Source organism: Cyrtonyx montezumae, unplaced genomic scaffold (assembly GCF_038088225.1).
Source record: "Cyrtonyx montezumae isolate F1298 unplaced genomic scaffold, pur_monq_1.0 scaffold_3, whole genome shotgun sequence".
Taxonomy (NCBI): Eukaryota; Metazoa; Chordata; class Aves; order Galliformes; family Odontophoridae; genus Cyrtonyx; species Cyrtonyx montezumae.
In genome coordinates this window covers 31,574,938-31,829,347 of record NW_027072034.1, presented here as the reverse complement: position 1 = coordinate 31,829,347, position 254,410 = coordinate 31,574,938, and the positions used below count along the sequence as shown (strand labels likewise).

Here is a 254,410-nt window from a genome sequence, read left to right as displayed (position 1 = left end):
GAGTCCCGCGGGGAAGAGGCATCGCGCTGCCGGCCGCCGCCGCTCCCCTCTTTTCGGACAATTAGACTACATCTTTTTTCCTCTATTTTTTGGTATTTTTTTTTACACGTGGTTGGAAAGTCTGTAGCGCCATCTAACGGGAGGAGGAGGCCGTTCCGCGCCGTGCCGCTCCGCAGAGGGCGAAGCACAGCGGGGCTACTCGGCTCGGCACGGCACGGATCGGCTCGGCACGGATCGGCCTCTCCAGGTGTTCGCCGCTCTGCGGCCCTTTCCACCTCCGAGAGCCTTAGGTGAGAATCTGGGAATACAGGCACAACTGCCAAACCCAACGGCTTGGTTTTTTTTTTTCGTTATATTTGCTTCTGTATCTCTAACGCAACCTCTGTTTGCATCACCCCCTCTAAAACTGTACCGATGTTTCAGCCCAATTCGTCCAGTGCCCTTGGGTATTACTTCTGCGTGTGGCACTGCCATGTGACTCAGGTGGCCAGGTTACATTGACCCATGTGATGTTGGCACCTGTGTGCCTCTGACACCCGATGACCACTATATCAACCAGGCAATTGAGGATCGGTAATGACTGCTTGATCAGTTCTCACCTGCGTGGTCTGATTGTACCAGATCATACATTTTTGGTGGTAAAAGCATGATTTATAAAAATTCCCATCCCTTGAAAAGGAGCACTAATAACTAAAAAATAACATCCTCACACTTATTCCACGTTGTAGAAACAAATTTAAATGTCACATGGAGTGGAGCGCTGCCACTGAACTGCTTTTATAGGTAAAATTCCCCTCAAATGGGAATAGATTTTCATTCTTGTGCCTGGGAATTCTTGTCGTGTTCTATAATTGGGTGTAAGAGCGATTCCTGTGTGCACTGAAACTAGAAAGTAATTTCAGGGGTACGGGCAACAAAACAGACAGCCTCCTATAGGGAGGTTAGGGCGCCTGGGAGTAAGCACAAAACATCAGCCACACTCTAGTTCATTAACCACCTAAGAAGAGAGCTTTATGACTACATCCAGAGAAGGATTTGCATGTCTAAAAAGTTAGTTGTTTCAGTACTTAACTTTCAAGTGCCTTGCCCGGGGCTGGCATCGCCGATGTTGTGTTTGGCACCGGCACTCGCTATACTGTGAGCGGAGAAGGTGTGCACAGACAAATCTTTTGTGCCTTGTCCAAAGCCACGCTGCTTGGCGAAGGATGGCAAGAGCAGAAGAGCCCAGGTCTGTGGTTATGTTGGCAAAGGAGAAGTATTGGTTTCAGCTGAGAGGATCTTCTGAACTGAGAAAGGAAAAGGTTCTCCTCCACTCTTAGTTGAAGAGCAGTGGAAGGACAGCAGTCTCGATGGCTTTCAAATAGAGGAGTCCCCAGCTGCTCCTCCAGGTGCCCCGTGCCTCCATGCCATGAGGAGTGAGTGCTGAAGGATGGCAGGTGGCACCTTTCATTGTCACAGCTTTCAGATGAGGAAGGGTCTCTTGGCTTTAATGAGGGAGAGCTACCTCTTGTTCTCCAGTAGCCAGTATTCAGGTGGGACATAAAGATTGTATTTTGATCTAAAATCTGACACCTATTTTCTTTTCCTTTATAATCCAGGGTAACTCAGGGTTTTAACATTCAAAGGAGTCAAGCTTTGGCTTTGAAATCATTTCAGTGCTGTGAGTTTTCTCATACTTGAAAGATGAGTTCAGCTCCTTGAGGTAACTCAAGGCAATGTGTTTCTCACGGCAGTCCCAGGAGGGCCAGGGGCAGGAGCAGCTGTGCAGCTCAGAGGGGTCAGCTCATCCAAAGCTTCTGTTCCCCTTCCTGCTGAAGTTGTGGTGGTTTTGGTGCTGAGACGTTGGTGAATTATGTGATGCCTTCCCCTCTTTTTTTTCCCCCCTTGAGGGTTAGTTCTGATTCAACAGAAAATAATTCTGTCAGCCTCAAAGCCTGCTTTCATCGTTCCTCCCATTCTGGTGGAAAAAGACAAGGGACCCAGCCCTTCTGGGGTCCCACTAGTAAAGCAAAGAGCACATGAATTCCTTTGTACAAAAACGAAGCGGCTCCATCCACATGACGGTATTTACTTAAAACTGGGGTAGTTTTCTGAAGTGCTGGGGAATAAATAGGCTCAGTGGGTGCTGGTCCCTCTGTAATTCACGACTCCTTCATGTAGATGCCAATGTTTTGACTTGGCTGGCTATCTTTAATATTTGGATTTGAAACTTTTGGCCTGTGTGTTCTGTTTCCTCAGGGCCCTCTAATCTTTAACTTTTACCATAAAAAAATCTTAATGATTTCAAGGTTCCACCTTGCTAGCAATATGGTTTGAATCAGATACACTGCACAGAGACTATTTTGATTTTAGGAAAGAACAACCTTCTGGTTTTATGTCTGCAGGTATGAATAAAAATCTGAAAGATCCTGTGTTTAGGGCTTGCCTACTCTTGATAGCAGACAGCAAGAGCACTGTGATATGGATCAGCGGTACTACATGTTTTCCTTCATTAGAAACACAACCTAGACATTAAAAACAGCCTGTTGGAGAATCATATTCATTCAGTAATCATGTAATTTCACAATCAAGGGGTTACTATCCCTCCTCCCCCCTTCCCCCATTTAGGACTGCCCATTTATGGAGAACATCTGATTCCAATAAGTTTCTGATACCTTTTTCTAAAAGCAATGCTTGCATTTCAAATGTGGCTTTAGCAGTTATCAGATCCAGCACTGACTGCAGATGGGATTTATCTTCACAAGCTTTAGCCATACGCTGCTAATGTGATAGAGGGTGACTCATGCTAGCTAACCTAGGCACCTATCAAGGGGAGGGATGAGCCACCTTTTGAAGCTGTCTGTGTTGCTCTGTTGATTGCATCAGGAAACCCAGCACCTAGCTTAGTTATAGGGCATCACTGGGGAGATGAATTTCCTCCTACCTCTCTGAGGGCAGTGGAGGCAGGGGCAGTTCAGGGACTTGGGTCTAGTCAGTATGAGCTATGGCTACTGTCTGTGGCTGTGTTCTGCCCATAAAAAGCAAAATCTCCCATATAAGCTCTCTTTTAAAAATGAAGCCAGACTTAAACTGTGGCTGGTGGCAAAACAGTCAGGAAACAGTACTCCAGCCTTCAGTTCATTTGACCAATTTACAGTCTTGATGACTGAAATGCATCTTTAGTTCAGCACCGTTCTACTTGCCATTTGTGGTGCTTTTCCAAGGTATAAGGCCTTCTAGTTTTTCAAGATGGAGTGAGCTGGGCCCTCCCTTTCGTTCAAACATTTTCTCCTTAATCATATGAGCCTAGGAGCCAGGAATTAAAGGAAATGCCAAGCAGCATGAGTCTGGTCATAAAAAACAAAACAAAACAAAGATCTCCAAAACCCAAAATGGAACCTGGCAGAACATATAGAATACCTTCTTATGTGGTTACACTGGGGTGCTGGCACATGCAGCTTGTATAGAGCTAAATTTACACTATAATGAACTCTCAGATTTTTCTCTCTTCTCCCAGTTAGCGAGACCCCATTAACTGGGAAGCAATGAAAGCAAGAGATTTTGCTGTTTTGGGCTGTGGTGAAAGAAACACACACACATTCCAAAATGTATGACTTTTTTGAGTATTTTACTCCAAAGGTACATGCAGGTGAGACGTGAAGGGATCGGTCGCACCTGGCCTGGGGAGGTCAGCACTCAGAAGAGTCTGCACTTGGCTGAAAATGAGACAGTTGCCAGAGCCATAGCTCAGAACAGGTGAGTCTTAACGCAGGACTGATGAGTCCAAAAGCTAGGAAATATTTTTTTTTATTTGTAACCTCAGTGTGTCTGTGGCTAGCTTCTATCTTCTCAGTCCACATTTTTCATCCAGCTTTACCAGCCAAATCACTCAGGCCATTTTCTATTTCCTCATGGTTATGTTAGTCATGTTTCTGCAGTGTTTCCAGTTGGAACAAAACTTCCTTGCACAGGGTGCTAAGATCCCATCTTCTTTTGTTTTTCATGTTAAAGGATTGAACTTCTGTATCTTTGTCTCACTAGACTTTTCTTACCTGTTTTGAAGGCTGGATCACACTGAAGAGTCACCTTGGATAGTGTGGCCAGGTCTTTGTGCTCACTTACAAGCTCAGTGCAATTGGTGGAACCAAACTTAGTTCTGACCCCTTCCCTTCCCTTCCCTTCCCTCTCTCTCCTTCCCTCTCTCTCCTTTCCTCTCTCTCCTTCCCTCTCTCTCCTTCCCTCTCTCCTTCCCTCTCTCCTTCCCTTCCCTCTCTCTTTCCCTTCCCTTCTCTGCTTTGAGGGTCTAGATATGTTTTGCATTGCATTGCTGTGTCATCAAAAATCTCAGAGCCTCTTTCTGACACTTAACTCACAATCATTTATGACAGCATTAAAGAAGAGTGGTCCCCACACTTAGTTGGGAGAACTCTCCTAATTACTTCCCCCCAGCCTTGAAATGCCTTTTTCAGTGGTGTCTATTATGCTGTGAGTCAGATCCTTACTACATATATAGCTTTTCTTCAGAGCCCCAGCTAACAAACTTCTTCTGCGCCACTGTGTCAAATGCTGTAGTAAAGTGCAAATTCACTCAGCATTCACTCTGTTCTCTCCAACTGGGGTATCATCTTGTCCAAGACAGCTCTCACAGAGTTAGGTATGATCTTTCCTGTTACACTTAATTCCACTTCCTGCTTAGCACCTGGCCTTTCTTTTAAAAGATATAAACTAATAGACCATATCTTTCTTGAAGCAGTTATACAACCAGGCTTTCTCTTTTTCTTCTTCAGATACTCACAACTTTTAGTCACGCAGACCAGGCCTCTCTCACATCTTAATATTTGGACTCCAACAATCCATCTGACTTTACTAATCGATTCAATGAATTTACCAAAATGTGCCCTTTTGAAATGTAAAACCTTATTAATATGCTCATTTATTTATTCCATTTTATTAGGAAGTGTCATTCCCTGACTGCTTGAGCTAAGGTCATTTTTTTTTGCTACAACCATCAGTTACCACAAGCAAGTCTGAAAGAGCATCACTCCTCACTGATGATTTTATTAAGAAATTTGCTGACTATTACATCCAGAAATATCTGTATTCTATCATTATTAGTGGCATTTATTTTTCAATATGTATTTGGGGAGGTAATAATTTCCCTGCATGATCCTAATCCAAAAGGACTTCTTTCTCTAATGCTTACTTGACCCACAACCAGAATCAAATCAAGGGGTTTGTACACTCCCAATTTCTCCTTTTTGCAATCTCTCTCTGAAATGATTTCAACTGGAGCAAATTCTGGGTGTGTTTTTTATTGTTATTAACTTTTTTTTTTGTGTTACCCCTTCTACACACCCTTCTTCATAAATTTTCGTATCATTAATACTTGATTTTCTGCCACAACCTTTATCTCTGCCTTTCTGGGTAATGTATACTCTTTGAGACCAATGTTCCAAATGAAGTTGCTGTTCTGTTGTGCTGCCAGCATATACCTGTCCTACTTAATGCCCTCTCAGCTTAGTTCAAGGCTTTTCATTTTTTTGGGGTACATATATAATGTTGTTAAACACTTCTGTGCCCCATACCACAGCTGTATTAAGGCCTCTTCTTGACACACTATCGCCAATACGGAAGAGCTCTCATCACACTTTACACTTGCTTTCTTCTTATTCTTCATAGTTCTGATCACTGAAATGTCTTTATCCTTTGGCACATCCTCATGTACCTAGGCTTTCTTCTCTGGTGTTTGGTGGGCATGTGGAGATTATTGAAGTCTCTGAGTCTGTAGCCTTCATTTCTCTGTACAAAGCTCTGCTTGTCAGCTCTTGCAGACTTGCTGTCAGAAGGGTGTTTCTGCAGTCTCTCCGATGGAGTCTGTCCTTCAAAAAGGTCTTTTTTCAGTGAAAATGCTCCAGTGGTCAAACCCTGACAGTCCTTTGGCTATCTATTGGACTTCCTCAATGCACTTTTTTGGCCTACTGTTAATTCCCTATAGCATAAGGAAGTTTTAGACTCTAGTGTTATTTTTAAATAAGCAACACTTAAAAAGAATTAAAAATGATAATGATATCTGCACCACATCTCCAGTAATACAATTCTAAAAGCAAATTCCCTCATGCAAGCAGCCAACCCAGGGAGACAACAGAGATGCAACCAAAGCCAGAAGAGAATATTTTGTTCCTCCCTCAGGATTTCTTGTCTATGCAGAGTTTTGTCATCCTTGCTATGTCAGTCAGAAGCATGAAAACAATTGCCTGAGGTAGACAAAAACATAATGGGGGGGGGGGGAGGGAGGGGAGTAAGTGTTTTTGCTGATATATTATTTTGCTCATCAAATCGCTTCCACTGGGGTAGCTCTGTTGATATTATATTAGTGCAGCTCTGCTGTTGGGTGGTTTCACATGTAGTGAACAAAGTCTAATGGAAGGGCAGACAGCAGGGACTACACTGTGTCCATTCAGCTTTGGAGGGAGTTAAGTAGGGGTGGGCCACACCAGTTTTGGCTAAAAGTAAATGCAGTGTGAGAAAGGACAGTAACAGGCCATGTTAAATTATAAAAGGCTACAGTGAGTTCTCTGGTGGTTGTCTTCTGCTCACAGAACTTATGAGTCTGTACTTCTGAGCTGAGGGCCCAACAAATGTTCAGCAGTCTCTGAAAAGTTAATATTTTGAATACTGTCTTTGGAACACTGGAAAATATGTAAGGAAATGTAAGACAAAACAAATTCAATGCGCATCCGCTCTCCCTCTTTCCTCTCCCCTCCCCCCATGGGGACACACTAACACTCATTTGTCCTTCTGGGTCCACAGAGGAATGCTCTTCTCTCCTCCGGTCCACGCAAAGGGAGGCTCTGGGCAGATGCACTCTGCTCCCATTCCATTTCTTACTGTTTTCTGATGCACAATCACTGTCCGATTAGCTGAAGAGTGAATATTGAAAGCTCAAATTGGAAGCATATTCTCTCATTCTTTAAGTTAGGATTAGACATCCTCCTGCAACTTGGTGGAGCCCATTTCCCAGGGATGACCTCTAATGTTTCCAGTTGCAGTATTTCCTTCTGTTTTTCTCTGTTCTGAGCTGAAACATAAGATCTTCATTGCTTCTACCATTAAAGGCTGATGGGGAAAGTCCCAGAAGAGTGAAATCCACCTGGTCATAGTAAACACAAAGGTACCCCCTCTGCCTCAGCCTCTTCTTGAGCTGCTAATTGCTAGGTGCAAAGAGGATGCATCGGGGACAAACGGCTGCATTTTTTGGCTTTGTATTTTTCTGTAAATATCTGCTATTAGTCATCATTGGTGGCAAGAGTTTGGTATGATCCAGTATGACCATTCTTATATTTTGATATTATGCCCTGATAACTTGGCCTTATGCAGCTTCAGGAAGCCAAGGCATGGTAATGCCTGGGCAAAAGGGCATGGATCAAACATTGCTGTCAAAGCCTATTCATTAATATTTTTGAATAAGCACATAATAAAAATGATGAAGAATCCACCCCTCAGCTTGGCTGTTTGAAGCAAATATTGTAAGGGTATTAAACTAAACAATGGCTTGTACTCATCTGGCTCTCCAGATGTTTTCTATGACTCTTATTTTCTATCAATCAGTTAACCACGGTTTTTGCTTTCCTTAGCAACGTATTTCCAAATCACAATCAAAGAAACTAACGGCAAATAATGAGGGCTAGATTGTATTTGATTGCTGCTAGTTGCTCATGGGAAAGGAAACTGCAAGAAGCTCTGCCAACCCTTCACACTGGCAGAGTGGCCAGGAACACTTCCAGCTCCCCTGACTGCCCCCAGATGCACTCCTCAGCAAAGGGGCTCTGCAGTGGTCGCCGCTGATGGGGGGACCCTATGGCTAGGAAAGGAGGAAACACGTGACTGACGGCTATGCTCCTGCATAGGAGATGCAGAATAATTTATTTCTCTTTCCATCAAGTCCTTTATTTCAGCCTCCCCAGCGCACTCATAGTCACAGCAGGCTGCAGTCATTCAGAGTTTAGCAGCATTTTAGACTCGCTCTGTAACGAAGCACAGCTCGTAAAGTTGCAATATGCATACGGGCTCGTGTGCGTGTCTGCCTAATAACTTTTGAACCCGTTGGACAGTTGTAGCTTAACCTGGCAGAAAGTTAGGGGTTTCAGAGATAATCAGGTTTTTTTTTTTCTGAAAATAGAAACCTGAACAGTTTTCCCACTGGCAGAAAGGCTGCAGCCCACGCTCAGCTCTCGTTCAACACAGAGACGATCCACTTGGGAGAGAGACTGGATGCTTCAGCCAGTTATTATACCTTGTTAGGTATCAGGGAATCCACCCAAGAGCCAAGAATGCTCTCCCCCATGGATTCTCTAGTGTCTGATAAGGGTGGAATTCACACCGCAGCATCAGTATAATTCATTTAAAGCGTCAGTCAGCCATGAATAACTAACTCCATTGGAAACTAGGCTTCCGGAATCATTCTGGTGTTCATGGAAATCTTGGTCCTCATACACTGCACAGCTCCAGGAGGTATTATGCGTGTTTCTCCATCCCTTCCAGTCTCCAGATGAACTCTGTCAGAGCTACCTCTGCCCAGTGCTAAGCTGGGTCTGCCTGCTGCATTTAGAGGTTCAGAGAGGGAACTTCTGACCCCAAATGTGGGCTCATAGCTTGTCTAAAGAACAGATACACCAAAGTACTCCCCATTCCCTTTAAGGTCCTAGGAAAAAAAAAAAAGGCAGATTTCTCAATGGCTTCCTGGCCAGAAAGAATTGCTGGCTGCTGAGCACTTGTGGAAAAATGCTCTATTGAAAAGTGTAAATGAGAACACAATCTTTCTAAAAAACTGGATCCAACTGGGGACTATCAACACTTGAAAATTTGGCCCACGTTGCTTTTGAAATGCTCAGGCTTTAAATGAACAAAATCAGAAGTGACTTTTCAAAAGCCTCCTGCCTTCATCCTCCCCTTATTCCCAGGTAGCACCGAAAATACTCGCAGTATTGATGTATTGTACTCAAATCAGGAAAAAAAAAAGAAAGGACACATTTCAGTTAACTGAATGCTCAGGTTTCCTCCAGATACTGTTTTAATAACAGACTCATTAGGAAATTCCCCTTTTATTTGTATTGTCTTCCCATGTTAAAAGACAGAATGTTATTTCTTAATTTCAGTATTATTATTGAATAAGGATAGCTATTCCCTGCAGAATGAACAGATTATTCTGTTCCACTCGGGGATCAGCTTTATTTCTGGCTGCTACATTTCCCTGGGAATGAATGCTAATATCGTGGCAGGTATTTGACAGTGGTATTTAAAAATATATATTTATATATATATATATATATATATAGAGAGAGAGAGAGAGAGAGAGAGAGAGAGAGAGAGATGTACCAAGTAATTCAATGAGTGATAAAGAGGGAGAGGGAAGGGAAGTCAACACCTAGAGAAACACATGAGTACTCTCATCAAAAGAATTTCATGTAAAGTGGAACGATTCAGGTTCCTGATCTTGGTGAAATTTAAGCTAATGCCATACTTGCTGCAGGTTAGAATAGGAGCAAGGTCCCAGTGACAAAGAAAGGGGAATTTATTTCCCATGCAGCTACACGGTGTTGTTTGACTTCAATAGGTGTTGCGAATGCATTCCAGGAGTTAGACTCTGCCTCTGTTAAAAGTCAGGGTTGCAAGAGATTGCACCAAGAGTGTAGGCGGGACAGATCAGATTCTACACAAACAAGAAGGAAATACAAGCCTCATAGAATTAACATATATTGTCACATTCTATTAAGGTTTTCTGTAGGGCTAGATCAGATTAAATGCAGTGAATCCCAGTCATCTTGCAGCATACGAAAATATTGTCATGGATAGAATTTTTCATTAGTGAATAAAATGCAGAATAATGAACAGTAGACAAAAAAGAGAGAAGACGTAAAGCCAATCAAAGGAAGGGCAGATGTTTAAAAAGTCTTTTGCTATTCAGGATTGTGATCCAACAAAAGCAATTATGTTTCTGCTTTCTCAATTTCAAAACAGCAGAAAAGAGCTTTGAGGTTTTTCCAGTGCTTATGGCCTATCTCCACACCGTTAACTGAACAGAAGGTAACATAATACCAAACATAGCCAAAGGCAACTGATTCCATGCAAAGCTTATAATTTGGGACATCCAGTGAGTTAAAGGGGATCGTAATCAAGAAGGAGAAATATATATATTTATATATATATGTATTCTAAGATTGCCAAAGAAATCTATAAGAAGCCTAATTAAATTCTGTTGTAAATCTGGAAGAGGAATCATAAAACCAAAGCTAAAACAATGCCTACAGGTGGAAATTACACTTGGAAAATGCCCTTTGAACTTGTGAAGAAGACAATGTGTGGAATTTTATTGAGGAATAGCTGGCATGCGGCTGCAGGAAAACAATGGTCGGCCTTGGCAAAGTACTGAATATTATTTTAGCTCAACATTTTTTGTGCTATTTTTGAACCGATAAACATCAAAGATTTCACCATAAATGCAGTCCATCACATTCCTCCCCAGTATCCCTAGCCATGCACCTAAAGAAAAGTGAGGCTAAATAGGGGAATATTTAGTGAATGCAGCATACGTATGGCCCAAAATGCAATAGAATAGATAGGGAAAAGAATTAAATGCCAGTCATTCTAACTTGTGAGAGAACCACTTTCCTAACAACACAATATTCTTCCTATATTAACTGATGCACAAGACCTAGTGTAAAGAGATGCTGCTTTCTAGTCAGAGTGCATGTACTGTGCCATAATAAAAAGGAGGAAGGCTGTGCCCTGTTCTCTATAGTAGTCATACAATTATTTTGCAGGTAAGCAGGCAGAACTTCATGAATGTCGCTCCTCATAGGACATATTCTCCAGGCCATTCACAAGCCTTGTTGCCCTTCTTTGGACCTGCTCCAGCACCTCAGTGTCCTTTCTGTACTGAGGTGCCCAAAACTGAACACAGTTCTCGAGGTGAGGCCTCACCAGTTCCGAGTACAAGGGGAGGATTACTTCCCTAGTCCTGCTGACCACAGCACTCCTGATACAAGCCAGGATGCCATTGGCCTTCTTGGCCACCTGGGCACACTTCTGGCTCATATTCAGCCAACTGTCCATCAGCACACCAAGGTCCCTTTCTGTCAGGCAGCTTTCCAGCGACTCTTTCCCAAGCCTATAGGATTGCCTGGGGTTGCTGTGATCAAAATGCAGGACTCCCTGCTACAGGGCTGCAGAGTTGAACCATATTCCTACTTCTTTTCACAGTTTGGGCCCTCCCTACTTCACACCCTGCTGATCAGAACTGAGGAGGTTTACCCAGATGATGCACAGAATCAGGATGCAGGACCCTTCTGGAGTTTGATAGCAACTGAGATTCCTCACAGCTTGCCTTCTGGGGCACATGGTAATAACAAGAAGCTTCTGAACCTGAAGCTGTGCAGTTGCATTAGCTCAGGATCAGCTTACAATAAAGAAATGCCCCACCTGGCTTGGAAAGAGGGCAGAATAGGCTCACCTCCATTTGCAAAATACCATGTTAGCACAGTCTCATACACTCTTGGCTTCAGCATTTGCAGCCACTTTCTTTCAAAAGCAATAACTTCTGTCTGCCTTTTGTGCAATTGCCTGGCAGCTGGAACTCTCTGGGAAATAGAAGTTTTCGGTTCTTTTTAGCCTAGAGTTTGAAAGTCTGTTAAGGGGACTGTCATTGAGAGATAAGAGGTAGCAGGGGAGATGACTACATCATACCTCATAGTGAAGTTAGCCATGGTGCACATGAGAAGTCAGGAGTCGTGAAACTAAATAGAGCAAAGGCAAGCTACTGCTTTTGCATTGCATGTAGACAGGCACAGAGCGAAAGCCAGGGTTCAGAGCTTCCCATTCTCAGTGGGAGTACTCATTACCTATGCCACTCGAAACAGTCCTTTCTAGTCCCTCTGACTACATGAGCTGTGACTTCTGGGCTGCATAGTGACCCAGATGATATGGATAAACAAAAACGCTCTCATTCTCACCTAAATCCTCCTGATGAGAACCCCTTCTCCACATTGGTGTAGAGTCTGCTGAGACAGGTTGGGAGTCCCACTTCTGGGGCACAAAGTGAAGAGACACTTGATTCAAAATGTGCATCTAAGGTAGCTAAGGCCAGGAGTAGGAGCCCAGTAGAGAAGCTGATGTTCACGGCATACCTGACTGCAGCTCTGATGAGGTTTACAACTCCCTGGTTGGAATTTCCTAATAGCTCCAATGGCAGTTCACTTAGTTTGCTGTGAACATTCTGCACTCGTGTTTACATTCATTGAGTATAGATGGACAGGTCTGCTCTGTCCATGATCCAGGCAACATGGATATTCTGGTCCAGGAGATAAGGCTTGTTAGCTCAGGTTCAATGCTGAAGCTGTGTAGTCACATAGCTGTGGGACTGGAGCTGGGTCACCAGATCTGGCCAGAGCAGTAATACCTTACTACACTCATCTACGCATGATAGCTTTCTAAGTGCTAGCTTTCCTCAGTCAGTGTGTAGGGAATTTGAGCTTTATCTACTTATGCATTTTGTCAGAACCTCACCCCAAGCTTGTGACCTACCTCAGGATTTTTTTCACTGCTGATCTCAAAAGCCAGATTGCACACTGTAAGCTCAGTCTTCAAATTGTGGGGTCAGTGGAGAGGAAGTCTGTATGGACACACTCAAGAACTACTGAAAGCTAGCTGTTAGAACAAGCAAAATGAGTGCTGTGGCTTAGACTGACCTTTGCCCAGGTTATAATGGGCTATTTTAACAGCCATTTAACCAGCGTCCTGTGTCCTGAAAAGGCAGGCTGACTGATAACATGAAGTGAGAGGTCAGAGTATGCCACTCTGAGTATGCTGCTCCTCCCAGGATTAGCAGTCTTTCCTCCAGTCGCTCAGAGACATACAAGTACAGCTCTCTGCCACCATTCACTGCTCCCCTTCCTTCTGGTGGCCAGAGTGGCCCTGGGGACTTGCTCTGCTTTCTCTCCCTCGGGGCAACAAAACTGTATTCTAGGATGCTGTGAGGTACCTCTTGGTCTTTCCTATGCACAGTGTGGTATGCTGTCCTGTGCTGAATGTACCAGTCTCATGGAAGCTCAGGCCGACAGACAGAACAAAACACCTGAATGGCATTGCTACGAAAACAGGGCAAGAAAACAACATCTCAAGGCTGCTCCTCAGCACATAGTCACCACCTCATTGCTGATACAGGTTGACTGCTTGTGTTCTGTGTCCTTGCTTCACTTCCGATGACAGTGCAACCCATTTCACTGCCAGACTGCCTGACTTTATCCTCAAGAGAAAGAAGAATGCTCCTCCTGACAGGTAGCAGTATAACAAGTAAGACCAACTGAGAGGTGGTTTAAAAAGCCATCCCTTACTACCTCTTGGCTAATAGTTTGTGCTTTCAGGCAGAGATTTATGCCTGAGTACATGTCTTTTTGATCACAGCTCCAGGGGGGGTCACAAAGCTCATCAGGATAGATCCATAGGCAAACATCCAGTGTACATTGAGCTTTAGCTGTCTTACTCAGCACTGTGAATTTTGATTCAAAAGCTAAGCATCCCCTTCCAGGTAACTCTTAGCTGGCAGAACATCACTGAGGATGGCTATCAGACGAGCTCTTCTGAGTTCTGCTGATCAGGGTTAAGATGTGGCTGTACTCAGCCATCTCCAAAAGTTTGCCCCCTTTCTCACTTTCCTTTGAGTTTACTGTCCAATCAGTTTTGCAATTTAACTCTTTGTCTGCATCTTAACAGCTCTTTCCTTAAAGTGATCCATGTTGAAAAGGAAAGGCTTTTGAAGCTGGCCTCTTCTGCACATGTCCTTGCTGTATCCCAGATAATCTACAAAGGGAGCACAGAGTGCAGCTCTAAAGGATGGGAAGCACTGCAAGGCAGCCTGCTGTAGCTTTCTGTTTCTGAGATTCATGATGTACTTTAACAGGTCAGCAATAGCCCCCGTGGGGTCTCTTGGAAAGGAAGAGATAAAATGCAAAAATACCTCAATTGTACCCCTACTCTGCCTCTACTAGACTCCTCTAAACAGGTTGTGTGGGAACAGATGGCAGAGGAATTGGCTCTGTCAGTTTTGTACGAGCTGGGAACTTCCTCATGCCAAGGGAATCCTCGAATGGAGAGATTCGGCACCTCTCCAGCTCTTCCAGAGAGGAAGATCATTCTTAAATAATTCTTAAATCATTCTTAAATCGCTCTAAATGATTTAAGAATCTGGCCCATTGTGCCTTCATTTCCTCTGTAAATCAGCACAAATACTGTAGATGATGGAGTGGCGAGAAGGCAGAAAACAAAATCTCAAAGAGGATCAAAACATGCCATTTTAGCTCTGTACGTATAAACATGCATAATATGACATTTTGTTTAGACAGTTATTTAGAAAGAAACTTACAATCTTTTTAATTAAAGTGAATGCAAAGGAATAGGCTGTAAATATGAATGCAGGAAGGTAGAAGTTGACAGCATGCAGCCTTCTAGACAATCTTTTTTATTTTTTTTTCAGTTATTATGGAGTATAATAAAATTTTTGTTTTCCTTTGCAATTTTTCCATAATGTTTATGTTTGTTTTAGGTAACAGATTAACTGTAGGTGAGTGTGGGTTTATTTTTCGTATATCATGTCATGTGTCGGAAGCCCTCATTATATAGCTACTATAGGAACAATGAATAAAATTATAAAAGAGAGAAAGATGGCCATGTGGGAAGAGCAAACCTGAAATGTGAATGTGATACTGTCTGCACTCATACTGCTGTTATCATTAAAACACTGCTGCTCTGAGTCTCATTACCTTACCCTACCTCTGCCATTCTTCTGCCTACTTCACTTTACCTCTGCTGCCTGTCCACCTCACTCATGAAATGCTAAACAAGTTTTGATATTTACCTGTTTACGATTAAATTGCAAAATGATCTGCTTAGTTCTGTTCTAAATTAAGGTCTGCATTAAATGTCATAGCATTTATCTTTCATAAAACGAGACAGCAAGGACACTAATTTCCCAGGCACTCAATCACTGCCCCGTGCCACTGGAGAGCGGCTCGGGGACGTGCATGCCCGCCGTTCACAGCTCGCTGACAGCACAGAGGCGGAATCATAAAAGTCAATTAATCATTAAAAGCTGTTACCAGCCTGTATTGAACCGCTCTGGCGCAAAATGTTAATCAGCTCTGCATCGATACAATAAATTCCTGCAAATTGGAGCGGTCAATAGCACGGAGGCCTGGCAGATCGATGGGAGGGCACGAGGCCCCTCCACCGGGCCCTGCCAACATGGCCGCTGGGCAGCCGCCATGTTCCTCCCTGTAGGCCCATCGCCATCATTGCCACGGCAACTGCGTGTCACCCCTGGCCCAGATGACTGGGGCTGAGGTGGATGCCAATACATCACCCCTCTGATGGGGCTGTCAATAACACTTAGCAGGGGAGGGAGGCCGTCCCCGGCATGCTGGGGTGATTTAATCGCTGGAGGAACCGTGTGCTGCTGCATATGTGCAGGGCTAAGCAGGGCCAGGGGCAGCACGACCTGGGGATGGCCCAAGCGGCCGGTGCTGTGTGCCATTAACCTGGGCGCTGCTACCAGAGGAGCAACCCGCAGCTCTGTGGGTTAAGAATTTATTCTCTGTCAAGTGCAATATGTTACTCATGAATGGCTCTGGAGTTGTTTATTAATCCCCTGGGACTGTGATTTTCCCGTGGCCTCTGGTGCACTGCTGCTGGGTACCCAGAAAATGATGTATGTGCACCTGCGGTCCATGAACGCGTGGGGAGAGGGGAGGGGCAGTTCTACTTAGGCACCTGCATAGGTCTTTTTCTCACATAACTGTCACTGCCTCGAGAGTGTGAGCAGTGCAAGTGAACCGCCTCTGCAGAGAGAAACCTCAGGCCTTTGCTTTTCAAAGCCATCATACACATTTTGGTGTTGGTTACATCCTTGCCACTCTCATCACTACCAGTGTGGGATGAGTGGCAGAGCTGCCAGTGTGGCAATGAGTACAATGGGAAGGAGTGGTTCCCCAATGGAAAGGACTGCATCCTCAGTGAGAAGGACTAGGTCCCCAGAGGCCCTCTCTGCAGTGTCTATGATGTCTCCTGATGATGTTTCTCCCCAGAGAGCAGAGACTGGTGCCTCCCACTCATAGAGATGTCGAAGGCTCATCTGAGCCCAATTCATTTATCTCCTGTTACTGTTATTAAATCTGACCAGCAGTGAGGGGCAAATAGCATTTTTAGGATTGCAGGATATTAAGAAGCCTCTTTAGAGATGACAGGAATGCTGGATACTGTTACTCCAGGGAAGGATTGCATTCGACCAGTTTCACTGTCATTTAACATAAAACATAAAGGTTAATGCTGAATAAAATAATACCCATGTTGATTATTACAATAGTCTCGAAGTATAACTTTTTCCCTGGACTGCAGTTATCTAATCCATGTGTTGTACATACACTGACAGTATTTTGTTCATTTCCACAGTGCTGATATGATAGTTCCATTAAGTTCGGCACGGAGAAGCTATTGTGTGCATCTCTTGTACAATCATTCCATACTCCATGGAAAATAGAAAACATACGGATCCAAAGACATGCTAATTCCCAAGGATTGTACAATTTTAAAGATTAATAAAAAAGTCCATCTTATTATTATCTGAGTTATAGAAAACATCAAAATAAATTAGGAATCCTACTGCAAAGAAATCCCCTATTCAACATATTGAGGCAGGATGATGTTATGAGTGCTCAGACAAAGGTAATACAGTGCCTCTACTTAATTGCCCTGACACCTTGCTCAGTTCCTCCAGCTATACTCTGAGAGCTAAAAAACCCCTCTCATTGTTATTAATTGTATTCCTTTTTAAATGTAATGTCATATCGCTGCGGGCTGAGCTAATGAAACATACCCATATTACCAAAATAGGCATATTTCTTTTTGTACAACACACTCTATCAAAACTGTCTGCTAAAGACATTGTGTTAAAGACCTTTCATAGAGCAATATAAAGAATATCTCAGCTACTCCAACATTTCTATTACATGATTATTAAAATGCCCAGGAGGACTAAACAATATAGTGTGGAACCAGTTATCATATAAGACTTTAGAAATATTGTTAATTCCTGCCACTGATTTATGTTAATACTAATGCTAGATTACATGCTGTGGCTACTAAACAGCTACTGCATATCAATTCACACAAAGACAGACTCTCTCCACTCTATGGGAGCTGCACTCTTCTGTTATAATGAGAATTTGAATTATTTATCTCTCTTTATCCTACAGCAGTTCACTTGACCACAATCACTTTTTCCCTGTTTCTACTGCACATCAATGCATGTAAACATGACACAATAACAGCCACTGTCTTTACATATTTCAGCCACTTTAAATCACATGAAGTCGGTCAGAAGATAGAAGCAAAAGAACCATGCAGTGCTGAGGAGTAGAAGAGTATGAGAATGCTGAAACATACCCCCAAACATATGTGCACACACCTACACACCCCAAGTTGTCTCCAGTATATTTTAAATACAGATCCAGTTCACATCGTTAGCTGAGCACTACAGAAAACTCGCTGATAGCTCCTGCTGATGGCAGTTTCTCTCAGGTACATGCAGCCTTTTAGAGCTCTGCATAGATGTGAGCAGCTCCTCCTCAGTGTTTCCTACTCAGCTACTTCTGGATGGGACTCCAAGTAAAAACAGAATCATGGGCAATATCAACTAAAGGTCTACTTTGAATATTCATGTATGAAGACTATGTCCATTTCCATCTTATTCCTAACCCAGGGCAGAGATATGACCAAAGTTCTTCTACATCTGCTGGGTTATAAGGTGGTCTATGGCATATCCGTGGAAGTATTTTTAACTTGTCAGTTACACTTGTTCTGCAATCATTAGTGCTGGCTTTATGCATTCTTTGTTAGAACACAATTTGTCTGCCTCATATGGGGCACACGTTTCAGTTGAATTCCCCATATGATATTTGCATACTACAGCCCCACTGCCTGCTGTCTCAGTTTGCACTTTGGCCTTGTCTCCTCAGGAACACAGGAACCCAGCCCCAATGAATTAGTTCTGAGGGCCCTTGTAAAGACCTCCTCTGAGAGGATTTGTTTATATGTTTTTAAAGTTAAGAAGCTCACTCTACATCTGTGATACTATTTCATCAGCAGGATACCAACGTACTTCACTGTTTCATCCATGCCCCTACAAGCAGCGTTGAAAAGTAGGATGTTTGTCATGGTAATAGTCATACAAGTAAGAAGGCATGCAGGTTCCTAATGCATTCTGCTCTGTGACCTGGGCTCCAAGCAGACTTACGACACCACTTGCAACCACACATGTTGCTTGCCATAAGGAGTTGCTGGCTGCCAATCCCCCCGACTGGCAGGACTACTATGGACCAAAGACAGGTTGGTAAGGAACCCAATGGTAACAGAGGAGTATGATGTAAATGTAGGGCAATCAGCTATGGAAAAAGAGAGAAGACATCATTTGCAGAAATCTGAGCCGCATCTTAGCTGGTGAGGAAGATGACTAGCCTCGCTCTCAGGAAATGCTGAGATAAATATTATTTGGAAACTGACAGTCCAAATTACATTTTCTAAACCATCTGAGGTACGCATGATGAAATTCAGAAAGCCTTCTTGTAAGGTAACCTCTATTGTCTTTAAGACACTTGCACTGTGCTTTCTGTAGGTATTAGCTGCACAAAGCTTAGACTCTATCAGAGCCATTAGAGAACTTATCAGTCCATTTTCTCTAGTCACCTTGTAACCTATTAGTTAGATGCTTGTTGAAAGGCATATTTTTCTGTTGTGCTTTTAGCTGTTACTGCTCATTGCATTGTTTCACTGCAATTGCCACCAGCTAAGACACATTATGTAAAGTTCTTCCACAGCTCTTACTCATCCAAAATTCTCGAAGTACCTCAGTTTCCCTTGACAGCTAAACTCATCAGGGTTGAAAGAACCATCATGCCATCTACCATCCATTTTATCTTAGTGACTCTTCACTGCCAGTTTCAGCCTCCACCAACTGCACTTCAGTTTTCACTGGGCAAACTGTGGAATGGCAATAGATTTATTTTTTTTCATTTGTTGCTTTGCTTTGCTAAGAGGAAGATGGTGGAGTTCATCTGTCAGGTTTGTGACCACATTCTGTACAATGTCTGCAAGCGTAGATGGGAAAAGTCTGGAAGAGAAGACCAAGGTGGAGATACATACTGTGAAATGATATTTCTTTGCCTTTCAGAACAAAAAGAGTCAAACTGTAGTGGATGTTCAGCCCCCCTATTCTGTGCAGAGGCAATAGTTACTGCTGGCGATGCTGTGGTGTTGTGTGCTTGTTGCTGTGAAAGTAATAAACCCTTATTGCATGCAAGACTTGATTCCAGAGACTTTCTTTAGCACGTCCTCACCCTTGCTGACTTCTCCTCCCCTGCATCTGCAATGAGCAGTCATCACTAGACTATTACTCTAGAAAGGCAATGGGAGAAAAAGTGCTGAAGAGAGAAGAGAGTGAAGCTTTGTTGTGAGAAATGACCAGTGAAATCAAAAAGAGAAGACAAAGAGGGAAGGGAAGGGAAGGGAAGGGAAGGGAAGGGAAGGGAAGGGAAGGGAAGGGAAGGGAAGGGAAGGGAAGGGAAGGGAAGGGAAGGGAAGGGAAGGGAAGGGAAGGGAAGGGAAGGGAAGGGAAGGGAAGGGAAGGGAAGGGAAGGGAAGGGAAGGGAAGGGAAGGGAAGGGAAGGGAAGGGAAGGGAAGGGAAGGGAAGGGAAGAAGGGGAAAGGCACTGAATACCTCTGGTCTGAGGAGATGATCACTCTGAACAGTGACACTGGTCCATCACACCTGGCCAATAAAAACTCTTCACTCAACCAAGAATCCTATCCCACACTCTTCATTGCTATTACTGGTATGGTGCCTCAGAAGTGGGCACTCAAAATTCCAATTAGTTGCAATAATTAATCAAGTTCAGGAACATACCCTAAAGATGGTATTTTACTTCAGAAAAACAGAAGGTCATATTTTCCATGGTATAAATTAGCCTAACTCCAAAGCCTTCAACATTGCTGTATGAGTTTCTATTATCTAACTTACTGGCTTTGGTTACACTGATTACAATAGCAAACCATTTTTCTTCATTGGAGTAGAAAACTAGAGACAGACTTTAACCATCATCATGCCAGTATAAATTCAGAGTAATTCTACTGAGTCTGATGGAATTGCACCACATTTGCAAAGAAAGATATGAGGTGAGAATTGCATCATAAAGCAAGATGACATTTAGCATCTATCAGAGTTGATTTGCCTTGTAATATTTAAAACCACTGATATTTTAGTTAGATAGGAAAATGCACTCTCAAAGTTCAATTTAACAAAGTCTAATTTCAAAAACTAAAGCCCAGTTCTCCTAATCCAAGTGACTTTAGATACATATGGGAATATCAAAACATGATTGCCCTGAAACTCAATCTTCTTCTTTTTAATTAAAGGAAGAATCCTATCTTAGTCACCTGAGAATCTCAAATATACTCTAACTATCTGACACTCAGAAGAACTTCTAACAGATACATGACAAGAGACAAAAGCTACTGTTGACTGTAAAGTACATTTAAAATAAACCGAAGATGCTCTAATAATTCAGAAAAAAGAGCTAATCAATCTTGATCTTCAAATCCTTCCTTCAAGACAAAAACAAACCTACTACAGGAATTAATTCAAGTCATGACTAGACCTTCAACTGATATGCATCAGGAACAGATCCACTGATTCCAATGGAGCTCTCTCAGTACAGGTGAGATGAAAATCTAACTCTCAGTTGCTTTGCGATTTTTCCCACTAATCAACAAAAGAAATACTGTTTTTAAGCTAGTATCTGCCTTAAGCCCTCATCACTCCTAAGACATACCCTGTTCTTGCTTTTGCAACAGATATATTTTAACAATTTATGAGTCACACAAATCTTTAAGAAATCATTTTTTTAAAATCAAGTTGTGCAGCCTTGATAAAGTAAATGTAGTTTACTACACCCGAAATCACTTCCTCCTGGATTTGAACTAAAAACTGGACAATGTTAAAGGATTAATCTTGTTCTGAGACTATTTCTGTACTGCATGGCCACATAAACAGCAAGCTAAGCAAGGTATCATGGTGATGTGGAGCTCAAAATGAGCTGCTGAGTGCCTGGAGGGTCAGAAGCTACCCAAGGCCATCCAAGTAACACCACATTTATCACCAAATGTGAACACATGCAATCTGCTATGCAATCTGACATACTATACTAGACCAAACCTTCAAGAGCAATTCTCCAGCCTGGATTACAGACCAGAAGCAAGCAGGAAGAGCAGACAAATGGTGGAGCTCTGATATGATATGCCAAACCAATTAAGCAGTCAGACCCATTGGTAAAAACCCTCTGGAAAGAAAACAGCTTTGTGCCCTGCCTGAGTACAGCATGCAGAGAACTGGGAAGGCACTGGGGCTGAAAGGAGACCCTAGCCAACTAGCAAACTGCAGTGCACTGGCTATGCTGATTTCTGTCCCCTTGGTGTCCTTGGTTTTATGGCTGCAGAGGTCCCCAGAGCACTTCCTAATTGCTTTCTACTAAATGCTATGAAAATTAAACCTGCACAGCTTTTCTCTTGATAATGAAGCTTTCAAAACTTGGGCATCTAAAAATACAATTCTGTATTGTGCTGAATTCTTTGGTGCTTTTTGGTCATAGCAATGGTTGAAGAAGGCTGGAATGCCACTTATCTATTAATTATCGGGCTGCCATTACAAACATTAAATAGCTACCTGACTGCTTCAAAAATAAAAAGCACCAGCAAATATTTAATGCTACACAATAATTAGAAAAGTCTGGAATTGTCTCTCATTTGTTAACCTTAATCATATCAACCTGCTCATATACGTTAGCGTATCAAATGCCAAAAGCCTGCTGGGAGCCCATCCCTTTGCCAGCTGCTACGTGCTGTGTTTCACCAAGGCGCCTTTTTGTATGGGAAGCAGTGAAACAACCTCAGCGGTCTGACAAAAAACATGGCAACCAGCAAACACATCTGCAAGTTTCTGAGAACAGTATGTACTGTGTATTCATTTATTTTCCCATGTTAGGAGATAAGCAAGAGAGTGTAGCCCATGAAAATCATGTTCATTGAGGGTAACATTATTGGAGCATCATATTATGTCACTGAAGAGAAAGCCCATATACTTCCAGTTTTCACCTGGAATAGCAGCTAACTGTTACTGAATGCACATAGAGTGACAAGGAATTTTATTAACAAATGTTCATCACTTCCTGCACAGGTTATGTGCTTTGCTCTACAGTGGTTTTGAGGGTTTATTTATTTTTTCCAGAGACAATGGAAATAAACAGAGATATGTACCTGTATCCTAGTGGAGGAGTGGATCAGTAAGAAAGGTGCTCAAAGTGGTGCCCACGGATGATCTCTGCAGACACAGTTGGGAAAGAAGGGAAAGCGACACTGTCATTGCCTGGCTTCATGCACATGCTCAAGTCCATGTGGGTGCAGCCAGTCACCCTGCTCCATGACTCCCTGTCTCTCACATATGACTTGATTATTTTGTGACTGAAGATGAATTAAATCCGGCATCAGAAACATTCCCGTAAAATGTGACATGGCAGAAGCAGAATGCCCACAATATCACAGCTATATTTTACTCTTTGCAACTTAGGTGAAATTTAAAGACGTGAGCTAGTTTTTACTTACTCTCACCCTTCTGATTTTGCCTTGTTCACTGACCACTTCTTGACCAGTGTGCCAGCATTGATGTCCCTTCTTTTGAAACCCAGGTAGGTGAAGTGAGGTGTCTCATAGAGCTGAATTCTGTACTACATAACACTGTCTTTTCATAATGAGTCCCGCACATTGTCTAAGGGGCCACACTCACAATTAAGAACAATATGAAATTTAATTAAGATAATAATAAGGGTATAAATGTCACCATGATGTGAATACACCCCCCTCCACACACACACACGTTACCCAGTAAATGTTCTGAGAGGTAGAAGGAAAGCCAATTGCTAGTATTCAGGCCTCATCCACCCACCTGTGATTTCAGTACCTGACCCCAGGTACTAGGGTACAGGAAGGGGAGAAGAGTGACTGCCAGGCACTTCGGACCCAAGGGCTGCAGATCTTTACAGAGTAATGCTATAGCAGTCACCACGATGAGCACAGCCACAACCTTTATATCTCACAGTCTACTTCATTGTGTCCATCTTGTCAGTCTAACCCATCTGTGTCTATGTTCACAGCATATCCTGCAGTCTCAAAGTACTCTCAGACATTGTTTCAGAACCCCAAAGAGTATGGATATAAGTAGCATCACAAGTATGTTTTATACATCAAAACAAAAAGCGTTACAAAAAAAAAAAAAAAAAGAAAGTATTGGAGAACTGAAAGGAAAGAAATAACTGACTGCAGCCAACGTTTCCGTTAGGGGAAAACACTCACTCGCTAAGATCTAGATATATCTTAGTTACAAAATCCATGTACAAAGGTAGACATCTGACATGCGGCTAAAGTATTTCCATCTCCTGGCTCCTCATGCCTCCCCCCTCTCCCCGAGGAGCCAGTATAGCTCTGGCAGCTCATGCTGGCTGAGAAATGGGCTTCTACTCCTTAGGCTCCATTCCTGTGTGCACGTCTTCTCATTCTCACGTCTTCCATTCTGTTTCTCTCCAAGGCCGAGAAATCTGCTTATTGGGAAAAAAAAAATAAAAGAAGTGGGGAAGATCATTAGCAGTTTGTTTAGAACATGAACGTCGGCATAGTCACTTATGTCTAAGTGACTGAAAAATGTATGAGTGTTCTGACTTTCAGCAAGAGATCCAGTGTTCTAACATCAGAATAAACAATATAATTACTGTGTGTATGAAGACATATTGGTCTCTGTATAATGAGATATTCAAATCTGCTCTACTTGAATCAGATCACAGAGATATATTAAACACACATGGCAAAAGAATTCAGTGTAAGGGTAACCATGTGTTCTGCCAAGTCTTTCTATGCATGAATGGGCTGCCAGGGCACCATAGGCTACAGACAAAGTACAGGAGAGCTGTGTTCAGAGGTAAGGAAATGAGGTTGCTAAGGTATTTCCTCTCCGTTCCCTCTAACATGCGAGTGTCTCCCATTTCTCTTCCTCTTTCACAGGCTGGTGCACCTCAAAAGCAATTCCACTAGAATTTACTGTAACATTACTGTATCATGGTTTCTTGGTACGCTTTAGTACTGGGTATTTATAGCACCTGGGAGTGAGCTAGCTGCTTGAGACGGGTAGCAACTGCAAAGGCTTTTCTCAGTTTGGGTTGCAGAATTGTTTTCACAAGTTCATGGTATTGTGGAAAACATGCCTCCTTCTGCAGGATGGCTGCAGTTATTTTCAAACCAGTCTGCTTGAACTCACTGGCTGTGCATGAACCTGATAGGTGCTGAGGGGTGATTGACGTCCTGGGGACGCATGGCATGGGCCCCTTGCTGCGCCTGAGATCATGTATTGCTACACACCATCAGTAGCAACCATTGTCAAAGCATAAGATGTCGAGTTTTTTGGCAGTGTTATTTCAACATCCAGATACTATGAAAAACATGGGAAGACAAAAACAGTAGCTGCTTTGCTTACTTGTAGAATTGTCTAAGCGTGGATACCATAGCAGATTGAGTTACGCCCAGCTGCCAAAACAGACGTGGAGAACATTTCTGCGGGTCAGAAGAAAAGTCGTAGAGGCAAAGCGTGCCGTTCCGCGGGTGGCTGAGCTGCTGCGGGGACCTCGGTGTGACGGGTCGGAAAAGCACGAATGGATTGAGGCCACGATTTCAAACTTTATCAGTCACGAGCGGGCGTGCGGTTATGTGGGCAAGTTTCTCTGCTGCGAGTGCTGACAGGGATTTTAAAGGGGATTTTGTATTGCTTTTTGTTCCTGGGGTACGTGTGACAGATATGCTGTATTAACCATTCACTGTGCACAGCTGCCCGCATGCCTGCTGCTGGGTGTGGGCATTTGCAAATGTTGGGGTGTTGGGAGCAAGCTTTGAAGGCAGCTGGAACCCATTCCTTGCTCCTTTCTTGGCCATGGCTACATTTAGCAGAGCACTTCTCAGTCTGAGGATGGCTATTTGCACAGAAAATAGGTTCTGGACTGAAAACATCCCCTCCTGAGTCTGCCAGAGATGCAAAGTCGGGAAGAGATTTATCAGGCGATGCTTGGCTGTTTTTAGGAAGTGAGAACTCACTATTTCAAAGCAGAACTGAGAGTGAGACCTATCTGTCTTTTCAGTAAACCATACCTGCCAGGAGGAAAGGTGTCAAAGCAATGTGGTTCCAAACCCAATGTCCTAGAGGCTTCAGTGTTAGCTAGGAAAGAGGAGATGAGGAGGAAAAGATTTAATGGGAGTTGCATAAGCACAACAACTCTTTGAACAAAGCTCAGGCTTTGTACTTTATTTCACTTAGAGATGAACTGTAGAGTTTATTTTTGCAGAATCAGTGAGGTAATGCTGCAGTTTTAGAAAAAACAAACTGTGCATGGCTCTTTTGATTCATACAACTCGTTCAAGTCTATGTGAGGTTTCAAATACTGAGCTAGGACTTAGATATCCAGCTTTGTTTTTAACTCCCGTTTAACAGTTCACACATTAAAAGCTAGAATACTGCAAGAACCTTTTTTCAATGCACTATTCTAATAGTGAGATCAACCATGGGTAACATGTAATACTGAGGTCAACTCTGTACTACAGCTTCAGTGGAAGGAAGACCTATACCATAAGTTAGTCTGAAAGTTCCCCGTTCTGGCTTTTTAAAATGGAAATGTAGTAACATTTAGTAGAGAAGCCAACACAGTGGTAGATTATTTCTTTTCAGAGCACGAGGTTGCCTCTTAGTTTCACCAAAGGATGTGGAAAATCAAAAAAGAGATGGATAAGCAGATAGTTAGGCTGGATAGATACACTGACTTCATCAGACAATGTTTTTCTGCCTAAAAACTGCCTTTCATCATTATGAGAGTCAGTTCATATCCTCACCCTGTGGAAGCGGTTAGCTTTTAATTCATTCAAGAGATGCTATCAAAAAAGAAGGAGGCATTTTTTACAATCCCCAAATCAAAATAATACTGCTAAACAATACATAATTCATAACTCTTCAGAATTCTGAATGTGGTCAGAAATAAATAGCAGTGCAGGCATTTAAGAGATATTCTCGTTGAAAAATGTAATTAATTGGTGTTATCCACAAATTATTTCTTTGAGGGGGGGAGCCTGCATTGCTTTAATTACAAGTAATTGTTCTCAAAATCATGCAGCTCATAAATTGTGCAGGCTAGACAGTGATTATGCATCAATACACTAATCTATCACCTTCATTATTTTAGTCATCTGGGTGTGATCATCAAACTTTGGAGTGTAACCCAGACACCAAACCAGACATAGCTCATGCTTCCATTCCTTCCAAGTCAGTTTGCTTTAAAAGAAAAATTCTGCATTGGTGATGCAAATTTCAAAGCTTTTGTGTAAAATGGAGACAGTAAATTAAATTAAATTCCCCTTTGTGTGTTATTAGGCAGTGACAAGGAAAAGGATGTTCTTGTGACTACATGCTGGCATGTGGGACTCAGAACCCCCTTGATATTTCTGAATTCTGTCAGAGGCTGTCTTTGTGGACTGGGAGGGGGTTTCACTTTTTGTGCTTTGTTCAGACTGCCTAGCAAGCATACTGGGAGTTGGCTGTTGGAGACCTAGAGCCCCTTGCTCTATGTCAGACACTAGAGTGGAGATAATCCTGATGCCACACACTCTCAGGTACTTGCCATCAGGGAAACAATGACCGAACCTCCTTCCAGCTCAGTGATGTGGGGAGCCTTAAACCGTTAGTGTATGTACAGCTTTGAACTTCATCTATTTAAAAGAAAAAATAGCTAACTAATCACAATTTATTATTATTGTTATTGTTGTTATCATTACTAGATGAAAATAGAGCTGAGTTTGTTGCTACCCGAGACAACGCTCATCCCGATCTGTACCTGAGGTACAATACAAATGCTTGTGTAAATCAAAGTTAAGCAGAGGATTAAGAGCTGTCCTGAATAAAGATGGCTTAAGTATATGTTTCCTGAAGCAGGGCATAAGCTGGCATTTTACTACTGCCTCTGCAGTACTGCTTTTTCTACCTCATTAAAATGAGAGGATGCTTGCATAAATTCCTCATATTGACACACAAGACTATCTCTGTCTCCCTGAGAATTTGGAGATTTCTTTCCTTCCCCCCCAAATTAATAAGCGCTGTCACCTGCATCGCTAAACACCAATTCACTGCTTACTGCTAACAAGACCTCCACGTAACGCAGCGAACAGTAGTATTTCAAAAATAGAGCTCTCCTGTTCCCAGCATATCTGACAAGAATACATTAGAGGCACCTGTCCCTGGCACCAATAGTTTGTTTTCTCTTTTATGTGAAAAGGAAGAAATCTAAGGCACTGAAGTTTTCCTTGAAAGTAAGGTAAATGTGAACGCAGTAACCTCTCTTCCCATTCTGTACCCTCACTTTCAATGCTCTCTGGCTGTAAGGAGATTTCTAAAAGTAAATAGACATCAGAGAGATGTCAGTTTGGGTGCAAAAATAAAATGATCTTTTTTTTGTAGTAATTTTCATTTTAAAACAATCAGGTGGTAGAAAACATTTAAGTTACATTTGGAACTACAAGGCTGCCTCTGTGCTTATCAATTCAAAGATGTAAATGCATCATATATCAATAATACTAAAACAAGTCCATCATATCTGTTATCTGGGCCAAGACCAATAACAATGGTACAACAGAAACTCAAGATCAGTAAAATCTAGATATTCCCCACCTCAAAGGATGTAACAGAGCAAAACATATTCAAATGTATTGCAAGAATATTTCTATAGCTTGTGAGATGGGCTCCTTAGGTCATTAACTTTAGACATTTATCCTGTACATACTAATACCTGAGGCAGATTCTGTGGATCCCTGGAGTGTGGATGTTCCTTCCCTGGAGGTGTTCAAGGCCAGGTTGGATAGGCCTTAGAGCAACTTGGTCTAGTGATAAGTGTCCCTGCAACGGGATTTGGAACTAGAAGGTCTTTTTTCCAACCAAACCACATTGTGATTCCATGATTCTGTCAACAGAGTGGGATAATTATTTTGAAGACTCAGTTATCTGGCCAAATGTAAATGCCAGCCTTGGAAGATAATGAAACTCCTAAAAATGTCCATTTCTCTGTACTGACTTCAAAAGGATCCTGAAGCTATCTCAGATAGAAGCATCTACTTTTCGTTGGATGAGTTCCAGGATTTTGGGTGCTCAGATGCATCCTCAGACGTCAAAAATCCACTCAGCTTCCCCTGCTGGATCTAACTTCATCTGTTTGCATTCATTTTATGTGGATGTCTTCTACAAGAAAACAACTGATTTGTGACTCTGCCCCTTTGACAATGATAGTTTAAGATGACAAAGTTTTTTTTTGTTTTTTTTTTTTGCCACGAACATCTCTTCTGTTTAGGGCTGCTTGCAATTTTTTCCTCCATTTTTCTCCAGCATTGGAGGAGCAGATTTGAATAATCTTAGAAATGGATTTACTGCTAGATCTGACTCAGTGCAGCCCCCACTAAAAACATATGAAAGATGTCTGTTGACCGGCAAGGAGACTGTATTGAGTCTCATAAGTGTGCTACTACGAAACCAGCCAAGACAGCACTGTAATTCAGTAATAGTAGTTTAATTTCAATCAAATCCATTGACAGCAGTTGAGAATGCAGATGTAAAATTGTTTCATTTCTTATTCGCCTGAGAAATTAAACATTTTATAGGAAGGAAGGGAATATCCAAACAGCACATTTGTATTTTTTCCCACATTTTTTTGGTGTTGCTGTCATGTGAAGAAACAGAAAACATTGCCTCATTTTCTCTATGGTTTATATGGGATTTAGAGTAGGATCTTTTGTCTTGTTTGGTGTCTGCTCTCAGCCCAGCCCTGCCTTCATATGAAAGCAGACCCTTTATAAAAAATAAAACAGCAAAATAAATGAAGTAACAGAACTTTCTGAAAAGTGTGTTTACGACTTGCTGCAACTGCTTACTCAGATTTGATTCGATCTCTTTATACATGTTTCATGTATACATTCTACTCAGCTTTTTAGCAGAATTTCCATGTACATGGCTTTCGTGCACCTGGCAGTCCTAAGACGCTGCACAAACCGTGCAGAAGTAGCAGAGATAAATCTTTATAAGGTAAAAGGATAACAGAGAGACCCCAGTCTGAAGTCTCCTTCTTGTCTGTTTTCTTAAGTAAGAATCGAAATGCTGTTTGAAAAAATTGTGCTTTTTAATGAGCAGTTCACTTTATAAATAATAAGGTTGTATCCATTTTCTTTTACGAAGTTAGTCATCTTTTGACTATTCCATCTGCTTCTAGATCATGTAGTAATAAGAAATAAAGGCATTTTATGGATCTGATTTTCCAAACACTTACCTCACTGTACTCCAGAAGTAACTCCCCTGCAGTCATTAGGTCTGATTTCTCTCATACTTCATTCTTGCCTGGCTCCCAAAAAAGTGGGGTGTGGGGAGTGCAGGAGGACCTGGGCTGGGCAGATCTTTCGTCCTTCTTGTTCTCAGGCTGCTTTTAGCTCTGTCTGCCCTACCAGCCTTAGGGCAATTATGATGGCCCTGGAGAGACTGAGACATAAGAACCACTCACAGTTGTCCATCGTTCCTCTCCCAGACCACCGGGATGTCCTCCAGAAGACAGCCTGGAAAAAATGTTCCAGCAAGCAGCAGTGATACTGATTTGACACAGGCCAGTCGCACAGGTGAGAAGGACATATGGGCTGGACTGTGCCCTTGCAATGTCTCTCCACAGCCTCATGGAGCTTTGCCATCCTCTGGGGTCACACTGTTGGGAAATAGGATCAAGTAAGAGCACCCCTAAACCTTAGGGAGGCCCTTTTTACCTTACGTAAACATTCTGCAGTTACATTAAGTCTCGTTGTGAATAAACTCCACACTTTGAAATTGGGACGATTTTGGTTCATCATCTTTTGTGTTCACAGTTGTTAAAGAGAGCGGTTTGAGCCTTCACGAAAATGTTAGTTTGCTGGGAAAAAAAAAAAAAAAAGAGCTGCAGTGAAGTGACACTTTGATTATAATTAAAAACTTTTCAGTTGATTTAACAGTTCACTTTAGGCATTTTTGGGGCTGTGGAAATAGCAGTGCTTTTAAGTTAATGAACATTGTATGATTGCTAATGAAATCCACATACACACATACGTATACATATGCGGTCTTTATGCTATATCCATCTACATACATATATGCTACTTTTAGGTTTACTTAAAAAAAATCAAATGGGAGGGAAAGCACATTTTTCAAATGTGGCTCTAATTGCCTTTTGTCTGTATTCTACAGACCATTACTGTTTACAAACCTTGCTTGGGATGGCTTTGCAGTGATAGAGGGGTAACATACCTTCATTGTTTATAAAATGACAGCTCCTAATAGACCATATTAGCTTTAACACAAACTATTAAATCCTTTTCATTAAATTATTCTGTGCTCTATTTTGGAATCTTGTTAGCTCTGGGAAGTAGGTGCAAACTCCTAAGGAAACATGAGCACACATTGAGACTATTATAGATAATGTTTATTAAATAAGCCTCTGAGGATGTTTTTCTTGGGTTGCTCTCAAGCATTTTGAAGGAGTCATGTTCCATGTTTGAGGTCCCATGTTTCTTCCTCTTAAACTATGAGCAGCTGTAGCACATGACCTACTTCTGTAGAACCCTGTAATGATTTCCTTCCTTCAGTGGCTTCAGGAGTCCCTCTTCTGCCCTGTGAAAAAAGGGACAAATATTTTAATCCAAGCAAAATGCTAAAGCAGGTTTTGTTGGTTTCAGGGAAGAAACTCAATACAGCTACATCACTGAGTGTAGGCCTCAAATTGGAACCATCTGGTCCGCAGAAGCACCATGAGATCTTTGGGGAAGGCATGGATATTTTTGCCTTGGGCTGTAACGCATACACCTGCAAAAAGGGTAGACATGTTGGCAGACAAGCCGGACTCATATAGGAATACAAGCCTACTCTCACAGCGCCATGGCAGCGCCGGAGCTTGGAAATTACACTGACATGTTTAATAAACGCAATCGCTGTGCTGCACGCTCTCTGGGTAGCAAATGTTCAGCTACGCTCTCACATACATTAATTCAGGCAGGAGCCATGCCAGGACCCACGTCTTTTAGCCCCCTTGCACAGACAGTCCCTTTGAAGGCAAAATGAGGACAAGGGAAGGAAGACAGCAAGCACAGAAATGAGCATTACATCTTAAGGCTGCTTTTTGCAAGAGGAAGCCTTATGTGATATTCATGTGAACTGGATTAGACTGAGGAGAGATTCTTGTTGGTAAATATTACAGGTCTTTGGGAATGTGTAAAGCTAAAAGAAGGCATTGTGATCTAAAACTGTCCATCCACCTTCACGGGAGGCTCGTAACACATCAGGAAGGGGTGTAAATGGACAGTGAAGCCCCACTCCGGCTCTGAAACTGTCAGGAAGAGACGGCATCCTAGCCCAGCCAGAAAATGCAAATGCACATCACAGAAGCAGAAGGACATGCATCCTCTGCCTGGCAAGCTGCTGAACAATTAGGAGTGCAGGTTTTCACGGGCCTCTGCACGATGCCTGGGTTTCTGTCTGCAGCCTGGTGGGTGGCAGTGTGAAAGATCAGAGCATGACATTTCCACATTCGTGATCTGTAGTTGCATGCACTGATTTGCACCTGCAAATCTGTGCCTTGGTTCTACGGGTGCTCTTCAGACGTAGATCCCAGTGGTCCCTCAGGACTCAAAGGCTAAGGCCCATGTAGTTAGATAATTCTGTGCTGTTGTCTTTTGAGAAAAGTAGTGAACACAGCATCCTCAGCAGAATTTTGGGTGTTAATAAGTGTTGCTGCTAACATCATGAGGCAGACAAGTCACAGGAGAGCAATTTTTCTCAGCTCCTCCCTCCCCATATAAAATGTGCTGCATAAGTCCTCCCACTGGGAAAGTTTACATCCAGAATCGTAGAATGGTTTGGGTTGGAAGGGACCTTTTGAGATTATCCATTTCCAACCCCCTGCTATAGACAGGGGGGGTTCCAATCCACCTCCCTGTAGACCAGGTTGATCACAGCCCCATCCAGACTGGCCTTGAATGCTTCTGGGGGGGGCATCCACAACCTCACAGGGCAACCTGTTCTAGTGTCTCACCATCCTCACAGGAAAGAATTTCTTCCTGACATCTAGTCTAAATCTACCCTCTTCCAGTTTAAAGCCATTCCTGTCACTACCCACCCTTTATGAAAAGTTCCTCCTCAGCTTTCCTGTAGTGCCCCTTCAGGTACTGGAAGGCCACTATAAGGTCTCCTTGGAGCCTTCTATTCTCCAGTCTGAAGAGTCCCAACTCTTTCAGCCTCTTGATGTAGGGGAGTTGTTCCACTCCTCTGAACATCTTTGTGGCCCTTGTCTGGACCTGCTTCAACAGCTCCATGCCCTTCTTGTGGTGGGGGGCCCAGAACAGGACACAGCACTCCAGGTGGGTGCTCACAAGAGCAGAGGGGAGGGACAGAATCATGTCCCTCGATCTGCTGGTCATGCTTCTCTTCAAGCAACACATGATCCAGTTGACCTTCTGTGCTGCAAGCACACGTTGGCAGCTCATGTTGAATCTTTCACTAAATGACACTCCCAAATCCTCCTCAAGGCTGCTCCCAACCCATTCTCGGCCCAACCTGTATATATGCTTGGGAGAATCTCCATCTGCATCTTCCCATACCCAAGGAGAACATTTGGACCCATCACTGCTTCTGAAGCCATGGATGTGGGCTATCCCAGCAGTAAGTGGGAGAATAAAATGTGCAGTATCAGCACAGACGGAGACCAGAATATATTTTTTATCTGAGATCTACTGAGATATTATGGAGATTTTTTGGACAGTGGAAATAAATGTAATAAGAACAAAAAGTCAAGCTACATGAAGGGTAGCTCAGTACCCATCTCAGTCCTGTCTGATTTTGGAAAGAAAATCTGATGCTGTGTACTGACATGTAAAATGAATGTGATACAGTACGTGTTTCTGGAGGCAAACTTCCTCCTGCAATCGTATCTGAGGTCTTTTTCTTTGTCCCCCTCACCTTGCAGAACACCTCACTGCTGCCCCAGCAGCTGGGATAGTGTTGCCAATACACAGCTCTAAAAGTCACCAGCACTGCTTCAGCAGCAAGATGGGAGTTAATGAGGCTCAACACACTTCCTAGCAAACTTTATAGGGGAAACCCCTCGAGTGAGAGCAGGAAATCCATCCTGTAAGCATTACAATGTGGTCTCAGTTCCTCAGCTAGAAACCGAAGAAAATACTGATATTCTTAATAAAATCAAACACAAAATGTGGAGGGTTCCCCAGCTAAATTTCCCTTTGGTTCAGAATAGAAATTTTTCATTTCAGTGCTGTTTTGATTTTTGAAATACTTGATTATATACTTTAAGAATATTGAAAATTTCCTGAAGCCAGATTCTGCTGCCTCTATTTGCTGTGAGTGTGCGTAAGCAATCCCACTGACGCTAGGAGTAAAGAATCATGAAGAAGGCTGGAAAGAATCATCCCATTCCTGAAAGCCTTCTGAAAGATGGGGAGAAGCAGATGGACCCATGTTTCAACAAGTGCATTTTGACAAAGACTTGAACTGCCTTGTGACTTCTGCCAGAAAACAGGAGGCAGTCTGCAGCCTTTCTGAACGCTGAAATCCTCCCCCCCACAATACACTCGCTGGGAACAACATCAGAAAAGGAAATCTTTGCAAGGGAAAAGCAAATGCAGCTGCGAACCTGGGAGGCCAGGTGAAAGGATATGTGAGCACATAAAGAGAAAAACACTTTTCCTGAGCAAGTTTTCCAGAGCCCTGGTTCACCCCACTGTCCCTTACCCCATCCTGGGATAGCAGTCCCCCCAGCATGCTTTGCCATGTGCGCCAAGCCTGGGTTGCAGTGGCAAGCTGCAGCTCTGCTCCCATATGTGCCCTCTCCCCACCCCACAGCCATCATTGCAAGCGTGCTGCAGGGCTGGGGGAAAGAGGAAGGAGGAAGGGTTTCATGCACAGGTCCCATCCCCACACAGTCAGGATGCATCCAAACCCATGAGCAAGGTGGTGCATTGGGGCTCTGTGGTTTAGATGCAGCCCAATCGCAACTGGAGGAAGCACACATCTGCAGTTTGTAGGAATAGAGGTTTTTATGAGACGCTGTTCCCTTACCATCAGTAAAGGCAATAGAGAGCTCTTTCTCCTCTGGAGCTTTGGGCCGAGGAGTTCACGCAGCCTCCTTTGAGATTGACAGGGTTCCAGCTATTGATTTTCCTGACTTGCTCTTCAGTTAATATTTACCATAAACATCTTGATGGGAAAATTCAAAAGAGAAACGACATTTTCAAAACAGCAGAAGCTGGGGAGATAACAAACCAGACACAACTTTAAACAAGATATTTTAAAAAGCGTTAAGCCTTCCTTCCTTCTTTTTTAATTAGTGGCAAAAAGAAAATATGAATAGGAAAAAAAAAGAAAAAACAACAAAACAACAGAAGGGTGATTCGCTGCTTTTATTATTGAGTTCATTACTGTGATTATTTTGGGAGAGAAGACATTTTTCTCTTAATTTATGAGCCAGAAATGAGCTCTTTGGAGGCTGATTTAAAAAAGATCTTAAAACAACGTGGGAGAGATGGCTTTGGTAGAAAACTCCACCTGGCTCAGCTACATCCAGGTTCCCTATTCCTCAGAGCAGGTCGAGCTCCTCTCCCCGCCAGGGTCATGGTGCTTCCCTGGAAATGGCAGCAAAAGCATCCCCCCCGCCCCAACCCCTGCCTGGGGAGAGCAGCTGACAACTTCACCATCAGCGAGGGCAGAGCATGAAAGAAAACACACAGCCAAAGGAAAAACGCAGCACACACAGCAGGGAATAATATTTCATTTGTGTGGCGGCCGCCCTATGCTGGCAGAGTAAATAGAGCAGGTTACACTACCGTGAATATGGCACTGTTTATAAATACGAGCCCCGCTGCCCAGGGACGTGCGTGGGGAGTGCTGGGCACACGCGAGGTCACCGCACTGCCTTTTATGATTTACATAAATCACGGCAGGCCCATGAAGTGAACCATTCAGCCTCCCCCTGCCAGCCTGGAAACAGGTAGGAACTGTTAATGGGCCCACCATGTCTCTTAAAACACATCGGGGTGTGTGTGTGCATCCACCCCAGACATTTCACTTCTCCCAGAGGTGCAGAAAAGAAGCCAGAAAGTGGGTGCTGGTGAAACTGGGGAGCTAAACTTGGCTTCTGTCTTTTCCTCCACAGGAGAAAGCATCCTGATGAAGGTGGTGGTGGAGAAAACACTACGTTGTCGCAACCTTCTGGGCTAGTCCTCCTGTGATTTCCCAAATGCGCTGAAAATTCTGATTTCTTGCCAGAGGAATCAATACCGTGTGATGAAACAGAAGCCCCTTGGTGAGTGGGCTTGCACCTGAGTGCCTGTGGTTTGGGGCTGGAGAGGAAGGCAAAGCGGGGACGGATGTTGGTGAACAAACCTCTGCCAATTTTTTTTTCTGTCTCCTTGGATGCTCCACGTCCCATCTGGATCATGCTAGAACAACAACAAGCCCAAAGCCGCAGCTCAGGGACATGAGTGGCAGAGACCATTTCCTTTTCTTTGCTTCTTATCATCCCTGTATTGCTGAAGGGTTGTCCTTTTTTTGAAGGACAGAAGCCTCGAATCAATTTGCCCAGCTCCTGAGACAGATGATGGCGTCAGGGTGGGCGCCTGAAACACTGAGGATCTGGCTCGCAATCTTTAACTCTGCCCAAATTTTAGCTTAATAACATGTAATTATGTAAAATAATTGTAAAAAAATGACAATTACACATGAATCGTGTATAATTATGCAAAAGAAATGTAACAAATATAAAAGCAGCACAGAATCTTTATGATACATTGATGGTATATGGACATGTACTATTCACTACTCTTAAATGCAAGTTGATTTAGAAATATTACTTTGACCATAAATCAACTGTGTGCTGTGTGATTCCTGTTGATCTACAGCTGTGACACTTTCTCAGAGAAGAACAGATGTAAATATCACAGAAAATTGGGAAGTGTTCTGGGAAATGTTTTTCACTGAAAAATGTGGTTTTGTCAAATTCAAAGCCTTAGGGAGGAGAGGGGATTTTTTTTTTTAATGAATATGCCATATTCACACACAATTGAAAAATGTTTTTTAAATGATCAAAATATTCTCTTTCTGTACTTTGAAAAGAAAAGATGTAATTTTTAGGCTGGAAGTAAGCTTATGTTTTGAAATCTAAGTAAATTTACACTAAAAATGTCAAAAACAAAAACACTTAAGTCAAAACACTTCAAAGCTTACCAAAGAAACTTTTCAGAATGAAGTTCTTTCAGATCCAAATTTTGTGTTTTATTCTTTACTCATTCTTTTTCTCCCAAGATTTCCAGTTTTGGGGCCAATCCAAGTTAGAAAAAGTTTCTGCAATTTTGCAAAGAGAGTTCTGTAGGAACTGAAAATTGTTTCATTTCATTTCTGCTAATCTGTAGAAGCATATTTCCAGTGGACTAGACCAATCCATTAAGAACTCTGGCATCTTCTCCAGAGAAGCTATACCAAGCCAGAAAGGAGAGGAGGTAGCTCAGATCACATCTGCTCTTCTACCTCAGCCTCAGTTTGGACATCAGGAACAGGTTTTTCCCAAAAGACAAAGGAGAGATGCCCTGGCGCTGGTGACGTCACATCAAGAAGGCACGGCAGTGGGGCCCCTCCATCGCACAGGGTGATTTTCATCTCCTGATCCAGTCAAGGTCTTGGCTTGGAGAAAGTCCAGACCTCTTCTTACTTGAAGTCTTGACTGAAACCCAAAAGATTTCTGGTGTTGTTTTTGTTGGTGGTGGTGGTGGTTTTTTGTTTGTTTGTTTGAATACCGCTTTCTCTTGATGGTGATTTCTTTTCAGGGGCAATTAATGCTAATCATCTTTTTGTCAAATTTAGTAGCAGTTTCAGTTGTAGGTAGCATCAAGTCAAAGAAAATTTCAATGGCAGGGTGGTCATTATTTCATGCTTTCTTCTCCAGATGGGCTTTGTTTGAAACAATATGCCCCATGTTTGTGTGACTCTGATCTCACAGCCTCACCTACGCAGGAAGGACATCCCACACAGCCATTATCCTGATGGAAAATAGGTGGTTCCAGGAGGAGGCTGAGGTCACGAAGCAAGGGCTGGGACTTTCTCTGCATGCCAGGCTCAACAGGGGGTGGACTTCTAGCACTCTGCATCTTTCCCTCTTCCTTCTTCATGAGAAAAATTAGTTGCAGGACTTGCTTCCCTCCTCTAAAGGGAAGAGCTTCCCCAGCTTCCTTCCTTAAGGCTTGGGTTTTATATTACCAGGTAAATTTCCTTTCAGCTTTATTTGTATGGAGCAAGAGTGACATTCTGTGGCCATTCAGATTTATGGCAGCTATCTCGTGCTGCCTTTTCTCCCTCCCATGAATACCTCGGGGTATAAACCATTCTACGACAACCTCTTGTATTGTTTGAGGCTTCTATCATGCTTTGTGAGAAATGAAACCAGAGGAATTCTCACATGCATTTATGTGGTGCAAAATCCTCAGGGACTGCTTTGCCATGAATCCCCAACAAATTCAGATGGCTATGTACAGATTATTATTTTATGAGAGCAATGCCAATTGTAACGTAAGTAACCGGGAGCGAGGGAAGCATAAAATGCAGCCTTTGGGCTCCGCACTATCTGGTTCAGCCTATTGCACTTGGAAGGGATGAGGAGGCCATGTTCCAAAACCCCATAAAAATCACACAGAGAGCTGTTTAAAACAAAGCAGTGGGCTTTCTAGGCACTTATGCACTCAGACAACCCACCAACTCTACTAAATTGAACACATTTAGTTGTAAACATAATATTACACATGACAGTTTCCAGTGGTAAAACATCAGACAGTCCATGCTGAGGAGAGAAGGAACACCAAAGCAAAGTGTGGGTCACAAATAACCACAAAAGGGCCAATGTGTGGGGGAAAAGAAGCCACCCCTCCTCCTCAGCATTTGTCAGTGATCCAGAGTCAAAATCCAGCTCAGACACACGTGGCACCAAAAGCAACCTGCCCGGTTTAAGCAGAGGAGAGCAGGCACTGGAGTTTATGTTGTTCCTCTGTTTATTAAAAACGGATGGGAGCACTTGACAGAAAAATCAAACTTCTGGTCATGCCTCATTAATCTCTGTTGTATCTGTCAGATATGTGTGTCTAGAGTTTCAACGAGGCTCTAGAATCGAGATTGCTGCTGAGCTCTGTAGTTTTCTCTAGCTTGGAGGAGAAACTCTGCCAGTCGCCACTGGCCCATGGGTGGGGGTGTTTCCACAGCCCTTTGCTGCAGGCCTCACCCTGTCCCAGCCTGCAGGGCTGGTGTAGGGGCAGCGAGCACCTTCCTCTTATCACAGCCTGGGTTAGGGCCGCATCACAGTGATGGGTGCTCCTTCATCCCGCTCCTGCAGGCCCGTCTGCTGCAGGCAGTGGAGCTACTCCAGTGTAAAACCAGCATAAGTGATGGGCTCAGCAGGCCTCCAGTGGGCCCAGCAGGAGGGAGGAGAATACGGTATGAAACAATTAGCTGCAGATGGTATAGGAATCTCTTTTTCTGGAAATACAGATTTTGCCTGGAGATCTTCCTATATATATTGGATTTGTCAAAGCCATAATGACTTGAACATTTGGAGGGGGCATGGCCCGCTGCAGGGCCAGATGCAGCTGTGATGGGGAGGATGGAGGGTGTGTGTCAGTCCCAAATGTGTCCATCTCACCAACGTGTCATTCTTGCAGCCCACAGCTGAGGGAGGAGCAGAGCTCACCTCTTACCTCCCCTTGTGCCTGGCAGAAAGCAGAGCTCAGCAAGTATGGCAAGTGCAGCCCTGCATTACAGCACAACACCTCACAAGACCACTTTCCCAACCAGTTGTATGGTTTGACCCATGAAGAAACAGAATGCCCTATTAGATCTTAATCCACAAAGTGGACCCATCTGCTTGCTCATCTGCCTGCTATGTTACAGACTTTTCTAATCCCAAGAGCAAATTCCCATTGCCATCATGTGAGCTACTAATACTTAGAATATGTTTCCAGTGGTGTTTTAGGAGTGTGGATTATTGGGCCACATGATCTGCTCATTCTTGCAGATGTGCATTATTATATGAGCACTATTGCTCAGAGAAGCCTGTGCAGCTATATATATTTGTAGCATATCTGAAGCTTCTCTGTATTTAACACCTTATTAGTGTTTTCTTTTTTTCAATAAAGCGTAAGTGATGCAGGAGCTATTTTTCCACAGTCACATCAGTCCTTAAGCCTAGATCCTTTAAGCTATTCAAGTACTTATACACATATATATATACCTATGTGGAAGCATTTCAGACATCTCAGTGAGTTGGATTACCAGCTTCCACAGAAGTCTGTTCCCAGTTCCAGTTTCCCAGCTGTTGCTTAAGTTGTTCCTTTGTGATTTAGATACTGAGGTAACAAGTACCAAAGGTGCACAATAGCTGCATGACATGTAGAAGATAAAGATGGGTGTTTGAACACCGTGGGATGCAGGATCAATCTTAGCTGAGTGACAGTTGAGGAAAAGGCCATGTGCATCTCCTGGCCACCAACAGATTTGGAGTAAATTTCCAGGCAGTAAGTGCAGACAGGGCTGTGACATTTCCTGTGCTGATTCACAAGGCACAGGGAAAATCTTCATTTAAGCCAGGATTTTTGGGACCTGAGCTGTAGTAGTGTACCTCTCAACCACAGGTCATCATCGACACAACTGGGAAAAGAGGGGACTTTAGCAAGGGGATTGGACTAGATGACCTCCAGAGATCCCTTCCAACCCTTATGATTCTGTGTTTCTGTGACTCTCATATCGATCTGATAGAAATACAAGTCCGTTTGATTGAAATAGGTTGGGGGTGGGTTTAATGGATAGCAATGACAGAGCTGTAATCTATCCTACAGAAAATGACACTGACTTAATGGTTTCCTTTCTTCTCTCTATTACTGGCTTTTATGTATTTATTTAATCTAAATGCATTTAGTGCTTGAATAAAGTAAAATGCTGTTTTCAAGTGTGTAAATATACAACAATAAGTTACCAGTAGCTTGTTGTGAGGGTTAGTGGAAAGTAAGTGCAAATGTTTTTATGCTTAGTAAACAGTGTGGATGAAGACACTCTCTGCTTTGAACTGCAAAACCAGAAAGTACTACAAAATGTTTTGTTATACCAGACATTGTGTCACTGAATAAAAGAATCTTTTGTGAACAGAATGCTAAAAAACCCGGTGATATTACATTCAGTTACACTGAAAATGCAACCTTTCTCCCTACATCTCTGCTTCTACCATTAGCCATACAAAGCTCTTCTTCTTACCACAGCATATATCAACTGCAGGTCTCCAGTTAACTCATGTGTGAAATGTGCTTGATACCAAATGAATGGACGATCATAAAAACAGCGCTCTTTTTTTTCCTGGAAATACAAACCAGTGGTGATACATATTGCTTCTGTTTTCAGCCAAAGACTATAGTACCAGATGGCTAACACAACTATAAGAGCTAACTGCATCTGGATTAAAACAAAAAAAAAAAAGGATGGTGTGAGCTAATCTTTAAAAAATGCCAGATAACTTTTATCTCCTTAAATCATATTAGTGCTGAGCATATTTCCTGCTCGCACCATCCTAGGACTGCTCAAACATGCCTTAGACAAGTTCATTAAACATCATTAAACTAAACAAAAGGCAAGTAACCACCTGTGCTAAGTCAAAGGTCAGCTTTTGGGATATAATCCAAGATCCATGGAAAGCAATGGAAGATGTCTCACTGATTTCTATGGTCTTTGAACTAGAAGCCTAGTAGTCATTTCTCCTTGTCTGCATCCATTATGGCTTCAGACAAAACTTACAGTGGTTAAGGGAAAGAACAGAGAAGATGACTTGTTGCTTTCTATGGAATGACTGGGTTTCCCATGCTTAACTGTGCTTTTTCATAAAAGTAGAGATGTTTGGGCAACCATGTTTGGCTAGCTGTGTAATCTGAATACTGAACAGACAGAGAAGAAATACATCTTTACAGTGTATATGATTATCAGACACCCAGAACAATAAATCAAAGAGAGGTCCTGGGCTTAGCTACAGATGCTTGCATTGCATCATTCAGGTATCATTTCAAATTAGTTTTAATTCAGCATCTTTGAGAATCAGCTACAAATGAAATGCATGCACTGGGATGAGCTGTTGGCAGCATTCTGAGTTTGTGAACTGCAAGAACAAAATCCATGGGTAATGAACTAGGTACAGGCTTCTGGAAGACACTGTTACTCCACAACTGTAAACAGACAGCCCAATAATATTCTGAGTGCTAGCTGTTGGGCTGGTTTTGCTTGTCTTCCCCCTTCCACTTATTTCTTGTAATGGCAGCAGTGCAGCTTAAAAATGCCATGATTTCCCTCCATAATATTTGTCACAATGTCTCAGACACTCTATGGGAAAAATCTCACAATTACTCATCTCTTAATAAAGCTTTGTAATGTTAACATGTCACAACCATTCTAGTATTTTTGATTCAGGAATGTTGACAAAATTGTGTGAATCACACAATCAGGATGGAAGAAAGAATGGCCTTGCACTCACGCTACTTCTTGAATGTTGGTGAGTTTCTTTGTATGATCTTCCTCCACCAAACAAAAAGTGACTCCACTTCAAAACGCTGGCAAGGGAGAGTAGTGCAGTAGTGAAAGATTTAGTTTGAGTCTATTTTCTCTGGCGTTCCTCAGAGTAGGGCTCAATGGTTTGAGAACAACAGTATCAAGTCATGTCCTGGATGAAGCAGACGCTGCTTCATCTGAGAGTAGGCTCCTAAAAAGCACTGTGGGGGACAGCTTTAATTTTTCTTATTGATCAATGGATATTATAGCAATGAGAAAATGGGACCTGACCCTCCTTAAACCTTCACAATCATCTACTCCTGGAAACACATCGTACAGCACTTTAGGTCAGAAAGGACACCTGAACTGGCCCTCTCCTCCTCTACCAGCAGCCTGGAGATCCAACAAAGGAACTGGCAGACCGCCTTCCACAGAGGGAAGTACTGTCATTGCCTAAGAACATCTGGCCCCAGTATGATGTCTTGTATTTGCATCTGGAGCACACATTGTGCTGCAAGATGAGGTGCTGCACCAGCAAACCACAAAAGATAAAGCTAGAGACATCAATAGGAACATGGACATTGATAAGGAAATGCAGAGAAAGTGAGCCAACATTGTTTAACATCATGGTCAGGAGCTTTGGTGCACCTGTTGCCTGATTGCTGCCATGTGTATTGCAGGCACCATGGCACCTTCAAAGGAGGGAATGACGTAAGTTTACATATATCTGATGGGAATTCCTCCCACGTGGAAGCTTAAGGAAAAGGCTGAGAGTACTTGTTTGGAAGTGTGATAAGTGGGCAGGCCATGTGTTTTCATGAGGCAAATAGATGCAAGAGTCAAATAATGGCAGCGGGAAGTAGGAATAGACAGAGAACATTCAAGAAAATGGAAGCAAGCAGTTTGCATCAGCTGCGATCACAGAATCAATACAAGCACCAAGGTGGGAACTTGAAAAGAGAATAAAAAAAGATAATCCAGCCGCAAACTAAAGGGGTTTTTTGTTATTGTATTTGTTTTTTCAGGTAGTAATCAAAAAAGACTTGAGTGGCACTCTGCTTTCCATGATTTGGCTGTCATGCTTCCATGAGTATTATCCAAGCTTCCTTTCCATTCTCAAACCTGGAACACACCCTCAGAAATCCCTCAGGAATCCCTGGAATTAAAACCCTACAGGGATGTATTTCTTATTAAAGATTTCAGTGTCAGTGGTCTCTAAGCATAACTGTTAGTCAACAATGGAATCTGTTATGTACATTTTCCAGATTTTGAGAGATCTTGACTTGGACTTACTAGCCCTCAGGTTGCCCCCCAAGTCTTTACACATCTGAGTTATACGTATGCATAGCCAGAACAACACGCAGATTTGATGAAAAGGTATTGTACAGATTTCAATCCCATGTATGGAGAAGTGTGAATACAGTTTTACATGTCTCTTTGGGCACATATTTTTAGACAAAGACACTGACAGACAGGAAGATAAAAATAATCATCCCACATATTGAGTGTTTAGAATGTCAGTGAAGTTGTCTGCATTTCCATACAAACATTTTTTTGTTTGCTGATTCATAACATTTTCATTTCTTTCCCAAAAACATTAGTTTGCTTGTTTCTAGAGTCTCTGAACAAGCATAGTATAACTGCCTTTCATGTTCAGTATCTGCCACTGACTTTTCTTTCAGACACAAAGTTTCCTAGACACCAAAACAAAGCATTCTGCACATGCTTAAGAGCTCAGCTTTCATACGTCACAAGCTAGGCAGTTAATTCTCACATATTTCTGTGCTCTGCTAATCCAGAAGAGAACTACACTTGTCTAAGCCCAAAGGGACTCATAATTTTAGATTCCTTTCTTTTCCATGGGAGTTATTAATTGATCAGACTGTATATATATTCAGCTATAGCATACCAAAAAAAAAAAAAAAAAAAAGCAACATACAAGGGGTCAGAAAAAAAGAACAATGAAGGAGGAGTCTCATTCTGTCACCAGTGACAAAAAAGAATCCCTCAGGCAGGTAGAGCAGCCATTACTTCTGTCTTCTGCCCTGCCGCTGCACTTCATCCTCATTGTATGATACTTAACAGTCCCTGGGTTACTGTGACAAAACCTTGACTACACCTTCAATTCTGACTTGGAAAAAGTGGGTCAGAATGCTTGTGTAACAGATAATATATCCTAACTACAAAAGCAATAAAAAATGCAGTATGTGCAGTATAATCCCATTAATATATTGTCCCTAAAACCTTAACTTCAGTATTTCCTGCTCTTATTTTAACCATATGCTTTTAGCCTTATATTAAAAGTCTTCTGCATAATGCCCAGGATGGGCTCAGCAAGAACAGAACAGGAACTGAAATATGGGTTTCTAGGTTTAGTAGCTCTGACCTCTGCTGTCCAACACTACATATGCTGGTCAGGGAAGATGCACTACATTCCAGCAAGTGTTATATTAATATTTTTGTCAGTTGTCTGCTATAACTATTCACATTCTTCCTTTCAGAGCATAAACGGAAGATCAACAAGCCTGAATGATGGTGGATTTAACTGTTCCTGGACTGAAACTGAAATGATATGACCTTTTTTGAGCATTAAGACACATACACATCTGCAGAGGATGGGAGTTTTCTTTACCTAAGAAAATACATGCAGCATGGGTGTTACGGAGAGAAAAACAGTGTCTGCTTTGCTGGTTAGTATTTGGTGCCCTCTTCTGCACTCATGCATATTTTTACAGTTCTTTACAACTAGAGAGGAGCACCTGTCTGTCGTTCACTTGTATGTAGTTGTGCTTTGCTGTTAGGGGCAAGGGGTCATCCTAGCAGATGTCAGCCATCATGGGGATGGCAAAAGTAGAATCTCTTTTAGGTGAGAGGAATGAATTTGTTAATACTGTTGAGATGAAGAGGCTATGAATAGAAATTAAAAAATATTTAACCGAGATTTCATTTATGACATCTAAATTATTATACTAATACAAGTAAATGATATTTTGATTGTGACTGAACAAGAAACATATCATGTATATATGGTATATAATCAGTATAATCACATGCTGAATCCAGGACAATCTCATCCCAACATGTTGTGAAATTACAAATAACATATAGCGCACACAATTCTTCACAGTAATTTAAATGTCACTTTGCTAAATGAACTTGAAGACAGATTTGCACTTCTTGAATGCGGAATCATTATAATATTAATTTCTATTTTTTCCATTACTGAAAGATAATGTTATGCTAGACTTTCAAATACTTAAATCCAAAAGGATCACTAATTCTGCTCTCAGCTTTTGAATTTCAGTAGCACCAAAATCAATGGGAAAGCTTGCTAACTACTTTTATCTCTTTACCTTGAACCTCGCTGTATCTGCAGATGCAGAAAGCTCTGTGAACATCTTACAGCAGTTCTCCACAGTTTGGGCAGCTTGTGCTTTCTATAGAAGTATTAATTTATTTTGAAGAGAGATGATACAGAGATTATCACCATGTCAGGTCATATCTCCTCTGCTGAGATCTGAAGAGAGCAATATTTAAATCTTAGATGTTATAAAAGTGACAAGACTCAGCTCCCTGTATATCAGCACACCTGAGCTGCTGACAGAGGCCAGGGATGCTCAGAAACATTGCGTGAGCAAGAAGCAGAGGAATGCGGTCTGGTTTTACAGGTATGCCTCTGTTCTTCCGTATTGCTGGTTGACTTCATGAGAAGAAATCCATCTGACACTGAAAAATTTACTTTCTTGGATACATGGGTTTGAGCAGCTGCTGCTAACCTCTCCTACAGTTTTGAAGCCAGTTTGTTTTCAGTCAAGCTAAACCTTAGAGCCAAAACTGTCAAACTTGGGTGACTACATCCACATAGAGACAGCAAAGCAATTGGCCTGACTCTTGAGGATGAAAAACATGCAGAGTTTGCATCAACTCAGCACCTCCAGAAATCGGGATGTCCATTTTAGTGAAGAAAAACACATTCAGTTTCCCCAGCATAGATTTTCATTTGAAAAGGCTGGCCAACAGTTTTGGTTTACTTTGGAAATGAACTGTCAGGCTTACTGACTTGTTCTGCAAAATGCAACCTTCTTTTTTGTCTTTTTTTTTTTTTTTTCTCTTTTCACCCTGGGAAAGGAACAGTGTGTGTTCAAAGTCATTACTGGCATATGTATGTCAGAGGATAGGTAGAGTGGGGAGCGCTTACAGCACTTCATTTCTTGTAAGGTGTTATACTTTTATATCATGTGGAGCTGACCTTCCAGCAAAAGGACTAGTCAGAAGGTCACTGAAATATGGAGTTGCCCTTTGCTTGTATTTGGATAACTCTGATGGATAAAACATTGTTCGGCATTATTCAGGAATGACATCACATGTTCTGCCTCTATACCCACGCAAAAAAAAATGCAGTCTAGACTTAGGGGAGGCTTTTGACATCCTGGCTTTGTTCTTCATTTTACAAAAAAAAAAGAAAGAAATCATATTGAATTCATTATTAATGAAGGCGTGTAAAAATGCTAAGCCAAAGCTGCAGTTAGAACTTAAACAATGATGAAATACCAATGGAAAGGACATTTGCCTACTTTCACCACCCTACCTACAGTTTTCAAAGGTGATTAACTGTTGTATACTCTAATATTAAAAGGATTTTTAAAAGGTATTTTATTGAGAGGATTTCTGATATAAAGAGGTGCTTCAGAAAGTAATCAGCTGTTTTACTATCCTGTTGAGATAGCTGTTTTTCTTCCAGTGTAAGCTCAAGTAATATTCATATCTGTATAAGCAATGTTATGGCATACAATCTCAGAATAAACTGTGTGTGGAAAACAGCTTCTAACATTGCATCATCTACAAAGTAAAAAATATATGCCACAAAAAGAACTTACAAAGAGAACAAACATATAACAGATAAACTCCCTGGGAGAAACAAGCTTTATCACTACACCATTATCATGTTCCTCTAACCTAAAATAACTAAAATAACTCTGGTGAGTCAGTTAGGAAGATGATTTGAGAATGAAAACACTTTGGTTGTCTTCTTCAGTGTCACACTGCAGATCAACTGTCAGCCTTTAAGCTGCTTGCCTCCTGTCAGACTGCATCAACCAGAAGGAGCAGAGGGTCTTGAGTCAGAAGTCACCTCTTTAAAGAGGAATTGCCTGGCAATGGATGAATTTCAGAGAAGCTGGACTTGCCCAGTGCCCATTTGTTTATCCAGGCTTCTTTTGATTGCGATCCCTTGAAGATTTAAGAAGCTTGAGAACAAGGTTCTGAAAAAGTCTTTTTTTAACTCTAACCATTACCAAACACAACTAGCAGCTAGCAACATCCTCAGTCCAGAGATCATGAGGAAGCCACTGCAATCCTCTAAGCTGGCTCAGCACTGAACCATCAAAACACCATCAGCTAAAATATAAAATCACACTGCTAGAATAGTTCCTGGCACAATTTTGGTCTGTGCCAACTAGGCCTCTGCCAAGCATAGCACAGCACTGGCACCACTTTCTGCAGATGTTTTGGATGTGGTGGCTCTTTGCTGAATGGTAGAGACTTGATGAACATAGTTGTAAGCCACTTTGTGATGGTTAACCTCAGTGCCAGAAAAGTCATGGGATGTTTGGCTTACTACTGCCAACACTGGACTCAATGATTCTTATGAAGCCCTTCCAACTGGGGTTATTCTGTGATTCTCTGATCCTATAACATTGCTTAAGGACCTGTCAACAGAAGGTCTGCTTGGCCTCTGCAGAAATTCAGGATCAGATTTGAAAAGCTCTTCACCAAGGGTCTGGAGACATTAAGAAGGTGGGTGCAAGCCACGCCATTTTCCTTGCCCTAAAAGACAGCCAGTGCACTTTGATATGTCCCTGGAGAACAATCTCAGGGCGCTGGTTATTCTGAATTAATCATTGATGAAAGTAAGGTAAGAGGGTTTTTTTTGTTTGCTTGCTTTTTGGTGGGTTTTTTTTGGTGGCTTACAGAAATGAAAGTGGAAGCACCATGGAGAATGGGATTGCAGACGATATGAAAAAAAAAAAAAGGATCTTCCCACATAGGTGTTCATTCCAGTAGTTGCAATGTTCTACTGCTGTCTCTTCTGCTAGGGAAAAATATGTTTGATAACAAATATACTGTGGCCCACAGAAAGTAGAATTATGTGCCTTAGTGCTATGCAATAAAACTCCTGATTTCCTTGTATTTAATTAATCATTGCATAGGGAATTTTTTATTTTAACATCAAGGTACTCCTTAACTATTAGAGCTCAATCCCTGGAGAGAAATATCACTAATTATCATAATAACCTTATAGCTCAGCTTCTGGAAATTTTGTCTTATACTTTTAACTTTTGGCATTATAAAATGTGAAGTGCAAAGTACACTTGATGTGCCTTTCTGGACAACTTAACACTAGCATAGTCTACTTCTTTGCTCTGCACAATTTTTGTACTTCTAACACAGAATTACACAAACCCTACCCACTCTTTCTTGTTTCCAGAAGAAGGGAAAGCATATGTTTGTTTCAAAAACACTTGCTTAGAACCATTCCCTTCGTGTGGTAAACATCCAAAAGCTGTATTCTCAATTTTAAGAAAAAATCCCAATGAAATTCCTGTGATCATTATCAGGTAATTTGGTAAACTCTTTTTTCAGGGCTGATGTACAAAAACACCTTAAACAAAAGAGTTTTGTCTACAGAAACATTCAACATTGCTAATTTTCTTCTTGTGTTTTTTACTGCTCCAGGAATAACAAGGTATTAGATGCACTGCATGTGATAGTGGGTTCTCTGCAACTGCTTAGTGATAGACTACTTGGCAAATGAAATATTCCATAAATTAATTTCTGAGTATACTTATTTTCCTACATTTCCTTCGTAACTTTTTCCAGATATTTACTTGAGGAAAGATCAGAAAAAAATGATTGTTCAACATTTTAAGATAAATTTGCCACTTGGTTTGCATTTCGGGATTAAATATAATTCCTCTCAATTTTGTATTTATGACATTAAAAGTTTTGAAACTCTGATTAAGCAACCTAGATATGCGTTCAAGAACTTGTTTCTGTGTATTTATGAACAAGAGTTTTTCCTCTAAGTCTCATTTACGTAGGTGTTCAGGATACACAGTAGATCTATACCCACTTGTTGTTCTAATCCTTTGTACTTCCCCTTCCTGCCATCATCATCTCCCTCCATATTTTGGAACTGTCGCTTAAGAGAAAGCCTACTTTGTTAACCTCCTTCCTGTTCTACTTTATTCAGATCTGACTCTGTTCTTTCTATATATTTGACTTCGTTTCTTTGAATAACAAATTCTTTACCTTTTAACTAAAAGACACAAATCTCCATTATTTTGTGTTGGAGTTACTCGTAATTTACTTTATGTCATTGCAATAAAGTAAGTCTAAAAAACAGATTTGATCTAAGTAAAGAAAATCTACAATAAATAACACCATAACAGCTTGTTAACAGACAGTGAGAATATAGATGCGTTACAAAAGATTCTAGATTTTTCCAGAGACAAATAAAACAGAAGTATTAAAAAGAAGAGAAGGAATATGGAAAAAGGTTCAAGACACTGGATTCACTTTGAGCTACCCAAGATACTAACATATTCTGATGGTCATGTTTTCATAAAATCCTAAGGATAACTGAAAGTCTAAGGAAAAGTTATTTAGAGAAGGTAAATCATCTTAAAAAACTGATTTTGGTTCTTTAAAGAAAGATTTTACTTCCATCTGCTATAAATTATGAAACAAGCACAGAATAGACATACAAAAGAGAATATTAATTTCAATTTTGATTCTTATATTTGATTTATGAGTAGAATCTTGCTTAGGTTAGAATAAACAAGCATTAAATATGTTGGTGTAAAATAGCACATTTTTAGTGTGAATTTTCCAGAAAATTATAGAAAATAGTATTCCAAGTAAGACCATGAGCACTGAACTTCTCATCACATGTTTGAAGCAATTAACCTCAGTTTGTGTGGTTTTCGTTTGAACTTTCCTTTCTAAGTGTGCCTCCTCGGCCTTAACTGTATCATCTTAATGAAAAATGTGCTTGTATTTTAAAACACTTTATCAAACAAATGGAAACACAGATAGAAAATGGTTTGAAAATAAACAATTTTGTTTTCCCAAGTATGCTCTTCACTGTGAGGCTCCCTGTTTGAAAGCTACCAAAAGGTGTTCAAAAAGTGACCAGAGCACTATCCTGAGTGTAGAAACACTTTACCAAATAATTCCTTTTTTTTTTTTACATCATGTTCTCTGGTGTACTGTCCACTGAAAGCAATAGCACTGGGACAAAGCCCATCACCAGAGAGTTTTCAAATTTACAAGACAAGTATTCATCTGCATTTCTTAGAACACTCCATCAGCTTCAAAAAATCATAGAATGGTTTGAGTCTAAAGGGACCTTTAAGATCATTTACTTCCAACCCCCTGCTATGGGCAAGGACACCTCCCTCTAGACCAAGTTGCTCAGAGCCCCATCCAGCCTGGCCTTGAATGGAGAGGGCTCAAGAGCATCCAAAAAACTGTCCAAGGTCAGCTGGTGCAGTGACTCCTTGGAATCAGCATTTTATATGGTACAGATCATCTCTCAGCCATTCCACTTAAAGAAATTACTTTTAAAACAAGCATTAGAATTGAAAATATTTTTCCTGTGAAGAATGACACCGCTGCTAGTTTATCAGGAAAGCATGTTTAAAAATCAAAAGTAACCTTCTAAAATTGTTCTGCTTTTCGGTTCTTATACAAGTAGTGACTTTTGCCTCTGGTGAGATTGAAATTCTGCTCTTAATGGTTACTGGTCCCAGAACTGCTAAACACTCCACAGAAAGTGGCCCTCTGTTGTTTTCCCATTTAAGCAGAACATAAACCTAAGTAAAATGAACATATATAAGCCATTATGACAGGACTTGATCAGTGTCATACCTGCCATAGAATTAGACCAATCAGAACAGTAAGATCAAGCCTGTTTGCAGGCAAGATCATGAAGCTGTTCTTCAAGTATGTCCAAGAGTGAAATGCCAGATGATGTGATGTTTGTGGACAAGTTACACTTAGCTTCAAGTTCTGATTCAGTGTAAGATTTATAGCAATGCAGAGGAATGATAGCAGATTCCCATAGCCATGCAAAAGAAAGGCAGGGAAAAATGTCTATCACACTGATTCCACAAAAGTGCAACAATTAGTTGACTCTCTTTCCCTTTACTTTCAGTGTTCAAAACTGAAGTTTTTTTATTTTGAATGGTATTGCAGTTTCCTTGACAACTCCACTCGAATTTTTTCCTGAAGATTCCTTGCATAAAAAGTACTTCTTTGCACATTTACTCCGAATCTTTAGACTGCAACAAAACCTCTGGATGAAACTCCTGTTTGCTTGTTGTTGTTTTCTTTGTTGTTGTTTGTTTGTTTAAGTCTATCCAGAAAACTAGCAGTCACAGTCCACTTGATGGTGGACAATGATGTCCTCTCCCAGGAGATATTTAACAAGCTTTTTCATGTTGCTTTGCCTTTTACTTAAGTAAACTGAAATGGTCAAATGTGATTTATTTTAACCATATTTTATATTTCAGTACAGTTTGACCTTTGCATGTAACTTATTATAAATGACTGGGAAGGCTAGGCCAAAGAGACAAAATGTCTGGTATCCTTTAAAATAAGTTGGAGCCTACTTACCTCTGCAAAATTCAGGATAATTTGCTGCCAGCCAGCCATGTTCAGTTGGGTTTTGACAGCTCATTATAAATGGCACATGAGTTATGTCATCAACATGTAAGTAAATCGGTCAGTTTGTGACTATGCCCACAGAAGTTGCACAGTCCTTTTTCTTTTCCCCAGGCTCCTGCAAACTTTATCTCCCATCTTGCCTCCTGTTTTGTAAAAGGACTATGATAATCTGAGAAATACGCTTGCTTGCTGCAGATGTTCAGATTTAGACTGACATGCAGTATTAGATTCTCCTGTGTAAGGAGATGATGATTGATGTCGTTTCCACCGATACTTAAAATGATCTCAATTACACATGCTGTTTTATGGGTTAGCTCCTGACTGCACCATTTGCCCTCTTAAGATGAAATTCCTAAGCAACTTTAGTAGTCAGTGGCAGATAGTTTCTCAAGGCAGGTATACAATGCCTGGAGGCCCACCTATTAAATGCCAGCCCAACTCATGCAGAGCAGAGCGCTGCTTCAGGCTAGCTCTTGCACACGTGTGTGAATGCTGAAGAAGCTTCCCGTGCTTACATTCCCCTCCAGACTTACCCAAGGAAGGTCACCGTGGACAAAGCTCTTGTGTGGGACTGATACAGGAAGCATCTTTTCCAGGTGTTCTGCTAGCTGTGTGCTGGTGCCCACATCACAGACTGTAGGCAGTTCCTCACTGCCGTAATAACAGAGAAGCCAAAAACACCCCAGCACTTCCTTTGACAGAAAACCTGGGGAGGACATCTGTATTAAGACAGACACCTGTTTTTGCTGGACATTTCATAGTCTTCACATTCTAACACAAAACATTATATTCTACCTAAAACACTGTAACAGGTACAAAGACACTTATTCTCCTACTTTAGTTGTCTAGCATAGAAGAAAGCTAATGATCCCAATGTGCTTTTTAACTGGATTTAATACAGAAATTGATTCTTTCTGGAAAGAAAACTACAGCAGAAAACTGACCAGATTATCTTCTTCATTATTTGAATGTAGTGGTGAGAAAGTAACAGCAGTACTTGGTGCTTTTTTCTTCTTCCTTAATCCAGACCCAGCTTTCAGGTGAACACAGTCTCATGTCAGGTTAGTTTGTGGCCAAGGTGACGACGACCTCAACAACCTGGCCTCATTGGCAGGGCTACCAGCAACCTATGCCAGGAGCTCAGCACTCCATGGGATAGCCTGTGGGTACCAACTGCTGCTCTGCACCCGCACGAATTTTAATTCAGAGGAAAGATGTGAAGCCACAGGAAGACAATTCTCATCCTTAAAATCAAGATGGCGTTTGCAGTCTGATGAAAATGTGTATGGAGTTCACAACCTCAAGTGGCATCCATAAGTTGTATATAGCCAAATTCCTTGCATCGTCCCAGGAGGGAACACTTTAAGATGTATTTTCTGGTTATATGATGAGGTAGGATTTACAATGTCTACTCCCTATCTTATAAGGGAATCTTGAGGAGAATGTATGATTTGAGAAATTACTGCTCTCTTCCATTTATTCTGAATATACATACACACAAAATATGTATGTACTTAGAACAATCAGTAACAGAAAGTTACTGAGAAGGCTCATTAATGGAAATAGCAATAAATTTCTGTGTGATGAAGAGATAAAACTACTACTTGTCTGTCTACGGATGAAGAAGATTATTTGTCTTTGTGGTTCTATTTGGGGCTGCTCCAGCCAGCATCACAACTCAGGGAAGGTCTAACCAGAGCTGATGCGATTCAAGCAAGGTCATTCATTCCCTAGGCCTGTGTAAGGCCCCCTTTATTTATCAGTATAGACACAGCTTATGGATATAACGTCAGCTCTGACCCTAAGCTGCTTCTAGAATCAGTAGCCACATTTGTCTAAGAGCTCTGATGCAAGCTTTAGTTGAAAGCACAGCTCTAAGTGATTCTAATATTGAAAGACTGAATCAGCAACAGTGATAAACATATGGAGGCAAAGCTTATGGTAGACAAACGACAAAGACATTACAGAGTCTAAAAGCACTTGCCAACTAAAAATAGGCCCAGACACTGCATTTGGATCTCTTTGGGCTGTTTCTGGCATCCATGTGGAATAAAACTGTCTTCAGATGCCTCCAAATTACATCCATACAAATTCTCCTTCTTTCTGAGAATTGTTTGCAAATTCAGTGGGGGTTACTAAAGCACATAAATTATGGCAGAGCTGGAACACAGTGATGCAGAAAGGAATGCTCCCCAAAAAGCTTTGCAGTGCTCAAAGATATACATAAGCTGTGAAGGGAAAAATATACATATATATATATAAATATATAGAATACTACAGTTGGACTTTGAAGAAAAGATGAAGCAGATGTGGATTTGTGATACAAACTGTGGTGAAGTCAATGGGATTAGGGCAGCACCTTCCTTCATGAAGAAGGAAAGCTGTTCAAAGGAACAAACCAAACCAGGGGCACAGCATTATGAGAAATGATCTCTGGTGATGTCATCTTTACTGCTTCTGTGCTCACTGCAAAGCATTCTTGCAATAAATGAAATATGACCCAAACTGTATTTGGTGTCTTCATGTAAATTTTATTTTTATATTCAATAAATACCGTTGGAATAATGACTCTTGAAACCTCTCACAACAGGCTTGATTGACAGCTCCCTAAGAGCTGTGCCTTTTATAGCATAACTTAATTGACAACCCTTAGGTAGCTGGCACATGCAGTCTACAAACTGGAGTCTGATCAGTCTGCATTTGAAGAAATCTAAGTACGATGAAGTAGTTGCTCTTATTATTCATTTTTAAAAGTAAAATTACTGTGTTTGCATTTAAGAAAAGCATGATTTCTAGATATATCATCTTTAAGCCTTTCAATAGCAATCCAAGAGATGAATGCAAACCAATTTCAATGTCAAAAAGCACACAGACACCATAAAATACTGAGAAATTGCTTAACTGGAACAGAATTAAAATTTTGCTGAATTATCTGCATTTTTAACATGCATTTTGTTGTTTTTATTTTCTTTCTTTTTTTTTTTTAACACGTACCAATTATCTTCTGAATCGTAAGGATTTCTGTCAATCCATGCTTCTCTCCTCTAGTGCTCTCCCTAGCCAAAACTCAAGATATTGTTGAATTCCAAGTGACAAGATCTGTTTTTTTTCTAATCTTCCTGGCTCCAAGGAGAAGGCAGAAGCTGCTGCTGGTGAAGATGACTGGGTGCTTTGTCTAGCACCCTCTGTCTCTGTCACGCACCTGCTTGGTACCTGGACAGGCCAACATACTCACTGACTAAGGAAGAAAAGATGAAAGAGAACAAAAAAAAAAATAGTTTCTAAGAACTTCAGAAATGAAAAGCAAATCTACTCTTTTATTTTTGTGGAGCAGAAGTGAGAACAGTAAAAATATTTAGACATCTCTTCAGAACTGGATTTAGAGTATAGAATCCCAGGAAGTCTTATTTCTCCTATAACTATTTCTTTGGTCTTCTGAATCCCAGAATCCCTTACTTTCTGCCACAGGCTACCTTGTTTCATTGCATGACAACAAATCCTGCTACATCCCCAGATTATATCCTTGCCCTCATTATCTAGTCCCAAAACAAAAGTAGATACCATTGTGTAGGCAGCCGTTACCAGTTGCATGATTGTAAGAGTACAATCAACAAGGTATGTCAGTATGTGGGTGATAAGGTTCACTACTTGAACAAGTTCCCAGAGTTGGGCACTGCCCATCCAGGCTCAAAAAGACATTCCTGGCACATACAGACTGAAGATCCACAGAGGGCTTAGCAAAACATCAGGATAGTTTGCATGGATTAGGTAAGCATCTACAGTATGTCAACTAAATATAGAGATTGATAGAGAAATCCTTTGGAATTAATCTTGGATAAGTAGATTAAACATGGTTTTCTTGCATTTCTCCTAAGCTTAAAAAACTTGACAGAGAGCTGGGAATGGAGGAGTTGAGCATGTAAGTAACTTCCAAAACTTCATTTTTATCTTTCAGTGGCTGTTGCTAAGAACTGATTTTGAGCTGGTAAACACAAAGTCATGTCATCTGATTAGGAGTGGCAACGCTTACATCAGAAGGAACTCTTCTGGGACGCAAGCCATGCCCACCACAGAAGTCCATTTCCTTCAAAATATCCCAAACAATAACCACTTAACGTTGAGCTGGAAACCAGTAAACCAGACTTCTGAAGTATCTTCAAGGAACAAGAAAGTTCACGTAAACTCCTCAGCAGCAGAAGGTTGGTTGAAAAAATACCTGATCCCAAGGTTTTCAAAGCAATTTCTGAAAGAGTCACTTATATTGAAGAAGTAATTTCTAAGATTTAACCACTCTAAAGAACCACAATGGACTCCTCAACTTAAATGCTAGACTCCACACATACTGAGGTCTCCATTCATCTAATGAATTGTTTTTCATTTGTGAGAACAATTATACAACCTCAGACTAAAACAATGAACCATACAGACTCTCATGCCCTTGAAAATATGCTTTGGACTGCAGTAGCACTTGGTTTTATTTCCCAGTAGGCATAGGAGTAGATAAACTTAAGGTAAGGAGGGAGCTGGATGACATCAACTAGCTGCAAAGTACAAGCAGCCAATATTGTATAGGTGACTGTGCTTCTCAGATTTTACTGACAGTTAATTGCATGTAGAGAAATAAAGCAGCTCACTCCAGTGGTGTTTTGCTTCTAGACACCTGGCAGCAGTGAGAGGTGACGGTTGTTTGGCTTGATGAGGACTGAGGAACTCCTCCCATCCCCAAGCAGAGCCAAGCAAGGGGGCAACAGGTGGCAGAGGAGACTTCACACAAACCTTTTGGCTTTCCCTATGCATCAGCTTCTTCAGGGGGTCAGTAGGGCTGTGACCCAAATCCAACTTCATTTTATTCCCATTTGGAGAAACAGCAGCTCACCAAGAGAAATCTCTACACACTGTGTGAATGAGAACTGGCTGCTGTACCCAGTTCACACAGAAAAGTCACTTCACTGCTTCCCTTTGGCACAGTATTCATTGTAGTTGCTTATACAGAACCACAGAATCATAGGGGTTGGAAGGGACCTCAAGAGATCATCAAGTCCAACCCCCCTGCCAAAGCAGGTTCCCTACACCAGGTTGCACAGGTAGGCGTCCAGGCGGGTCTTGAATATCTCCAGAGAAGGAGACTCCACAACCCCCCTGTGCAGCCTGTGCCAGTGCTCTGTCACCCTCACCGTAAAGAAGTTCTTGCGCACATTCGTGCAGAACCTCCGGTGCTGCAGTTTCTGTCCGTTCCCCCTTGTCCTGTCTCCACACACTGCTGAAAATAGTCTGGCCTCGACACTTTGTCCCCCAAACCTCAGATATTTCTAAACCTGGATCAGGTCTCCTCTCAGTCTTCTTTTCTCAAGGCTAAAGAGAACCAGTTCACTTAGCCTTTCTTCATAGGGGAGAACCTCCAGGCCCTTCACCATCTTTCTGGCCCTGCGCTGGACTCTTTCCAAGAGATCTCTGCCTTTTTTTATACTGAGGAGCCCAGAACTGGACACAGTACTCCAGCTGAGGCCTCACCAGGGCAGAGTAGAGGGGGTGGATCACCTCCCTCGACCTGCTGGCCACACTCTTTTTAATGCACCCCAGAATGCCATTGGCCTTCTTGGCCACAAGGGCACACTGCTGGCCCACGGTCAACCTGTCGTCCACCAGTACACCCAGGTCCCTCTCTGCAGAGCTCCTCTCCAGCAGTTCATCCCCCAGCCTGCACTGGTACATGCAATTATTCCTCCCTAACGTACGGATTCCTCCCCATACGTATCCATGCCAATAAAAATACTGACTGCAACACACCGGCTACAACTCCCAGCACTGCCTGCTCCACCAGTAGTCTGACCGCAACCTCTAAGACTACTGACACGTACCGTGAACCTGTCCCTAAACCCCAGCTGCCCCTCCCCTACAGCTCCACGCCGTTCCCTCGGGCCCTATCGCCGACACAGACAGCAGAAACCACTCACGCACCCAAACCGCCCACACTGCCCGAAGCACTGCGCATGCGCAGCCCCGCCTCATCCTGCCCGCCAATCGGCGGCAGTGGGGCCTGCTGCGGGCTGCGCCGCTCCGGGCCGGGCCGTCATCGGGCATGGCGGCCGTGGGGCGCGTGCTGCGGCTGGGCGTCCGGCGGAGCGTGGCGGCGTCGGGCGGGTGTAGTGCCCAGGTGAGAACCGCACGGCCGCTGTGTGACGACTGCGGGGAAAGGGAGGCATAAGGCCGCGCGGGGGCCTGCGTGCGTTCGCCCCGTTGAGAGGGCCCCGGGCTGCGGGACCGCCACTTCCGGTCAGCATCCTCTGGGCTTGGTTTGTGAAGTAAACAGCGTGGCGGAGGCCTGGTGTTACGTGTGCGTGTGTGTGTGTGAGCAGAACTAGCGGGGCCGGGCTGCAGCCTACAGCCATTCGCAGAAATAGAGCAGTGTGTGATTTGTGGGTAAGTAGCGCTCAGACAGTCTCGAGTTACGTCGGGTGAGCGGGCTATGAAATCTCTTGAATTGCTTGCGGTGTGGAGGGAAGTGCCCTCTGTAAGCACGACGGCTCGTGTTTGAGCACAACCAGCTATTTGTGCTGAGGGATGCTGGTTTTCAGCAGATCACCACTTAGCTGCTGCCGGTGCAGTGGGCAGTTGTCGTGTGCAGCAGTATTTCACATCTGCATTCCGGCATATATCACCAGATTTGTTTAAAGGCAAGCTGGTAACAATTCTAAGTGACAAATTTGTGCTGTGCTATGGGCCGAGGGTCTGCTTGGTACCAAACCTTAAATAGCAGGAGAGAGAGTGAGATGCAGTGAGTAAATGAAATGTAATACTGGAAGCAGTAATTGGAACTGTTTTATAATGCTTACTTATGGGTGAGCTTTATGTATTAGGGATGAGGACCCTTGTGACCAACTGGGTAGTTCCTTACACGGCACACAAGAAATACACTGAAGCTGCTCAAGGACTGAGAAAGCTGCAGAAGTCTTGGTGCTTGATCACAGTTCTCAATTGGAAGAGGTTGTTGGTGAGAGTGGCATGGCTTTCCTCGGCAGGTGCCTAGTTGAGTTTGAATTGATAACTCTGTACCATAAATGAGGAAATGGTCTTGAAGGAGTGGCTGTAGAAGGCAGGGCTGGAAGGGGTCTTCACTTATAACATGTATAATTCTTTCTCCTGCGGGTGGGATCTGTATCTGAGCCCATAGCTGTAAACATATCATCCTGTTTCCAAACATCTGACCTAAAGTGTGTGAGAGGAACTAAGGGCACACAGGGCACAGGGAATTTGAAAGCTTCTTATGTTGTTAACTTACAGAACAATTTGGTGAGGGTGTTCTGAGTGCTCAGTATTTATGTGAATACCAAAAGCACCTCATGAAACTCAGAAGAAAATTCCCATGAGCGCTGTCAAAAATCTATATTGAAAAATGGTCTAGCTTTGTTACAGTCTATCAATCTGGTTGTGTAGTTTTTTTTCTTTAGTGGAGCAGTTTAGAATACCACATGGGCTCTTGCTTTTGGTCAGATATGGTACAGTGTGAATTTCTGTGGATGCTGTATGTTCTGATATCAGAAATACACCACTTTGTCCTGCCAGCGGAGACTGTAAAACAAGAATCTTTCACCTCTATGCCTGTTAGAACAAATCTCCATCGGAGTCTGGCTTCAAGAAATTGCTGGGCACGAGGCAGACACTGGTTCTAACACTGAGGATGTTAGGCTGCTTATCACACTGTATTGAGAAATGGTTTGTCATTGCATGTTGGCCTCAAAATTGTGGGAGATTTTGGAAGTGGATGCTAAGAATGTAGTAGCTTCCTCTACAGTTGATAGCTAAGCTGGAGTTGAAGGACCTGCTGGTATTTTATAATTTATACCTGAAAACCACTAGATCTAAATCCTTGCCCCTGTTATGCAGGTTTGATGTTTACCCTGTATCTCTACATTTGTCTCCTTAGTATACAGTATAAGCAATACTTAATACATAGACTTGGTCAAATAAGGAAATGAAGTAAGATTCTGAGGGCGGGAGAGATGCGGTTTTAGTTTCCTTGAAGAGAGAATTCAATTAGGGAAAAGTTTCTTCTGATTAAATACTTCAGCAAGTCTTTCATTAAAGTAATACAAAATTACTTCAGTGTTTTTACTGACGTCTTGTGATACTTCCTGATGTGTTTCACAAAATGTTTATTAAAACACAGCCCTGATACTGATTTACCTAATTAATTTGTAGGCCAACTGGAATCTGAGACTTTTTAAGTGTCATTTAAGTAAATGAATTAAAGCACTTTCTAAAACATTACCCTTGAAAGCGAAAAGCTCATGTGCTCATTCTGTATGGTAACTACATATTGCATGCTTTGCCTTGTACAAGGTGTGACTGAGGACTACTGTTTGCATCTTGCTTGTCTATATTACCAGTAACTGGAGCTGTGGACACAGGGCAGCTCTGTTCCTGCATGCTGTTGTGGTTATCCAGCTCCAGCCATGAATCTGCCAGCAAAGTTCTACCCCAGAGATAATGTTCTCGTACATATCTGTGTACTGTGTGGTTCTGGAAGAGAAGATGGTTGAAGTTTACCAGCACAGGCCGTGGAAGAGGCTTGAAAATGGTGCAGCTGAGGGTGTACCACATAAATCGATGTCTGCTTTTACCTCTGCAGCAATACAATGTAGAATGGACAAGTGTTTCCTCTTGAATTTGAGCCTATCATCTCTACTTACCCTTTTTTTCCTTTCCAAAAGTAAGGAAGCTTGATTCCTCTCTTAGTGATACACATTGGTTTTCAGTGGGGTTGGAAGGGGCTTCTGGAGATCCAGTCCAGCTCTGTGCTAAAGCAGGTTCTTTACTGCAGGTTGCACAGGAAAGCATCCAGGCTGGTTATGAATATGTCCAGAGAATATTCCTTGACCTCTCTGGGTACTCCATCCCAAGTGCTCTGTCACCCTCAAAGATATTTCTCCTCATGTTCAGATGAAATTTCCTGTGTTCTGGTTTCTGCCTATTGCCCCTTGTTTAGTTGCTGGGCACCATGAAAAAGAGCCTGGGCCAATCCACTTGATACCTCCCCTTTAGATATTTATAAGCATTGATAACATCATCTGTCTCCCAGGTCTCGCAGCCTTTCCTCATAAGGAGGATGCTCTAATCCTATGATGATCTTTGTAGCCCAATTTTTTGGGGGCTTATCACTCCCCAGAGAAGCCAAAATCATGGGGCAATAGTACATCTTTTCTAGGCATAATTAGGGTGGTCAACAGATTTTACATAAGCTGATTTTTCTGTACATTTAGTGTCTCCCAGGAAAGTAAGTATTTGCCAAACTGTCTGAATGCTAGGTCGTTTGGGGAAGGGTTGTTCAGGAGTGGCTAATATGTAGGAGCTGTGTCTAGAAGTAAAGGATTTCCCTTCTCTCAACCTATTTCAGGAGTACTGGCAGTAATCAGTATTACTTAAAAAGGGTGAGGTTGCTGCCTGCAGTGGTGCTTTATGAAAAGTGTAATAACTAAAGGTAAACCTGTATAGTTTCCCCTGGAAAGTTGAGGAGCGTGCTTTCTTGTTTGACTGAAATGCCAGAAGCATCTGGTGCTGCTTTGCAGTTCTTGCCAGTATCACCCATGAAATAGTGCTCTTATCCCAGAAGAGGTACCCAGTACAATAGATACTGATTTGCATAAGAGGCTGTTTTCTAATTATGAACAGTTTGTGTGTCCAGGGACTTTTGATTAGTGATGAATTGAAACTAGGGAAGAATATGAATAGCTTGAGGGAAGGAGGACAAAAATGAGAAAATTACAATAGAAATTGACAGGAATAAGATGAAAGCAGTCTTTTTAAAGTATCCTGTTTAAAGCATAGCAGAAAGCAATTTTGGGCAGAGTAATATGGAATTGTGTGTTCATTAACAAGAATTACAAATAATTAGTTACTGTTACAAGTAAGAGGGTGAATTGAATTCTTTCCTGAGGAGCGTATAGGAGAGGAGTAGGGAATATTCAGAGCAACCTTATTGCTTTCTGAGGATGTCACCACAGCCTTGTTGGTGGAAGCTGTACATTTAAAATCTATCTTCTGTATATGTGTGGACATCCTTATTTATTTATTTTTCTAAAGGAGTAAACCAGGACTGGCATTGTATATGATGCTTATAAACCATGAAGAAAATAAACAACAGTGCCACGGAGCTGTTTTTAAAACCTTTTGTGGCCATTGCACGTATGTGTGTGTTCGTGTCTTTGTGGTTGTAGCCAGGCTTGAGGATTGCTACAGTACTCATGTTAGTTTCAGGAAGATAGTTAAGTGTTTTAAGCTATTCATATTAGCTTAACTCAGAGTGAGCCAATCAGTCTAAATGGTCAGCATGTCCAAATTGTGATTTACAGAATTCTGTTCCTTGTAATAAGGAAGCTAATTCACTTTGTTCTGCGTGTTTGGGTTTTAATGTTTCATGAAAAGTAGACTGAGGCTGCAGCACCAGAAGAAGTAGAGACTGTTCAATTACTTGCTGAAAGAAATGAAGGTGAAGAGGGGACTCTTCTTCCTCCAACTTCAACCACTTCCTGTCAGCTTTGGCACGCAGGAGGGCCATTTCTGGATCTCTCGCACTAGGTCAGCAGAGAGCTCCCTGCACTTTGGCAGGGCACAGAAATTTCAGTCTTTGGCCAAAGCCAAAGAGCTACAGAAGAACTTTGTCTCTCCAAAACTGGTATTAACAAAATAATGCACGCTACTAGCACTAAGCTGAATCTGGAATGTTGCAGCCCTGTCAGTGAAGCTCCTGTTCCTCTGGGAAAGGCTTGATTGAAAGTAGTCTTCTTAGTTTCTGATAGTCTTGATGAAAGAAGAGCTTGTCTGTCAGTCTTTGTGGGAAACAAATATGTGTCCATGAAGTTCTGATTTCTGAGCTGGAGCTGCACTCAGTAGTAGTTGCTGATGAGAATCGCCCTACTTTGTTTCTTCATCATTCCACCTGAGGCAGTAAACCCTCTGGGACTGATCAAGGGAGGAGTAACCCATGTTTTTTCAGGCCCTCTAGCAGTAGTTATCCACTGTGCCACAAAACACAGGGTACCTGCATTTTCCAAAAGCTGTTAGAGGGCTGCTGTATAGATTCTTTCCATACTTAAGGAGTTATTGAGTGCCTTTAGGTGAATGCAGAACTTTCTTATGTGCTGATATATATATATATATATATGTACAAATGAAGACTGTGTCTTTTCAATCAGTGCTGTCTTTCCCTTTTGCTGGATGTTCCCAACATGCAATACCACATTTCTTTCCATGAGAAAAACCTTGCTAAATTAAAAAAAAAAAAGAAACTTAAAAGGCAGGTGCAAGACCATAGATATCTCCAGTAAGAAGAAAAATGGTTGTCCAAATTGATTAAATTGATTGCAATGATTGAAAATGTTCAACTTTTAGAATGTGTTTTTCGGTTCTTGGGCATTAAACAATTTGAAGAAAATGGTTTCATGAGTGTAACTGTACTTTCTAATTTACTACAGTAACGTGTTGAATTACAGTGTGTTATAATTAAGCAGTAAGCATGACCTGTTTTACTGTTGATTTTATTTAAAGCACACTATGCTTAAAAATATAAAAATAAATCTCATTCTTTTTTTCTGTTTTGTTTTTGTTAGACGTTGAGGCTAATCTACACCTCTGCAGCTGCATGGAGGAAAAATATAGCAGCCTCAGGACCTGAAAAATACACAGAGGCGTTTATTAAGAAACAAATTGAGGAGTTCGAACTAGGAAAGAGACATTTAGCCAACATGATGGGAGAAGATCCAGAAACTTTTACCCAAGAGGATATTGATGTAAGTGCAGTTTCTCTGTTGGAGAAGTAATTTACTGTAGAGTTTCAGATATTGAAAGCACTTTACTTCAGCATGAGCCCCACAGCTCTCTGTGATTTTTAATCAAACTGTCAGAATAAGAAAGACTACTGCTATACATTGCAAACATTGCAACTGTGAATGTGAATAGAGATTCTACTTGTGCTACCGTGTGAGGTCAGACATCACAGTACAGAGCTGTATACCGTATCTTGCTAAAGCTCAGTGGGTTCTCTTTAAAAGTACTAATGGATAATCCCCTTGATCTGAGGTTATAAGAGGCCCTGCAAAGGTTCATGTAGCTCTTTGGAACGTTTACCCACAATTTGACCTGCTGTGTATATTTAGGTTGGGTTTTCTTGTGTGATACTGCTGGTTGCTGGTAAAGCAAATTAAATTTATAGGGTGTTTTACAAGTAACCCCCTGGTTTAGCTTAGAGATTTTAATATACACCTGCATTTAGAGCTCACATCAGTATCTCAAAACATTATTTTATTGCCATTCCTTCTGACAACTGACAGGTGGGTGGCCTCTTCTTTCTCTATACAGTTTAACTTATGTATAGATACACTTCCTTTCATGTAAAAAAAAAATAATTGACATCTGTCTAAGACTTCACTTCTATCATTTCTATCATATATTATCACGCATCAGAGGTAGTGAGGATAAATGTCATTTGTTGACATTCAGTCGTAGGTGAAGCTGCATGCTGCTTTTTCTGCATAGTTGCAACACCATTACTAAAGCCGTGACTGCACAGTATATCTGTTGTGCCCCTGGAGTAGATGTTGTATGTGCTGAAAAAGTTATGTGGTTTTGTTTTTTTCAGGGGAAAGGGATTGTTTTACTCGCCTGGTTTTCTCACCTTTCTGTGTCAAATTCTGTTAGCATAGCTGTTTCCATGTGGGAGGTCTTGATAGCCTGCTTTTTCCAAGGAAGAACTACACCTGTAGGTGGTGATGCAGGGTGGTTTCAACCACATTTGACAGAGAGGCTTCAAAATGAAGTTCTTAAAAATTTCTCTGAAAATAGATGACAAAGTATAAAGGAAAGACGTTTAATGACCCGTTGAGAAAAAGGTTGAAGCAAGACTTGAGTCTCATCAGGTATCAGAGTATTCATAAGGGAAACTTGACTTCAAGACAGAAATCTTAGGAAATCAAGCCTTATAAGTGCAAAGCTAAGCACATATGTGACTTTGTCTATTCTATAGACAAGTGCCACTGCAGACCCTTCCAGTCTCAGTGTGAGGTCAATAAGATCCTGTCAGCCATGAAGATAATCAACGAGGGAGGCATTTGGATTAGAAGTAGTAGCAGCCTGCTTTACACTATCTTTCTTGCTTTTCAACAGAATTTCCTTTCTCTGCATTTTTCTGATTTTTTTTTCCTACCTTTAATGATGCTGTGTTACAAGAAAGTAATTAAAAAGTATTTGTGCATAAATATGCCAATACAAAGACCAATCACAGTATCATAGAACCTTTGTGTTGGAAAGGACCAATGAAGATCATTTAGTCCAGCTCCCCTGCAATGAACAGGAACACCTGCAGCTAGATCAGGTTGTTCAGATCCTGATCCAGCCTTACCTTGAGTGTGCCCAAGGATGGGGCTTCCACTACCTCTCAATCTTTGCCAGTGCCTCACCACTCTTATTATAAAGAAAAAACAAAAAACAAAAAACTTCTTGCTTATGTCCAATCTAAATCTACCTTCTTTAGTTTGAAACCACTCCCCCTTATCTCAACACGTCAGACCCTGCAGAAGGGTCTGTACCTTTCTTTCTTATAGCCCCCCCATTAGGTACTGAAAGGCTGCTCTCAGGTGTCTCTGGAGCTTCTCTTCTCCAGGTTGAACAGCCTCAGCTCTCTCAGGCTATCCTAGGGAAGGTGTTCCATCCCTTGGATGATTTTTGTGGACCTGTTCTGGATGTGCTCCAACAGGTCCACATCTCTCCTGTTCTGAGGACTTCACATCTGGATACAGTACTCCAGGTGAGGCCTCACCAGTGCTGAGTAGAAGGGCAGGATCACCGTCCTTGCCCTGCTGGCCATGCTTCTTTTGATGCAGCCTGGGATATGGTTGGCTTTTTTGACCATGAGAGCACATTACTGGCTCATGTCCAGCTTGCCATCAACCAGTGCCTCCAGGTTCTTTTTGTCAGGGCTGTGCTCCATCCTTATGTCTCCCAGCTTGTACCGATAGCAGGAGTTGCTACAGCCCAGGTGCTAAACCTTGTGCTTGGATGTATTGAACCTCATGAGGTTCACCTGGGCCCACTGCTTGAGTTTGTCTAGGTCCCTCTGAATGGCATCCCATTTCTCTGGTGTGTTGACCTTACCACACAGCTTGGTGTCATCTACAAACTTGCTGAGGGTGCACTTGATCGCACACTGTCGATATCATTGAACATCCTAAAGAGCACTGCTCCCAGTACTGACCATGGTGCGCCACTTGTCACTGATCACCATCCAGACATGGAGCCGCTGACTGCCACTTTTTGGGTACAGCCTCACAAGTTCCTTGTCATCAAGTCCATATTTTTCTCCATTTGGAGAGAAGGATGTTATGGGGCATGCTGTCAAAGGCCTTACTTAAGTCTGGATAGATGATATCAGTGGTTCAATATGGTTCTGTTTCTAATAGTTTAGTTTGCTTGAGAGGTTAAGTGGTAAGACTGTGCATTAACTTTCCTTGTCTTGATAGAGCCTAGAGGAAAGGCTGTCAGACAGCAAGACTGGAAGTGGAAAATGAGTGTGCATAGGTAGTAATTTTCTTCTGTGTAAATCTAGAGCACTGTGATCACTTGCACAAAATTAACTGAGCTACGTAATTAGTAAATGCAGTGCATGTGGCAAGTATGTGACTGCCTTGCAGACTCTGTTTCTGAAAAGGTGGAGAAGTGAGTCCGGAATAGCAGTGTTTTGTTTAGTAATACCAAGTGTCTGTGGTGCATATTTAATTTCTTTATATTTCATCAGGTGTTGGAAAATACTTAGTGTATAATAGTGTCTGCTATGCATAATTAAATTACTGTTATAAAAATATAAAAGCTTCTTAAGCACTGGCAGGAGAATTACCAAGCTTTACATTTCAAACAGTAATAATTCTTACTGATGAGTGCTTACATACCTCCATGTCTTCTACTGTTAATCTGTTTGTGTGATGTAGTTCAAAAGTAGGCATCATAGGATTCTATCCTTCGCTGGAATTTTAGGTACAGTTTAATAAAAGCTAAACCTTGTGAAGTTTTAAACCAGAAAATAAGTTGACTTACTCGTTAATCCTTTTCCTGGATGTTGCAGAAGTAGAATTGCCTCTTACTGATGGTTTTATTTGGGATTGAAAAGTTAAGCTGTGCATTACAACTTTATTTCTGGAGGGAAAAAAAAATCCAGCAAATTGATGTATAACTCTGCAGAAGTCTACCAATTGCTTTTTAATTGGTATTATAGACCTCGCTCTGAAGCTGAGATGTTTTATTCTCCAATGTGTGAGTATGTGGTATGAAGTTTCTCTAATTGATTTGCTTTGCCCATTCCATTTGATGTATCATTTTTCACAATATTTCATAATTTGTGCTCATTTCTAATGAACAGAGTCGTTAGGACAGGCATGTCTAAGTGCAACTGACAGCTAACATTAGGTGCCAGATGCAGTTTATAAAGCTGTGTAGAACTGCAGAGAACAGTTTAAATAAATTAGCACCTGTACATTAGTCTCACTTGCTGGTAATTTATAAGCGAATCAGCAGAGATGACATTTAGGTACGTCATTGATCAAGTTAACAGCTGCATACCCACTGCCCAGCTGGGATACCTAATTAATAGAGATTGCAGTCCTGACCTAGTGCTTTTCCCTGATTGAGTCTGTAATCCTTTTATTTTTTTGGTTTAACTTCCTTATGGTTGTAGTAAACAGCCCACCTTCATTTTCTGCTGTCAGTTCTGTGATATTCTACTTTAAAAACCAGAAGCTTAAGTAAGATTAATATAAGAAAAGCGTTTTAATCTCCTTGACCTATTTATGTGATATGTCAGTATTTTTATTATTCATTTCTATGCAATCACTAAATGCTCTCTGAGATACGAGTTCATCAGGAGCTTTCCCCATAAGGTAGCAAAACTCGAAGGCTAGAAATGCAGGGATTTTCTTCTTCTCCCTGCCATGTGACCTAATAGATTGTTGTCATGAAGATAGTTGGAAGAATTCTAGTCTAAAATGTGAGTTTACTATGTGTATCCAGCTGCATAAAAGTACCAGTAGGGTTCTTCACAATGAAAACGTTATACAAGTGAGAAGCTTCATTCCTTGGAGGGTATAGTTCCTCTAATGGGTTAAAAAAACAAAAGTGATATTTAGAGCGATATTTAGTTGTATTTTAAAATGGCTCAGAGCATCTGATTTCTAAGTAATGTTCAAATTTTAGCAACTCAGATTGTTAGAAATAAGTGAACATTGACATATGTGAAATGTCAGAAATGCTATTTGGGACAAAATGTTTCTGAGCTTTCAGTTAGCTGCAAGAACATGATGTCCAGCATTGACCTTACCTGAAATACTGGAAAACTAGAGTAGGATGTTTTGTATTTGAGCTGTGAAGTCAAGAAAAATGTGTGGGAAGGCACTCAGGCAAGGTGAGTTTGCCCTGCCAAACCTCTGTCCTCTTCATGGAGTGTAATTTAAGAATTGGACTGGGTCTCTGTTTCTCCCCAGCCCCAGTATGGCTCTGTCAGCTCTGTCTGGTTTAAAGTATCAAATTCTTAATTTCTCAAGTTACTGTCAAAACAACAGAAGTAACAAGAACAGGACAAACAACCTTTACTGACCCAACTGAACCTCTTTAACTCACAGCTACAGTCTGTGGCTTTTAGATAGCCAACAAAACTTTTTGGCTTGTAGGCACGAGAGGTAGAGTTTATCAATACGGTGTAAGAAATATCTGAAGTAAACCATCTTAATCGTATTGTGTGCCGCCATGTTTTGGGAGTGTGACTGCAGAGGTTGTTTTATTTCCAAAGAAAACGGTAGTAGTATGGTTTAACAAATAGGACTTTGAAGTAGTAGCTCAGAATTTGTGGAGGTAGAGTGGGATTAACGAACATTACCTGCCTGAAATGATGGCTCAAGGAAAGCTGTTCTTGGTCAAATTCAGTAAAAACTGAGGGCGCAGCTATTTAACATCAAGAAACTCCTCTGAATAAAGGACAGTAAGACTTCATCTGGATTGTTTTGCATCCCAGTAAAATTCCTAACAAGTTGTAAAGACAAATACCCCTTCTTGATTAAATTTCCATAAAAAGAGAGAAGGCAGTATGACTCTTCTCATTTTGGCAGGAGCAACGACGACAATATAACATGGAATTTGTAACATATAGAAACTGTTCCTTGACTAGTTGTGTGGAGGGATGAAAGTAGATGTTAAGATTGCTTAATGCAGGGTTTGCTTATGGTTTAGCCTGAAAAATGTGAGCATACACTTGCAACGTAAGATAAATTTTCAAGACATAATGTATCTCAGGATGACAGTTGCTCTTCCTTATAAATGGTGGATTATTATAAGACTTTATTAAGGTGCTGTAGTTACAGTAACTGTTTCAGTTGGGATTCTGTAAAACGTGTGTGTGAAGTCTACCTCTTAAATACACAGTCTCAGAATCCCGTAATCGATTCTTTTAATATATTATATAATGTGTTTGCTTAACATCGTTTGGCTCACAGCGGATTTCTCTATTGTCATCATAATTAATCCCCATTTGTTCATAAATAGGTGTTCTCCTACTGTGTGTATGCATAAAATGCCCATTGACTAACAAATGGGAATACAGTAGTCACTAAGAGAAACAAAATTACCATTTCATAAAATCAAGTTAAGCCTTTTGTTTGCTTCGGAATTCTCAAAATTTCTCTTCAGAATGCCAGTAGGGGATTAATGAAAGTAATAGGTTAGGTCCTTTATGCTCCGTGCATATTAAATCTATTGAAGCACTGACAAACTGCTCCATATCCATGGAAAAAATTATCAGCAAATAATAGCCCTCAGGTTGCCTAATGGGTGTTCTACTTAAGAGAAGTCATTGTAACTGAGATTCAGTTGTAATTCTACTTTTCCTTACTGCCTAACGGATATATATCAAGTGAGACTACAGCCAGAGATTTATTCAGTCCGTGTTAGCAAGCAAAAGATTTCTGTCTCAAGTTCTGCTACCCACTGTGTGAAGCTGGCCATGCTTGCCAGAGCCCTCATCTGGGGGTTTTTGGTGGCTGGTTTTGTCTCGTTAGTTTTCAGAACAAATGGAAATGAACTGCGCTCACATTTAATAAGCTTTCCTTCCTTGGAGGTCCTCTAAAGTCACCTGAACATGGCTGTGGGCAGCCTTCTCTGAGTGGCCCTGCCTAAGCTGGGGTTGGACCGGGTGACTTCCAGAGGTCTCTTCCAACCCCAACCATTCTCTAAATAAAGCAAAAATATACCCTTACGTTTCAGTTGCATTGAAAAGGGGTGACAAGATGATGTTGAACAGATAAGTCCCATCGGACTTAACAATGCTTTGCTTTGCATTTTGCCAGAATGATTTTGAATTTTATTGGAGTCAAATAATTGTGACTTTATATATAATCACGGGAATAGCAGAATGTTGGTAAAGTAGAAGCAAATGATGCATCTTGTGCTATTCTTAATAAGAACCGTGGCAGATCACAAGTGTATGATGTCACTTTTTAAATTGTTATAGCAAACCCGTAGGTGTCTTTAAGGTGAGATCATTAATCTTTTAAAAAAGGAGAAATGACTTGAGGAGTCTTGCTTCTCTGCACTGTTAGCTCAAGTTCAGCAAAGATTGCAGGTATTTTCAGTTGTTTGAAAATGCAGCGTTCAATGAAACGCTTACTAAGTTATGTAAAATGTCGTATACTGCATTGCTTTTTGACTTCAGGAGTCTAGAAACTGAGCAAACCAGTGCTGTATCCAGTTGTTTTACATTTGAATAAATAAAATTTTCATGCTCAGACTGTCAGTAGGCACTATTACCAAGCACTGGTATTTTTAGAAGCATGAATTAAATTCTTTAGTTTCCTGTAGAAGTTGTGACATTCCAAGTTTTAGGCGAAACTCAGAGTTGCATTTACTTGTTAGAAAGGTTGGCTTTGCGTTTGAGTAGTTCTGGTGAGCGATGGCAAGTGTATATTGTAAAAAACAAAACTTAGCAGAATGAGTGAACCTTCTTCTGCAGCATTAGGTTGCAACTGTCAGAATGAGATTTTACTTTTCCTGGGCAATCTGGAGGAAACTTTTCAGCACAGCAGATATGCAGTAGTCTTTGTTACTGACACGCTTACATGTGCGCAGCAATTCTATTTTATCTACATGAAAGAACCTAAGTAATGTTTTGATGCTGTGGAAATGTTTTGATGTGCAAGAATTACATGTGTGATCTCTGTTTTCAGAGAGCTATTGCCTATCTCTTTCCTTCCGGCTTATTCGACAAACGAGCCAGGCCGATGATGAAGGTAGGATATTTTGTTGCCTTTCTGAGTAACTGTAACATGACGTTTCAAGTAACTATTTTCATTTTGATGATCCTGGTTTGTTTATTTATTTATTTACAGCATCCTTCTGAAATCTTTCCAGAACAGAGGAGTAAGTGTTCGTGATTCTGTATTTATTTATTTATAAGTATTTATAAGTAAGTTTGTTGTGTATTTAAAATGCCTTTCATAGATCTGTTTTTATTAGGAACAGTGTGTGTGTGTGGGTGGGGAGTTACTGATGAACAATGCAAAGGCTGATCTCATAATATATATTTTTTGTAATTCAAAAAGCTCTATGTTTCTGGATTCTGGCATGCCATTGGTCTTTTCAGGCACTTGTGAACTGACTATAGAAAAATGTTTTTCACAGTTTCAACAGTAGGTAAGAATGACATGCAGAATCTGTTGAAGTCATAGGAAAACCTTTTGTTGTATTCAGTAGCTTTTTTGACAGTGCTGTCTATCACATCCCTAATATATTTGTTATTGCTATTTTAAACCAAAAGCTCTCTTGGTAACTTTGGTGCTTTGAAAGCAGAGAAATTAAGCCTTGTAATTGCTATTTCAGCGAATAGGGAGTGGTGTGACTGTAAGCTCACCCCGTGGTGTCCTGTTTTTTACCTGAAAGTCATAACTCTGCACTTAATTCATAGTCTTGAGTTTTCCTTCCTGAAATACCTTAGGATGTCTTGGTTGTATCGGTGGTGTGCCAGTATGTTGCTCGGTGAGAACCTGACCAAAGTCACCAAATCAATTTTATGAAGAATACCTAAAAGATACTGCAGTTCATTTTATTTTGCTGTTGTTTAAAATGAATGTGGGTTTGGAATCCTTTATTCACTTGAACTACTAAGTCACAGATAACAGTAGGATTTTGCTGATCCTCAAATATTTTTCTTTCCTTCCTTTTGCTATACCAGGAGTCAGTAGATTCTTGATGCTTTTTGGCTTTGAGCATCTTCTAGAAAGGTGTCACTTTGCCAGAAATCCTGAAATGTCAGCTATCTAATGATATCATGTCTAGCTAAACCCTTACATGAAATACAAAGTAGAAGGCAAAAGGATAAGACAGTTAATAATGCTAATTTAAAATCCAGGAGTTGTTTATAGTGGAACTAAGCTACTGCTGTGTTCTTTCAGGTCCAAAGTATTTGTTGAGATGCTAACCCTTCCCTAAGAAGTGTACAAGCTAATTAATATGAGTATATACATCTAAAAATAACACTTTTCAATAAAATCATTTTTTTAAAGGCAGCATCGCCTGTCTGTCTGTTCATTGGGTCCTTAAGAATTTTGAGTACGAAGCCATAAGTTTATCCTTCAGAATGCTTCCTGGATACTGATTTCTGCTAAATATGCTTTCATAGCCACATAAATGGAAATTCATCCATTACTTAGTAGCATATGTGGGTAAAAGAGGGGTAAAAGACCACTCTGTTCTTTCTTTCTTTGTAAAATTTGCACCTTTGCATTGCACTTGGGATATATTCTTGCTTAATGTTCCTATGCAGTTCATAGCATCCTTTATCAGACAGGTTCTTGCAGTCTTGTCTTAGTCTATAGCTTCTGGATTGCTTCCTCTGAACTTTACTGGATAAAATGGACAGAAGCTTCTTTACAGTTTTCAGATTTTAAAAGCTCTCAGGTATTTATTTTTGTTTGTGTTGTTTATTTTGAAGAGATCTGTGTCATTTTAAGAAATTTAAATTTGCTAATCTCATTTTTTTTCTTAGACTGAAATTCATGTCTGTAAAGAATTTTTTTTAATGTATGAAAATAAACTGGATGCTCTGAATTAAATGTTTTGTTGTAGTACTAATTATGTAAAACATAGCATCAGTCTTTTGATTAAATATAACCCAGAGACATCAACATGAACAAGACTTAAAATCCCACAAGTTCTGAATTTGAGTTACCTGCAAAAAACAACTGTACAAATAGTTTGATCTAGATATGTTGTTCTAGTAAATAATGTGCTCTAGGTTTAAAGCATTGTTTTCCAGAGCAGTTGATCTTTAATATTTTGCAGTCGTTATGTAGATTTCAATTCTCTTAATTTTTACTTATTTTTGAAGTGGATGCTTGCATCTGTAATGCCAACAGCAATCTTTCAGAGTTTATTTAAGATGTATGTGTGAAGTTTCCTCATGTTAGGAGATTTAGAAGTATTATGTTACATCATTGGAATTGCAGCTAGGTTGTTTTTTAACAAGGTAGTCTAAATCATTACGTTTCCAGACAGTTTGAATACCCATGAAATGTCTTTCTTCTCTGATATTTAAAAAGGTAATCAGTATTACAAAAGAGGTCTATAGCTGTGATTAAATACAAAGATTTTTTTTTAGTGGGTGTGTATTGCTTTCTTGTCTAATTGTGCTTTTCATTAGAAATCCAGTGGGGAGAAGATGGCCGTCCATTTCACTTTCTCTTTTACACTGGCAAGCAGTCATATTACTCATTAATGCATGTAAGTACGTTATAATCTAGAGTAAATAATGTTAGTTCCAAGTCAAGTACGTGTTATTCTAGAGATGCATGTTAGGAGCTCCTACTTTTCACAGGAGGCCATATCACCACTGAAAATAGATGGTGTGTGTATTTTTGTCCTCGTATCTATTTTATTAGGAGTGTTTTAATGTCATGCCTAGGAGAAGAGAGTATGTAACTGTTCCTGCTTATTTTTTTATTTTTCAGTCTTGGCTGAGGTCTGCGTCAAATAGTCTGAACACTTTCATGTAGGCTGTACCCACTCAGTAGCATAAGGTTAGTGGTGGAGAATGCACAGACAACAGAAACAGCCAGTCTCAGAAAAATCATTGTAGGAAAAAAAAAAAAAAAAACTTGTTTTTTTTCCCTTGAAGGGCAAAGCTTCAGGAAACGTTATTTGTGCTGACATTTAGTGTGAAGAAAATTTGCATTTAAACTGCTTAATTGATTTTTCTGAGACTGTTTCATTCATGCAAACTTGAGGCTTTTTTCTGATTAGCGTGGTTCCAGGAGTAAAGGATCTGCATCTGTTTACCTTTATGCTAGGAGCTTTATCTGAACATAACAAGTCCCTGAGTCCTAACACAGGTTATGAATAGACACTTCATATCTGTGACCGTCAATAGGGCAAACATTATCCGTCTCTTTAGAAGAGTTAATAGAGTGTGTGTTCCTTATGTGTACTCAGAGAAGACAGAAGCTATACTGCTGTATGCTGAAGAATTTAATTCCGCAGTCATTTTGGATTTTTTCCACATTCAACAGTCTTAAAAAAAAATTAACTCTGTGATTCTTCAAAAAAAAAAAAATAGTTATCAGAGTCAGTGCATAGGTTTATGGAGTATAGTGTTTTCATTAGAATTATCTGATATTTGTGTTCTGTGTACCCAGAGGACAAAATCCCCACTTGTCAAGTACATTTATTTCTTTAGGAGAATAAAAACGTGCTCCCCCCACTCTTTTCCTCCTTTTTTTTGTTTTTTTTTCTTTTGTTGTTGACCTTGGGCAAATGAGCTTCTTGCCCTGGCAGAAATGAAATGAATGATAAATGTAGAGTGTGTCTTTGCTGAGTAATGGAGCTGCAGCATAGGCTTTCCACAGAGGTTTTCTCCTGCACAGCCTGAGGCAGCCCGAGGACCCCTGCTGTTCATTTAAATAGGTATGTCAAATCTGCCTCGAAACGCCGCTGGTTTGATCTGTGGTAATATTTGTGAAGGTTCCATATGGACTTGAGCCCCCTGCAGTGCTAAGAAATAATGTACAACGCTTCATGGTGCAGACGCAAATTTCCTCTGAAAAGGGATGCAGCGCTGCGTTTTAGCTGTCGGAGAGGATGATGGAGCTGACGCGCTAGGCCTGTCAACTTGTTACACGGATGGGTTGCACGCAGCGAGGCTGTGGAAAATCTGTGCCTTTTAACTTTTCTACTTAATCACGGTTGTAGCATTGCCTTTAGACTGTATGCTACATTAATTCTCTTCCTGCCTTCTGCCTTTCATCCCAAGTTTCACGGAAAAAAGTAAAGCATGCAGGTCTTGTAGAGGAGCCTTATCAAACAGCTGTCATCTGACAAGCCATTTGCATTTGTTTTGGCTGAAGCAGAGCAACCCAAGGGCAAGATGTTTTGTTGCATTCCATCATAATGAAGAAATTACAAATTTTACAAGGAGCACAAGTTTATTTTTAGCTCTTCTGAGTAGTTGGAGTATGCAAGATTGCCTTGGAAATCTCAAAGAGAATAGCGTGCATCTTGTTTCTAACAGAGGCAACCACCTTCAAACAAAACCTCTTTGACAAACACAAATTTCATTAGTATAGGATATTTAAGTGCTGGAGTGTTCTTAGAATGTTTCTGAATATCTTCATTAAATAGACTTCAATAAGCCTGAATCCATTAAGGGAGATTTAACAGGTTTTTTTTCTTCTAGTCAGCCAAATTAAAGAAGAAATCTGCATGAAATTCCCAGTGTTGTTTTAACCTCTTATTAGGCTAATGTGTATTTAAGAAAATGTATTTTTAAATCTCAAAACTAATTAATTTGGCTAGGAAAAAGGAGGGGTTGTGTGTTAATACAGTGTAGTGTAAGCGATCAATTCCATTTGAGGATGTCCTTTTAAATTACTACATTAAGTCTAATAAATCGGATAAACGTAATATTTAGCTTAAGTTTGTATGCTGTTAATTACTACATGGACTCCTGCAGAATTTCACTTTTATTAATTTTCAGTGACATCAGTGTTAACAGTATTGTTTGTGTAGTTAATGCTAGTAAATAATATTATCCAATTAGTGAAAATAGAAACTGTATGTATTCATGTGTACTATAGCAGCCAATAGATGCGTTGCTATGACTTGAATATTAAATGGACCTTTATAAAGGTTATTCACTTTATATTCCATTGTTGTCTTTGTTCTGCCTGTTGAATAAAGTTTAGCTATAGGGAGAGCACAGTTTCTTTTTTTTCACATGGATGGAAAATGTTTACTGCATGCAGCAATTTCACAAATGTTTGTGTATTTGATCATCATTTAACTTACAAGTTTTTTAGAGAGGATGTGGTCATATTTTTGTACTTTGTAGAGTAAGAGACAGTGGGCTCTTTGTACAATTCTTATACAGCAAAGTAATTTTAATAACTGCTGCTTTGCTTTTTTAGAAATATCAGAAACAATGGGTAATAGATATAATGGAGCATTTTAACTCTTCCAAAAAAACCTGCACGCTGAAGTAAAAAAACAAAGACAAAATATTATGGACTTTGCAGAATAACCAAAATATTACATGTAAATGCAGAAATAGTTATTTTCCATTTAAAACAACAACAAAAAACCTCATCTTCTGGGTTTCCATGCAGTAATTTCTTTCAAAAAGAAAAATTATACAGCATAAAATAATATTTCTTATTTTAAAAGACTGCAGCCTTATGTGGATCTGGATTTTGATCCTTCTGTTGGATACAGAAGCGGTTCAGTGTGTAGCCAGTCTTGTAAAATCAGCTATTTTGATTGTGTAATAGCTGAGTTTACAAGACACACAGATGTGTACATTCATGAATTGGACTATTGAATCCTGAAGTGATTGGTAAAATCTTCACCTGCCAGCTTTGAAAATGCAAGCGTGCCTTCAGATGCTTTCGTTAGCCTTTGGGGAGTGAAGATTTGTCAGATAAATTACTGGGCATTACAAGCGATTCCTGATTTAACAAAGAATCACCCACGTACTTTACTGCTCACGTGAGTGGGTTCTTTAGTCTGTGACTCCCTCTCTATACAGAGATTAAACACTTGCATTCGTTATTTTTTTTAATACTTCAGAGCAGAATTCTATCTCACAGGGGATTGACTTTTATTACTGATTTGTTTTGCACATCATTTTACAGTATTTTTCAGTGTATGTTACTGCTGTAGATTAACCGGAGCGTTTTGAAGATATTGTCTTAATCCCTGCAAGGGCACATTTTTAACTTAGGCATGCTCAGGCTTGGAGTACCTACAGATTGTCAAAACATCTTGCTCTTTTAACTGTTGTAAAGTTTTGTTTCTGGTTGTAACAGTGAATTTCTGAGTGGGTGGCAGCCAGTACCTCGTTTTATTTGCATTTGTATATCAGTAGGGTTTTTCAAGAGCAGTGATACAGTTGTGTTTTTGTCAGGCTTTTGTTGGGGCTTATTTTTTCAGTAAAAAAATCTATCCCTATAAAACTAACCCTATAAAAAATAGGTGCTGGAGCGTCATGAAGGTGATGGATGTTTTTGAGTAGTCAGAGCCAACTTCTTTGCCAGGTAGGAAGGTGACACTACGTGCCTTCCAAGAGATAGGCAGAGAGGCCTACACAGGAGTGAGAATTCCATGTATATATATTTGTGGTGGCCCTGCCCACAGTGGGGGTTGGAACTAGATGATCTTTTAAGGTCCCTTCCAACCTAAGCTGTTCTATAATTCTGTATTTACAAGCTAATAATCAGTTACCCTATTTGATTATCTGACAAGTCTTCTCAGTGTCCAGAATATCTTCTCCATGCCTCATTTCCACCTACAGCTGAACTCCACCTACAGAAATCCACAGTACTCACTGCAATCTAAAGCCCTTGATCCAATGAGTTATCTGCAGATACCTGCAGCCAAAGCTTTCCTGCCTGCCTCTTCCTTCCCCACCACAGTCCAAGCAGAAGCTTCCATCCTGGTTCTTTCTCATGTGTAACTACAAGCGCGTACTAAATTTCTTGCTGTCAGGCATACCTTCATGCCCTCTAACCCAAACCGTGCATTTGCTTTTCCTATATAAAAATCATTTTTGCACTGTAAATCTGCTTGGAATTAGAGCTGTTAAGTTTATTAGAGCTGATGCAATATGAACCTTGCCCAAAGTAGTGCTACCATACCTTGTTATCTTAGAGATCTGTATGTATATTTCTGAAATTATGATTTGTTATGCTCTTTTTTTATTATTCCATCTGTGTGAAGATAAATAGGCCTTTTTAATTGAAAAGTTTTCCTAGTTTCTACCCGAGGCAGTTACCTCTGTCAAAATTGAAGGAGTTCTTCAAGGCATGCTACTGTGATACATGAGTTCTTGTGCTGTCTCAAGAAGTGGGCACTTGTGTGCTTCATGATTTTATACTGTGGAGTTATTCCAAAAATACTGTTGTTTCACAATCTTGTTAAAAATACTGCCAACAATCACAGGTCTCTGAGGGTTGTCCTCCTTTAAATACTTTGAATGCAGCTCAGATACCGATCAGTTCTTAGTTCATGTGTTTTCAGTATGCATATTTTTAGTAAATGTTCTAGTGTTTTTATTAGTGGATAAATCAGCCTGGACTGTAGATGCTTGTAACTCTAAGCAAGGTGCATTTTTGGTGTTTTAAACAAATGTAAACGTGCAGAAATTTCATTGCATCCTGTTGCAAATCGCAGTATTACTCATGTTGAGAACTGGCATTGCAGTGGTGAATTTTTGACAGTATGTAGCTTTCTCACATTTGCTTTCCCAGTCTGTTCTTTTGTAATATAAGTACGTAAAATTGATTACAAGCTTTGTATTTTCATGTCTTAATGGAAGTAAATGATTTTGCCTACATCTACTTTGTAGTGCAGGAGTTATTTTTCTTCAGTATTATTTGTAGTTGTTTCTCCAAATATGTTAACTTGTGATTTAAATCACTTTTGTAATTCATAGTACTAGAAGTAGTATTTTCGGACAGAATATTCTGAAAGCTTCTGAACTGAGGTGAAAATACTTCATTAAAAGCATGTCATTCCTGTAATGTTTTCAGTATGGATTTTTGGATGCTTTTGCTTTTGGTTTTCTGAAGTTGTAAATCACTGTCACAGCAGCACAGTTTGGAAATGCATAGCTGTGAATTTCAAGAAAACCGTTCTGAAAGAAAAGTTATACAAAAAGAATGCAGTGGTATATTGTGACGTTTGAAAGAACACAAATTCTGATTTTGATAAACCTGTAAAAATGTGTAACTTTGTCCCTGTTAGTGTGCCACAGTAACAGAGAATTCTGATTGATACAAACCATCAGTAAAACTGACAACCTAAATGTACAAAAATCTTGGGAAATGAAATAATCTGCAATTTTTACACCTTCTCACATTTTTGAAGATGACAAGGCTGAAATGTGAATGTTCTGATGAAATTATTGTGCTTTACGTTTTGGAGGCGCATCCATTATACAGATGTATCTGTTTACTGTATAAAATGAGCATTTTTGTACGAGCCCTGTGTTGTAAGAAGGCAACGAATGCTGAAGAAAAATAACAGAGTTCAATATTAAATGTATTGAACTGCATGTGAAAATATTACATATACTGTCTAAAAGTTCACTGATTTAGCTTGAACATAACTTTTTTTCTTTTTGGGGATCTGTTTGGTTTTTGGTCTATTGAATTCTAGATGTTGGGACAGTGAAAACATGAATGCATTTTAATAACAAAATCTAATATTGAATGGGAAATGCATTTCAATATTTGTTTTAGGAAACATATGAAAAACTACTAAATGTTCAAAAACATCAAGAGCAACTGACCGCTCAAGGCTTCTCTCCACAGAAGGAGAAAAAGTAAGTTTCCAGTTGGAATGGATCTTGAGATTAATTTTCTCGAAATGCTTTAGTTGTTTTGGCACATTATGTAGTTCCCCCATCCTGCCTGAATGCGTTTTCAGACTTTTTTTCCTATTACTTAGCTAACATTTGTATGCTAATTTCAGGTTTAAAAGTCAATCTGTAATCCATATGTGCAGAGTACTCATTGCTCACTCCTAAAGTCGGTGAACTCTCATCTTTTTTCTCTTGCTCTTTAATCTCTCTGTTCTTTGTGTTGTGTTGTGTCCTACATAAGATGTCTAAAGTGTGTCTTGAAAACATTTGGAGAGTATCCAGGGTTGTGTGTGCCTGTGTAAAGTTTGCTAGTTATTTCTTCATTAATGATTTTTGAAAGGGTGGTAAACTCTTTGAGAAAATGAGACCTTGGTAAATACCAAATAAATTCCTTGATCCTTACTTTGAAGAGTGTCAAAATCCTTTATTATTTTTCTTTTAAAGGCTTTGATTATCTAGATCATCAGAAACATAGTAGTTTTAGAAAAAAATTATTTGTTTAAATATCACCATTACTAGCAATTAAATTCATTTTCTCTTCTTTCTTTAACGTTTCTGGTACATGCAGCAAGCTCTTCAGCTTGCCCTCATCCACTAAATGGAAAAGGTGTTCATGCATTAACCACAACAACCTGTGGAGCGTGCTGTAGTTGTTGGTTTCTCCATGTGTACAGTTCAGAACTTCTTTGAAATGGGTGTTTGTTTTAAGAACTGTTTGCTCCTCTTAGTCCGTGTTCTTGCTTTTGGATACAGTTAGGAAGCTTGGATTTTCAGTGCTTATTTATTTATATTCTATTACTCTTTTTCAATGTTTGAGTTGCTTTTTCCTTTGCTTTTGCTGTTCATTTTCTGGCCAGATTTGTGTGGTTTTAGTTTCGGATCATGTTGGCTTGTCATTTCTTAATTTCAGACATTTATTTGAGTAAGACAAAGTGTTAATTTGTTGAAATTCTTTCTTAAATAAGTTATTTAAGAAGTTAATGTTTTTTCATGGTGTCTTTATAGCTTCCTATGAGCCACAGTATGTTTTATCATAGGTTTGTGTTAGTTTCTAAACAGACGAGAACAAATGAATTTAGTGCTTGGTGTATACTGGTGAAAAATAACCTCACTCCTTACAGAGCTGAGATGGTGGATTTACTGATGTGAAAAATGACCTAAAGGGTAGTCAGTGTTGAAAGTGTGGTTTGTTTTTATCCCCTCCTTCTGTTATGTTTATAAAAACTCTGAGAGTTTAAAGGATTTAAGGGATGTGGTACTTCCTCTGAGATTAGCCTGGATAATTCATCTCCTCAAGGTGGGTAGGAGAGGGAGGAAAATCTTTATGTTTTCAAGAAAACAATCTATCATGGGCTCACTGTAATATTAACTGTGGGGCTGGAACCTGACCTTGAAATGCTTAAGCTTATAGTTTTTCATATATTTAAAATAAATAAATCACTGGTTTCACTGGAAGTAGCTATTTGTAAATATATGTACTTGAGTTTGTCAGAATTGGGAGCATTTAAAATTCCTATTGAAACTAGTGTTGTTTCCAAGTAAACATTTTTTGTGCCCTGACTTGGAAAAGCGTTAGAATACATACTTAAATAGTATTCAGAATCACCTTGAGTAGGAATGCTTTTCTGAATCAGAACTTGCTCATTAAGATAATTTCTTAAAAAAAAAAAAAAAAAAAAAAAAACACACAGAAGCAAATACCCAACCTGCAGTGTTAGGAAAGCTGCACTACTGCTTTGCCTTAAATTTCCTACATAACTTTGGCACTGTATTGTCACTCTTTGTATGATACATATTTCCCGAAGACTTGTTCCAAGCTTTTTTTCTGTGTTCACATCTCCATATGAGACTATTTTCTTCAAAACTTCTGCAGTTGCTGTCATTTCAGTGCAGTTACTTTACTGAGTGTTTCAAGATTACATAGTAGAAAAGATGAGGTATGTTGTTACTTTGACCATGGTTACTACTAGTGGAGTTCTGGTGTGGAATGGAGAAATTGAAGAGCACAGGCAAAATTGTTTTGCTTCAGATGTATATATATTTTAACATCCTACCTTTTATTTTTTCCTTTGTAGCTTGTAAATCAGACTTTTCTTAGTAGAGTGTTAAAACTAAATTAAAACTACGTTTTGTGCTGTGGAGTAGATGGCTTACTTCTACAAAATTACCAAGAGTAATCTGTATCAGGCCTCAGTAATATGAAAAACACCAGTGAAATATGTAATTTTATTTTCATATATTCAATACGTGAAGTTACCCCTCCTTTGAAAAGATTTCTTAAAGTCAACATAGGCCTTACCCTGTTTACTATGGGAATGTGATCCGTATTCGTTTGTGATGGAAAATGTATTTCTGAACTAAGACTGTAAGTGTGGTCCTTTGTGATGCAACTCTAATTGCTTGGTTAATTAAGGGGAGAATATATGTGATATTTTTAACAGAAACCTGGCTGGCAGCAGATGGCTGACTAAGATGGAATTGGAAGGAATGTTGTTAGAAAAACTGTCAGATGATGATGTAAGTAATTAATCTTTCTAATCTTAAGGAGGCTTGTGTCTTCAAAACATGAACTCCGTGCATTATTTGGATACTAAAAGGTACTACATACAGGCAGGTGTTCTTCAAAAATGTTATCCTTCCGATGGAAGATATATGCTTGTAGCACTATCACATTGATTTCATGTTGCCTTTAAAAGTGCCCGGTGTCCCTTTTTTTATGTACCACAGTACAGAACAATTAAGGGTTTTTTTCCATTGTTGCTAACATAGTTTAGCATTTCTTCTGGTAGTGTTGAGAGGAGAGGCCTAATTGTGTTCTCTGGGTTTGAGCACAGTGACAACTTATAATAGAAATTCTAATTATAGATGAAGAAGTGGGACTAGAACCTTTCACCTCTTCTCTACAATAATGTTCAAGATGGAAAACACAAAGGATTTGTGTGTGTTAAATGATAAACCTGTGGAGAATGTTTGTCATAATAATCCTAAGTGAGAAAAGTCACAGAGGAGGATGGTCAGAAATAAGGATTCATTTTCTTAGTGGTTGGCTACAGAATAAAATATTTGAAACAAGATATAAAGCTACATAAATCTGTGGTCTAGTCCGGGGTGTGTGTTTGTTTATTCTTGAAATGAAGTATGGGAGGGGAGAAATTTTTTGTGGTTTTCCCAGTATCGGTAGGCTGTATCACTTTAGTGGACCACAGATTCGAAGTGCTTCTTTACATACATCTTATTTTCTTATTTAGATCTTTTTAAGTAGCATTAGGTTTCATAACAGCTGTGTGACCAACTTCAGGTTTCCTTTGGAAATTTAAGCTTGAATATGATAGTACCAGAGAATAAAACACTTTTTATCTGGGAATTCCAAGTACCTTTTCTGCATAGAGTGTTCTCGAATCTCTTTTGGACAGTATCATTACACGAATAGTATGATAGTAGCAAAGCTGCCCCTTGCTCATTTATCATCTAGAACTGTAACATGTGATAGCTGGCTGTTTATGGGTGAAAAAAGACCTGTTATGTTTTGGCTCTTGTATATAAAACCACAGAGTCTCAGCCTATGGAACAAACACTGATGTTTAGATTCATTTGAAATGCCTAAGTGTGAGCTGCTAGTGTTACCTGCTCCAATTTTTTTATTTTGCAAAAAAGCTTTCTTGTTGTGTGTGCATTAGTAGACAAAATCATAACTACTTATAGTTTTCTTCATACTCCACAACTGGAAAAAAAAAAAATCATGGAAGCTTTCTTCACCTACAGCCTCTGTAATACTTAAACTTTTGCATATTTATATTCCTGATCTTCAAAGACTTAACCACAGATGTGTGTCAGATTGTCAGCTAGAAATAGCTTTTTGAGTGATGTCAGAGCTCCAGGGTCTGTTGCTAGAGTATAAATGATAACATTAATTTTGTGCTGAAAATTCTGGAAACATATATATATATATTTTTTTTTAATTCTATATATATACACACATATACATACATATATATATACACACCAGTAACGCTTCTTAACGGGACATCCTAGCTTTTAGCACAAATGGGTTAACACAGTGGTGTTTACTCTTTTATCACATGTTGAAGAACTTCAGAGGGGGTGTAAGGGGGAAAGAGAACCACACAGTAGCAAAGGATAATTTATTTCAAGAGTTTGCCCTTTAAGTCAAGTATCTCTTGAATTTTTAAATAGCTTGATTGTTAGGTTTTAAAGGAAATCATAAACATTAAAGTAACTCAGCTTGAACAGCCAAAGATAGATAGATAGGTATTTCCTGTATATATTATGAAATATAATCATTTAAGAGGTTCAGTTTAGTGAGATAAAATTATTTCCAAGTGAGTGAATATGCTTACTAAAAATGAGGTGAAAATCTTTTCCCATTTTAATAATAATAAATGAAGACCCCCTCAATGTTTTCTTTTTAAAAGTGAGATGAACTTCATTCTAATACAATAATCCTGTATTATGAAGGGCTTGGTTCTACTTTGAATTAATGCTTCATTGTTGCCTCAAGAAAGAACTAGGTATCTTTAGTCACACAGAAAGTGATGCATCTGCATGCTGTTCTTGAATCAGCATGTAGGTGCAAAAGTGTCATCTTGTCAGAAATCATCAATGAAAGTGAAGTAGAAAGATCAAGTATGTAAAAATAGAAGTTTTACAGCAAATGCAATTACACTTGCACCCTTTAATGAAGTCTTGTTGTCTACAGTACTCAAGGTTCATTCGACTTTTAGAAAAATTGATGACGTTGCCATGTAGTGACACTGAGGAGAATTATATTAGAAAGTTTTCCAAAGAAATTCCTGTGCAGTTACAAAAAGTATCTATTGAGCCCTTGAAGTACGATGAGCAAGGAGTGGCCTTCAGCACTGGTGAAGGTAATAATTTTAAGTTGGTTGATAATGGTGCAGACTTGGTTTTTTTTCATGCTGTGTTCTTTATAATGTGAATGCGTGCATTACACTGACTGCTTTGTTTTATATGCTTATGTGTATCTTGGTTGTGTAATTGTTAATTATGTACTAAAACACCAAGTTACGGTAGAGCTTGTTAACGAAGTTGTTGGCATAATACATCAACTATGAGTTCTGAGACCTGTGCAGAGAGAAAATCAGAATCACTGGTGACAGAGCAGTGGCACAGCTGCACAGAGAGGTGGTGGAGTCTCCTTCTCTGGAGACGTTCCAGACCCGCCTGGACGCCTACCTGTGCAACCTGGGCTAGGGAGCTGCTTTGGCAGGGGGTTGGATGAGATGATCTCTAGAGGTCCCTTCCAACCCCTACAATTCTGTGATTCTGTGACCTTATTTTGCTACACATACAATTAAAAAAAAGAATTTACTGTGAAAAGTTGCCTGTTGATCATAATGGAGGGATGGCTGAGCAGAGCACAAATACATACAGAATATTCCATGGATCTAACAGCACTGTTGCTTTGTACAAAAGTGTGCTTAGACCGACAAGTAACCTTTAGCATGACTTGTGTAGGCGGTTTGTCACATGAGAATTTTGAAGATACAAAGAATAAGAAGCAAGGCATTTCAGTGTATACAAACAGCTGAGGAAAATGCGAAGAATTAGAAAACTTAATTTTTCAAGTTGATGAACAATAGCTGCCATTATGAGATGAGGGCAGGATTCAGTCACTGGTGCTTAGACAGAGATGTTGTTAGTGAAGAGACAAGAGTGGTTGTCTGCGAGAACTAATATAGCAACAACATGAATAGAAAAGTTGGAAGACTTTCTGGACAAAGCATAAGCAGATTTGTGCATGCATGTACACACTTCATGCTGTACATTTTGGTAGTGTCTTCAGAATAGTAGTTACTGTATTTACACAAGTCATCTTATTTAAGAAAAGCCATCATATACATTCAAGAACAGTCCTGTTTGTGTCCCATCATCTCTCTAAATTAAGCAAAATATTTAGTTTCTTTCATTACAGCAGTGATTGCTTCCTTTGTGCTACAAAAGATTGTTCTGAGGTTTTAGTACTGACTATGTCATGTTTTAACGTGATGCTACAGAACTGAATTGCAACTAGTAAATTCTGAGGAAACAATTTTAAATGTTGCATAGACATTGCTTGTATCAGTGTAGTTAGTATTAAACTTTAAAGATGTTCACATGGAAAACTTCTTTGTTTGATTTTTGTAAAGTCATTAGACTTCGAAATTGTGCATAGGTGCTCAGCAAACTTATTTTTTCATATGTTGGCCTCACTAGATCCAGAAAGTGTCCTGACCTTCTGAACTTATGGGAGGTAGACTATGAATTCTACTCCACCTCAGTTCACTTTTTTCCCTTTAATAGTATTGATAAAAATATATGTAACACTGATTGTCCATTGTTTGTGTTTACTCTCCCCTGCCCCTATTTTTTGTTTTGTTGCTGAATCCACCTCCGAAATGAAACATATGGTACTGTATGGAAGTGTAAAGATCAGCTTAACTTCTTGGGTACTTGAAATTCTGCAGAATATTAAAGGCACATAATCGACTGCTCTTAATTTATTTAAGGTGTAAGAAAAACATCAAGAGCTACTGCAGTAGTTTATGACAAAGGGACTGGAAAAATTACGGTGAATGGAATAGATGTTCTGCATTACTTCCCAGTCCTGCAGGACAGGTGAGAGCACAGTGAAATGCTGTATTTCTAATGTACTGAAAGTATTCCACCAAAAGTAATGCTATACAGTTATGTTTTGGTGCTGTATTCAGCACAGCTTGCTTGGAGAAGACTTCTCAAAAAGGATAGAAACCTTCCTTTGTCAACATTTTGGTGAGTCTTGGTTTCTGAGCTGAAGATCAGGGTGAGAGACTGCTCAGTTGTATTATCCAGATCTTGGCATCCATAATTAGTGAGACAAAATTAATTACAAAACTGAACTTCAGGTACTTAACATGATAGTTTGAAAATTATCCTTGCTGCTAATTCTGTACTGATTTGGTTTATTTCAGTGGGAGCTCAGGGATGCAAATAGCTTTCTGGATGTCTATTTTAAACCTAACTGTTTTCGTGTATAATGTGATAGGAAGTGTACATAACTTTATAGGGACTTTAATTGTATTTTTGAGTTGTATTTTTATTTTTAATTATTAATGTATTATTAATACAGAGTTGTATTTTTATTTTTAGAGAACAGTTGTTGTTCCCTTTCCAGTTCCTTGACAGAGTCAGAAAGCATGATACAGTTTGCACGGTCACTGGTGGAGGAAGATCCTCACAGGCTGGAGCAATACGTTTAGCCACTGCAAAAGCCTTGCGAAGTTTTGTGACTGAAAAAGAGGTGGAATTTATGAGACAAGGTAGGAATAGAGACTTGATTTCAGTGTTTCCCGGTGCAAGTGAATTAATACAAGAATAGTTAAGGAGTAGGTTGTGCAAATTTGAATGAATAATCCCAGTGAAATCTTGTATGCTGTATGAATGGAATCTGAATTTATGAATTTTCATTTTTTTTCCACAGCATCCTTTGTATATATTTTGGATGACTTAAGCATTTTTCCATCTGTTCATGACCTCTGTTAAATCTGTAAACCAGCTTTTATTGCAGCTACATAAAATCACAGGACATGCTTGTAGGTTCATTATCAAATAAATCTGAATCAGGCACTGTGAGCCGTAGGGTACTAAGATTGTATTGTCTTTTACTTGCATACTTGTGCCTTGCTGATGTTTAGAAAGTTTAATTCTCAAATTTAAGCATTGGAGTTTCAAAGAGACAGTAATGAGTGTAAGCATACTATACTAAATGAGCCAGACTGATGGAGTTTCTTTTCTCTCTTGCATTAAGACTTGGCAGTTTACTTAAATAAGATGGAACGTATTTGGATAGCTGCACTGTTTGGTACTTCTGAGAGATTAGATGCAATACTGTTGCAGCAAATACGGAGTTATGGACAGGAAACTTTTAACTACACTCTTTCTGAACCAGTAGGGGTTACTTCTGTTTATTATTGGCTGAACAGTTAATATTTTTTCTACTCTGTTGCCATCCATAGATGTAAAGTTCTGTTTGTGCTAGAGCTTTTACAACCAGATTCTCTGATCGTAATTGTTCAGTACTGACAAGTGAGATTTGCTGGGAATACTCCTGTAAACTGTTATTTTAATGAGTTTGGTATCTTTCAGGAGACTGGCATAGTTCTGAACAGAGCACACAAGATCCCTTGAATATAGGAAAAAGATGCTAGAACTTCAGTAGTGTGTTAATATCATTTGTAAATGAATGAATGTTTAATTGAGGTGCGTGCTCAAGAGTCTTTTACAGATAGGAGTGCAATTAAAAAAGTTAAGAGATGTCATTCTAAAGGCTTAAACAAGATCTGTAATAGGACATAACAAGATTTCTTAGTGGTCCATCAAGTAAAACGTGAAGTTAATTTACCAAAGAAAAGTTTAAAATATTAGAGAAACAGATTTAAATTAATTTTAGCTTGTTTTACGTAGGCCCTTCATCCTTCCACATGTTGTAATTTGTGCACAATCTATACCTGTGGTGCTTACTACTAACAGTAAACAAATGGGTGCTTCTCTGTGTTTTGTAGCTGGGCTGTTAACAGTTGACCCGCGCGTGAGGGAGCGAAAGAAGCCGGGTCAGGAGGGAGCACGACGGAAGTTCACCTGGAAAAAGCGCTGAGTATTTCACAGAAGGCTCCAAGAATTTCAAAGCATAGCAAATTACTGTTATATAAATATATATATAGAAATAAAGACTTTTTTTTTCAATTATAAGTAGTGCTTTCTGCATGTAAGAATCAACAAATGACTTTCTTAAAGTTTATTTAAAATCACGGGAAATGGTCACAGTGGTTTGCTGAAATAATAGATGCTGAGTGCCAGCTTTCTGCTGAAGTTAACAGTTTATGACACTGTTAATGGGTTGTAACTTTTTGAAAAATGAGCTTGCTCATTCTGACAGTGACACGCCTGTCAAAGTTCTGGAATCAGGCAGCTCCTAAACAAGTGCTGGCTGAGTGTTGAAGTGCCTTCCCCTTTTTGCATCTCAGGTATCTGAGGATAAGTGATCCGCATAATTCAACCTAAGCTACAGTGGAGTTGAGGAACTACTCAAGATGACACAGCTGTTAGGGGCAGTTGATAGAGAAACATTCATAGATGCTAACTTCTGATGGTGGAAACTGCCTCCAGAATACCTCCCCAGGGTTAAGGAGGAAGTGATTCATATTTAATATCTAATTTTAGGTGCTCTGAGTCACCCTCTGAAGGAGTCAGGTTTTTTTCTTCCATCAAATGCAAAAAGAGCTGAAGGGGTTAGGCTGAAGTTAATCTTCTTCACCTGTTTAAATCTCAAGGGATCTGATCAAAGGGGCGTGTTCTGAATATGGCTAATACACAAAGATAGCATTGAACTCTTTGCCAAATCCAGTCAGAACTTTTTTTTAATTATAAGCAGGAGGTGATGACAGTGCAGCCCACCTCCTGTCTATAATTGTACTCTTCCAAAATAGATTAGCACAAAACTTCAGTTTGTTTCTATCTTCCTTCCTGGGACAGAGGTCAAAGGAAAGGCATATCCTTCATTCTTTTCCCTTAGGAACTGGGCTACAGCAGAAAAGAAAATAATATAGATCAAGCCAGGGGAAAGTGGACAAAGAAAATACCTCTCAGTAGCTGTAACAGCAGGGCCCTCTATGTTCCCCTGAGTATGATGAGAACACAGCTCTTCCTCATGCTTGCTGTAGATACCAAAAATATTACGCCTCAGTGATAAAAAGAAGGCTGCTAGCATATCACGGAAGCTGATAAATAACTGAGCAATCTGTATTAGGCCTTTGTTTTCCCAAAGTGCCATTCAAGTGGCAGCAGCAAGCACATAGCTCTCATGGACTGAGTCAAACAGAGCAGGGTGCATCCTTGACAGGTGTGTTTCTGATTGCTTCCCTAGAACCACTTGGCTCATGTTTGTTTATTGAGAATGCTCAGTAAACTCAAGCATGATTTCTCTATAGAGTCACTGATAGCTTCCACATCACTAAAATAGCTGATCTCGTTCAAAATATGTGATTTATTCAAAGCCAAATTTAACAGCTGAGACAATTCACCTGACTCTTTGAAAAGCAAACTGAGGCTAAATGAGGCGTGTTTTATGCTAGTGAAAATGAAAAAAAACCCAAAAACTTGAACTAGCCTTTCCGCTCATTTAATTCCAAATTGTTAATGTATAGCATGGTAACTATGAGGTTTCAGAAAAAGTTGTGGCTTTTATTAAAAGCATTCAGTAAACACCCATTCTAAGACAGATGTAAGGATTCTTCTAATGCGAATACCAGGTGTTTACATTGTGCTAGCTGTAAATTAAAAAAGGGGGGCTAAAAGAGACAAGAAATCCTACATTATAAAGACAGATGAGTCTGATAAATCATGTTTCATCTTCCTACCTAAGTGTTAGGCAGTAAAGCTATAGTAAAGCTATAAAGAGTGCAGCAGGATATCAGTACCTACAACAAAGTCTTCTAATCATGTTTGAAAGGATTTCTCAAGGCTTTACCTTCTGTATTGTTAACAGAATGAACAATGCCAAATAGTACCATAACAAAGATATTTTCAGATGCTATAGTCAGTAAATACAGTTAGAAAGATTATCATGATGGAAAGAGACAATCAAAATAAAGGAAAATGCTCACTCATGTCCCAGGCTTGCAGTAGGAAACTCCAATTTAGTGATCTCCAGCAAGAGATCCTTCCCTAGTGGTGATCAGCCCTTAAATGGGGTCTGGGAGAGCTGGAGCCAGATTCCACCCCTCCCAGTCACACAGGTGCATTACCTTCACCTGTGCTCCTGCAGCTGACTCAGTGCTCGCCTCAGGTGATCTATCAGTGGCTCAGGCCATAATTCAGCTGTTCCCCATACACCTTCCAAAAAGCTACAGGTGTGGCCTTCATCAGTTACACACAGCAAAATCATTAGGCAGGGTAGAGCTACAGGATGTATCACAACTTCAGGGAAGTTCCTAGAAACACCCAGGTGACAATGTGTAACCAGTTCACTTAATACACTTGCTTGAGCTTCCAATTAAGTCTGATACAGGGCTAGAAGAGGAATTTTGAGAAGGAAAACAAAAAGAAACAGTTACGTGCATGTTGCATTTTTCAATTTTTATTGTTCAATTGGTGCATCAATGTTTGGGGTTTAGGACGTGAATCATTAAGGACTCTATAGTGTTAAAGCTGATCAGAAGGCGAGTGCTATTTTTTTCCATTCATTTTTCAAAGTGTTGTCAGAACCATGATATCTTGTAGGAGAATACAATGCAGAAACTTTATTGGAGCTGTTAATTTTGGTTTGTGAAGAGAAGCCCAGTATTAGAATCAATCTGAACTTGTTCCCATCATCACTTCCAGGTCTCAGGTTTCAAATCCCCATCACAGGTAGGTGCCACACCTCTTGCCTGCTGTCTCCATGTGTATCCCTAAGTCTTGCAGTGCTATTTTACTTGAGTGGAAGTAGAATTTTGTGGGATGACACCTATATGACGTCCTGCAGTAGAACATACTGCACTGGGGAAGACCTGAACCAGTTTTCGATGATTGTTCAGTGAACAATTGAAGTCATATACATCCTCTTGGATGAGACAAGCTGTATGTATGGAACTAGCACTTCAAAAACTAGTTAGTAGAAGCAGAATGCAATTCCACAGGCACGTGAATAAATGTCTTGTGCTTACCATCTGGATAAGCCTGGTTTCCCATCCCACAGTAGTGGGGACCAGTGGTATCAGATGGCACAGGGAGAAGCCCGAGTTATAGCCAAGGTTGGTGAGAGCAGTGGACTCAAATCTGCCCAGCTCTCTAACTGCACCTAAGCCAAGCTTCCCAGGTCTCAACTTCAAATCAACTACAGCGTGGACCAAACTATCTTGTCAACAAGATCTCAGAAAAGCATGAATCAAAACACGGCAAGTGCTTGTACCTAAAACACAAAAGTATTTTCTGACTGCTGGAAGGAAGAAGCAGCCTGCACGTTGTGGTTTGCATGGGTTTGGGTTTTTTCCCCTCCATCATACTGATATTCTGCTTTGAGGTAAAAATACCAGAGTTGGCTCCAAGTCGAATGGAATATATCAATGTAACTGATTTCTAGTAGTTTACCTTCTGACAGTTTTCTCTGTGCCGTTTGAACCAATCTGGTTTGCATTAGTGCTGCTGTTTTACCACAAGATGGAGCAATCTGCAACCTAATGAAACGAGCTGCTTTCAGAAGTAGTGTGTGCACGCCTGGTACATTATGGAGCCTTTTTAAAAGGAACAGAGGGATTTTACTACACTGCTAATATAACATGAACATTGAGAAAATTTGTCCTTGAGCAAAGCCATAGCACTTAATTCTAGTTTTTCTTCAAAGTTTGTGTTTAATTTATTGTTCAGCCTCTTCTTCAGAGCTGATAGTCCGAGGAGACCTAGTTCTGACCTTCCAGCATTGCAGGGGACCTTATAAGCCAGAGGGGGGCTGACTTTTTACACAGGCAGATAGGGATAGCACAAAGGGGGAGTGGGTTTAAACTAGAAGGGAGATTTAGGTTATACAATCAACAGAAATTCTCTACTTAGAGGGTGGTGAAGCACTGGCACAGGCTGCCTAGAGAAGCTGTGGTGCCCCATCCCTGGAGGGGCTCAAGGCCAGGTTGGATGGGGCCCTGGGCAGCCTGAGCTGGTGGGGGGCAGCCCTGCTCATGGCAGAGGTTGGGGCTATTTCACATTGTTCTTTCCCATTGGGTTCGAATCCCATCTGCTCTTTCTTCCCTAGTTGACGACCAGGATGCACTCGGGGCCTCCTCAGGGAAGGCCTGTAGTTCAACAAACAGGATCTTTATAGCATTCAGAATGTTTGCTGACCATTTCTTCATTTTTTCAAGGAATGTCATGTTCAGCTGCTGCCAATATCAAACTAATAAGTTAAGTGGAATGATGTGTGTGCTTTCAGGCTGGGTGTGATCCTGAACAGGCTGCAGCAGCCCAAAGCTTTTTCAGGCAAAAGCAGACTGTTGACAGTCCAAAAGAGGACTGTTACCCTTAAACACTTTCCTCTGCTAACTGCTGTTTCTCTAAGGCAAGATGAGGTGCGACGATGCCAAGACAAAGCTGTCTGCCCCACCGGTACCAGGGTAGAAGTGATTCCAAAACCTCAAACCTTGTCTTGCTACAGTTTACTTCAGGTCATAGAGAGGACCTGCAGGACCAGGGTGGGTGGCATCTCTCACTGACCTTACACATCTTACATGTGTTGCATCACATATAGGCAGCGGTAACACCTTTTAGGCAACATAGATATCAGTAGGTTTCTGTGTGTGTGAAAGTAAAGGTTGCAAAAGCTAAGAGACCAACACAAACAAGGAGGTGTTACAAAAGAAGGAAAAGAAGGAAAATGAGTGCTTACCTGTCTCAGAAGATCCAGCTTCACAGGGAAGGAACTCCACAAAGGAGTGATCTCCAACAAGAGATCCCTCCTTAGTGGCAGTCAGCCCTTAAACGAGGTGTAAGAGGGGTGGAACCAGGCTCCACCCCTTCTGGTCATGCAGGTGAATCACCTTCACCTGTGCTCCCAGGGCTGACTAGATTTTTCCTTCAGGTCCTCATTCTGTGGTTCAGGCTGTGACTCAGCAGTTCTCATACATTGTGTTTATGTAAGGTGACAGATTTTAGGCAAAAATAGTGTGCAAAGTATGAGGGCATTGTAAACACTGAAGTGGTACAAACATCATATGCTGCAAAAAATAAAAACAAGAAAAAAAAAACAAGAAAAGAGGTCATTGCTTTCTAAAGGACTCTGTAACTTTATTTTTCAGGCTTAGTTCTGTGTGCTCATCTGCTTATACAAGGTTAACCACTAAAACCCTTGCTGAGTGTGCTTATGCAGGAGCACAGATAGATGAGAAAGCTATGACACGCATACTGAAATTAGTTCGAAAGACGAAATCTGCTGTGTTCAACTTCTCTGTAAAAATGAGAAGTTAAGTACACGGTTACGCAATGTTGTCTCATCTCACACCCAAAACGATAGGACCTTAACTCGTCAGGGCGAGCTGATGTGTGCTGGTGCATTTGGCGCTGATGGGCTGAGTGTGCAGAGCATGAACGTTGCTACACTCTGGGAAACTGATGGGATGTCTTTGACCAAAAAGTTGTGGAAGAGCTGTCTGTGGTCAAAAGCAGGAGGCTTGTCCCCAAGCAACCAGGGCAGAGGCACCACTGGTCCTCGCCCTGCACTTGGCACCTGGAGATGCTCTTCCTGGCAGCAGTGCAGCCCACTTTAAACGTTGTCATCCACCTGTAAAAAGCGGATAATCATGTTCTGCTGTAAATTTCTTTTTGCCTCAAGGAACTTGTCATTTACAAACAGAATGTGTTACTTCGGCATCAAGACTCTCGAATGCTCAACTGCATCAAAATCAACCAGTCAAGGCTTCACCCGTTGCTTGGGTTTGGCATAAATCTGATTGGCTTCTTTTGTAGAGAGCCAATTTAGGAATCAATTATGTATTTTAATGGTCATGAAAACAGCTCCTCTTCGGTCATTGTAGTAGATTGCAGATTGTAGTCTGACATCACTCAACTGTGTAGCAAACTGTCAGAAAATGAAAACTCCTATTAGAACACTTACAAATCTCTGTTTCAAAATGACTACTTAGCAACCATTGCTGCATCTTTATAGAAATGTCACTACCCTCGTTACATCTGTACCTTTCGTTCATTTCTTTTCCCCTTCTCAATTTTCTCCCAGCATCTTGCAGCTTGCCTATTATTTGGATGTATAATTAGAAATCCATTATTATGTTTTATGGAGATGCAAAGAGAAGGAAGAAAGCTGCATAACTACTTTTTACATAGAGCATGCAAATTATCCACCTTGTGTATTTTGGCTCTGAATGTTCAGCAGATGTAGTTTCATTTCCCTTGGATCTCTGTTTACCCATTTTTATTGCTAGTCATCAAGTATAGAGCAGAAAAATCAAAATTGGAGGGGGCAGGGAACTTCCCAAAGAAGCAGCTTAGCACACCCCGCCTGCAGAATGGTATCGACATCAGTGTGCTTCACCTACAAAGTGCTGTGCATGGCTGTTATTTATAATGTATGGCCTTGGAAACCCTAGGAGTAATAAACATAGCATGACAGAAGGGTCACTGCCAATCTGAATAGTTGGGAAAAGGCTTTGAATTGTATGATTTGAAGTGCTCTATGCAGACAGTATGCATACTAGAAGTGGGTGCAGAATAGGGCTTTGACTGTATCTCGCATCTCAGGATGAGCAAAATATTTGTTCTGAGCCTGATTCTTCCAGATTACATTTCTTCTGCTTTTGCCCACCTATTATATCCATCCATTTGGCACACTCAGGAACTCGGGTGAGGGAAATGGTCAGTGGGCTTGGTGGTGATGTGTTGACAGTTGGATTAGATTATCTGAAAGGACTTGTAGTGCAGCACTAAACACCTAATTCCCTGAGAGCCATGCCTTTTGGAGGTCCCCTCTTTGGTTGCTACCAGTCTGGTAGGAGTTTGTGGAAATGGATCTTGGAAAGACTATAAAATCACATATATTTTTTTTAATAGAGTGAGGAGGTGGGAGGAGGTTTCCAGTGTTTGAGGTGAAGCTGGCTTCAAAGTAAAGGAATCTCCTTACTGGATGTGTAGTGCAGCTATGGGACAGGAATTACAGCTGCACCCATAATGCACATTACTCTTCCAGGCTTCAGTGGCTCAACTGAGCTTTCTAATCATTAGATGACAAAACTAACTGAAAGGTAAAGTGTGCTTAATAGGCATGCATTTAACAAAATAAAAAGGAAATAAATGTATTATTTTTCTAAATACCATTTTGTCTAACTCCTTAAGCCAATGGCTAGAGGTATTATGTACATATAATTAATATACATATATAGACATATAGGTATATATGCATGAGAACTAGGAAAGATGAGTGATAATTTATTTTTTCCCCCCAGTAAACCATTTATTGAGTGAATCTGATAGTCTAAACTACTTAGGAAAGCCACACAGCTGTAAAGACTGAAATAATTTGGAGCTGTAGCTATGAAGTCCTTATGGCACTGGACTAGGACCAGTGAAATTGCTGGTTCTGCCTTTTTACAGATCTTGTGTAGACTGGAGAGAGATTGCTCACAGCCTGACCTTGAGCTGCTGGAAGTCAGTAAAACTCAAGCCAAGCTGACCTCTGCCTGGGCCTCAGCTCAGTTCAACCAGGTACAGACCAGAAAGACTCCAGCTCAGCTCCAGCTCTGTTATGGGTTGTGTCTTGCAGGTCCAACAGCTGTAGAAACATTTTAATCACAAGTTTAAGAAGATGTAGCTTTGGATACATCCAGGGAGTCGATCTGTTGAGGAAGCAGGTGCCGGTTTTCCATGGTTACTTTTAAGAGCCAAATTGTGCTTGGCTGCTGATTTTTAGTTTTAAGGCAATATTGAGAATGTAAAAACCCTTCTTTTATTTTTTTTTCTTTAATTCGATCCAGCTGGAGCTTGTACTTCTTTAACTTTTTTCTTTTATTATTTAAAATCCTTAATTATCTGAGACAAAATTGGTAAGGAAATCTGCAGAATCTAGGGATTCCACAGAGCTCTCTCTATAAACACTCAGGCTATTCACTGGTGCCAAATAGACATGTGCCAATTCTGAAACACCCACCCACTCTCTCCTTCTGCCGCAGCAAACTAATAAGCACATTGATTACATTCATTTGAAGAAAAGCACTGCTCTTTTAATCTTTACATTCCCTATACTTTAGATTTCTGATTACGAGAGATATCCTGTTTATCACACTTCGCATGGTGAAAAAGCTACTTGACACACCTCAACGCACTAGATATTTTAAAAGAATATTTTAGAGGATACCAGCGAGTGGTAGTAGGAGATAATTATCATTTCCTGCAAGCTGTTGTGCTATTCGCAAGATGAACGAGAGGTCTCTTAAATGTGATTTTTGTAAAGGTCTCTTAAATGCCTTCAGTTCCCCCAAACAAAAATGTTCACATGCAGTTCTTCTCTTGCTTCCCTCTCTTCTCCCCGCCCTTCCAACTCCAAAATCTAGAAGAACTTTGTTATAATAATGCAGGTTCATATAGGTGCATATGTAAATGCATAAATGAAAATAAATAATAGGTACCCTATGTGTGTATCAGACGTAGGATTATGAAATCATAGAATGGGTTGGGTTAGAAGGGATCTCAAAGCCCAGCCAGCCCCACTCCCTGCCATGGGCAGGGCTGCCCCCACCAGCTCAGGCTGCCCAGGGCCTCATCCAACCTGGCCTCGTGCACCTCCAGGGATGGGGCACCACGGCTTCTCTGTGCAAAGTTTAAGCCAATCTCAGCTCTTCAAATCAGTGGTTTTCAACATTTGTTTTTCTTTTTAATTCACAGTCTGGCAGCGATTGACCCAAGTTAGATGTAAACACCTCAAAAAATTTAACGTGCATATTTACGTATCTATGCCCCCAGAGAAACTTGCTTATCCTGAGTGGAGCACTGTGGGAAGGGCCCTCCAACTCCATCAGCTGTTCATCTGTCTGCAATTGGGATCTCCCTGGAGAGGGATCACGGGAGATGTCTCTTGACCTCTGCAAATGCATGCTGACCACGACTACGCAGCCTGGGTTCCTCTTTACTTCTGGAGGGAAATTCAGGAATGCTTCCTCAGCCCGGCTGTCCTGGTTTCCCTGAGGTGTATTATTTCTTCGCAGCAGCAGTGTTGTGTTTGTATCATTAACATCAGAAGTTGGTAATAGTTGCCAGAATCAGGGAGGGCTGGACGGAGTCCCCATGGAGATGTGCTGAATAGAACGGACTGGGGAAAAAGTAAAAAACCATTGACTTAATAAAAGTGGGTAAAGAAGGGCACTTCTGAATTTGGTCTGAAGTAAGAGTGGTCTTCATGGAGTGATCTTCAGTACCTGGAATTCTGAGCTCTCTACGCTCAGTGCTGTTGTCCATGGAATGTGGAGACTTGTGCATCTGTACGAGCAGTTGCCACAACCCAAATAACTCGTGTTGTATGAGTTTCTAAAACCAGCTCTGTTCATCTCTCACCTGGAGTGAACGCTTTAGGGTTAAAACTTGAGGTCTGAAGTACTGTCTTCACACTATGCAGTTGTATCTCTATGGCTGAAGTTGGGTTGCTGTTCCCACAGCTTCTCATTCCTCAGGTTATTTCCTGTCAGTATTTCAGGGTGCTATGTGCTTGTCCTCAGTTATGGTGTCAGTTTCCTTTATACCACTGTTTATAACTGGCCAAAAACTTGAATACTTCTAGAAATGTATCTTTTTTCCCTGTTGACCTATTAATGTCTGAAATTGAATTTTTCAGTTAAATTCAGCTGAAGATAGATGTAAAACTATTTGCTTTTTTTTTTTAATCTATATTGTTACACTATGTATGTGCATTCTCAATAGCTATTCTGGTAGACTTTTAAGGGTGGCATTTACAAAGAATTTTTCCTAATATTTTGACTGCTAAACATTTTTTTTCCCCCTCAGAATAGCTTTTCTAATACAACAATTCAGAAAAAGCACTATCATCACATCACAGTGTACTGTGACAAGGACTGTTCTGCTTTACATTTTGCTATTTAATGTATTCTAAGCTCTTCACTGGATGGCAAGGGTGACTTAAGTAGTTGAAAGATAAAAAAACAGACTCGAGACAAATTGTAGCAAATTCTCTCTTGCTGTTTTCCACCTGCTTTTAAGATGTGTGTGTTTCTGTCTGTCACCTTCCAGCTAAAATCTCCTACGATTCACCTTGGCAAATTCCTCACAGGTTTTCCAAGATTTAGTAGATATAAGCTCTGTCCTTGGAAAGAATGGGGCAACCGGCTTGCAGAGAAACCAAAAATAAGAACAATCATGGCTCACAGTGACAGATATTTTTTTAATTAGTTTTATTTGTTTCTTTATATTTTGTGTAAAACATCGTTTGTTTCCAGAAACTTAGTTTTGTTGTTGTCTGAATATGAAATATTTCATTATTTCATTAGGGGGGCTGGACTTGATCTCTAGAGGTCCCTTCCAACCCCTACAATTCTGTGATTCTGTGATTCCGTTATGGGTTTGGATCTATGCCACAAATAAGAAACTAAGGGACACCGTAGATATTCATGTGCTGATGAGGAGCACTCTAAAGGACTTAGCAGAAATTGAAAAGCATTGAACAGAAAGGCATTTTTCTGAGTCCAAAGGCCTTAATACAGTTAAGAAGATATCTGTATGCTGTAGGACCTTGCTCCTCTTGCTACACGCTTTTCTTGCTGTTCCTGTTGAGACATCTGACTGAAGTGATCCTTACAGAGACGATTCCCAGAAGGGCCGAAACCTTTCAAACCGTTTTGCTTATGCATTCTCTTGTCTTGACAGAACAATATGAAACAGTTGACCTTGTGCAGAGAAATATGATGAAAGCTAAACAAGATGGCACTTGTACTGGGTGTTGGTCGGGAGCCATCTGAGGTGCTTTCTGAAATACTGTGGAGCTGTAAGAAAAGGCAACTGAAAAAAGAACAAAAAACAAAAACGTGCTGCCAGCCAAATGATGCTTCTTGTATTAACGTGACCTTGTGGGTCAATTAATGTGCATGCTAAAAAGGAAGAAATGAAATGCTGTACATAAGTTCATAAGTTCATAAGTTCATAAGGTTGGAAAGGACCTATCATCTCAGATGATAACATCTCAGATGTTTGCCTTCTCTTTTATTTATTTAATTACGTGACAAATGACATTTGGACAAATTAACATCATTTGGAGAAGCTTTGAGGATCTAGTAACGTGTTTTTGGGTTAACAGCTGTGCTCATCATGTGACTGACCAGTGGAGATCCATCAGGATGTTTTATCCCTTGTATCAAATGTAGAACAGGCAGATTCCGCTGATATACACCATGAGCCACCAACCACACTTCAATCCAGGTGAACTGTGAGTGCTAGTGAAGGTCAGTGAGGAAAAGGAGTGCTGCTGCTAGGGTGCCTGTCCCACCCAGATACTCAGGTGGTCAGCCAGTGAACTGTAACTGCCTGCTGCTTACGGATGGAGATGCTGTAACTAATTTGTGAAGGCAACAGAAAACAGACACACTGTACGCTGCATAGTATGGTTCTGTAAAGAGAGATGGATGATTGGTTGATGTGCTCGCATCAGATGGACAATTCTGGGCAGGAGGAATAGTCCCATAGGCAAGCTCACTCTCCCTTCTGCATTGCTTTTTTTCCATGATGTGCTGGTTGCTGTGTCTTTTTCCCAACACATCAGTCTGGAGTGCCATCCACAGCACACTTCCTGTCCTGGAGATTGTGTTCAACACAGATGGCTCTTTATTGCTAAGTGTATGTGAGATCTAAATTGAATGTGCTCTCTTGTCTAATATTTAACAAAGCACATTTCGTTAATGACTAATGTTTCATTATTGCAGGAAGCTTTTAGTACCAAAAGGTTAAGTGGTTCATTTGAATATTGCCCGAGTATCTTTGCCCTGTCAGGGTTTTTTTTCTGAAGTTAATTTGCTATTGTTGTGACCATGTCTGACAAGTGCTGGCTAGAAGCAAAGGCAGGTTATGGGGATCTGTTTCCATGACATAATTTCACTGGTATTTAGCAAGCTGGATTTTAGCTGAGCAGCTAATCTGTGCTGACCCTTCCTTGGGGATGAAAAGCCAGTTTTGAGTGTAGGCCATCGTCCACTGGGAGTTATTTGTGTCTGAGGCAAAGGACTCTGGAGGAAGTGATAAAAAAGTGGGCAAAATTAATGGAGCCAGAAGAGGTTAATGGAGCTACCAGCAGAGGCTTGATATATATTCACATGTGTAGAAGAGGAGGTTTAGGTATTGCTGTTAAATATAAAATTATAGTGTTGGAGTACTAGTAAAGCACATGGAAATGAGTTTCTGCTACACTGATATGAATGAGATAAACTCTTGTGACGTGGTCATAAAAATGGCGAACATTATTTTCCCCATAAGAAAAAGATCCCTTTGTTACTTCATTAGTGCTGAACTCTCAGGTCTTTGAATGCCTTTTTATTTTAAGTGAAAAGCAGAATCTTGTAAATGAGTTCGCATTTTTTCTCCTTATTTTGTTTAAAACAGAAGCACACGTACATCAAATCCACACCATCCCATCCTGCTGCTGTTCTGGATGGGAGCAATTCATGAAGCTATCTTCTGTGCCCTGTGGTGAGAATGTATCTGATACAGTCCACCAGATGTCTTTATTAGTAGGGAGGATCTAAGCTATTCTTTGTCATTTGATTTGACACGTGCAGGATTCTTAGTCCTGATGCAAATAAGTTCAAAGGTACTTTCTGTTTACGCAGGTTGACAGTGGTAGGACAAGAGGGAATGGTTTTAAACTAAGGCAGGAGAGATTTAGGTTAGAGGTTAGGAGGAAGTTTTTCACACAGAGGGTGGCGACACACTGGAAGAGTTCTGGCCAGAGAGGTTGTGGATGCCCCATTCCTGGAGGCATTCAAGGCAAGGCTGGATGTGGCTCTGGGCAGCCTGCTCTAGTGGTTGGTGACCCCGCACACAGCAGGGGGGTTGAAACTGGATGTTTTTTGAGGTCCTTTTCAATCCAGACCACAGTATGATTCTATGATTCTTTCACAGGCCCTCTGCTATCCTGGAGCTGCTCCTGCAGCGTAGTGATGCCACTCTTCAGGAAGGCATCTCCGCACCTTCAGAATTACTGCATTCCTGCCCCCAGAGACAGACTTGATTTTCTCTCTGCACACTTTGTAGTCTAGAGCTAGAACTGCTTCCTAAAATCATTCTTGGTAGTTCCCTATGCACCCTTCCAGCACAATAAATAAACACCCACCTCAGGCTTTTCATGTTTCAAAGTTTTCATGACTCCAGAGAAAATGACATAGAATGAAATGTTTTATCTTACGTTGTTCAAAGTAACTGAAAATAATATTTGTTGCAGGAAAAAATACTAGCTGCTCTTATACCAAAGAACCTCCCTTCCCAAATACAGATCTTTACCTCCCTTAGAGCAGAATCCCCTTCATCATCGACAAGGCACTGTAATATCATACTGCTTTTCTGTGCAGAGGCTTTGCTAAGTCAGGTTGTCTGTGCATTTCAGCGTAAAGATTCAATGAAGGAATTGGACTGCTTATTATAATTTTAGATCAAAAATAGGCATGAGAATGTACTTTTGTAAATGTACTCTCATTCACCAAGCTGTTCACTGGCAAAGGCTGCCCAGAGAAGCTGTGGTGCCCATCCCTGGATGTGCCCAAGGCCAGGTTGGATGGGGCCCTGGGCAGCCTGAGCTGGTGGGGGCAGCCCTGCCCATGGCAGGGAGTGGGGCTGGGTGGGCTGTGTGATCCTTTCCAGCCCAAACCATTCTGTGATCAAAAGGTATTATGCTTCAAGTCATACTGAACAATACCTTGAAGGACTTTATCTCACTCCTTGTTCATTAGCCAAACATATTTTAGGAAAACCTCTTCAGAACAAGCTATTTCACAACAGGTTAGGCCACCAGGCAAAGTGTGTGCATCCCAAACAAAGAAATCTGTTTTGAACGTAGTAGTGAGTGCACATGTTGATCAAGATCCTGTGCTGAAATGCACAGAGAGCAGTGCTCCTTCACACCCTCAATAGTACCTCTGTAGAGACACCAAGAGAGGAGTGGCCAAAGGGGATGCGTAGGGTGCAGCACACTCTTCTTCTGATGGGAAATGAAATGATTCATTTTGAGAGACGCCTTGAAAGGCAGAGTAAGACCACGATGCGTGAAGAACTTAAAGAAAAAATGCCATATCCAGCTTTCTGTTTATTGAAACGGAAGACACTAGAGATGAGGTAAATAACAGCACCATTCCCGGCTGCATTTCAGAGGGCCACTGTGGAAGCTCTTGGATTAATGCACAGCGTGGAGGCTGTGTAATGGGGGATGGCAAGTGGTGTGCTCAGGGATGCGGCCATGCACCCACCGGGGCAGCAGCTGCTCCAGTATGCCAGCAGCAAGGTGTGGGAGCACGTCCTAATGTGCAGTGGGCAGACAGAGGATGCTTCACCAACATCTGGAGCATTGCTGGAATCTGTCTGCTCCACAGATCTGATGAAATGTTTGCCCCTGGGCAAACTCCAGCATGAATGGATAGAGGAGGAGTTGCTAATTTTGTGTCCGAAACCAACATTTCCATGCTGCTGCAGGCCATTATAACACTCAGTCTATGTACACCCTTCAGAAAAAAAGATTATGCTTTCAGTCTCATACTCAGAGGAAAGATTTCCTCAGAGAATTAGTAACTTTTTTAACCTTTTCAACCCAAAGCTGTTGAAAAAGACCTCAAAAGCCTCTAACACTTCCTCTGAGTGCAAGTAGACTCTGTCCTTGCAGCATTACCCACTCCTTGACCTCACATTCAGTGAAAATAGGGAACTTTGCAATGCTGAGTTGCTATTTGTAGTTACTTAATATAGCAGGTTTCCATAAAAGTACTCCTCTGGGATCAGAATCAATGCAGTGCTCTTCATAGAGTCCTTTTATTTTCAAAGTTGTGTACTTACATCTCGACACAGATGCCGCTTTCTACCATTCCTGAGTTTATCCAAAGTTTGCTAAATGTGTTTTAATTTCTACAGTTTACAAACTCAGGATGTTAATGCTCTAAACTCAAAGCTTTTAAAAGAAAATTAAACTGACTAAGCTGCTGGTGCAATTGCCTTTTGAAAATGTATTGAACTGATCTGCTTGGCTGAATGATTGTTAGAGCAGCATCTCAGTGTCTGCTGGGACAGAATTTTGTTCTTCAGAGTGTCTGCTATGATGCTACGTTTTGGTTCTAGGAGAAAAACAATGTCTATAACACGCTGATGTTTATGATGGCTGCTAAGCAGAGCTGTACAGAGCCAAGGCCATTCTCAGTGAAGGGCCCAAGGAGCTGGGAGGGAACAGGATCAGGACAGCTGACTAAACTGGCCTAAGAGATATTCCATACCATATGACATCATGCAGAAGGAGTTTTGAAGAGAGTGGGAGTACATCTCTCTCTTCTGCTGCTCAGGGGCTAGCTGGGCACTGGTCAGGTGGGCCAATGCTTGTGCATCACTTGTTATACACACTCATATCAATATATACACACATATATATAGTCTTAACTAATACCCTTTCCCTTTCCTCTGTGTTAGTAAATAGTTTCATCTCAACACACAAGCTGGGGTTTCACCTCAACCCCCATCCCATTGGGAAGGGGGGGAAATGAGCAAATGATTATGTGGTGCTCAGCCACCTGCCAGGCTAAACCACAACAAGCAGTGACTTCTACTGGAGACAATGAAAGGGGTGAACCACACAGACTTCCACAGCACCTGTCCTGGTAGACAAAATATGTCTACAAGGAAACCCTTCATCGTACAAATAACCATCAAAGAATAGAGGAGAAAGAAAAATTTACTGAAGACAGTACTGGAAAATGTAAGTGTTAGTGCTGTAAATACAGAAATCTTGTCCTTACCTGTGCATAATCTGCTGGCAGATTCCCATGGCCTCACACCAGTCTCTAAGCAATGACAGACTCTAAGCCCTGCCTGGTTGGCAGCAGTTCCCAAAGCCCAGGAGCCCACACCATCTCTCAGATAATACTTGGAGTGAAAGTGCTCACTGACAGCAGATCATGGCTCAGTCACACTGAAGAACTATGGGAATTTTGGTCATGTATTGTCTGCATAGATCTAAAAACCAAATTTATCCATCTGAAATGCCACGGGCTGCCTTAAGCTGCTAACTCCAACACAAAGCTGAATCATCCCTTTCTTCTATGGGAGATTCTATGGGCGAATCCTGCCAATATTTTTGCAAGAAGGAAGTTGAAAAGGATGGATGAAGAAGCAAAGCTGTTATGCTAGCTGTCACAAGGTCAGTCAATACTCGCTGCTCACAGTGTGTCCACCAATGCAGTCACACTTAAATTTCCAGTCATAACCTCTATGCTTATTGGTGAGGTAGCTATTATTAGGCTGTTTTTGCCCCTCTGTCTAATTCTGGAGTCTAGTTATATTTTCCCCTCTGCCTTTTGGTATGGGTGCAGTAATTACATGGTATCAAGTCTGTTTCACATTTATTAAGCAGGCTTGTTATTATCTTTTTTGTATGTATCTGTACTAAGACATGTCTTGAGATTGTTGTGGATATGCCCGGCCCTTTCTAGACACCAGTATTGAGAGGGAGGAACAAAAAGAGCAATGCTGCATTTCAGATGACAGCACAGGTCTCACAGTCCTGAGGCACAGGGAACAGGGGAGGCAGGAGGAAGGGGAACAGGAGGGGGGTGGAGATTGTATCTAATTCTTAGGGAAATGCTGACAAAGTCACAGCATTTGTGAGTGTCTCCAGCTGGAGGGACTGCCGTAAAATGTGGGTGGACACTGGCAGCATCATAATTTTCTTCCATCTCACCTCTTCTTCTGCCTTGGCTTTCATTGCTTTTTTCATCCTGCCTCTGGATTTCTGGTGCCATTTCTGCAGCTTCTGTTAAGACACAACATGCTGATCCCTTCCTCTGTTTTTGTTCTGAGCGATCCCTCTCTCTCCGTACATGATTGTGCATAGACCTTCCAGGTCTCACGTTCTTTTATTTGTTCTCTGGATCAGCTCTTCAAAAGCCAATCCAAATTGCGCTGAACCTTAAATGTTGAGTCTGAATAATTAAAGCAATGAAATAATTGAGGGATGACTTTGGATTTGAACTTAGGCCCTTTGGATGATACCCTTGACATTTTCCGTGGGAGTGGGATTTTTCTCATTGTTTCTGAATTAATGGAAGAAAGTAATGTGATGTTTTCTAATACACTAGATGAGGTGAAACAGAGGAAACACACTCGTTATCTTCAAAAAAGGTGAGTTAATGAGCTTACAGTGTTAGGTGTGCACCTGCAGAGCCTACATAAAAGCAGACCACACACTTCAAAACACTGATAACAGTGACAACAAACACAATGGCAGTGCCATAGAGGTGAGCCAGGGCAAAGAGTGGAGAAGAAAAGACCCTTGTTAGCATTCCATTGTCCCAGTGCTCTGTCCAGCGCTGGTAAGGGCTGGAAATTTATTCTGTCTTTATGCAAGAGGAGCTACATGGCCATTTTTGAAAGGTAGCCCTAAACAGATCTTAAAGCTTTCTTGTAAGTCCCCACACTGCTGAGAGCGCACAACACTTAGATGTTACACCACAGCTAAAATATCTAAGTAAGACATCGTCATGTGATAGAAAAATTCTGATAGCCCTGAGATTTTCTTATGCCAAAGTCAGAGGTCAAGGAACTCACAGTCCACAAAACTTGTTGCTTGCAACTGGAATGAGCTTCACTCTCTAATTACTAGGGAAAAAAAAAAAAGACATATATCTTTTATTTAGGCAAATGCTACAAAACAAAGAGAACTGCCCAAACACAACAGGTAGCTTTAGTTTTGCGATGTTACATTGATGACGCTAAAGAAATGAAAAAGCCCAGATGCAATTGTCATGTCTTCTCCCAGATGTGGGCACTACTCCCCTCACTGCCAGGGTCTCAGGCTACATCCAGAGAAACATGAACGTAAGAAATTAAGAATAATTAATGCATTTGCATCATTTGCTACATGAGTGTAAAACATACTAGAACTTTTAGCAGGTTTGACTCAGCTTCCTTCAGTTCAGAGGATGGTTTGAAGGATACTTGAAGGTACCTGAAAGGAGATCACAGGCAGGAGGGGGGAACTGACCTATTTCATGGTCCAATAGTGACAGGACAAGGGGGAAAGGCTTTAAACTAAAAGAGGGGAGATTTAGGTTAGATGTTAGGAGGACATTTTTTCCTCAGAGGGCAGTGAGGTGCTGACACAGCTGCGCAGAGAAGCTGTGGTGCCCTATCCCTGGAAGCACTCAAGGCCAGGTTGGATGGGGCCCTGGGCAGCCTGAGCTGGGGAGGGCAGCCTGGTCAACCTAAGCCATTCTGTGATTCAATGATTTAAGCAACTTGATATCAGACAGGCAGAGAAACCACACAAAGCGAGGTATCAATAATGAATTGCAGCTAAATGAGAGATTCTCCCTCCTCCGGCACTGAGATTCTTCCAGTTGGTGGCTTTTATATTCAACCACCATATTTCTCAGGCCATTTAGCATTGCAGAACGAGCAACTGCTGTCAGAAAAACTTCCGCTCCTATCACAGTCATTGGAGTACCTGGGTGCAGCTATCCAGAACAAGAACTTTTGGGAAGGCTTGGAGGGAGCACCAAACTGACTGTTTGACGAATTAGTACATCAAGGTAGGCCACAGAAATACTTTGGAATAAGATTTGAAGAGCTGAAACTTTTCAGTAAGTACTGAAATTCTTTTTCTCTTTTGCAATATGAACTTCAAGTACAGAATCTTTCAAAAATAATCAGATGTAAGTACATCCTGCCACCCTCCATGTCTTCAATCGGCTGTGGTTCAAGCACAATTGCTATCAGATTTTGCGGCAGCGTTATCATCAGGCTCATCACCTACTGAAAACCTGCTGGTGTTCAGCCATCATTGCCCCATTGGAAGCAGTGACCTTCCTGACCTTGTGCTGTCCTGCAGCTACGGCTGCTGGTTTTGGACTGGGCCCCTGGGGCCCATTGCTGCCAGAACAGCAAAGCTCTATTGATTGCCTTGGAAGGAGTTGCCATCTGGGCTGCCCAGGGGAGGGGGTGCAGTCACCAACCCTGGAAGTGTTCAAGAGCCGTGTGGATGTGGCACTGAGGGACGTGGTCAGTGGGCATGGGCTGAAGGTTGGACTGGAAGACCTAAGGCACCTTTTCCAGCCTTAATGATTTTATGCTTTTCAATCTTTCCAGCATCGCACTGTACTCCGACCTCTGCATCCCAAACACCCTCTGTAAGATGCCCTGAGGATCCCCCAGCATACCAAAAAGCCTTTGCTACGAGCCAAACAAGCAAGCCAAGCCTGATGGGGCTATAGGAACATTGCCAAATGAATGCAACAAACTCCAAAACAAGAAATCCTTTCAGTACAGTTACTTCATGGTATTTTCATCAGTTACATGACATGTACAATCTAGGAGTGAAAGACAAGTGTAATTAAAAGAGTTTTTATTACAAATCAACATATTTATACATCTGTACATCTCACATACTGCTGTGTATGTTCACCAACATAATTTAGAAAGCGTAACAGTATCGATTTCCATCTGACCAATTTAATGCAAGGGACTTGAAGTTTCATAATCAAACATTACAATACACCATTACCTTTCTTTTTTTTTCTTTTAAAAATAGCAGCACGTTTAATTATCAATGCTCACAGGGCATAAGCTCCAAAGTTTTATGTAGCAGGGGAAAAATAACAGCAGAGGGAATAGGAGAGCGACTCACAATGGAAAGGTGCTGGTTAGAGCCTGTTACAAACAGCAGGATGCACTAAAAGAGTTAGATCTAAGCAAATTGGGAAGAGTAATAAAGTGAATTTACCCCTTACAACTGCAGAAAATAACATTTTTTAATGTCATTCAGGATGGGAGCCCTGCAATTAGGAGATTTTCTTATAAAGACAAAGTAGACAGTTAGGAGACAGTAGAGTTTGACCTCTGGAGGGCTCTTCCAACCCGCACAGTTCTGTAGTATGGGTGACAGAGCAGTGGCACAGCTGCACAGAGAGGTGGTGGAGTCTCCTTCCAGGGCTAGGGAGCTGCTTTGGCAGGGGGTTGGACTCCATGATCTCTGGAGGTCCCTTCCAACCCCCACAGTCCTGTGATAACACGCGTGTTTTCCAACATCCAACAGAGGTCTCAAAACAGACATACATGCCATCCCTACCACCACCTTTCCACAGCTGACATTATTCGGGTTTCACATTGCTGATGTGCTTAAGTGACATGTGATTTCGCTGAGGAACATCCAGAGCTCTCCAGACTTACACCCACAACAGTTTAGTGTTAGAAAAGTGACCCACGTGAGAGCTTTTGGACTGTGGGCACTAAACACAGTTTCCCCTTGTAGCCCAGAAGTCACAACGCTGCCTGAAGCAGTTGGCCCATAGATATGTGTGCTGTGCTCTATAGAACAACATTAGTTTTCTTGTACTGTTACTGACACAATCATTGCACCTCTTGAAATCATAAATATTAAGACCTAACTGAAACTCTCTGCAGTCGTAAGTGTACGGCTATTCATTTGAACAGAGCATCAGATTATGGGCATTTTTTTTCCTCCTCCTTTTTGCCTTAGGGAGGGAGAAAAAAAACATCACACGATGACATACAAATTATAGGTAATTTTTAAGAGAGGAAGAATGGATATACAAAAGCATGAGAGAGTAGAAAGGGGGTTAACAAGTGCTTTTTGTGTGCGTGACAAGATGACTAAGAAGGTCAGAAATGCAGCATTTCAGTAATTAGAGATTACGTGGTAAGTGGGTCTGTCTGTGGAAAAATCTGTGCCACCCTGGATCACAGACACCCAGTGGCATTAAAAAAACTCATCACTGGATCTCAACACATACAAAATGGAGGACATTCGCTGGCAAAAAGAAATAAAGTCGAAAAGAATTAGAAATATTTTATCAAGAATGACATTGAGAAGTATTTGGACTGGATCCCCCTTCTCCAAGGGAAGGTGTAAGAACTCCTAAAGATGGCATCAGGCTTCACCTCCCAGAGCCTATGTATGTCCACTCAATTTCAGTTCAAGAAAGGTGCTCAGAGGAACATCCATCTTTCCTGCCTCCTCCCCCTCATTAATCCAGTGAGCAATTACTACCTGGACAATCATTTGCTGCTGTGTCAGAAGGATTTACCAAAGCAGCAAAGCTGGCCCAGCATTCAGATATACAGAACTAGAACCAGCACACTGACAGTGCCAAAAAAAATAACGGAGGAACAAGGTCAGGTTCTCTGATTTCAAGTTCTTATCTGAGAGGTGCAGCAGCTGCTCTGCCTAAGGGCATTTGAGCACAGACACCTTTCATGCATCTTCTCCTCTGGTTGGGCATTATCCCAGTTGCTGAAGTGCTGTACCCTCACAGCAACAGCATCCCTCACCTGCCACCCCCCTGCCAGGCCCTACCTCAGCCTCGCACTCTGTTTCTGCTTTTTCATTTTGCTCCTGGTGGACTCACACATTAACTCATCCACACAAGTTCTAGGACACAAGAGAAGAAAAAAAAAAACCCCCACAAAAACACAAGTTAAATATATAGAAATAACTGTTATTATTTCTCCAGTCCATGTTCCCAGAGAGCTAAAGAGATCCAATCTCCCAAATTAAACATTAATCACCTTATTGGTCACCTACGATTACAAACCTTAGCACTACCCCTATGCATTTATTTGTTTTGTATATAGAATTAGATATTTGTTTCTGCCACGTTTTAATCAAAAGTAAAAACCTGAAGAACACCGTTATTAATATCTTCTCATCTTTTACTGGAGTATCTTTTCACACAATAGCAATTAAGAATTTTCCTGTGATCTGAATAATATGATCTCTACTCTACAGCAACGTGAGTTGACACAGTTCATCGCTACCTCATGGCCTGAGTGTCTCAACCATGGAGAGTGATGTTTGCTTTATTACCTCCTTATTAGTTAGAAACAGAGAGCACAGTGAGGATGCTCACAGCAAAAGGAAGGCTCTGTGCTACTGAACATGAAAGGCTCATCCAACCTTTCTAAAGCCTCTGCCCCTACCAGCAACTATTTTGAAGACATGGAACTAGAGATCTGTCATTGCTGTTTGCACACAGGTAGCTCAGAAATCAGGAACACGAGACAGAGAACCTGCTCATGCCATGGCTACACGGGAGAATCACTCATATTACAACTCAGAAATGACAAAATGTCATTTGGAAGGTGCTCCTCATTAGATGTCTTTCCTATCTGAGCAGAAAGAGCTGCAAAACTTTTTTTTTTCAAGCTCAATACAACAGCTATACTTTGTTTCAGACTCAGAAAAGATACAAAGGACTTTTACTTCCAGGACAAAGAAATGGATCTCCCCCTCCCCCACCCAACAAGATGTAGTCTGGTTGCCCATTTCTGGACTGCAACAGCACTGAAAAAGCTGTTCCATAAGCCAACCTTTCTATAACAGATCTCTTCTGAGACCATATCTAGAAGATATCACAATTTGCTGGAAGTCTCTACTCCAATTTGGAACACTAAAACCGTAAGCAGTCCTACTAGCACTCTGTTCACTAAGCTTAGTATTTATTAACATTACAAAATTAAAAGAAATGCTTTTACTTTGAAATGCTGTTTTATTTAAAGTCTCTAGTTTTGAGCCTCTCTTGTGCAAAGCTGCCCATCAACTTGAAACAGCTGAATGAGATATCATGGCAGTTCAGTACAAGTTTTGCTGCTGTCTGAAAAGCTTTAGTTTACAGAACGTTTTGTAGAACGCATCAAATCCAGTATCTTTGTAGTGCATCTTTGTAGATTCCCTCCCAGTTATACCACCTTCCCATGAACTTGATTGCACAAAGTCATTCACAGGTACCAATACCTATTCTTGTTGAGTTTCAGCCTGCTTAAGTTATCACAAACATTTAAGCACATAACCTATATGCTTCAGCATCAGCCACATCCTTTATCCCCCAAGGAAACTCTATGATGATATAAGATAAATTTATTCAACTGTATGTACAGCATATTTGCCTATGAATAAATAAATCATTATTAAAAGTTTCTTCCCCCATAATAAAGGTGACTACAGTCTGATCAGATAATCTGACTTCAATTCTTCATCCAAGCACAGCTGTGTGATCAAGGCTATCGGTTTCCACTCAGTCTACTACAGTAACCATAGGAGCAGAAAGTTAACAGGTAGTGCTTAAGTTTAAATTTTATGCAGCAGAGGAGAGGGGAAGGAAACGAGAATACTAAAAAGTGCAAAAGCCAACAACTCATAGAGTAAAGAACATGTTCATTGTGTGATCCTGGGGAAGAGAATCCAGCCCAAAAGAGGACGTGCTGCAGCAAACATCATAATCATAGTGTGTTTTTTTTGTCCTGACAGTCAGCAGCACGATGCCAGTCTTACTGTGTAATGCTCCAAGAATCCCTGCTCCAACAGACGCCATCTCCACCTCGACAAATTTATCAACACCACACTCAGTGCAAAGTGACATTTCTGAAAGCAAAGCTTTACCTTGTCTCCGTAACATTCATCCTCACCATGGAAATAAAGGCTCACTTTCTCTGACTGCTCACTACTATATACAGAAGTCCATATTTGCACCTCTCCATTTCTGGTAGTGATTTTTTTTCCCTCTATTTACATTCATTAGAAATTGAGAAGGCAATTGGCCATATTTTATATTTACTTAAGTCTTCCCATTAGCCCAATGACAATCTGTCCATCTTGATTTACACTTAAGGTAGCTGCACTTGGTTTTTTTTTTTCTTTTTTTTTTTTTTTTTCCTTTTTCCAGTCTGCTTTCAATGGGGTATAAGTCATGGGAACCTCTGGGACCTGGAACACATTTCAAGTCTCACTGCTGGATCTGGAAGAGTGAGGGGTCACACTTGAGTTCAGATGTCTGCTTGCAGCACAGTGTGTGTGGACCATACCCCCATTTGGGTATCTTACAAATGCAGGCTCACAGAAAGGATTTTGGCACACCTGACAGACCTTCTTGTCAGAAAGGAGAATGGGAGTTCCTCTATGTTTGACCTAAGGAGGAAAAAGAAAATTTAATAATATTAGAAATATTTAATGTGAGATTCAATTTCTGTATTCATACAAGCTCCTTCTATGCCTCACATAGAAAGGCACTCACACTTGATGCAACTAAAAACCTGGTACCACTTGCTAAACAAGAACACATCTTCATGACAGAGTATTGTCAAATCCTTATTGCAGACAGATTCTGCTGGATAAACCTTCACCAGAAGGAAACAGATTTAATCTTACCCTACAAATCTTTAAGCAACACTGCTCTAGAGCTAGGAATTCACTGTGGAGTATTTTACTACTCTGCAGGTGGATTTAACAAAATCAAAAGCTATCAATAATCTTTAATGCCAAGCATTGTGTAAGCTTTACTGCTACTTCTGTCATGTCCCAATCCTAGGAAAAAAAAAAAGCCCCAACAAAACTCAGTTGCTAAAAGTTCTGGAAGAAATTCATTAATCTGGAAATCCTAAATGTATTTCCTTCAGTCCACAAGTTCAAAGTTGTTCCCTTTTCAAAGCCCCACCTCCCCTCATGTTTTACACAAGCAGCGTGAAATTGACTACAGTAGACATGGCAAAAATGTAATAAATGCAGCAATTAAAACTGCGAAGAACATGAAGTCAAATTTGCCCTAACTCTAAAAGTGTCTGATTCAATTAAATCCTCAGATACATAATAAAACTTCCAAGTGCCTCTATTAAAAGCAAAACACAACACCACCAAACAAAACCCTACCTTCTCATATTTGTAGATCAAGTTTTCGGCTTGTGCTAACCCAAGTGCAACCTGAGTCATTCTTTTTGTATGAACGCTTTGCCTCACTGCTCCAGACAGGAAAGGGGAGAGGAGCTGCACAGACCAGCTGTCAGGCACCAGCTGCAAAACCAGAGCTGCATCAAACTCAGCAGCGTGGTTATTCAAGAGATCCACAGCAGCCATGACCAGTGCACAGTCCGAAGTGTCTGCATGTAGATATACTGACAGCAGCATATGGAAGAGCCTCCGTCGGTACTGCAGATCTCTGTTCTCAGAGTTCCATATGCAGTATTCTTCAGCAGCACCGAAGTCCTTCAACTCATGGACAAGGATATGCAAAGCCTTCTCGTGTTCCTCTAGCTTTCCATATAAAATTGCACTTTCCATGTGAAGGTCTGTGCCGCGGATTTTGTCTGTTGAATGAGAAACAAGGCAATGTTTGCTCAGTGGAGGAGACTGCCACTTTCTCTCCCAAATTCAATGTAAACAAGTCCACAGAGCTCAGTTTCCACTCATTTTGCAGAGAAGCTGGCAGCTCTGTGCAGATACAGCACAAGAATGCATGGATGTACAGAAACGTCTCTAACAAGTGCACCACAAAGCAAGGAAGAAGAAATCATTAAGCAACAAGTGATAAAACTAACATCAGTATGATCTTTTAAAATTCCAGCAGCTACATTCTGTGCATTCCTGCCCACGCTCCCACACGTGATAAACTCTGAGATGAAACTACAATATTTTTCAGCTCTGCTCACATCAAATGTTACACAAAAATACAGATAGCTGTCTTAGTTTCAACTGAGATGGAATTGTTTTCTTCAGTGTTTGGTAGGATGCTATGTGTTAGTTGTAGGTGAAAAGCACTGCTGATAACACACTGATGTTCACAGTTGTTGATAAGCAGTGCTGTACAGAGCCAAGGTCATTCCAGTTTCTCAGCAAGGGCTGGGAGGAAACAGAATCAGGACAGCTGACTTAAACTGGCCAGAGAAACATTCCATACCATATGGCATCATGCAGGAGAGTCTCAAAGGGGGCAGGAGTGCACCTCTCTCTTCTGCTTGCTGTGAAGCTAGCTGGGCATTGGTCAGTGGGTGGTGAGCAGTTGCTTGTGCATCACTTGTTATATACATTCATATATGCACACGCACATCATAACTATTACCCTTTTCCCTTTCTCTTAGTTTCACCTCAAAGAAAAAAAAACAACCCCAAAAAACAACAATCAAAGCCTTAAAAAAATTCTCTGACAACAGTTTAAAGTCTAAAAGAGACACTAAAGATCAAATAGTATCTTCTTCTAAGAAAAGGACACTATAAACCCTTAATCCAGTCTGGCAGCTTAACTGTAAGAGTTAGCAAAGTATGGAAATACAATGTTTTTTTCCCCATAGAGTATTTTGATTGTCAAGGAGGAACAATACAAGCACTGCAGTGATCTCATCTTCATGTAAGAAAAAATGTCATGCAAGAAATCCTGCATTTTGGAGTACGCTGACTTCAAGAGAATAATCCACCTTAAAAAATCCTGCTCTTAAAAATTGGGTTAAAAATAAAAACTCAAATAAAAGGAAGATTTTCACTGACTATATTACGCTGGTATATTCCTGGTCACACCATGCTTTGCCAACTGGAAAGGCAAGGGGACAGTAAATGTTAGGAAGCTATTTCAGCTGTTACTCGCCAGTTTTTATTTCTACACCCAGTATTTTTTTCTATCAGATTTCAGACAATATTTCACACTTTGCACGATAAGAACAAATCATTTCCCTTACATTCTTGAGAGGTACATTAAAAAAAAATAGGCAAAGCAGCACTGGCCAAGGAAACATTTTAGCTTAACTGTTGCCTTCCTTATGATAACACTAAGATATATATTGTCCTTTTCACTAAGAGTGTGGATCCACCTTTTTCTGACCAGCATGAAATCGTGTTTTTAGGATGTGAATTGGTTACATGCAACATAAGTCCTCACGAAATCTTTACAAAGCTTTGCTTCACACCAGTTGGGAAACTGTTTAACAGATAAGCTTGTAACTCTTACATTCCCAAAAAACTTTCACAAGTTGTGTTTGTCATTAAAAAGAAACTGAGTATAAAGTTGGATATTGTATGAAGCTACTTTTCCTACCTAGTCATGGTGACCTTGGTGCAGTGGAGAACATGCCATTCTACTCCACAAACCCTGAGATCAAAGGCAACAGTAACAGCTGTCGCCTTTGCTGAATCAGCTTGTGTTGCAAAAGACGAGCCAATCCACCAAATAGACATAGATACCAGAAAGAAATGCTTCACTGTGAGGGTGGTGAGACACTAGAACAGGTTGCCCAGAAAGGTAGTAGATGCTCCCTCCATGGAAGCACTGAAGGCTGGGCTGGATGGTGCTCTGAGCAACCTGGTCTAGAGGGAGGTGTCCCTGTCTATAGCAGGGGGTTGGAATTAGAAGGTCTTAAAAGGTCCCTTGCAACCCTTGTCTGGAGCACAAGTCTTATGAGGAGCAGCTGAGGGAGCTGGGATTGTTTAGTCTGGAGAAAAGGAGGCTCAGAGGAGACCTTATTGCACTCTACCAGTTCCTGAGGGGTGGTTGTGGTGAGGAGGGGGTGGGCCTCTTCTCCCTGATAAATAACGACAGGACGAGAGGGAATGGCCACAAGTTGTGCCAGGGAAGATTTAGATTAGACCTGAGGAAACATTTTTTCTCTGAAAGAGTGGTCAGGCACTGGAATGGCCTGCCTAGGGAGGTGGTTGAGGCACCATCCCTAGCGCTGTTCAAGAAGCGTTTAGATGAGGTGCTAAAGGATTGATTTAGTAGTTCAGTGGGTAGGGATGGTGATAGGAGGATGGTTGGACGAGATGATCTTGTAGGTCCTTTCCAACCTTATGAACCTATGAACCCAAAGCATTCTGAGTCTATATCTCAAATATTTTCATTTTCTATCCTTATTAGGCCCACATGTCAGTTCCAGCAGAAAGCAAAATTATATAGAGAAATGCATCTTACCCAAAATAAAGTGAATTCTATAAAGATCAGATTTCTGAAGGAGGCTGCGTAGTTTCAACAGCAGTTCAACTGTTTCCATACAGTTATCTGTGGTCCCAGATTTTAGCTGAAGTACTGCCTCCAAATACAGGGCAGCTAGATGAGTATGGTACTTTTCTTTCTACAGACAAAAGCAACGTTAGCTCAAGTTTACAAAGACAATCCCTTCTCCCCACCAATAACAATACAATGAATATTTATGTAATTCTATAAAGATGCTCATTTATTTAATTCAAATTATCCAGAAATTTTTAGTTCATGCAAGTAGTCAGTTTATTCAGATCAGCTTCACAAGACAGGGTATGCTATACCTACAGCTATTATATAAATAAATGTACAATTCAGCTTCTTAGCTTGTGTCAGAGTTGCTCATCATACGTACAGGATAAGGAGTGCAGACTGCTTTTGGTATTCCTGTAGGACTCACCTCTATTTTTCTTTCCAATACGAGATGTTCTAGATATTTAATACGTGCTTTAGGATATTTGTTAAGGCAACTGATGATATCATCTGGATTAATGTTTTTCTCTTGTTCTTCCAAAGGTCTTTTAGTAAAAATCTGTACTCCAACCTAGAAACAGATAATTGCATTGAGAAACTCAACAGCAACAATTTTATTATCATTTAAATATTTATTTAATAGCACTATCAGATCAGTTGGTACATTATTCAGAAGACAAACGATGCAAAACTGTCCCTCGTACCACTAAGACTATGCTACTTCGTGCTTCATGTGATCACACCCTCTCCTATCTGCCTTACCTCCATCAGCAGTCTACACATAGCCATGCTATAAACCTTTTGCTGAATACACTCTATGCCAGCTACAAGAAGTACTGAACAGATCTGCGTAATAATAGGACAAGATGCTTTATTACTGCAAAGGATTAAAGCACAAGTTGGAGGTCCAAATATGTATGGGTTTCTCTCTGTGCATATCATAACATTTGAAGGACTTCTACAACCATCAAAATCAAAGCTGAGAAACCTGGCATGCAATAACTACACTTTTAATTAATACTGGTTAGGCAGTGACAAATTCCAGCAGTACAGGCTGATACAGCATAAAGCATGCCTCTTCACAGTTCACAGATATTACAAAATTTGCATTTTTACTTCCATTGGAATAAGTTTAGTTGTTTTTAAGCAGTGCATGAGGCTGCTGCTGCAGCTAACCTTTCACATGAGCTTTTATTTCTTTTAATAAAGATCTGAAAATCATCTCACAAACCTCTTCGTTTTTTTGTAAAACCCACTCAGAGTATTTCCACACCAGATCCTGGTCTGAGCAAAATGTAAGGAAGTCTACTACATATTCATAGAGATCTGAACGTGTAGAGTCTTCAATGTCTCCATCAACTATTTGCACCCATAACTGCCAAAGAAAAACACAGATTAAAAAGTATTTAAACATTCTTACGACTCAAAAAAGTATTCAAGCTCTAACAACACTCAGCATCAGCCATTGGTATTTGTACAATTAGAGCTTCTACAAACACTAATTGTAAGGGACCTCATTCACACTTCCTCTCCATCACAGGCTTTCCTTGTACCTGCCAGATGCAACTAATTCAGTTCCAAATAATGTGTGAGTTTTCACAATCTGAGAATGGCTAGCAGAGGAATGGGTAGGATTTTATAATGATTGTCAGTTGATACTAAAAGCTTTGTACTAACCTGAAGTGCTGCAGCATCTTGACCATTGTAGTGATACAGGAGACCAAGGGCAAAATACCTGTAGGAAAATAAAAAACAGTATTAAAATGGATGGATTTTTCCTACCAATTTCACTATGGTTTGATTAGCACAGAATGTAACAAATAGTGGCTTACAGTGGGATTTCTAGGTGACATGTACATGGCCATGACTACATTCAAAGGAGAGAAGTTTTTTCCTAGAAAAGCATCCATGTCCCTCCTTTTCCCTAAAAATAGTTAGAAGTTACTAGCTCCAATTTAAATGGCTACAAGTCATTTGTTCATTCAGAGATGATTCTCATGCTGTTCCCTGAATTGTACATACAGATGTAACACAGCTCTAAATCATAAGCATTCTGCCAACAGTTAATCATGTACTATTACAATCAAATCTGTAGGATGCTTATTTAAAACTTTATTTTGCTATCAGAAATATATTTTTCTTTCTTTAGGTACCGAAAAACTTTGTACAGTACCATACTGATTTTTTTTTTTTTTTGGTGTATTGTAATCCAAATGAAGCTCAAGTACTTAATAGCTTCTCCCTAAAATATAGCATGTTTTGAGGCATCTTTTCATTATGTCCTAGACACTGAGGACTACCTATTGTGGGCTATCTGCTTAAGCAGTGGGGTTGGACTCAGTAATCTCATGAGGTTCCTTCCAACCCCTGCAATTCTGTGATAAACTAAAACTACTCTGCTGCACCCATTCAACTCACACACTATCACAAAGGCAAATAAATTGCTTTTTCCCCACCGAGATCCATACCAATACTGATTTTTGTACTGGACACAGTTTCAAGGGGAAAACTCTGTATTCCACTAGATATATTTTCTTTAACTTTGATTGTCAATTAAGACCTTTCTCCTCGCATTCGGGGATTTTTACACATCATGTCAGAATTATCTTCTGGACGTTAAGTCAGACATGTATCACTCTAAAAGTCAACTGCTTTTTAAAGTTAAACATTTTTCTTCCTGGTCTCAAGGGTGCCACGCTTGAAAAATTCACTCACTTTTTGTGCTTTTCCAGCCAGGCAGCACTATCTGTTAGAAGACAAAAGTTCTCTGAAACCAGCAGATCCAGCAGGCTTTCATGATTTGCCTCTGCATATAACTTAAGTAAAGCCGTGTCAATATCTTCCTTGTAGCCATTAGCAATCTCAGTGCTGCGGACTTCGTTCAGGTAACTCATGAGGAATCGTTTGCATTTTATCATCTTCTCCTGGTCCCCTTGGGTCAGCTGGTTTAGGTCAGCATACTCATGCAGAGGAGGATGAGACCGTATAAATGAAGAGGAAGTAGGCAACAGGAAGGGGTAGAGAGAGATCAGCTCCCGGACATCAAGCTGGCCGCTTCTGCAATTACAGTGTCAAACTAGATGAAGCAAAAAGAAAGAAAAAGTATACATAGGCACAAAAAAATAACATTCTGGAAATGTGTGCACATATGCTTAGAGGCAGGACACCAACAGGTCTTGAGTTTCTGAAAGCTATTGCCTTCTGCACCGATGAAAGTATAATCAGAACAAATTTGGATTTTTTTTATTTTTTTTTCAATATTTCTACCCAAATTGACTACTCTTTTTAATCTCTAGTAGATTACTGAGGATTCAGACTGTCCAGTCTTTTGCTTTTGACATCGTACAGCTGTTCGATGGCACACAGAAAAAAATAAAATAAAAATCAGCTGAACAGCTCCAGGGAAGTTCCAGGGACTGTCCTGGACTTCATCAATACATAATGGTAGCTGACTGAGGCAAAAATAAATAAATATATAATAGACAATAAAACCTTTCAGACAAGCCAAAAAGGCTGTGCAAGAGTAGCACACTGTGACATACGTATGTTACCACATACAGCTTTTTTTTTTTTTTTACACTACATTGAAGAAAATTCTCCAGCAATGTGAACGACAATGGTATAAAAGAAGAATAAAATCAGAATTTGGGCCATATGTGACAAATATCTCCCCAGTTTTCACACTCCTCCTAGGCTTTGCTTTAGAAGAGCAGATAGAAATCACAATTTACATTTTATTTCAGTGTCAATTCATTATTCAGAATTCATCTTTAGAGACCAGCTTTTCTGAAAGACAAAAGATACTGCTGTTGAGTAAAAATGAACTTCAAAGTTCTCCAAAAGAAACCCTGTTTACTTTTTTTTTCCCGACCCACAAACAAAAGTTTTCATCCATCCACTGGTCAACAACCTCAGAAGAACTTTTCCATTCACAAAACTGATTGGAAAACTCTAAAGGGAAGCTAGTTATAACCGTAGAACTAAATGGGGCAGGAACATTTTTTCATTCCACAGGCCATAACTGTAAAAGACTACAGAATTAATTATAGAATGAGTTAGGTTGGAAGGGACCTCTCAAGCCCACCCAGCTCCAACCCCTGCCATGGGCAGGGCTGCCCCCACCAGCTCAGCTGCCCAGGGCCCCATCCAACCTGGCCTTGAGTGCCTGCAGGGATGGGGCACCACAGCTCCTCTGGACAGCTGTGCCAGCACCTCACTGCCCTCTGAGGAAAGAGCTTCCTCCTCATGTCTAATATTAGTCACCCTTCTGTTAATTTAAAATTGAAAACCGTTCCTTATCCTGTCATTATCTTCCCATTTTCTTCCTCTTTTCCGGTTTTGCGTTTGGTTTTGAAATTCTCAGATTCACATTACAGTGACCTCACCCATCATGATGTATTCAGCAAACAGCCTGCTAAACATGCTGTTTAATTGTGTGCAAATCCCCCATGGTAACAACATGAAAGATCACAATTCGTAGGTAGTAATGAATTATACCATGCTAGCAATAACAGAGTTTGTCAAACCAAAGAAGTCATGTTGTGACAGCTCATCTTAAGGTTACCAGATTCAGCTAAAAAAAACCCAAAAACAATACCCTAAAAAAAAACCAACAAACTTCCTCTGGCTCTGTTTAGCTTAAATCCAGCTGCCACTTCCTTCCTTTTTGTCAACGTTAGCCAGTACTTGGAAGTATCAGCATAACCAAAAGGAACTTAGTAGGAAAGCACTCCTCTTAAAAGTTACATCCTCTAAGATCTATGACATTAAGAACAAGATAACTATTTTGACAAGGTTAACCAAGGATTACTGATACAACGAAATAAGACTCTTAGTCCAATGCAATTATTTCCTGGCTAATCTATAACTCATAGATGTTCTCTAAGAAATGAGCCAATCTTGCTACAAATTTGGCCAGAAGTTGGATCCACATCTCACAAATTTCTTGAAGCTTCTGCTGCTCCTGTTTCACTGCTAAAGCCATCTTTTCCTCAAACATGTATCAAGTGGACCCTTGGCATTTTAAAATGAATTATTTCTGACTAATACTAACTTGAAACACCTGCAGAGCAATACATGGAGCCAGGGCAGTATTTACACAGATTGTCCTTTTCTTTCCTACAAATATCAATAAACTTAGAATGAACAAATTATGCTCTGATACACCCTGTGACAATCAGATATTAATTGGGTCGGGTATGATGGCTGAGGCTGAAGAAAGTCAGAGACCCTGCATTCTGTAAGATTCACCCAAATATTTATAGCTTATACATGGATGGTGAGAAGTAATACATGTTTTTGTTTTCTCCTCACAACAAAAAATCAGTTCACGAAAAGCTGTCCTACTTCAGAGTTGCAACTTTCAGAGGAAGGGAACACCCTGGGATGCTGACTCAGCTTGAAAAATCATGCTCAGACAGCAAGTTTTCTCATGAAACACTTTTTCTATAAAGGAGCTTGCACAACACTGTTGACTGAAACTTACTTGTAGATGGACTGCCAGCTGGATAGGTGCTGTGTAACTGAACGTGGCTATTCCATCTCCCTTCCACCCACAAGGTGCTGGAGCTCTCTGCAGGATGCATTTTCTAGAAAATTTTCATTTTCTTTTTCATTGTTTTTAAAGATCTTTAAACCACTACTAGCAAGGTAGGACCCCCCAGAATAGACTGCAGGAAACCACTGCCAGGAAGGGTAGGGTTGAGGCTGAGAAGTCAAACCACAGTCGAGACAGCTGCACTGAATCCTGGCCACCTAACACACCTAGACAGTGAATAAACATTACAGCTAGTTCAACCTCAAACTATTTTACCACAGCTGGGCACAGTAAAAAGAAGTCTACTGGAAATCCACGTGGAAAAGTTTAGTAGAAACTCTGTAAAGGATTCCTTACTTTGTAGACCGTTTAATTCTGCTTCAGATACACAACACAGCAAAGATTTAATCCAGTGTTTGGAAGGTCACAGGGAGGAAGACTGTAAGTTGCTCATTATTGCCAAAAACTACAAGGTAATACAGACAGTGGTCGTGGCCATATCAAATTGCACAAACACTGCTCAGGCTTTTCCTGTCATTCTCCAATTTCCACTCTATGTACACTGCCCATACGAGCACAGTATTTCCCATTATCCTGGTAAGCTGGAGACAAAATGGACAATTCCCCCTCTAGTAGTACCTTCTCCCAAAGCTTCACTTCCCTTGAAACGTGTCCATTAAGAACAACTCGTTTTTCCTACAGTGTAGAACTCTACTACCTACACAATCAAATTAGAGAATTAGAGAAACCTTAACACTACTGTACATTAGCATACAAAACAAAAAGTTGCACTTACTCTTGAAATATAAAGCTGTTTCAATCTTACCCTCCATTTTCCCCTAAGCAAGCCATTTTTTCACGTGACCTCAAATTTGCATTAAAAAATATTCAAGAGACCAAGAGTTTTTAAAGCCAATTATATTAAACCCTTATTCACAGATAAATTACTAAATTTCTCATCACACAATTACCTGAAGAGTTCTTTTGCTTCAAGGAACTGAAGCTGTGCAAACTGTATAAAACCTGCTTGCTGCAAGATTCGTCTGTACATTACCTATAAAAGAGAAGGGAGAAAAACTATTATATTTCTAAGGAGTTATTCATATGATGCTAGTCAGAGCTGTAACAAATAAATCATAAAAACACTGAACACACAACTTTCAACTGGAACCATTAAGTTGCATGCAAAAATAATATCATATTAAATTGAATGTACCCACATATACTCTGAATCTGCTGCCCAGGCTGAGTTAGTTTCACAGATGTATGTAAACACTATCCACAAAAACTTAATAAAAACAAATCAACAAATAGAAAATTCAAGTCTTCTTATTCAAACATTAAACACTGATTCATCTAACACCAGGGTGACCTGCCTCAGGTTTTTCTTCATGGCATTTACAAACACGAAGGTCAGTGGCTATCTAAAAATTCTTTTAATTCACCAGACAAAAAGAAAAGACAAACTTAAGGGTCCCAGCTGAACACACAGAGCCAACTTTCTCCTCTTCTGACCATACTTCTCCTGCCACCTTGCTGGTGATTTTCATAGCCTCTTTTCCAGCTGATGATGATATTTCTGATTTTCTGACAGATGCCTTTGTTGTTGTTTTTAATAAGCAAATACTTTTAAAGCAGTTCAATTTATGAAATATAAAACACATCACGAAATGTACATAAAATATGGCTAAAAAGAAAAGCACAAGTAAAGAATAAGAAAAGCAAAGTGTTATAGTTTCATCGTTAAGATCACACATAGACAGAAAAAAGTTTAAAAAATCACTAGAAAAAGAACAAATCTGCTTGAAATACTAAATTTTTATTATTTTTTTAAATCTTAATGGCAAATTGGTTACCTCAAGGTTAAACACAGCTCAAATATTTCCAATGGTAAAAAGAAAACAACTGAAAGGAATGTGAACTGCGAGTTCAAGTTCCAAAGCCTCCACCACTTGAGACAGCACAAGTGCTTTGTGAATACAGCTATCCACTTCCACATGCTCTCAACTTCACCTTTCAGCTTTATCATGCACATGCAGTTCTGTGATATCAAGCAGTGTACATGAATGCTGTTATTAATAAGACTTCCACTTTCACTGAGAACACCCAGAGAAATTCCAGTACATTTAGGAACACAACCCAAGCATACCTCAAGCAGGGCACAGTGACAGTCACTGATTTTTAATCTTGATTAAGGATTGTGGATTTATCGAGAGAAAATCTTGGCTTAAATTCATTTAGTTTGTGCATACTTTACTAACGGATTATCCTAAGGAAATACCTGATCATTAGTAAGCCATTACAAACTATTGATCTGTAGAGTTGTGGAACTTCTCTTGCCTCCCCAGTGTTGTAGATAGAAAGGTAAGCAAAAGGACATTAACTGGAATATCTTTTCAGACAAATGCTAAGCTAAAAGGGAATTTAATTAGAGCAATAAAGTAAAACTACTTCAGAGGATAACGCATACATAAAACATCCAAAATATCTTAGATTTACAACTGTGTTATTATAGCAATGAATTGAAATCTGTGAACTTATGAATAGCTGTCTGATAACTGCTTGAGGATGAAGATAGGCTTTGGTAAAGGATTTCAATCCATATCTTATTATGCCACAAACCTTCAAAAAATCTGACCTCAGGCTTGATAGGGAAGGCTAACGGACAAACACTGATAAAACTGCTAGAGAAAACAAAATTAAAGAGGGTTTTTTTTTTTTAAGTCCGATTTCAGTTTTTCCAATCAATGGACAACTAACATTTACACATTAGGAGTTAGGGTATCACAGTTACATTTGCATTGATCTAGCACACTGAAGACACTGCCTTTATTGTACAGCTTACTCTTTGCAGCAATCTTCAGAAGAGCTTATGGACAGTTTAAGTATAGGCCTAAGAAATGAGCTTCAAATTTAAAACTGATTAAGTGGTATTCACTTTCATTTAAACACTGATGTCTCTTCACTTATTCCTTTGTTACCCAATTTCAAGGGACATCTCTAGTCAGATGCTTTCCCAACTTCTAAAAGATACACTAATAAGATAACAGAGTGTTTGGGTTGATTTTCAGCCAATAAGGTAAGCATTACACATCAAAATGCTTTAAGATTATGGAAGAAACAGATCTGGAAAATACAACAGTATTTCTCAGGGATTTAAAAATAGGGTAGACCTACATGCCAACTACAAGTAGTTTATATTTGTTTATGATATAGGAGTGGTTCTGAGTTCTTCCAGACTCATTTGCCAGTATACTGTAATTGGCACATTTAAAAAGGTGCCAAGTTACAGTCTGTTAGAATTCAAGGCATTATTTATTCCCCCAACGTTTTTGAAGAACTACAGGACTTAAATGTGGACTGGATTCACATTAAAAATATAGCAAGAGCAGAAGTTTAGCTATAGAAACATGAGTAAAGATTTTTATTAATTGATATTGAAAAAAGCTCTAATAAACAAAGCTGACTGCTGAAGCCACATGAGCTATAGCAAAGCCTTAATTCTACCAGGAGCTAGAAAAAGCCTTCCTAGGATTATCAGAATTCCCAACAAGATTGGCAAAAAAGATTCTTACTAGAAAGTTACTTCAGTTTTCATCAGGTTTGTGTGCAATTAACAAGTTTCTTGAAACTAGAGAGAAATGAGAGGCAAAAAAAGAGATACCTATGCAAGAGGTGTGTCAATCTAACCAAGGTCTTCACTACCATCAACCATGATTTCTGCAAACTTCAGCTGTCCTGAAAAATTAATAAGTAGTGTTCAGTCATTTCATGGTAGCATGGTAGAAAGGCCTTTCTATTATACCAAAAATGATATCCAGCAAAGCTGTCTCCCCTGTATACACCTTGCTTAGCAGTTCTTTCTTAATTCTTGATGCTCAAAGACATTTTCATGTAATATAACAAAAGAAATTTGCAGGAGCTCTGTGTCAAATAATACATTAGAGCTACTAACACATGTCCTTCTTCCCATAAACTAAACACTGGTTGTACAAACAAACCTGAGAATGCAGTACTTTACTGTTTCAGCCCTAATATCATTCTGCATTACTTGGATATATACTTATACATTTATGTAGATATGAATAGAATGCAACTGTGTATGCATGCAACAACAATGCAGCATTGAACTGTAGATAAAACCCTATGTCTTCGAGAACTCCCCTGACTGAGTTCAAGTCAAAAATGTGATGGCAAAAGCCATTCCAAACTGAGGAAGATAAAACAGCTTACTGAAAATGAAGGCATTATACAACTGTATCAAACAATTGTAACCACCCTTCCATATGGACAACTTATAGCTGCTGGGTCAAGCATCTTAATTCAATACCTTTATCTTCCTACTCCTGCTAGTATGAAATGGTGAATTAAGGCCTTGAATGTGTCAGCTATACAAGAATCAGTAAAGCTTGCAAAATAGGTACCTCAAGATATTTATTAGATAGGAGTTAGAAGGAAGAGATTATGTGACCAATTAAAGAATGCCAAGAAATGATGCAAGAGATGCATGTGAGGTGTGTAATTTGGATGTACTCCATTAGGCTTATATTACAGGAGACTACAGTAAAGGAAAGACTGATGTGCTCGTACCAGAACTGTAATAACAGCATTAATTATCAGAGGCACATTAGAAAGCAAGCTCAACATGTTACATTTCCAGCTACTGATGCATTCTGAAAAATTGGACTAGCCTGTCAACAGCAAATTCAAGTGGAATGATTTTAACAAGTTAATGGGAGACTTCATCAATTTAAGCTAATTAACATCAGTCTGTAGTTAACTCAAAACTTCAACAGGTTTTGCTTACACACAAATTTCCTGCTTATCAGACATCGCATTGATCCAAAGTAACTGAACACCCTTGAAAACACAGTCAGAACTTTAATTCTCAGAAACAGTAATTTGGGGAAGTATGATGCATGTGTAAGTGCACACATAGCACTTGTAAACAGAAGGTGACATCCCAAAGGTAGAAAAACCCTAAAAGTAAGAGAACTTCAGGGAATTAATCATTAATTTTATACAGTGAATTGCAGCTAAATCTGTGGGGAAAAAACCAAACACATTAAGACATCTCTCACAGGAAATCCTTATAAACTGGAAATACTTGGAGAATTAGAGGTCATAATGCATAAAATATATTTTAATCATGCATTCTGTCTTCACAGCAGGACTTCAGTTTACCTCTTTAGATTCTAAAGAAAGAGTTAGGCATAAAAACAAACTGCAAACTGAATTCTGAATTTTCTGAGATACTTTCCAATACTTCAGAACTGTCCAAGTACTTCCAGACAGTTGTACCTTCCTAAAAGGAGGGAAATATTTTTATGCCAACATTTTTACATCCAGCAATCTCCCAGCCACTCATTCTATGGGGGAATTAAGGATCTAAGTGACAGCTTTTAAAATTTTCCTTTCATTTAATGATTTCTTTCCAAGGGCACTGAACAACATTTACATGTTATGACGTGAATAAAATTAGAAAATTTTTAAAATTAAAATATTCCCTGATAGATCAAATTCAGTTTGGTCCACTGCAGTTTTAAAATTTCCAGTCAGGTACCAAAATTTCAATGTGTCCTAAGCTAACTGGAAGTAATGTAACAGATGCCACTTCGATGGCAGTGAAATACTCCTAAGCATCTAGAAATCAGAAAAAAAAAAAGATTAATTTCAGCTCTGCATATAGACTTCAAGCAGATTTTAGATCAAAAGGAAAGAAACCATCAAATGTCCATTCACATACTTGGTGAATAGATTCAAGCTCACTTTCTAAAATACTACTCAAGAATAAACTGATTATTTCTTTATATTACATGAGATTTCATGTTATTTTATCCAAGTTTCAGACTTCAAATAAGAGATAGGAGTAAATTGAGAAGGAGGTGTATTATAATATAAACCAGAGGGAAAAGGAAATGAGTACAAATCTCTAACACTAATCAGAGAGCTACTGAGATATGGTTTTTTTTGTTTTTTTTTTACTCCACAGAAATCCTAACCATTCTGTTATATAACAATACACATCTAGAACTAGGATGCATTTGTTATTACAGTATTTCCTATTACAGTATTTAAAACTGTAATAGTATGGAGTTTAAGGCACAGTGAGAATGTTTGATTAAAAAAAAAGTCAAACTTAGGAATTACAAATTGAAATAAAGTCTATGTTTTTTAAAACAGCAATAATATCTAACAACTGAACACAGAGCTACAATAAGCACTGCAATATTTCCCCCCACCACCACCACCACTCATTCCCTGGTTTTAAGTTATAAACAAGAGGAAAAAAAGAATACCAAAAACAAGCAGAACAGCAACACTCAGCCGTGCAAACGTCACAGCTGCTAACAACACAAATCAATCCGGTAGCACATTTGTTTCTTTAGGCTGAAATAATACAAGGTATTAGTAGATATGTCTTCAACACAAATTCCCCTCTTCTGCCCAGTCATTTGATCACTGGCATACATGGTTCCCTGCAAATTTACATTTTCACGAAAATTCAAGTAGGGACAGACCTGAAATTTCTCTTTTGGAATATTCCTTCGAGCTCCTTTTGCTAGAACAAGGGCTTCTTCCACTCTGTGGCTAGCTAGAAGATCCTGAATCTGCTTTTCCAAAGGCAGCGGTACCAAGATATACACGCCCTTATTAGTAGCGACAATAACTTTTCCTGGAGAAAGCAAACAGACATTGAGTTTACACTCTTTTTAGAGAAAATGAGCAGTATTTCAGAAATAAGCTTTAATATTCATGATACAAGAATGTAAACTGTTAAAGTTTTAAAACTTATCTTTGTTGATAGTGTATTTCCCAGATAGTATAGTTTACCTGTAAAATTGTCCTCAAAGCTAATAAACTTACTTATGTACAGCAGATTTTGTCTCCCTCTGAGTAAATTAAACTGGTTACATTTTTTTATGATGGACTAAGACATGCAGGTCATCACTTTAAAGTGAGATTCAAGAAAACAGACTTAACTGCCAGCCTATTTTCCTCAGGCTTGCATTAGGAAATTGTACAGTTGCACACCAAAAGTAACAATTAATAAGCAGTTCATAGTACTAGAGTCTGTAGCTCTCTTGAGAAAAGAAGAAAAACAAAACAAGTATGAAATACATTGCACAGCTAGTCTCTAACTGAGGGCTGGATCACACACAAAAAAATAAACTTTTTATGAAATATCTACTTCTGAAGTTCTAACAGATGTATTAGATAGGAATCCAGAAGAACTATTTTAAGATAGGTGCCCACTGGTTTTATATCTGCAACCCATAACTATAGACTCATAACATCAAGTTAATTTCTTTTAAAGGAACAGTGTTAAGTTAGACTTTTTTCTTCAAGGCCCACACACTCCTGTCCAACAACTAACTTGATGATTGCAGCACGTTCAACATATGTTGGAAGTACTGAATTCTAGATGACGATTTTTTCCTATCACAGGCTGCAGGAACCTAGTGAGAAAAATATGTGCTAAGAAGCTACAATAGTTAACATGCTTGCTAGATATTTGTTTAAAAAACTATCATCCCCCCAAAAACCCAACAAATGAAGTGACTGTGTTCACAGTGGTGATAGTTCCAGAATTACTGGTACAAAACCAACCAAACAAAAAAACCACAGCGTTCTTTAATACCTTCAAAGTCCTGTAGTATATGACCTTCTTTAAATGGCAGGGTTTGCTTTTGCTGCTGGTCCAGCATGCTGTGCACAGTAATGAACTCCTCATCCAGAGCAACCACATAGGGAAAGCACAAAGCTGCTCCAATCACGTTCTCTGACCAGTGCACAGGAGCACGCTGTGAAATACCATCTACAGTTGCAAACATGCCTACAAAAAGAAAGAAGCCTGAGGCTCACACTAATTGAAGAGCATTTACCCCCACCAATGTTGATACCAAGGTATAGGAATAGCAGGTCTCAGAAGAACAGATGCAGCATCAGATGGCACAGTGGCAGCGCATCACACCTCGCTGGATCTCACAAACCTGTTGGTTTGTTCAGTTCAAGGCTGCTCTTTATCCAGCACCCACAGAAACATCACAAAGAATGAAAAAATAATGTTTTCACAGAATGAAATCAGTGTTTCTTCAGAAAAGTCACTTCTTGAAAGGTGCCTTTCACTTTAAAAAGTGAAAGTGCCAAATCACTTTAAAAAATATTCAGAAATGATGTATAAAGTGTATGTTTACATAAGCCAAGCACAGATTAAAAACTTCTTTTAATATCCCAAGGATACCAGCATTGTTTTATCAAATTCGTGATATTAAATACAGCTCCTTCAGTTAATCTGCATTTTTTGCTGCTACTATCTATTCTGCTCTTCCTCCTCCTAGCTTAAAAATGTGACTTACTTCTGGATCATAAGCTTTTGCTTCCATTTCTTGTACTTAGTATTCACTAATTCTACTTCCTGAGACTTTTCTTCTATTAACTGATGGAAAATTCCAGTCTAGACTTGCAAATATTGTTCAATAATTCCTTGACAACAGAGTATGATGTAAATTTCTGTTATAAACATAAATGCATACCACTTAAATCAGAATTCTCATTCCGCTAAAAAGATATGCCTATGAATATTATTCTTCAGCAGGAATGAGCACTTGGCAGCTGGCAGAACGAGCCTGAGCTCTGAAGGATAGAGGAGATTAAAAGATTATGTTATTCAATTTACAAAAGCTGTTCCAAACAGAGGATAATGAGGCAAGGGTGAGGTAAGGGTAGCTGGGTAGCAGTGCCATCCTGAAGGGAAACAAACAAAAGCCTAATACCTCCCTTTCCCTGATGCCCAAAAAAGTGAATAAAACAGATGGTTGTAGATTTGTACAGAACTATGGTGTAGAAACTAAGCTTCTGGATCCTTTAAAGCAGCTTCGAAATTATCAATCCTTTCCTTTGACTAACAGTGCTTCACAGTCATGATTCCACATCTGACTACTAGCAAATGTTATTTACTTTTATACTAAAGAACACTTTCTCAAACAGTACATTGCAGAAAATACTGGTTTGCCATAACATACTACCCAAACTGACCTTGATATTCTTAGAGTTCGGCAGCAAAATTTTATGCAAGGCTGACTGCACTACTCATTTTTAATGCCTTCCAGTTGTGACTCTTCACTACTCTGTACTAAAATTTCATTTCAAAAGGTGGGAGAAAAATTCAGTAACAAAGTCAGGAACAATTATATTTGAAATACAAACTGTTAAAATTTTATATTTCTTTGATATTATTAATAACCTTTTTCATTATTATTTTTAAATCATAGAGCTCTTTCATTCGGTCATTAAAAAAACACCTTTAAGTAAAGACAAGCAGAGCAATGCACAGTACTTTTCCAACTCAGTATCTGTTTACATCCCTCAGCTGCTCTCAGTAGCTGAGGCTTCTGCAGTAGAACAGTATAACTTCTAGTCTTCATCAAACTATCACTCAGGGATAACATAGAAATAGTAGGAAGGCCACGGTTTCTGGTTTAGTACAGGAATGTGCTTTATGATAGGGATGAAATCATGGATTGATTTCATATTAGAAATGAATACGCTATCCAAAAGTTACAAAAGTGACTCAAAACACATCAATACTGTTCTCAGAAATCTAGAAATCTGTAGAATCACAGAAGCTTCAGGACTAACAGAGGGCATCCAATCGAACCCTCTACACTCAAAGGACCAGCTTAGATATTTGTCTGATAGACTTTGTACTGGTTTTGTCTGTTTTAAAAAAAAAAAAGTTTTAGTGAAAATTATTTGGGAAAAACATCATTATTTACTTGCCTTTCTTAACCAACTTTTGGTTATCATAAAAGCTGACAGCCTGAGAAACACTACAACTGGGTGAAAACAGAAACGGAACATGTGGGTTACTGCTGACTACTGTGCTTTATGCAGTATCACCAACTGTGAGAAAATTAATTGCATAACCTTTTTAAGAATCATTCTGCTTAGCACACATGCTTGTTGCAAGTTATAGGGTGCAGCTGTCCATTTGTAGGCTACTTCATCTCTATGCAACTGTTTAAACCACACAGTACAGCAAAGAGTTAATTTTAGTTTATTGTTTTTCCAGCATTAATCATTGATTATATAAATTTTAAATAAAGTTGAATAGTTGAAATTGGAAGGGAACTGTCCCATTAAAGCAGGTTCAACTCAGTTGTTCAAAACCTAATCCTGTCAGGTTTTAGGTATCTTTGAGAATAGACTTGCACCCTTTTCAGGTTCCATACTTCGACCACCATCAGAATGAAGTTTTTCCTTAAATTTTAGTACAACCTATGCAAGCTCACTCCAGATTGAACAGGCCTCTTCTCACCTATGTATCACACACAAGCTTGCTGTGGGTGCAATGCATACCACCATCCATGTCATTAATATCAGTACTGCTCCCACTATATGCCTATTGGGGTACACAACTCATGACTGAACCTCATCTGGGCTCTGTGTGCTGCTGACTGCAACCCTCTGAACCAAGACTTCAATCACTATCTGGCTTGTTCTTCATCTGTTTGCCTGTGAGAATGTTATGGGAGGGAGCATCAAAAGCCCTGCTGAAGGCCACGTTACTACTCTTCCTTCATCCACCAAGACTACCAGGCTGGTCAGTTGATTTTCCTTTTGTAAATCCATGTTGATTAATCCCAGTCACATTAATGTCCTTCACATTTGGGAATATGTGAAGACAACTTCCAGACAGATTGTCTTCATCATGTATCCAGGACCAAGATAAGGCTGACCAGCATGAAGTTCCCCAGATCTCCATGCTGCTCATTTTGAAGGCGAGTGCAGACATCTGTTTTCTTCCAGTCCTGACAAGTCTTTTTTTTAATCTTAAAAATATCATGGTGATCAGCAAAGAGTGGCTTCATAATGACATCAACCACCATCTTTCAAGCACTTATGTGCACACCTATCGTGGGTCCCAAACCTGATCCTTTTCTCCTCAGGGCAGTTCTCTGTTGTTCCAGATTTTCCCGCTAAGGCTGAAGACTCCTGAAGGAAGGTCATATCAGTAACAAACGAAGTGAAAAACACATTAAACCCCTCAAACTCCTCCTTTTCTACATCCTTTGGCACTTGGTACCCTGCCTTGTTCAGCGGTGGGTGCACATTTTCCCTAGCTTTCCTTTCCTGTTAATATACTCAAAGAAGTTCTTCCTGTTGCCCCACATGGAGTTAACCAGATTCAGTGGTTCACTTTGGCCTTTACGATCTCATCAATACACATATGCATGGTGCCTCCATATTCCTCCAAGGCCACCTGTCCCTGCTGCCACCTCTTGTGAGACCGTATCAAAGGCCTTGCAGAACTCCAGGTAGATGACTTCAGTTGTTCTTCCTTTGTCTCCTGATGCCATCACTCCATCACAGAAAGCTACCAGATGGATTAGGTATGACCCATCCTTGATGAAGCTGTGCTGGCTGTCACAGATCACCTCCTTGTCTCAAATCACAGAATCATATAATCAACAATCCCTTACAGTTGGAAGGGACCTTTAAAGTTCATCTAGTCCAGCTCTCCTGCAACTAACAGGAACATGCACAGCTAGATCAAGCTGCTGGCCTGATCCAGACTGACCTTAAAACGTGTCAAAACCTCCAATATTCCAGGGGTACTCACACCAATTGGTGCCAACAAACCCAAATATACTAATATAGAATACTTCCAACTCAGTAACAAGAGTTTGAGTTCAACATAGATGCACTACCAAGTGACAAATAAACGTGCCTTAATTGATGAGAGATACAAAAGTGAACCAAAGTTGGCACATAAGATTCATATCAAGCCTTTCCAAGTCCATTCACTGTACAGCAGCAGCCTACCTGAAATGCTAAGATACATAATGCTTGTATTATGAAGTTTCTCAACTATTTCCTCAACTTCAAAAAAGGGCAAATTTGCCAAGAACTCTACCGAGGAAGAACAGCTAGGTAGAAAGTACTATACAGAACTACATCAGGAGTAGAATGGGGAACAAATAATTAGAAATATCAGAAGCTGAGTTTGGCAAAGAAAAACTACAGTAAAACTGCCTGCTACTGATTATAAGTCTGAGCTTAAGACCTGCCTGTACTACGGAGGAAAAACAAAGCTTCAAGTATGCCTAGGGATGTAAAAGTACATTTGCTTAAGACATATTTTCACTACAGGACAATCTACTTATACAGGAATATTGGTTTCTATAAGAGCTTTATTGTACAGCTCTCTTCTAGGAAAACAGATAAAAGTAAAAATTAAACACAATTCTTCCTATGTTTTGAAAACATATCCATTCTCATAAAAATAAAGTAGTAGACAGATAAAATCAAAGCAGCTGAATAGAAACAAAAGTCAATTCACAAATTTTAACTTCCACTGCACTACTAAATTAATGTCCATAGACTGCTTACATGTCTGCATCTAAAGCAACAAGTAGTCCTAATACAGACTGCATAACCAACACAACTTAGAAAAGTCTCAAGTCTGAAAAAACAAATATATCCTGGAACATCCTTGATTTTCTTAAGTAGATATTCTAATTAATTTCCACTTTTGTCAGGAAAACCTGTTAAGTCAATATATCTCTTGCATCCAGGTCACAAATTATAAATTCAGTATAAACAATTGATGACACTTGCTTTTCTTTGGAATTTATTACAAAAAAAAAAAAAGAGTAGCATCTGCCTATTTGAGATCTATCTGTATTATGCTATTCCTAATATGCTAGAAATGATACACAAACAATTTCCTAAATGTAGAATCATATGGCAAACAGCATGCAAGTATCATGCCTTTGGTCCATCAACTCCAGGATATTGCAGCTTTTCCAAAATAAGCTCAAGATTACTAAACTCACAGTGTTTGCTGGTTTAGACAAATGGCAGCAGCATTAATCCTTGAAGTTATCTATTAAGAGGAGAGTGCTATTTCTCACGATCTAGCTCTATTTTTGCAAAAATTGAAATCTACTGCTAAAAATTTAAACAAATGTATATATCTCCACTAGCTAGCATCTAAAGTTCTGTCAGTTCACTTCTCTGCAGGAGTCAGGCTGCAGTTTAATTTCCCTAACAGTTCTTATCAGTGTTGTAGTGAAACACATCTATATGCCAGCCTTCTACCACTCTGAACGTCAATTTGTATGAACTCTGAGTAGCAGAGGGAAAAAAAAAAAGCTAACTCGCCTTCTCTTAACAAGTTTAAGGCTCTTCAAACTCAGGCTGGTCACTGCAGACAGGTTATCAGCCTTAGAAACCACACTTGGTACCAACCAAGATTTATTTGCTCTGGGCTTACTACTTACTCTATTAGATGTCTGCATAGACATGAAGCTTTCTACTGACAAAAATACAAATATAACCAGATTTTTGTGCATTAAGACAGGAGAGCAATAACAAAGTTTAGTACCAACAATTTACCACTCAATTTTTTACCTCAGCATTCCAGGACAGACCTGTGAAGAAAGTATTTTACAGAATAACAACACCTACGTTATTTAAGCTTTGACTCACAAGTTCAAAAACAGAAAAAAAAAAAAAGAATAAGCTTAGTCTCACCTAGCCCTCCAGGACCAGCCAACAGGAACTCTTGTCTGCCTATTCTTTTCACAATCGGCCGTTTCTCATCGCTGCAGTAAGGAAACAGATCCTGGGAGATTCCAGTGTTGTAATTCAAAATTATATACTGTGTAGTAAGTGCAAGACATAAGTAATAACCATCTACAGCCACAGCACAGGGTTGCTCTGGGGTAACCACTTCCTTCACTATCTGGACCCTGTCTTCAAATACCATGAACATTTGAATGGTCCGTCGCTTGACTGAGATAATGCAGACCTCAACACAGAAAGGGTCCCCACTCACAGGATTCTCATTTAATGTGAACGTCACAGCTCCTTTGATTCGAGCACCAGTGGGAACAGGTTCCAAGTTCATCATATTAACTAGTGTTATTGTGTTATCACAAAGCACAAGAAGCCTGGTGAGTGCAGAGGCTGCTTTCAACTCACTCACGGGCTTCTTGAAGCCCAGGTATTTATGCAGTTGCTTGGTGGCCGCAAAAGTTATTTTTCCAGATGTTGATACCTTCTCATCCAACATAAAGTGATAGATAAAGCAGTCATTGGTTCCAATATAGAGGTTCTTTCCACAACACTCAATGCACTCAATGTTGATGTGATTTTTGTCTCCCATTAACATCTCCCGCTCAACAGCAGAAACGAGCTTGAAAGCTTTAACACTCATCGTGTCTTCTGGGTGATCTGATTGAAGAGGAAAAAGGTTATTGACCTCCACATACACCAGTGACAGAAATTTAACATTCATATATAAAAGCTGTACTATATATAAATATATAAAAGCTGTACTTATACTATATATAAATGTATAAAAGCTGTACTATTGTATTTTTAATGGTCATAGAATCGTTTGAGTTAGATGGGACCCTCAAAGGCCATCTGGTCCAACTGCCCTGCAGTGAGCAGTGACATCTACAGCTACATCAGGTGCTGAGAGCCCTGTCTAGCCTGACCTTGGCTAGACAGGAAACCCACCATCTCTCAAGGCAACTTGTGCCATTGCCTCACCACCTTTATTGTAAAAAGGAATGAATGAATAAATAAATGAATAAAATATATACGCACATATCATTATATCCAGTCAGATCACCCCTCTTTTAGTTTGAAACCATTTCCCCTTATCCAATCACAACAGATCCTGCTAAAGAGAGTCTGCCTCCTTTCTTAGAGCTCCTCTTTAGATACTGGAAGGTCACACTGTTCTCCCTGGAGCGTTCCCTTCTCCAGGCTGAACAGCCCCAGCTCTCTCAGCCTGTTCTCGTGGGGGAAGTCTTCCATCCCTCAGATCACTATTGTGGGCCCTCTTCCAGCCATGTTTCAACAGGTCTGTGCTCTTATTTCCAACCAGAATACCCAAGCCAGAACGAGCACAAATTAACAACCACAGAAATTATTCAAATTCTATATTTTCACTCTCTGAAGTAGATCCGTAACAGCTATTTTGAAAGATGCTTTCTCCACATGGAAAGCATTTTGTTGTTGGCTCTTTCAGACACTAGGGCACTACAAGGGTTTTATAAACATCACCTCAAAAAAGACGTATCTCCTAGCCGGAATCCAGCAGAGAGCCACAAAGATGATAAAAGACCTGGAGCATCTCCCATACGAGGAAAGGCTCAGCGACCTGGGTCTGCTCAGCCTGGGGAAAAGAAGACTGAGGGGGGATCCAACTATTGTTTATAAATATCTAAAGGGAGGTAGGAGGTAAACAGATTAGGCCAAGCTCTTGGTGGTGCATAGCAATAGAACTAGCAGTAATGTCCTAGAACTTGAACATAGGAAGTTCCATACAAACATGCAGAAGGAACTTCTTTACGGTGAGGGTGATGGAGCACTGCAACAGGTTGCCCAGAGAGACTGTGGACTCTCCTTCTATGGAGATATTAAAGATCTGTCTGTACACCTACCTGCACAACCTATTGTAGGGTATCTGCTTTAGCAGGGAGATTGGACTCTACCACTTGAGGTCCCCTCCAAGCCCTGCAATTCTGTGATCACTTGCACATGAAAAGATACAAGCTTTGGCTCTCAGATTTTTAGAGAAGCCACAAGGCTTATAATACTACAACTTCACATGTCAAGTTGCTTTGCTTTTTTTTATTTGACAAAACTCAGGCCTAATAAAACTTACAGAGAAACATCATATGCAGATTCCAATTAGCACATCTCCTACTCTTTACTCTTCAGTAGTAAAAATTGTACATCACTTTCCATCTACTTTATTCAAGTATGCGAAGCATCACTCAACTCACCAAAAAAGCGATTTTTCTTTAAAAATATCAGTATCAGTTTTATTCAGTGCTTGATATCAGACTATATGTTCTGGCAAACATTGCATAATCACAGAATTGTAGGGGCTGTAAAGGACCTTTTGGAAGCAAGTTAAACTCTGCTGGTAATGCAAGCTCCCTACAGCAGGTTGCACGGGAAAGCATCCACATCCTGAATAACTCCAGAGAAGGAGACTCCACAATCTCCCTGGGCAGCCTGTTCCAGTGCTCTGTCACTCTCTCAGAAAACAAGCTCTGTGTTTGTACGGAATTTCCTGTATTGAAGTTTTTTGCCCACTGCCCTTGTCCTGTTGCTACATACCACTGAAAAGAACCTGGCGCCATCCATTTGAATCCTGCACTTCAGGTATTTATAAGCATTGCTGAGATCACCTCTCAGACTTTTCTTCTTTAGACTAAACAGTCCCAGATCTCAGATATCCTACATAAGAGAGATGCTCCAGAACCTTAATCATCTCACAGAATCACACAGAATGGCCCAGGTTGGAAGGGGACTCAAGGATCACAAATCTCCAACCCCCCTGCCACAGGCAGAGCCACTAATGTCCCCATTTAGTACTAGACCAGGCTGCCCAGGGTCCCATCCAATCTGGCCTTCAACACCTCTAGGGATGGGGCATCCACAACCTCTCCAGGCAGCCCGTTCCAGCTCCTCACCACTCCATCATAAAAAAACTTCCCCCTGATATCTAACTTCCTTCCCTCAACTTAAAACCATTTCCCCTTGTCCTGCTGTTATCTACCCTTTCCAAGAGTTTACTCCCCTCCTGTTTATAGGCTCCCTTTAGGTACTGAAAGGCTGCAATTAGGTCACTCTGCAGTCTTTTTTTCTCCAGGCTGAACAAGCCCAGCTCCCTCAGCCTGTCTTCATAGGGAAGATTCTCCAGCCCCCTGATCATCTTCGTGGCTCTCCTCTGGACCCTCTCCAACAGCTCTCTGTCTTTCTTGTGCTGGGAGCTCCAGACCTGGAAACAGTACTCCAGATGGGGCCTCACAAGGGCAGATTAGAGAGGGACAGTTACCTCCCTGTCCCTGCTGGCCACCCATCTCCTGATGGAGTCCAGGATACCATTTGCTTTTCAAACTGCAAGAGCACACTGCTGGCACATGTTGAAGTTTTCATCCGTCAGGACCCCCAGGTCCTTCTCTGCAGGGCTGCTCTCAAGGACTGCTCCTTCCAGACTGTATAGATGCCCGGGGTTCCTCCTGCCCAAGTATAAAGCCTTGCACTTTGCCGTGTTGAACCTCATTAGATTCACCCGGACCCACCTTTCAAGTCTGTTGAGGTTTCTCTGAATGGCATCCCTTCCTTCCACCGTTTCAACTGCACCACTCAGCTTGGTGTCATCTCTGTGGTCCTCCACTGAACTTTCAAAGTTCTGTATCTTCCTTCAACTGAGGAGCCCAGAACTGGATGCAGTACTCCAGATGTGGCCTCACCAGGGAAGAGGAGGAGGGAGAGTCACCCTCCTTGATGCACTGACCACCCTCTTCCGGATGCATCCCAGGACAGCATTCACCCCAATGGGCGACACAGCACACTGCTGGCTCATAGCCAACATGTTGCCAACCAGAACATCCAAATCCTTCTCTGCAGAGCTCCATTAAAGCAGGTCAGCCCCTAACATGTACTGATGCATGAGGTTACTCCTCTCCAAGTACAGGACCCCACACTCACTCTTAATGAACCTCATCAGGTTTCTTTCTGCCCAAAGGCACAGCCACACAGTTACTTAGAATGCATGGCTCATACGCATTCACTGAGCTCAAGAAGCAATATTACTGAAGAGTTTTTGTTTATTACTATCACAACCAATCCAGAAGATTGCCTTTAAGTGCTAAGTAGCACCTCCAGTTCTGCAAACGATACCTTTTTTTTTTTTTACAACCAACCACTGTCAGACGACTAATCCAATTTATGAAGCAATGAATAATGCTCAAAATCAGTTCCTTTACTGTACTCTAAACCTGTCTTACTCTTAGAAGGAACCAGAAGACAACTCTGCTGAACTGCTGACCATAATTATCATAGAATCGTTGAACGGCCTGGGTTGAAAAGGACTACAAAGACCATTCAGTTTCAAACCCCCTGCTGTGGGCAGAGTTGCCAACCACTAGAACAGGCTGCTCAAAATCACAACCAGCCTCGCCTTGGATGCCTCCAAGGATGGGGCATCCACAGCCTCTCTAGGCAATCTGTTCCAGTGCATCACCACTCCCTGAGTGAAAACCTTCCTCCAGCCTAAATCTCCCCTGTCTTAGTTTAAAGCCATTCCTCTGCCGGCCCATTACTCCTGCCTTCCCTGGGCGCAGGGGAGACCCGGCACCCGCTCGCTGCAGGAGGCGGACACTCTCCCCACCGGCCAGGTAGCATCCACCAGGCGCTCTGCTCCCGGTGCAGCCAACCACGAGCAGCTCCCGACACATAAACACAAGGCAACGTCCTGCGTGACGACCCGCGGGGCCGCTTCCGTGCCACAGACGCTTCGGCCGCTCAACCCCGCTAGGCCCACTGCCGCAATCTCACGTCCCTCCCCTACCTGCAAGCGCCGGGCGCCGCCACACCGACAACCGAGCCCTCCAAACCGAGGCCAGGAGCGCGCCGGGCCTGAGGCCGCGCTGTCAGCGCCCGGGCCTGGCCGGTGCTCCGCTTCCGGTGTCACCAAGGCCCCGCCCGACGCTAACGTCACGGCTTCCCGCGGGGTGCGGGCGGGGACGGCGCGGAGAGGCGCCTTCCTGTCACGTGGGTGGGGGGCACTGATCGGGCTCCACCCACTTAGGGCGGGGTTGGGGGTGCAGGTGGGGGTGGGGGTGTGGCCTCTAACAGCGAAATGAATGTGGTATTGTGGGGCTGGTTCTTAAATTCTACAGCTACAGATTGAGCCTTATCTTACAGGCTACTGGAGTAAGCTGAGGCTGACATATTGTTACGTAAAAAGAAACAGAAGTGAACAAAGAAAATAAGTCGCAAAAATCACCTGTACCTGAGTACAGTGTATGGAATAACGAGCCACAAAAGCTATTACTTGCTTACTTAGTTAAATTGGTGACAGGACAAGAGATAACGGCCTTAAGTCACGTCAGGGAAGGGTGTGGTTGGATATTAGAAAATATTTCTTAAAAAGAGCGGTGAGGCAGTGGCACAGGCTGCCCAGGGAAGTGGTGGAGTCACCGTCCCCGGAGGTGTTCAAGAACCATGTGGATGTGGCACTGAGGGACGTGGTCAGTGGGCATGGTAGGGGTGAGCTGCTGGTTGGACATGAGGACCTGAGAAATCTTTTCCAACGTTGCTCATTGCTTTTGCTTCTTAATTAACAGGAGGGAGAGTGACTTTTTAGAACATCTGATAGTGATAGGACAAGGCAGAATGGTTTCAAAGTAAAAGAGAGGAGATTTAGATAAGATGTCAGGGGAAATTCTGCACACAGAGGGCAATGAGGTGGTGGCACAGCTGCCCAGAGAAGCTGTGGTGCCCCATCCCTAGAGGCACTCAAGGTCAGGTTGGATGGGACCCTGGGCAGCCTGAGCTGAAGGGGCAGCCCTGCCTGGCAGCAGCTGGGGCTGGGTAAGCTCTGAGGTCACCTCGAACACAAACCATTCTGTGATTCTATTATTTAAGCAACTTGATATTAGACAGGCAGAAAAAAAAAACCCACAAGCATAGTACATCAAGGTATAAGCACTGGAAATTACATTTTGTGTTATAACAACAATAGAGTTAATTTGGTAATATAACTGTTTGTAGTTCCTTATCTTTCTTCTAAATGGATGAGTAGATTACTACTAGCTAGTTATATTATGTGGAAATTACAAAGCAACTTTTGGTATTGCAGACCCACTAACGTTAACTGCAGTTAAGTATTTCTACGAACAAGATTCAGTTTTGCTTTAATGCTATAGCAAAGCTCCTCGATGCAGCAGCATAAATGCTTTCCTATTGCCGTATGTTGAAGAACAGCCCCAAGCACGGCCCAGCAACTTGCTCGCTGCTACGTCACTTCCGCCGCTAGCTCCACCCCCCGCCTGGCGGCCCTGTGGGGACCGGAAGTGGTCCGCCAGGGGAAGAAGATGGCGGCGCAGGGAAGGGGTCGGGTGGTTGGTGGCGGTAAGGAAGTGTGTGTGTCGGGGCGTTCGGATTCGGAGCTGCTGCTACACCCGGAGTTGCTCTCGGAAGAGTTCTTGCTGCTTACGCTGGAGCAGGTGTGCCTGAGTATCGCCCGGATGTGGGGCGGGAGGGGTTCCCGACCCTTCGTTGGGGGAGCGAGGCCTCTGGCCCTACGACTTGTCGTGTCCGTCCCGTTTATTTCCCTTTTGTATTCTATGGGTAACCTCTTTGTCCAAGCTTATACTGGAAGTTTTCTCGCAGTCTCTCTCTACTTTCCAGTTCCTGTATCGCTCTTCCCACTGAAGATAAGAAAAAAAGGGCGATTGTGCTCTGTGGGCACGCAGACTGAGAGCTGTCCGCGTGTTTTCAAAGGGCTGTGTTTGAATACTACTGTAGCTGCTGGAGAGAAATAATCCAAGTCGACATATCTCTGAAACAGCATTCGTGTGTAGTAACATTAGCTGTAGAAAGATGACTTTTTCTCCCTTAGAATTGATACACGGATCTTATGTGTTCGGTGAAGTTAATTTTTAAGTAGAAATGATTGAAAAATCTGAGTTTGAAAGTGAGCTATAGCCTGTTTTGGATATGTGAGGTTTCAGTGGATGTAATTTGGAGTTCTTGCTGTTGCATTACATACAAGTTTCAGGTGAAAGAAGCAGTGGTCATCTAAGGCCTTTGTATGAGCTTCCTGAATTTATGTATACTCTTAGAATCATAGAATGTTTGAGTGGGAAGTGATCCACCAAGTTCATCGAATCTGACTCCTGACTCTTTACCATGTACTTTATTTGCACAGAAGTGTGCAGATTTTAGGCCCATATTAAAAGTAATAAAAAGTTATTAAAACCAGTAGTAACAGAGACTTCACCTATTATCAGTGGTGCCTAGATTGTATGAAGTCAGTGTTTTTTTCCTCTTAATAAATTTGATAGAAGGTACCAGTCATTTGTTTTCAGAACCTTGTGTACAATTAGAGAGGAAATTGGTTGTCTTTTATAACCAACAGTGACTAGAAATCTATCTTATCAATTTGTCTGTAGGGAACTGTGGAAGCAGAGCTCTGCATCTGTAAGTTTGAAGTGTGTTATGATCCAGTTGCATGATTTTTGATTAAAGTGAGCTCCAGTGCTGTAGTTGGATTCAGGGCAGCACATTTAAGAGTGTGTAAAAATCTCAGTTATTAACACTAGGTCTATAACTTACTTTATTTTGAGTTACTATATTAATTGGGGAAAAAAAGTAGAGTTTGCACAGTGGTGGTCTGTGGGGATGACCTGTGTGAGCCAAGATGCTGAGCTGCCTAGTGCTGATGGCAGCTGGGTCAGCTTGTCTGTGAGCAGTGAAAACAACACGTAGCATCACAAAACTTCAATCAGTAGACTGTGATACTGCTCAAATGCTCTTCATGCTGGGAGACAGTGGCTGGAGAGTCAGGAGGCACAGAGAAGATAGAGGAGTAGAGAGATGACCACATAGGGAAAAATGGGTCCTGCTTCTCCATGAGAAATGAAAGCTTTTGGGGATGTGGATGAAGAGCCACTTCTGAAGAGAGGCACTGCACACAGAGTAGGTATGCCTCTGAATGTGCTAAGACCTGTGGAGAACCAAGATAGAAGAGGGAATAATCCACGTGAACTGTGTCCTATAGAAAAATCCATACTAGAGCAGTGAAAAATGCATAAGAAGTAAGTGATAATGGCCATTAGACAAAGACTTAGGAAGCATTTCTTTCCTAGTCCCAACTTTTCTTGTTTCAGATATGGATTACACTTGACCCTCCTGGTTCTTTCCGTGAGTCAGTGGGTAATGCAGGACATGGGGATTAGCACATAAGGGTTTCTTTTTACTAAAGTTAGCTGTTAGCTCATCTTTTCATGTAGCTCCTCGTGTGTTCTCCAGTGTCTCCTTTTGTGTCCTTTGTCCCTAGTGGCTACTGCTTTTTGTTAGAGGTATTTGAACAGAGGTGCTGCGTTCGTTTCTGAACGCAGAAGTTGTCTGAAGCTTTGATGTGCAGTGGGTTGCTCTCATCATTTTCAGAGTTGTCTGGAAATGGCTGTCATTGGCACAGGGCAGTTCATAGCCTCCCACGTAGTTCCTCCCTGCAGCCCCCTCACTTCTGAGACCCCAGTGTACTGATCTTAAACTCTACTTCAGAATTACTTTTGAATGATGACATTTTGCCATTAAGTTGCTAGTACCTAGAATTCATCATAGTAACAGTTGTTTGTTTTTTTTCCTGTTCTCCACAGAAGAATATATTGGTAAAAAATGATGTAAAGATGGACAAAGATGGGCTCACAGATCTCTATATTCAACATGCCATTCCCCTGCCTCAGCGTGACTTACCAAAAAGTAGATGGGGGAAAATGATGGAAAAGAAAAGGCAACAAAATGAGCTGAAAAGTGAGAATAAAAGGTAATTTAGCTTTCAGTGGGGTGATTTTAAAGAATTTGAAAAAAATGCATTTTGTTTGCTTTTTACCTGTCTGATGATTACAACTTGTACATGTTTTGAACTTCATTGCAGTTTATAAAGAATACTGTCAGATCTTCTTTGTCAGAAATGTTAAGATTCTGCTACTATGATACTAGAGAATGGGGAAATAATTTTTTTTTTGTGTGTGACCAGTTCAAAATGAACATATTTCCAAAATAACCATGTTGCCTTACGTTTAAAACCTTTGTTTATATCTGGTCAGAAAGCAAAATCTTCTCAGAAGTTTATTTAACTGAATGTTTTCTCCCCTCAGTCTTCTGCCAGTCCAAGACTTTTAACTTTGACATGGAATGTACGGGTGGGAGTTTGATTCAACTCCATCAATTAATGCTGAAGGAAAGGTGGACATACATTCTCTTAATACAGTTTTACGCTATTAGGGCTCGTTAAATTCATGAGTCTTTATCCTTACTGAGGTTTCTAACAAGGGAGAGCTAAACAAATTCTGGCTAATGATTTTATTTTATTATTATTTTTTAAAGCAATGGCTAGGATACTGTGTTCTTACGCATGTTGTGTTGTCTCATAAGTGCATAAAAGGTCTGTTTGTAGCTTGGTCTGTATGATTTTTGAAGATAAAAGCATGGAGTTACATTTCAATTAACAAGACACCACTGGTGTGCTGAAATCATAGGGGTTGGAAGGGACCTCAAGAGATCATTGAGTCCAACCCCCCTGCCAAAGCAGGTTCCCTACACCAGGTGAAAATAGGTAGAAAAGAACTTTTTACCAATACAGTAAAGGTAGCAGCGTGGATGTTTTTGAAAGAAGGAGACCATACTTATTTTCAGATAGGAGCAATGGCTTCTTCCACGCATCTTATGTAGCTTAGGAACTGTTATTTTTGTACACTGGAACTGATTTAGTATTTTCTGGGAAAAGAATCAGTAAAAGTAGATGTTTGATCTCTTGGTTTACTTCTTTTTACTAATGGCTGTTAGTATTTAACAGCTAGATTGCTGTCCTTAGTCTTTCACTCTGTAGAGTGCTGGCTTGTATGAGTCCTGCTCTTAGGCTTTTAAGCTTCCTGTACTTCATGTAAAGAAGTGAATGTCACATCTAAGGTTCTGTGTTTTTCCATGAGCTGCATGTCTCAAAATTAGGTGTGACAGTTGCTGATGGTACAGTGTCCAGTTTTGTTTTGGAATTTCTCTGAAGTGCTTCTCTGGGAATGTTATCAGTATTGCAGCTTGTGGTTATCTGTATAAATTCTACAATTCAGTTTAGAAACAGTAACAATTCTGCTAGAATTGCAGCCAGTTCCCGACTTACTATTCTTCAAGCTTAAATAAGAAGTAATAAAAATAGCTCAGTAGGAAAATGCTTTTAAGCTAAGGAAGGTGGCTTAAAAAAGTACAACACTCCTTATTTCACATAGTTTGCAGCAAATTTTTGAACAAAGGCAAAGTGAGCAGAAACTATCATGCTTCATTGTTGAAGCATGTATCAGCTTTTAAAACTTCTTGAGTGAAATCATAGTCCTTAATTTAACAGATGAGATAACTACTGCTGCTGTTTCAGTGAAACCCTATCCACGGGTAGTTAACGCTCCCAGCCTTAGAAGCTAATCACGTTCTTTAGGAGCTCTCCTAGAAACCACATTTAGCATGGATAGCACTTTTAGCAAAGTGTTGTCTGATCTTTTGACAAATGCATTGAACAAATTTAGTTTCTCTGTGTCTCAGTTCTGGTAACCTGATGAATAGGAAAAGAGGAGGATTGTGTGATGTGTACCATTGTGAAGACATAGTAATGTAGAAACAGATCTGAAGATTTGGATGTTGAGACTCCAAACTGTTACTCCTTTCTTTTTTTCTTTTTTTTTTTTGTTGTTTTTTTGTTTTGTTTAAGAAACTGCTGGCTGTGGGAGAAATTGCACAAGAGATGTGTAAATTCTTATTTTATACAAGATTTATCAGCAGCTACTGATCTAATGCTTCAAATCAAACAAGTAAAGTTTCTACTTGTGGCTTATTTAATGTCTATTGAGATGTCTGATGTTGATACTGACAAAGATACAAACTAATGAAGGTATTCCATTGTTGAATATGCTGTAGTTCAAATGTTATTCCTCTGCTGAGTGTGAGATGGCTGAACACTAAATGCAAACTGGAAACTGAAGTTTCTGAATAGGAATGTTATAGTTTAATAGTGTTTTTTTTAATTAGTTAGATATACAGTTTATCTTTGCTATTTAAAGCAGTGCGTTTTTAAATCTCTATGTAGATAGCATTGTGGGTTGGTGGCTTTTTTTTTCTTCCAGTCAGAATGCTTTCTGATACTAACTACTGTTTTGATACTAGTTTGATACTATGACTAGACATGAACTTAAAGGCACAAATTGTTCAGGAGGCATACAAATAAGCTTAGGGTTCCTGTTCAACAGCTTATTTCAAAAAGGTGTGTGCTCTTTGTGGGTTTTGTTTTTGTTTTTTTGCCTCTTTGTTTCATACCTTATCTCATAGTTAACTCTTTTATTTGTCTATCTTGACACTGTGATTTTGAACAGTTGAGGAATCTGGAAAATTTACGAGTATCAAGAGTATTAGATCCTGTTCCTGTAAGGTGACTCATACTTTCTCAAATACTTTTTGAAATACTTAACAACTATTATCTTTTTTTGTGATTCTGGAGTAGCTACAGTGGTAGAGAGGTTCAATCTTAGAATGCACTCCTGGAGCTATCTTACCTGGGAAGTTCCTCACACCACCCTCTTTGACCTCCTTTGTGCTCCATCCTCCCCCCCCCTCCCCCCCCAAAACTACTCCTTTCTATTTTAGAGGCAATTCCTGTTGCTTAAATTCGGAGTTTAAGAGTTTAAGGTCAGTATTTTGGGATGCATTATTGCTTTCATCAAGATACAGTCATTTTTACTAGTCGTCTTGGGCATTCTATTTTGAAACATCCAACTTCCTGATAGTTCGACAATTTGTATTTTCAGTGTTACAGCGGCGGAAGGATTAAGGAAACGGCCATTGATTGTTTTTGATGGCAGTTCAACGAGCACAAGCATAAAGGTGAAGAAGACAGAGAATGGAGCTACTGATCGCCTGAGGCCTCCTCCAGCTGGAAGCGTCACTAATACTGTGAGAAGGTTATCAGTTCCTTCAAATGCCTCAGCATACGTTTCAGCCTCCAGTTTATCAGAGGACGCTAAGCTGGGAGTGAGGAATAATGAGGCTAAGCAGAACAATGTTTCAAAGACTAATAGCAGCGTATTGGTCAGTCTGAAGACACACGCTTTATCTCCAGTAGCTGGATCTACTGCTGTGAAGTTAAAGAGATCTGTTCCAAAAGATGAATCTGATTTGCCGGTATGTATGTTCAATGTTTTGTTTCAACAAACTGTGAAACTTGAAGGAGCCAAAGGTAGCCCTTGCAAAAGCTTCCAGGATTATTTTATATAACAGTAGAATATTTACAATCAGGCAAAGGAGTAGCTGGTTTGGGAGAGAGGGAAAGAAAAAGAAATGAATTTTTTATGAATGAATGTATAGGAGGCAGCTCTGTAGAAAGCCTGCATGTCATTGTAAAATGAATTATATAACACTGTAATATGTAAGGTGTTGCTGATGGCAGGGTCAAACAGCAAACAAAATAACCGTATTGTAAGTATTACAGAACAGCATGAACATCTTGGTCTGGTTTTTGTAGTTGGGAAGAAAAAAGTGTAATGATAACATTTGTAAAAATCACACTTGAATGACTGAGTAGGACAAGCTTTAATTTGTCAAAGTGAAGGAGGAGATGTTACAGGAACTGAAGTGAGATGCTGCAAGCTGTAGAATGTATCCTTAAAGTAAGAAGGCCATCTGTTTTAAATCTCATGTAGGAAATGACAAGCGAGAGGCAAGAATTAGATGAGAACTTCTGGAGAGTTGCCTAGATTGTGGGATGAGAACAACAAACCATATTAGTTGAGTGAGAAGTCAAAAATTGAATGCTCATTTTGAACCTTTGTGATCTTAATTGGGTACCCAGTCTCCTCTAAGATGATGAGAGACATTTTCAGATCTCAAAGAAAAGGGTGCAGGTCTGGAGTAAGAGTCTGAGCTCTTAATTGTAAAGGTAAATAGTTACTTGATTCTGCACGATAGATTTATCTGCAAACAAATTCTAGGTCGAGAAAAGATCTGTACTATGGGTGGAGCAGGCTGAAGCTAAGAAGCAGAAGAGATGAGAAGAGCTAAGGCAGGGTATGTGACTTCAGAAGGCTATACTTCTGAAAATGTAAGTAGTGGCACAAAACATGGCTGTAAGTTGGGGAGGAAAGTACAGCAGTAGTCTTGAATTTTAGTGTAACTGATCAGTTTAAGAGCCTGTTGGTAAGCAAGGACAAGAACCAGATAATGGAGCAGTGCCTTTTTGAGATATGCCACAAGGTGGGGATGAGTCTTCTATTTGTGTTGTATCACTTCATGATGCAAACAAATTAATGCAAGGGATTTTTTACATTTCTGCTGAAAGGAGTACTTGGAGTAAGTCCAAGCTTCAAGGGAGAAGATAGTTATCTGATCTCAACTGAACTGCAGGGGGAGCTTTAGAGATAGAGCTTGCAGTTAGACTGTTTCCTCAGTACTGCCTTGTGCAAAGTTTTCTGTTCATCTGTTCAAATTCTTACGTGAAGGAATGCAGGAAATATGTTTACTGCAGAATATGATAGGTTCCATCAGGCTTCTATTAAACATGAATATGTAAACACAGCTATCTCCTGTGCTTTGGCCACAACACCCCCAGGCAATGCTACAGGGTTGAGGCAGAGTGGCTGGGAGACTGTAGAGGAAACAGACGTGGGGGTATTGGTCGATGCTTGGCTGAACGTGAGCCAGCAGTGTGCCGAGGTGGCCAAAAAGCACAATAGCATCCTGCTTGTATGAGAAATAGTGTTTGCCAGCAGGAGTAGCACATCCTTCCCTACTCAGCCCTGATGAGGCTGGATCTCCAGCACTGTGTACTAGCAATAGGACTAGAGGGAACGGCCTCACGTTCTGCCAGGAGAGATTCAGATTGGACGTTAGGAATACTACTTTTCCAAAAGAGTGGTCAGGTGCTGGAACGAGCTGCCCGGGGGTGTTTTGGAGTCACTGTCCCTGGAGGTGTTCAAGAAAAGTTTAGATGTTGTACTAAAGAACATTATATAGTTGGAACTATTGATGATAGGTGGGTGATTGGATTGGATGGTCTTGGAGGTCTTTTCCAACATTGGTGTTTGTGTTATTCTATTCTGAAGTAGAACAGATGCTTTAACACCTTTCACAAGAATCAAGGCTGTGGCCTTGACTGCTGGAGAGCTTTCCTACTACTGACATCACCAACTCTCTGACACGTAACTTTGACATGTGTTATGACACATAACACACTTTATTGTCCAAGGTTGTGAAGTTCTGCTATGTACCTTGGTTAATGTGAATAAAAGATGTTTGAAGTTAGGCAAATGTGTCAAATTGATACTACTTTATTGTAGAATGTGGTATTAAATGGGAAGTATTCCAGGTGAGAGGAATCAAAACGTTTGGCATTGATTGCAGAGTGCAAAACCTGCTGCATTTTAGGATAACGATAGTAATGAAGATTACTTTTTCAATAAAGTGTTTTTTTTGTTGTTGTTGTTATTAAAACTACCAAGAAAAACTGAAGCTCTCATGCAGAGTAGCACTGAAGCTCTGATGCAAAATAGCAAAATCTTTCTGACTTTGTGGGCTAATTACCTACAACCGCTCAGGGTTTGAAACTCATTATTTCTGTAAACTCTTCAGGAGAGATCTCTGGATCATGACAAAACTAGTGTGTTTAGAATGTTCTGAATAAATCACTGTGTTTACTCTTCTTGTTAGAGCTATTAAAATAGTAATTTCTCAGCATTTTTCTTATTATAGATGGTGAAGGGTATTTATTTCACTACTTAAATCTCCAATTTATCTACTTTGGAGTTAATGTTTTCTGGTTTCTTGAAGTAGAGGAGCGGTTCTTGAGAGGTGAATTAATCTCAGGTTTTGGCAATTGCTGCTTACTTTCAGGGAGGTTGTTACAAAGGAAAACATAACATTTTTTTCCCTGGCGTTTACTGTTAGACAAAAGTGAACTGATTTTCTATTTCTGTTTTTTTTCCCCCCTCCATTGTAAAATCATATTTTAGAATGTGTATTAAGATGGCAATTTGAAATAACTTCAGATGTTTAGAAGCTCTAATGTGTACCTGTTACTAAGATGCATAATTTTCTTACAGAGGTATTTTTGCATAATTAATTCAAGGATTAAGGAGAAGCAGAAGATGTACCTGATTTGCATGTAGTTAAATTCCTTGGTTTTATTTTCATCTGTTCTGGAGGAGCTGTGATACTAATTTTCTCCACAAGATGGCAGTAGAAAGCTACTGAAGTAGCGTGTAGCTGAGTGCATTAATAATTAGTGCTAATTTTGAGCATTGCAGGTTAATTACTGATGTTTTACTTGGTGCAGTATGTCTAAGAATGCTTGTGTTTTTCCTCTTTTGCAGCATGACCTAAAGCCTACGGAAGCAAAGAAGAAAATCCAGCATGTTACGTGGCCATGAAGCAGCTAGTGGTGCTCAAAACATAAATGTTACTTCCATATTTTCAAACAGATAAGTCATATTTGAGCAATTTAGGTACACTTCTTTTTAAACCTTACAGGGATTCAGATTGCTGTGAAGTTTTAACAGGTTTAAAAGTTCCCTGTTGTAAATCTGAAGTCATTATCACCAGTCACCTTAAGAGCATCTACTATTTTAAACCGAATAATTTATTTCCTCCTTAAAAGATGCTAATATGAAAATATATTAAACCCTCCACTTTTGTTTTTCAAGATTATTATAGTTCATCTCCTGCAAATCCCTACAAATTACACGCATAAATACTGTTTCTTGTTTTATTTTGTTTTCAGTAAGATTCACTTTTTGTTCCAGTTCTGGGTAAGTAGTTAAAATAGTTATTAAGATTCAAAGGGATCCTGTGAGTGTTCTTGATTACAAAAAAGATAATTAATTTAGATGAGAAAATTGACCATTCTGCTAATAAGGTAGTTCGAGACAACTTTGTTTTTCCTTTTTGTTTCATAGAATATGAGTGTAGAATTTAAAGTGCAAGTTAGGTTGGTAATAAGAGATGAACTATTTAACAGCATTACTTCAAATTGAAGTTTCTCTTACTGACTTATGAGATAAATGCACAGATGGTAGTATGATATTAAACTGTCTGATAGGAATCTGTGAGGAAGTAGTGAATGGATTAGTGCCATTTTCTCTTATACAGAGAGGCATGTTTTATACATACGAAAGTGTAAAAATGTGCTGATATAGCGAATTTGCTTGTTTTCCTGGTTACAGTCATGCTGATAAAATGTGGGGAGAGCCTATGGAATGCATGGCATGCTTTCTCAACTTACTAACAGTTGGAGAGGGATAGGGTCAGGAAGACAAAGAAGTACCTTGGAAGCATTAGTGTATGTAGGTGTACTTTTTTTCTCCCTAATTCTTTTATTCCGTTCCCTTTCTGTGATCATTTAAGGTGGATGCTGGTTATCTGTGAAACTTGAGGTTTCATCTGGATCAATTGGTTGGGCCATTATAAGGCAAGAATCAAGTTGATGGCAACTTTTTTATTAGATCTCTGTGGCTCAGGGTGAAGCCCATCTAGATCCATTTTAGATATGGCTGGTGAATAACAATGCCAGACAGTAAAACAAAAAAATCCACTCTGGAATCCATTCAACTCACTAAAAGAAGCTGTCAGTAGTGATCTGAGAACTTGTTTACATTTTTTTAGATTGGTTAGTGTTGAAACCAAAAACTGTAGCTGAATTCATTACTGACAGTTCTCCATTCACTGTTACAACATAAAAGGCACTTCTCGAATGCTGTAAAATGGTAAGAATGTGTGTGTTTTGAAATTGTGTGCTGTTTCCCTTTTACTAAACACTTGTGCATTTTTTTGTACTTGAGTACAGCAAACTTTAACGTAATGTACATTTTGTATGTAAAGAGTTGTCTTTTAAGTAGCCTTATCCTATTTAAATAAATTCAATTAAAAGCAAACTAAGCAGTTCTGACTTGTTTTTGTGAAGCAGCTAGACCACTTCATTTTATACAGTTATATTTCAGTGGACTTCAAGTGAGTAGAACTTAAAGCTTACATGATAGAAGGCTGAGTAGCTGTGTTGGAGTTTTAGTGGCAGTTAGTATCAAGTGAAGTGCTGATCCTTGCACTGATGTAACTGATAGGAGTTCTGTTTTGTGGGTGGCTTCTTAGTGAGTAATATTTTGTCGTAATTCCAGCTGCTAGAAGTGTGTATGTGTTAGTGTGTGTTAAGGAGTGGTTTGCAGAACTGTACTGGAATGGTTTCCTGATGCTGTTGCTGTTTGATCATAGTATTCTTTAAAGCAAAAATGTTTTCCAGCCTTGGCACTTTTCACCCACCTTTCCTTAAAGCCAGGACCATTCTACTTTCAGTAGTAATCTTTGGTGGGCAGGGTGCAAGCCGTGCTTTTCTTACTATCCTACACCACCCCCCTGGATAATAGCAGTCCTCCTCTTAGCAAAGTACCCACAGTTGCACTGTGTTGGGGATTGCCAGGACCCCAGAGGAGATTGAGATAGGTGATCTCATGCTTTGGAAGGTATGCATAGAAAAAGAATTTTTTTGGCTGTTCTTTACTGCAACCTTCATTGTGGAATGAAATCACAGAAGGACAGATTTTAATAATCATTTAGTGAGATTGTATTGGGAGAATATGCATTTTAAAAATGTCAGATAGCAAAAATCTTCAAATTAGGTAATAAAGCAAATCTGATCCAATACATCTGTTTATCTTGTTGAAATAATGAGAGAGGAATGACCTATGACTGCTTTATGCTTGGTACTAAAAAGAAAAAAAAGAAAAAACACCAAGAGTTGGCAGAAAGAATTAGAAGCAAGCTTACCTAGCACAGTTAGATACAGAATAAGTACAGGCCTAATGCTGCTTTCTGCATCTGAAGTCTTAGAATCACAGAATGGTGTGGGTTGGAACGATCCTTAAAGGCTGTACAATTTCAACCACCTGCCAGGGCCAGGGATGTCTTCCACTAGATCGGGTTGCCTGTGGCCCCACCCAGCATGGCCTTGAACACCTCCACCTCGAACAAAGCTTCTCTGGGCAATCTGTTCAGTGCCTCACCACGCTCATAGGAAGGAAAGATTACTGTTGGAAGAGTGGCATTACTTTCGTCCTCTTCTGCGATGTGAATTCCATGCAAAAGGTGTACTGGGTTTGTGCTGTGCATAGCATGGCTGTGTTCCTTGAAGTGTGCTTTGGGAAGATTGTTATCATCCAGTGACTCGTTTTCTCTTAACTTTATTGCCTTTGTAGCAGACATGTAGCAGAAATGATACTATAGCAAAGGGTATTATGTATTGCAATACAAAAAAATTAAAGCATACCTTAATGTAGAAGTTAAACTTGTGACTTTCATGAAGGTAAATGTTGTTTTGATCGTTTTAACCTTTATTGCTGGAAAGTATATTTTGGTTTTGAGTTCAAAGCCTATGAACATGCTTTAATCAGCTGCAGTCAAATCAGTGTTTTCACATTGTTTTGCTAATAGCTTTCCCAGTGACTACAGTTAGTAGAAGACTAATGTATCAGCAAGGTCTGTGTGAGGATTGTTTAGGTGCTGTGATTTCCTAGTGAGTTGGGTGTGCAAAAAGGGCCTTGTTTGTATGGCTCTTATGTTGTGCTTGTAAGACTGTGAAAGCATTCTGTTTGTAAATATCCAGTGTGTAAATGCAGTTAAACCACAATAACAGTTTTGTTTTAAATGACTTTTATTTTTAAAAATACAATGTGCAGTGTAATGTTGGTTAAATGTGATACTGACACTGTCGATGAGAACTTGTACTTCACACAATGATCAGCTAGTCATGCAATAAAATATGTATCTGATATGAAGCACTCCCACTTCAACTGTTTTATCATTATCTCTTTGACATTGCACAAATCCTTGTACTTTAAAACACCCTCTACGTCCGTAGTCTTTCTACATACTCGACAGCACACACGAGTCACATAACTCAAGAACACTGAGGTGAGACCACAGCCTTATTGAGATTGAATGCTGTTTGCTATTGATTTCAATAGGCTGGGGGCTTCACCCTGAATTTCCATCTATGAATTTATTACCTGTGGCCACTGTAATCCTTGAACTGAATCATTTCCTCATAACTTAAATCAAATGCTTAAACTGGAATACTTAGTGGAGAAAAAAAAAGTGTACTATGTCAGTAACACCCAAATGGCTTTACTGCTCAGGTTTTGCGTTAGTTTTGGTTAGCTATAGAAACCTTAAACACCATCTGTGCTACTAGAGGTTCCAAAGTTGTTTTCCCTCCATACTTGTATAGTTTGAAATTCATAAGAAGGTTAATTGATGTTAATAGTAGAGCAAAACTCAGAAGGGCAAAGCTAGTTTCGTGTGTTTCAAACTATAAATTGCAAGCACAGCTTTCCTCCTCTCTTGCCCGTTTCTTATTTTGAGCTTTAGATATCCTTTCCACATTCAGGGCAGAGGATGTCATCCCTTTCTGTAAGGAAGCCGCGACCTACTAATGAGAGAGAACACTTCTTGCAGTTGAAGCAGTCGTTGTGCCACTGCCGCTCTTCGAATGAGATGTACTTGGTTCCTCCCAGACCTATTTGAAAGCAGAGAAGATTCTGTTACCAGAAGAGAAGAGTTATACGTGATGCCACTTCAGATTCTGCTTTTGGATAGCTGTTAGCATCTGGCATTGTAGTGAAAAAATATTGTTATCAAGTCTATTTATGTTTGTCACTGTGTGAATACTGTCACCTTATCCTTGAACAAGGAGGATTTTCATCATCAAGTAGTCCTGCTGCTTTTAGCTGAGTTAGTGAACTAGATTGTTAGTACTAGCTATGGATGGTGGCAGAAATAAACTTTAAATTTAGAGATGGCTCAGCCCTTAGCTTGCAGCCAAAGGAAAGGAAAGCAACTGCCTCTGAACTACAGGAGAATGGTGGTTGTTTACAGGATGTCTGTGGTGACAGAGTTAATTTTATTTTTTAGAAATGCATTGAGATCCTTAGAAACAAAGTCTTGATAGATTGTGTAGTGACTTGAATCATAGATTTCAAGGAGGAGTGCTTCAAGAAAAGCAGGAAAAAAAATCAGAAGCGTGATGAGGCTGTGGAGGTTATCATATGGTTATCAATTGTACAGAAGGATAAAAGAAGCAAATTTTTCTTGTCATGAGTAATAATAATGTTTTGCAGTGACACGTTTAGGAGATACACAAAGAAACGTGTGTTAGTGTGGGGCAGAACAGAATTAACAGGAGAGAAAATGGTTCAGAACCAACTCAGATATGCAGTCTTAGTGTTAAATGCTGATTAATTCAGATAGGAGATTTTAAGTGTTTCAAAGGTAAAGTACACTTGTTTACAGTTTTAGAGTACTGTTGTACTGGAAAACAGAATGTAAAAGCATTGAGATTCTCAGTTACTGTCCTGAAAAATCAGGGAAGAAATATGCTATGCAACGGCATGAGGTGTAAGCTGGTTAAATGTTGCTGGCTGAGAGACTGTCGTTACTGAAGTCGGTGTTCCCTCTCAGCACAAGTGAAGTGACGTGTGGGACGTGGATGTATCTCACCACATGCATAGGTGTCACTGTTTCATACAAGTCAGGTGAAATGGAGCAAATTCACTTAAAGGACTTCTTTCACATCTTTTTGTTAGGTGTTTGAAAAGCTTAGTAAATATTTAAGTTCACAGTTCCTGAATTGTGTAGTACCTCTGATCTTTCAAGCTAGTCAGAATGAGTTACTGAACCATTATTAATATTAGGCACAGTTCAATGGAGTTAACAAACAATAATAAAGTGGCTCGCCGTGAGAGACCTACCACTGATTGGGTTTGTGCATCCAGCACACTTTTTGGCATAGAGATTGCAGAAGCAACTCAGGCAATATGCAAACTCATCCCGGGAGGTGAAGCGTTGTCCAGACAACTGCTTCTTGCATCCAGTACAGACAAAGCACTCCTTATGCCAAGGCTGCTCCCGGTAAGTCACACCTCCTGTAGTGATAGCCTGTTTTATGGAGAGTAAGACAGAAGGGATTTTTTGAGAGTGGCAGATTTTCATATTGATTTGGTAGGGAGGAAGGTTGATGAGGTTTTCATGGGTAGGAGGAAGGAAATGAGACTTAATGGCAGCAAAATCATCATTTTGTCAGGAGTTAACCTTGAGAAGAGCATGCAAGTGCTTCGTTATTATTTCCCAATTTATACAAAGGAGCCCTATGCTAAAAGTACTTTATTTTCTGAATTCTTTATAATTTCAGTCTAAATTACCTTCTTTCTTTTTAAAACTAGTCTCTTTCCTAGGTTATTTTATCTCATTCATGTGCTAGGATTTCTCATCTGCTTATTCACCTGTCTCATTGTTCATAATGGAGAAGCCACCTTCAATTTCTGCTAATTCCCTTGACAATAACTGCTTTATTTCAGATTTTATCTGAAATCTTTGCTTTCTGCTTCTCTGGATTTTGTCAGCGCTTTTTCCTCTTATAATACATTGTTCCCTGATGTTAGACAAATGAAACGTTTCTTGCTCTTGTAAGTGTTTCTAAGAATGCTGTAAAATTAATCAGTTTAATTTTTCTTCCTTTCTTCACTAATGGGCAATTCCCTATTTTGTTTTGTTTGTTTGCTTTCCAAAACATGTCCTCTGTATGCTTTCGATACAGAGGGATCTTTAACCTTGAGCAAGAATTCTCAATGAAGTAATTTCTGTGCCTTGTGCAGAACAGGAGTTTCAGCTTTGTCATCTCTAAAAATCAGTTGTCTTTGAATCTTTTAACACAGAGAAAAATATGTTTTTTACATAATTAGACTTTAACATGATGGAGTTCAATCCCTGACGTTATAGGTAAATAAAGCAAGGGCACTACCTTCTTGCACTGGACACACTGCATGGCAAACTGCTTTTCATAGCAGGGGACACAAAAATTTTGATTGTCTTTAGGAATAAAACTCTTTGTCCCAATTGGCTGCTGGCAGCGGTAGCAGATAAAGCAGGTCTCGTGCCAGCTGTTGCCTTTGTATTCCATCTTCCGAGTACCTGTAATGAGACCAGAACATGTACTGAATTTATGGCTGAGACAATGCAATTTGTAACTCTTGTTTACGTGACAGCTGGCTGCCAGTCAGTAAATAGTGCAGCTGTGAGAGAGCGCCTGTGCATGGTATTGGGTGTTGTTTTAAGTTTTTGGAGAGTGAGTGGTTCCCCTCCTAAAAAGAAGAGAAACATTTGCTGCCAATAATGAAAGCTTAGGCCACTTTTTGGAAGACTGACATGATGTTAAGTGGTTAGAATGCTGACAAGGTGATAATGTATTGGCTAATTATGAAGAATTGTAATAATTCCTTTGCAAACTCTCTGCAGGATGAAGTTTTACTAATCCCCTTTCTCAGATATTAATTCTTTGTTTTCAAGTAGCATAATCTTATTCTTTTTCCTTTGGTCTCACTGAATTCTGCCCAGAGGCATACTTCAAGATTTATTTATTTATTTTTAAAGAACTGCCTTATGCATCGTTAATCATCTTTCTCCTTGTTTCTTGCATTTCTGATCTATTTTATTAATGGGCATCTTTTAAGAATTATGCACCCTATATGTGCTGGTAGTTTTTTGTATGGTACCAAAAGGGTCAGACGAGTTAGTCCTTGAAGGAATGACATTCTGGGAAAAGATCTGGATGTGTTTTCTTGGAATTGTCTAGAACTATATTTCCCCATTTTTAGCTGTTCTCTATTTGTGATTGTGGTATCACTAAAACACAAGGCAGGGGGAACCATGTTTGTTACATGCTAGTTTGAAGTCAGTGGGAATTCAGTTTGCAGAAGGACTGACAGACCAAGCTTGTAATTACTTATTATTTAAAGAGCTTGTCATGAAAATTGCTTTATTGAATCTAAATTGTACATTTAGCAGGGTAAAGCTACAAGCAACTGTAGCATCAGCAGTTTCCATAAAGAGCATCCAACCACTTGCTGGTTCTTTCAAAATGAATTAGATTTCAGTTGGTGATAGTATGACTCTCTTGTAGCTCCTGTACTAACACGGTGTGCTTCATAAGTAGAAAATACATGCTGCGTGTACTGTTCTTCAAATGTGATGATGCCAAGGGCACCTTGAGTAAGCTGCTAAAAACCACGTGTTGCAAAGTTTTGTAGAAACTGGTTTCTTCTGTTTTGATTTGTAAGAAAAGAAAGGACTCTCTGAGTCCTTGAAAGGACTCAGAAGGACTCAGAAGAAAGGACTGAGTCCTTGAAAGGACTCCTTGAAGGAGTCACTGAAATCCCAACTCCATTACTACTTATCAATCTTTAACTTGTATAATAGAGTTCTATTCTGTAAATGAGCTCATTGGTTATGGGACTGAATTAATTGATCAAAATTTGATAAAAAATATTTTTCAGCTTTAAAACTAGCACTGATCGTTCTCAGATGTCAGTTTTTGGTGCTGTATCTGAAAAAAAACCAGATGCACATGCAATAATAAAAGATGCTTGTACTCAATCGTGTGATCATTAAGGTTGGAAAAGACCTCTAAGATCATCTAGACCAACCATCAACCCCCTCAGCACTGTGCCCACTAACCGTGTTCCTTTCATTTCATGAATGAATAGGTCCATCTGCTTTTACATATCGCTGTTTTTTCTTATTTATATACCTCCATATATGCTCTCATTTTTATCAAAACATCTTAGATACACAAAGCAGTGTTTTTCAGCTTTTGTCAAAGATGAACAATATGAGAACCAGCCAAGGAAAAAATTTACTGGAAAGAAGTAACTAGTAGTCATTACGGAGTATGCATGTGGATTCTTCAAATTGCCTTTTTTATTTATGAAACCAATATTTCTTCCAATTTAAGCCCTCAAATAATGAATCATATAAATCAAAAGCCGAGTGCTTTAGTACTGTCATGAGTAAATGGGGCTTTACCAATCTGTTACTATAACTTTATGCTGCCAGCATTGGTTTTATTGGATACCCCACTTGAAAGAGAAGGTGTCTCTTTCCTATTTAAACCTTTGAGCTCAAGAAAGACCTTAGAGATATTTTGACCAGTTATTGATTTTTAATGAAGAATGTAAATTTTGGCTATTTATGTAAAAAGCCATGTCATGAATTAAGTAAAATTAGATTTGTGAGCTTCCTCTGATGTTTTCTCATGGTTGGACTAGATGATCTTGTAGGTCCTTTCCAACCTTATGAACCTATGAACCTATGTTCAAGCATGAGAAGCCAATTGAGAAAAACTTAGGAGTGAACAGATGAGTTGCCCATCTATTAATAGCCTTTTAATAAATACTTCTATAGAAAGTTGTAGATCTCATTAACAAAAATGCTAAATCAAAAAAGCACTAGCTTTCAAGAGTAACCCTCTTCATGTGTTTAACAGTTCTGTTAAGATCCATTCTGAATACTCTGGGTTCTGATCTTAGAAATAACTCAAAAAGCATCATCAGCTGTATTTTATGAAAGTTCACCATGATTCAGCAGAGAAGGTTAAGGAGAAATATTTATCACAAATGTTGCTGAGATTAGGCTTGATATAAACCTGATCTTTCCTCAGCCCCGAAAGTGAGTATCCTAACCTGGCATAATAGTCTTCTTGCACTCATTACATTTGGAAGAGTATTCATTGGAGTAGCAATCAGTACAAAGTAGATGTTCCTCTTTTGCAGCAAAAGGCTTGTCCACCAGTGAATTCTTGCACTGGAAGCAATGGAAGCAGGTTTCATGCCAGTGGCGGTCCTTGTAAGACAGATCCTGTAGAAATTAAAAACCACAGAGTAAGCGGAATGAATAGTTTGCTCAGTTGGAAGTTCAGAGAACACAAACATGCATATCTGAATCAGAAAGAAATCAGGGCTGATTTGCATGGCTCAGGGAAATGGCATGTTCTCATGAAGGTGAGCCTGTTTTACTGCCATTACCGACAGTAGCTGATGACAACTATCAATCTTCTTCCAATTCCAGGTCAGCTGAATTCAATTTCAATTCAGTGAGAGGAACAACTAGTTTCATTTCAGTATTTCCTTTAAGAATGAAGTCCTGGTTTTGATTCAGATTGGATCTTGTTAAATGCAGAGATATAATAGACTTCCTATACTTTTCCTAGTTACTGACAATTTCTAGGTCATTTTGTAGTTTTCATTGCTGGGCAGATATCTTTTTTCCAATCACATTTGGATAGTTTGCCAGGTTTAGACCAAGGGTGAAATTTGGCCTGGTGCTTGTTTCTTCATGTGCATGTTGAAATTAATTTTTAACCAGGTCTTGTGCTTCATTTTATGTACATTTCAAATGAGAATCAGATGCCTTGATGGTGACTGAACACTCTGGAAGATGAGAGACCACATTGTTCCTGCAGCCAGTGATCCGGAACACTCTTAACCAATGAATTATCACCATGGAGCACATAGGTGTTCAAAATATCTCCCCACTGGTACTTGTATTCATTAAAACAAAGTAACGATAAAAAAACAAACAAACAAAAAAAAAAAAACACCACAAATAAAAACGAGTCCGAAGAAGTATGAAATAAAGGGATGCATTGAGTCTTCTATAATTGTAGGTAGCCTAATTGTGTAACATTTGAACAGCGTCTGTGAGAGATCAGACAAAGTGGAGCTCAGATCATCGCAAGAAATATGTAGATCAGGTAAATATGTAGGCTTCTGTTTGAGGCAGGGCTGTGAGATGTTAGCATCGTTGTGAATTGAAAATCTATAGATTCTGCAGAAATATCTAGTCTGGTTCAAGCCCTGGGTCTGGTGTATGTTACAAGCTGATTACTCTGGTCAGCTGAAGGAAAAGTGAGTTGTAGAGTATCAGATTATTTTTTTTTCCAGTTGTGTGAAGTGTAATGAAAGCAACCTGTTGTGTCAGACTTATCAGCTGTGGCCATGCCAGCACAGTCACAGGTGACTTCAAACATGCAAACTCTGGGATACTTTTCTTCATAGCTCAGCTGATGTATAGTAACATTCAACACTATAGGAACTTCAGGAGAATTTGAACATGCAATGGAGAGTTCCTTAAGTCACTGTAACTAGTGATGCTCAGCATGTCTTTCCTCTCCAAGGGTGCATACTCAGGTGAAATGCTTGAGCTTCATGCTGCACAGCTTTCAGTTGGTTGTTTATTGCTTGTCTGCTAATTTCAGCTAAATCTTTGAAGACAACACAAATTTCTGACCATAAAATCTCAGACTTTTCTAAAACCAAAATAAAAAGAGTCCTGTTTAAACGTGCTGAAATTTCCTTTTGTTTTGCCTTATTTTATCAATAAAATTATGCCATGCAGAAGAGCAGTAATGAAGAAAAGGATGAGGTTTTACTGATGAAGAATTTAATCCTTAAATCAGTTACGATGGCAGATTGCATAGATCAGTGTGGACTAGTAGGTCAAAGCAGCAGACACTTCATCGTGGCAAAGTGATGAATCATAGTTGCAGCCCAATGAAAGCAAGGTAGACACTGGTGTGAGTAATCTTTACCCAGCTGAGATGATTATAACAGATACTGTCATCAAATGTAGGGGATGCTTAAGATGTCTGACTTTGATGTGCCTGCAGCAGAGTATTGGACAGATTAAATGGTTATTGTCTTCTCTCTCTGAATCTGTCAGCCAAAGCGTGGAAGTCCAAGGTACTGATGAAACAGTTTCTGGGTTGTTTCACAGTTGCTTTTAGGTCAGTGTAATGAAGTCACTGGGTATCAGGTTTTTTTCTACATCGGCACTATATCTAACTGGAACCATTGCACATAAGTTGTAGATGTATTGACCTGGATCAGATTCTGTGCTGGAGCAGCTGCGTCTGCAGAGATGACTTCAAGCTTGTCTGTTAGCCTGGTGCTCAGTTAAGCTGAAAGAGCATTTGATTTACTCAAGGCACGAGAGCTTGAGTTACTCTAGCTGACTGTAACCTAAACAAACCTGTTCTAGCAGAAGAGACAAGTGATACACAATTAATTCCTGTTTATCTCTTACATTTCCAGGAAGAACTAATAAAAAGAATTGCTTCTGTGGACTTAGAACTGGAGCATATCCTTAAAATACCAGTGAATGTGACTTGTCTGCTTAATGCAGCTTGAGAGAAATGAGTCACCAGTACTATATGCTTTAGCTGTTGCCCAAGAGAAATCTAGAAAATAGCTGTCTTTACCATCAATCCATGCATCTATGAAAACGAACAGCGATGTGCTCTTGCTAGATAAAGCACAAATAGGCACAAGAAGAGACTACAGAATTACCAGAGATTGAAATTTGAGAAATGGAATTGTGTTTATGTGCACGTTGATGCACGGTGCAGGACGTGGTCTGCCCCATGCAAGAGTTTTGCAGCTGAAGAGCAGAGAGCTGCAGATAGTTCCAGATGTGCTACCAGTGAGAATGGAGGGAAGAATGGCAATGCCTGCCTTGGAAGGGTTATGTTACAAGCTGAAGCAAAAAGAAGAAATATTTAGCACTTCATTCAGTTACATTTCTTCCAAGTAAAGAAAATAATCATTCTCTGATCTGCTTTTGTATAAGAATAACTGATTAGCAAAACTTGAAACTCCTTAAATTTGAATCGGTGCATTTCTTGGCGTCAGGTGAAAATTTCAGCTCTGCGCTCCTTGGGATGTCCAGATGAGTGGCAAATTCTGGGCTGTTTCTCCTCAAAACATCAGAGGGTGACCAAGAGGTGGTTATTTGCACGCACACAGATCAATGACTGCACAAGCAAAATTTGATGCATACCCTATCTGCATCCAAAGCAAAGTGTTCTCCCTTGCACAATGAGCTTGAAACTTACAGTCAAAAGCCCTCAAATGCTTTTCAAACTATCTCATTTTCATGTTGTCATCCTCATAAAAACTTTGTCAGGAGAACAGTTTTCAGCTCCTCATACCCTGCAACTGTGTTACATCTTAGGCCTTCACTGGTCTAAGTATAAGTAACCTGAAGTTGTTATGTGTTACCTTTTCTCCTGAACTGGCTCTCAGTGAGGACTGGACAGGAAAAAGGGGATTAGAGGCACCAGAAGAATAAGAGCATACGTTAGTTCACGAATGAAAAGCACATCAAACTTTTTTTCCTTGTCATAATGGTATTTGCAAAAGGATGAGCATGGGAAATATGGTACAACAACAAAGCAGTGCACAGATTTTGGCTGTGAGCACCCTGTAACAAAGCACTTCATTGTGTCAGACTGGTACTTCCCTATCAAAAATGTGTTCGGAGAAGATGAAATTAAGCAACGTTAGTCACCACTGTAGTGATATGAGAAGAGATTATGGTGTCTTTCTGTCACCATTCCTCATCACAACAGCTGGTCCAGTATTTAGTAATGCACTTAGAAAGTGCTACGACTCAGAACAGGGGTTGAAAGTTAGGACATCTCCTTTTCCCAGTCCACATTATTAGATGCTTTAGTTTTCATTTAGATTGCACAGGACTCATTTTGACCTACGTGCTGCCACACTAGCTTCATTGCACAATCCACTTCTCATTTCATTCTCACGTTTTGTAGAGGGAATTTTCACCCTCTCCTGCTGGCCAAAGCCAGCTTGTGGTCTGCACCGAGCACTAGATCACTGTGAATATTTCCTGTATTTGTGATGGTTTCTGTGCCAGAAGGCCTGCAAAGAAACTCTTTAAAAAGGTAAAGAGCAGATCAAAGTCGTATTTAAACAGTTAAGCAGATGAGAACATAATGGATGGATTTCCAGAAAGAAGTGTGAAGCAGTGGGTGTAGTGAGCAGACACAGACAACAAAATGCCAACCTCTCCTTCTCAGGAGGAGCACGATTCTATCAGGCCCTGTTGGCATATGGATAACGTGTAATGGCTGTGAGAGAAATGGCATTGAGCTTTTTCTTCTGCCTGCTAGTATCTCCTACCACTCACTGCATGAGGCTTTTAATCTGTCTGTGAAAATTTCATAAACATCACCTGAATTGTTTACAGTTAACACAATGGCCTAAATCCAGAGGTGTATTTAATATCACAAGCTGTCAGTTCAGGGTGTTTGGGTTTTTTTTTTCTTTTTGTAGAAGACAGCATTTAAAATAAGTTCAGAAATATTACCTCAGTTACGTACACAATTACTCAGAAATCACCATAAAAAGATTGAAAGATGGTGATGCAAATTCTCTCCTGCTCTGTATCCAAGGACAGTTTGTCTTCAGGGTAGTTAATTTACGGGCTCCTTGTGCTGGAAACATGAGGTGAAAATGTGGCATTGGCTCCAGCCTCCCAGAGCCCTGTCCAAGTCTCAGTGTTACCAGTGCCAGAGCAGGCTGAAGTGTCACTCAGGTGAGATGATACACAGCAAGAACACCACAGTAGGGTCAGAGATGGAGAAGCAACTGTCCTCTTGTCACCACCTGGTTTACTCTGGGGTAAGCCCTTCACCTGTGGGAGGATTGCTCTTGTCTGCTAAGAGAAAAACCTCACTTTTGTTCTGCTTGGTTTTATATGGTAATTTTCACCCAGACAAGTAAGCATTTAAGATGCTATCAAAGCTAATTCTTGCTTTGCACTTACTTCTGTGAATGAGAGTTCATTCTTTGGGAATTGGATGCTCCAAATCTTAATCCTATTCTTTAGTCTCATGTTTTGCAAGTTCTGAAACAGCCACAGACTAACTAAGCTATCTGCAAGAAGGAAATTGCCAACATCTATAAATATCTAAGGAGCAGGAGGCAAAAGGACGAGGCCGGACTCTTCTCAGCAGTGTGTGGTGATAGGACGAGGGGAAATGGCCACAAACTGAAGCATAGGAAGTTCTGTACAAATGAAATGCAGGGTATCATTTTTCCAGCCTTGCTGTTTCTGTATCTCTATGGTTGGACTGGATAACTGCAGTGGTCTTTTTCAACCTTCATGATTCTATCTCCACTGCAGCTGATTTCTCAGTTCAGCTCTCTTCAGTGCAGAGAAACAGCAGTGGCCAAGATGGGACTTGCAAAGGAGGATCTGAGGTGAGAGCTAAATGGAGCTTTTCAGGTTGTCCTGCAGATATGAGGTGGGTGACAACACTTTTACTACATTAGGTTCTGTATAAAGCTGTACAAGGACTTTGTCAGAATAAGTAGTAAATATGGAGTCCACTTTCTACATGCAGTAAGCATGGTTTTATTCCCAAGCACATTATGTTGTCACTGTATTGCAAATGCAATATATACCAACATGTGTATGTATGACTGAATGTATGTTTTTATGTCTATATACAAATGTGTATATATAGTTTAGAAAGGAACAGAAGCAGGATATTTGTGACTGTGTTTTATGGCTGAATTATGCTCAATCACTGTGCTCAGGCTTTGACTGATACTTGTGTCTGAGGCACTTACAAGGACTCTCTCAAATGCACTCTCTAGTGTCTATTACTGTAATTGAAAAATGACTCTAGTTTGCCTCTCAGTGGGAACATTGATCGGATCCCCTTTTTAGCACTCACCACTTATTTTATTTTCAGAAGTCTTGCAGGAGCTTGCTAAGTTTGGAACTTTTCTTCATCTGTCCAAATATGCTTAAAATTGGTCAGGTTGAAAAACATTAGCATAAAGGACTGTTTGTAGGCACAAACAACAGTCACAGAAACAAGGGTGCATTTGTGTCTGGTACACTTTACAGCTGTTTAAGAAATTTTTATTTTTCTATCTTATAGCTGTGTTCTCCACATGTATATATATATGTATATATTTAACATATAAAAATACTCTCATATTGCAGAAAATTTGTGGGTTTTTATTTTTTATCTGTTTTAGAGTGGGTCTTGCTTAGAAGTACAGAAGAGAAGTATATTGGATAACACCCACACTCCCTAAATCCATAAATCTGAGTTGAAAAGTTCAGCCTGATTAATTCCTGAATACTTTGTCCGAGATTTGTTGAAGGCAGTCCAAGTTCTGAAATTCTTGAATATCAACACATGGAAATAACTTCTCAAGGGATTAGAAAGAGACCTTAAAACAAAAGCACGCTCTAGAACTGGGGCAGAAACGTTTTGGTTTTCCAGGTCAGGCCAGCTGTATCTCTTCTCTAATCTGCATGTTTATGAGCTGTAGGAAAGCTGGCAGTTTTATAGCTCTTACAGATTATTGCCAGTTCCCTGTCATGATGGTGAAATGTGCACCTTTTTAAGGCTTCTGAAAGAGGCTTTCCTACTCATTTTCCAATAGTGTAGAATAGGTCAGTGTGGAAGACAGAAGATTTCAATTTTTTCCTATCTGGATAAGCATATGATTTTATATCTCGAAGTCTTTGAAGTAACAATATGGTGCTAGTACCAGTATTAGGAACTAACTGATGCTTCTAGAGGTATGGGCCAACAGTGTAGGAAATCAAATGTCAGACCACCACGAACAGATCAAGAATCCATGCCCATACAAACCCACCCTTCCAGTGAAACCCTCAGCTAAATTGGAACAGGTCAGTTTGGGGCGAGGAGGGTATATATTGGATGAAATTTATTCATAGGAGTCTAACAAGCACCTCAAATTGGATTCCTGAAATATCATCTTTCTCCATTCACTTAGAGTAAAACTGATGTGAACTCCAGTAGTTTTGGCTAATTTGAAAGGAATGCAAGTGGTTCCACCTCATTTAGATCAGGTAGATGTTACCATGCGGTGCAGCAGTACAGAGCTAAAGCAAGCAAGGCATCTGCTCTTTCTTTGTCATCTCCAGTTAGACCCTACTATCATTTTTCTCAGTTTAGAAGGCTAATTGTATTGTAACTGATGTATTACTTCTTTCAGTGTTAGCCAATTTTTTGTGGTCTACGAGTTGGCACCTTTTCCTGAGCATCTTGTCTCTTGATAACAATGAATTACGGTTAGTAAAGTGCTAACAGTAGCTCAGCTCCCTCTGATCCAAAGGTAAGCAACACTGTTTTCTGCCACCTTTCCAGATCCCAGCTGGCCGCAATGACAGCTGGGCTCTCCAACTGAAATAGAGAGACTTTTTAAGACCACCCTGTGTCTTACAGGAAGAGAGGGGTGCTTTTCCATTTCTATTATGCTTGTTGAGTCAGGGCTTGCAATGGGAAGAGGTGAAAAGCAGGTGCAGGAGTCCAGAAAGCATGGTCTCTCATCAAACCTTTGTAACCAGTAAGCTAAACTTATGGATCCCTCCAGCTGATAGCATCATGTCTCAAACACCTTTAAAGGCTCCCCCATAAATACAATGTTTTCCATATTAAATGATAGTAGAATATGAGCATTTATTACAAAATCACAGAACTGTAGGGGCTGGAAGGGACCTCTAGAGATCATCGAGTCCAACCCCCCCTGCCAAAGCAGCTCCCTAGACCAAGTTTTACCTGGTAATACCTCTGGAAAAAAGACTCTCTAAATTCAACCCAGTAACTTTGTGGAAGGCTGAAGGATCAGCTGTATTTTTAATAGCAAATATTTTCACCTGGAAACATTTTCTGTGCTCTAGATTATTTCTGTTGCTGCTGCACCTATTCTTCTCAGCTATAGCAAGGGATTGCTTGTGCATCATGCCCTCCAGCTACACATCTTGAGCAATCCCACTGGTTCCAGAAATGTGTCTAGCGTGTTTAAAGTGCAAATCATTTATTCATCACATCAGTGAATAAGATCATAGAATCATAGAATCCTTAGAGTCATTAAGGGACCTCTAAAGGTCATTCAATCCTCTGTAATGAACAGGGACACTACATCTCAACCAGGTCGCTCAGAGCCCCAACCAGACTGATCTAGAGTGTCTCCAGTAGACATCCACCACCACTCTGGGCAACGTGTGCCAGTGCCTTACCACCCTCATTGTAAAATACTTTTTCTTTATATCCTACCTAAATCTCCCCTCTTTTAGTTTGAAAACATTTCCCCTTGTCTTATTGCCACATACCCTGCTAAAGAGTCTGTCCCTTTCTTGTAGATGCTCAGAGATCAACCCATTTTGTGCAAGAGGCTTTGTGCCCCACAGTGTAGGATTTGTTCAGAACTACGAGCAATGCATCTGGGCTACCCTACCAAGATAATGAGGCACAACCTGCCATACCTTGCAGTCAGCACCAATAGGTTTCTTGCATTCCTCACAGGTGTTGGAATAGAGGTTTTCGTAGCATTTCACACAGTAGGGGCTGTCCTCCCTCAGGATGTACTTCTTACCAAACAGAGATTCTTTGCAGTAGTGGCAGTCGAAACGCTCAGTCATGTTGATGCCTGGAGTCCAGCTGTCCTGCCACAAAGACAGAAATGGGCACACTGGACTGAGCTGCAGTTGATCTGATGCTCCAAGAAGGGTTTATTATCAATTTCAGTTTATCAAATTCAAATTTCAGTCAGATAAATCAACACAATAGAAGGAAACAAATTATAAATCTCACCGTGCTCAATGAAGGCAGTAGCCCACTTATTTTAACCACCCACTGACCTACCTTTGACCAGAGCAAATGTTACAGACCAACAAGAGAGGAATATGAGCAAATCCTATGTGTGAAGAATCCACATGGGATGCTTAAAAAACGCCAGGTATGTTTGACCATCAAGTCCTATGCAAAATGTTGTCTCTGTAGGGCATAGAGGGAACCAAGAGAATAAGCCAGCTAATCTCCAGAAAGATCAGCACATCTTCTGAAAGGCAAAAAGCAGGTTTGCATTGCTGGTAGACTTTAGTCATGCACAGGCTATCAAACATCACTGCTGTGTGCTTCTGTTCCTTATTCCTCTACGTTCTCAATAAGCCAGTGGCTGGCAATAGCTGCACTGCAGCAAGCCAGTTCCTGTCTCCTGCTCACAGACATGACAATGGGCACTGTTCACAGCAGGAAGCAGGGGGCAGTGATCGCATATCTGATTCCTTTCTGATGCAGCTGAATGAGTTAAGACAACTCGTCCAGCAGCTGTTGTGTACTGGGGGCACAAGTGAGAGATAGCTACTATGGTTCAGGCGAATGTCAAGTAACGATTAAACAAAGGAAACAGTAGAAGAAGCTGCAAAGGACATATCAGTTTGTCTGAATCGGTACGTTATTTCCTCCTCCTTTCTTAGCCTGAGGCTTACAGTGTGTGTTACACCTGAAGTCTGTTCAGGGGCTACAGATGGAGCAAGGCATAGCTGCCTACTGAGGAAGGGGAATTCCCCAGGCAGAAAACATGTTCCACCTGCACTGCACGACCTTCACTGCTCACCAGGCCTGCTCTCCTCTAGGCCAGATTTCATCTATAAAGCCTGAAATGTTTTGGGTACTAATGGCGTAAGAGACTATCTCGGTTGTTCACACAAAAAATGACATTTACAGCAGCTGCAGTCCTTTTGCCAACTTCAGCTCTCAGTTTTAAACAAAAAGTTGTTACTTGCTTAGTGTTCTTGGCCCAAGCTCCTTGATTCTGGAGTTTGTCCTCTTCTTTTGGCTGGAGGAGCCACCTGTAGGGCATTCTGAAATTCTTAGCTCTCTTCCAAGATTTCAGTTTTTATTATCTTGTATCCCTTCTCACTGGGGTTTGAGTAACGTTTTAGACAGGCCTGAACGAGCAAAAATTGTTTTGTTGGCTAAAAGACTTCCTCTGTTTGATGCTCTGTCAGCTGCTGAATTGTGTGATGACTTGCACAGGCTAAAAGGGTAGAGCTTTTGCATGTGCAGAGCGGGTAAATAATGGCTCAGCTGCTGAGTTTTTTGAGCTCTGAGTAACAGCTAAAGAAAAAAAATATGTGTGCTTGGAAGACGAATCTTGACATCTGGTCAGCTGTGCTATGGCATACCCAAATGGAGGGGTGGTCCAACTGTTTTGTACAGATGATATGGGGTAATCCTTACTCCCAAAAGAGAGCTAAGAGGATATAGGTGCTCTCAGTAGAGCAGAGAGGATCGCAGAGATTGATAACAAAAACATAAAAGGTATGAAAAACTATGCTGGAGAGGGAAGTGCAAGCTTCTCAAAATTTGCCTGTAGCCTGCAGAAGTGGCTGGCAATGACAGCATAAGGGAGGAGAACAAGATCCAGGGTTGGTGTAGGCTTATCTTTCCTTTCTGTCTGCTTCCAGCAAGTTAATCTTCACTTGAAGTGAAGGTGCAATCTTTGCCACAACAATTAGTAGATGACGGTGGATTTATTTTCCCCTCCATTTTGAGTCTACGTAACACCTGTGAAAGAGGTAGAGATGAACTAACTTTCTTCAAGAAAATAATTTCAGCAAAGTGAATGGAGTCAGACCAATGTATACTGATGTATATATGTACGTATGTCTGAGTCTGATAGGTGTGACAGTTTGTCCAAGTGATTTGTGTTTAGGACAGAAATCTGTAGTCTTTAACCAGACTCGTATATTAGATGATATGATTTGGTCCCATAGTTAATTTGTGTTACTGTAAAGCTGAAATCTGAGCAGGAACTGTGTATGGACATGCAGGCACACATTTTTCACCTTTCTTCTAGCCCTGAATTAGATGTATGATACCAAAGAGCAAAAAATTTCTCTGCAAAGAAAAAAAATATAGAGTGTGATTCCTTGAAGGTTTATACCACTTCTGTTCTTCATCCAAAGCTGAAAAATATAAAATATAGAAGTGGTTTGGGACTGGAAGCAACAATTACTCTGACTGAATTAGGTGTTATTGATGTCTTTGCTACAGGGTGGTTCTTCTTGAGTGCTGTGTTATTTTCTGGGTGTTCTTCACAGAGGCAGAGAGAAGTATTATTACTCACTTAGTTTAAGAGTCACTGCCATTATGATGGAAAATACCCGGGTATTTTATTCCCCATCCTGAAAGAGTTACAGTTTTGTTAAAGGTGCTCTGAGGTTGTCACTGTGGATTGAGCCTCCCCAGAGCAGAGAGATGCAAACTTAATTTCTGTGTCCTACACAGGTTCGTGAAAAGACCCTGGATGTTAACTCGATCCTCTGTTCCAGAGGTCAGGGAAGTTAAGACAAAAAAGGAAAACTTCCAAGATCTGCATTTTGGTTTTGGTCACATGACTCCCTCGTTGGCTTTAGCACTGGTTTCAGACCCAGTATCCCTTCAAGTTAGGCATTTGGGTCTATGTGGTTTCCTTCAGAAAGCAATTCAGAGAGAAACATCCCAAGCTCCATGCTGTTTAGATCGGAGTCTTGGGCTCGATCTCAAGATCCACTATACAATATTCTGAAGATATTTGTCAGTTGTATTCTTCTCTGGAGAGAAGTAATTAAATGTAAAGTAATCAGAAGGCATATCTACTAAATAGTAGAGGGAAAGTTAAACAAATCACTGCCATCTTACAAACAAATGTGAAATCCCACCAAGCATGCTTATGCCTATCAATGCACGTGGTCATTTACACTGCCTGTCACAAAGTTCCTGTCATATATAAGTCGCACTGAGCTTAGTGTAGTTTTTATACACTGCTTTAGGCTGCAAGATCAAACAAATGCTCTCACAGTTGTGGATGGGCACAAACTGGTGCTCAGCCTCCTTGCCATTGATTAATTCCTTTCTCTTGCGCTGGTGCTTGTTGTCTGTAAAGTGCTGTGGGCCAGAGGCCTACCTTTATTATGCATCAGTGGTACAAAGAGGTCTTTAGATTTTATGGCAGTTGCTATTTTATACTTAGGATATTCCAGATTGCTCTCAACGTTATCATAGGGTAGAAAATGATTTTTCTGTCATATAGTTTCCCTCCTACAACATTAGGCATAACAAGTACATCTCCAAAAGGAAAACAGCTTTCTACTGCATGCCCAGAAGAGATTTCCAATTTATGCCAAATGTTAGCACTACCCAGATTGTGCCTCCCAGGCAGTAAAAACTGGCATGAAAAGTACCAAAAATTAACTAGTAGGCTGACTTAAATGCTCTGTTTCTATATTCTTCTTTCCCTTTCTGCTCCTTCAGGCTCATTTTCCTAGAAGCTGTAGTTAAAGGCTTATTAAGGAATCATAGAGTCATTAAGGTTGAAAAAGACCACTAAGATCATCTATTCCAACCATCTCATCACCATGCCCGTGTGGTGTTCTCTCATCCCCTGACATCATTTGCTGTTGGGGTGTTGGGGAAAGAGACTACTTTCCCAGACTTTGTCTTATTTTTCTGTCTGTGCTTTCAAACCTAATAAGAGATGCTCTTGTTTGAACTGCCTAAAACAGTGCAGGAGTTGTTTAGTTTATTTAGTGAAGTGAGGCTGATCTCTTATAATGGTATTTGGAGACACTGAATTAAGCACCTGTAGATATTGAAGGAGGATTTGCTAGTCAGCCATCTATGGCTTCACCTGTGCCTTCAGAGCTGGAAGTTCTTTAGCCACCCATGCAGGAAATAAAAAGCCTTTGGAGATGCCCATCTTGTTCCAACATGTACACACATTTCTCCCACCTGACTTTTATTTTTTTCCCCCGAGAGTTCTGGAGTATTTTTGATCTGTTTATTTTCCTTTCCCTGCAAAAGGAAGATTTGTGTCTGGCAACTCCAGAGACATAAGCCATGCAGGTTCAGAGCATTTGGAAACAATTTATGTTAATGTTCCAAAAGCTAAAATGCAAAGATTATTATATCCTTTGCAACTATTAACTAGCACTTCAAATGCTGGATTTCTGGATAGTGGTGGTGGTTATTTTTCTCTTCTTAGCAGCTTAAGCCATGTTCTTTATCTACCATCTTGATACAGTAACTGCAAGCCTCTCCTCTAAGAGCTAATCATTTTACAAAACCAGGTCATAATGTTATACCAAGGGAGAGGAGGAGTTTTTTTTTTTCTTTTTAATTTACTGCAGGAAGAAATGAAATTATGATTTAGCAAGGGGAATCCACCTGAATTTGAACAAAGGGAACCTGAGTGCTTGGAGCTCTAGCTGGCCCCAGGGCAGGGGCTGCCTCCTTGAGTTGTTTGCATTCCGGACCCTTCCAGCATCAGGCTTCTGTCCCCAGAGAGACAAGCCAGAAAATGCAGAACAGCCAAGCATCTCTCAATGGGCAACCAAGGGACATTTGTTACCTAAGCTCCTGAAAGCTAAGCCAAATATTGAGACACAAGTGATACAAAAAGACAGGATGTGCTCTTCTCCAGCCATAGACTCTCTGTTTCTGCCACAGGCTGCTGAATTAGCACTCACTGAAGTGCATCTCATTATCAAAGAGAAGAAGAAGGATATAATTTACAAAAGTGTTGAGACACTGAAGCTTTTTACTATGACTGCTGCTCATACCATCATGTAGGAAAGTTGGGATTGTTTAGTCTGGAGATGGGGACGCTCAGAGGAAACCTTATCACTCTCTACGAAGACCTGAAAGGAGGTGGTGGTGAGATGAGGATCAGTCTCTTCTCCCAGGTAACACTGATAGGGTGAGAAGGAATGGCCTCAAGCTGCCCCAGGGAGGCTCAGATTGGATATTAGGAAGCATCTCTTCTTCAAATGAGTGGCAAGGCATTGGCACAGGCTGTGCAGGGAGGTGGTGGAATCACCGTTCCTGGAGGTTTGCAAGAAAAGGATAGATATGGTATTTAGGAGCATGGTTAGTGGGCATGGTGGTGATGGTTTGATGATTGGACTAGATGATCTTAGTGTTTTTTTTCCAACCTTAATGATTCTTTGATTCTATGATTCTCTGTTCTGGTCCCTGAAAAGGGGAGACATGATTACTGTAGGGAATGAGTTGCTGGGTATTGTTGCATCCCATGATCTGGGATAGCTTATGCTAAGCTTGTAAATGAGGCAGGGATGCCCAGACAGATCTGGCTGCAGATTTTCTTTCTCTTGTTGTTCTTAAGCTGAGGAGAAAGTGGAAACATCTTTCTCTTGCTGTGTAAGAGAAATCCTTGTAAGCCCAACAGTAGAATTTGACATCCTGTCTTCTAGAAATCAAAGCTTCATAATATTATATCATTGCTGTTCCCAATCAGCCCTGTTAACAGTGTCTACACTGCTTTACCAGTGTCAAAATCAAGGTTAATATATTAGAAGTATCCGATCACAGATTCACTGCTTCTGAAATTTTTAAGCTCAGTAGGTATTTGTAGATCTCCTAGAAGCTCCTTGCAAAAGCAGGGAAAACTTAACTTGATATTTGAACACAATAGCAAAATAAATAAAAAATACACATATATATTACAAATCCCACCCAGGTCATTCTGTATCCATGCTACATTTAAAAATATATTTTTAAAATGTTCCATTTATAACAGAATTTTCAAAGTTAGCTTAAAACGTTCTTCGGAGTCATGGTTAGGTTATTCCAGTGACTCAACTTCCCTTGTAAATGGGACACTTATTTTATCTATGGTATCACATTCCAGTGCCTCTTTATAAGTAATTTAGAGCAATTTTCTGAGCAGACAGACCACGTTAACATGTAGATAATCAAAGCACGCCTGATTCCTGTCTGGATCACAATCAGTCTATCATAAATGGGAAACTCTGCTATTTAAGATAATTATCTTCTTAACAGTACTAGAGGACAGAAAATGTTCCTTGAGTGGGAAACTTCCCAGTATGGCTCCCTAATGTAATCCTGTTGACAGTGGTGGAGAAGGAAGACTCCAGCTGAGGTTTCTGTGTGGTTTGTTGTGTTTGGCATTCAGTAAGGATCAGCTCCAGCTTAGAGCCATTCATGCAGTTGTAGAGTGAGCACCAGCACTGGTAACTTCAGATGGCACTGAAGAAATGAGCACTGATACACCGAACATGTACTACATTCAATTTACAGTGATTAGCTGGTGTTGACGTTGAAGTGAGCAGAGGATGTAAATCATTCCTTCATACATATCATTTACAAAAAGAATCTACTTAAATGACACAGAGGATGACTCTAAAATCCACCACAGCAAGGAAGAGTGCAGCTCAAGAGGAAAAGCTTGCCTTTATGTTCTATTTCAAAGTCTTTTTAACTGCTCTCTGCTTTCTTTCTCTTGTGGGATAAACAAAGGCTTACTCAAAAGAGAGACCATATACCTGGCATAACTTAAGCACAGAAATTTGTATTTCTAGTAAGAGTATGTAAGCAGATAAGTGATAGCATATGATAGCATATGATTAATAAATTAATAAAGTGATAGCATATGATTAATAAATCCTACTGTTATCTAATAAACCTACTATTATCTAAATAAGATTAATAAAACCTACTGGCTCTACTCTACAACAGTAATGTTTAATTACGTGACTGCAAGACTTCAACAGAGGCATATTTTTCCAGAAAAGGATTGCTTATTGACAAGAAAACTACTAATCCCAGGAAAATCTGTCCCTAAGATAAAAACTTCCGATAAGTGTATTGTGCTGCCATGCAGTGAAATTTCTGAGTTTTTCTACACTTGTGAAATCCTGTACAATACCATCTAGGACACAAAAATAGAACACTGTCTCAAATATTCAATGTTTGCTTCCTTTTACAAAGGACAGAAACAACACTGGAAGGATCTTATGGAGGAAGAATGCTTTGTTATTTGTCCTGGCCTCTAGCAAAACAGCTCTGGCTTTCTCTCTGGCTCTGTGTACAGAAGCAAGACCACAGAGCCCTTTCTGTCTGATAACTGGCACATGTGGAGACTGGGAGGATCTGTTAATACATGTCTTTCAGCCGCTGTGCAAAACTACTGTAGCAGCGAATGCCTTGGCGCTGAAGCATCCATGCTTCTCTGTGAAGCTTCTGAGCCTTTGGCTTTCCAAAATGTAACAAAAAAGCTGTAAGTCTTAGTGGTGCCCATTCAGCTGGGCACATGTTGGAAAAATAGGTGGATTACTGCTGAGCAAAATCAGTTGTGCCCAATTTGTTGACTGGAGTTTGGCTCAACGCAGTGAGCAGAGATGAGCTGTTAATGTTGAATCAAAGTGTCTGTGGTGCACGAGACATAGAAGCAAGCACAGAAGGACAAAGGGAGCCCGGAGACAAGGAGGCAGGTGATCCTTTTGTGGGCACAATCCTTTCTAACTGGAGAAGGAAGATGTTGGGTGGACCATGGAGAGATGTACTGCATAGCATGGAGGAGGAATTCAGCAGTGGTAGGATCCCAGACTGAAGATACTTTTGGAGGTAATTGGACAAGAATCCTACAAAGCAGGTGAAGGATTCATCCCAGAATTGCTTTAAAGCAGTCACAAAACAGGGCTAGGGAAATGCTTACAGATATATATATATCTATTATGCAACTCCTTGCTTTTCTTATGCAAGATGAAGAGCGGTGGGTTTTGAACTCTGTGCCTGTGTTTGCCAAGCGTCTATCTCTACTTCCGGCCATCAAATATGGGACCCTCAAGATTGCTGTTCTGATGCTGATACATTTACAACTTCAAAGTTGAAAATTTGCCTTGAAAAGGGGAGATGAATATATATATCTTATATCAGTGTTACACTCGCTTGAGTTCCTCTTAACTCTGTATTACTGTGTATACAGTAAATATTTAATTATGGTTAATTAATTTAACTGCTTAATACTGGCCAATATAATGGAGACAGGTATGTAAAAAGGACAAAAAATGAAGACTGCAACTTTTTCACCTGACATAAGCATTATGGCGTTCAGCCTTAAAAGAAGCCTCTAGTATTTACTAATCAATTATGTATATGCCCATTCCCTGGAATTGTTAAAGTCCAGGCTGACTGGGGCTTTGGGCAGCCTGGTCTCCTGAAAGGTGTCTCTGTGTGTCTCTGTCTATGACAGAGGGTTGGAACTTGAGGTCCCTTCCAACACAAACTGTCCTATGATTCTATGATTCTTTCTCTATATAGCTAATTAATATTGTTTAAATGTTAGTGCTTCATTGGCTTATCCAAGATTTATTTCCAGGAAACCTGTCATTACTCTGCCATTTCACACCCTCACCTTGGGGAGAATCTGCATCACAAATAGGTGCATATATGAATGAAGCATTAAAATTGCATGATTAAAATTAATCTAAAAATGCAAATCACGAGATCCCTAATCTCTGAAGCAGAACCCAAATGAGAGAAGGTGATTGTCTACAACACCACAATATCCAGAATCTCTTTGAAGATGCTCAGGATTCATTTATCTATCAGAAAAATATGAATGAGCCTCAGACCTGCAGTGTACTGGCCAGCAGTGGCAGGCATACATTCAGTTTTCAGCCTGATCTCAAAGTCACCACTTCCTCTGGCTGATAGCATTAACATTTGTCCATTTCCTCCTTAAGCTCTGAATGTTCAGTACCCTGTAAGGCAAGGAGGCGAGGATGACAACAGATAAGACATTGCTTGTCTCTCAAGCTTGGAACTCAGTATCCTGAAGAGCTGAGCCACTGGAAGTGCTGGTGTCTATATGGATAGGAAAGATGTGATTTTAGGGAAAGGGACAACTTTATGTAGTTATCATAGTATCATGGAATCACAGAATACCCAGAGTTGCAAGGGACAAATAAAGATCGAGTCCAACTCCCGTCTACACATGAGACCACCCAAAAATCTGACTGTATGTCTAGGCTCCTACATTCTTTATAGGGAGGGCCATGTGGGGCCCCATGGGGCCTCTGCTACATGTATATTATCTTCATGCATGTTAGAAACTGGACCTTATCTGTATCAGAGTACAGACTGAAGACTAGATTGCCATTTCATGGTCTTCATGGCAGAACGGTGAGAACCAGAAGGAAGTAAATTCTTCCCCAAGTCTTTTGTTGTCTTGGGCTCTCCTAAGTTTTCTCAAAATACCTCACATGCTGGGGCATCTCCCAGCCTCAGTCAAACAAGTCAGTAGAAAATATCACCTGCGCCTCACAAGCAACTTTCACAAACACATTTTCTCAGCAGTAGCAGTTTTTTGACCTTCCAGCTACCTCACTCACCCTTATCCATGTGCTTGTTTGGAAGCCAAAGGATAGCTCAAAACATCCCTATCTATGCTATAGCTAGTGTAAAATACATATCTGTTGGTGCTCTGGCCAGATTTTGGACATGGTGGTGCTGCTATGATAGTGCTTAGAACTGAGTTTTCAATAGATACAGCACCTCATATATATGTGTATACATATATATGTATATATATACTTTTTTTTATTAAAAAAATCCCAAAATATTTCCTATAATATGCATGTGCTTTGTTAGAGCAGCCTTTAGGGTCCACCCTTTCACAGTTGAATGTATAGATGCAGAAAAAAAATCAAAAATTTTTGTTTTTCTGCCTTTCAAATCCAAATGCCTGAAACAATTGTTTTCAGTTTACCTGAAAATGTCTGGCTGACAGGAGGCACGGAATACTTAAGGCAGAAAGTAGGGAGATCCGTAAACGTATGAAGAGATGAAAATAGGGCTCATAACAGAAGCTGCAACCTTAGCTAGAGAATACCCTCACATTGGACCCAACGATCAATCAGCAATCGCAGTTAATACACCTCTAGATGGGTGTCAGGGGAGTAACAACAGCAGCTGGTGTGTAGATCTTACAAGGTTTGCTTTCTTGTGCTGTACACAGCGAAGTTACAGCATGCAGATATCAAACGGTCTAAACAAAAGCCATATCCCTTTGGAGAAGTCAGAAGTTTAGAACAGCCACTAAAGCAGACAATGAAAGTTAGTATTTCCTTTATTATGTACGCAGAGAAATCCATGTGAGACGGCATAGCAAGCACCCGAGTTATCGGAGCTACACATGCATGCACAAAGAGAGAAGCGTGAAAGGAAGGGATTCAGAGCTATTAATTGGGATTTGCATTCTAATTTATTCTCACTGTGCACAAAGAATAAATATGATGCTGATGGCTCCCGTTTCCCCTGCACACAATCTGCCCACAGCGTTTGCCTGAGAGCAGGAGAGGCTACCTTTGTTTCATATGCTTCTGCTCTTGCTACAGTGCTAAAACCATCCTTTGTTGTGCTGGGAAGCAGGAGATGTGCAGAAGTATAAGAAATCCAGAGCCTGGCTTCTGCTTGTTCTGACCTCCCGGGTGGATTACACACACAGTACAATACGGTCATTAAAAACAGTTACACGTGAAATGACCCGGTGCCTCATCAGCTCGCTATATGTCACCGTAAGAACTGACAAGCAGCAGTAATTGCTCTGATGAGGAATTTGCCTTTTCCTCCTCTTCACAGCCCTGGCTGTGTGCTGAGGAGGAAGGGGACCTGCGGTCTCTCTACTCGCATCCTTACCCAACAACCCGCTGGGTACCACACATCCCTCTCCATCTCCCTGCACCCTTTGTTTAAAGTGGCACCTCCTAAGGCACAGTCCGTGGGGAGTGAGGGGAGTAAAAGAGATATTTACTTACAGAGCAGTGGCGGGCAGCTATTGTCACCTCCTGGACCAGGGGCAGTGGGTCACATCCATTAACAGCTGTGCCACGAGCACACTGGCCTGCTTGCTGAGGTGCAGCCAGCCGAGGCTCTCTCCTGCCTGCTGAGAGCAGCTCTTCTCATTTCAGCTCTGCAGGCAGCGTGGTGTGGAAACAGCCTGCTGCCTTCCCCAGCCCAGCGAAACCCCTCGGTATCATTTTACCATATAAGGAGACAAAAGCATCGGAGTCACTCATTCTTGCAGGCTCTCTGCAGCTGGCACCCGGCACTTGCTCTCTTCCAAGGGTGTCAATACTTCTTCCTCCTAAACATCTTGGCTTTGTTGGCCACCTTCCTAAATAATCCTCCCCCCACCTCTTCCAGCCTTTGTTTCTTTAAACCCTTGATGCTTATTAATAACACAACTCTGCTAAAGCCGAGGGATCTTGCTTTATGGAAGGGCAGGGTTTGCAAAGCTGAGTGTTCGTGTGACTCTTCACCTGGCTGAGAGAATAAAAGCATCTAGTTATGGCTGATCACTTGGCTGCTTTGCCTCTGTGAGAGTGCCTGGTCCAGAGAAGAGTGAAAAAAGCTGTCTCTCCCTTGGTGGAGAGGTGCATATGTTTACGAGGAGCAAGTCTGCAGGCTTATCTTTATGAGTACTCAGAGCCCCTTGTTTCACCCCATCCCTCTTTCTTTCTGAGTCTTCCCGTAGTGAGAAGGGGGAAGGAAAAGCATGTGAAATTAAAGAAGGCAAAAAGCCCCTTGTGCAGGAGTGAGCCAAGGGAGTAGATTGCCTCATCACATGCTTGGGACCCAGCAGAGAGCCCCGCCAGTGGGCACGCTCTGAGGGTTTGACATTAATCCTCCTATAACCAGAAGTGAATTTTTCTGCTACAGAATCCAATTTCATTTATCAGCCATTCTAGCAGGAAGCACATTCTGTTAATCAGAACAGTGAGGGTCCTGGAAACTTCCTAAAGGGAAGAATTCAGATCAGAACCAGTGGAGGTGCCTGCTTTCTGCCACTGGAGGGTTAGAGTGGGAAGGCAATTCAAGAGAACACCTGACCCATGCCTGATCAGGAAAAGGCCATTCCTAGTTCTTCTCTGCAGATATCAGGTATTCTGATGTCCACAGGTCTGTCTGATGCTGGGGCCCTTATAATCGCATTTTCAAAGCACAGGCATTTTGTCCTAGAGGACCAACCACGGATGTATAGGACCGTGGAGTTTGGTTCCATGGTAATAAAAGCTCATTTAAATCAAAGCTGCTGCACTCCCCAGCTATGTGTTGCTGGCTACTCCCTTGCATTGGCACTGGCAGATGAATTAAACTAGAGAGTGAGCAATTTCTAGTGAGCCCTTAAGTTCCCATGAAGCTGCACACCTGTCTTGGGATGGCTGTTGACTGGTTGTCCACTCCTCTTGCTGGCTTATCTGATGCCCTTGGACAAGATATTGCATCTTTCTGGCCTTTAGTTTCCCCATCTGTGAATATAGGGCTCAGGAAAGCCACAGTCTTATACGAGTTGTTGCAAAATATACAAAGGATTGGTTAATGCAGAATAACAATAATAATTTAATCTAGAAGAAATAAAGGTTATTATTTCACAAAGACAACACTAAGTGTTACTTTCAAACTTGAACTACACTTCTTAGCTCAGCTCTCATTTAGAAGCCCGTGAAGTGTGTAAAGAACTAAAGGAGGCCCTGGAGGTGATTAGATTTGGACTATTCAAGTCATTTATTTCCAGGCCTCTCTAAAATAAATTAAATATGCTGAATATGCTATTTGATTTTTTCTATTTCCATCATATTCCCTTCCCTATCTGTCCATTGATAGCCAAGGCAGCAGTTCTGCCAAAGATTTCTTGATGTGAGCTGCTGGAACACACTACAGTGTTTTCCCCCAGTTACAAAGTTAAAAATACACACTGGGTCTAGCTGAAATTGATTAGCAATAACTGTTGCAGGACAAAGGTTGACTTTGGGAAAATTATTTTTTTTGTCAGGTTTATCCAAAAATCCCTTTGTCCCTGAAGGCAGAAGAACCTCTGCTGATTTATAACCCAGATTTGTACCTGTGGGGTTGTGGATTCACTACTGTATTGGTCCTAAGGCTCAGCATCAAGCCTGCATGGAGCTGCAAAGGAAAGAGGAAGAGTTATCAGGCAGCTCCTTTCCTCATCCCATGATGTGGTGAGTGCACTCCACCAAACACGACTCTTCTTTAGGGTTGAAATGTATATATCTATTTACATGGGTTGATAGTGATAGGACAAGGAGGAATGGTTTTAAACTAAGGCGGAAAATTTAGGTTAGATGTTAGGAGGAAGTTTTTCACTCAGAGGGTGGAACAGGTTGCCCAGAGAGGTTGTGGATGCCCCATCCCTGGAGGCATTCAAGGCAAGGCTGGATGTGGCTCTGTGCAGCCTGCTCTAGTGGTTGGTGCCTCTGCCCACGGCAGGGGGGTTGAAACTGGATGATCTTTGAGGTCCTTTTCAATCCAGGCCACTCTATGATTCTATGATACATTACTGTGTAATTCTGTGACTCAGAAATGTAACCTATGGCTTATGTTGCATTTATGAAGCAGAAATTTTTTTGTTCTTCAGTGGTCTGTGTGCCTTAAGAGGTTTAAATGTGATATGGAGGAGGCCATACCTCACATATAGAAAATGAGATGGGGAAAATATCATTCACATACTGGGACTTTCCAATGGTTTCACTAATCCTTAAGAAATCTCTCTTTAGCTACTAGGCTGATGCCTCAGTAACTACCACATCAGCACTTATCTCTTTTTCTGGCTGAAAAGATTGAACAAACAAAAATAGTGGAAAAAGATGGCTGAACGTGGAATATTTCTATTTCCCCCAACTTGAGTCATAGAGAAACTTAAGGTCTCTGAGGGAGCAGGGAAGGTGGAAAACAGCACCTTAAAGTTTAAAAATAGCTCAGCTACTGACTGATTCCTTCCATCACAATTTTATCCTGGAAATAGTTATGTTACTTTATCAAAGTTCAACAAGTCCCTTTCTGATGCTGGAACCCATGTAGTACAAGCTTCCATTGGATAGGAGAAGCTGCATTTAGAACTGCTGTTTCTAGCATTACTGCTTAGGAAGTAATGTAGGTTCATGTAGATGTTGGATTTTAGTTCATTAAACTTGAAATAACAACCAGCCAATATTTAAATAACCGCTAGGCAATATTAAATCTTTTTGAAATTTCCTTCTGATAGGATATTCTCAGATATGCCATTTTCTTGAAGTGTGTGAATATGCAAATGGTAAAAGGTTTGTTTTTAGTCTATATTTTACCTCCCCATTCAGTCTTCCAGTCTTAAGTCTTCTTTCAATATTCTGATTTTTTTTTTCTTTTCCCTTTGATAACTAGAGTCTCAAGCAGAGAAGGAGACTCCACCACCTCTGCGCAGCCTGTGCCAGTGCTCCATCACCCTCAGTGTGAAAAAGATCCAACACACATTTGTGTGGAACTTCCTATGCTTCAATTTGTGGCCATTTCCTCTCATCCTATCACCACACGCTGCTGAGAAGAGTCCAGTCTTGTCTCTTTGCCTTCCCTTCCTTAGATATTTATAGATGTGGATCAGATCCCCTCTGAGTCTTTCTTTTCGCAAGGCTGAACACAACCAGGTCTCTCAACCTTTCCTCATAAGGGAGGTGTTCCACACCCTTTATCACCTTTGCAGCTCTTCGCTGGACTTTTTCAGGACATCTCTGGGGTAAATAACTCCCAAGGATGGTACTTCACAAAGAAATAGTATAGAAGATGGTATATTTTGGGTAGTTCTATATAAGCAGTATACAAATAATACAGAAGAGAGGATGGCTCACCTTCAGGATGACAAGGCTTGCAGGGGACTCCATGTGGGAGAGATCTCCAAAAAGAGATCCTTCCCTGGTGGTGGTCAGCCCTTAAATGGGGTTTGGGAGAGGTGGAGCCAGGCTCTACCCCTTCCAATCACACAGGTATATCACCTTCACCTGTGGACCCATGGCTGACTTGGTGCTCACCGCAGGTGACCAATCAGTGGTTCAGACTGCGATTCAGCATTTCCCATAAAACATCCCAATCTTTTTTGTACTGGGGAGCCCAGAAATGGACACAGTGTTCCAGGTGAGGCCTTACCAGTGCAGAGTAGAGGGGAGGTTCACCTCCCTTGACCTGCTGGCCACGCTTTTTTTAATGCACCCCAAGATACCGTTGGCTTCTCGGCCATCAGAGCACACTGCTGGCTCATGGCCAGCCTGTCATCCACCAGAATAAGGATGTTTAGCCTAAGCCAGTGCGAAAACTTGGTATTTTAGAAACTCCAAACTAATCTAGAAAATAACTATTTTCAGTGTTTTCTTTCTTAACGTATTTGAATATTTTCTGCTAACAGTTTTAACAATTTTCTACAGTGAATTTGGAGTAAGATGTCATGGCTCAGTAACATTGAAGTGCTTCTGTTTTTGCATAGAAGACATTATCTTCAGAAGGAAAACGTGCAGTTATTCATATTGCATCATGTTATATGTCTGTCACTAGACAGGTCCTTTTCTAGACAAGCAGCCTCGTCAGAAGAGACATCCTGCATCCTCACAGTTTAAAAGCCCATAAAAACCACTTTAGGATAATGGAAGTCCATTGAGCAAGTCTCCAAAACACAGATGTCTGCACTGTGCAGACCAGCCATCCTGGAGAACCATCGTCAGGCTGCTGGCCAAGTGAAGGAGAAACCATTAAGAGTGGTATCAAGGTAGTGGAAGGTAGCAATTCTTGTTGTGGAATTGAGTTCTTTCCTTCCCTGCTTCCTCCACTGGTGTTTCTTCTTCTTTCCTCCTTTTACTGAACAGATGATGGCTCTACTTCCAAGGAAAACACAATGAAACTTCTTGGTTTCTGCCATCCTCACAGCTCCTTGGTGTCTAAGCATTCCCTAAGCCCCTCCACTCTGTTTTTCCATGACCAGCAGGGACAGAGAGCCCTGTTTCACACATTTGAAAGTGCCACGGGATCAAGAGACTAGAGCTTCTGCCAGGAGTTGAGTAGTCCTTAGAGAAAGAGTGTTAATAAAACAATCTTAAAAATGTGGAAGATAGAGCATTTCTTCTCTGCTTTGTTGCTCAAAATTATTTTCTCTGTATGTTGTAGAGGTGTCCAGGTGACAGTGCAGAGCCCTATGTGGAGAAACTTGCACTTCTTTTCTTTCCCTGGATTCAGCTTGATTTCCATGCATGGCCCTGCTTACGACAGATGGGAAGAGGCTTTTGGGTTTTCTACCCCTGCAGATGGAACCAGAGCTCTCAATTTACTACAGAGCTCACACTAATTGCTGGTCTTCTGAACTGGCAAGTGCTAACACTTAATTAAGGCTTTATTCATTTTGGTAAAATCATGATTTACAGTTCCCTGTTTCAGACATGAAACAAGCACACTGTGATTGTTCCAAAAGCCTAATCACTCTGTATTTGAATGCATAAGAGACATACAGTTCTGTACAAAATAGCTCACATACCTAGGCACTTCCCTCAGTGAGCTGAGGGAAATGTGCTCTAATGGTGTGCTCTCACTGAGCTCTAATGTTTTTAGGCAAAATCCCCTTTCCAGAATCCTCCTCCACTCACTGCTTCACTACCCATGGCTTCTCCTCCAAAACATTAGTTCTCAGAGGATATTTTCAGCCTTCATCCCTGACATCTGTTATGACCCTTTAGAGAGAGACAATAACAACATTTGTAGCTGCCACTTCCTTTTTGATAGGCAAGGTGAGTCTTCTGAGCAACTTCTGAGCAAATTGAGATTCATAAAACGGAGTGGTTGGCAGGCACCTGGAGAACCACCAAACTCATTCCCATGGCACGATCAACAACATCTAACTCATTCCTGGCAGATCTTTGTTTAAGCTGCCCCTAAAGTTAAAGGTTGGGACTCCATAACCTCTAATGTCTAATGTAGTAAGTATTGGCAATCTAGCACAGATATAAAAAGGAAGAAATGTCATTCAGACTATAGTTTGAAGTCTAACTAGAATGCTTGTGAAGCATAACTGGTGTCAGACAAAACAGGTAAGTCGTACATATTCAGATCATACCATAGCCATATGGAAATTGCTGAACAGAAGAATTCCTACAACTCATTATCCCATCCTATTGGTCTAAGAATTGTCTTGGGAAGAAATTAAGAATAGCTTGTAGTGATATCTCCTCTTAGTACTCTGCCAGCTTCCCACAACATTTGGGCCAGGGGTTTCTCAACCGGAGTGCAATATCTGTACTGAATATCACTTCCACTAACTTGCCTAATTACCTACCTATCCCATGAAAAATTCAGTATTCACAGTTTACTGTAACAGGTAGCTCTACTCTATGTTGTTGAAGAAAAACCTCCCTGCATTTATTTTGAACATATTACCCATTAGCTTCATTTGTTGCTTCCTAGATCTTACATTTGGGGAACTAATCTTACATCTGGGCAACAGATCTTTACTCACACTTTACAGGCTACTCATGTCTTTATTCATCTTTATCATACCTCCTCTCAGCCAATTCTCTCCTAGACTGGAGAGTCTACTCTGTATGAAATCTACTTCCAGTGTTTTATTATCCTTCCCCCAACTATTTCCAATATGGCAATTTGCTTTCTTGGATTAAATGGCAGAACATTAACGTTCAAATTGCTTTTTGGCTACTTTTGACCAATAAGCAATTATTTTTGTAGATCTATGTAACTCCCAACTTTCCCACTCAAGTAGTCAGCTCAGAACCATTGCTTTGTAGATAAAGTTGTGGGTTTTTTTTGTTTTGTTTTGTTTTGTTTTTCTTTTTTTCCTCACAGCACTGTTTTATGCACATCTGCTTTCAGTTTAAGACATTACTGCCATCTGTTCCATAAGATGCTCAGTCTTGAATTCCACTAGAATTCCACTACTGATCTCCCTTTACCGCAGAAGTTACCGATTCATCTTTCAATCAACTTAATGAAATCTATGCAAAGATCTTCCCTCTTATTCCATGACTACTTATATGTTTTTAAGGGCATTTGGTGAGAGCCCCTCTTGAATATGTGGAAAAGCACAAATAAGAAGATAGTCAGTCAAAGATCTCCTTTATCTGCATGGTTCTTGTCATCTTGCAGGAATTCAGTGGCTTTGTAAAGCTTGACTTCTCTTTATAAAGCTGTACTGAATTTCTCCCAGTGTGTTGTATTTACCTTTCTCTCTATCCTGATGATCAGTTTCTACTAAACTTGCTGTATTTACCTGGATCTAATTTTCCCAATTTCTCTTGGAATCATTTTTAAAAACTGGCATTGCATTAACTACTTTCAGGTGCTCATATCTAAGGCTATTTTAAATAAGAGGACATGCAGTATACTCATTTCAGCTGTTTCATTACTGGGTCCCTTTAGATGTCTTGGTGAAGACCATCTGGTTCTAACATTTTCTTTCTATACATTTTGTTTATTTGCTCCATTCCTCTTCTATAGACAGTTGAGCTTGAAATAAATCCTCTGATGATACCCATATGGAAGTATTCTGCTGCAGGAAGCTCTCCAAAGCCAAAAGATATCATTTATTTTATTCTGTTGCAGCTTTCTCTTTCCTGAGGTCTCCTTTTATGTTCTGCTTATCTATTTGTCCTGTCATCCTCCATGACATGCAACTTGCCTTGAGTTCAAAAGGAGCATACAGTTGCAAATCACTTCCCAGATTATTTCAGAATCATAGTATTTTGATGTAAGTAGAATGAGTTGCCCTCTTTGATTTGGGTATGACTAGGGATACTTTGTTTTCCAGATAGATTCTTCTGTATGGCAACAGTTATTGTACTGCTCAACACCAGTTGCACATTCTCCACTCGTTCAGAGAGGGTGAGATATGTAGGCTCAGACATATATTACAATTCAAAATATGAGCTTAGGTTGTACAATTTGAAGTGGAGCCCTTGCTGTTGATTGTTGTAGGCCTGTGCTTACTTTGAACCCTATAAGTGCTCAGGCTCTTTAAATAAAAGAATTAAAGCAATCACTTGGTTGCTGAAGTGAATTTCACATCTAACACCTCATGCAGAACTGAAAAAAAAAAAATTCCCCACTTCCAGTCTGACAGATAGACGGTCTATGTTTGTCCCTGACAAGTTTGAATTCACAAGGTTTTCTGGCGGACTTACTTTCTTAATGTGAATGAAATTCAAATATTCTGGGTAAGATGAAATAAAGGATGGATGAACAAACTGTTCCTGCATTCTGAAACCTTCTGCCTGTACTAGTGACAGGGAGATGACCCATCCACCACCCTGTTGCTCTTCCTACCTGCATCCATATCAGTAGACCTTGCTGGGCCAAAGGTGATAGAAAATAGACAGTCCAAAATGAGAAACGTCAGTGTCCTAGCTGACCAACAGACGGTGGTACCATAGTCACACTGGTGTTTTGGGAAGGTCAGTAAAAATAGTCAGGAATGCAAGTATAATTAAGCATCAGTCAAGAAAGCCCCGGTCATCATGCAAAACCTAAACACTCAAGATTTCTTGATGTTTCCATCATAATCTGTAATTTTTCAGAGACTTTCAACTTTGAACACATAGGTTCATTGGACTGAAAATATTTCAGTTGTCACTACAAATTTTCAAACAGATTTGTGTCTTTTTCTCACTGAAGATAATTGAGCTAGTGAAACTGATGATCTAGAAAGCCATCACAACTCAATCTCTGGTTCTCTGTTTCTTAGCTCTTTCATAACTCTTTGTTCCTGAGTAAACGTTTTCACACTTCTTTGTTTTGAGAGGCAGGGTCATTTCTGTGGACTATTGCACTCCACTAAAGTCCTACTGAGCTAGAACAAAATAGTAACAAAATATTTCCACTTCTTACACTAGTTGCATTATTGACTCCACCAGACAAGCTTTCCTATGCTCAAGGTCTCACTTCACTCTCTGGAAACGTATTTTCAGGAGTTCTTACAGTATCAGGATAGCCATGATTCATCTCATGACTCCCCAGTGTCCAAGAATGCATCTGTTTACAAGGAGACCAATACAAAAAATGAGAAGTACAAAGGAGAAATATGAGAAGTAAGACTAACATCGACCTAACTACAAAGAATCTAAGTAACTAAAGCACCTTGGGCTATATAGGTAGAAAAGGGGAGAGATGTTGTAGAGTACTCAGGGACTTGCGATAACACTGTCTACTCCTTGATAAAGAAAATACTCTGTATAACTCATGCAAATAGTTTATGGTAGTATACATTTAACCTAATTTTAACTGACCAAATGCTAGCAAACAACATGAGCCATCCTGATCCCACTGTAGTGGATATGGAAAGAGAGCCATCCACAAGAGTTGGTTCATTAGACACTTACTGAAGGTGAAATGAACTGCCTTGTAGATGTGATTTTTTTTTCCCAATTGATTCTAGAGTGAACTTAGATGACTAGCTCAGACACTTGACCTTCGGTAGCCAAAGACTGCCATATCCAAGACTGGAATTCACACACTTGAATTCCAACACTGAATTTCCCCATACTTAGTTGAGCAGAGTTGGACACAACATGGAAATGTTCAAGATCAGGTTGAATGGAGGCTTGGGCAATCTGATCTAATGCTTGATCTAGTAGGTGGCAAGCCTGTCCATGGCAGGGGGGTTGGGACTAGATGTTATTTGAAGTCCCTTCCAACCTAAACCATTCTATGATTGGATATTCTATGAGCACTGCTCATGCTGGCTTGAGAATTTTTATTCAGCTGAAAGGAAGAAAAAATCTCTCTCCAAGACATAAATCTTGCAGCCTTAGGACACTGCAGCCCTGAGTCGGGTCTCACAGCCTGTTGATCCTTACCACACTAATCTGCTCCTGGACCTGGCCCTTTCTTTTCACTTCTAAATTAGGGAAAGATGCTACTTTTCTTATCTAAAAGAATGTTGTGAGAAAAAATAAACTGTAAAGCAACTTGATATTATGGAAAGCAAACCAAACGAGTACCCAGCACAGAAATTGTTAGTCCTGAGTTCATCCAAACTCCTGACCTGAAGTTTAAACACAGAATTTGAAAACTACCACAAGTAGGAATTACTCTGACAGCTTCCTATCTTTTATAATTCTACACCAGGTGTGCCGTGACAGTGTTACCACCTCTTTCTTGTTGTATTTTAAATAGTGTAGGAGTCATCCAAGTAGCATGCTGCCTTCTGTGCCTGCATTTCCAAATGCTACCAGCACTGGGGCTGTGAGGAGTGTTGCACTGAGACTGTGAATGTATTTCCTGCATAGGAAATTAGGATACTCAGTATTTTAAAAATGGGATGAGTGACAGAATAATGAGCTTCTGTGTGGTGGTATCTAAGGACGGTAGGTATCCTTGTTTTCTTATGATAATCTCCATGCAGACAGGGCTTTGCTTCTCTAGCCACAGACTACCAAAAAGAGATGCAGCTACCTATTTTCCTTCAATAGAAGGTATGTAAATTTCTAGCAAGTTTTCAGTGAAAATCTGTTAAGCTTAACAGAATAGAAAGCTCACTGGCTTTATTTCCTGTGTGTTTGAAACAATTTCTGTTCACACATCTTTACTTATTCTACTCTTTTTTTACAGAGTTTTTCCCTCATGTTTTGTGTGATACAAAAATTTCACTGAGATAGTAGGAAAAATTAACCATAAAAGAAAACTTGTATAAGTGACTTCATGTAACATACCACTGAAAGTATAAAGCAGAATAGATGAGAAGTATCTTTTCAACTAGCTCCTTCGGTTTCACTGCTTCTCAGAGGCATTTGTAATGGTGGCCAGTAAATCAGCAGAAACATTTTGAGAAGTTGACGGATCCCTTTAAAATGTGTACTGCGAGTGTTCCTTCCATGTTTGTGTCAGAATGAGCTGAGCAAAACCAGGCAGGATTGCTCAAATGACTTTCAGAAAAATGAGGACTCCATGTAATATGACCTATGTTTCTCTGAGCTAATCAGCGCTAGATGATGAACATTGTTGAAACTGTCTGACATTTGTCGGTGTGAAACTGTACTCACTGAGACATAAAGTCAGAGATAAAATATTGAAGCCAGTAATAATTCATCTAACTGAAAAACAACAGTGTCTGGAGCATTCAGACTGCCTATGCTCCAGTTAGACAATACACAGATATGGAACTAGGAAAACTTGTAAGAAAAAATGTGAAAACCATTTGCTGATACAAATCTACACAAATTCAGTGCTATAAAAATTAGAAAGAAAAGAAGAAAATCTGAGACTTAAAAAAAATGGTGAAGGTTTCTGAGAAAATTCCCATTGCTTTCAGTGGTGTGAGGATTTCACTCCCAAGTCTGTATTTACATTCTCTTTCTTCTCTAGCTTTCTTCCTTGTAAAAATGGCCCTTTATATTTTCTGTATTAAGGAAGTGTTTGAATGAGTCTACCCACTCCCAGCTTGTTGCCAGCTGCAATCAAAAGTCTGCATTGTTCCGATGGTTTGCTGTTTGGAAAGGAGTAAGTAAAGATATTCACCCATTAATCATATATTAAAATGCTAGGTAAGAACAAAGTATTATTGTTGGAAAGACTGCCTTCAGCATGGGTTCACTCTGGGAACTAGCTTTTGGTCTTTTTGTTTTATTTAACTTTTAAATTCAAATCCAGTGAAAAATCTGCACTAGTATGCACGTTCCTGCATTTTTTCAAGCGGAATATCTTCGGCCAAAAAAACAACAACAAACTACATTGATGAATTACTGCACAAGATTGGAATGTTACTTTTTCTTTTTTTTTCTTTTTTTTTTTTCCAAGGGGAAATACTGTCAATATATCAGTGATAATTTAACACTAAGAGTCTATTCCTATTGTTCTAGTCTGAGGCCTGAATGACAGAAAAAGAATTTGAGGACATCAGAAAATTTCAAGCATGGGGGAGGTAGAACTACTCTATTAAAAAAGGATATTTTCATACACAACTTCCTTAGTGCACAACTGACTGCAGAGGCTCATCAGTTGAAGATAACTGCAGGATCTTGTGGAAAAAAACACAGCCAAGGGGAGCAGCGGGTCTGGCAAAGGTAGCTCCCAACATGTACCCACTCAGAGCCAACACTGCGATTGCTGGTTGGAAGTGCTACCTTTGGTCCCCAGCCAATTTACAATTTTCACCAGTCCTCAGGACAAGGCAGATCAGAGCTCTGTATGGAATTGAGCGGAACAGTATGATGGCAAGACTGTAATTCCAGTAGAACGGAGGGATGTGCAGAGGCACCCAGCAGTGGTGTTTGAAGAAGATAAGCCTTCCAAAGCATTCTTGAGGGGGTAGTAAGCCTCTAGATAAGATAGACGTGTGCAGACTATTTGGCATTTATCACTTCTTTTTACTTCTGATGAAATTATGTGCTGTTCTTCACACAAAAGGCTAAGCAAGCTTGTTCTTAAGCTGTCTCAACACAGTCTACACCAACACTCACAGCCTCCTGCCAGAGGAAGCCTGGGGAGCTCATCCAGATGAGACGTGCTAACTGAGAACAAGCACACTGGCAATATATCCTCCTCAGTGGAAGGCAGAAACATGGAAGCAGTCTTATAGGCCACATCTATGTTATGTATCAGAGAAGACCTCAGAGTAGTCCCAGACACTGGAACTCATTGACCACTCTGGCTGGCTGAGCAACATCAGCTTGGGCTCTCCCATATGGGAATAGTTTGGGAGTGAGTCCCATCTGTGTGGCTGTTTGGTGTTTGTTTGGATACAAGGAGCATGTAGTAGCACAGACATGGACTCAGAGCATTACAGGGGGTATGGAATGTACTGCTGTAATGGAGGCAGAGACTGTCCTGAGGCTGGATTCAACTTCTCTAAACTGATGGGCTCAATCAGCACTTGATGTGAATATCCCATATCCCAGCTAAAGTCAGCGGACCTCCAGCAGTTTTGGATCAGCTAACTGCCTACCCTTTTGCATTTTAAATCTTCACTTAGGGATTGAGCTCAATTCCAAGAGCTGTGAAGTGAGATGACTATCATACGAGCCTTAGTTTTGGGTCAACCAGAGTTGATGGGGACCTGAGGTAATGTTGAAACCTATTGAACAATGGTCTCTCAGTATTTTGGAAAAAAAATAAGCCAACTCCTTTCATTTCATTTCCTAACACAACAGACAAACTGTAGTGTAAAATGTGATAGTTTTAGTTCATGGGCTAAAAATAAATATTTATTACCTTTGTATCATTCTTCGTGGTCCTTGGATGAAAGAATATAAAGAGGTTTAAATATCCTTATAAGGATGTTTATATTAAAAATGTGTGCATAAATTCATCCAAACACATATATACATATGCACAAACAATCTTATTTTTCCAAAGAGGTCTTCATTTATCAGCTTCATTTGAAAATTAATACTCTCGGAAGATGAGGTTAAAAGTAATTTAATGTAACAATGACCTGATAATTGGGATTTGGCAGTTATTGCTAATGCTATTTTATAGTCTGGTTCTGAAGAATCTATGCTTTGACACAAAGACATGTTTTAGTGCTTTTCTTTCTTTTCTCTCTTCATACAGCTGCTGTAACCCATATCAAGCAATTGTTTAAACAAGAATTCAACAAGCATTGCCCATAATTTGGCTTTCTTTCCTTGCAGGCTGTTAGGAAACGGTCTCAAAGAGGGAAAAAATAAAATGTTCCTTCTGCCCTCTTTTTCCTCACTTTCATAAAGAAGAAAATGCTGATAGAGAGGAAAAAAAAGAAAACTAATCACAAGCTTTCTGCCTGAAGTCATTCAGTTTCCTATTCAAACCAGGAAAGCATCTATAGTTAGACATGGTTGTATTCCTTGAGAACATGGAAACATGACAGCATATTATTAGTGCAGAAACTAAAGAGCAGCTGCTACTTAGCACCTGGTTCCCAACAGCGGGCTGGAAATACAAAGTCAGACACTCTGTATGTGCCCTGGCAACAAGAAATGAACAAACATCCTAAAACCCCCTCTTCCTGTAAGAAAGAAGCCCTCCCCTTGTGATGTCTGCCCAAAGCCCTGAGAAACTTCCAGCCCCTGTTGCAGAGGGAAGGTAAAAAGGAGAAAAGGGGCCAAAGGATGGTAAAACCCAGACTGGTCACTGTCTTACCTTGCTGCAGCTCGGTGGTGCCTCTGTTTGTGAGTGCACGAAGGATGGGAACAAGCGGAGGGACTTGCAGCTTTATTGCATTAACCACACTATGTATTTAGTAATTAGACAGTTAGACATTTGTACTTCAGATGAGCTATAAATATAATATCTCCAGAGCTCCAGGCACCCAGAGGCGATAAGGACTGCAGCACCTCTGTGCCACTGGCCTTTTAAGGCATCACAGATATAGAAGCACAAGATTCCCAATGGAAAGGGCTACTGTGCTCCTGACCTGCTCCGTTTGAGAGTACTAGATATCAAAATACACTCACCTACTTTCAGAAGCTCCTGCAAGCGTCCCTCAGAGAGCCAGGACTATTGTATGATTTGATATTTTCACTGAGCTATAAGCAACTCTAACTTCTCAAACAGATTATTCCCAGGGCGCTGGGATTAACAGAAATGCCAGCTGCTCTGTGGATTCAACAAACTACGGCTCCCCTTCATCTGTTGGTCTGTCCATCCCAGGGGTGCAGACTCATTGCAGGGTCGTCTGTCCTCTGTCCACTTCATTCTGTCCTGTTTGAACTCAGGGGAAGATAGTGCCAGTGCTGCCACTTCCCAGCAAGAAAAGAACAATGTTAGTGACCACTCTGAGGTCACAAATCAGTGGGTGTGGACCAGGGCCACATAGCTCATGAGCCAGCTTTACCCTCTAGGCCCCCTGCCTGCTGTAAGGAAGATGTGGAGCTTGGTTAGGGGGCAGTCATACATCTAAGGAATGAGAGATTAGAGGTGAAAGAGAGATCTTTTGGCAGACCCTGTGGGCACAGCCCCTTTAGCTACAGAGGAAGAACTTCCCAAGCAAGGCTCAGTGTAGAATCAGGGCTGCAGCCTAGCTCCTTGCCCATACTGGATCCATCTCTGTATTTTGATGTGCTTCTGCAGAGCAAGGTGAAGTACATCTGTGGTCCTTGATCAGAATGTTGTGTTATTTTAAGTTGCATTTTAGGAGAAGAAAAGGTCATCCTCTTTAACAGAGATGGGTGAAGAAAGAACATTGGGCAACCTCTACATGCAGGAAAATGACTCTCCCTTACACGGCAACATATGTCTCAGAAGAAATACTACACTTTTAAACTGGGAATATCTGTTGTTTTTGCTCCTGGCTGAAGCAGGTTTTTCTGCCATCAACCTCTCTATTTGTCTATTACTTCCACAGTCCCAAAGAATGCCCCATTCTCCACATATACTTCTTCTCTTCAAAGTGTTGATAGTTCAGTAGTTTTTAGGAGGTCATGTCACATCCCAGCTCTTGTCTGAACACTTTGTTTGGTCAAGCTGTGGAGACTGAATACTGACACAAAATGCATGCCAGAGGTTTTGACATGACAAATGGATTTATGGTTTGATTCGGAGCCCAGTCAGGTTTTATGGTTTTAACGCCAAACCAATCAGAAGTAGGCATTTGAAGGGTTCATCCTCACATAAAAAAGCTCATAGCAAAATGTCCTCAACTCCTGCCAAGCAACATAATTTGACAGCGCAAGTTCAAGTCTCCTGGAACAGATGACATCTGCCTTTGTCCATATGAAACTTCCCAGTTTCCAAGCACCATGGCCTAGGAGCACTGCCTAGAGACCCAGCTTAGGGAAATATGAGAAATATCCCACTGTTTCTTGATGAAAATATTGTTCACTCAAGAGTTAGCAGCCTTTTGCCACATGTTCCTGTAGCTACTGTGTAAACAGTCCCTTCTCATTTCCCAGAACAATAAACAGTTATGAAAAGCTGTATAATCAGCAAAAATGCGGTAGTTAGGACATATGTTTGGACAGCTCTGGACAGCCTCAGGCTTTTCATGTTAGCCAAATTTTTTGTTTGTATGATTCAAAGATCTGGGCCATTTTGTAAGAATACCTAATAGAAAAGACAGTGGTCCTCAGTCCCCTCTATACAGGGTGCGGGTGACATTGTTTAATGTTCAGGTGTCAGCCTGTTGACAGAGAGCATTTGTATCTGGTGTAAACATCAAGAACCTGGGGACAATATTAGGGTGAATATGCCCCCCTGACAGATCCTTCTCTGGACACACTCCAGAGCCTCAATGTCTTTTCTGTTGCAAGTGGCCCAAAACTGAACACAGCACTCAAGGTGCGACCACACCAGTGCTGCGTACAGAAGGATGATCACCTCCCTGCTTCTGCTGGCTATACTACTTCTGAAGTGAATAGCAGCACTCTATTTAAACTGTTTTGTTTGAGGCATTACTTTACTCTTTGGTGATGCAGACTGTGAGGCAGCCGCTCTGTGACCCCTTCGCCATCTACATGGATCAGCAGCACCAGAGCCAGATTCACTGCCCACAGGGCTGAAGGAAGGACACGGAACAAGAATTTCAGCTGATCCTCCGTTCTGAGGCAAGGGAAGGTGACTGTTCTGTTTTCTATGCCTTTTGAATGCAAAGGCAATGCTGCAAGCTTTAAAGCACTGCCACTATGGGAACTTCATCAAGGTCCTGTAATCCAGTCATTACCGGATTACATTACCGGGGTTAGAAGCTCTATCAGTGATCCTCACCATGAGGACTTGTTCTGCTATTCTTTGCAAATCACAGGAGATGCCAGCCCCTGGGCAGCCAAGAAGGATGTAAATCTTCAGCACAGCTTTAACATGAAGATCTCAGCAGTTTGTCCCGGTACTGCCTTTTCTACAGGATGATCTCTGCTGACAGATATCCATGGGAATCTGACTTTGCTGTTCTGACATTTGTGTTCATAGCAGGTAGCGCAGGGATTAAAAATGTGTTACGATGCCACTGAGCCTTTAATCTAATTTGGGGGATTTGTAGATAGGTGCATATGATATTGACTGCCAGAGACTTAACAGCAGAGCCAGAGTAGAAGAGGGAGCCTGCAGAGAAGTTGCCAAGTAGTCAATATTTTGCAAACACGTGTGGTGAGGAAGATGGGATTAGCATTTGTTATAAGGAATGGGGGATTCAGATGTGCTATTGAGGCATCAGCCTGTTTGCTTGTTCTCTTCCTTTTCACTTAGAGGTCATCTCTGCTCCTCTTCCAAATGAGACATTTTTGCACATGTGCAATGGAGACCTGCATATGAGCTCCAGAAAACAGATGAGATGTTCTCATAGGAAGCAGCCCTGTGTGAATGATTTCCAAGGGTCTAGCTTCTGCCTCACTTCCCCTTCCACTCTGAGTTTTGAGAAGAGGTTTAAGAGGATGTTATCACTGCAAAGCTAAGTGCAGGATGAAATGCTTGGAGCCCTGTGACTTCTTGTTTTCCATGCCCACTGGCAGCAGCAGATCAATTCACTCACTATTTGCCATCCAAAGCTGACATCTTGTGCCAAGGTGGTTATATGTGCGCTTTCAGTTTGCTGGAGGTGCCTATCTATGCAGAGGGAGGTAGATAGCTCGCAGCAAGCATCTAACTTCTGATGACTACAGCTTTGGGAAATGCCTTGCATGCAGTGTGAGATGTCTTTCCTGTAGTGTGACAAAAAAATACCTGTGCTGGGACAGTTATAGGCTAGCCCACACAATTTTATTGCTTCCAGCCAAATAATTCTTGCTTGAGAACAGATATTTCCGAGAATGCTCTACTGAATTTCCACAGGTTTTGACCTGGGGACTGCCTGAGACTGAAGCAAACTGTATTTAATGACCTTGATAATTTGTTTATTATTTTCCATGAATTTATTGAGCTGATTGAGCTTGGGTTGTTTAACACCTACCATGCCTAGTCAGTACAGCTCACATTCCTCCAAGGTCAATGATTAGATGAGCCTTAACATGAAAATCCAGACACCCAGCTCCTCTAAATCCAAACTTTTCTTATAAAGCATTTGGAACTTTGTCCCTTCTGTATCCCCTTCCCCACTCACACCAAGATGGACTGATTCCTCCTTAGTCTACACTGCTGCCTTCCTGCCCCTCTGTAATGACCCTGTTTGAGGCTTACACTTTGTACATCTGGTGACAACTGCCCTGAGTAAAGGGAGGACAGGACTGTGCCTCTTTAGACTGAGGGAGCTCTAGATGTATTTTCAGAGTACAAACAAGGTTGGAAAATCGGGAATAATTTCCTCTTTACTCCTCCATTTATCTGCTCAGTAAATGTTGCATCTCACAAAAGGCCACTGCTCTTCGCAGCTGTTTCATGGCCCCCACGTCTGCCCTTTCCCATTTTGGCTGAAATACTTGTTCACTCTGCTCTAGCTGCTGTTTTTGGATCACGCTAAGACTTCTTCAGTCCAAAGCTAAATCTACCCTCATAAGCCACCAACCTAAGTCCTAATAAATCTCAGCAGGTTTCACTTAACTACAGGCAGAGACATGACTATTTGTGGGTGGCAGGAACAAAATGATCCAAGGGATTGCCTGAGTTCAGAGCAGATGGGGCAAGCAGTCCCACTAACACTGAATTTCCATGCCCTATTTACAAACTCACCAGCATGTCTGAATTAACATCTTTATCACCCTGCGCCTCACTCTGCTGGTGAGTACAAGTACACATGCAAAAAGAAACATTCAGGACTCCTTTCAGAAGTGAGGCATTTTCCCATGAGATAACAGTTATCTGAGAGAAGTACAGCTTTGTGAAGCTAGCAGCGACAGTTGGGAATTGCCACTAGCAAATGAAGCAAGTGAGAGAGCCCTGCTCTACCTGCCCTCAGTGCACGGGTGCTTGTATGGATAAGGAATTTCAGTCTAAGCAGTTTTATTTTGGCATATAGAAGAGACTAAAGCAGACTTTTGTAATAGGCGATATGGATTGCCTTAAGCATAGGCATAATCACCAGCCTGCCCCTAATATGTAATAACAATCCCAATTCTGGCATTAGTTCATTGTGTGAACTTGGACATGACACATCCATGTTATCAAAACTGGCAAGTGCATGCAGGTCCCACCGAAGGGCAGAGGAGCTGCAGATGCTGAGCACTTCGAAAGAATCTTATTAAGTTCCTAGAGTCTTGGATTTCCCACTTCTAGGAGAAGCTATGAGAGATCGTTCCTCTCCCTGTGAGAGCTGCAGCCGCCATCAGGCCTCCCCTCAGCTCCTCTGCTCTGGGCTGAGCACATCGAGGGGCCTCAGCTTCTCCTCACACACCTTGCCCTACAGACTCTTCCCCATCGTTGTTGCCCTTCCATCATGAGCACATTTCCCAGCAAAAAGCCCCGGGGCCGCCTGTTAGTCCCTTCTCTGCTACTTCTGCCTCAGGGCCCATGCAGGTGAGGGTCTGGATGTGCACTGCAGGGAAGCAGCTCCCTTTTGCGGTTCTAATGAAGTCCATAGATTGCTCTGAAGTTCTTGAAGAGCTTGGCTGAACTGGCTCAAAGCTGGGACTCTGACTTTTTTCTAATAATATGGGTATTTTTCCAATTTCTTTAACAATTCTGCCCACCTCACAGCAAAACCGACCCCTCTTCATGAACTACATCATAATCACTGGGCTGTTCTTGGACATATTAGACAGGAATTCAGCTATAAATTTAGTATGACCACTATATTACCCTCAAAGGCACTTCCCAAAACAGTGCAAAAAAACAACTGTGATGACACAGCTGGCAGTGTTCATAAATCCGAAATCTTCCACAAAATGTTCAAGCCTTCTATCATCTCTGCACAGCAGGGAGCAGGGCAGGTGGCCTCCCTCTATGGCACTGCCTTGGTGAGACTGGAAACAAGCATAGCAATGCCAACAAATTTTGTTTATAAACAGCAGGTGCTGGCTTCATGGTGTACAATCTTCCCCCGGACACGTACCCATCTGGGTGACTGGTAATTCAATCTTTACTAGCTGTTTGTAGCAATGCTGATGGAAGCACAGCCCAAGGGGACCACATAACTTTTAGGCCACTTAGCACAATGTGAAAAATTTTGCTGGAGAGTCTAGATTAGTCTGGACACATGTGACAAAATGAATATTAAACCTGACACTCATTGGTTCCCCTTCTCCAGATCCTGTGACTGTAATAAGGCTCAACTACTTGTTTTCGCTCTTTGTTGAGTCACTGATTTGCATCTTTTCTCACCCATCACACAGGAAGTTTTTAGCAGGTTATGCTAATACTTGAGCTGTTTCAGTGATGCCTTTTGTGACAACTCACAGAGCTGAAAGAAACTACGCCTATTAAAATTGGCACCCTATTTTTCTGGCCAAGACTGTTTCCCAGGTTGCACAGAGAAGCTGACATTTAACCTGCTGGAAACATTTTATGGTCCTCAGTTGAACAGAACTGCTATTGCGATCGGAGTTGCTCAGATTTTTCAAAAGGGATTCAAACGTAAATGATTAGTTACACAGACAAGCATTAACTTACAAGCTTTGACAGACATGTTTAGCCATTAAGTGTCTGAGTGCAGAAATCGAAAGCAAAGCATGCTGAGCAGGGAAGTGACACCTCTTTGCTATGTGTGCTCTGTCAGCTGAAACAGCTTAGTTGTTAGCTGCACACTGGTCACAATATGCAAAGAGTGCTCTGATTTTCTGATAGATAGAATAAAGAACACTGTAGTGCTGTTTTTATACTGCAAAAAAAAAAGATGCCTACATAAAATATAATGGGAGGACAATGACATATGTCCATTCTGCAAATTCTGAGTTCTGCTTGCATGTATCCTGACTATGAATTTTGTGATCCTTTTCTAATTGCCAGCTGTATGCTTCACAGAACCATCAATGTAACACTTAGCACTGCAGACATTTTTTTTTTTTTTGCATTTTATCAAGATCCACCACCGCTTTTTATCTTAGCTTTTACCATCCACGCCTCGCCCTCTTCTTTTCTGCTCTGGGCACCAGTCTATCGATCACTCCCTTCTGCTCAAGTCATGCAACACACAACTCCATGCACTCTGGCACTACTTCTTTCATCCCACCTGTTTCCCCCCTTCACCATCCCCACACCTCCCCGTTCAACCTGGGCTCCCTAAGGCTCCTTTTCATTTCCAGTGGATGAATATTCTCACTTCATTCCTTGTTCATGAAGCTATGCACAACAGCATGCGTCTGGCACGGTTTTGGCAGGGCACACTGAGTAAAGAGCTGCAGCCATTGTTCCACAGCTGCTGAAAGACATGCCCTGAAAGCAGGAGACTTGGGGAAAGTAACTCCAATCAATAAATCAACCACCAGGTATGCCATTGGCTGGAGAAAAGGGCAGCTGTCGAGCATAGACCAAGCAACTCTTCTGTAAACAAACCTGTCATTTAATATTTGGGCACGGGCATTAAATATTCCACAGAGCACCCTGCCAGGATGGATTCCAGAGGTTCATGCCTCTCCTTGCTTTGTGCTTGCACTAAATTTGGCTTCTGCTCAGCTGACAGCGGTGCTTCCTTCTGGTTTTCAGAAAGAATGTACTCCTGTGCACATAAAAAGGAAGATATTTTTCTCAGTCCCTGTACAACCAGCAGTTATTACTCATGATTTGCAGTCCATGGGCCTGAACATATTTGATAGCTGCCAAACCTAGAAGAGTACAAAAGGAAAGGTATCCTGGCATTGCAGAGCCTGGAAGCAAAGGGAGATGAGCAAATAGAAAGAAGAAGAAGTTGTTATCTCTGTCTTGCATACTGAAGTGCTTGTAGGGAAAAGATAATGTTAAACTCTATACAACATCTAAGTAAATCCTAAAACAACACTGGATTCCAGTGTTGGAAGAGCTCTGTAGTTGGCTTTGCCTTCTGGAGACCAAAATTTAGGGGAAAAAAAAAGAAAGATAATAATTTCATAAATAATGTCCAATAGAGTGGGAGAAGTTACATCTTCTTCTTATGTCTCCGTGCTGCAAAAGAGATACTAATGAGCACTGGTGACAGTGAGGCTGCGCATGGAGCACTGTGCCCAATGCTGGGCACTCCAGGACATGAGTGTACTGGAGAGAGTCCAGGGTGGGACCACCAAGGGAACAAAAGAGAGACTGAAAGAGATGGGACTGATCAGCATCAAAAAGAAGAAACCACCTTGTTTACTAAGAGGACTACCCTCCTGTATAACATTCACAAGCCAGCAGTTCTTGTGCAAGCAAAGTATCCTGTAGGTAAATCTATCACTCTTCAAAGGCATGGGATCAGGTTAAGGCCAAACAACCCAAGATTATTCTTACTGATGCTGATATGGCAGTAGCAGATACGTCTACTAACCCTAAAGAAGTAAAAAATTTCCTGTAGTGTTTGTTATTAGTGATCTGTTTTGAAAACTGGCAAGGAACAGTAGATGCTATTGTCACATGTGGCCTGAACACAAGGATGACTTGATGCAAAGTATAGCATAATGTGGATCCTGGATTTGGAAGAACATGAAAGTAAAACTTTGAATATGGAGTAAGATAAATATCTTTAGATTTAAAATGTATTTTGATTTTATAAAAACGACTTCTAGATTTCCAGAATACTTTCATGTGTTATATCCATACCTTTGAAGGAAGAAAATGCCCTCACAGGGTATTGCAAGGTCATTGCGCATCCAAAGCATGTTCATGTCATTGTCATCCTAAAATGATTTGGATAACATTAATTCTTGTCTAAATTCAGTCCACGTCTAACTATATGCATTATTATTTTCATCTACTGTGATTGCAATCTTACGCATATATATGAGCTAGTGTTTGAACATATAAAGAATTGATACAAGGAAACTTGAATTCTGTTCTGCCTCAAGGTAGAGCTTTCCTTCACAGTCAGCACATGTTAAGATAAGAACCACTGTGGTGATATTTTTTCCGTGTCTGGGTAGGAGGAGATCCCACCTATCCAGGAGGCATCAGCACTTCACAGGTTAGGTGATGGCAGCAAATGCAAGAGGTATGAGGGATTTCTGAAATTACCCAGGGGATAAAAGAGATGTGCAAGGACATATCTATCCCTGAACCAAGATCCCTTCATCAAAATACTTGCTCTGGAACAGATCTTGCTTAAATATGAGTTTCTAGCAGAAAGTTGTGCAAGTATGATGAGAGCTTTTTTAACTGGTTAAACAGAGAACAGAGAATAATCTGTCTGCAGCTGTAAGCAAAGTCCTTATTTGTTTCTGTACAGCTGCCTCTAAATAAGGAGATTGTACTGTTGATCTTTGGATTCCTGAATAAATTCATTCCTTACTTTATCTTCAGGCCTGTCTGGCTGGAGGATTGATTTAAGGATAACTGGCAAACCACTGTCATTCCATTCCTGAAGAGGCAATGATTCAGTAAAAATGGGAGGGTTGGGCCATTCTGTAAAGGATTCAAAGCCAGAGGTAGCCATATATTCATCCATGAGCTGCATGGGTCATTTTAAAAGTTTATAATGAGGCTTCTGAACTTGGAAGGGATATTTTTCAGGGTCAAAATATCTCCAGAAAGTGGTCTTTTCCATTTCCTCATGTTTGATATTTTCCCAAGTCACAATGATCCCCCATTTCTCCCCTGGGCATCCCCCTTATTGAGACTCATACATTCCCACAGTCCCCTGAAAATCAGTAGGAAGTTTTATACAATCCTTAACTTTTCTGTCCCGTGCATACGTGCATACCATACTAAGACCTGTATCCTGTTAGGCAGCATCTCCTTTGCAGTCAGCTTACATGGCTGTCTGACTAATTTGGGTGCCCCACTGTGGGAGGGTTCATGACGGTAATGGTTTAATCCATCCCTTTTGCAGGGAGCTACAGATTCAGTGGGTCCCATTTGCATTGGTCAGATCACTACTGTGTCCTCATCGGTCATCTGATCCTTGCCAGTCCTACTAGTGGCTGTGATTGACCTCTAGTCACACAACCTAACGCATGGAAATAATGCTGCTTCATTGGCTAGTAGAAGCTATGGCCAAACAGACCTTGGCTGCATTAATGTTTACTATACCTCTTACAGATCTTCCCTTAGTGCAGTGGAATAGTTGGATTTCCAGGTCTCCTTGTGTGCCAAAAAGAAAGTTCCTACAAGGGGTCTTGATGGCTTTTATCCTGGAATATGCAACTCAAAGTGCATGAAGGGATCATGATTTTTAGGGGTTTCAGCTGCTGACGAAATTCATTTCCCTGAAATCTTAATCGTAGAACATAGAATCATAGAATATCCTGAGTTGGAAGGGTCCCACAAAAATCAAGAGTCTATTCCCTTCTCTGAATGCACAGGAGCCAGATTTCTCCTCAGATAATCCACAAACTGAAATAACTTAATCTGACAAAATTTAATTAAACTATCAGTTTAGAATGTCTGTGTGTAGTACTGAGGCTGAGTGGAAAATAGGAGCAGAGATAATTGTGTTAGCTGGGAATAATGAGCTAGCTTACAGTGTAAGACTAGAAAGGTTGATGTTCAGTGTGATCTATGCTGACATATCCCGAGGACATGGTATTAGGCAGATTCAGCTGAGGACTGCTGAAGGACTGAGAATCTGAATTTTCATTTTAAAATGGGCACCCAAGGGCATGCTCCAGATCATTTGCTGTTCCCTAGTGTGAATGTGTGTATTCCTCTAATATCCACTATTGATATTAGTCCTGCCAATGCTTGATTCTGCATGAGCAAAGCCATTTGTGAGAGGCAGAGCACAAGAGCTGGTCTTACTGTTGGCAACATTTAGCTCATGGAGATGCTTAGACTGACCACAGCTAAAGAAGCATTGATCCTTCTTATTTGTACTCAGATGGCTCTTTTCTTTACTGACATCATGTTTATTGTCACATTGCTCTGCCTGATCTCTCCTGTGAGAAAGAGGAGATCTGTATGGAGCTTCATGACAGCTGCAGCATGATCTCTGAAGAGCCGCAGGCTTTGTAAGTCCCCTGTATTCCAGGAGACTACAGATTGTGGTTACCAGCAGCAAACAAGCCTACAACAGGATGATAGCGACAGCCTTCTCTGTCCTCCAAGCCCCTTCAGCTCTGCTGTAGGGTATCCCCATTCCCAGCCTCTCCTGGCCAGGATTTGACATAGCAGGCCTGGTGTCCAGGGAGAGTGATCACTAATGTAGAGGAAGCAGCTCCTTCATACTTGCTTATCCCTTTATGATGTACTTTGAACAAGAGATCATATTGAGGAGTAGTTTTACTGAGGCTCTGCTAAGAGATTGGAAGCTATCGTAGCTAATTAATAGAAAGGCCACTAAAAGGTTTCTCATCTTAAAAGTGACATGGTGTAAAAACTCTTTTTGTTCGCCTAATTCCAGTTCCAAGACCAGATCGTAAAACAGGGCTGCTTAAGGTAATCATTAAAAAATACAAATCTTGATTTTCCAGCTGTTTTGAAGGTGTTATTTTCAGGACATGTGTTCCTGTTAAATGCATCTATGAGCTCCTAAGCCAAAAGGATGTAAAGAGAAACAAATGTGATGCTTATGAAATGTCAACATCCTGGCTGGTAGGACTCTCACCCCAGGAGCCAGCTTTCTTGGGTTTCTGAAAAACTGAACCACAAATTAATTCAGCCAGGACACAAACCAGAACAATGAGACTGATTTTGGACCAGAACCCATCTAAACAGCAGTGTGGTTCCTGTTAGCCAAAATTAGGAGCCACAAACTACTCTCTTTATCTGAGCTTCCTCATGAGCTACTGGGGTAGTCCACGAACCATGAGGAGTTTGCAACTTCTGCTATCAAACTCCTTCTACCATGAACAGTGACATTTGTTCAGTAAAGACCTTGAGAGACATGTGTGCAGGGCTCTTTGTTTTCCCTCCCTGATGACCCCTCTGTTCTCCATCCCGCTGGGAACACGGCTGCCAGCTGGGTCACAAGCTGCACTGGTCTGCAGAAGATCCTGCTGCTCTTTTAATGATCTGTGTGTCCGACAGCCCACAGGCTGTTCTCCTTGGAAATCACAACAGAGAGAAGAATGTAACATTAAAAATAATCCAGACATGAGCTGCTGTGGAAAAACAAAACAAAACAAAAATACATAAAAAATCTCCCCCACAACAATACAGTATCCTTCTTCTCTTTGCCTGAGCAATTTTCCTGGATCTTTTCAGGAGGAAAAGTCTGTTTAACTTTTCCCCCTTCTAGGTTTCTGAGTAGACTGAAGGTGTGATCCAAACTCCACGTAATTCAGTGGAAAGCTTTCAAGGTCTCTGAGTTAGGTCTTGAATGCAGGGTGGTAGAAAGTGTGAGCATTCAGCCTTATCCTCAGGGTGAACCTAGACATGTCCTAGTGTTGCAGACCTGTGTGCCTATAGCACTCAGACCTAGCATTGAGCCCTGGAGAACAAAGCAGTAGAGCCTCAGATGACTGGAGCTTTATAAAACCCTGATTCATTTGAACTCCTGTGAGTTAGAACAGATATGCTCCCCAGAGTTTGCATTACAAATGGCAGAGGTAAAACTTAGAGACAACATTGAATCAACAAGATCCATTTGGTGCAGTTTATGTCTGTCACGGTTCAGAATGAGGTTTACCAAGGCCTCTCACTGGGCCTTTTCACAAAGGTACTGAGTCATTTAGCACAAAGCACATGCTCCTGTTCACAGCATCATTTTATAATGAAAATGGACATCATAGAGCTGTAAGAAAACCCGCTCATCAAGCCAGTGCTTTTTATGGTGGCTTAATTTTTCTAAAAATTATGCCCCAGGCAAGTTTCAAAATTTAAATTTCTGATACTCTTTGTATTTCCCCAAAGCTTGCTTTCATTAACTTTTTTTCCAAGACGTTACATCTTTCTGAGAATCTCATGGTCTCTGCGGCTTCCTCCAGCCTTCCTCCTCCTGCCCATAGAACTCAGTGGTACCGAAGAGCCACAGGGCTGAAGCCTTTACCCTCAGGCAAGATCAGCTCCTGTCATATCAGTTCTGACAGATGTTCTGACAAGTTGCCAGCTTGTTCTTAAACACCTGTAGTGTCTGGACAATACTCATCAGGCTACCTGAATTTTTTTTTGTCTTTTTACTCCAGCCATTACTTCAGCCCATTGATAAGAACTCATGAGCCCTGTGGGTTCAGCTGTGAGACTGAGGGAAAGGCAAGGCTTCAATAAGTACATTTTGGGCACTGAAAGAATCTTCTTTGTCAGCCTGCGGGTGTACTGAGATGAGCAAGGATCCCTTGGGAAATGGGCTTTTTCTCCACAGGAAGCCTCTGCCCTATGCAGAGTCCCTGGCTTTGGTTGGGATCCCTGCTGCATGCCCAAGAAAAGGCTGTTGGTTTGGGTTGTCTGAGGGGGATAATTTTCCTCACTATTTTTATTTCACTGTTTGGGCTATACTTGTTTTTGTAGCTTATACAGAGCTTGCAATAGATCTTAAAAATATGTACAGCTGTTAGTTTCCTTTTGTTTTGCTTTTGTTATACAGTCAGAGCTACGGATCATGCAGCACACAGCACTATAAAGAAGCAGATAAAGCTGTGGGGCCATCGTCCTGCTGAGGGTAACTACTATTATTATAATCAATACTGTTCACAATGGCAATAAACATAACAGCTATTTAAGGACAGATTCTATCAGCATCTTCCTTTCAGTGAAGCAAGGTCCTTGCAAAAACTGCTTCCTGCTGCAAAAGATTATTCTGAACCACTTCTTCCATCATGTTCACAACAGATGCCTTCCAGATACTCCAACTCACCAGACACTCCTTGGAAACATCAGATATGTCTTTTGTCAAGGGCTTCTGTTTTTAACAATATATTAATATTTCAGGCAAATGCTTGGCTGGTCTTCAGATGTTGCCAGTGGGTCTTAACATTTTTGGAAAAAAAAAGTGAGATTTATGAGCAGAGCTGCTGGGCGGAGAAGTGGACATGAGCAGTGTAAAAAACATACCTTGTGGTTTTAGTGACGCGTGAAGTATAATCGCAGATGGTGGTGGGTTGCATTCCAGTCACTGTGACAAAGATAAAAGGCGAGGTGAAGGTTAGCAATACTAATTATTTATGGGAGCCCTGTGTTCAGCTGTGCAGCACTGCCATGGCTAGATTGCCTTTTAGAAAAGTGTGGTAATACTGGCTGCCCTGTAATATTAACTGAACTCAATTATTTTTGCATGGATGAATAGTGGCACAACAGAAGTATTGCTCGTTGTTCTGGTCTGCCCTGACCAGCCCAGGGGGTTGCACCCCTCTCTCTTCCACTGTATGTCTTGTTTAACACCAGAGCCTCCATGGACCAGGGACATCCAGGGAGGAACTGGCAAGCTTTTGTTCTTGCTGTTGTTAATTCTGCTATGTTTTCTTTATTTTATTATTTTTATTTTTTTTACCACCTGAATCGTTTGCTAGATATGGCATAAGAGCAGCAGCATGGCTTTGGTGAACAGGGTGATTTCCATGACCCACTTGGCCATGGGCCTGGGCACCCTACTCTGAGTGTCCCAGCTGGAGCAGTAGTTGGAGAAGGTGGATCCAGAGAGCCCAGCAGCATCAGCTGTTGTGTGGTTCTGAGGGGAGGTGACTTTATAAAGGAGACCTAACGGTCAGGGCTGCCACATGTGGAAAAGATACATGCAGGGCCTCTCCCTGCTGAGTGAGAATTAGAAGCAGTGTAGAAGTATTTGAAATACAGACATAGCCCCCAGCTTCACTTTAAGGTTATTCCTGATCTGCCAGACAGGAACATGGAATTTTCATGGTGTAAATCTGGTTCCACAACACAGTGCTTTTATTTCTTTTGCTGTAAAGTCAAATGTACCATTGTACAAAGGGGAAGGTACCATCTGAGTGCATGTGGACACTGCAGCCTAAATTTGCACTGGAGTGAGATCCTCAGGCGCCATGCACAGTCTGTGGAGCCTTAAGCACAATCCAGCTGACCCACAAGTATGAGGACATCCTCATTTGTTTAAAACTCACTCGTTTAAACATCCTTACTTGTTTAAACAGTGAACAACACTAAAATAAAACAAGACAAAACCCACCAGCTATTAACTGCTGAAACAAGTGAAGAAAATGAGTTGCTCCAAGTCATCGTCCAGTCCAAAATCTGCCCCAATGTTCTTCCAAGTAATCTTCAGAATGTATTCAGCCAGGGAAGATGATCCACAGATACCTTGTTTTGTCACTCTGTATTCTTCACACACAGAATAACCCCCTTATCCCCCATTGTTGGGGGCAATTAGTTGTCTCAGCATTGCTTTTTTGTCTCTGTCCTTCAGACTTCTGGCAGTCCAACTGTGTTAAGCAGTGGACTCTTATTTGGCCATCATAATTTTCTTACTCAAATAGCTGTGCAGCACCAAAGAAATGTTACACAGCCTCCTGAAATGAAGCAAATGGCCTGGGCAGACACAGGGTTGCAGAAGGAGGTTTAAGTAGAGCTACTTAAAGAGTGCCAGTGGATGGCAGGTTATTTGCATGTCAGAAACACACCTGATGGAGACAAGCAATCATAAACACTGAGCATTAACAAGCCTCCTCTCCTGCTCAAAGAAACCTGATGCTCAGCCATGTGGAGAAACCATTTATTTCCTCTCTGCAGCAGAAAGTTCACTGAAATGGAAAGCAGCTCTTACAGATGGGTGCTTGAACTGGAGTTATGAACTGCATTTTAAGAACTGGCAAAATATATTCACTTTATCTCTTATCATATATTCTTTACTAAATCCACTAAACCGTCTTTTGCAAGGTTAGATTGGATTAGACGTTATAAATTCTTAATTAAAACGTTTAGGTCTTTAAGTGGATTTAAATGTTATTTTATTTCTTATCACTTCAGGATCTTTGTATAAAGGAGAATCAGGACCTTTATGTTTAAATATCCATTCAGCTTAAACAGCATTATTTGTGAATGTTGGGGTGGCCTTTAATAGCTCCCTATTAATTTGAAATACTGAAGAAGAACAGTAATCAGGACTGTGTTCTAATGCCTGAAAATTCACTTTATAATATTAAAAGATGTGATTTATATGTGATTTTAAGAGTCAATAGACTCTTAAAATAAGACACTAAAAGTAAAGTCTATAAAGCACATAGTTTACCTGAGCTACCTTAAGGAGTCACTGTATGTCACATGCTTGCCTTGTTTGAGCCTTTAAAGATAAATTAATAGATATTTAACAGGAAAATGCTGCTACAGCTTCACTGCAGGACAGTCTTCTCCCACCCATGTGTCGCTGCTATCTTTGCAGATGGTGGTGGCCTCGTACCCAAAGGAACTACTCATTCAGCTCTAGTCATGTGCCCTTGGGAGACCCATAATTTCTCTTGGTAGCTTCTAACCTAGGGGAGGTCTCAGCCCAAACGTGGGGAAGGAGGAGGCCCTGCAAATGTGAAGAGCAGGTCTGGAAGCTGAGTCTGGATGGAGATCGCATCTATCATCCTGTCCACCAACCTCATGAGTGCCTCACTGTTCTTCACCTCATCCCCCTCCATTTGTGACTAGGCTTCATGTTGTGCAGCCATGTACAATGGGATTTTGCTAAACCAGCAATGTAGCTATCAAATGGGCAGGCTGATATGGGGATAGACACTTCCTGAGGAGACCATTGAGTCTATCTCATGAGTCTGCATCTTCTCCATCATCTCTTCAAGGTTAAAACTGCCTTCTTCTCCACCAAGGCAGGTAAGAGATTCCAGGAGTTTGCCCAGATGAGTGAAGGAGTGGGAAGGAAAAGTCCCAGTACCTGAGCACACGTCCACCCCACACTCTAGGGTAAGCTCTAAGCCTTGGATTTTGAGTCCAAAGCTTGAGGAAGGTACCTGTGCTTAGTTCTGGGATGCGAAACTGCTAATGACTTATCTTGGATAGTATGGACAATAGTTCATGTTAGAATGTTTTCCTGAAACAAGGGTCATTATCAGGTGTTCAGTGATCGGTTCCAGGGAAATCGTTAACCTTCCTGCACAATTTGAATTCTCACTCTAAGTTGTCTGATGAGAACTCAGATACAAGCTTGGTGGGGGGGTCAAAAAAATGGGATTGTGGGGAACTGCTCAGGTTCTGGGACAATCATTGCACAGGGAGCTGGCTGAACCCTCTCCTTGGTAACTCCTTTGCATTCCCACAGTGTGAACAAGCATCATGGCTAGGTGAGATGACTCTGGTGTTGACACAAATGATCATGCTGTCCAGTCACCTTCAAGGGGAGAGAAGAGGCAGTAGGATTTTCACCCACATGCTCTCAGGAAGACTGATATTCCCAGTATGTTTGTTTGTTAGTAAAACATTGGTTTGCTTGGGGAATTTCAGCTATGAAGCGGCCCATATTCGGAGAATTAAGTGAGCTTGTGTGTTTTGGATTTTGCTATTTTCTTCTTGCTCTTTTTGTTATCTCAAAGGACAAATTCACTAAGCAGACTGGAATAGGTGAGGGAGGTTTGGTGTTGGTTTTCAGTTGTTTTTCAGTCCCTTTTGACCTGGCAATATAGTGTTCACATGACAAAGACCTGTATTATTTGGAGTGCCTTCTTCAAAATCTTTACTGTTAGTTGCTGACTTCGTTCCCATGCCCTGCATTCATCTGTTGTGGGCATGACTTGGGTAGGTCCAGACAGGAATTTTGTAATCTCAGTCCACAAGGGTCGTCCAAAAAATACCGCAAAGCCCCTGCTCACTATCTTCCTTACATACATCTCCTTGTTCTACACACTTGTTCAGTGCAGCTCTGCTTCTTCTTGCAGAGCCCCTCTCTTTCCAAGGGTCATTTTCCAAGGTTCTTTTCCAAGGCTCTGATGATAGGATCTGCCATCTAGCTGTGGCCTTGCAAATCTGTCACTAACAGTAGTTAACCCTCTGCTCATGGCTCACTGCTGCAAAAACTCATTTCGGTTCTACCTTACATGCATAGGAAGTTCCACACAAATGTGTGTGGGAACTTCTTCCCAGTGCAGTGATGGAGCAGTGGCACAGCTGCACAGAGAGGTGGTGGAGTCTCCTTCTCTGGAGACGTTCCAGACCCGCCTGGACGCCTACCTGTGCAACCTGGGCTAGGGAGCTGCTTTGGCAGGGGGTTGGACTCCATGATCTCTAGAGGTCCCTTCCCACCCCTACAATTCTGTGATTCTGTTCCTTATTCACCAGCTTTTTCTATTAGAATTTATATTTTCTGTGTAGGGACAGCACAAGAGATCAGAAAATCTGAGAAGCGTCGCATGTATATGTGTAAGAATGGTCACAAATGTAAGAGTTAAGTGCCTGCTTCAGAAACAGGAAACGGGCATGTCAAGCAGACTATAAATAAGTGACTTTGGGGCCCAGGCTTCCAGACACATGTATATGTCACAGAAATCCCTGTTACAGCTCTTCAGCACTTTAAAACTGAAGTTTAAGCTACAGGCATGTGACCAGGAGCAAGAGTGTGAGCAGACTCACACTCCAGCCTGTGCTAGAGCAGGTCCAAAGAAGGCCAACAAGGCTTGGAGAATATTGCGCCTGGAGAATATGCCCTGGAGGAGCTACTGAAGGAGCTGAGGCTGTTGAGTATGGGGAAGAGGAGGCTGAGGGGAGACGTTATTGCTCTCTTCAAATACCTGAAAGGTGATCGCAGCAGCAGCAGGGTTGGTCTCTTCTCACTGGTGACAGGTGAAAGGACAAGGGGAAATGGCCTCAAGCTGTACCAGGTGAGGTTTAGGTTGGATATCAGGAAAAACTTCTTTACAGAAAGGGTTGCTCGGCACTGGGCTCCCCAGGGAGGTGGATGATTCACCATTCCTGAATGTGTTTAAAAACTGTCTGGATGTGGTGCTCAGGGACATGATTTAGTGGTGGGTTGTTAGAGGTAGGGTAGTATGGTTTGGTTGCAGTTGGACTTGATGATCTTGAAGGTCTTTTCCAATCTAAGCAATTCTATGATTCTATGAGATCTGAGAAGTACAGTGAGTCACATACAGCATTTGTAAACTGCAATGTACAGCAACAACACCTCCACGGGACATCTCTGTGGGAAGGATTTGCAGCAGGCTACTTGTGGCCCTGAACAAAGCTGTCAGGTTGCATCTATCTTATTTTGGGCTAACAAAAAGGTGGCAGCTGTAACCTAGTCTGTCTACAGTAGCTCCTTACCCTCTGTACCTGTCCCATTTGCCTTAAGCACTCTCAATGAGAATGAGCCTGAGATATCAAACTCTTTCAATGGCTAGAGAATAAAGAAAAAAGAGATGGATTTAACTGTCATTAAAATAAATAATAACGCCCTGAGGGTGTGTTTGTGGGCACTTTTTATCTCAGTCTATCTCACATGGAAATAAGAAGAGGAGCAGGGTCTTGAAGGTCAGATGGGCTACCAATGCTTAGCTTCTCTGCAGGTGGGCTCTATAAACATTACACCTTCCTCTTCCATGAAGACATATTTTAGGGATTGCAAAAAGGAAAGCTTTCAGGAGATTTTCTTGGGGTAACTTATTTGCACTTTTCCAATCTCCTAAATGCATTGCTCATTCACAGGCTCCTTTTCCTTCACTAAATAACATATTCAGGTAACAAATCCAGCTAAAACCCAATCCTTCCCTTTACCTGCTATTTCCCTTAGTGTTCACCTCTGCTACCACAACCCTGAGCACAGCTGGATTGATAGGCAGGGCTGCTACACCTCTATCTGAGTCTGCAGTGGGACAACCAAACCACCCCCCAAAATACTCTTATAAAAGAAGAAAAAAGAATATAACTCAACCAATTCTTCAGTTGGTTCAGTGTGTATCCTCCACAAGCAATGGTAGCAGTACAAGAGAATTGGGAACAGAAGCTCAACAGAAGCCTCCTGCTCAGTTTGGGCCATAACATGATCCTTACTTCACCTTTTTGCTCTTGAAAAGATGACGTGCAGTCTGCCTGAGAGACTCAAATAACAGGAAGCATTCCATCTTGTGATTAAGGGGAACAAAATATGGGGAATATCATCTTCATGGGGAGTGATGCTATTTGAGCACAGCCTGGGAGAGTGAGCAGAATATAATTTTCAGATGAAGCACTGATCTGTACTTGTAGAGAGGCTTAGGAGGTGTGTATGGAAGGAAGACATCTCACACCAAGGAAAAGAACTGCAGAAGATTTTCTTCTGAAGTCTTTCCCTCTTAATTGTAACTGAGACTTATAACAGAATACATTTTTTTAAAGACATGAACAGCACAGGATTACTGCAGAGGGACGATTATCCCTAGCTTAAATGTAGAGTGTGCCAGGATTTAACTATGCAATGGGACTGTAAGCATTCCTTTTTGTGTAGCTTTTGTGCAGCACCTTGCAGAACCTAGCCACAGACCTGGCCGCCTCTGTAGTGCTACAGTAATTAAAAATACTTGTTTAAAGATAAATGTGGCTATCCCTTTTAGAAATATTCCTGTATCACAGAATCACAGAATCATAGGGGTTGGAAGGGACCTCTAGAGATCATTGAGTCCAAACCCCAAATGTAGTCCAAGCGTAGATTGCAACAACATAGTCTCACGTTCTGTGTAAAAGTTCCTGAAATAAGGAACTTTTTATGAGACCTGTTAGCAGTTAAATGTTGTTAATATTCTGTATTTGCACCTCCAATATCTCACGTTTTCATATAATAGCAGAAGTAGAGAACGGCTATTAAATGGCAAAATGGCTTCATGCAGATCAGAGTCCATTCAGGATATCTGGCACCAGGGACTTCTTATCCCTTTTCCTTTCCTGATGAGTTCAGTCCAGGGAAGCCTACCACCTCAGGAGTGGCCAATCTTCCTAGCTACTACTAAAGTTTCTGAGCAGCCCAACATTATTTATTTGAGGGCAGCTGCCTCTACAGCCTCTGCAGTACCTCCCTGACTGCTGCTGCTGACCTCAGGGCTGCTCTTGCAGAGCCTAACTTTCCTGTCCCTTCCCAGGAGTGGAGTTTCTGAGAAAGCTCTCTCATGCTTATCAACCCCTCTTCAGAGGTGATGAATTGCTGCTGATAGTCCTCTTCATGTGAGTCAAATACACCATGAAGAGCTGTGTAAGGCTTCAGTGTTGATTAAGGCGCTCTGTGGTTATCCACTGGCATATGTCTGTTAATTAAGCTAAGTAAAAGACTAACATTGGCTTTAAGAGCCATCCCCAGGAATGTTCTTACTGTATGTTTATATGTTAGCATCGGCAGAAAATGAGTTAGGTAGTTCTTTTCTGGCTGTATTTATTCCTAATTTTAGACAATGTCATCTTTCTTCTGGCATGGCTGAAATTTTATGCCAGGTCCAACTTAGAGCAACCTGCACACTGTCAGTCCACACTAAATGATGGCAACTCAAGCTATCTCTAAGCCTCATCTGGGGGTGAGAAAAGGATTAGCCCAGGGGTTAGAGGATGGCTGAGTCATTTTTGAAGGAACTGCATCATTGTGGCCCATCCATGTCTTGTGTTCAGCCATGACAATTAGGGGATGTGGCTTTCACAGGCTCTCTGATGCTGTGTTGGAGGGCTCCCTTCTGACACCACCAACCAGTTAATCTCATTTTAAGGATCCAAGCTTGTTTTCTGGGGCCATGTCATTCCTTGTCAATTCACACCAATGTCAAAGGCAGGCAAGAATTAGGAAACGTCCCGGGAGCAGAAACATCTCTTGCAGTCTAAAGATCAGATAGCAGTCTCAGCAAAGCTTAGTTGAGTTTAGCGTGTCTTTTTCATAGATGCATTCTTGGAACATTCCAAATTCACAAATCTTAAAGAAAGCTTTATATGGATTGAAAATAACAGTTGATTGAAAATGTCAGTATGTATTAAAACAAGAGTTGCAGTTCTCAGGAAGTAACTGAGAACAATACAATTTCCTTGAAACTCAGTCATTCTGGAAGAGGGTGCAAAAAGGTCTGCTTCTAACCAAATTTCACAAAGCATATCCTACTGATGCCCAAAAGGAAAACTAATCATTTGATTAAGTTTTACCTTTACATTCCTTATTATCTATTTTCATATCGTTTTCATATTAGTTACTCAATGTTTCTGGAAGCCAAAAAAGAAAAAAAAGAAAAACTTTAAAAGACAATATCATGATTTATACACACTATTCTTCCTTATTCCTTCGCAAACTATGATACCTCATCTATGTCTAAAAGTCAAGTGATCAGTGTAGCCAAAACAGTTTTTCAGTTAGGAAAATATTTTCAACATTGAGCCTAATGAACATCTTCATTTATCACGGTAGATTCACGAAATCAGATGTTACAGGATAACAGGTTTTGTACCAGTGGTACTCTGGAGATCCTTGAGTCCAGGTTATGAAACAAGTGGAACTAAAGTTTTCATCTCAAACAGATTTAGAGCAAAAAAAAGGTTACAGTTTAATTTTCTTAGACTATGACTTCCCACCTCAAAAACAGTGTCAATTTTTCATCAAAGAGGTTTTTTCTATCTTTGGTCACCACGAAAGAATTTCAAGCCTTTGCCCAAACCATCATTGTGTTCCTGTGGTTCTCCTGTTTGAGATACACCAGATGGAACAGTATTGGTGAAGTCAAGGTTTTCCAAGACTAGAAAAGTCTCAGCAGTAAGCACAAACAATTCTGCAGCATAAGATCTTGAAAATCAAAAAAAGCTTTTACTGGTTTGCTTGATAAATAAGTAAGGCCTTGATTTAATGTGTTTCTGACTATCCAATTGTGCAGGGTATAACCGCCACTCACCTCCTCAGTTCTGCCTAGCTGCTCCCTCCTAAACAATTCCTTATTAGAGTGCCTCACAGCATGTCAGGCACTTCGCTTGCCACCAGCCTGAGCAGATGGAAATATGTGTGCCTCTAACAAATGTGACCTTGTTAGGCTGCTCGTCCTTCATGTGTGAGCGAGAGAGATGTAAAGTGTTACACCCACTGCCTCTCCAAGGGTGAAGAGAATCCAATGGTGTGTCTGCATGTCTCCTGGTAACACTGCCTTGATATGATCAACACTGCAGATACTGCTTTTCAGCATCGCCACATTGCTACAAAGCGTATGCTTGCCCCCACCAAAGCTTACTCACTCTTCACCTCCTGGAAATCACACCTGGGGTTAAATGTGGTGCATCAGGGGCCGCTATGGTGAAGGGCAGAGTGTAAGTAGCTGTCCTTTTGGCAGTCATTAAAAGAGAAAATTGAGAGATAAGCACAAAAATAGAAAGCGAATGGGTGAATGGAAAATGAAGATAAATAGAGGTTTGTAAGTAGTTTTGATCTGTGACTTGATCCTAAAAGAAATTTGTAAAAAATGACAGTAATCTATTTTGCCCACACTGTGTTTTGTGGGAACTGTCTCAACATCATATACAAGAAAGTTATGTCTAAGGTCTGTGGGTGTGACGAAAAAAGGGAAGAATTAACTTCTCTTTATCGGACATCCCTTAGATAGTTAATTGTACGCTAGAGAAACCTATAAATCTCTGGAAAAAAAAAGGCTAAAGTAGTTGCCTTCAGGGCTCTAGGCTGTTGTCACACAGATTTTTCTAGTGCTGTTGGATGTACTCTGAGACATTCATATGGGGCAGGCAGAGAGGACAAGCATGCTGCTCAGAGAAGCTGTGGTGCCCCTGCCCTGGAGGCACTCAAGGACAGACTGGATGGGGCCCTGGGCAGCCTGAGCTGGTGAGAGGCAACCCTGCCCATGGCAGGAGGTTGGATTTGGATGGTCCTTAAGAACCCTTCCAACCCTAGCAATTCTGTTTATCCATGGATGATTCTATTTCACAGCAGCTAGGGGTGACTGTATTGTTGTGGCTGCACGGGGTACCCCCTGGCACCTCACACTGTGTGAGTCACTACTGTGTGTGCAGTTGAATCACCCCCTTGACTTGCAGGTCTCTGGAGATTTTTCCCACTGTATGGGAACTGCTGAATCATGGCCTGAACCACTGATTGATCACCTGAGGTGAGCAGTGAGTCAGCTGCAGGAGCACAGGTGAAGGTAATGTACCCGTGTGACCGGGAGGGGTGGAGTCTGGCTCCACCTCTCCCAGACCCCATTTAAGGGCTGACCACCACTAGGGAAGGATTTCTTGCTGGAGATTACTCCTTTGGAGTTTTCTACTCCAAGCCTGGGACATGTGTATTTTCCTTTATTTTGGTTGTCTCTTTCCATCATGATAATCTTTCAAACTATACCATCTGTAAAATATCCCCACCACAATACTATTTGACATTATTCATTCTGTGAACCATATGTCCACTAACACCCTAAATAACCACACAGCTCATTTCCTTAATAAGAATAAAAAGTGTTCCTGTTATGAACTTCAGGCAGCCAAGCCCAGCCTCTGTTCTGAAGTGTTCTGTAGGGCCAAATGGAGGGCACTGTTCCCACATGAATGACAGCTGAATGCAACAATTTGATAGCCTGGAAGTCCATTTAAAGCATCTCTTTAGTGGAGGAGTGTTGCTAAGTTTGGGAGAGTTCAAGAGAAGGGCTGCAGGGACTCAGCCTGGGCAAAGATGGCAGCTTCCTGCTGGCCATCCAAAATCTTTTGTCCACGCCCCCAAACCTGCATACGACTTCCAGACCCTATTCATCTTCTGCTGGCACTTCCTTCTGAATTCTCCATATGAAGGAAGAAAATGTACTAAGATGCTACCAGGGACAAATGGGAATTTTTGTCCCTATGTCACTACCATCATTTGAAATGAAATAAATCTAAGCCTTTACAGCACATCTGAATATTTAAGATTACCAAAAACTGACAATGGGAAACGAAATAATTTGGCTTTAACCCTCTGCCCTTTAATACCAGCAGTAGAATTCCACTGATTCAGCTGGATTGAGCTTTCAGAAACTTAGTGTGTGCTTTCCAGATTGAGCAGTGTGTATGACTGATAGCAGCTCTTAAGAAGTATTAGCTCATGGAGCAGTTAGCAGTAGGCAAGTAAGATTCAAAAGACAGAGAGCCAGAAATCTGAAACAAGTTAGCACTTGGGGTGACTTAAAAGCAAGCACTGATACCCCATATCTCTCCTTTGTTCAGGGTGATGACGAGGTTGCCAGCTAAAGCATGCCCTCTCCTTTTAGGGTGTAAGTCCTCGCTGCTGGCAAATTGTTTTCATGTTTGGTAAACCAGCCAACTTGTGACCTGTTAGTTGTTGACAAGTGAAGAGGGTGCTCTTCTATCCTTGGGACAATAATCAAAAAATAATAGGCCAGATCCTCTAATCTGATCTGGCACTTTTGTGGAGTTCAGGAGGTGAAAAGGAGCTAGCAATCATCCTGCTGCAAATGGACAGCCAGAAATGCCTATTCTGAACATCCCACCTTGCAGGGAGGATGAAAAATAAGAAGCAAGTGGAGATCTTCCCCATGTAGAATTCACCTTAACCCCAATTACAATATCAGTGTAAGTGAGGAGTTTTAACCCATAGGGGGGATATAGACTGCTGAGAAAAACCAGCTGTTCTGTGGCTCAACCTACAGCATGCTGCAGGTCTATCAGATTGCTCTGAGTTCTGCCACCAGCTGTCTGCCATCAGCATATCTTGGGAGAAGAGAGCTTACCAGCAACTACTGAGCAAAATTTCTGCAGGAATGGAGCAGAAAGAGGGAATGTATTTGGAGCTCCTTGACTCTTTCCACATTGCTCTTAACCCAAACTGCTTGTTTCCCTTCCTTCCCACATGGAAATTCCTCTCTGCTCCTGAGAGGGACATAAGAATGCCTTCGCTCTTCTCAGCTGCTCTTCCTATGAGTGAGGAACGAGATAGTGAAAGGTTTCTCCAGGCCTTGATGGAGCTCCAGAGAAGAAAGAAACATCTTGCCTGGGAAGGAAAACATTGTCAGCATTAATTATCGTCAATGCCAACTGTTAAGAAAATGACAAACAATGAGGCAGATTTCAACAAACTAGAGATTAAAAGCATGTCTCTGGATTGTGTTAATGACCTCCTGATGCTTCAGCTTGTGGTGTAAGGAGGGGCTGGATATGCATGGGAAGGACTGGTTGTTACCTTTAATGGCTTTATCTATCACAAGCATTGAAAGCATCATTTTGAAAAATGAAAGCTGGTGGTCTTACTCAGTCCAGTGTCTTCAGAACCTGGAGTAAAATATTTAAAGATAATTTAACCACTGAATGAAATGGTAAATGAGCACCTCAGAGTCAAAGTGCATGTGACACATCTGGCTGCCTTCTCTTTAAGCCATCTGAGTTTCTGATGAAAACATCAGGCATTAATCCTCTGCAACAAAGACATAGGGTAAGTATGCACTCATACAGGAAAAAAATAGTTTGCTTTTATGATTTTTGTGACTGTGTAGGTCCTCATTTCCTTTGTCTATATACTGGGAATCACAAACCATCCATATAGGATTAATACTCACTACATCCAGATGAGAACTAAGAAGAAAATGGCCTCTGAAATTATTCTCTTTACTTCTACAAATTTTAATTATTTTTTTTTTTTGCCTCTGAAATATCTGTTTCTTGAAATGAAATTTTCATTTCTAGGGAAAACATATGAAATGAATTGAGGCTTTGACACCAGGACCTCACCAGAGCCATGCTTCAGCCAGCCAAGGGCTGTTCTCTCTCATGTTGGTTCCTCACCCATAGCACAGCACCATATCCTGGGGAGTTCTGCTCCTCAGCATCAGAGTAGCACAGCTGCAGGGAGTATATGCAGTTCTCATCAGCCATTTCAGAGGGTTTTCTAAAGCACATTTCTTATTTTTTTTTTATTATCATTAAAAAAAAAAAACTGAAGTAATAACCCAGCGATTTCTATCAGATTTTTTCCTGTTTTTATATATATAAAAAATATTAACAAAATCTACGCAAAACAAGAGGAAAGCACTGCTCTGCTGGTACAAACTATTTTTGCACTTGTGCCATCTGGCACTTGATGCCATTATTATTTATCTGTATTGCCATAGTGCCTGGGAGCTCCAACAGAGACCAGAAACACACAATAAAGAACAACACTTCTGTTGTGAAGGTGAGTAACAGATTGTAAGCTAATAACAAATCCTTAAATTTGTTTGACAGTACCTTTCAGACCATGATAAAAATTAAAATATGGATGAGTTAAAATAAGGACATGTTGGAGTTTATAATCTACAAGATAATAAATCTGAAAAAATGCAAGAATATGTGCAACATATGCACCAAATACAACAAGCAGAGACTTATTAGCAGTTAAAAACAAGAACAAAAACTGGAACAAGTCGTTCTACTCAATCAAACAGAAAATGGAAAAGTATTTTTATGTCTTTTTGGTAGACTCAGCAATGTCAAATAACGCACAATTTCGAATTGCCACCTCCCCTTTGTTTGAGGTTTGCGTTCTCCAACACCTAATGTGGTGACAGTCTCAACCCTACACGCTTCTCGGTTTTTTGGTTTTGTTTCCTCTCTAACTAGCTATTCATTTTCTTGATTCTTGTGGGAAAGAAGAAAAAAACCAACACGATATTAAAAAAGCACAGATATTTAAGATCATTACACCTCTTCCTTTGTATATGACAGTAATCAAAGGCTCTTAGTGTTTGTGTGATACACACTCAGAATGACTGTGCAAAGGGCATCTACAGCAATGTAGCTAATATGCTGCTCACCCCTAAAAGTCTTCCAGCATTCTGCAGAACCCAGGGACCCAAAACCCTTACTGAACAATCTCCTCTATATCAGATTAATTAGGAAAATTGTTTTAGAGGTATGTTCCCATTTTTGCCTTAATTTCCAAACTTTCCCTGGAACCAGCTCTAGTGTTTTAAAGCAAGTGCCATGTGGAAGGAGAGCGATAGTGCTGAGCAAGAACAGGAGCAGCACAGGATGGCTATCTGCCAGGTTCTGCCTCATCATCCTGAAATCCAGTTCTGCGGGAGCTGTGAGTCACTTTCGTGGATGCAAAAGTAGAAAGTTTATACAAACCCAAGGAGAGCTATGGAGTTTTATTGCCAATTCCCTGCTGGCTGCTAGCTCTAGAGTTTCTTGCCTGGTTCTCCATCTCACCCCTGGATTTTCTCAGTCCTCAATTGCTCAGTAATTTTCTGCCTTATCTCCAGAGCCTTGCTAGTTTTATTACTCGTGAGCTGCAAGCAAAACAACCATGCTGACCTCAGGATGAGAAAAGGGAGGGTGGGTGGATCAGATATTGCATGTGCCAAGTTCATACCTGCACAGTGGCTGACCTGCCAAATGGAGTCAGGGTGTCTCCCTCTGGGGGCCTAGCCAGTCCCCATTGCCTTCAAGGAGAGGCTGTTATCTCTGAGATGGGGTTAGGGTAGAGGTTAGGAGCAGCAGGAGAGGAGTCTTCAAGCAGAAGAGGGAATAAGATGAGAGATTGCCCTGCCTCTGGGGTTAATGGTTTTCACTGGCAAAAGTTAAGTCAAGTCCAGACAGGAATCCGTCATATTCATGTGTTAAAAGACAGAAAGATAGAGAGAAGGGAAAGTAAGAGATAATTAATATGAAATGGTTGCCTCTAGTCCTTGTGTAAGAGTCAAGAGGATCTGGACCACGTGGAGATGGGTCAGGGATCAGCATGATCTAACACTCATCAGCATCAATAGACCCCATATCTCTTTCCTGGTTAGAGAGTTACCATGGTAGAGCAAGAGACCTGTCTGCCCGTGAACTCAGTTCTGATCTTCCAGGATAAACTCAAATCATGCAGAAGACACTGGATCCCACCCTCTTTGACTTCAGAAAAAGAATTATTTTGGCACATACTCATTACATTTATGATAATAGTGTAAAGTCCTTATCTGTTTTTGATAGCCATTAAAAATAAATATATGAAAGGTTGCATGAACTACAAGTTAGGGTATAACTTTGATCATTGTTCAGAGCTTTGCTGTGCCATGGAAGTGAATGAGGAAACTGCTCTCAGCCTTTTCTCTTTAAATTAATAATAGAGGACATGTAGATTTTTCTCTTCATCTGCAGAAGCGATTTAAATTAATACACTGAGAAAAAAAATCCCATTTAATGATGGCTTTACTGAACTACTGGATTGTATGGTTTATTTTCTGCTTTTACTGGATTTTCTTTCAGGTTACAAAGCATGGCAACTAAGCTGCTTTACTTCTTTCATTTCTACTGACTCATCTTTTCCCTCTGCTTGCTTCTTCCATAAAGTTGCAATCCAATACACAATCATCTGCACCATCTCTGCTAATTACATCACGGTGCTTTGAGATTTTTGATGAGGATTAAATGACATGGTGATAGCTTTCTGTTTCAATATTTCTGCTGCTTGTTTTTACACCTTCACTAGCAAATTAGAGAGAATGCACACAGAGGTCAACAGACAGTCCAGAAGGAAAGGGATCAGTGCTCAGTGCATTTATAGTTTTTGACTGGTCCACAGGACTGATTTTAGTCTGAAATTTCTCTTGAGAAACGGCAGTTGGTTGCATATAAGCTAAGTGGAAGCCATAAACATTTGTGCCATACCTTGGCCGTTCATTAGCCCTTGTGAAATAAAATGACTTTTGTCCACCCACAGTGTTATTTCTTACTGCAGGTTATCTACCTGGGAAATGTATCAAGGGAATAAGGTTTCTGCACTACAAACAAAACCTGTCAAACTACAGAAGATTTGGAGAACAGAGTTAAGATTTGGAGAACAGACTCACAACCATGGCCTGTCCATGTATGCTGTTATTTCAAAAATAATTTGTGGGAAGGAAACTGTAATGACATATGACCAAAAGTCCAATCATTTCAGTCACCTGTCTCCAAAAGTGGCTGAAATGATGAATGTGGCCATAAGAACAGGAATGCTTTTCCCAGTCTCCAAAAATCACTATCACATTGATCTAAAGAAAGAAAAGTGTGGTATGCCTGAATGAGAAATACAGGAGAATTATAAAAGATCGCAGTTAGCTAGGCTTGGATGCACTATGAGTAGCAGAAAGAATGACAAATTAGAAGGAAATAACAGTTTGATCTACATCTCTAAACTTCTGATTGCACATCTTAAGAAGGAAAAAATAAAATAAAATAGAGTTGGTTGGAAGAAACCCACTTGGGATTAGATGTCTGTAAGATTTCCATAGGCACATCTCCTGTGCAGCCCCCTATCCTGTATCTCACTTCAACAATCAGAAGGCGATGCCCCAGCGCCTTTTGAATGCTGAACACTGAGCATCTTCCCCCTCTGCCTGCAGGGAGTTTCAAGCCAGCAAGCACATTTCCAGGAAAAACATCTTTATTAATGTAACCACTGTCCTGTGGCCTTTTTTCTGAAGCTTTTTCTGTTGCTGAGTTTTTCAAGAGCTGTAAACATCCAGATGTCTCCCATCTCAACCAAGAGAGCTTCCTGAAGAGCTTTCCTAGCTCATTCTTTTGCAGTGCCTAGCTGTGACATGAAGTATCTTTCAGTGGAAAAGAAAGTCCCTTTATGTGACCAGCAGGCCAATGCTCTGTGGATCATTAGGCAGCCCAGCACAGGAGCATTGTTTTGAAGAACATAGCGGAGAGTTCAGTAATGGACACTTCTGATCTGGCATATCCCAAATTCCGAATACTTGGATAATTTATGCTTATGCGTACATTCCTTGGTGAGAGGACGAAACAAGATCTGATAATGTTTCTCTTGAGCAAGTCTCAACAAAATCATAGCTCTTGCTTAACAAGTAATGAGGCTGCCGTTTTTCCTTCTTTTATGAAGGTTTTGTATGAATTTTTGTAATCTGGGTGGTTGCCTCAGGGAATGGAATATAATTTGAGTGACTGAACATACTGTCTTTATTTTGACTTTGAGCAGGGTTGGGTCAAACAAATAAAGAAGCTTCCATGTGAGCAGCCCCAACAAGGGTAGCCTTTTTCATCCAAGCAAATTGTGCAGCAGGAGGGAGATCTACAAACAACGATTAAAAACCCTGGTGATGACTGCGAGCTGAAAGCTCTTATTTTGCTAATGGTTTGTGTTTTCATGGAGGGCTTTCTCAGACAGTACAGAAACCCTGCCCTGTAGCAGGAAGTTCACACAAGTGAAGATGAGGAAGACCCTGTAGAGCTTCAGTGAGGGTGATCCATCAGAGCAACCTATGTGGAAGAGCAAGGGGTCTGTGAAGGGTAACAGGACACTTGAGCCACCACACATGAATTCCTCCACTGGACGGGGTATGACAGAGACAGAGAGAAAGCTCCATACATGTTGCAGTCACTTTGAGGGAGAGTTTCCCAGCTTCCCTCTCCCAGCTTCATACTGATACCAGAAGACGCAGGACTCCAGTAGACCAAGCATCTCCAGCAACCTCACACCAGCAGATACTTCTGGGACTGATGGCTGATATGAACAAATATTTAGGGGATTAAAAAACCCCTCTGGTATGAAAGGAAATATTTCTGTATTAACTTTGGTCAAGGCTGACAGACTTCAAGTTAATAAGAGCATTTTTCCTGTTTTCTGCCTTAGTACTGGTCCAATTACAGAATCCCATGGTGTTAAACCTATCATATAAGCAATGTGTTGATACATGAGAATGGTGGTTAGAATGAGGTGGTTAGAATAATAATAATATTAAAAATGATTATTAAAGTGAAAAACTGTAAGCAGTATTCTGGTTCACAGAGATAAGGAAACCACGTCGATTATATTTCATCTATTATACTTTTTTATCTTGGCAGTGTCTCTTTGAAAACTATGAAAACTTTTGTAGCTGCCTGAGGATTCTGTGGGAAAACATCTACTTTTTAGCAGTGTTATCTTCTCCGTCTGTTCCTATGACTTTTGTGTACTGCTGTTGTGACAACAGATCAGTTACAACTATTCTAGTTTCCAACTGGATTTGGATTAATGAGTCATTTTAAGGCCTTCTCTGAATCAGCTGCATGCTCTACATAAGTTATATGTTAGTCAAGGTATTTTGTTTTCAGAAGAAGCAAAGAAAATGTTTTCTAGACCAATATATTGCTATATATTTTTCCCTACTTGTTCTTATTTTTTTCTCCCAGTGGAAAATCAAGAAAAATGCAGTGCAGGATACTGTGCAAACTTTCTCTGTTTAGCTGTGAGATGTTAATATTTTATTTCAGTTATTTACAGTGTATAAACTTGGAGCTCAGTGAGGTAAATGGGGAAGCTGGAATTCACAAACATAGCTGAAAATCCCATCAACAGTTAAAGACAGCAGGTCTGAAATGCTCCTCAGTGTGTATGAAACTGACTGTGTGAACACAAAACAGTCACTTTGGGTAAAATGACATTTGCAACTTAGAAGTAAGAATACTTACAGAAATTATTCCATTGGATCAAATTCACCTTTACCAGAAAGACCCTCCTGATTCACTTGAAACTTCATACCTGACAAGGGAGAGGTAAAACCAGCTAGGAGCAGCCCCAAGCAACCAGGATCTCTTGGTCAAGTGCAAGACCTGGGTTGTGACAACAAAAGGGGCTGCTACATGGCAACTGATGAAAAGCAGGACAGTGTTTGGCTTACAGCAGCACTAAAGAAAACAGGTTAGAGTGCTGGGCTGGATGCAGATGTGCATCTGTTCCACACTGCAGAGTGTGACCTGGGATATCTAAACAGATTTCCAGCACCTGCCCTTACAGCCATCCCCTTTCTCCCACACCTGGGTCTAATTCATGCATATAAGCAACCTTACTGCAGCCACTGTGACACAGACACCAGTGGGAAGAGATCCAGTCACTACAGTTTCTCCAGAAAGATTTGCCCTTACTCAGGGGCATTAATGATGGCAAGTGCAGCATTTTCCTTTGTTACTTGTTCCAGCAAGTAAGTCTCACAGCTGAAAGCATCTGTTACTGTTTCTTTCTGATTTGATGATTTGAATGCGCTAGGATTTAACGTTCAGATGCTCTTTTTTTCTCTCACAGGAAATTGCACACAGAATCTGACCCTCCCTTCAGCCTGTTATGTTTTGTTTTTTTTTTGTTTTTGAAGAATTAGCAGATTCTTCCTGTCTCTGAGCACAAGGCAGTTTTTCCAGCCTTCAGTTCATCTTGGTGGCTCTTTGCTGCAGGCTCTGTAGCCTTTCAAGTTCCTGTGAAAATCAGGACACCAGAATTACTTGCTGGTATCTATGTTGACAACGGAGCTAAATTTAATTCTCTGCTCCTCTGATTATATGCCCAGGATCTAGGCTGCTGGCACTGCCCCAGCTAAGTGCTGCTCCTTGTCTGGTGTCACCTCTCGAGCTGCCATAAGGGAGTTGTTGTTTCTGAGGATCCTGTTGCCCACCCCATGACGACAACCTGGCTTTCGTCTTGTTGTGGTTCTTTGATGTGCAACGCCACTTGGCCATGGCATCACAGCACATTTGGGCTGTAACACCACACCTGATGGAGGGCACACCCAGAACTGCCCATGGATTCCCCAGTCTGGAAGAGAAGGGTTTGAAGCCCAGATTCACTGAGTGAAGGAAGACATTCTGCATCACTGTCCCTTCCTCGTCATTGCGCATCTCTTCATCATTTATCCATGTTGCTGGAAATAATTTCTTATATACTTTTCATATAAGAAAGTTCAACTCTAATGTAAATCCCTGCAGAACACTGATAGAAATGACCCCTTGACAAATAAGTAAATAGTTTCAGGAATTTAGTGTGTTGTATTGGTAGTGCTAGCCCATCTGTCACGCAGGACTTCCTTAAGGGAAATCTAAGCACATTTCTTGCGCTGTCAAACTTCTTTATCATGCAAATTGGTAATCTTGTCCAGAAAAGAAAACAGACTTTTTTTTACAAACAGATTGATTTTCCATAAAGCTATGTGGATCAGCATTAATTAAACTCTCTACTTCTTCCATTTTCAAGGCCTTTTTATTTACTTTTTATTTGCAAATGTCTAATGTCAGGCTCAACAACTGAAGCTAGGCTGCTGCTGACACAGAATCAACGTGTTCCCATGCTTCTGGGAATTGAATGGTGCTCTGAGATCTCGACAGAATTACTATCAGAAAAGGTTGTTTTTCTTTTTTGCTAACACTAATACAAATTCTCGTCTTGAATAGCTTGCCATCTCCCTCCAGCAATTGGGTGGTATCACAGATAGTATTTGCTCCTGATAGATGGAAAACAGGCTGTCCTGCTTGTCAGCAGAGCCAGGCAGCACAGCACCCTGTCACCAGCAGTGCACAAAAGCAATTGCTGAGGAAAGCTGATAAGCACAGGTGAACAGCCCCAAGCTCTGCCAACAGCCAGCCACTATACTCATATTTTCTCTTGTTTTGCTACACAGTGTATTTTCTAATTTGTCTTGTCTTTATACTCCCTACATCACTATTATGTTTATGTCTATAGGTGTATGCAATTCCACAAGCTTCCCCTGTCATTATTAAAGAGTTAAATAATTACATACACTTTAGTCAAAGCTCTCTCTTGATTGCAGAAGAGGCACTTTATAGCCATGGACAAAAAAACCTTTCGTATATGCCACTTCAGTACCTGTTGATGCATATTGCTCATACTGACTTATCTAATGGAATGCAAATCCTGGTGGAGCACCACTAATTAGCTCTCTTCCATTGCCAGCTTGCAGTCTCCTTATATAATATTTATAATAAACAAAATATATTTATAAATATAATAAATTTACAAGCTAGATCAATTAATGCCTTGACTTTGCAGGAGTATCTGTAAAAGGAAGATATCTAGCAGATAACAAGAATACTGTTTACTTTTCCGCACTGCCAAAATCTAATTAAAATAATCAATTTTTATGTACTTACAGGTCAAACAGGCATGCTGTAGAGAGCAAGGGAGAGTGTCTTAGATGGCTTTGCCAGTTGGAGAGTGCACTGTATGAGAGCGTGTGTCATTCATTTAACTGAATGTATGATTAACAACTCCTTAACATGATTAGCACTTCTCTAATTGTGATTGACATGAGAAGTAGTTCATCAGCCTTTCCACATATGTGGCTTCATTGATTGTTAAAATGGAAAGGCAAACACATTTGGCACTCAGCAGTCCAGCATTCTGGAAAGTTCCAGAGGCTCTTCCAGTGATGTCCCAATAAATCTCTAATTACGTCTGACGTGAGCGGCTTTACCCATATCCCTGTGTTTTTTTAAAGCTGGCATTTGGCTTTTGTGTTGAGATGGTCTCCAACAGGTGGCCTTTAGCTGGACAGCGACCAAGTGACATTGGTGACTGCAAAAATCTGCTTCTGCAGATGAAATACATGGGATATGACAGAGTCAAAAGGCAATATAAAGTGTAAGGGAAAAGTATCCAGATAAGCTGTACTCAGTTCTCTTTTTTCCAGTTCTCTTTTTAAAGATAATCTTATGTGACCTCTGCTCTTCTCTTAGAAAGCCCTGATTTACTCACTCACTGACTTCAGATTTAGTCCAAGGGCATTCAGAAGGCAAACACTGTGTTAATTCTTTCCACCAAAAGACTCCAGGTGCTGAAAGAAAAGTGTTTGTTGTAGAGTGCTTTCTCTCTTTCAAAAAATAAGCTCTTGATCTTCAACATTTACTTTTCTTATAGGTTGTTTTTGTACCACATGGTGAAGCCATTGTAGCTCCGTGACTTAGCATCATCATGTAGGGCCTTTCATTTAAGGTAACTCAATACTTCACAGGAGAAGAAGAGGGCTTCTTTCTTTCTGCTGGGTTAAATACAGCCTCAGGAGTGAGGGAACTGTAGACCCCTCAGCCCACCTCCAGGCTGGGACTATTTCCTCCCTGCCAAAAGGTTTCAAAATTAAATCTTCACACTCAGCCAAATGGCTTTAAACTGCCCCCGTGGTCTGAGCCTCTAAAATTGTACAGGGGAAAGGGAGAGGTTGTAGTGGTGGCTGGCACGGAAAACCTGTGTGAACACTATCTGTTTAAAATTTGCAAACCCAGAGGTTAGATTAGATGATCACAGTGATAATAACATAAAGAAACATTTAAAATTAAGTGCTCATGCTCTGTGGGCACTGCTTTAGCAGAATGGAAGGCCTTTAGACCATCCCTAGATGGCAGTGTCTATTGGGACCAAGGCCCATCTTTACTACAGCGCTTTCTCTGGGGTACTCAGCCCCAGATGCACTGGTGAATGTAGTTACAGGTGAATGAGGACTACTGAGTACGAAAGGAGAAGCAGATCTGCCCTCTTGTGTGCAAGGCATCTACTGCAACTTTTTCCAAAATGAATCTGAAATGAATCTACTCCTAGTAGTAATTAATGAGGAAAATATATCAGTTTTAACATTAACGTGAAATGAAAAATGAGAAAAGAAAGAATGAAGGCTGATGTTCACGATTTAAAGATGATCTCTTCTGATGAACTAGTTTGTAAATCTGAAGGCAGTAGACTAATACGAGTAGCATGGACAGGAGAAGCTGTTCTGAACACTAAGGCTATCAAAAGTAAGGCTAAGGAAGTATGAGAAAACCTCTAAATAAATATGACTGCCCAGGAAACTTAACCAGCTGCAAAATTATTCCCCATTAAAAGTAAGCCTTTTATTTTTATGGGTGAAGAAAATAGCTTGAGCATTTTCAGTGGACTCATCACAGCAGTAAAGGCAGTAAGAGAAGGTTTGGGCTGAGGCAAGCATTTTTTGTTAGCCTTAATTAAACCAGAAAGGCACACAGTTCTACTGACTTCACAGGGTTGGTAAGGTCAGGCTGAGCTTCCATGTCCTTCACTCTCTGTTTTCTTCTAGAAATTCATGGCCAGCTCCCTTAGTCCCTCCAAATGCCATTTATTAGATATTTTAACAAAGAAGATGACCATGTAAAACTCATCTGAACAACAAGATTAAAAGACTATGCTCCTGGCAAACTAGTAGTAGTGCAGAATGGAGTGTTTTCAGGGCACAGGCTGATCTTGCTCCGCTCCAGTACTGGCAGGCCCAGGGATCGATGTGCTTATAACTCACTGCTCACTTTCTGCAGCAATAAAGAAGAACCTGAGAATAGATTGTGGATTTACAGCCCAATAGAACAATTTGTTGTGAATCTGCATGTACTTTTAGAATATGGACTGCAGAAAAATATTTGCTATTTTTCTCTACTGCTCCAGCAATACAGTAGATCTGATGGCATCACTTTTTCTCTTCTTTACAATGAGAAAACAATTGCAATTTGGGCCTGGACATAAAGCAAGATGCAACAAAATGAATAAACCCTGCAATATATAATAATTCCATCATACATACAAGTGATACATGCTGGTTAGCTGCTTTTTCCTTCAATACTCACACCCCTGTTTCTTCAGAGTCCATTTAAGTGGCCCAGTGAAAAAAACATTAGAGCAATATCTCATGAACTGGACTACTTTTCTCTGCAGCAAAATTGCACCACCAAAAAACGTGACTTGGTAGATCATAGGCATACACTGTATCACATTCCATTATAAAAAACTCTGAGCAAGGGCAAACTTGAATACAAAAATGAACCATGAGAAAGACAGATCAGGTGTTTCCAGTTCTCATTAAAAGAAAAACCTAAATAATAACCTCATAAATACTCCTTACAAAAATTATACAAACACTTTGTTATTTTGATATCTCATACATTTGTATATACGCATATATATGTATGTATCTTAGAACAGAAATTGTAGTGGAGAAAATCATCAGCCAGACTGGATGGAAGGAGTGAACTTGTTCAGAACACATGGCAACCACTGTGACTCTCACCTCATTGCTCAGTTCAGGACGGAGTCCCTGTCCAGCAGACAGCAGTGCTCGCCTTTAGTCTATTTCCTTCTTTTTCACATTGTGGATGTTATTGCTCCCAGCCCTGTCCTATGCCACCTCCTAGGCTCTTGCCCAAGATGCCTAATGAACTCCTCTGGCCCTTGCCCTGCTGATTGGGCAAACAACAGTCAAGCCTCCCAAGTGTCTTCAATCCTTCACCTACTTTCATTCCTGAAGGGCTGAAACTTATGCACAGATCAAGAAAAGCATACAGTGTTGTTTCTCAGGGTATTTTGCACTCCCAGGCACAGGACATGCATAAAGCATCCCCAAGGTCTGACTTGAATCATGGAGATCAGAAAGCATGAGAAGGTGCCTTCTAAGTCCTTCTTCCTCAGCAACTCCACAACCCCAGGGATCACAAAAGATCCTAGGCATCCTCTGGAGATGTTTGTGCCATCACAGCACTGATGCTGCTGTTCGCTATTGCTACAGAGATATCTGGTTCCCTTACCATAATCACATCATGGATACTTTCAGTGTAACTTTGAATTTGTACTTTAAAAAATGGGAGGAATTTGCAGTAGAGTCAGCACATGGCAATATCTAAATGACTAATAGCCAGCAGAGGTTAATGTCCCTTAGCTTCCTCACAGGCCATCAACCCCTAGAGCTGATAATTAATTGCCTGAAATAGCCTATGCCACTGTCATTACTGCTTAATTATTCAGATAAAATGAATAATATCAATGCTAGGACTTTAGTCTTCAGAAATTGAGAATTCTGTCTCTCTTCTTTCCCAGGCACATCCCACATATTATTTTTGTCCCCACTTCAACAGATGATGCTTCATGCCTTTTGAGCTCTCACAACAGTAAAGTCATTTCTTATGTACGGGATAGCATATAGAAAAGACAAATAATAAGCTTATATTCAGTTATTGTCACATGACTGAGCAAATAACTACAGAAATCAATCATGGCAGGAAATCAATGAATGAAACAGATCTTACAGGAAGAGTTACAACCAAACTAGAGAGCATTTTGAACCGGAAGGCAACTGCAGAGCAGTTTGGATTCAAGGTTTTGATACACTACCTCAAATATCACTTCTCAGCTGTTGATTTTCATACCCAGTGCATGCTCAGGTTTCCAAAGCTTGTTCTCATCATGTGTAGTTCAAGGTGCTGAAAGTACTTGCAACCTGGTTGTCCATTATAAAGTATTTTGCCTACATTCATTATATCAATAGCAAAAACATGATAGTTCTTTATGCCTCCTATCTCACAGCTCTTTTGCCAAATGCAGATTGGCAGATCAGGATCTTGGCTCAGGAAAGCTTCCCATCTTAAAACAATGGCCATTGCCTCTTCAGCTGCTTCTGCTATGAACAATGTTTTGAGTATGTGTCTCTGTTCATGTTTATGTATCTACATAAATGCATGGAAGCCATGAGTTAACATGTGATATGTCATAGAGTCAGTTGTCAAAGGATGCTTTTTTTTGGTCTTTTGGGGAATAATCCTTGTGTGCTTGAGAGCATTTTCTTTGTCAAAGAGGAAGCTGCCATGCATGTGGCATTCCTCAGGATTTTGTGTTGTGCAGGTCTGCTTCTCAATATAGCCCTTCTGTCAGACTCCTCTGGACAGTGAGATATGAGTGTCTCCATTTTGGTATATAGCAAAATACTGTGTGAGTTTGTCAAGAAAAAGTAAAGACAAGGGAAAAAAAAAAAAAGTCTGCAAATATAGTCTTGTTTGCAGTGGTAAATTAAACAGCAGCAGGCCATGGCTTGAGCACTGTTCCTTCAGGTACCCATGCAGGTTTTTGGTAGCATTTTCCATAAATATGTTTGGCTGAGTCAGTCCCTTACACAGTGGCTGGACACAGTTCAGAGGTTGGAATATGCAGGGACAATCCCAGTGGAAATTTGGACTTGGCAACACTGGAGATTTTTGAAAAGGGGAAGGAGAGGTCGTGGTATTCAGCTGCCTGCGTATGAACCCTACCACTTTGCTTCCAAGCTGGAACCAGCCCCTTCTCCATTCTGTGTAAAGTATAGACATAGCTTCAGGACCTAAAACTTTTTGAGATTTGTATTCCTGGACCTTAGACAGATTTTTCCCTTATGATATGCAGCTTGTATTGGTACTGAGAACCTTATTAGCAGAAAGTTGTCTAAGATCAGGGTGCTCAATTTCCCTGCTCCCTTCTTGCTACCAGAGACACCACAGCTGTGGGGAATCCTTGCCCTAGTTTCTCACTCAGTAACTTGTGTTCTGTCACCAAAGAAGACCGAATCTTGAAACTCTTGTTTGTTTGACTTTTTTTGCTCTGTTATTATTTTCATTTTAAGTCCCCTTCAGTGATAGAAATAAAATCCCTGATTCAAAGAGTTCACTGTAAGAATGAAGAGGCAATACAGAAACTAGGAAGAAATGAGTGAGTTGAGAGGGAGAAGAATGTGGTTACATCCTCTTGACAGCTCTCCTGCATTCTTATGTACATATGCCCATCATGGACATCTTTAAGATCTGGTGTATTATTACCACCATATTACTGCAATAGCTGTCAGGCCCATGACAGGTGTGAGCTTCAGAGGGGAGAGGATCAGAATACAAAAAGCTTTTTCATGCATGGAGAGCTGCAAAATGGATGGCAGCAGAATGAGAGTGGGAAACAGAAAAAAGATGCCAGAAATTTTATTTGGATAAAGTGCTGGAAAGGGGAGACCAGAAGGGTATTTTCAGGAGCAGGGCTGCATAGGGTCTTGATAGAAAAACAGAGATGTTCTACTTTTAAGCTGTGTGCTGGAGGGAACACAAAGGGTGGGAGCAAGAGGAGGCAGACGTGGTGCATTCAGTCTAATAGAATCTATTCCTTCTTCTGTTTGGGGTCCGCAACTGGGTAATTATTTTGATCCACATGTGTGCGTTCCTTTCTTTCTATCAAATATGCTGCTGAGAAATCCCATTGTCTATAGGATTATTAAGATTTCCTTCTTACATCTTTATTGCTAAAAGTCTCTGTCCCTTTTGCACATCTCAGTCTCACACAACTAATCCTGGTGCTGCTCCAAAGAGCCAAAATCATAGATTCAAAGGTGAGATGGCAGCACCAGAGCTTGTATCCTATTGTAAATTGCTCCTGTCTGATCAGCCAAGAGGCTGCATCCACCATCATCCAGCGTGCCACTTCACAGGATGGGACATGTCGGGCAGGCTCATGTCACACACATCCTGATGTGTCCTGATAGCTAGCACTCTGCCCTACAACAGCCCAGCATCCCAATGTCTCCATGCCCTGGGACCTCTCCTGTCAGATTTCTCTCCTAATCACGTGCTGTCCCTTACATCAAGCAAAAAGAAAATTGACAGCTCAGAAGAAACAGGAAAACTTTCCACCTTCTACTTTCTCCACTGAATTAATCATCTCTGACAGTTTTGTGGTTTCCTATGACCCTTAAGTTTTACTGTCTGCTAGCACATCAGGCACTGATTTCCCTCTTTCTTTCCCTACAGCAAAAATTACAATGATCTTTCCCAAAGCTGACAGGGACAGGGCTTATTTCCAGTAAAAGGGCACCATACTTAGCTACACAGTGTAAGTGAGGTTAGAGAAATAGGTACATGGGAATAATGACAGCACTGAGGGCAGCAGACTTTCAATTCACTTATACAGATAAATTTAACAAGTTCAGACACTAATTTTTTTTTTCGTTGCTCAAAAGAAAAAACAAATCACTATTTGCTCTGTTTTCCCTCTGTGAGCACTCTCCTACTCTTAACCTCTGTGCTGCAGTGCGGCTAGGCTGTGTACATGCAGATACGCTCCCTGCCCTGGGGAAGATCTGAGATAAGCAGAGAAGTGACATACAAATGGCAAGGAGGAGAGAGTGATCTAATTGACTGTCCATAAGCTTGCTACAGTGAGATGGGAAAAGCACACGGAGCAAAGGAAAGCAGGTTTCCACTGGGAGACATGTGCTGCTCTCCCCCTCCTTTTGTTCACCCTTGGCTTTTCACTGCCTTCTCCTATAAGCCTTCTCTGTGCTTCCCATACTGAGGTGGTGCTCAGGGATTGCTAACATGGGGCATGTGCAGGTTTGGGCTGTTTTGCTTGCTAACTTGTTTAGTTTGCTGCCTGTCTCTGCCTCTCCTTGTGGCCTTCAGGTCAGCACACAGTGCTGGCTGCTCCTTGCTGAAATTGGCTCCCCTCCTGTTTTGCAGACTGGTAAATACCAGTAAGACCTGATGATGGTCTTGGGTTATTTCATGCAAACATGGGGGAAAAAAAAAAAAAAAAAAAGGTGTTTTTCCCCAACCTCCATCTCTTCTTTTCTCACCTCTAAAGTTCTTGCCAGGTACCAAATCTGAACCCTGCAATATCAAAGCATTTCCTGAGCTCACTTGCACTTCACTGCATTGCCCATCTGCAGGTGGGGTGAGAGTAGGCAGAGCTAGATGTAACTCCCCACACTGGAACACTTTGATTTCATACTTCAGATTCCACACAGACCTATGTTCTTCCAAACTCCTTCTTTTTTAAAATAATGAAGTTGAAGAACAAAGCTGAGTGTCTTTGTTTCAGGATAAGGTAAACGTTTCATATCATAAAGTGTGAACTCTTTTCATGGCCCTCCTGTTCACCTGAAAAATGGGCTGAAACAGCCTCAGGGCTTCTTGTCTTTTTCTACTACTCCCGGTTAGCTAGAAATCCAGAAATGAGGCCAAATCAGCCTGATGACATTGTGCAGTCACAGCAGCAATGTGGCTTTGGGAGTGTGAGCCAGTGGGAAGCCAGGCACTTGGCTGGATATATCCATTCCTCTGAGTCTTATCTCCATCTCCACTTCTCACTGCCAGACCCAAAGAGAGCTGTCAGTCTGCAGCTCCCCACTTCACACCTCTCTGAGACAGGAGCTGAGACAAGGCACTGAGCTGCACGCCCATCCCTGGCTCCCACCCAGTTTGCTGTGCATGGTTGGGTGAGTCCTCAGACCCTCCAGCACCCCACACTTAACATAGCTCAAGCCTTGTCTCTCAGGACTTCTCTGCAGCAGCTATAAATTCTTCAATCTGTATACATCCTACTTAACTTCATGCATGTAACTGAAGTGGCTGGTAAATGGCTTATCCCTCTCAGCATCTCCATTTGTTGTCATTGGAAGTCCATACCACCTGCTGTAAAGGTGTGGGATCTGGGGCATGTGTGGTACAAAAAGAAGCATATATATATATATGCACATATAATAGCAAAAGGAACTTCAGATTTGGACTGTCTTCAAGAAGATGTGAGAAATGTGGTGGTGGTGGCTTCATATCTGTCTGCTGGGAGGACTTTTTATCCACAATGAAGCTCTTCCCAACCACAATTTAATTGCAATAAACTGCGTATTCTCTGAGTTCTCAGAGAAGAAAATGGATCTGTTTGTGGCTATGCAGAGATGCTTCTTGATACCACACTGCACTAAAAGCATTGTTTACCTTCTCAGGACATTGATAATAAAGATTCGTAAAGCAACTTGTGAAGAGGCTGCTTGTAAACCATCTAGCCTCATTCATTTAAACCCAGAATGCATGAAGAATGAGGAGCTTTGGCAAGATGAAGCCCTGCTCCTAGGCCAACCAGGTGACCCAATTTCTTTGCAGGGCTCTGCAGTGGAAATTCTTGCTCTTGAAGCTCATCCCATCCCTTCCATTACATTAATTCCAGGGCTCCCACATCAGAAATCATAGGGAAAGGATTTTGCCCCACTGCTGAGAGCTTAGGAAGCCAAACCTCAGAGCCTGGGCAGGAGGAGCAGAGCAGCAGCCACGGCTGGTGCCAGGCACTGAAGCTCCTTGGTCACTTCTTTTCTCAGAGAGCTGGCTGAAGACAGAGCAGATTGCAGGAAATCTTGTCCTATACCCAGCTCTGCCTTTGTTATGCAAATGTGCGCACATCACCTGATTTCCATTCTCCACAACTTCCTCCTCCATAATGTGCAGTTAATATTTATACATACTTAATGACTGCAGATTTTGTGTGTACACACTTTGCTGCGGTTCTGCAGATTAGTTAACCAAAGTATGGCTGGATTCTGTCGTGCCTACAGACGGGCATGGCCACAAATAGTGACGCAACTTACGTGTTGCAGAGGGCTTGGGAAATGGAAATTAAACTGAATTTTTGAGCAAAGCCTTCAGTGATACGGAAGTGTAAAATCATGAGTGTGTTAATTCCGAGCAGGAGATCTGATAAAACGTCACGATAGCATACAGAATGGGTGCACTCACAGGAGAGAGAGCATCCCAAAAGTGGATAAGCACTGTGACACATCCCTGATGTGCCTGACGCATGACTGTGTTCATTCAGTGAACTGAATGTCATCTAAGGACGCATTTAGGGAAAATTCAGCGCTGGGTAAAAATCACCCTCAGCTAAGATACCGCCTGGTTCTTTATGGGAAATAATTCTTAATAGGAAATAGGAAATGCCTGCTTTTTCCACGAGCTTTATTTCCGGCAGGGCCCTGCAGAGCTCGCTTTGACCACCAGAGGTCAGAAGCAAAACATCGCAACCCCACTACTGAGTCTTCATTTCCTCAATCGCTGTCGTGGAGAGGGAGAAGCAGAGGAATCAGCAAAAATAGCGATTCATTCACAGTGAGGAGGAGGGAGACAGTGATACGAAGGACCCCAGGCGATGGAGGTGGAAGGTGGCAAGGTTAGCGATGCGGCCAGCAGCCTGTGGGCGTGGGAACTGGGAGGCGTGAGGGAAGATGTGCCCTTCATACTCTGCTGAGTGTAACATGGGTTTGTTGACATTTGCTGCCCCTTTGTGTTTGCTTATTCATGAACACTAATACGGGAAACTTTCTGTGTTTTTTTTTCAGGAACGCCTACAGCACCTAAAAGCCCCCATCAAAACGTGTGTGGATATTCAAAAGAAGCACTTGCAGCTCTCCCAAAATTGTGCTTTTGCTATTTGTAAACACATCTCCGGAATACTAAAAAAGCATCTGAGCATAATAAGCAACCAATAGAGCGAATTTTCCCAACCATAAAGCCTGGATCAGCTCATGGGCAAGAAATAAGACGGCATGATCTCCCTGACCAGCCGTAAGGCAGGAAAATAGGAAAGGCTGCAGAAAGATCAGGGTGGAAATCGGCTCAGATATATCCACACTGTAAATCTTTAAACAGTTGTTTAAGCCAAGAGCTGTAAACTCTGTGCTGATCATTTGTAGAAGGAAATGTGCTTTATCAGACAGAGTACTCGTGGCATAACTTGACCTCCACTCTTTGCCTCTTGGAGCAGAGTTGTGGGCTATGTATGTTGGGAAAAAAAGGACTGGGGATGGCAAAACAAAATGGTCATTTTTTATTTTTATTTTTTTGTAATTCAGAAAGCATCAAAGCAAGCAACTGTGCTGCGGAGAAAGCACCCTGGCTCTGCTGCAAAGCACCAACACGTTCTGGTTGGAGCTCCGTGCACTGTCACTTACTGGTGGCCAGGATTAGTCATCTCCTGTGAGGAACGCACGAAAAATGGTGTTAGACAAAAAAAGAATGACACTAATGAGCCAGAATGTCCCAATTCCCTCTGCAGTTTTACAGCTCTATAACACACATGATTTCACTATGAGTACAGAGGAGTAATTATATTCATATTTTGCAGAAACAGTTGCTCTAAGAAAGTTCCATAGTCTGTTTTTACTGAGGCATAAGGCTCTTGAATAAAATTAGGTTTATTTCTCAAAATTGGTAAAACCCATTTCTGAGCAATGACTAAAAGTGTGCTTCATCTTGCAGTGAGCTATTACATACCACTTGGAAAGAGGAGCTTATTACAGAGATCCTGACAGCTCATTAACTACCTTACTGTGCTATAATAAAATTCCCATCACTCCATCTTCACAGCAAAAGAAAAGATAAAATGAACAGACTGTTTACATATTGCATTTGATCAACAATCACAGATACACAGGCCCCCAAGGCTCAGTTCACTGCCACAGTGGGGTTGCGATGGGACCTGGGAAATAAATGCCTTCTGCAGAGGAAGGTTGCCCCACAAGGGCTCCTCCCTGTCTGCATTGCTGAGGTTCAGATGCTAGGGTCAGTTTCAGCTGTTATTATTCACATTACCTGACCTTTGTGGAAAGTGCAAAGCAAGGAGCAGTTTGTGAAAACAAAAAGTCTGATCGTTGGAGCACTTAGCTGCCATCGAGGTCTACTCAACCACCACCAGCAGTTAGGATGTCTTCCTGCCTCCCCATGTTAGGGGCTGATGGGGTGGGCAGTGGTTTCTGAAATACTTGTGGGGTTTTTTTTTTGCTGTTTCTGGAAGATCTACAGAGGAGCTGGAAAAGAACTTCAAGATCATCAAGTCAAACCACCAGCCTGACCCACTGAGTCTCAGACAGCTTCCATCTTTCATTTTGACAATTCTGTTCCTAAAAATCTCAGGTAAAAGAGACTTGGCATTTTCTAGGATGTAAATGCATCTCCACTGATGCAAATTAGGCTGATTATTTTGCATCCTCTCCTAGCAAACTGAGAGGAGTTTGATCTTTCTCATTTCTCATCATCTATCCTTTGATGAACTGGTGACTGGTTCCTGCCCTTCCCTCACTCCTACCCCCAAGTCTTTCCCAGAGTGAGCACTGCAAAATCCTAGAATTTAAGCACAAGTAGCATTTTGTAATTCTCCTATCATACTTCAATTTTTCCTCAGTTCTCTTTACAGCTTGTCATATCTATCTCTAAAGTGTAGCTATCAGCCCTGGATAGGGTAACACTCTAGCAGAGGCCTTATCATTATAGATCAGAGCATGTTAAATATTTCTGATGCCTTGCACATGACATTTCTGCCAGAAAATCCAAGAATGGGAGTTGCCTTTTCTGCAGCACCAACACACACACATTTTTTGTTTGTGAATCACAGTAATTGACAAATTCTTTTCCACTTTACTGGTGATGTGCTGTTAGTTCTTTATTGTGTATTTCTGTATTTAAATCCTACGACTAAAGAAAGCATTTTGCATTTCTCCCTACAGACCTTGAGTCACTTCTCCAGCCTGTCAAGATCGTTTTATATGCTATCCCTGTCCTTTGAAATGCTTGCATCCTTTTCCAGCTTGCAGTCATCTATGAATATCAGAAAAATATTTTCTATTCTATCTTGCAAGTTGCCTAGCATGACTAAATCTAAGACAAATCCACAATGAGCATTATTTGAAACAGACCCCAGATTGACAAAAAAAAAAAAAAGCCCAATTCTGCAGACATATTCACTTCCATGTATGTGTCCACTTAAAAGCTTTATGCCTAAGATGCTGTCGCAGTAGGTGGAGGCAGGAGAGCTACGTTGCTCATCTGCAAATAACCACACTGTGATCAGGTGTATTCATCTCCAGACTCCCTCGGTTGCATGAGCTAATGGCTCTGCTCAGCTGTCCTGAGGTAGGCACACAGCAATGCAGATCTGACACAGGCCCTGTGGGAGGTCCACTCCACTTTGAAATTGTTGCTAGAGGCCAGCCAGGAGTCATTACAGGTGGTACTAGCATCTTTATGTGGACAACTGCATAAGCCCTAGATCTCTCTACAAAGGAAACTGAGAGAGCTAGGTTATGTGTGGACACCTACATGGTAAACAAGAAAAATATCTCTGTATGAATCATGAATCTGAACATCGTCATACCTATCTTCATTTTTGTTTAGAGGAGTGCCACATAGAACAGTGTGAAAAGCCATATGAAAGTCAAAGCAAACCAAGTTCATTATTATCCCTGGGGCCAATTGTTTCGTCAAAGACTGAAATTAGACTGGTTTGATATGATTCTTTTTGATAATCCCACCATCTCTGGTTTTCTGTCATTATACTATCCTTTAAGTTCTCCTGTGGTGTTTTATTAATCATTCACTCTAAGCTGCAAATTTACATTCCCTCATTTACATTCCCTGAGCTCTGGTTTTCAGGACTCTTCCATATCTTTAAGAAAAATGTGCCATATTTCCTATTCTGCAGTTCTCTGAGATATCCCATCAATTCTTCGAGGTAATTGTTGGAGAATCAGGAATTGTTTCATTTAGCCTTGCAGTTTTTCCAGTGTGTGTTTGGCTGTGTGCCACCACATCAATATCTCTGTTTACCTAAATGTAGTTTAGCTTCTTCTTTTGCAAGTTCATTCTCCATTTATTTTCTATTATTGAAATACACTGTGGTAAGTATCAAGTCCTAGATATCCTCTTCCTGTGATGCCTGAGACTGATGAATACTTTGACTGTTGCTGTCCTTCTCACTTATGAGCTGTTGAACCTGTGCTTTTTTCTTCTTGGGGTTTTGTTTTGTTTTGTTTTGTTTTGTTTTCTGTATTCCTCAATGTTCTCCCTGGACTGTTTGTAACACATTTTACAACTTGGTCATTCTGAATTTAATATTACATACTATGGGTGTGATGACTAGTGGAGAAAGATTGTTCTTCTTTCCAGAGGAGCAGATGCTGGAGTCAGTAACTATCAATATTATCTGACAACAGTATGAAAACCAATGATGTGGGTTTTTATCTTTAGTGTTTTATTACTGCTTGATTACTTCAGCAATATACATGAAATGGTGTATGACTGTTCTTTCTGCAAGATGTGTTGGAGAAGTCTTTACGTGGCAATGGACTATATGAGGCAAAATTGAAGGATACGGGCAATACCCCTGATATAATCATCTTTAGTCTTGCATCTTTGCTTCCAGCATCTGCTTTCAGGTCGTTGAGATCATTCTGTCATCACATTTTCCCTTGTACTCACCTCAGATAGTAATCCAGACACTAAAGATAGCTATTAAACAAGGTCATGTTAGAAAAATGATTATTCATTTCTTTATTTAATTCTGGTTAACTCCAAATATTTATTTAAATTACAGAATTTCTGAGAGTGTCCAGCTGTAAAGGGCAGATATATTTGCATAAGGCAAGTAGCCTGTCATTCAGAGCGATTGTGATTAAAGCTCAAAATGGTCTTGGATGCAATCTTTTGAATCATGGCTCACATGATAGATTGATGCAGAAAATGTTTACACTTCATTATATTGAAAGATGATGGATAAGTTTGCAACTGCATTTGATCAGTGAAGTGTAGGAACAGGTCAGATGAAGTAGCAGGGAGAACAGCTGGGGAAATGAAGATTGAAAGTTAATTGTGGCCAAGATTAATTTTCATTATTTGACTGTGTGGGAGAAGAGTTTGAAATTGTTTGGAAGGTGTTTTTAATTTCAGAAAACTGTAATAGGATTTAGCATTGCACATGACATTAGGCACATGATTTTAATCTATAGATTTCAATGCATTTTCCAAACACCATTGTTAATCTTCTTGCCAGGCTTTAGAAAGGGAGGCTCTGACAATTTAGTGAGCCGTTGCTTTGCTCCTACTTTTCCCACCAGTCCACAACATAGAATCATTGAATCATTAAGGTTGGAAAAGACCTCTCAGATCATGTAGTCCAACCACCAGCCCACCCCCGCCATGCCCACTGACCACGTCCCTCAGTGCCACATCCACACAGTTCTTGAACACCTCCAGTGATGGTGAGACCACCCTCTCCCTGAACAATCTGTGCCACTGCAGGACAGCTTCTTCTGAGAAGAAATATTTGCTAATACCCAACCTGAACCTCCCCTGGTTGTTACCTCTTGTCTTGTCATCATCTTAACTGAAGTAAGCAATGTAGTTAACATTTATTGCTATTATTCCACACACCACCCTCAGATGTGGCTTCTGGTGATTAATGCAACTTATTAATGGGTTAATGTGTTCTGTAATCTGTTGCAGCCCAAGAGACAAGGCAGCACTACAGCCTGTCTTGAAAGAGCATTAGTTGACTGGCAATTTGCTTAGACTGTAGGACTCTGAACATGCAGCCTCCTTTCAAATTGTTCTAATATTAGAGAAGTCTGGCCACAACCAGATGGAGGCACATTGGTGTATCTCTCACAACTTCTTGGCACATTGTCACGATGAGACCCTAGTATGTAATTCCTCTCCTTTCAGCTTTCATGGTTTTCATTGTGTGTAAGCCTGGGTGGGCAGTCCTGAGAGCACCTTCCAGCCACACCCCCAGCCTGGTGAGTTGTGACCTTGGAGCACACACTAACACCTCCATGCAATTCCTTTGTGCATCGGCTGTAGACGGACATATAGGCATTTGCACATAAATACAATGGGTAAAAAAGAGAATAATATTATGTCCTATCAGGTATGTGTGAAGTGGAAAATTTGTGTGCTTTTTGGCTCAGTAATGTGTTGCTTTCTCCTTGCTCTTAGGCATTACAAAAGCATTTCACTGAAGATTCTCATGCTCTATTTCATGAGTGCACATAAAACATCTGGTCAACTTGAGCATAGTATTTGTTCCTCTGTAGCAAATAATCCTCTGCATCCCTTAGAAATCATGGGTTAATTTCTCACCCATTGAAAGCAAAGGCAAAATTCCTGTAGACTTCAGTGAAGCCAACACTTTCTTCTTGTGACTTTGCCATCATTAAGCAGAAGCCATTTGGCTTTAGATGCTGAGTGTCTCATCATTCTGAACAAGCTGCCAAAAGACAGGAAGAAAAAAAAAGAGCACTTTTTCAATCACTTTCACTCGTTAGGAAATCTTGAGTTGTACACAAACCTTTCAGTTTTCTCAATATGTGTTCTGTCAGTTTGTCTCCTCTGAGAGAGTCCAATTATGCATGTGCTGCAACCACATTTTAAAATAGTCATTCCACAAAATAACTGATTTCACGTTGCGGTTGCAACATATTACAAATACCATTTGCAGTATTTACAAGTACTGATATTAACAGGGGCATTCACAGAGCTCGTGTTTGCCAGTTTGGGGTACTTCTCTGGAGAAGGGATTTTGTAGAGGGATGGGTAGCTGCGTGATGATATTAAGTAGGATGATGTCTTTCCTTGAGAAACACAGTAGTCCTAATCAGGATCATCACAGAATTGTAGGGGTTGGAAGGGACCTCTAGAGATCATGGAGTCCAACCCCCTGCCAGAGCAGCTCCCTAGCCCAGGTTGCACAGGTAGGCGTCCAGGCGGGTCTGGAACGTCTCCAGAGAAGGAGACTCCACCACCTCTCTGTGCAGCTGTGCCACTGCTCCGTCACTGCACTGTGGAGAAGTTCCCACACACATTAGTGCAGAACTTCCTATGCTTCAGTTTGTGGCCATTTCCCCTCATCCTATCGTCCGGCCTCATCCCTCTGCCTCTTGCTCCTCAGATATTTATAGACGTGGATCAGATCCCCCCTGAGTCTTCTTTTTTTTCAACAGGTCTGTTAAATAGCAGCTCTCTCAGCATCCAGTAATGGTGTAAAAGTTGCAAATAGTATTTATTGCATTGAAGTGACTGGAGCTAGTGTAGAGCACAGATCCTGCTCATGCTATACAGGCAAAATAGCAAGAAAGTAAACAGGAATTTTGGCTGAATTGTGCCTCCTTCCATCACATGGCTTTGAGATCTGAAAATTTAAGGCTTGAGGATAATCACTTTCATTCATGCTCTGAATGGGAAAATAAACAAACATGTAAATGATGACATATAGTTCTGACATTTCTGTGCATTTAAATTGAAAAGTGTAAAAAATACTCAGGGCATTACTCCACCTAAGAAGCCCAAATATTGAAAAACTATTGAAATAAGGTATTGTTATTTTAATAAAAACCTAAAGAAAGAGTACCTTGTACATCTATAATTGTTTTCACTCAGAGATATCAACATGCCTTACAAAGAGGAGCAGTATTAGTACTACTATTGTAATTACTATTATCATTGGCCAACAAAAAACATCCATGTCTGCACAGTGCAGATGAACCCAATCAGTGCATGTGTACAGAGCAGAAATACCTATAAATATTCATTTGAGATATTATTTCAGTAATACATCATGTATCAACAGAATTGAAGTGATTTTTATAAGGGGTGAGGGGAAATTATTTTCTACCAGTTTATTCACTCGATATAGATGACTGGTGATAAAGGACAATGGCCTCGAAATCAGCATTAATCTTCACTTATGATTGATCATTTAATTGTAGAAGCTTTTCTTGTCTCTAAATAATCTCTGGTTGATACAGAATTGTACTTGAAATTTACAGGGTAAACACCCATCACATTTTAGACATCACAGAATAGCCAAAGATGTAATTATCTGTTCATCATTGGTATTGTTAAGCATATCACGTAGACACTGAAAATAAATCCCAAAATACCAAAACCTCAAGCAGCATCCTAATTGAAATAAAACAGCCTTCCTACACAGGTTACTGAGTACCTTAAAGTTAATATATTTAGCCACAAATGTTGTTCTCTGTTTAAAAATAGAAGCATGATGTGATGTTTTGGGGAAAACTATTATGTTGGTGTGAAGAAAAGCTGTCAGGATGGGAAGAAACAAAGAGGCAAACTTCAATAGTGATACTGCTATAGACTATATTATTATTTTTGGATTAAGTGTGAGTGATGGGTTTAACATTTACGCTAGAGATCAGCGTGGAAGGGTTTCATCCAATTCTTCTCAATCAAAAAATGTCCCCTTTTATGACCTCTCTGAAGAGTGATATGTGGACAAGTTACGGCTAAATTATATGATGCTGCTAAAGCTACTGGAAGATAACAAAGGTTGTTGGCAATGATAAGTTGCAGCATTCAGTAGAGAAATCTTCCTTGTTCAAATTTTGCCACCATAAATAATAAAAAAAAAAAACAGGTAGAAAAAGACTGGAGAAACAGGAAATATGTTTGAGAGTGGAGCGAGTGATTACCTTGTTCAGCCAAATCTTGCCCAGAATGCAGTTGGTAACCATCTGCCTTTGTACTATTTGTCTGTGGCTCTGGCTGTGCCTGACCTACATGTGACTCTGACGAGCAGATGTGTACCAGGATACAACAGATGAGAGAACTTAAGCCTCTGCCAAAAGGACTCCACACATATTGGGAGGGATGAATACCAATAAATCAGGATCAGATGGGATTCATTGTATGGCTCTTTCAGAGCTGTGAAACAGTTGAATACTTTTATCTATTAAATGAAACAATACAAGATTTAATAGTAATCTGTCTTCTTGCTGTGTTTGTCTTAAGCCGTAGCACGGTGCTTGCGTCCGTACAGGACCTTTTATTTTCAGGGCATTAAAACCTGAATCACAGGTTTGATGCCTGCAAATCAAGATCCACCAAAATGACATTAATTTCATCCTATTACCTCCCACTTACCTTCTATTTATACTTCATTTAACTTGTATGAATGAGTGACTGAGGCATAATATCACAGTTTTCAGGCTCTAAGTATATATATTTAAGATATTTCAGGAAGTGGATAAGGGAGGGGAAGGCAATAATTGAAAGTATTAAACATGGAAGTGTTGAATGCACACGTGTTGGAAGGGGGACCCGTGATATACATGGAAGGTACATGACAGAAAAGACGGGGAAAAATGCTGTGCTGTCAGCCAGCATTACATGGAAATGGAGATAACTACTTGTTGAGCTGGTATCCCATATCTCTGTGATGCAAAGCAGCCTGTAACTGTTAAACATGCAGGAGATGGCTTGCTGTGTTAGGTAGCTTGGTCGGCCAAAGAGAGCTTGTACTGAGGGGTTTTAGAGGGACAAGTGTTAAGAATGAAAGTTAGGGCTGAAAATTCAATTTCATTGTCTTTCTAATACTAGGTTTGCAGTTCTATAAAACTATTTTAAATTTTAATTGTCACAGCAGCTTTTAACAAAGATTCATCTAAGGGTCTGTGTTCATATGGACTATATCTCATTAGAACTACTTTGTATAGTGACCTATTTATTATAGAACCATAGAATACCCCAAGATAGAAGATACCCACAAAGACCACTGAGCTCAACTCCTGGCTCCATCCAGTACCAACAATCAGACCACATGTCTAAGAGCACTGCCCAAATGCTTCTTGAACTCCAGCAGCTTGGGGCAGTGACCACTGTCCTGGGGAGCCTGTGCCAAGGCCCATCACTCTCTGGTGAAAAGCCATTTTCCAACACCCATTCTGACCCTCCCCTGACACAGCTTCGTGTCTGACTCTGTCACCAGAGAGAGGAAATCAGTGCCTGCCCTTCTGCTCCACTCGTGAGTAAACCGTGGCCTTCATTGAGGTCTCCCCTCAGTCTATTTATGCAAAGAAAGATCTTTCATCTAATATCTGGGTGTACTACATCACCAGTTAATTTATCGCAGGCAATTCATATGCATTTTTATCAGCTGGATAAATGATGAAGCTAGCTACAAGATTTTAAATTGGAATGCCAGAATTTTTCTTAAGGAGAACAAGTAGGAAAAAAAAAACCACACAAAAAAAACAGAAGCAAAATTGATGAGAAAATAGAATACATTTGATTTAATAATACATGCATCTTTTCAAAGGCAGATGAATACATTTAGAATAGAGGGATTTGTTTCCTTTTTCGTGTTACTGTGATTATTAGTAGCAATAGTATTAATTTAGCTCTGTTATTTTAATCCCAGTATGTTTTCAGAATCAGAGAGAATTGTTTGATGTCCTTGAATGCAAATGTAAGCTGTAACACTTAGAAAAAACATATTTTCCCTCACACTGATTTCTTCCCTGCATTAATGTGCAGTAACAAATCCCTGTATTCCCTCCTCTCAGTTCAGTTTTGCACCTACTGCAGAATTGACTGAGACCTCAAAATCTAAATGATATTATCTGAATGGTGAGCTATTCAGCAAATTATGTCACTCTGTAGCCAGCTGAATAAGACTTCCCATGGGGCTTTCACCTGGTTTCTGGGCCCCCAGCTTTGTATGTGTGCTTACAACCCTTTCCCAGAGATGCACAGGAGCTGAGGAACGATGCTACTCTCTCTCTGCATGTTTGAGGAGCAGAAGAGAGCTTTCCAATTGTACTGTCTGGATTACATCTTCTCAGTCTCTCCAAGTGCTGGTAGTCATGCTGTTTTGGTTTATCCTTTCCATTGACAGATGGTTAATATGCAGCTAATACTTGAGTAATGCTTCTGGTACCTGCCCTTGCTTTGTTAAGTGGCTATTTCCCAGGGGCTCAGCTCATGAAACGGGAGGTAAGAGGAACTGTAGTGTCTCATTCAGAAACCCCAGCCATTCTGCAGCTGAGAGAAGACCTCCAGCAATATTTTAATCCTGCATTTTTCACAAGGACTACAAGGCCTTCTAGTTAACCTGTTATTTAAAGTAAGTAGCAGCAATTTGTACAACTCTCTGATAAAATTATATCAAAATGACAGTCTCCTAGGCAGAACAAGGAAAAATTGTAATGCTTTATTCTGCACTAATGATTCAAGGAGTACATCTAGACTTTCAGAAATAAGGTTACAGAAATTAACTGTGTGGTTTTTATTTGCGTTACATTCTTGTAAGTTTTCAATACCCCCCTTTATGCTTCAGAATTTCCATAAAATCACAAGACAATACACCAATTGCAGCAGTCAGGAAATAATCCTTTTTTCACCTGAAAGTTTGTTTAGTGGGCTAACTCTTCTGCTGGGGGTGACACACCCAGAGAAACCGTAGTCCTGTGCCAGAAATTTTTTGACTGAACCCCAGCAACCACGACATTTAAATTGGCTCAGCAAAGTTGGTGGTCCTTGATGTTTTACAGAATTTGGGCCAGACACTAATTTCTGTTCTTTCTGGAAGAGAGGTTGCAATTCACCTCACCGAAATGTAGGCAGCTACAAAGGAGATGTCTCTGTCAGAGCTGTTTTCCTACCCACTCTTTTCTTATCAGCAGAGAGAAATGAACCCTTTTCACTTGTGATTCACCTTGTCCTAAGGTAATCACTCAAACCAGATCAAATGAATCATGAGCTAGAAATGTGTGTTTCTAGCCATTAGTCTAGGAAGGGAACTCTAGTTTAGCTTAGGTGGAGACATCTACATGGCAAGCGCCTCAGGTTAGGTGAGATGAATGCTCTCAGGTGTCTCTACAGTGTTTCTATGTCCTTGGTAGAGTAGACAGGGATGATTTGCTGTAATAGAGGAAGTCTGCATTCAGAACAGGATCATCCCATGTCATAGTTTGCTACAGGGCACAGTCTCTTTCTTTCTGGAAGTCAGAACAGAAATAGGGCAGCTTCGCCTGTGGTGATAAAACATAAAAGACAGAAGAGCTCTCCATAAAAATTTAGGGATGCAATGAAATTGCACCCTGCTTCTCTAGCAAAGGATTCATTTTCTGTATTCTTGGAAGGAATAAAATGAAAACATTGTGGTGATTTAGCTTTAGAACAAAGACCCTTTGTACCTCTCTGCCGTGTGCTTATTTTGTGTTTTGTTTTTTTTTCTTCATCAGAGATTTATTTTATCTGAGAATGAGGAAAAACAAAACAACAACAAAATATTTTAAATGGATTGATAAAATCCAGATGCATCTCTGAAGGATAATAAAGCTCTCAATTTCCTCTTGTTTACAACACATATCCTATACAAAAATATAACCGATGAGAAAAACAGAGCTCACCTCCATACTTCTGCGTTTCTGGAAATGTGTCTGTATTTATTACTGGCATCTGCTGTTGGTGACAGGTCTTGAGTACAGTCCAAAAGTCCTGAATAACACTTGGCTTTCTTTATTATGGTAAAAAATTGTGTTTGCAGGCTCACAGCAATTAGGAGAAAGATTGTATTTTGTTCTGTGTGCCCTTTACTTGCAGTAATCCAATACTGAATTGCCTCAGAGGGTCTCAGCAATAACTGGGTCAAACTCCCTCATAACTCTTTCTGCTTGACCTGGAAAATTGACACTACCATCAGAGTGCACGATATATATGCATACCATCCAAACACCGTGTGTATTTCAATCTAGCACTCGGTTCTCTATTTATTCACCCTCCTTTTATGATTTATTTGAAGTTTGCCTATACCTCAATTTTTCTAAACCTATTTAGCCTCTAGATAAAGACCACTTAGCTGCTAGCAGAAGCAGAATTCATCTTCACGCAGCGTTTATAGTGAACATATTCTAATTAAGTCAGTTAAAGTAGCTATCTGCAATTCAGCATGTCTGAACAGCTCTTCATTCATCAGTGATCTCCTGTAAACATTTAGGACATTTTGACCTTGACTAGCTGTGAGTGTAGAAGATGCAATATGACAGAGATTCATGGGCTTCTTCTTGGCAGTAGGGCAACAGTGTTTCAAGCTGCTGCTCTAAGTTGTTCCCTGTCACTATGGCAAATGGCAGCTAATAGAGACCACATGGAGACCTCATGGAGACCTCATGGCTGGGAATAAGAGGCAGGAGTGGGAGATCCCTGTAGAATGGGAGATGTGAGGTGATACAACGCAGAATCTTTCCATCTAAAACTTGGTAAACCAGATTTTTCTACTGTATGAAAGAAATATTTTCTCACTTGGTTTTGCAGAAATCCAGTTTTGTAAAAATAGACCCAGATTCGACTGGTGTAATCTTCCCCCATGCCTCTATACCTACCTGGTTTTGCTTTTCTAAGTTCTATTTTTTAACCGATTCTGAAGTTCTCAAGAGTTAGTGGATATACAATTAAATTTTCTTCATGATCGCAGTTTGAATGTTTTACTACTTCGACAATTTCCATTTTGGTCATAAAGAAAGTAAACGTTTTAGTAAATGTGAATATTACTAGGTCCCTGAACCAGCAGAACAGGTTAAACTGAATAATGGATTGTTTGTGTGCAGGAAACCAGGTGGACAGGGAAGAAAGTATTGCTGCACATGTTCCCACGTTTTGCCCAATGTCCAGAGATTAAAGCTATCCCTAGAATGTGTGAAATCCAGAATTCATTCTTGCAAAAATCGGTATGGATTTGAACCTACATTTACCCCCAGGAGTTCCTAAACACCAGGCTGTGTAATGAAAGGATATTCCTGTTAATGCAGCTCTTCTTCATACCTGAAAAGCTACTGGCATCCTGGTCTTACAAGTCCCCGATGAACTCCCTGACCTCTGCTCTATCCATTTTTCTCTGCCACAGGCAGAATTTATATTTAACCCATGAGTTTTTGTACAAAGCAAGCACTACATTCCTCATTTCCTTCTCTGTGTTTTGAATGATGTCTGCATTTTGTGCTTCATTTCATGAGGGATTAAAATCTTGAAATAGATTTGCTGAGTTTTCTTCAGCCTGAAGTGATAGTTGTTATCGTTTGCTTCCTACAAGAGAAATTTTTAAAGTTTAAATCTTGGCTCATGTTTTATGGCTGTTGTTTTTAAATTTTTCACTTTGAAGGATGAACTTGAGAATCAATTCTTTAAAAAATCCTAATTTCTCTTTGCTCTGTTCATTATGCTATCTGCTGTCAACTGCCTTGAGGTTTGGTAAGGTTTCAGATGCTGAATGTCCTTGCCAGTTGAGACTAAGCTTAATAATTTAACAGCACTTTCAGTGTTCAAAGTCAGGAGAGTTTGAGCTGTTAAGCTTGCTAGTTGTACTTGCACAAAGTCCTATATTATAAAGAAGAGTATAAAATGCTCATAATTTCCAACCTATCAAAGCAGCCTCTTTGCATTCTGCTCTTATTCCCCAACGTTTAAAACTGCTAATTAAGCAAAATGAGCTCAGCTACAGCTTTATTTAAAGAAATTTTGCTTCATTTTTTCAGCAAATGATGAAAACAGACAAAAACTTTGAAAGTGAGGTAAAGTGAGATACATTTACTCTAAAGGAGAAGACAGTGATATAATCAAGACATAATCAGTAATATAATCTAGATATTTTTTGTCATTCACAGTGGCTAAGTTTCCTGCATCCCACCCCACCAGCAAAACACCATTGAAGGCAGGTGGATTTTACAATCCCATCCGCACTCCAGTCCATGAAAGCTAAGGATCACAACGAAGGAAACATATTTTTCATGCAGAGCAATCACAGTTAGATATTTCCTCTAGCAGCATATTTTCCCTCTCAGTAATTGGCTAAGGATACATCTCCCTCTGAAGGGTTGAAGGTAGGAAACAATGGGAATCCAGAGAGAGGTAACAGCCTCAGGCTTTTCTACAAAGAAGTCCTGATGAACATCCTGTGCTTTCCTATTTTTATCTCCATTGTGCTGAAAAAATTCATAAAACTCCCTATTAAACTAAAGGATAAGAGCAGCTATAGGCAGGAAATGAAGGTTTGATGATATTTGGATAAAGTTATGACCAGCCTTTTGTGGTCTGTGGATACTGGGATGAAAAGTAAGACTTACATGCATTTGTAAAACAAAAACACACACATATAAAGTAAAATAAAAATTAAAATGTCCTCACTAAAAATGATATGTGTGGCCTTGCACCATTTGTGAAGCCCTGGAGTCTCCCGTCCTGCCTCCATCAGCTGCTCCAAAAGAACAGAGCTCTTCAGAAGCCCAGTGTTATATCCACCAGCATCACAAGTTCTACCCATCAACGTACTCCAAACAGTATTGGACACTTGTGTTTAGTTATAGGCTTCTAGAGATTCTGGGGACTCTAATGGTACCCAGAAACTTTACATGTTACCAGCCACCTAGATGGAAGCTCCAGAATGCTGGGGTCCTCACCAAGAGTCCAAGCCTACATTAATTCTCAAGCAATTCTGATGAAGCTAATAAAGAACAGCAAGATGTTAAGGAAGCTAATACTGATTATAAAATTAAAGAGAATCCTATTTGACAACTAAAGCCTATTAAAGTAAGCAGGTGGATTACAAACAGCCTGGATGATGATAGAAAAGACATGTAGAAAATGTTCTGTAGGCCAAAAACAAGTGAACACAGAATAACCCTTAACACAGGGTGAGTGTTAAGACTTGTATAATAGGTCAGTTACCGTGGTGGCTGGTACTGTACATGGGCATGCAGAAGAAATGACATAGCAGACGAATCAACTATCCATTATATGTCTTAGTTATTTTGTAATAGTAGGAATTTGCCTATTTGTTACAAGAATTGGGGTTCTTCTGACTTTCACACTGAAGACACCTGTATGTGGTTCAGACATCATAAACTACAAACAAACACAAAAGGACATGAGCCACTGCAACTTGTTTTGGATGTTCCCCCGATGGGACAGGAGAGATGGTAGAATCCCTACAAGTGTCTATTCCTCCTAAGCAGCCATCAGCAGGTGGTCTGCTGAGGTGGGCATGGATGTCCCACCCAGAGCCACCAAACCTGGCAGGGCCATAAAAAAGAGGCTGGAGAATTCACCCCTCATGCTAAAAGAAGGGATGTGACAAAATGTTCAGGTTGTTGCCTGAATATTTCAGGCTCTATGCTTTGAAGAACTGTTCATACTAATGAAGAAGGTTTGTTGAATGTCGCTGGACCTGCATTGACTTAAAAATCTGTGGTTTGGTGTGGTACCACGACCGCTGAATTTCATTTCACCGTGAGGGAGAATATCCTCACTCAGGTGCAGTGAATTGTAGGGCTGGCTGCCCAGGTGCTCTGACTTATGTCACCACCCTGGGCTGTGCTAATGGTTTCCTTGGTGTATCCCATGCTACCAAAAAGCACACCATCTGCCACAAACTGCTTGACATCCCTGAGTGAAAATCACATGCCACCTCTAAGTCAACAGAAAACAACCATAAAACCCACCCCAGGCCCAGCAGCCTGACATTTTTACATCATTCCCACTTTAGAGCGTGCAGCAGTAGACGAAAGGCAGACTCAGCAACTGGTTTTCAAGTAAAGGAGCACTTGAAATGCTGTGGGAAAAGAAGACAGATGGGATGTCTCTCTGTGAAAGCGCTGTTATGACAATGCCCCACCATTTCTCTGAGATACACAGCAATAGATTCTGGGGAGGGTGAGGTACAGTCAGCAAAAGGGAGTAGCTGAATGCACTAGAAGATATTCATTATAGTATTTTCTTATCCTGTATGTGCAAAAAGCAAAGTTGTGGTGGAAATTTATTCTTGCAGATTATCTACTTTCCAAACCAACAGAGATTCAACAAAGACTGAAATAAATCCATAATGTGTGTACTATCTATCTACGTCCCAAATCAATACTAGAGATGGGCTACCAGAGTGAAAAGCCAGAGATCCAGGCCAGAGATGCATGCAGTATTATGGGGGCAGAGAGAAATCTATACCCTCAGTGTATTTATCTGCATTCAAAGCCAATATTAAAGCTAGTTTACTCATGTGAAAAATAAATGCTACATAGTTCAGAGGGTGAGAACACATCGATATTTGTAGTGTGGAGATGTGTGCTAAATACCAAGGACTACCCTCATGCCATGCCTATCTACTGCATCCCTGTTACACAAAGAAATTCTACAGGCCCCTAGAACAGTTAAGTTGGACAGTTGATTTGAAAGAAAATTTGTGCTTTCCACTCACACTCTTACAAACTTCACTGGGAGTTGATGAAAGTTACTATCTTGGTGCTTTCTCCTGTCTTGGTGTTTCCTTCAGAGCCCATCATGGTGGCACGTGTCCTTACTGCCTGAGGACACTGGAACCTGCATGCCACTTGCCTCCCTCCCCCATGAAGCAGTCGCTTCCTCTCCACATTTCGCTGCTTGCCTGCCCTCATCTCATGTCATTCTTAACCGCTGAACCTGATATTTTCTGCAGTTGAACTCTACTCCATCATATCCGATCCTCTCAGGTTTGTTTGTTTGATAGCAATACCTGTTTCTTTGGCCAGCAGCCATGGCAGCGGGGCTGGCACACCATTGGCACAGGAAAAAAATGTTC

The 254,410-nt window shown here is 40.8% G+C and overlaps 4 protein-coding genes across 9 annotated transcripts; 2 read left to right on the top strand and 2 right to left on the bottom strand.

Moving 5' to 3' along the window:
- The first annotated feature begins 57,592 nt into the window (after positions 1–57,592).
- On the top strand, positions 57,593–88,140 carry MRPS9 (mitochondrial ribosomal protein S9). Its single transcript, XM_065741113.1, has 11 exons — positions 57,593–57,713; positions 63,166–63,345; positions 70,810–70,872; positions 70,972–71,002; positions 73,281–73,360; positions 79,369–79,451; positions 81,932–82,007; positions 84,208–84,376; positions 86,018–86,126; positions 86,637–86,806; positions 88,049–88,140. The coding sequence occupies exons 1-11, from the start codon at positions 57,639–57,641 to the stop codon at positions 88,138–88,140; spliced, it is 1,128 nt and encodes a 375-aa protein (XP_065597185.1). The 5' UTR covers positions 57,593–57,638.
- Positions 88,141–111,911: 23,771 nt separating this feature from the next.
- TGFBRAP1 (transforming growth factor beta receptor associated protein 1) lies at positions 111,912–140,010 on the bottom strand. 2 transcript variants are annotated; one of them, XM_065741108.1, is made up of 12 exons: positions 139,900–140,010; positions 135,051–135,752; positions 129,151–129,345; positions 128,030–128,184; positions 122,480–122,562; positions 118,688–119,029; positions 117,650–117,707; positions 117,204–117,347; positions 116,400–116,543; positions 115,934–116,093; positions 112,912–113,345; positions 111,912–112,173 (listed from the first exon to the last, which is right to left on the bottom strand). In XM_065741108.1, the coding sequence occupies exons 2-12, from the start codon at positions 135,733–135,735 to the stop codon at positions 111,985–111,987; spliced, it is 2,589 nt and encodes an 862-aa protein (XP_065597180.1). In that variant the 5' UTR covers positions 135,736–135,752; positions 139,900–140,010; the 3' UTR covers positions 111,912–111,984. The 2 variants fall into 2 exon arrangements, with proteins under 2 accessions (XP_065597180.1, XP_065597179.1); XM_065741107.1 differs by lacking the exon at positions 139,900–140,010 and having other exon boundaries at positions 135,051–135,818.
- A 1,412-nt stretch (positions 140,011–141,422) lies between these two features.
- Positions 141,423–151,645, top strand: CUNH2orf49 (chromosome unknown C2orf49 homolog). Its single transcript, XM_065741106.1, has 4 exons — positions 141,423–141,559; positions 143,717–143,883; positions 146,906–147,278; positions 150,461–151,645. The coding sequence occupies exons 1-4, from the start codon at positions 141,428–141,430 to the stop codon at positions 150,515–150,517; spliced, it is 729 nt and encodes a 242-aa protein (XP_065597178.1). The 5' UTR covers positions 141,423–141,427; the 3' UTR covers positions 150,518–151,645.
- A 2,123-nt stretch (positions 151,646–153,768) lies between these two features.
- FHL2 (four and a half LIM domains 2) lies at positions 153,769–193,438 on the bottom strand. Of its 5 annotated transcripts, none has more exons than XM_065741101.1 (6): positions 193,333–193,438; positions 168,078–168,257; positions 159,647–159,821; positions 156,931–157,100; positions 155,882–156,068; positions 153,769–154,650 (listed from the first exon to the last, which is right to left on the bottom strand). In XM_065741101.1, the coding sequence occupies exons 2-6, from the start codon at positions 168,231–168,233 to the stop codon at positions 154,499–154,501; spliced, it is 840 nt and encodes a 279-aa protein (XP_065597173.1). In that variant the 5' UTR covers positions 168,234–168,257; positions 193,333–193,438; the 3' UTR covers positions 153,769–154,498. The 5 variants fall into 5 exon arrangements, with proteins under 5 accessions (XP_065597173.1, XP_065597175.1, XP_065597174.1 ...); XM_065741103.1 differs by having other exon boundaries at positions 168,078–168,252; positions 193,333–193,437; XM_065741102.1 differs by lacking the exon at positions 193,333–193,438 and adding an exon at positions 179,217–179,476 and having other exon boundaries at positions 168,078–168,252.
- Positions 193,439–254,410: the final 60,972 nt, after the last annotated feature.

Excerpts from the sequence above, each read along its gene's own strand:
- TGFBRAP1 (XM_065741107.1), bottom strand. The coding sequence starts at position 135,816 with ATGAATGTTAAATTTCTGTCACTGGTGTATGTGGAGGTCAATAACCTT. Across the intron at positions 128,185-129,150 it reads TATACTACAGGACTTTGAAG|GAAAAGTTATTGTCGCTACT; the intron begins GTATTAAAGAAC and ends TGCTTTCTCCAG. Across the intron at positions 117,708-118,687 it reads TGGCTGGAAAAGCACAAAAA|GTATTTTGCCCTTGGTCTCC; the intron begins GTGAGTGAATTT and ends ATTTTCCTACAG.
- CUNH2orf49 (XM_065741106.1), top strand. The coding sequence starts at position 141,428 with ATGGCGGCGCAGGGAAGGGGTCGGGTGGTTGGTGGCGGTAAGGAAGTG. Across the intron at positions 141,560-143,716 it reads TGCTGCTTACGCTGGAGCAG|AAGAATATATTGGTAAAAAA; the intron begins GTGTGCCTGAGT and ends TGTTCTCCACAG. Across the intron at positions 147,279-150,460 it reads AAGATGAATCTGATTTGCCG|CATGACCTAAAGCCTACGGA; the intron begins GTATGTATGTTC and ends CCTCTTTTGCAG.
- MRPS9 (XM_065741113.1), top strand. The coding sequence starts at position 57,639 with ATGGCGGCCGTGGGGCGCGTGCTGCGGCTGGGCGTCCGGCGGAGCGTG. Across the intron at positions 84,377-86,017 it reads GGCCTTCAGCACTGGTGAAG|GTGTAAGAAAAACATCAAGA; the intron begins GTAATAATTTTA and ends AATTTATTTAAG. Across the intron at positions 86,127-86,636 it reads TTCCCAGTCCTGCAGGACAG|AGAACAGTTGTTGTTCCCTT; the intron begins GTGAGAGCACAG and ends TTTTATTTTTAG.
- FHL2 (XM_065741101.1), bottom strand. The coding sequence starts at position 168,233 with ATGACTGAGCGTTTCGACTGCCACTACTGCAAAGAATCTCTGTTTGGT. Across the intron at positions 159,822-168,077 it reads CTATTGGTGCTGACTGCAAG|GATCTGTCTTACAAGGACCG; the intron begins GTATGGCAGGTT and ends TAATTTCTACAG. Across the intron at positions 156,069-156,930 it reads AGTGTGTCCAGTGCAAGAAG|GCTATCACTACAGGAGGTGT; the intron begins GTAGTGCCCTTG and ends TCCATAAAACAG.